At 35.9% G+C, this 288,358-nt stretch overlaps 9 protein-coding genes and 4 long non-coding RNA genes across 22 annotated transcripts; 6 read left to right on the top strand and 7 right to left on the bottom strand.

Annotated features, from left to right (window-relative positions):
• Nucleotides 1–41,906: 41,906 nt before the first annotated feature.
• Nucleotides 41,907–46,033, top strand: LOC130013684 (uncharacterized). 2 transcript variants are annotated; one of them, XR_008788907.1, is made up of 5 exons: nt 41,907–42,297; nt 42,907–43,227; nt 44,477–44,506; nt 45,479–45,578; nt 45,935–46,033. It is a non-coding gene; the product is annotated as an uncharacterized LOC130013684 (long non-coding RNA). The 2 variants fall into 2 exon arrangements; XR_008788906.1 differs by having other exon boundaries at nt 42,907–44,078.
• A 24,657-nt stretch (nt 46,034–70,690) lies between these two features.
• LOC126828588 (reelin) lies at nt 70,691–121,100 on the top strand. Of its 2 annotated transcripts, none has more exons than XM_050558454.2 (59): nt 70,691–70,712; nt 72,022–72,231; nt 72,908–73,136; nt 74,742–74,812; nt 75,228–75,333; nt 77,292–77,388; nt 77,541–77,592; nt 78,033–78,132; nt 79,036–79,576; nt 80,411–80,562; nt 81,383–81,534; nt 82,014–82,126; nt 82,435–82,655; nt 83,514–83,642; nt 84,066–84,175; nt 84,346–84,409; nt 86,412–86,645; nt 87,306–87,467; nt 87,871–88,110; nt 88,605–88,904; nt 89,019–89,156; nt 89,566–89,752; nt 89,896–90,101; nt 90,352–90,511; nt 90,683–90,853; nt 92,594–92,808; nt 93,224–93,372; nt 93,796–94,003; nt 94,262–94,506; nt 94,617–94,805; nt 95,024–95,294; nt 95,752–95,892; nt 96,785–96,962; nt 97,327–97,526; nt 97,691–97,767; nt 98,318–98,477; nt 98,915–99,032; nt 99,619–99,839; nt 100,465–100,745; nt 101,181–101,334; nt 101,799–102,051; nt 102,369–102,510; nt 102,670–102,777; nt 103,175–103,343; nt 103,890–104,030; nt 104,389–104,566; nt 104,866–105,059; nt 105,695–106,240; nt 107,015–107,210; nt 107,690–107,865; nt 108,182–108,288; nt 108,856–109,035; nt 109,687–109,904; nt 111,156–111,397; nt 112,981–113,135; nt 113,890–114,106; nt 114,989–115,103; nt 118,900–119,078; nt 120,574–121,100. In XM_050558454.2, exons 1-59 carry the CDS (start codon nt 70,706–70,708, stop codon nt 120,611–120,613), a joined length of 10,515 nt encoding a protein of 3,504 aa, XP_050414411.2. In that variant the 5' UTR covers nt 70,691–70,705; the 3' UTR covers nt 120,614–121,100. The 2 variants fall into 2 exon arrangements, with proteins under 2 accessions (XP_050414411.2, XP_050414409.2); XM_050558452.2 differs by lacking the exon at nt 70,691–70,712 and adding an exon at nt 71,393–71,438.
• A 3,616-nt stretch (nt 121,101–124,716) lies between these two features.
• LOC126828589 (uncharacterized) lies at nt 124,717–135,508 on the bottom strand. Its single transcript, XR_007683159.2, has 5 exons — nt 135,410–135,508; nt 134,040–134,094; nt 133,077–133,241; nt 131,037–131,111; nt 124,717–130,488 (listed from the first exon to the last, which is right to left on the bottom strand). It is a non-coding gene; the product is annotated as an uncharacterized LOC126828589 (long non-coding RNA).
• A 59-nt stretch (nt 135,509–135,567) lies between these two features.
• LOC126828590 (uncharacterized) lies at nt 135,568–152,091 on the top strand. Of its 2 annotated transcripts, none has more exons than XR_007683161.2 (6): nt 135,568–135,688; nt 138,866–138,995; nt 140,044–140,158; nt 142,201–142,407; nt 144,483–144,557; nt 146,177–152,091. It is a non-coding gene; the product is annotated as an uncharacterized LOC126828590 (long non-coding RNA). The 2 variants fall into 2 exon arrangements; XR_007683160.2 differs by lacking the exon at nt 135,568–135,688 and adding an exon at nt 135,708–135,967.
• An 8,539-nt stretch (nt 152,092–160,630) lies between these two features.
• LOC126827871 (uncharacterized) lies at nt 160,631–162,385 on the top strand. The gene is made up of 2 exons (XR_007682892.2): nt 160,631–160,836; nt 161,648–162,385. It is a non-coding gene; the product is annotated as an uncharacterized LOC126827871 (long non-coding RNA).
• A 1,329-nt stretch (nt 162,386–163,714) lies between these two features.
• LOC126827702 (arrestin domain-containing protein 3) lies at nt 163,715–172,999 on the top strand. The gene is made up of 2 exons (XM_050557161.2): nt 163,715–163,994; nt 170,061–172,999. The coding sequence occupies exon 2, from the start codon at nt 170,073–170,075 to the stop codon at nt 171,108–171,110; it is 1,038 nt and encodes a 345-aa protein (XP_050413118.1). The 5' UTR covers nt 163,715–163,994; nt 170,061–170,072; the 3' UTR covers nt 171,111–172,999.
• Nucleotides 173,000–178,923: 5,924 nt separating this feature from the next.
• LOC126827294 (probable serine/threonine-protein kinase clkA) lies at nt 178,924–186,164 on the top strand. The gene is made up of 8 exons (XM_050556566.2): nt 178,924–179,092; nt 179,309–179,351; nt 180,013–180,396; nt 180,542–180,646; nt 181,501–181,527; nt 182,510–182,623; nt 183,482–183,574; nt 183,900–186,164. The coding sequence occupies exons 1-8, from the start codon at nt 178,985–178,987 to the stop codon at nt 185,246–185,248; spliced, it is 2,223 nt and encodes a 740-aa protein (XP_050412523.2). The 5' UTR covers nt 178,924–178,984; the 3' UTR covers nt 185,249–186,164.
• A 1,522-nt stretch (nt 186,165–187,686) lies between these two features.
• LOC126827819 (glyoxylate/hydroxypyruvate reductase A) lies at nt 187,687–205,305 on the bottom strand. Of its 3 annotated transcripts, none has more exons than XM_050557383.2 (10): nt 205,173–205,305; nt 204,753–204,884; nt 204,072–204,109; nt 203,318–203,457; nt 202,753–202,829; nt 190,197–190,290; nt 189,406–189,526; nt 188,625–188,692; nt 188,046–188,175; nt 187,687–187,780 (listed from the first exon to the last, which is right to left on the bottom strand). In XM_050557383.2, exons 1-10 carry the CDS (start codon nt 205,294–205,296, stop codon nt 187,694–187,696), a joined length of 1,011 nt encoding a protein of 336 aa, XP_050413340.2. In that variant the 5' UTR covers nt 205,297–205,305; the 3' UTR covers nt 187,687–187,693. The 3 variants fall into 3 exon arrangements, with proteins under 3 accessions (XP_050413340.2, XP_050413341.2, XP_050413337.1); XM_050557384.2 differs by lacking the exons at nt 202,753–202,829; nt 203,318–203,457; nt 204,072–204,109; nt 204,753–204,884; nt 205,173–205,305 and adding exons at nt 191,439–191,515; nt 193,663–193,802; nt 194,618–194,655; nt 195,612–195,743; nt 197,170–197,549; XM_050557380.2 differs by lacking the exons at nt 187,687–187,780; nt 188,046–188,175; nt 188,625–188,692; nt 189,406–189,526; nt 190,197–190,290 and adding exons at nt 199,568–199,719; nt 200,330–200,459; nt 200,972–201,039; nt 201,726–201,846; nt 202,212–202,305.
• Nucleotides 205,306–206,686: 1,381 nt separating this feature from the next.
• On the bottom strand, nt 206,687–215,295 carry LOC126827794 (serine-rich adhesin for platelets). 2 transcript variants are annotated; one of them, XM_050557330.2, is made up of 13 exons: nt 214,975–215,295; nt 213,625–214,488; nt 212,643–213,114; nt 212,231–212,284; nt 211,857–212,037; nt 210,753–211,251; nt 210,391–210,531; nt 209,663–209,751; nt 209,202–209,338; nt 208,800–208,888; nt 208,207–208,290; nt 207,766–207,985; nt 206,687–207,275 (listed from the first exon to the last, which is right to left on the bottom strand). In XM_050557330.2, exons 2-13 carry the CDS (start codon nt 214,141–214,143, stop codon nt 207,205–207,207), a joined length of 2,556 nt encoding a protein of 851 aa, XP_050413287.2. In that variant the 5' UTR covers nt 214,144–214,488; nt 214,975–215,295; the 3' UTR covers nt 206,687–207,204. The 2 variants fall into 2 exon arrangements, with proteins under 2 accessions (XP_050413287.2, XP_050413288.2); XM_050557331.2 differs by having other exon boundaries at nt 215,061–215,295.
• Nucleotides 215,296–221,912: 6,617 nt separating this feature from the next.
• Nucleotides 221,913–224,121, bottom strand: LOC126828211 (uncharacterized). Its single transcript, XM_050557849.2, has 2 exons — nt 224,003–224,121; nt 221,913–223,156 (listed from the first exon to the last, which is right to left on the bottom strand). The coding sequence occupies exon 2, from the start codon at nt 223,149–223,151 to the stop codon at nt 222,546–222,548; it is 606 nt and encodes a 201-aa protein (XP_050413806.1). The 5' UTR covers nt 223,152–223,156; nt 224,003–224,121; the 3' UTR covers nt 221,913–222,545.
• Nucleotides 224,122–225,832: 1,711 nt separating this feature from the next.
• On the bottom strand, nt 225,833–238,921 carry LOC126828209 (V-type proton ATPase subunit S1). The gene is made up of 9 exons (XM_050557847.2): nt 238,768–238,921; nt 235,279–235,405; nt 234,867–234,944; nt 233,442–233,664; nt 232,919–233,004; nt 231,044–231,267; nt 230,182–230,247; nt 227,619–227,853; nt 225,833–227,155 (listed from the first exon to the last, which is right to left on the bottom strand). The coding sequence occupies exons 1-9, from the start codon at nt 238,890–238,892 to the stop codon at nt 226,937–226,939; spliced, it is 1,383 nt and encodes a 460-aa protein (XP_050413804.2). The 5' UTR covers nt 238,893–238,921; the 3' UTR covers nt 225,833–226,936.
• Nucleotides 238,922–246,651: 7,730 nt separating this feature from the next.
• On the bottom strand, nt 246,652–263,798 carry LOC126828208 (uncharacterized). Of its 2 annotated transcripts, XM_050557844.2 has the most exons (10): nt 263,412–263,798; nt 256,704–256,746; nt 255,753–255,952; nt 254,919–255,075; nt 253,832–253,989; nt 253,187–253,240; nt 251,350–251,461; nt 249,416–249,556; nt 248,868–248,930; nt 246,652–248,042 (listed from the first exon to the last, which is right to left on the bottom strand). In XM_050557844.2, the coding sequence occupies exons 1-10, from the start codon at nt 263,481–263,483 to the stop codon at nt 247,477–247,479; spliced, it is 1,566 nt and encodes a 521-aa protein (XP_050413801.2). In that variant the 5' UTR covers nt 263,484–263,798; the 3' UTR covers nt 246,652–247,476. The 2 variants fall into 2 exon arrangements, with proteins under 2 accessions (XP_050413801.2, XP_050413803.2); XM_050557846.2 differs by lacking the exon at nt 249,416–249,556.
• Nucleotides 263,799–271,028: 7,230 nt separating this feature from the next.
• On the bottom strand, nt 271,029–283,372 carry LOC126828203 (uncharacterized). Of its 3 annotated transcripts, none has more exons than XM_050557834.2 (9): nt 283,234–283,372; nt 280,935–281,382; nt 280,105–280,299; nt 279,492–279,724; nt 277,538–279,291; nt 276,148–276,318; nt 274,011–274,291; nt 273,023–273,208; nt 271,029–271,852 (listed from the first exon to the last, which is right to left on the bottom strand). In XM_050557834.2, exons 2-9 carry the CDS (start codon nt 280,962–280,964, stop codon nt 271,709–271,711), a joined length of 2,994 nt encoding a protein of 997 aa, XP_050413791.2. In that variant the 5' UTR covers nt 280,965–281,382; nt 283,234–283,372; the 3' UTR covers nt 271,029–271,708. The 3 variants fall into 3 exon arrangements, with proteins under 3 accessions (XP_050413791.2, XP_050413790.2, XP_050413792.2); XM_050557833.2 differs by lacking the exon at nt 283,234–283,372 and adding an exon at nt 283,023–283,209; XM_050557835.2 differs by lacking the exons at nt 280,935–281,382; nt 283,234–283,372 and having other exon boundaries at nt 280,105–280,708.
• Between the last annotated feature and the right edge of the window lie 4,986 nt (nt 283,373–288,358).

Below are 288,358 nucleotides of genomic sequence, written 5' to 3'. Positions count from 1 at the left end.
CCAACCTCATGGGTTTTCTCCAGGTCCTCCGGTTTCCTCCTACTGCTAAAGAGCCCTACGCGCAAGCGAATTATTGAAATAAAATTTAAAACAAAAAACATATGACCTAGTTTGTGTCGAGTGGAAGTTAAACCCCATTTCTCTCTCTCTCCTCTTAGACATCATGAAACTGAAAAAGGAAGTGTATGACATAGCTAGTGACCAAGCAGGTCTAAAAATAACTAGTGACCAAGAAACATTTTACTTAATTTGTAACACAATTTTACAACTTATTTATCTTGTTCTAGAATAAGACAAAGTTCAACTACAGGACAAATTAAAGTCGTAGTTTTAGTTTTGATTCTAACACTTCGAACTAAACCAGACTTGTCAGCAAAAATCTCAGTTACACAGACCATCATCCAGGAAGCACGAGGGGCGTTAGAATCAACAACTAACACCACATCACCAGTATTAGGCAGTTCAGTGCGTAGTTTAACGAACATATCTTGCTGCCAATTGGCAACAAAAAGATACTTGGACAGTTCCTGAGTTTCACGATATAGTTCACCTAGGAAGTGACACTTTGTCCCACTTTGTGACTTGGACTTTCTTTGATTTAGTTTTACCATCATGCTGATAGGATAGGGACTCCCACTTTTGCCATGTCACTGTCAAGTCGCCATTCTTGTCTTTTAATGAGGACATCTTCTGCTGCAGAAGTTTGATTCCACAATTTTCACAGTTCCGATAAATGCATCGCATGCTGCAATATTTGGTGGTAACCTTAGGACACATGGTCAGTTGGATAAGTTTGTCTGCTCTCTCATGTGACCATTTCCAACGAACACTTGGGCCATCGTACTCCTCGACATCATATTTCATGAGAGTTTTTTTACTAAGCACTCTGGTGGTGTATTTACTTTGCGTTTGCAAATAGTTCCAAAATTTGATGCTGTTAGCCGACCCAGTCTAGCTATGTGCCAGTCACTATTGTTTGACTGACCTCGTGTTTCTCTTTCTATTGTTTTACAATCAAAAGTATTTGCTTTTAAGCTACTAAAATAACTTGTAAAATCATTAATACACATGTCATCACTTAAATTAACATGGTCTCTATACATATATTGTACACTGTGCAGTTTGGTGATTTCGTCTACCAGTATTACATGCTGGGGCGTTGGCAAAGAGAATTTGTTTGCATATAGCCATGCAGCATGTTTATTAACAGAAACAAGTTTTTCTATAGTTTTGACATTTTTTTCCTGCATTGTTTTTTTTTTTTTTACCGATTCGCGAGAGGTGTCATTAAATTTATTTTTTTTGAATGCTAAATCCTGCGATTTTTTCGGACTCAATTTCCTTTTGCAGGATGGTTTTATCCGCCAATGTTCTATAGAGGTTGAAGAATTTAATCCATCTTTTTTTTTCTCTTGACAAGTCGACAAGTCCATATAGCATCCCAGCTTTATGAAAACATTAAAATAAAAATATGCCTATTTCATCATAAATACCTGCTTAAGCATAGCCAGCATTTAAAAAATATATTATACCCATTTAACACCAGCCATACACAATACTGTCGTCGGCTTATATTGATTTCCTGTTAATGCTGAATACTTTAGTGGGAGGGAAGTTGATACCAGCACCAAGTCCGGTACCATATCAGAAATCACAGGTCGTAGCATTGTAGAACACAACAAACAAGAACAAGCCAGACTGAAATTTAAAAAATTAATGTCTTACCCTGCATTTGATTACAACCAGCTGAATGGATTGGACCAGACATCTTTGACATACTGAGAAAATCCCTCCACCCAAACCAGATATATCGCATTTTGAAGTTGGCAATTTGGGGGTAATTGACTAATGGTAATTGACTTAAGACAATAGAAAATATTGGCATCTGATTTTTTCTGCATTTAGACTATCAATTCTTAAAAAAAGAATATCTCAGCTAATAATGAAGATACCGTATCTTGTTGGCCTCAGGATTTGGTCACTGTGACCTTGAGGTCGTGTTGACCTTGAAAAATATGGGTCAAGTGTCAACTGCCAAGGTCCTGTGAGAATCTTTCCAAGGATACCAAGGGCTTTAAGTTGTAGTTGTATGGTAGATATGGATAAGTCTTTGAAAAGGGTGGTTTTGAATGGGGTGTTGCAGTTGCAAAATTTCTGAAGATAGTTCAGAAGTTTCTTGTGAATACTGTAGAATGTACCTGCAAGATGAAATAGGATGTGCATTCTATTGCCCACACACACCTTGGCACCATCTTGGACTTGATCTCATTTTGGGCCATGAATGTCTTGAATCCTTTCGGATCACCAGAGGCATTTTTGTATCTCATTTTACTAAGTCCGTAAATGAAATCCACTACAGCACATTCTCGTTCAAACACAGTACCTTTAAAACCAGAGGCTTTGTCACTCTCTCAAAGTTTTTCTTGCCTGGCTGGTAAATCCATCTAATGGATGGACATGGCATTTAAATTCTAAAAGCTTGATTTCAAGCATTTTCTCCAGCTGAAAACGAACACGATGATTCACAATAACTCTATCACTAAGTGTACTTTTTAGTTTTTTATTTATAGATTTCTGGAGTTCAATACTATCCATGTTACTATACAAAGCATAGGTATCTGTAATTTCACCTAAACATCTGCAAATATGTTCCACATAATCTGCAGCAGTACCCCCAGGTAATATGATCTGGAGGGCGAGGCTCCGATCACCTGCCAAGTTGACATGGACCTCATTTACATGCTCTGCATCTATGGATGTTGCATCCCATGTCAAATTAACATTGTCTTCTATCACCATGGTTTCCCCAACCTGTATATCATTTAACCCATTAGCTGCCACAAGTTTAATTAATGATTACGTAATATCAAACGCTTAAAATATACATATGACGTAATAAATGACCTGTTTTGTTTATTCAACTATCATGAAAAAGCTATTGAAAATCATACATTACAACCAAGTGTTATTTTATAGCAAATCAATTTATCTTTCCAATGGTGTGTAGTTTTAGGGGCACAAGGGCATAAACCGTGAGCATAATCCTTTTTGAAAGTATGGATATAAAAAAAAAAATTTTGTTTGAACATTTTTTTTTTTTACAATGTATATATTTTTTTTTTATCCTGTTTGCATGTATTCAAGACTTTAGACAGAATTTTACCACTTAGAAATAACTACATGCATACAGGATAAAAAAGGGTGCTAAAGTAATAAAACAAAAAACCAAAAATAATAGAGCAGTTTTTTTTTATTTTATATCATCACTGATTGTCACAACTGTTCACATTGTTATTCAGTTCGTATTAGTTTTATTCTAATCACAATATTGTTATTCAATTCACATTAGTTTTATTCTGTTCACATTATTGTTATTCAATTCACATTAGTTTTATTCTGTTCACATTATTGTTATTCAATTCAAATTAGTTTTATTTTGGTCACATTATTGTTATTCAATTCACATTATTGTATTTCCAAATTCAAATAATTCTGTGAAATTTTACGTAGCAATCACCATCACGGCACAGATTTACACGACAGTGCGAACACCTAAAACTCGAAACAACACAGCGATCAGAGGCAGTTCTTTTCTTTATTTGCAGGCACCATTGGCAGGCTCTTTTTCTCCCTTCAAACCTAACAAGGTCATGTCCTGGCATTACATTTCTTTCAACGACTTTCTGTACTTCTCTCTCTTCCCACGAACATCTACGCTTGGGGGAACTAAAATTATCTGCTAATTGGTGGATAATTCTTAGCTTGAATGTCTTCAAGGACCACTGTCGTTTATTTTTTGGCAATGGCATCCTGGACGAGTACCACAAAATATAGGCGTTCACAACCGCTATATTCAGTAACGCAAAAACCAGATATTTCCACCATTTCTTTCCAGCACGTCCAAGGTTGTAATATGCTCGGTACTGGTCCAGGTGATCTACACCTCCCATTTTCTTGTTATAATCCACCACCATGGTTGGTATGCGAATAATTTCGTCTTGGCGATGGCGTGTTCGGGGCTTCTCTGTGTCAGAACCATCATTGTTCGAAGAGACAAGATAAACATCCCATTTGTCTTTCCATCTACAGAAGATAATCTCCCTGTCAGTGGCCATCTTCACACTTTCACCAGTGTCGAGACGTGGTTCATCGATCGATTTTGGCAGGCCTTTGCGATTCTTCCTAACAGTTCCACAATAATATGTGTCGGCATCTTTCAGATCTCGAACCAGGTCAAGCGAGGTGAAAAAGTTGTCGCAATACAGATGGTGGTTAGATAAAATGAAATTCTCCATTAGGCTCATTACAACTTGGTAGGCAAGACCTTTGTCAGGAGCATCCTCATCTGATTTGCCAGTGTAGACATCAAATTTCAGGCAATAGCCAGTACTGGCATCACATAAACACCAAAGTTTCATTCCCCACTTCGTCGGTTTCTTGGGCATGTATTGTTTCCATTTTATGCGACCATTGTACTTTATCATGGCTTCATCAATCGATAGAGCTGGTCCAGGGCCGAATAATTTCGGGAGTTTATCTTGCAGCGTGTTTATAAATGGCCTGGCTTTACAAAGTTTGTCTTCTTTATTTTCATTATTAGGATCTGTGATATGTAGGTATTTACTCAAAAATTCATAGCGGCGACGAGACATCCGGAACTTATATATTGATCACCCAATGCCGAATCATTTGACCAGTAATCAGCATACTCAGGAAGCTCTTTTATCCCCATTAGCATCAATATGGCAAAGTATGCCTTCATCTCGTCTGCTGTGGTAGGTGTCCAGTTAAGAGTCAGAAGTCTTGAGAGGATCAGCAGGATCTGGGTTGTCTGGCGGACTCCGGTACACCGCATACAAGTTAGTCATATTCCCCACCACCTCAAAAAAATCTGTACCAATACATGCCAGTAGGTAGTCAACTTCAAGGGCATCATAGGCCAGGTTGCATTTTGGCCCCCGATCTTCTCTGTGAGGTAAAATATTTGGTGTTGGCATGTCATAAGACCATCCTTGGTCCAAGGGGGGTCTCTGGTAATCACCTTGATCTCTTCCTCTGCCACGGCCTCGACGACCCCTTGCTGCTGGACGACCCCTTGCTGCCAGACGACCCCTTGCTGCCGGACAACCTCTTGCTGCATTATCATCTTGTGGAGGTGTGGTGACTGGTGAAATATCAGGTAGATCGGAGTCATTATCGGATACTGTTGGAGCAGCTGGACTTGGAGCCCAGTCAAGATCACTATCAGTGTCTTCATCATCAATCTAAAAATATAAAAATATTTTTGTTCTGTAAGACAAGTTTTTATAACCATACACTTTCAAGCTTTACAACATTTTTTGTAATCTTTTTTATGGTAAGCCTGAATAAATATTCTACTTGCAATGAGCATGGATAGTTGCAAACTGCAGTGGCGACAGTAGCCTATGTCTATTTTATTATTTTTAGGCTTACATTTACAATAAAAAAGGGGGAAAGGGTGGCAGCAGTGTTGAGACTACACTTTACAGTAGCCTATGTCTAGGCTTACATTTACAATAAAACAAAATAGGAAAAAGTGGCAAGATTGAGGAGTCTAAAAAAAAATAGGCCTATTGAAATAATTATTGTATTAGGCCTAGGGGAATATTGTCATAGGTCAGCCTAGCTAGAAGCATCTAAAACCTAGGGCCACATAATCTCGTACTTAGTAATAGTATCTACATGTACCTTGCAAAGGTTGAAGTCACGTGACACCAAAATAGCAATTTACCGTTAGTCGGTCTACTTTAGCCATTTGGAAACAAACACGTTTCATAGAGAAAACAAGTACGTTTTTTGACGATAAAAAAACAACCTACCTGCATAGAGATTTCTAAATCCGAATGCTCTGGATGACCATCAGATTCCTCGCCACTACTTTCTTCAAATTCCGAATCCGATTCCATCAAAAGACCCAATGCAGTCGTAACATTCATTCGTTTACTCGAGCTTGCCATGTTGAAACAGTGGAATGCAGGTCACATGGTATAAGCCAGCTAGTCAAATGACTTGTACCGTTATCTTCCGGGATCAAAGTTCAAAGTTCACGCTTCGTTTACTCAGAAAAGTCGAATACAATGACCCGGTTTTCACTCCTCGGGTATGTCTGCGCATGTGTAAGGAGCTGTTAACCAATGATCTCAGTGCAGTAGTTTTGATACAGTGGACAATATTAACACCCGGGCGTTGACGGACGTTCTGAGGAAATATAGTATGGACGTCGGCGGACGTTCTGCGTGCTAGTGGGTTAACACTCCAAAATCATAAGCGAATTGGCTTACAGTAGATAGGTCAGCACAGCCATCCTCTATTGTCAACCCAGTTACTTCTTTCACTACTTACTCACTACTGTACTGATCACAGACCCTGTTGCAAATAATCATCAAAGTCAGATCATCAGAAATGAGATCTGCCGCAAGTTCGAAGATCGACATATCGTAGTCAGTGGCATCATAAGTCTCATCTCAAGACCAATAGGCAACAACACACTTTTTCCCCTTGGCTTTCATTTTTTCAAGATCCCTTGACAGTTGGAATTCGATATAAGAGTAGGCCGTAGTGCCGCTGTCCGGGCAAAATTTCCCTCATAGCACACTGTATGGCGTATGCCCGTCTTCATTAGCTCAGTTCGGATCAAAACAGTAGGACGTTAAACCCCATTTCATTTCATTTCTTTCATTTTTATACGTCCACATTCATAATGTGAACGTATTATGCCGTCGCCCCTGTCTGTGTGTGTGTGTGTGTGTATGTATGTATGTGTGTGTGTGTGTGTGTCTGTGGTTCGCCTACAGGGCGCAATTCTTCATGGATTTTCTTCAAACTTGGTATACTTATTCCTTATACCCCAAGGAAGATCCCTATTGTTTTTGGTGCATGCCCGACCCCCCGGGGCAGAGCCACGCCCATTTCTAGTATTTGTTTGTTTGTCGTCTACAGGCCACATTTCTTAACTAATAATCTTGAAACTTTGCATACACATTCTTTGTACCCTAAGGAACATCCCTATCGTTTGGGGTGCATGCCCAACCCCCAGGGGCAGAGCCACGCCCATTTTCTTTTCGTGTGTCTTTGTGTCGCCTACAGGGCGCAATTCTTACTGGATTTTCTTCAAACTTGGTATACTTATTCCTTATACCCCAAGGAAGATCCCTATTGTTTTTGGTGCATGCCCGACCCCCAGGGGCAGAGCCACGCCCATTTCTAGTATTTGTTTGTTTGTCGTCTACAGGCCACATTTCTTAACTTATAATCTTGCATACACATTCTTTGTACCCTAAGGAACATCCCTATCGTTTGGGGTACATGCCCAACCCCCAGGGGCAGAGCCACGGGCAGAGCCACGCCCATTTTCTTTTCGTGTGTCTTTGTGTCGCCTACAGGGCGCAATTCTTACTGGATTTTCTTCAAACTTGGTATACTTATTCCTTATACCCCAAGGAAGATCCCTATTGTTTTTGGTGCATGCCCGACCCCCAGGGGCAGAGCCACGCCCATTTCTTGTATTTGTTTGTTTGTCGTCTACAGGCCGCATTTCTTAACGCATCATATTGAAACTTTGCATACTTTTTCTTTGTACCCTAAGGAACACCCCTATCGTTTGGGGTGCATGCCCAACCCCCAGGGGCAGAGCCACGCCCATTTTCTCTTTGTGTGTCTGTGTGTCGCCTACAGGCCACAATTCTTAATCGACCGTCTTGAAAAAATTTCATATGAATTCCTTATACCCTAAGGATGATCCCTATTGTTCTTGGTGCATGTCCGACCCCCAGTGGCAGAGCCACGCCCATTTCTTATATTCATTGTTTGTTATCTACAGACCGCATTTCGTAACGTATCACCTTGAAACTTTGCATGCTTACTCCTTCTATCCTAAGGAACATCCCTATTGTTTGTGGTGAATGCCCAGCCCCCAGGGACAGAGCCACACCCATTTTCTTTTTGTGTGTCTGTATGTCACCTACAGCCTGCAATGCTTAATCGATCATCTTGAAAACTTTTTTATACTTATACATTATACCCCAAGGCTGACCTCTATTTTTTTGGTGATTGCCCAACCCCCAGGGGCAGAGCCACACCCATTTTTTCTTTGTGTCTCTGTGAGTTGCCTACAGGCCACGATTCCTAATGGATTGTCTTTGAACTTGGGATATGTTTTCCTTATAGCCTAAGGACGACAACTGCATGTCACGACCCCCAGGGGCAGTCATGCCCAATTTTTATGTATATCGTTTACAGGCCCGAATTCTGGATGGATCAACTTGGTATTTGGCATATGTATTCCTTATAGCCTAAGGGCATCAACTATTGATTTTGGTGAATGCCCCAACGCCCAGGGGCAGAGCAACGCCCAATTTTTGCCTTTAACGCCCAAAGGCCACAATTCTGAATGGATTATTTTGGAACTTGGTGTACTTATTCCTTATACCCTAAGGACGGCAACTAGTGATGTTGCCATTTCAATAACAGGATGGTACCTGTTTATATTGTTTCCATATCCAACCCCCATGGGCAGAGCCACGCCCAGTTTTTGTATTTATCGTCTACAGGCTGCAATTCTGAATCATCTTGGAACTTTGCATATTTATTCCTTATACCATAAAGACAGCAACAATTTATTTTGATACTTGCCCGGACCTCTTGGGGCAGTGTCACACCCACTTTACTGTTAGTATTTTGTCTGTAAATTTGGCAAAACAAACCCGACGCCTAGCCTTCTTTGCCTCTGATCATATTACAGCCATTTCATATTTCATTTTCTTCATTTTAAAAAGTACCATATCAATCAAAGCTGGAATGTGGACGTATATTGCAGCGTTAGCGATGCTCTTGTTTCAATTTTCCCATTGTAGACAACATGCTGTCCATAATTATACCACACATGGCATATTTCACATCCAATGGATTTACCAGACAAGAGTTCTGCAAGTTTATCCTGCTTGTTGTTATCTAGTTCAGGAAATTTCTCTGATGTTATGAACATCAAGGGTTTTAAGTCTTTTCTCAGTTTCGTCTCTCGCCTCCTGCTTGTCTGTTTGCCTCCTTGACAACTCCGCCCTCAATTCCTTCTGCTTTACCTTTTGCCTTCGCCTCTGTTGTTGCCCTGCTTGCACAGCCTTCTTCAGAATTGTATCTCTTCTCTCCTTATCTAAACCATCTAAATAGTCAACTGTCCTATTTTTCTGTGCCCTCATCTTGCTCGAAAGGAAACGAGAGAGTTGCATTTGGGGCTTTCTTTTGTGCAGCGTTGAACATTCCCATAATTTCTTCGGCATCTATATTATGAGAATGTGCAGACTTGGTCTCTTCCTTTAACTTTTCAGTTATCTCACAGGCAAAGTACTTTTCATACTGTTTCTCTAGGACATCAATGATGATCTGCAGACAAGCCTTTGTCATGTCCTTGAAGTGAGTCGCATCTTTCGGTTGCTCTCTCAACTCCTGAAGGGTGGCGTCTTCTGTTGGTCGATTGACGACATTGCCAAAGAGCAAGCACTCCCCTGACCACTTGAATACCTTCGACATGATCAATTTGATCGACAGCAGAGGTGTAAAATGTTGTCATCCATGGTCCTGTAAGTAGTGTACTTTCCGGGAGGAGGTGAAAATAACAAATGGTGGTGTGTAGCTTGATACAGCTTTCATTTAAGAAATAAATTCTCTCTCTCTCTCTCTCTCTCTCTCTCTCGTTCACTGAAACATGAACAAAATATGACTATTATTACATTATGTACATCAGATTAACAAACATTAACATATTATAATAATAGCAATATTATATTATATGTTGTGCAATCGTGCTGACTCAGTTTCTCTTATCAACTAATCAGTGAGATCCATCCCATAATAATGTTTGTATTGTCGTTCCAATACTTCTTTGATTGCTTTCAAGCAAGCCGTTGCCACGATTCTTAACATGTCCTTGTTTGCTGGGTCCCTCAATAAACTATGTAGTGTTTTGTCGTCTGGTTTGAAGACACCACTAAAAAAATCAGAATTCCTTGTAATGATACTAATTGGGTCATTCAGCATTTACTGAAGGGTACACAGCACATCTTTTACAATGTTGATACCTTCATGTGAAACTTCTGTCTCAGCAGAAGCATAGAACTTGGTCATCCATGGCCCTTTCAGAAGCTTTCCAAGAATACCAACAATCTGCATTTCTAAAGCAAAATCTTTTGGTAAACTGGGTACTAAACCACCACAAGAAATTGAACCACTTCCAAGAAAATTGAGTAATAAATCATAGTGTTCAAAGAATTTCCCACAGATATGGATGAAGAAGACCCCTTGGTAAGATGTTGTCGTCTAGGAATGTCTTGAACTCCTTAGGATCTCCTTTTGAATCATCATATCTCAGTTTGTTTATTCGTACAACCAAGTTTCCAATTACAGTCATTCCCAAATAACTCTCCTTTCTCAATCTCAAAGGATTTTAAGGCAGACCTACATTTAGTTGCTATTGTATCTAGCGGATGTAAATTGCAATTGAGTTCATTGAGAGTTTTTCCCCATGATGCATTAACCTGTCAAATAGTTGCCCGATTCACAGCAGCCCTGTCATTCATGGTATTGGCTATGTTATTAATTATCGTTTCCCCACCATTCTGGTGCTCTTCCTCATGAAAGTCAGAATAAACGTCCGTGAGATATCAATCATGTTGGAGTTTCACCATGATAATCTTTAGCTGTCCCTCCAGGAGGCTCATCTACGGCAACAAGGTCAGTCACCTTTTGTAGTCAGGTGAATGATGTTCATGTAAACTCCTTCTTGAGTGGTAGCATCAAAGCCCAAAGTAAGGTTTTTTGATTTCATGGCTAATTCTGCACTTTTTAAATCTGCTATAGTGTCAAGTTCCCTGGTCATCTGCTCCACCGTTGTCCTATGAGACACAGATGTGAGGCCTTCCATTTCGTTTCGCCAGCCCTGATGCCTGGAACATTATTCGTTGGCACCCACAATTGTATAAATAAAATAAAACCAAGTACGAACAATCCAAACCATTAGACAAAATTCGAAGTCCTAAAAAAACGGTATAGGCAAAATAGTGTAGTATGGCAAAATAGTGTAATCAGCATATGGACTGTTCAACGTGTACAAAATACACGACAAACAGTGGTAACAGGTGTCCGGAAGAGTAAGCTTACCCTGCCTGGCGCCACACCCGCCATAGCTGCATCCAAACTATTAGGCGAAATCTCAGTAAAATAGCGTGATTGGCCAATGGACTATCGGTATGCGAAATGCACGTGATGAACAGTGTTAACGATGTAGTAGACAGACATTATCAGGAAGATAGTATCCGCGTCAATTAAATATATCTAGAATAATAGCCGAGAGAGACATGTTATATTTACCAATCAAGTCAATATGACGGCCATAAAACTTTTTAAACGTTTTAATAAGTTTAGTTCGCAAGTATCCCTGTAGTTGAAGCTTAGATGACAAATGCCTCGATCTACTTAAAAAATCAGAATAAAATGAACAAGCTCTCGCGTAACGAATTAGTTGAGACACAAACACTCCATAAGCTGGTGATATTGGAATGTTACTACTATTAAATGGAAAGTTAACAATCGGAAAGTCAAAGTCATCACGTTTATCGTACAATTTAACACTAAGTTTATGGCAATTATCAAAATCGAGACGCAAATCCAAGTAGGAAGCGTAATTGTCACCGTCAGTAGTGTTTTTAATTTTGCGCTCATCAGGATATATGAATTCTACATAATCACTAAATTTTGGATTATTCAGTGATAGAACATCATCGATATATCGATAGGTGAAATTAAAATGTCTGACTAATCGTTTATTTGATTTTACAAGTGCCTGTATGTAATCGGCTTCGCAGGAATAGAGAAACAAATCAGTAAGCAAAGGTGCACAGTTGGTGCCCATGGGAATACCTACAACTTGTTGATAAATTTCCCCTCCAAATTCAACAAAGATATTATCAATTAAAAAATCCAACATCTGAATTATCTTGTTGGCGGTTAATTTATTTTTGGAATCACTATGGTTCTTGACAAAATATGTGGAATTGTAATTAACAACTAAATATTGATATCTAACATTTCCTGATTTAGATGAAAAAACACTGTGAATAATGTCTTTTAACCGAGCTTTTTTTTTACTATGGGGAATTTTAGTGTACAAAGTAGAAAAGTCAAACGTTTGTATAGATGAGATTGAAGCAAGGGATCTAGATTGTAAACCAAGTAATTCTTTGGAATTTTTTAATATCCACAATTGTATCATATACCATCATGCGTGTCTTGACACTGTATGTTTTTCCATCCTTTTTAGTTTCTTTCTCCTGGCTTTTTTCCTTCTGCAATTCCTCAACCCTTTCTTGCCATTGATTAACTTCATTTTCATGACCCCTTGTCATCTCTTTTTGTTCAGATAGTTCCTTTTTTACCCTCATGAACTCCTCTTTTGAAACTTCCAAGTGTTACCTACTGCTCTGCCCCTTGATTCACTCAGTTTATAATACCAGAACCAGCCCCCGTTTGTCTTGTTATACAGTTTGAAGCCAATGTGAGGATATAGTTTGTCTCAAATGATTCATTCAGTTTATCCAGCATAATACTGTTGGATGCAGAGTCATGGAGGTCTTGTTATATGCCAGTTGAGGTTCAAACTGATATTTAGCTGCATAATATTCACTGAAATCCTGGACAAAAACCAACCATATCTGGAAGATTATCAGTTAGGGAGTTAAAGGCGTTAAACTGATTATAGGCATTGTACAAAATGAAGAGAAAATGTTTCATTGAGCAGTTCATTCACTGAACCAGAATAATTAATATATTTTTGGTTGATTTGATCCCATGAAATATGTGGCCTCGTCTGGCGCACACAGCGGAATTGTATATCATAATAATTGCATGCACACATGCCATGTTTGTGAAAACTCAGTCATAAGTGCCAAATAGCTAAGGATGGCAGAGGCCGAGCCAGGTTCCTTCTGCAAAATAATGTCCATAAAAATTGTGAAAGCTTGCTGCCAGGCAGCAAAACTAAAGGATTTGGGTTTGGGAGCGGATGATATGACCAAACCGGATTGACTTTCTTTTGTATTATTTCCAACAACCGGTAACATGAATAAAGATAAGTCATTTGCTACAGTATGTAAAATTATAATATAGTTTCTTCGTAAAAAATTTGCAACAGTGAGACTATAACCTATGATGGGGATCACCCATCACACATATCCCACCGTTTCCTTTGCAATAATCCTGACACAAGTGGGGATCAAATCCCAAATTTTTTCGTCCAACCTCTTCCTCAATAAAGTGGCGAAGTTGTTTACAAGGCCACAAAGGAAAACGAAATACCACCTTAAGTGTTCGCGTCATGTGTAGTGTTGTTTGCCACCATTTTGGCACCTGCATCATCGTGACAAAATAAATCAAAGTTCCACTGGTAAAGGAAAGGAACTTGTTAATAAACTTGGAACACACAAGCAACTTACAAAACACAGACAAGCTTGTCTGACTGTAAAAACAGCACCACAAATTCACTAAATTAAAATAAAAAAAAACGTACAGTAGCTCACTGCTTGAGAAAATTTCCAGGAATATATTCCTGTTCACCAGTATGTCAGTCAATTGCCTGTATATATCTAAACCACATTGCATCAACACAAATTTTATTACATGTAATCTCTATATATGTGCCATAAAATGTAATGGAAATATAATTGGACATTGCATGGTTTTTGGAATGTAATTAATTACATTTCCATTACTTTTTTCTTGCTTTTGTACTGCGCTGAGTAGCTCTCGTTTAGAAAAAACCTTCATCCATAAAGTGATTTAGTTTAGGATGGCGTGAATAAAGGTATGTACTGCATGACTATCATGCTGTAGATCATCAGAAATGATGTCTATCATTTCCTCAATAATATGAGGCTCCATTACGTACATCTATATCGTGCCATTGTAGGATGTAGTGTTACACTAGTCTTTTGACCAGTGGGTTCTTCAATTTCATTTTGTGTTCCCCATCGCTATAGTCAATAAGAATCACAAAGTCATCGTATCGGTGTGAACACTGTCATTTATTAATTGAATATATAAATGACGTCAAAATTATAAAATAACATATATACAAGAGTTTTCAATACTAACAAAATAATTCAAAATAACATATATACAAGGGTTTACATTAATAAAAAAATAAATCCCATATCAACTAATTGTTGGGCTAAATAATCGGCCCAAACTGCGCAAAACAGAGACCAGTCTGAGATGGCATCACAGTCTGGGATATCTGGCCCAACAAAGAACACACCAGTCAACGACAACGATGACCATGCATCTACAACTAACTAAATAATTTGCTAGCAACTATTGTATTCTAGAATGTAACCTAATAAATGATTGAAAGAAAGACTTTACTGGATATGTTAACGCCACCGCGATACACCAGCCTACACTAACAATAAACGTAGATAATATGATAAAGATATATCTAAAACACAATTACACTTCTATATATGCTGAAGCCAACCACAATAAGCCAGTTTATATTGACAAGTAAAATGGATGACATGATAATGATATATATACACACATCTTTTAAATATGCTGAAGCAATTACTATAACCAGCCTACACTGACAAGTAACATGGGTAATATGATATATATAAACACAAACACATTTTTTAAATATGAAGTGACCATAATAAACCAGCCTACACTGACATGTAAAATGGATATGACAAAGATATATATCGACACAATTATAATTTTTTAAATTTAAGTATGTTGTAGCAACCAATAATAACCCAGCCTACACTGACAAGTCAAAAATGGATCATATTATGTTAAAAGATATATCTAAACACAAATACATTTTTTAATATTTCAAAGCAACCACAATACACCAGCCTACACTGACAAGTAAAATGGATAATATGATAAGGATATATCTAAAACACAATTACATTTTTAAAAATACATATAAAGATAATTAATTAATGTGTAAAAATTATGAGATGTAATGAAAAGGATAAATATGATATACCAATGAGACCCTGAGTGGATTAAAGTTTTAAAATAGGTAATCTTATATACGAGCGTACTGCACTACTTTTCCACCACCCCATCTTGCGAATAGCATCCTCCGTATGGCCATTCACAAAAGTGGATGTCGCAGCCCCAATACGAAAAGAATGCAATTTATAGCGAGAACTATCCAGCCCCACAAAATGAACCAACTTAGTCAATCTAGAGTTGAAAAAATTATACGATACAGTTGAACCATCAGGCCACTGAAACAAGGGGCCCATAACATGGGGAAAATTTCGGAAATATTCTAAAAGTAAGCAAGACGTACAGCTTATTGTAGATATATGACATGAGCACTGTAAAACCAATTTAATTGGGGTAGTAGAAGACTTGTGCTTATAAAAATGCAATGATATTTCCACCGCTTTCAACAAGATATCAGAAAAAGAAAATTGAACATTTTGGGTTTGCACTATTTTGTTTTTATTAAAACCTGTTTTTAGTACCAATTCGCCCAGACGAAAAAAACCTGCAAAGGCCAAAGCAAAGACGTAAATCCTATGCGTAATTGGTAATCTAGATTCAGATGGAACATGTAACTTATTTACCCCTTTTAACGAATTAATTGTATCCAGATAACCTAAGGATTTTTGAACAAATGCAATAACCGACACATGAGAAGTGATGGTGCTCGGGGCAAAACCTGACTCGAAGAGAAAAGCCAAAAAGGTAATAATGACAACATTCGGAATAGGAAATTGTGGATTGAACGAAAACGAAGTACAAAAATCGGTAAATCTGACCCAATCTCTTAAATATGATGACCGCGAACTTGGCGATAACGCTTGCCCAATTAACATATAAGCTGATAAACTCAGATCGTTAAAAGTTTTGGTTGTAACATCTGAGGAGTAGGATCCAACCATGGCGCCCACTCTCTTGCTTCCTGAAAGAGGAATCGAGATAAGCAATCAGCAACAAGATTAGATTTGCCTGGTATATGTTTTGCGTGTATCAAAACATTAAATTTAATTGATGCAAACACTAAGCGACGGATTAGAGTCATAATTGCCGGGCATTTAGGGGTGGATTTATTAATAACATATACAACGCATTCATTATCCGTAAAAATTAATAACTTATGATTTTCTAACAAATGACCCCAGTGTTCAATTGCTAACACAATCGGAAATAACTCCATGACATTAATACTATAGTGAACCATTGATGCAGGCCATTTTGCTGCAAACTATCTAGAACCAAACACGGCCGCAAATCCTTTTGTGGTAGCAGCATCAGAGTATAACTTTAGAACATCTGAACCTAACCAAGCGTCTGTAGCTGCGGCTAACTAGACATACTGCGACTACTAAAATTGCGGTAGGTTTGCTGAATAAGTTTCCAAACATCAGAACAACTTTACTCTATGACAAGGTTTAATGACGATAATATTTCAGAACATCCATCTCATAATATGACAGGTCAATAAGATATAGATCTGATCTGCAGACTCAGAATAACATCATTTTAACATCACATCAGCAAAGACATTCTTCAAGTTCTAAATTATAACATTATAAATTCAATATTGTCTGGTGCATGGAATACACTTACAAGTGTACAAACATAGACATATTAGCTGCAACGAGACAAAAGCAACAATAAGAACACACATCAACATCTAAAAATCTTAACTTAATCTGTCGTGGACTAGACTGTCCCTAAAATTTAGGCCTTTTTGCGTACTGTCAAATAATAGACTTCCAACAAAGTTTACATTAATTACTATACACTTCACAGACACAGCTTAGACGTAAATCATAGTTACATCGATCAATTATCAATACAAATTCGTTTTCATACGAAATAACAGACAGGCAAACTCATCATTTCGTAAATGAATTGCTACTACTATCAATATGGCGGGTATGAAGTAATATGGCTGCCAATTTGCTACATTTGGGCAGCATACAAATATCATTCTAATAAATCTACAAATGTACTTAAATATATGACTTAGCTGGCAAACTAAAGAGAGGCGTTTTATCTATCTTTTCAACATAAATTTAGTTTACATACCAAATTGTGTCCTACCAAAACTGTAAATTTCAATTGGAACTAGACTAGCGTGTTTGCAACATCAAAGGCTTACCAAAGACCTCGTGCGAATAATTACGTAATACGTCATTAGTATCTGCGTACTCGGACTATTCTCTTGAGCTCTATATGCGAGACCTACTGGAGAGGCGTTAATGGTCAACTCCGTTATTGTCATTTTTGTGTGAAGTCTACATTCCGGCCTCCTAATTGACGAAACATAGTGTAGCAATTACAAAAAACCTTAACTAATAACTAATTGACAAAACTAGAGTAGCAATTACAAAGCCTTAACTAATAACTAATTGCAATAACTAATCAAACAATACAGCATTCCAAAGTATTTTAAATATTTACAGTCTTACATACATGCATTTCACTGATTATGATTTTCAATATTATAATACTGAAATTTATTTCACATATCCATATTTATGGACGGAGTATTGTGATTTTAACACAAATTGTGTTCTTATAACTTTTCGTCACATTCTAACACTAAGCACAACTTTGAAATTGGGCGTTGCAATATACCACTTTTGGTTTTAACTGTTGCTATTCTCGATAAACCACCTTTATCAGTAATAACACTTATAACACGAGCCAAGGCCCACGAATTTCTGATATTACTATCAATTACAAGCACAATATCACCTATTTCCACATTTCGTTTTGGATATAACCACTTTTGGCGCTCCTGTAAGCATGGCAAATACTCATGGATCCAACGTTTCCAGAATATGTCAGTTAAATATTGAACTTGACGCCAGCGACGCTTTATGTAACTATCTGCTTTCTAAGTTGCTGATGGTGAATAAGACAAGTTCTTGTATCCTGCGCATAACAGTTGATTAGGAGATAATGCATCCAAATCGTTTGGAGTTTCAGCAACTTTAGTAATCGGTCGATTGTTTAATATGTGCTCAACTTCACACATTAATGTTTGAAGCGACTCATCGTCGAGACGACTAATCTGATCCTTTTGTAGCGAACACAACACTTTGCGAACAATCCGAATTAAACGCTCCCAAACACCACCAAAATGGGAAGCGGCAGGTGGATTAAATTCCCAACGAATTCCTTTCTGAGTGAATTCCTTTGTTAGTTTATCTTTGTTCCATTTATCAATACATAGTTTAAGTTCTCTGTTGGCCCCGACTAAATTTGACCCATTGTCAGAACGGATAAATTTTGGCATAGAACGACGTGCGATAAAACGTCTTATTGCATTGATACACGAGTCAGTGTCCAATGATGATGCAATCTCCAAATGTACTGCTCTACTATTCATACACGTAAAAATAACGCCATAACACTTTACAACCACGTGATGCAACATCCGACGGATTTTCTTTCGATGAAATATAGTTCCATTGATCAACAGATGTAGCTTCGCGAATAACTGACACGCGATTAGCCACAAAGGTTTTAAACCTTGTTGCATCGTTTGAATTGTACCTCAGCACAGTTGTGCTGTCTGTCCAAAAATACACTTTGTCAATCCGACACTTGAGTTCATCAATAAGCTTCTTGTTTAACCTGGTCGCAATTGTTGCTGCAGTTAATTCCATACGTGGAATCGAAATCTTCTTCAGGGGTGCTACTCTCGATTTTCCTAAGATTAATGAGCAGTTTATTACGCCATTACTATCGACTAGCCTCAGGTAACTCGATACACCATACCCGGCTTCACTTGCATCGGAAAAATGATGAACCTGAGTTGATACAACATCACAAAATGAAATAGTCTTAACACATCGAGGGATTCTAAGAGTTTGTAATAGTGGTAAATCCAACAACCACTCTGACCATTTCAATGAATATCTTTCACTAATTTTATCGTCCCATCCGTAAGCACTTTGACACAATTCCTGAAGTAATATTTTAGCAGGGAGCAGCGCAGGTGCGGCCAAACCCAAAGGATCGTATACAGCACTAACAATAGATAAGATCCCTCTTCTTGTATAGGGTTTGCTGTTTAAGTTTATTTGAAATGTTAACGAGTCGGACGAAACATCCCATAATAATCCTAAGGCCCTTTCTATAACAGGGTCGTCTTCTAATAACGATATTTGCGACAATTTACCACGTTCAGCTAGCGGAATTGAGTCCTGAACGAATGCACTATTACTTATCCACTTATGAAGGTGAAAGCCTCCTAATTTACAAAGTTTTGTGAGATCCTGTACAAGGCCTACAACCTCATCCTCTGGAAGGTCTGTCGATTTTAATAAGTCGTCGACATAAAAGTCATTTAAAACACTTTGACAAACATAGTCATTAAATCTATGAGAATTGTTGTTTGCAGTACTTTTTAAGGCAAAGTTCGCACAGCTTGGAGAAGACACTGCCCCGAAAAGATGAGCTGTCATTTGATATTGTTTAGGTTCAACAGATAAATTGCCATTAGGCCACCACAAAAATCGTAAACTATGTCTCTGTTTTGGTGGGACCTTTACCTGAAAGAACATTCCTTCAATGTCTGCCATAACTGCTATTTTACCTAATCGAAAACGCAATAAGACACCTAATAAAGTGTTAGTTAAATCTGGACCAGTTAATAAGGTGTCATTTAAAGATACACCTCTGTATTTAGCCGAACAATCGTAAACTACACGTAATTTCCCCTTCTGTTTGTGAATTACCGCATGATGGGGTATAAACCATAGTCTGTCATTGTCACAATTAATCTCCTCTTTGGGGACTTCCTCAGCATAAGATTTTTCAAACATGGAATTCATAAAGTTTGTGTAGTCTTCATGAAATTTCTGATTTTTTCTAAACTTTCTCCGTAAAGATTCAAGTCTATCAAGTGCCATATTAAAATTTTTAGGTAACACAACATTATTATCCTTAAAGGGAATATCAATTTGATAATGCCCACTAGAATCAAGAATAATTGAATCACTGACATTATTAATAAAGCGTTCATCTAACACAGAATTTTCCTTCTTATCGTCAATGTTTCGTTCCGGAAAATCTAAATTAATAATAGTCCGAACAAGTCTATCTAAATTTTGAGATTGTTCAATTTCAGCACATAAATTTATACTGTTACTCAAGACACGATTTGCCATTAATTTTGATGATTCATTCTCTTCGCGCATGACATTCCACAATATCCATCCTATTGTAGTCTTAGACGCGTGGGGAGAGCCTTGTGGCCCTATCCTATACTCTTGAGGAGTATAGGCTTCAGCAACATTATGTATTGTTTAATGGCCGAGAGCGAGACATTAAGTAATATATTGTAACAACAAGAGGACCGTCAGGTCCGAGTGTTTTTACAATATATTACGCAATGTCTCAGCTCGAGACCATTAAACATCTTAAAATACAGACACTCCGCACGTGCGTTTACAGTGAAATACGTCACTCGAGTCTAATATTTGACAAGGTACGAGAGGCAAGTTGCCCGTACGATTATTTGAAATAATGGTACGCCAACATCAAAGGGTGACGTCACATCTGTATTTTAATACCTATTAACAAACCAACATCACAGTTTAATTCTGGGATGTCAATATCCTCAAGATGTGGATATTTTGAGATATCACTAACTAAAGGGACATCACTCTTTGTCACAGGAATTTGATCAATAGTATAACAACTCTTAATAATGATAGAATCTGACATATCGTACCTGTAAACTTTGATATTACTTAATATAATAGTAGGCATACTATTAGATTTATTCATAGTTTGTAAATTAACACTAGTTTGTTTACCACTTAGACCTAAGGCATACATTAAAGTATGTGTACAGAAACACACACTGCTCCCAGAATCATTGAAAGCATAAGTTTCAACAATTTTACACCCATTTACAACTTTAACCGGTACTATGGGCATTGTACATGTGCATAGTCAACTCTGCTGTGCAGGACCGGCCTCCATATGAGAACCATCCCTTTCTCCATTTTTGTCATTATGCAATATGGTTGGATGTTTTACATTACATTTCAAACAATCTAATTTATACCAACATCGATAACGTCTATGCCCAGGTTTAAGGCAACCAAAGCAAAGGTCTTCATCACGAATATATTTATAGATTTCATCATAAGAAAGTTTCTTAAGTTTTCCACAATCATTAATGAAATGTTTTTCACCACAAAAGTGACATATGAGTTTCTTATTTACATCTATATGAAAATTCTTAGATCTCTGCCTTTGTGACCCTTGACTAAAGTGTGGTGGCCTGTTAAGCTGAGGGGGTTGTACTGGGGAACAAATTGCCTGCATGGCATCTTTACCATAAATAGGATCTGATAATTTTCTAGATTCTTCACGGATAAACTTAACTAAATCCTCAAAAGATGGAATACAATTAGCACCCTTAACCCTTAAAGCCACATTTCTCCACCGATCTTGAAGATAGTAAGGCAACTTACTGACTAATTGCTTTAAATTCTCAGGATAATCTAAGATTTTTACAGAATTAATGTTTATAACAGCATTTAAACATTCTGTCAAGAAAATACCAAATTCGTCCAATGATTTTGCGTTATCAGATTTGATAGGAGGCCACTTTAATGCCTTATTAACAAAGGCTGAAGCAATAATGTCCGTATCACCATATCGTTCATCAAATTCTCTAAGTGCAGTATTGAAAGCTATCTCGGCATTAAGATAACTGAGTCCAGAGACAATGCGGTGGGGCTGACCATATGTATAATTTTCTAAAATATTAAGCCTGTCTTCAAAATTGTCACAGAATACCAAAACATTGGAACTCAATTGTCTCATAAATCTATTATACTCAATTGGATCGCCTCCAAATTTTTTGACATCAATTTGAGGTCTCTTAAGAGACTGTATAAGATCACGGTTAAAATCATAATTTGAATTAACTTTTGCAATAGACGCTGACTGAATTTCATTGTTTACAAAATTTGGAGTACCATTTAAGTTACTAAGATTGACAATTAATGGCTTATCAGAAGTTTGACAAATGTGTGAAGAGCCCTTTTTTAAAGGTTTACAATCTTTGTTACTAACAAAATTTGAAACACCACTTGAATTACTTAAATTGACATGTAATTGTTTAACATAAGTTTGGCAGGAGCGTGAAGAACCATTTTGTAAAAGTTCACGATCAATAACATTAGCCTTTGCTTCTGCGACAGCCACTTCTGTCTCTAGATTTAGTTGTTCTTCGCGTAGTTTTATCTCTAATTTCTCTTTCTCTAGTTGCTGTCTCTTTATTAACAATTTCTGTTTTTCTAACAATACTGCCCGTTCTTGCTCTTGTCGAATTTTGATCAATGATATGTCAGTATACCGAGAACTAGATCTTGTAGACTTTCTGCTTCCATGATTACTGGCACTGTCTTCAGGTCTTATCTGAGAGTCGGTTCTTTGGAGCTGAAACCACTCTTCAACATAATTTCGAAACCTTTTGACCTCACTATCGAATATTCGCAAATCAGGACTGCCCAATTTACACAGACTTGATACTGTTCATAAAGACTCAACCATTCTTTATACTTTGATCTAACAGTTTCTACATCAATTCCTGTTATTATCAGAAGAGTTATATCTTTGTTTCTAATATTCAGTTTGTTAATCAGAACTTCAACATTAGTATCATTAACATAACTGTTAGTTGAATGACAGGACACATAGCATTCGGACCTGACATTTTGACTAGAGTCTGGCGGAAACACGCGCTCAGGTATTACGTCAATACCTGGACTTAACAAGCACGGACTTAACAAGCTTCCACCAGTACTGTTCCTTGGTAACACACTCTCAGACGTTTCGACAACACCTGGACTTAACAAGAGTGGACTTAACAAGCTACCATGAGGAGAGTTCTTACGAAACACACGCTCAGATACCGTCTTACGGATATCTGGACTTAACAAGCGTGGACTATTTACATCTGAAGAAAACTCACGCAACGACTTCTGGACGAAACCGTGACTTAACATGCGTGGACTTAACAAGTTTTCAGCAGACACACTTCTTCTATAATTCGGATCCATTTTCAAACAAACGGTAGACTGGTTCCAACTGAAATCTGGTAATAATTTGCTAATTAAGATGTAGCTGCGGCTAACTAGACATACTGCGACTACTAAAATTGCGGTAGGTTTGCTGAATAAGTTTCCAAACATCAGAACAACTTTACTCTATGACTAGGTTTAATGACGATAATATTTCAGAACATCCATCTCATAATATGACAGGTCAATAAGATATAGATCTGATCTGCAGACTCAGAATAACATCATTTTAACATCACATCAGCAAAGACATTCTTCAAGTTCTAAATTATGACATTATAACTTCAATATTGTCTGGTGCATGGAATACACTTACAAGTGTACAAACATAGACATATTAGCTGCAACGAGACAAAAGCAACAATAAGAACACACATCAACATCTAAAAATCTTAACTTAATCTGTCGTGGACTAGACTGTCCCTAAAATTTAGGCCTTTTTGCGTACTGTCAAATAATAGACTTCCAACAAAGTTTACATTAATTACTATACACTTCACAGACACAGCTTAGACGTAAATCATAGTTACATCGATCAATTATCAATACAAATTCGTTTTCATACGAAATAACAGACAGGCAAACTCATCATTTCGTAAATGAATTGCTACTACTATCAATATGGCGGGTATGAAGTAATATGGCTGCCAATTTTCTACATTTGGGCAGCATACAAATATCATTCTAATAAATCTACAAATGTACTTAAATATATGACTTAGCTGGCAAACTAAAGAGAGGCGTTTTATCTATCTTTTCAACATAAATTTAGTTTACATACCAAATTGTGTCCTACCAAAACTGTAAATTTCAATTGGAACTAGACTAGCGTGTTTGCAACATCAAAGGCTTACCAAAGACCTTGTGCGAATAATTACGTAATACGTCATTAGTATCTGCGTACTCGGACTATTCTCTTGAGCTCTATATGCGAGACCTACTGGAGAGGCGTTAATGGTCAACTCCGTTATTGTCATTTTTGTGTGAAGTCTACAGCGTCATTAAGAAACATACACCGACCATCATGCTAAGACCCATTGGCAAACACTTATCGGCAAAATATAACAACTCTTCACCTAATTGAACCGAAAAATCCCAACAACTCATAATCATTTGGGTGGATTGGCAATAATCGATATGCATCCTCAATATCAGCCTTAGCCATTAACGCGCCTCTACCTTTAGATTTTACAATCTGAATGACCTGATCTATGGACTCATACTGTACTTTAGTGAAAGGTTCGGGTATGCCTGAGTTAATAGTTATTGGATGGAAAAGATAAATCATGAATCAAGCGAAAAGCACCCGGCTTGGGTATCACACCCAAAGGTGAACAACTCAAATTTTGGAAGGGAGGGAGTGCAAACGGACCCATAAAACGACCATGTGCCAACTCATTATTGATCTTTTTCATTAACATCTCCATATGACTAAAACAAGAGGTATGGTTACGAGCTGCAGAAAATACTCTTTGACCCGTAAATGGAATATGAAAACTTCAGTAAATCCAGCGACTAAAAATTTGCGTTCATCAATATTATAACCCTCCAATATTTCCCACAACCTACTTGGGATTACTGGTGTTGAAATTACGTTTGTTGCCTCCACTAGTGGTCCGAAATGAATACCGGGATTGTGACCTAACAGCCGCCGGGGGTGGAGGAATTGAAATTGACTGGGGTGGGCTACTTGTGACAGGTTGTGGTATAGACATTTTTGAGGTCGAAAGGGCAGGATTATCCGTTAACATCTTGGATGAGGGCAAACCGGGGCGGATTGGCGAATTTTGAGTATTGTAGGATTGATACCTGCGATTTTTAGAAAAACACTGGACAACTGAATGGTTAAAGCCACACTTAGAACAAATATGTGAGAAGTTACAATTTGGGCGATAACAACCCTGGTGAGAGTTAAAAGCCCAGCAAACCCGTTTGGCTGTAGCTGCAGGAGGGTATGCCATACAGGAAGATCTTTGTAATGAATTATCAAAAAATCACGTCGATAAAAAAAGACTACAATATTTTCAGGTGATTTACTTGTAGCTCCCACACAATATTAATACGGGGCTCTTGAACAATTTAACATACATTGTAGCAGCAATAAAAAAAATTGCTACTAGATGATCGTGACAAAAACGTTCGTTAGGTAGCGGCCTTTTATTATCATCGTCATTCGATTCTCGAAGCCCTAAATTTGTTATATTCACTATTCGTCTTCGAAAAAAAAAAATTATAAAAAAAAAAGACTGTCATCTTACACCGGGCACGTTTCTGGATGTCCGAAATTTACATGAAAATTTATAATTCCATTCGATGCATTGCAACATAAGGCTGTCCTTACTATGCTATCTGTCTTGTAGGATATTATTTTGTTTATTCTTGTTACAATTTTTATTCTTGTTACAAACAATACAACATTTATTTTGTAAAAAATTAGAAAACCTCGTCAGTTACTGTCAATCATAATACTGAGGCACAAGCTAGGTAAAAACAATTACGTGTTTTTGTTTTTTTAATTAAAAATATTTAGTTTTGCTTTAGAGATGGAAAATGGGATTAACCCTTTGACCGTTGAAAAAAATCCTGGGAACATGTGCTCGGTGAATTAAATTTGCGAAAATTGACCAAAATGACTCTACAAAAACACACTTAAAGAATATCCATATAAATCCTTAAAACAAGAACCTACAAGCCTACCATACTTTTTTTTGAACTTGCATTCTTTTGTGAGCATAATTAGTACTAGTTTTCTCAAGGTTCAGAACCTTATTATTTTTAATGGGATCCTCTGTAACTATCTGCCGTGTAGTTGGAACAAACTGCACAAGGTTTTCTTTTATTGTCTGGTATTTTAGACAGAAAATATCTAGCTGTATGTCTGACAAGTTTAGGCCCAAGTGAATTAACAAATTTCTTAATCAAAAAATCACGGCAAAAAAAAGACTACAATATTTTCAGGTGATATACTTGTAACTCCCATGCAATACCAATACGGGGCTCTTGAACAATTTAACATAGCGGCAATAAAAAATTGCTACTAGATGATTGTGGCAAAAACGTTGGTTAGGTAGTGGCCTTTTATTATCATCATCATTTGTTATATTCACTATTCGTCTTCAAAAAAAAATAATTATAAAAAAAAAAGTCAACTTACACCGGGCATGTTTCTGGATGTCCGAAATTTACATGAAAATTTTTAATTCCATTTGATGCATTGCAACATAATGCTTTCCTTACTATGCTATCTGTCCTGTTACGATACTATTCTGTCCTGTTACGATATCATTTTGTTTATTCTTGTTACAATTGTGGATGTCGATAATGTTCGCCTCATACATATCCAATTCCTCCCTGCGTTCTGGGAATTTTGTGGCCATAACTCTTTTAAATTTATCGATCGCAGTTATAAATTCGGATATGTTGAGGGTTTTCTATAATCTCGGATCTGGATTATTGTTAAAGTTAATGGTAATGCCGTTGCCGGGAGTAATCTCTGCATCGGATTGTTGGGTGTGGGTCTCTGAATTAGGTATTAGTAGAGATACAAGATTAACATCTTTCCCTTCCCAAATTCGTTTTTTAATGTTGTCGGAACAACGTCAATATGCGGAATGCATTCAGGAGGAACTCCGTATTTAGATTTGGGAAAATGGTACCCACCTTGCGTAAGCAGGCCGAAATTGTTCTTGTTAGTACCACTTCCACTTTGACAGCTTGTCATTGTCGCTATTGTTGAACTTGAAGCGGAATGCTCGTCTCTTACTCTTGGGTTTGTTGCACCGTCATCGCCAAAATTGAGTCGTAATAATTAAAAGCTTGAGAGCCATAAGTCTGAGCCAACTCAGTTAGTAACGAGCTATAGCCAAATTAGGCGTGCGTTGGATCAAAATATCCATGAATATTGTAAATGCTTGTAGGATATTATTTTGTTTATTCTTGTTACAATTTTTATTCTTGTTACAAACAATACATCATTTATTTTGTAAAAAATTAGAAAACCTCGTCAGTTACTATCAATCATAATACTGAGGCACAAGCTAGGTAAAAACAATTACGTGTTTTTGTTTTTTTAATTAAAAATATTTAGTTTTGCTTTAGAGATGGAAAATGGGATTAACCCTTTGACCGTTGAAAAAAATCCTGGGAACATGTGCTCGGTGAATTAAATTTGCGAAAATTGACCAAAATGACTCTACAAAAACACACTTAAAGAATATCCATATAAATCCTTAAAACAAGAACCTACAAGTCTACCATACTTTTTTTTGAACTTGCATTCTTTTGTGAGCATAATTAGTACTAGTTTTCTCAAGGTTCAGTTGAAGCTTATTATTTTTAATGGGATCCTCTGTAACTATCTGCCGTGTAGTTGGAACAAACTGCACAAGGTTTTCTTTTATTGTCTGGTATTTTAGACAGAAAATATCTAGCTGTATGTCTGACAAGTTTAGGCCCAAGTGAATTAACAAATTTCTTAATCAAAAAATCACGGCAAAAAAAAGACTACAATATTTTCAGGTGATATACTTGTAACTCCCATGCAATACCAATACGGGGCTCTTGAACAATTTAACATAGCGGCAATAAAAAATTGCTACTAGATGATTGTGGCAAAAACGTTGGTTAGGTAGTGGCCTTTTATTATCATCATCATTTGTTATATTCACTATTCGTCTTCAAAATAAAATAATTATAAAAAAAAAAGTCAACTTACACCGGGCATGTTTCTGGATGTCCGAAATTTACATGAAAATTTTTAATTCCATTTGATGCATTGCAACATAATGCTTTCCTTACTATGCTATCTGTCTTGTTACGATACTATTCTGTCCTGTTACGATATTATTTTGTTTATTCTTGTTACAATTGTGGATGTCGATAATGTTCGCCTCATACATATCCAATTCCTCCCTGCGTTCTGGGAATTTTGTGGCCATAACTCTTTTAAATTTACCGAACGCAGTTATAAATTCGGATATGTTGAGGGTTTTCTATAATCTCGGATCTGGATTATTGTTAAAGTTAATGGTAATGCCGTTGCCGGGAGTAATCTCTGCATCGGATTGTTGGGTGTGGGTCTCTGAATTAGGTATTAGTAGAGATACAAGATTAACATCTTTCCCTTCCCAAATCCATTTTTTTAATGTTGTCGGAACAACGTCAATATGCGGAATGCATTCAGGAGGAACTCCGTATTTAGATTTGGGAAAATGGTACCCACCTTGCGTAAGCAGGCCGAAATTGTTCTTGTTGGTACCACTTCCACTTTGACAGCTTGTCATTGTCACTATTGTTGAACTTGAAGCGGAATGCTCGTCTCTTACTCTTGGGTTTGTTGCACCGTCATCGCCGAGTATGCCGTACTTAACGAGTTTGTTTTTTCAGTATGGCTGGCTTGGTTGTTATGCTTGTTTATTATGCTTTGTTGTATGGATTGCATGGTGCTAGCCATCCCTTGCATTAACTCTATGGGCGCTGCCATGTTGTTTCCGTTTACTGGCATATCACTGCGCGGGATGCCGTGCGCAGGTGCTCTGTCGATAATCTGTCTTCTTCTGTAGTCTGTTGTCGATCCGGATGGTTTCTCTCTCGGCCTTCCACGGTTGCAGGTATGGCATCGCTGTTGTAGAAAACATGGTTTAACACTTCCAATCTCGGTAACGAACCAGGATTTACACTGCGACTACCGTTCGGATCTCCCGGAACTATATTTTGTCTCCCTGGTTCAGACTCAGCAGACGTTTGGTTCTGTGGTAGTGTTTGCCGATTCCGGCCCACGTTTTCTTGGTAAATTTTCCTCATTACCATTTTCCCCAAGCTTGCTGGCACTAAAACTCCTAACTTATTCAATTCCTCTTGTAACTTTTGAATTGTCCAGTTACCTGTACCACCGGCAATTCTCTGCTAGGGCCGCAGCAGCGCTGAGAGACAGCAACATTAAAGTTGATTGGTCTCTAAAGGATATGACCTTCTCAGTATGGTTGTCGGAAATTCTCGTGTCAACTCATGTGGTTCATGTAATTCCACAACGCACGCCACACCGTTCTGTCCTCAGCTGCATTCGGGAAGTAATACAGGAGGATACCAACACCAGATCCAGAATTACAACTAAAAAAATTTAAACGCTGCAGCAAGAGAAGATCGCCACGGACGTCCCAGGGTTAAATCAAACGGGACAGAAATTTGCAACAACTACAATTCAGGAAAGTGTTTCCGTACATGGTGTCCATTTGCCCATATTTGCAGTTCGTGTCAGTCTTCCGACCACGTTAGTGCTACATGCGGGAAGAAAGACCACACGAAGAAACATAACGTGACATCTAGACCAGTGATGGGATTTTGCCCGTATATTCCGGACATGTCCGACGCTATTTTCCAAACGTCGTAAATTGTCCGACCAGGAATATGCCGAATTGGACATCAAGACATGGTAAATAATTTTCAAAATTCCTAAATTAATATAGTGTACTGAGTATATAACTACCACTCAACCTGATTATCGTTGATGATAGGCTGGATTGATTAGGTAATTAAGTGATCAACGTATTTATCGTTTTATACGGTCTATACACATACCTTGATTAACTACTTAATCTGCCTTGATTGACTGACTTAATTCTTTGTCGGACAATTCATCAATTCAATCCTGAATAGAAGTCATTGTTTCTCCTTTGTCAGACTATATATCAATCCAATAAACTTAATCTATGTGATTAACCCATGATTTCTCCATTGTCTCGCGTTTTAATCTCCTTGATGTCGGCCGTAGACATCAGTCATATATGTCACATATCCTAATAGTATATAACACCCCAAATCAATATACATTGTGTCCGATAACTTGTCTGTGATATTTCTTCAGTGGAATAAAGCTATTTCACACACATGCAAAATGAAAGTAGAAATCTCGCGAGACACATGGAATTAAGAGGTGTAAACGTGCCGAATCTAATACGTCTGATGTCGGGAGAAAAGATTCTATTTTGGTGGGATATTGTCGGATTGATGATCATATTTTGAATGGGGTTTATGTTTTTAAATAAATAAACACGCTAAAAAATGTTGACAAATATTTTGATTGGAATAACCATAGAAATATATACTGACGGGAATGTCCACCCGACGAGTTTAGCGTTATGACGTTGTATTATGTTGTGCAGCGCCTGCGCGAAACGCTGTTTGCAAAGGTGACTTCCGTTATAATCCAGTCCTGTATGGAGGAAGCGAGTTATTTTCTGGAATTAGACGGGGTTATCGAGGTACAGTTATGAATAAAAAGATTAGCCATTTGCTCTCAAAACCTAACTACCCGATTTAGATTACATCGAGGCTTCTCATATATCATAATATTTTTTAAATGTACTATATATAATGTAAATATTGTCATGTGCTGTGCATAATTTGTCTGTGTGTCGCCACTCGCCATTCATAATATATAGGCCTAATTGTTGGGGTTTTGTTTTTCTCAATTTAATGTGTGTCTCTATATATACATTTCTCATGTTTATATATCGTCATTGGAATTGTTCTCATAATTTGTTGAGTTTGTACTATGGGTTATTATAATTAATATGGTGGGACAATATTCGAGGTTTTATCGCAGTGAAGATAAGCGAAAAACGGCCATAGCACCACACGTGTTTTGATTCGAGAAATACTTTACTGCAAGTAGTAGTACGTGATTAGTTAATTAAGAAATGGACGAATTGATTTTAATCGTTGAGCTGTTGAGCTAATACAGATTTTTAAAAATATAATAATCTAGGAGGTCTCATGAGATAGGCCTACAAATGATCAGCTGTTAATCAAAAACAAAACCAGGATATATAGGCAGAATATCTCACAGCATTTCTAAAAATTAATAATTAATACTAGGCCTATTGATATGTCTACATATTGCTTTAAAAATAATAATATGCAGGCAGAATATCTCATTGATAAATTTTCGACAGTGCCCTTTTTTACTGCTGAAAGTGCCTTTTCTCAGACCCTAATATCAGCCAAATAGCTCATGGAATGGCTACAGATGCAAGGAAATGATTATTTTCTAGGGCCCCCCCCCCCCCTCTCAGCTGCGTGCCCAGTCTCTGCGGTCAGTGCCCTCATTTTGCGACACCCCCCCCCTTTTCAAAATTCCTAGATCCGCCCCTGATCATCTGGACTAAATATATTAATTATTGATTTGTCCTGTTTATTACATATTGGGGGATCACATGGTTAAGTGGGTAAGACGCTGGCTCGCTAGTCTGGAGGTCGGGTGTTCGATCCCCGCATTGGCCGAGAAGGTTCATCCAAATTTTCCAGCGTGGTTTCCTTGTCAGTGATGGAGAACGGAAGGCCTGACAAGGATAGCTGTCTAATCGTTCGAATGGGACGAGATCTTGTGTATCCCTTGGCAGTTGGAATTCGATATAAGAGTAGCGTAGCGCCGCTGCCCGGGCAAAATTTCCCTCATAGCACACTGTATGGCATATGCCCGTCTTCATTAGCCCAGAGTTTCGAATCCCCGACTGTACGTGAGTAGGGTCGCCTGTCCAACCTCGTGGGTTTTCTCCGGGTCCTCGGGTTTCCTCCCACTGCTAAAGACCCCTACGGGCAAGTGAATTATTGAAATGAAATTAAAAACCATGTTAGACCCGAAATGACCTTGTTTGTGTCGAGTGGACGTTAAACCCCATTTCTCTCTCTCATTAGCCCAGGTTAGGAGCAGAAAAGTAGGATGTTAAACCCCATTTCATTTCATTTATATGAAATATTAACCTGGTCTAGATTTAAGAATTTACTCAACTTTCAAATACTATTTATTAGAAATATCTTTGACCCAGAAATACAAAACTTTGAACATAGTCTCTTATTGATGTATTTTGATAACTAAAACAATAAATGTTTTAAAAAGGACTAAATTTTATAAAGGACTATATTATTTTAGTTAAAATAAGGCGAACAATTTTGAGAAAATTCTAAACTTAAGTGCCAAGGTTTTTCATACATAATTTTAAGCACATACAACTGCAGGAACAGGCGATAATTTGCTGTAACTGATAGATCAGGACGCCTTCCTCTACCTTTCTGAGTAAACCATATTTCTAGTGTATCTATTTGTAATGACTAAAATATTTGTAACATGAAATGTCAAACTTATTATCATTATATATTATAGATCTAGGGGGCCTATAAAAGTATATATTTTATCAATAGCATTAGGCCTAATTTTATTATTTTCATTACCGGTATAATATATTTCTTTGTATTTGAGAACTGAAATAAATAATCTCAAAATCCATGCTGTCTTTATTATATTTATTTACTAAATTTATCACAGAAACATTAATAAATTCAATTCAAATCGTGAAAAGAAATACTATTAAGAAAGCAATCTAGTATTGTTTACAGATATTTTAGCTTTTCCACCAATCAGGTGTGTATATTTCGTCACGTGACCAAACACAAAACGTAACGAGGGAAGTGGGTCACAGCTCGGAAACGAATACTACTCTTCAAAGACGTTTTTAAAATTCATCTAGACGATAGATAATACAGAATCCTAACTTTGTTGAATATTTATACATATATCTAGCTGACTATGTTGTCAGGATGCTTGAATTCGGCCGTGAAGAAAGTAAAACCAAAGCCAAGTCGGAGTGTTTTTGTTTATTATCAATGTTGAAATTGATATTTTCAAAGTAGCCCCTCACACGTCAAAACACGCCAAATATTAAAATATGGGGAATAGTTTTCGAATATGCTTTACATAGTCTTTTTTTTATAAGTTTATCAATGCAATCATGGTTTTAACATCGATTTTACTTACGTAGTTCTGCAGTTAGATGATCCGGAATGTTAAAGACCGTACAGCTATTTTCTTTATCACTTCCCGCCATTTTGACCACTGACGTCTCTAGCATACGCCAGTTTCAAAGCTCCGGCTTATACACATCTATTAAAACTAAAAAGGCTCTACGCTCAATCACACAAATGATATTATGTACCATAATTCGTATTTCTTTTATTTCTGTAGAACCGCATCAAGGTCATGTTAATCTCCAATTTAAAGGTTGGTCTCAATTAAACTTACTGCTTAAGCTGGGATCTTAATTGGCTGTTTTTTTGTCAGCTTTAGCCACTTGAAGTTCAATCAAGACGATTGGTATAACATTGAGCCAGTTCAAATTTCCAAACCAATGGAAAGAATAATGCTTCACTGGTTGTTCATGTTCAGCAACTACCCTTTCCCATCAGCCATCAGTATTCGTTCTGTTCTGCCTCGACCAGCTGCAGGTGAGCAAGTTGCTTATGTAACTTTACGTTCTTCTCTTGGTCAGGGAAATTGTGGCTCATAAACACTCTCTAGTTGTTTTGTTGACATGTCCAACATAGGTCTGTTTGAGGGTTTACAGCACACCATGAATCGGACTAGCATATTCCAGGCTCGTTTGAAACTTGAAATCTTCACTGCAACACATGGTGAACGAATCCTGAACATTGTTCAAATTGTCATAAAACCTCTTCGCTCATCAGTTTTTTTTCTTCATCTGAGAGAGACGGATCCTTCAGTTGAAAGCGGAACTTAAGACAAGGTTACTACATCTTGTCCCTTTCATTATTGTGATATTTCTGATTATCGGCTTTTTTGCACAGTCATTAACAGCTTCATATTTATCATCTATTTTTAAGTTTTTGGATAGAAGAAATATTATTCAATTCAGTTAGCTTCAAATTACAGTTGGCACACTTTTCTCGCAAGCATTGATTTAGATGTGTATTGGATATTGGTAAAATATTAGATGGTCGACAGGAAGCAAGCAAAGAAAAACAGACATCCAACATGATATTTTAAGATAGACCCTATACAGATTTTTAACTGTCCGGGTCAACACAGACAGATGTTTTCCTACTGACAGATTTTCTGTATGAAAGACAAACTGAGTGGTCAATATATAATATAAACCTTCGCCTTCAACTGGCTTTTGGCATTATTCGGTCCCAAGTCGAGCGTTCTCCGTTTGCTCAAAACTATACAATTATAAAGGTCACTGTTGTTTAACATAGGAATATGTCTAGCAGGGATGTGCCCAGAAAAATATTCATGCCGGGCGGTAATCTTCTGCAGAAAATTATCGGGGTATTTTTTCGATCGAAAATGCGCAATTTCATGAGCAGGGGTCAAAATTCACGACGGCACCGCACCATAGTATTTAGCAAAATTACCGTAGAAAATAAATAAGAACTACGGGCGACATCTTTAGTCGTGGTAATTTATTTAAGAATATGACGACGGCAATTTGCCAATGTTGACACTGAAACCACTGTTGTATACCTGCGTAATCCACGGCATAATCGAAAATAGGAATTTATTAATTATTGTTTTGTTTCCTGAGTTCTCGTGACTGTATTTTTCTATCGAAAACACAAGTCAGCATTCCTTCAGTCGTACCATGGATCGTATACGGTCCATTGTCATATGCCTACTCAAATGGTTGGAAGTCAGGTAGCACTAGCAGCCAATTTTATAACAATTATGAATTTCACACTGACCATCTACTCATGTTTTCACCTGTTTGTCACTAGGCCTTGTTTATAGCATTATGAAGTATTTATATCTCAATAAATAAAACATGTATTCCCCCAAGTCATCTGACCTAATTCTACCGTAACATCACATGCTGGGAAGGGAATGGAATGGAGATGCACACGGCTCGTTGACTGGTTTATTTAATCATTTAAAAAGTTCAAAACAATTTCCAGAAATAACGGCTATGAATAATTTATTGGAAAATATGATCAAATCAAATAATTAGGTCGGAAAAATATATCATATAAATTAATATAATATAATTTTTAGCGTAAATAAAGACGTGACGTTAGAAAGGAAATCAGGGGGCGTTACATGTCCGCCGCACGAAGTTCATGTAATATAATGTCATGCACATGTGTGAAATCGTCTTTTGATAATCAAATTAGGCTACAGTATTACGGATATTTTATAATCGGAATTCAACACCTAAACAGCGAAGTATTCATTTAAAACGCAAGTTTGGTACCATGATACTTATATTTGGGGGAATTTACGTGGATATGGATTATAGAATCTATAAAAATAGTTTAAATAGCGAAAATAGTTGTCTGCTAGTGCTATTTTTAAACAATAACGGTGCAGTAGGCTTGTTTAACCAGTCATGCTAGTTACATCGCGCTAATGTGACCAGTTAAAAGAGTCTAAATATCAGATAACTCTGCGCATCAAATAAGAAATCGAAAGTAATATATTTCGTCGAAAACGAACGTTATATTTAGATGTCTATGATACGAGGTCAGTTTGACACGAGTCAAAATAATTTATTCAATTTATGAGGTTAAGGGGGTGGACAGTAGAAAATTTCAGTTTTTTTAATAATTGAGGTAAAGTCACCATTCTTACACATCTAAGAACACATCCATTGAGTATTACAAAAACGGCCGAAAAATTTTCCTGGGGGTACCTGTTGCTATGGAAACGGCGGCCATCTTGGATTTCTGCGTATAATTTTAGTCATCCAGTTTCTCAGAAACTATTCAACAGAATGTTTTAAAATTAAGCAGAGAGGTTACTGACATGTTCCTTTGTGCAATAGGCAAGTTTCATTACAAAATAATAATTAGAAAGCAAGTTATAAACATTTTAATGTTAACTTCAAAATTCTTTCACGTGTCACAGTTGCTATGGCAACAATATATCAGGAACTGTTTTGCAGATTTCAATAACATTTTCCTATTGCACAAAGTTATTATATAGGAAGTTATATTCCAAGTTTCAAGAAAATCTGACGACAACTTTTAGAGATATAGCATGACTAAAATTGGTAACTCTTGAAAAAAACTGTTTTGAGAAATCAACAACTGAAGTTGAAGTATTTCAGTAGAACAACTTACGCCGATCTGTTCAATTCATTTATTTAATATTAATAAACTGACTTTTAATATATATATTTTCTAATGTATTTCTTATCAATATACAGTATTTTCTTATTTTATTTCTTGTGTGTAAATTTACAACCGAACATTGACATAGGAATAGATGTTATTCAAAACAACCTAATACTATAATAATCACTGACAGCAGGCCTACCTGGTAATGGTATTGCAACCATACCACTACTAGGTCTAGCAGACGAATATTCATCTTCATTTTGTTTATTATGAGTGTCTGTCATACTTATTTAGTCATCTAAACAATTTCAAACGCATTTTATTTGAAAATCTTCAAAAATATTGATAAACAGTGACGAAAGGTTCAGTAATATAGCAACCAGGATTGATTTGGGACATGAGCTTAGTGCGCATGCCTATTGACCTGACCTAGAGGATTGCCCGCTTCTGATTGGACACGTCACCATTGACCTATGTGACCGACCAATCAAATAACGTACTCTCAAAATAACCTCATTAGGTATGCAAAACTTGTTCTTGCTTGCTATTTTTATCTCAATACAGAAGAAAGGTTTCAAGACACCCCCAAAAAACGTCATTTCCTTTCAATAGGGGAAATCCCAAGCTTTCTAACAGTATCCAACATGGCGACAGTTTACCGGTCGGAAGCCGAGTATTTCACGTATGAAATGCCTATTGTTTTTAGATTTATATCAATAGTTTTAGCGGAATTAGGGCAAAATAAAAAAGGGTGGGATCATTCAGAACCAAATTTTGTAGAAATAAAGAAGAATTTTGTGAAAAAAATGACTGGTATGTGTTCCTAGATAGTGTTACTCGCAGATAATCATAAAACCTCAAAAACGATTTTATTGTTAAAATTCACCAAATGAAGTGCGAACGACGGCCTTAAAAGCAACAAATAAAAACGCTTTTACCAATTTAGATTATCTTTATTTACAAGAAGATGGAGGTGGGCGGAAATCTACTTCAAGATATTTTTGCCGGACAATATTGATGCCGGGCGGTAATTGTAACAGTAGGCACATCCCTGGTCTAGTATCAGTACTCCAACCATCTTTTAAACTTATGGGATCTAGAAGAACCTCTCCGAGTGGTGAAATAAATCTTTCCAGTCGCCTTTGATGTCCTCTGTTTTCGTCTTCTAAACGCAACTCCTCTAATGTTTTTTTCTTCAAAGAATTTGCACCTATCGCTTGCTTCACTAACTCTGCTTTTTTCCCTGTCACATACTCTCCATGGTTGCACAGGTAACTTTTCAATAAATTCAAATTCAAGTTTATTCGGTTCCAGTGAATGATTTTCATGACACCTAGTTGACAATACTCTATGGAAGTGGTGTCATTTACAGCTACTCAGGGGAGAAAATTTTGCCCAGGGGAGATAAGACCTTATATAGGACAAAGCTATATCATCTCTTCCCGAGCTTTTCTTTGTTATAATTTGTCTTCTGATCGCCTTTTAACCCTAATCTATAACACTGTATTCTGTTACAGTATTGGGTCTTTAAGTCAGGTTCTTGACGACAACACTGGTTTAAACTTCATATAATACTTTTTTTCTTCTTTAAACATATGTACAAAACTTAAGACTCCATAATTAGCTTGTGTTCAGGTGAGCCATGGTCCTAGCTTGGCTTGACACCCTTGGGTGCCAACTCCCAACTAACCTGCCTGGTCCCAAGCTAACTTACGATTTGGCAAATCTAGATCTTCCTCCAGCATGGACCATATGCCCAAGAAAACCCCAGATGACATCCATGCGAAAGTATTCTTCCTGCCCTCCTTCCTTCACAGCAGCCTTGTCCCATACAGAGGCAGGAATATCTGTGTCATCCAGAAGCTGATTATCTTGTGGGGTGGTGTAGGGCAAGAGATGGTTGTATCTTATATGGAAAAAGACAACATCTTCAAAAGAGGCTGCTTCTCTAGCCACCACATCAACAAATCAGGCATGCCTAAGCAGCTCATGTTCGTCTTGCCATGGAAGCTGGTAACAAAGTGTCAACTTCATGTAATGACCCATCTACATAGTCCTTTATAGGTTACAAACCTTGTTAAAATGGGCCTGGATTCTTTGTGTAACTTTATCTAATGGAAAACAGATAAAATGTCAAGTTTACCGTAAACAGTGCCTTGATTTATATCCTGTAGAATTTTGTCTAGTCAGTATAGGATTCATCTCTCGAATAATTGCAGTATTTGCCTGCCTCATATCAATGCAGTCTTACATTGCCATTTGATTTAGGTACGACAACACATGAAGAAATCCAAGGTGTTGGGCCTTTAACTTTTTCAATAAAGTTCTTCTAGTTTGGCTTCGAATTTAGGCCTAAGATTTAACCCTTCTCTTTGCAACTGTTGATCCCACGAGATCAGCGTGTTTCTAGGTACAACACGAGATCGCCGGTAAACGGCGACTTACGACTTTCACAACACGAGAGTCGCCGTAAAGCCACGCGATGAAAAAGTCGCCGAAAATATCAGCGACTTTTTCGTCGCTCTAACTTAACGGCGACTCTCACCTCGGAAGTTGATACTTAGTTACATGCGCAATGACTACATTTTACTTCTTGTATATAAAATCAGAATGGGGGAGGTTTTGGATGAGTAAGGCCTGTCGAGCTATATCAACATTTTCAGTGACACTAGGGCAAATTAAAATTTATGTGTGTTACAGACACTTGTACTTTCAAAACCTGTTTAGTTACACTGGAATTAGATTCAAAATGTACACTTCTTTATCAAGAAGGTTTATGATTATGCATAGCCATACAGTGTGCTATGAGAGAAATTTTGCCAGTACAGCCTGTTACAGCCTACTGTTTTCCATACCACCCGTTCTGCATCTCTGACATCGGGCAACAAACTTGCTTACTGAGCCACTGTGACTCTCCCAAATAACAGAAAATAAAGCACAGGAATATCTGATTACAAACACATAATAATTAAAAAGCAAGCAAATTTCTTTGTCAATTAACAAAACCAAACATAAAGGGCTTTTTAAATAATTTGCACATGTGTTTGCAAAGGGATATGCATCATTATCGTTTTTAGGATGCTTAAATGAAAGATTTAATGTTGGTTGAAATCCAAGGGGGGGAATACTGTCAAATCCTGATGTAAATACCAGTACTTTCTGCAATTCATTCGTTTCTGAAAATAGGAAATGCAAAGTCAAAAAAGTGAAAAATTGACAAACAATTAGCAATTAATTATGAATCCGGATACTGGGTGGGGTGGGATGCACGCCCACCTTTTCTATTGGCATTTATTAAAAATATGCCTTGAATACAATAGAACGGCCTCTCGGGATAAACACTGTTTATGATGTCAATTCTCTATGTGCATTTATTTATCCTCTTTAGGGTTCTCGTAATACTACACTTGCAGAACTATTCTGGGCTGGTCATAAACATAAAATGCACATGTCAAGCTTCAAAGAAGTTTAATACTGCGCTTTTATATACTACCTTTGCTCTTCCTACTGGAAATATGCAGTTATATTGAAATACATGTAATTTTACTATCTATATAACTAAAGGTTTTATATGTGTTGGCGCATTTTTCGATTTTCGATTCCTGCCCTGTCCGCTACTATCCCAGAATGCAGGAAACAGTGTTTGCGATGGTCTAATTTTCAAAATTTCATGGGGTTGATATAAAGTGTGATGCCGCCCGGGCTTGCTTGCTCGACCCGCTAGGCAAATAACATTATTTTATAAAAACAAAAAATGTATATTTGTATATATGGGTACGTTCGGGGTTCTTTCTTTTCTTTCCCATAAAGCAGTTTTACAATACAGGACTAGTTGCTGTTAATTACGAAATTACAATGAACAAGAACACATCGATAATAATATTAACTTTATTGAATTACAAATAAAAATGTTACGCTATGCTGTGTATTTTTGGAATATCACTCCATTTAAAAACTCCGGAATGGATTGATATACATCATGCATATAAACCTCCTGTTTTTTTTCATGCACAAATGTCAGAAGCATAAATATCCATGTCTGATTATAATAATAATTGAGAAAATACAAGAAGTTTATTGCCACATATTTTTGTGATCTGGAATTAAAATTATATAAGTATGATTGTGATGCATTTGCAAACAATTGAAACCCAATTCTTAAAATAGAAACACTAAGCGCGGTTATATGCCAGACAATAGCTATTACAATAAAACGGCCTTTTTAGGTGCTATATCTCTACACCCTGAAAACCCTTAAAACTATAGCCTCTATCTGGTTTTCACAAGACAATTGCTGATGTTCGGACTGAAAGGGCTAACCGCATAATACGCCCACACCACATTAAAGTGCGAGCGTATAAAAATACAGATTAGACGAGACTAACATTAGTAAAAACACAACAAAATAATCTTCTCTTAAAATTATAAATGATTCTTAAGGTAATAATCATTTTCTTCTAAAATTATTAACTATAATTAAGAAATAGTCCCCATAAAATTAAAAATTATACTCTATAAAACAAGTCTTAACAGCAATTATACTAAAGGTAAGAATACAAGGCGAACAACAAACAATCCTCTCCTCTTAAAATTATAAGTAATACAAGACTCAAAGTAAGTCATTACAAATAAACGATACAATCCGCCACTTGAAAAGCAAAATTGTTTATACACTTGTAAAGAAAGTGCCAAATTCTATTGCTGCTGTTACGGTTCCTCGATTCCCTTAACAAAGAACGTAAATAAAATAGGGTTCGCTCCAGCCTAGCGCTAAACCAAAAGAATAAGACAAACAAAAGTTAAAAGTTAATAAATTTTATTACATATATAAAAACAATTAATTTATTATAGGCCTATAGACTATAGACTCTACTGTCTTCAGCAATGTATAATGAAGAAATTAGGCGACAAATTGCATAAATTATAATAAAATAGGCCTAATAGGCCAACAATATTAAGTTAATTTAATATAAGACACTAAATACTACTATAACTATATAGGTCTATTATATGTTAAATAAATGACCCTTTTTTTTTTACCACCCTTCGCCCTTACACTTGCTGCAAGCAAGATTGTATTCCTATAGTTTTTCCCCAAAAGTGCTAAAAAGTAGGGATTATTTCCCCAAAAACGACCAAATTGGGATTTACCCAGTAATTCAAATTGATGAAAATGGGGATTTTCATCAAAAATGATAAAAGCGGGGATTTACCCACTAATTGATGAGAATGGGGATTTTTCCCCAAAAATGATAAAAGTGGGGATTTACCCACTAATTGGTGAGAATGGGGATTTTTCCCCAAAAATGATAAAAGCGGGGATTTACCCACTAATTGATGAGAATGGGGATTTTTCCCCAAAAATGATAAAAGTGGGGATTTACCCACTAATTGGTGAGAATGGGGATTTTTCCCCAAAAATGATAAAAGCGGGGATTTACCCACTAATTGATGAGAATGGGGATTTTTCCCCAAAAATGATAAAAGTGGGGATTTACCCACTAATTGGTGAGAATGGGGATTTTTCCCCAAAGGTAGGTAGGGTGTGGGGTTTTCCCACGAATGATTACGCTGAAAATAACAACCTGTAGTAATAGGCCTATACAAAAAGGCCAGTTCTGGAGGTTAGGAAATCCGGACAAAATATTAAATATAGGACTAGTCTAAAAGAATGATGCTAATCTAATCACTCATAGTGATTGACGAGGGAAACTAGGCCTAAGGCCTAACTTAAAAAAAACACATTCTCCAGCCTACATAAAGGTCTAGAGTTTTCCATCGGCATAATTAGACTGCTATTAACCTACCATCAAAGAATCCATTAGTTTTTCCTAAGGCGAAATGGGCCTTAAAAGTAATAAAGACTTTTACACTAAACGAACTACACCCAGTGGCAGCCAAAGACCGAAGTGCCGAGCCTCAAGACTGTCGTCTGCTAAGATTTAAACGTTCCGCCAATCAGAGGGATTGGAACGCTAGCTCGCGTAAACTAACCAATCAGATTCATTAGAACGAAAGCGCGAGTAACTCGGCCAATGACAGCGTCTGGAACATAAGCGCGTGAAAAATGTCAAACGCAGGAGTTGATGAAAGAAGCTCTGAAGAAACAGCCGATGAATATTTGAAAAATACGAGTAAAATATTAATAGGCAAGCTATCCTGCTGATGTGTCCCCCTCGCCCATGAGGTGGGGCACAATAATACGCATTATTGAAAACTGACAAGCTGAATTAGGAACGGGGTAAAGTAGTTTTCACACGTTAATTTTATGACATTGAACGCACGCGGTTTGCCTCCATTTGACACTTCCGAAAGGCTGGCAATGAATGAACAGCCGATAAACTTTAAATAATTGAAGCTGAATACTGTCATCACTATGACTTTTTGGTAGCATTATATATATATATAATAATGATTTTAATAGTAAAATAATAATTATATATGCTCGTAAACTTATAACAGTGTTGATGCATCTATAACTGAATTGACTATATAGGCTAGGCCTATTTAAATATCTTACGTTACAAAGAAAACAATACTGATTATCCACCTGAGTGGCACATATTACAGGCGATTTAAGCATAATAAGTTAGTAATACTAACATAGACTGAATCAGCACTATGAGCTTTGCCTGCGCGTAACATTGCCCCCTCCCCTGAAAAACATTCGTCCCGAATGAGTAAATTAAACCAAGGCAAAGCTATAGTGTTGAGTACTGCATCGTTTTAACGCGAGTCTGGCAGAATAACCAAAAAAAATTTTGCAAGACTAACGCCTCTACTAGTTTTGCACTTAAAAGTGACATTTGTAACTTAAATATTAAAAAAATATATATGAATTCCATTTCAGATAAGCATGTGACGGCAAACACCGTAAAACCACCTTTAAAGGCGAACTCCTGCGAGCAGGCAAGATAATTAGTGAACAAGGAACAATAATGAATAATATAATAATAGCAGCACTAATTAACAAGAACATACAAGTCGACTTCATTGTACGATCACATTCACAGACAGGAAGCCTTAAATCTCCTGCAATCTTTGACTTATAAAAGACTGTAAGTCAGTAATTCCGTAAAATTGGGCCTCACTGAGCAATTCATAAAGGGATTGATAATTATATGGCAATGACATTTTAGAGGCAGGGGCTCCAACATCCCCTCTTAAAAAGGTGAGAATAAGATCGAAATGCTTTGGTGATCTGTCAATGAAATAATAAAAATGACCATCCTTCTTATCTGCCTTGATAGGGGCGTCCTCCTTTACCAAGTGATAGAAGAGAGTTTCCTGATGGGACTTCAACGTTGCCATAGAAGTTTTAAATACAGTCCCCCCCACGTCCAAAATAACAGTTTTGCCTTTATTAGCTGCCATCTTCTCTAGCTGATGATTAGCTTTTAACACACAACTGGATTCTGTCGAAGCATTATTATTAGATGATTTGGGTACCTCTTGTGGTGCCGAACTATCCCGCAGACTTGGAATGGATGCCGACGACACGTCAGACAGGGCCGACGACGAAGAAGATGAGGATGAAGAGGAAACAGTTCTCAACCGCTTACGGTTTATGCGGATAGGAGAAACAAAAAGTGGTTTGGGAACAATAGTACTGGGATTCTCAGAGGTTTTCGGAGGTACCACTTCAGGCACAGCCGCAGCTCTGGCCTCGCGTCTCTCTGACTCTGATCTGGCTTGACGCCTAATAGATTTAACATCACTCCTCATGTTCTTCACAAAATCTTGGTATTCTGCCTTTTCCTTAACACCGTACCGCATGTTGGCTCTTTTCACCCTCTCCATGGTGGCACGTGGGCATCCAGGGTGTTTTATATCAGGACGGTTGGTCACATTCTTGCATTGGCTACATTTGTACCCAAAGCCGGAATGGCTACTGATAATGTGTCTTTCGCAATGGCTGATCCGTAGATATTCTCGGTTATCATTGCAAATACCACAATTAAAACGTGTGATCTGAAATACATAATGAAGATGACCGTTATTCAAAAAGTGATTGTTACAAAGGTTTGTTTGTTTGCTTTTGTTTATTACTATTATTATTTAGTGTTTATATCCCAAATGATTAGAATTGCCCACATATGGTTTTAACAAATTGTGATGGATGACCTTAGGTACGGAAGTCACAGACTTTCGAATTTTATACAGTACGTCATTGATTGGTTTTAACACAACGCAAGGACCCTCCCATGCAGGGCTTAATTTATTGCCTGCATCTTTACATCGGGCATTATAAATCCACACACGGTCTCCCTCCTTATATTTATTAACCAGAATATTACGGTCATGGTTCCGTTTCATATTATCCGCTGATATCTTTAATCTTTTACGTGCGAATTCATGAATTGTTTTTAATCTTTCTGCCAACTGATATGCATATTCTGACTTGTTTTGATTTACTTCAGGTGGAACTCTACCAAGAACCAGATCGACAGGTAAGTTTATTTTACGTCCGAAGACCATATGATTTGGACTAATGCCAGTAGACTCGTGTTCCGCAGAACGATAGGCAGTTAATAACAAATTTAAGTGGCTATCCCAGTTTTTTTTGTTTTCTGCAATGAAACAAGATATCATGTTTTCAATCGTACGGTTTGCCCTCTCAATCATCCCATCTGATTGGGGTCTGTAGGCAGTAGTACGTGTTTTCGTAATACCTAATATGGTGCACATTTCCTTAAACACTTGTGACTCAAAATTTGACCCCTGATCGGAGTGGAGCTCCATAGGCACTCCGAAAATACTGACCACCCGATCTATAAATTTATTGGCTACAGTGTGCGCTTTTTGGTCCTTCATCGGTACTGCATCGACCCACTTAGTGAAATAGTCTGCCATTACTAAAATATACTTGTTTCCGTTTTCAGTCACCGGTAATGGTCCAATGACGTCTAGTGCCCAACGCTCCATTGGAATACCCACATTATATTTTTTTAATGGGGCCTTAGCAGTTTTAGCCTTGGATTTTCGAGCAGAACAATAATCACATGCTTTAATCCAATGCTTGATGTCAATTCCCATATTATTCCAAATAAATCTCTCTTTTATTTTTGATAGAGTTTTCTTTCTGCCCAAATGTGCTCCACAAACCCCATTGTGCAGGTTTTCAAGGACTAATTTCCTAAGACAATCTGGCAAAATTATCTGAAAATGGGGTTGTCTCCCTTTATCTGGTTCCCACTCATAACAAAGAATATTATCCTTGAATACCAAAGAATCAAAGCGCATCCAGTAATATTTCAAGCTCTCACTTTCTAGTGAAATATCAGCCCAAGGCGGTCTTTTATTTTGCTTAACCCACAAACTGACTATTTGAATAATTGGGTCTTTTTCTTGAAAATTGATAATATTTTGACCCGCTGGCTCTAGTAATTGCGACATATCTAATTGTACATCTTTACTTTCAGGGCGAACATTGAGAGGATTCTTATTTAAGGCACATTGGCTTTCCGCAGCATTAGACAGGGCATTAACAGACACATCACAGGGTGAAATTTGATTATCAGGGTTAGCATCATGGGTATAATTTTGCTCAGCTCGAGTACAGTGCCCACATTGTTTGATACATGGCCTCCTGGAAAGCGAATCTGCATTATTATGGACACGCCCTGCACGATACTCCGTTTTGAAATGATATGATGATAAAAACTCGAACCATCTAGCCAACTGACCCTCAGGATTTTTGAAATTTATTAGCCAGGTCAGAGCTCCGTGATCTGTGCGCACTCTGAAAAACTGCCCATACAAATAATGGTGAAATTGTTTTATTGATAGCACAATTGCCAATAGCTCTCTTCTAGTCACACAATATTTGCGTTCTGTTCTACTGAATGCCTTGCTATAATATGAAATAACTTTTTCAGTGCCACATTGAATCTGAGATAAAACAGCCCCAGCCCCAAAATTTGAAGCATCAGAATCGATAATGAACAAGCCCTCTGGCTGTGGAAATGACAGAATAGGTGGACTGGTAAGTGCATCTTTTAAATTATTAAATGCTTTCTGACTTTCATCCCCCCAAACAAATTTCTGGGTTTTCTCAGTGAGTTTATGCAATGGTTTTGCTATGTCTGCAAATTTTGATACAAATTTTCTATAATACGAACATAGCCCCAAAAATGATCTAACTTCTTTCACAGAAGTAGGAATGGGCCAGTTTTGAACTGCAAGAGTTTTCTCAGGATCAGTGGCTATGCCATGTTCACTGACCACATGACCCAGAAAAGACACCTCTTTCTTAAACATTGCACATTTATTGGGATTCATTTTTAAATTAGCTTCTTTTAACCTTTGAAACACTAGGTTTAAATTTTCCACATGTTCATCGAATGTTTTCGCAAAAACAATAATGTCATCGAGATAGACCATGCAAATTTTCCATGTTAATTTAGATAAAACTCTATCCATGAGACGAACAAAAGTGCTTGCTGCATTACACAATCCCATCGCCATGCGATTGAAATGATATAAACCACCGCCTTGAATTGCGAAGGCCGTTTTCGGTCGGTCTTTCTCCGCTATTTTTAACTGCCAATACCCTGAACGCAAATCAATGGTGGAAAATATAGAATTTCCAGATAGAGCGTCAAGTGTTGTATCTATTCTAGGTATTGGATGGCTACATTTCACAGTCACCTCATTCAAACGACGGAAATCCAAACAGAAACGCAGACTATTGTCTTTCTTTTTGACTAATACTACACAACTACTCCATGGACTACATGAGGGCTCAATTATTCCCTTACTAATCATATCCTCTAGCTCTTTTTCAACCTCCTCGACCTTAGCTATGGGGATCCTACGGGGATGCTGTTTAATTGGGGGATTAAGTCCTGTATCAATTTCATGTTCAACTAAATCAGTCAAGCCTAGATCACCTGACGACTTTGAGAACACATCTTTATATTTTATTAATAAATTTTTCAGGGCAAGCCTTTGGCTTTCCTCGAGATCAACGGAAGACTTATTGTACAATTCCAACAGGTGCTCAGGTATGTCATTATTTTCGGATAAACTCGATTTATCTGCTAATATTTCATTTACACTGCAATCAATCGGACAATCCATACATGTATCAATGACCTCCATGGTCGCCACAATTGAATTTTTATAAATCTTATGTTCAGCCTCATTTACATTAAGTAAACGGATTGGGACAGTCCCGCACTTTGGGTTTACTATGCTTTTAGCCATTAAAATATCATGTTTTTGCGTAAAATTCTCAGTAGGTTCAATGATTGTGGTCCTCTCATGAGGTATAGGATCTATCACCCTACCCATAATCATAATCTCACTATTGGGAGGAATCACTATATCTTCTGCCACAGAGACCCTGCAACAACATTGATTATCTCCCTTTTGATATCTATAACATGGCACTTCATCCCCCTTTATTGATAAACAATTTTTCATAATTAAAATATCTATGTTATGCTTTGTCAAGAAATCGATTCCGATAATACCAAAATTGGTAATTTTTGCGATAAGAAATTCATGTTTAAAACTATGTGCACCAATAATCACATTTGCAGTACATTTCCCTAAGAACGGTTCTCTTTCCCCCGTAGCAGTGATTAGGTTTAGTTGTACTGGTTCAATATGTACTTCACACATAGTTTTTAGCTTTTGTATGGATTTTTCACAAAGTATGCTAATGTTTGCCCCTGTATCCACTAACAATGGGGCATCTAGGTTTTCCACTTTGGCATGTACAAACAAGCCATTATGGTCATTTGAAATACTACTTATCACTATATCATTTGATTTATTATTAAGTGAGTCATCTATGTCACCCGTTGAACTTTGACTCGCAAGTCCAACGACATTTAGTTTCCCGACCTACTTGAATTATTGCGTTGGTCCTGGGACTTTTGAGGTGACTGAGGTCTTTCCCAGTTCCTCTTTTGATCTTGTGGGCGGTGGGGTTCACCGGAGTTACCTCCCCTTATTTCCCAATTATTTTCTCTCCTTTGATCCCGTGGCACATAACTATTGCCTCTGTTGTTATCAGTGCCTGTCTGGTATTGCTTATTATAATTGTTACTGCTACTACTGCCCCCATTCCAAACATTTCTTTGCCTAGGCGGCTGGTAATATGATTTATTATTACTTAAGGTTTGAACCAGCTGTCTGGTCGTATTATCTAGCGTATTGATTGATCTATTTAGTGTTCTGATATCTATCTCACTATATTTTTCAGGCACTGATTGGCTTTGAGAGTGACACCCAGAAACGGGCTCCGGACTGATTTGATGCACAGAACGTCCTCGTTGCCTGTCAGCGAGTCTATGCGCTTCTAACCGAATGGCATGTGTTTCAGCCTCATTAATATCTTTTGGACGTAGTTCTCGTATTCTCAACCTCATGTCTGAGTCTTGGATGGAATCAACGAAATGATCGAGAGCCAAGATGTTAGTGAGCGAAGAATCAGCTGTAGGATAAGCCTGCCGTGTTAATTTACGAACGGCCTGGGCCAATTCAGGCAGAGTTTCAGACTTTCCTCTACAACGAGTTTGTAGTCTGGCTCGATACATTTCTGACCGTTCAAGTGAGCCGAATCTAATACTGAGAGTCCTAACAAGAGTATTGAAGTCTTTTCTTTCCAGAGGACCGAGTTCGGTCAAAATAGCTCTGGCATTACCAGTTAAGCTGCTGGCTAAATACAAGGATTTTTCATTATAACTCCACCTATTTATGCTTGAAACAATTTCAAACTGCGAAAGGTACTCCTCAAAATCTTCTAAGCCATCATATTGATGGGGCCTCATTTTAACAGAATGATTATTTTCATGAGTTCTACTATTAAAACGTGGATAACTCAAATGATTATCATTTTGGTTTGATTGCGTAATGGGAGAACTACTTTGAAAATCACCCTCAGGAAATACATCCCTAACTATGCCATTCGGTTCAAGTCTAGCACTTTTACGAAACCCATTTAGTTCACAAGACAAAGCATTGAAATCCTTCTTAATAACATTTATTTCTTGTTTCATTTCAACCAACCCTTTATGGTTCTCGCTTCTTAGATATTCCAATTGTTGGCTGATTTGATCTAAGATTGTGCTGTTATTTATCAAACTACTGGGACGGTCACTTTCGACAGACTGAAGTGATTCATTTAAATTTTGGGATAAATTCTCCCTTTGTACACTTTCATTCTGGCCCTCACTAGTTGGGTTTGCTACAGCACTATTTTTATTATTAATGATAACTTCTGTATCATCCAAAGTTGCCATTTTGAAGGATCCTGATTATTCAGGGATTTGTTTTTTTTTTTTTTTTTTCCTTGGTTTTTGTTTAACTATATCACAATAAACTGAAACGTTTTTCTTTATTTCAGGTGCGTTTGATTATATTTTTTAATTATGATTTAACTATTGACTTATTCTTTTGGCACACTAGTACTGGAGTTTGTAATAATATTAAGGGAATTTTGTGGTCTGATCCCACTTCTGACACCAATGTTACGGTTCCTCGATTCCCTTAACAAAGAACGTAAATAAAATAGGGTTCGCTCCAGCCTAGCGCTAAACCAAAAGAATAAGACAAACAAAAGTTAAAAGTTAATAAATTTTATTACATATATAAAAACAATTAATTTATTATAGGCCTATAGACTATAGACTCTACTGTCTTCAGCAATGTATAATGAAGAAATTAGGCGACAAATTGCATAAATTATAATAAAATAGGCCTAATAGGCCAACAATATTAAGTTAATTTAATATAAGACACTAAATACTACTATAACTATATAGGTCTATTATATGTTAAATAAATGACCCTTTTTTTTTACCACCCTTCGCCCTTACACTTGCTGCAAGCAAGATTGTATTCCTATAGTTTTTCCCCAAAAGTGCTAAAAAGTAGGGATTATTTCCCCAAAAACGACCAAATTGGGATTTACCCAGTAATTCAAATTGATGAAAATGGGGATTTTCATCAAAAATGATAAAAGCGGGGATTTACCCACTAATTGATGAGAATGGGGATTTTTCCCCAAAAATGATAAAAGTGGGGATTTACCCACTAATTGGTGAGAATGGGGATTTTTCCCAAAAAATGATAAAAGCGGGGATTTACCCACTAATTGATGAGAATGGGGATTTTTCCCCAAAAATGATAAAAGTGGGGATTTACCCACTAATTGGTGAGAATGGGGATTTTTCCCCAAAAATGATAAAAGCGGGGATTTACCCACTAATTGATGAGAATGGGGATTTTTCCCCAAAAATGATAAAAGTGGGGATTTACCCACTAATTGGTGAGAATGGGGATTTTTCCCCAAAGGTAGGTAGGGTGTGGGGTTTTCCCACGAATGATTACGCTGAAAATAACAACCTGTAGTAATAGGCCTATACAAAAAGGCCAGTTCTGGAGGTTAGGAAATCCGGACAAAATATTAAATATAGGACTAGTCTAAAAGAATGATGCTAATCTAATCACTCATAGTGATTGACGAGGGAAACTAGGCCTAAGGCCTAACTTAAAAAAAACACATTCTCCAGCCTACATAAAGGTCTAGAGTTTTCCATCGGCATAATTAGACTGCTATTAACCTACCATCAAAGAATCCATTAGTTTTTCCTAAGGCGAAATGGGCCTTAAAAGTAATAAAGACTTTTACACTAAACGAACTACACCCAGTGGCAGCCAAAGACCGAAGTGCCGAGCCTCAAGACTGTCGTCTGCTAAGATTTAAACGTTCCGCCAATCAGAGGGATTGGAACGCTAGCTCGCGTAAACTAACCAATCAGATTCATTAGAACGAAAGCGCGAGTAACTCGGCCAATGACAGCGTCTGGAACATAAGCGCGTGAAAAATGTCAAACGCAGGAGTTGATGAAAGAAGCTCTGAAGAAACAGCCGATGAATATTTGAAAAATACGAGTAAAATATTAATAGGCAAGCTATCCTGCTGATGTGTCCCCCTCGCCCATGAGGTGGGGCACAATAATACGCATTATTGAAAACTGACAAGCTGAATTAGGAACGGGGTAAAGTAGTTTTCACACGTTAATTTTATGACATTGAACGCACGCGGTTTGCCTCCATTTGACACTTCCGAAAGGCTGGCAATGAATGAACAGCCGATAAACTTTAAATAATTGAAGCTGGATACTGTCATCACTATGACTTTTTGGTAGCATTATATATATATATAATAATGATTTTAATAGTAAAATAATAATTATATATGCTCGTAAACTTATAACAGTGTTGATGCATCTATAACTGAATTGACTATATAGGCTAGGCCTATTTAAATATCTTACGTTACAAAGAAAACAATACTGATTATCCACCTGAGTGGCACATATTACAGGCGATTTAAGCATAATAAGTTAGTAATACTAACATAGACTGAATCAGCACTATGAGCTTTGCCTGCGCGTAACACTGCCATCATTCGGTCTTTGAAGACATCAAAGTCTTCTATCACGGGAATAGTTAGGGTGTTGCTACATGTGTTGGCGAATGGTAGAGTATCTTCCTCCCCTTCAGGGTGGTGGAACTGTAACGTCAAATTTGGCTCAAATCCAAGGGGTGGAATTTCTTCGAAGGCAGTAATAAAAACCAATAATTTCTTTATGCCATCCTCTATTCCTAAAAAAACCAAAACGGTTGCTATGCAAGAAACGCTCACATTTTGCAAGAGCTGGGCGGAAAAAATGGAAAATCGATAGGGCCAATCTTTTCACTTTCTCAATGCAATTGATGTTTAATAAACATATATGTGAACTTTAATCAAAATCGTATAAACATTGTTAATTGAAGAAAATCCACAAGCTATGTAGGTGATTTTCGTACAATCAGGGGCAATAATACAGGAAGTTACTTTCGAATATGTGCCAAAATCGAACCCCATCCTAAATCTTTGATACACAATCGATTGTATTTGATAACTGACAACGGCTTCTTTACGGTTTCCTGACTGCCGCCTTTTGTGGTTCTGGTAATTTTGTCCATGCCTGGATTAGAATTGATTGATAACACATGGACAATTTTCTTGTCCTGCCATACAGTGGCAACAAAATTTCCGCTCTGCATAACTTTCGTTTCACCCTTTTTAAATTTTGTTGTCAAGTTTGACATTGGGTAATTTTTTCTGTTTGAGCGAATTGTTCCGCAGCAGGTTTCTTTATTATAAAGGTCTACTGCTAATGGTACGCCCAAGAAAAAATTGTCTAAGTATACATGCCTGTAACGGTCATGCATAAATCTGGTTAGGTCCATAACCACTCTATGTCCTAAATTCTTTTCTGGGTTACCTTCATTTTTTCCTGTGTACACTTGAAATGAATGAACATAACCGGTGTCTGCACTGGCAGCCATCCACACATGTTTCAAACATGTTTATAATCGGATGAACTTTATATAGTCGGTCATAGTTTTCTCCTCCAACAGCCGGCTGATTTTCAGAATTATTTATGTGCAGGTACCTCAAAATCTGGAAATACCTATTCCTGGACATAGATTTTCTTATGTAGTCATTCTGTAGACAGGAATCACTACTCCAATACATTTTTAGGCTTGGAATGACAATGATTCCCATCAACATTGTGATACCAACAGATGTCTTCATTTCTGAAACACTTGTAGCATTCCACTTGTCATTGTGTCCCTTTTGATCGGCATACAAATTTGTTTCTATGACAAGTTTTTCCCAAAACTCCAGCCTAACTTGTCCAAAAAAAGGTGATGGCAAGACCTCTCCTTTGATTTCTGGCAAGTTTGTGGGCCCAAAATGTCCTTCAAATTCTTGAACAATAACATTGTTAGTGTTTCTGTCCTCCAGAGTACTGTTTAAGACATCCTTCATCACATGGGAGAAGTCATGCATGTCCACATCTTCATCCCAGATGGCCCTGTCAGTTTGTTCTACTGGATCACCGAAGAAGTTTTCTATCAGTTCACTTATTTTGATCACATCTAAGGATACCAGATCCTCAACTCGACTGGAGCATCTTTTGATGTCGTTGAATGCATCAAAGTGATAAGGCCAAGTGATAAGTGCTTCATCCAAGGCCCTGTCAGTAACTTGCCAATGACAGCAAGGACTTTGAGCTCCAGGAACGTGTTCAGGTTTTGAAAGTCCTCAATAAGAAATGTCTTCAGATTGGAGGTGTGGAGACAGTAACCAGTTACATATTTCTCTATCAATGCAAAGTGGATGACATATACAGCTGCCAGTTTGAAGAGAACATGGAGTCGGTTTCCCTGGTACCAAATAATAAGCGACTGTGACATTGTGATCCGTTAAAAACATGCGAAATCCATGAGGGTCCCCTTTACTGTTGTTGTACCTCATTTTATTTATGGCGAGAATGACGCGTTCTGCTAAGCAACTACTTCCAAAAAGTTTTGCTTTGATGTTCATGGATTTCTCCCAGCTAAGCCGATAACTTCGAGCCTTTGTTGCAATACTGTCCAAAGGATGTAAGTGACAGTTTACCTCCAATAATGTTATGCCCAATGTTTCATTTACAATTCGAATACAAGCATAGTTCACGGCTGCACAATCACTAATAACGCAAGAGACGTTCTTTACCAAGTGCTCCTTCACGTCGCTCCAGTTTGAATCTGTATGAAATTGTGTGTATACTTGAGCTAAATGTTCAGTTGTGGTAACAATATGTGTGGCATAATCTTGGGCTGTTTCTCCTGCAAACTGCTCCAAGGCCAACACAAGGCACCTGTCAGTAGTTGTAGTGTGTATAGCGTTTACATGAGTACCCTCCTGGGTGGTGGCGTCAAACCCTAACGTTACATTGGGAGTAGCAAGAATATTTCAGTCCTGTCCCTTTCAGTTTGACAGTTCTCCCATAGTAGATCTGTGTCTCATCATCATACCAACAATGACAAATATCCCTACCCAAGAACTTTCCATCAATAATGTCACTCAATTGATCTAACTTATTTTGGTCAATGTCTGGAAACTCATTGCCAAGAGTTGAGACTCCCTTTACACTTTTCAGTGTCTTTTCAACTCCAACATACTTTTCTGCTGTCTTTTCTGAGCTGTTCGCTTGGACAGTTCAGCTACAAAATATCTACAAATTCTCTCCTCTTTTTGACTCGCTGTTTTCGCACATAGGACACAGCAAACTTCACTAATTTATTATGTATATTTTTGTCATACCTAAGTGTAAGCTTGTGTACATGAAATAGAATCATGTAAAGTAGTATCAGTATTTGAGTCTGTATTAGTTTTAGTATTACTATCAGACAATTGTGTGGAGAAAGATACTTCCTTAGTTGTTGATTTGTTAGTGGTTTTAACATCAAGATAGGCTTGAACTTTAGTACACATTTGGGCTAATGTAATGTCGGCATGGCCAGATAATATTAATGATTGTTGACAGTCTTGTGGTAATGCAGATAAATACTAATGTTTGACCTGAGTGTCATTGATATTTAGTTGAGCAGCTAACTTTTGTAGCTGTTCAGCATTCTCTAATGGCGAGATTGCATTATCATAGACATAATTTGTATAGGAATTATATATGCCAAATTCAGAAAGATTTTCGCCAAATTGATTTAGAAATTGATTTCTCAAATCTCGAAGTGACCAAAAGTTTTTGCCTTCTATCAATAAACGTGCAGAACCTTTAAGGGTTTGACGAAACAAAGTAACTAATCTATTAATATCAACAACAGTAATATTAGGCTCTTTATCAATATTATTGTATTCTAAATAATCATCAAACGATAAAAAATGTAATAAGGATTTATCTCGAGATGAAGAAGAACCTTCAAAAAGTTTGATACCAAGGTTACAGTACGGAAATTTTGTGGTTCAGCCATAGCAAATTTTTCATTTTTTTTTCTCTAAGGATTAACCTTATACTATATGCTGATTACTTATGCTTCAACGTAATGGTAACACTAACTTAATAACAAAACTATCAATTATAGACAGGACTAAGACTCGAGTCTATTTGAATATTAAAAATTGAAAGAAATTTTTTTTTAACTACCGGTACCTTAACTTATCAAAAATTAATTCACTCATGCTTTCTTTCGATGTATAGCCTATGGTTATTAAATATTTACTGCTGGGACGACTTGAAAACCATTTATTTCCACCAAAAAAGACGAATGTAGTAACGATAACTTCCTCCGACGACTTCTACCAGAAGTAGTCATGGGCGCTGCCATTTTGTATCCTCCATGTGATTTTCTTCTTGACCCTGGATGGTCCTTGTCCATGGGTGGTCCAATTTATTTTTCTTTTCCACCAATTTTCTTCTAATGTTATTTTCTAATATACTGTTGTCTGGCATTAGTGTACTGTAGTTAAAAAAAAACTCACGTACTGCTGAATTGGTTTACCATGCACTTTTCGAACACCCACATGACTTCATGAATAGGAGTAGTACTAGGACACTGCTACGTAGTCTTTCAATAAAAAAAAAATTCTTCTTAATTCTGCATTAATTCGGCATGTCCACCATGTTGTGTTGGGATCTCTATCTTGATATGCCTTCTTACTATAGACTAGCACATGGATGGACAGTTACTCACATCCCAAACCCCCTATATATCAAAACGTAACATCTCCGATACGACCACGCTTCGAAGAGCCCGACTACAGAAGAAGTATCTTCCTCTGCACTAGCACCAATGTCTTCAGTTACCAAATTTAATGAAGTGAAACAAAATTTAGAGTCATCTAAGTTGATCCTTTCTGCATCTTTTCACCTACATCTCAAATTATCCCACTTACTGTGCAGATCTTCAATAAACTTTTGAATTTCACTTGGGTGTACATTGTTGGCTAACTTTTTTATCCAACCAGTCCAAAGTTGTATGATTTTTTTTATCCTTTCCTTCTCACAAACCTATCTATACAGGGATAAGACCACACCATTAGTTAGATCCAGAACTGCAGGGAACTCACAACTTTTTAAATTTAATAAAGTAATGCTAACAGCATCAGCAAACTTTTCTATGTAATCTTTGGGGTTTTTTTTTCTTTTTAATTTATCTTTTCCTCACCTTTTATCTATTATCCACCTTTGTACATTCCTCAATAGCGGCAGATGTAAATCCCAAAAATTATGATTCCGTATTGCTATCCATATCCAATAGATATTTTGCCGTAATAAGTAAGAATGTAACGGTTCAAAAATTCTTGAACCGGTAAACTGGTTGTTAAAACCCCAACCGTAACCGGTTAACCCATAAAATTTTCTATCAAAATATTTGTTGCACCAAAATAAGACTTGATAATATATTCTTAAATTATTAGTATTACAGCTTTTAAGTTAACATTGGCAGTCAGTAGAAATTCCATTCATTCATTCTTGATGTTTCATTTCTCCATCTTGCACGCTGACAGGTCACATAGGCCCTATAGATAGACCAGTTGAATCATTGAATTGAAATCATGTTTTTTGGGGTTTTTTTTAAAAAAAGCTTCACTAATACTTCATAAGATTAGTTATGAAATCAGTATTTGAAATCATATTCAACGTCAACTAATTCCAAATAATTTACTACACACATTTCTATCAGTGACCTGTATGTCAACTTTGAGCCCATCGGCACAGCATCCTGCACTTGAGTGATAATATAAACAATTTTACTATTATATCCTCTCTATTTTAATATTATTTCATCACATCAAACTTGTTTCATTTCCAGACTTTGTTTATGGAGTGATGACCTTAATACTGTAAAACAATTAATTTGTCAATCAATTAAGATTTAATGATCGACAGCGAGTGCTAATAAGGTATACATTACAAATGTCAAAACCTGAGCGGGGAATTTAAAGTCGTTAACTTCCCGAGACTTATTACAAATGACAAGTGCTATTTGAAATATTTATGGGGTCTTAGTGAAAGAAAACAATGTTGTGGCTGTCATTCCTGGGTTTGAAGGTCAGGTATCATATGAAAACGAATACCGAATTAATCGAATTATGTAAGGGAAAAGATAAATCATGGATTAATCGAAACGCGCCCTTTTCTTGTTTGGGAATAACGCCTAATGGGGAACAAATTAAATTTGGGAAAGAAGGGACAAGGAATGGACCCATAACTCGATTATGTAGCAACTCATGATTTATTTTCTGAAATAATATATCGTAATTCTGAGAACAAGAAGAATGATTTCTTGCTACAGAAAGATTTTTTGTGCCTGTATATGGAATACGAAATCCATTGGTGAAACCATCTACCAAAAAGGCACGCTCCCCTGGGTTATAGCCTTCTAGGGCAGAAAAAAGTATAATGGGATTAATTGGGGTGGGCACTTTTGCTGGCGGAGGCACTGCCTTTCCGAAAGGAATACTGAGTATTAGACGGATTAATATACGTTGTAGCCCTAGGTTGGTTTGTGGGAACTGGCATAGCATGGGATGGAGGCATAGGGTAAGATGGAGGCGCAGTCGGAAATTGAGGCCGCAGCGGAGATGGCATAAGAGGATTAATCCGTGTATTCGACAACGACAAACGTTTACTAAAACATGACATCATAGGATGTTTATGCAGACATAATCTGCACACATGCGGGTATTTACAGAGTGGACGGTTACACCCCTTGGCTGAATTGAAATAATAACATACTAAATTTTGACCCCGTGCAGTGGTAGAACCTTTAGCTTCCACTGGGACATTGTTTTTTTGTGGCGTACACAGTGGAAGCCTTCAGCCACAATTCGGAATGCATCTGATTCCAGGGCAGGTGGTATGTAGCACAGAGCGTACGAAATTGATGGTCTTAAAATTGATACGCTCTCACGCCAAATGACGAATATAAATCCATAACTGACTGCAAATATGTCAACAAACCAGATATCAATTGTGGAAATTTTTGACAGTCAATGTCCATAAAAATTAAAAAGGCTCTACGCCATTGTTCAAAATTGATCGATTTTACCTTGGGGGATGATGAGATCTGAAAGGTTGAACTATCATCCCCTTCAGAAATATATAATGAAAGTGTACTGGAATTCAATCCAGGTAACAATAAAGAAAAATCAATAAATTTATCTAACCAAATATCGGCCTTAATTTTATCCGACACATGGCTGGAAATTGATGTTGGCGGTATGGGCGCTTGCGATATCAAGGTAGCGCCGTTACCTGTATTAAATAGGTCATCAGCCTGTATTGAAAACACTAACGGGCCTGGAGCAGCTGGGGTATCTTCAGGTGACCAACCCGACGTTCATGCAGTAGTAGCAGTTGACGTTGATGCATTAACAACTGTTGGCATTGCTGTATTTCCTAGTGACTTCTCTTCAAGTACCACATTTGTTGACGAAGGGTGGGTGGGCACCTTAGTTGCCTTGTCTCTGACAGGTGCTGAATGGACTTTCCCCCTTTTGCCTGTCTGTTTCACCACCATGCCTTTCTTCAGTAATTTCCTAACCAGAATGTCTGTTAGGCGGTCTTCCGCTGATGTCATCGGCAGAGAGGAATCTGTACCCTCCTGTTCCGAATCGCTGGACGGACATCTGCGTTTAGGTATGATTCTGAAAAAACAAACTATAATACAAGAAAACCTGAAAGCAAAACATAAGCAACAAAAGTTCCACAGGAAAGCAAACATTGAACAGGAAAGCAAAAGTTCCATATGAAAAAGCACAAAGTTCTATAAGGAAAGCAAAAGTTCCACAAGGAAAAGCAAAAAGTTCCATAAGGAAAAGCAAAACATTGCAAGAAGTTCCACAGGGAAAGCACAAACTTCCGTAGGAAAAGTAAACATTCCACAGGGAAAGCAAAAGTTCCATTTTAATGGCAAGAGTGTTGCAGGGAAAGCCAAAGTTCTGCAGAAAAGCACAATTTCCATCGGAAAGCCCAATCAATTGGCTAGCATGAGCTTACGAGAACACAATAAGCCAATCATAAAATTTTTTTACAACTAAGCTTACAACAACAAACTGGGAAGAAAACGGCAACCCATGTGCTAGCTGGTCTTTCAAGACCTGGGTAGTTCTTGTGATAATGAAGTGGTGGGTGACAGCAATTGATACCATCTCATGTGTCTTATCAAAGCTTCTCTGATGCTTTTCATAAATAAAATACATCCGACAGAATCCAACAAGTGAATGCCCTGCGAATCATAAATATATGCAACTGGCTGACATAAGCCCGACCTGTGTTTCCAAAAAGTTACGGTAGGGAAACGTTGACACAACAATGACAAACGATAATTAGTTTGAAAAACACGATCATTATATTGTTCATCAACAACCACGTGACATTTTATCAGTTGCGATATTATCACACCTACGGGACAGAACGTAGTTAAAATGTCCAAAGCAAAGTCAACAATGGCATGTGCTAAGATGTCCGGCGACACTGACGAATCACATAAATCGTTCGAACCCAAATGAAGAAATAGGATATTTGTATTTAAAAAACCTTCAAACCCCTTATACAATTGCTGGAATCTGTCATTCAAAACGCACAACCCACCATAACCGAAACAAGAAATAGAACACAGATTGAGTGGCAAGTGTAAATTAGAATGCGCACCGCGGAATTAAACGTTTGATATACGACGAACCAAACAAAGTTACCTTGATAGGAACAACAGAAAATGTATCCGTATCCAAATCTAACGACGCAAACGTCGTGCCATGCGAAGCACAAACTGCCATATCATAGAGCCGCCATATTAAAAACAAAACAAAGGAATCGAGCAAATGGTATGCGCATGTGAAAGTTTAAACGACACGAAGCACCACAGAATTAATTACGTACACAAAGTTTTGGAACCGACACTGTATCCACATTACCTCTGGAGTAAACACATTACCTCTGGAGTAAACACAACAAGTTTGAAAATTGCAAACTATACTGCCATATCGTGGGATCACCATTTGAACAGAACAAAGGAATCGTGCCAGTGCCGTAAAAGGGAACGAGAAAGTTTAACAACACGAAGCCCCACAGAACTAATTACGTAAAATAAAAGTTTGGAAAATAAAAAATGAAAATGATATTAAATGGGGTTTAACGTCCTACTGTTCTGCTCCTAAACTGGGCTAATGAAGACGGTGGAAAATAAAAGTTTGCACCAAAAACGTTATAATAAAGTTAAGCAAAGCAAAGAAGTTGAATTTAAGCACTGCAGACAACACTAACACAAGCACAATTCTTTCCCCAAACAAACACATGCAAAGCAATTAGCTAAAGTGCCGTAGAACCCGTTGTCTCAAGTGTGTAGATCCTGTGACCTAACTAATGGCGTCTTTAGGCTGAAACAAATGATTATGAAGATTCTGATTGGCTGAATCACACAAATGTTATTATGTACCATAATTTGTATATATTTTTTCTGTGTAAAGAGTAGCAGTACTGCCATCCTCTGTAGGACAAACAGTAGGGGCAGTTCAGGATTCTTGATATCTGAACTTGTTTTCTTCAGATAAGTTAACATCAGTCTTTTTCCCCACTTTCTAGTCCATAAAGTACATTTACAAAACCAACCGAGAAAAAAAATATTCATTATTATTATTTGAGTCAGTAATAATTGAAATCTATTTCGACTCATTATCCCACATACAGGTTCTTATGTGGTAGATGTTTCCCACTCTGCTGTTCCACACTACAGTACTAGGCCCATTCTTAAAAAAAAAAATACAACCTTATTACTTGTTCAACCACCTTGAAATTGGTATTTACAGATTTTCCTGATTTTTGTAAGGTATTCTCTAGAGCCAAACGAATTCTGGAGACCTTATCTCGTAAATGCTAAACTATGGAAACCGAATCAAGTATATACCATAAATTGTGATATTTGTAGTGGGACGAGCAGTTTTAGATTGTTTTTTAGGCACAGACGAGTAGTTGGCAAGGTCTGGAAAGGACTGTAAAGATATCGCACACTGAAGTGAATTGGTGGGTCCAATAATAAAGAAATCATCTGTCATATGACTAACACTTGTGGAAAATTTATTTTACATAACCCGCATTCGCTGAAAACACGTTCAATCCATGGGTGGTTGGTGCAGTGGTCGAAGTAATTCCTGTGGTAGTAGCGGCCAAGGTCAATCCGGCTGCGTAAGGGACTGAAGGGGACTGCGGCAGTGCATCACTTGGAATCACTGGTTGATTTGAAAGATTAAGGTACATGTAGGCAAAGAGGCTTTGTGAACCAAGTCCCTGTTGATCATTTTCTGCAAAATGATGTCTGAAAGTCTGTCTTCTGCTGAAGAAATTGGGCAGATGTTAGTAGGAGATACCCTCCTCTTCACTAGAGCTTTGACCATCTTGTACCTGTAACTTTCGCTTGGGCATGATGATATATTTGAAAAAGGGGTTGACATAAAATTATCTGAACAGGAATGAAACTAGATATTTAAAGATGGATTAAATTAGATCCAAACATGGATAAGATTAAACTCTAAACCTGGATAAGATTAAATATCTAAATCTGAATGGGACTAAATATCCAAACTGGGATGGGGCTACACTACCACTGGTTACTTGTAGAATGACATGCCCTCAACTACGGTGTGCCCAACTCTCTGTCGCTATTATACTAAACAAATTAGCAGTAACTCCAGAGGACAGCAACATGTACCAATCTTTCAGTAGGTGTCAGACTAAAAATTTCTCAATATGTTGACCCCAGAATATAAGCGGAATATCTCTGATATAGATGTTTGTAGAAAAACTGAGCTAGAAAATCCTGCATGACTTTCTTGGCACAGATGTCTCATCTCAGTGATTTAAAAGTCATTCTATTGATCTTTCAGTCTGATTGGGTTTATTCAGTTGTTAGAAAAATATAATGTAAACCCTATTGAAGTACAAGTGATCGGCAACAAAATTAAACCAGTCAAGATGTAATGCAGTTTTGATTTATACTAACAAAGCATTGATTTAAATCTTATAAGCAAAATTCAGAAATAACAATAGGTAAACAACCTGGAGAAGTATTTTATACATTCAGTCAACAAGAAGTAATCCAACACTAGCCAAGAAACAGTTTAATTAGTCATCTCATTGATTTAAAAGTTAATCTTTTGTTCTTTCAGTATGATTGGTTTTATTCAGATGATTTAACAATAAATACTAGCATAAGAAAGAAAGCCCTAATCTGCTATGAGTATAAAATTAAAATGCAATTTTTGGCTATTCTTTATTGGCTTATTAATTACATTTTTATTAGTGCAAGAAAAAATGGATCACTAATATTGTATAGCCTAGACTAGTTAGTTGACACAAGATCTGGGTCCTATTATTATTAAAATGAATAAAAAAATCTGTTGCAAGACAAGATAGGCAACCCATATTAATAGCAGAAATTGACAAAGGAAAAATTCCAAATTTCAAAAGCCCACTTGCACTAGGCATAAAAAAAAACTTATTTTCAGAAATTAATGCCAAATCGGTGTCCCTGAAGTTAGTGAATGCAAATACTGGAATATCTACTATTCAGTTGATTCCAGGCATTTACCTTCTTTCACTTCAGAAATGATCAGTGAAAAGATAAAATAGATTTGTAACTTGGTAATCTTACCTTTTCTTTGGTACTTGTAGGTTCACAAAGCATGTCATGTAGACCTAACGACGGAAACTGTTTTAACTCTTAAGCCTTTCTCTTTCACCCACCGAACAAACCAGGTAGTCAACTATATGTGGTCCTGCTTTTCTTTCCGTATCGCCTTGCTCGTACTTGTACCAGTAAACTGACGGTCTTATAATTCATTAAAACGAATAATACTAACGCAGTGTTCCATAGTTAATACCGAAGAAGATTTGGTGTATTATCATCACAGTAATCCATTAAATAGCAACTCACGAGAAGTGAAGGAATGACCGTATAAGAATATAGCAATCTCTCGACATAACTTGACTACGCGGGGTCTCCCAATAGGATTGAGGTGTGTTTTTACTTGCTATTTCCATTCCAATTTCAAATGCTATAAATTTTCATCTCATCCTCAGTCACATCTTTCCACTTTCTCATCCTTGAAGAAGGGGACATTTCATCACTAAACTTGTTGTCAAAATATTGTAGTGCATATCTATTTGCTTCCTCAGTCATTATGCGAAATATTTCAGGAGGGAAAAAGCAGGTGAATATCTCAAACACCCCATCATTTGGTACATGAGGTGTTGGTCCTGGCTGTGGTTGTTTACCAATAATTTCTGTTTACCAACAAGTGTTAGCCAATAAATTCTGTATATCAAGAAATTCTATTTCAAATAATTTATTTTATGATTGTATTCTGATTAGTTGTTTTACCAAATTCTTTGTCATCAAGTTCTTTTGCCAATAAATAAACTGTTTTGCTAATAGTGAAAGTTATATTGTCAATATTTCAATAGCCAAGAACCAAAATTTCCCTCATGTCGTAGCACAGTGCACGACATATGACGGCTTCATTAGTCCATTGGTGCAGAAAAGTAAGGAATTTATCCACATTTTATTTCTTTTGTCAGTTATTTTATCTTGACAATATGTTAGACTAATAATTTTCTTTTGCCAGTAAATAGTTTACCAGAGCGTATTTCTTTCAGCAGATCTTTTCACCATCAAATTTTAAAAATTTACTCGAAAATTACTTCTTTTGCCAATAAGGTTGCATTAGATTAGAACTTCAAATTGAAAAATTGGTATTTTGAAGATAAGATTTGTAAGTTGACTGCTGAGTGGTGATAAAGTTGAAGACTACTGGTAATTACGACTCAATGAGTGGTAACTATCAATTCACAATACCGCTTGAAATTTTTTTTACCAAATGAGTTCTTTTGGCAACATGTTAACTTCGAAAACCCAGGCTATTGTTACACAGTATATAGTTGAAATACGTCCTTACATTATACTTGAGTTTAATGAGAAGGTTTCTCTATTTCTATCTTTGTATATGATGTAGACATATAGTTGTTGTGGATGACTCTCGCAATTCAATTCATCGCAAGATAAAGTTAAATCTAGAGAAACCTTCCCCTCGAGATATTACACAGCAGATATTGTATTATCAACTTTATTGCACTGAATTAAATATGTGATTAGTTTGTAACATCATTATTGTCATATTATTATTATGATGTACATTTTATAGAAATTACCTCTTTTTGCCGGTGGTCGACAAAAATCAAAATCAATTACCTTTATTGTTTATATTTTTTTTTTTATATGCCCACATTTTCATGTGGACATAATTGTGGTCGCCCCTGTTCACAATTTGTTTGTGAATACTCTACAGGTCACAATTTTTATACGCCCACATTTTCGTGTGGACGTATATTGTTGTCGCTCCTGTCCGTCCACAATTTGTTTGTTGACACTCTACAAATCACAATTTGTATCCAATTTTGAAAAACCTAGAAATATAGGTCTGTTCTTCGGATGAGACAAAAAACCAAGGTCCCATGTATATATTGGAATGCACGTTAAAGATCCCCTGGCAGTTGGAATTCGATATAAGAGTAGGCAATAGTGCTGCTGCCCTGGCAAAATTTCCCTCGTAACACACCGTATGGCGTATGCCCGTCTTTATTAGCCCAGTATAGGTGCAGAACAGTAGGACGTTAAACCCCATTTCATTTCTATCTCCCAAAGATCTTGGTTCCTTTCTATATTGGCATGTATCGGACCATAACTTCATGGATTATGGCCCCTGATTGTATGGAAAAATCACGTTTTTAGCTTGTGAACCCTCTGGAGGTCACAATTTTTATCCGATTTTGTTGAAACTTGAAATCTAAATTTATAACCCCAAAGATCTCGGTTCCTTTCGATATTCGCGCATATCGGACCGTAACTTCCTGAATTATGGCCCCTGATTGTAGGAAAAATCACGCTTTTAGCTTGTGGTCCCTCTAGAGGTCACAATTTTTATCCGATTTAGAAAAACGTTTTTTAGTATATCACTGTTGCACCTTAATGATGGTTGAGTTCAAATTTCGTGAATATCGGACAAAAACTGTCAGACAAAATGGCTACCCCTTGTACACAAATTGTGTGAACATCTGGTATATCAAGGTTGTGGACCTCCTAGAGGTCACAATTTTGATCTGATTTTGATGAAACTTGAAATGTATCTTTATAACCCAAAAATCTTGGTTCCTGTCAATATTCACGCATATCGGATCGTAATTTGATTGTAAGAAAAATCGCTTTTTATTTAGCTTGTTCTCTATCCATCTCTTGCAAAATATGGGCATATCCTGACTGGCAGCCGCTGGTTTAGATAATTTGTTATTTTAAACAAAAGAATATTTGTGACAATAGTGCCAAAATCTTGACTCATTATATGCCCATTTTGAAATGTGGTTGCAGTATATTGTCATTGGTCCCTCAGTCCAGAGTCCACAATTTCTTGCGGACATTCTAGAGACTAAATTTGATATCTGATTGCCTTTAGAGAATTAACCACAGTGTGGAAAATCATGAGACGAAGCAGCCAATTAATTTTGAAGGATTTGCAATAATTTCTGCCAGAGTTATGGTCAAATTTATCATTTGTTTGATTTTAAATTGATATACACCGTGTTAAAGGTCATCAGGTGAAGACTTCTTTTGATTTTCAATGATTTTTGAAAACTTGAACAATTAAATCCATAATATTAAAAGTTTTGTATGCTAAACATTAGCATGGGCAGAACTAGAAGCCAAAGAAATTCTACTTATTTCTGATAATTTCTTGAGTTGTTACTCTCAATCCGATTTTAGTGTATTGTAAATGTTTCTTTATCGACAAAAGAAAATATATGCGACAATCCTTGTTGACTGCCCGGACAACTGAGCTGCTGTGGGAATATGTCACGTTGCCTGGCAACCTATCATTTTAGGAAAAAAAAGTTCAATGTGCTTAAATTGGCTAATTGATTCAGGTCAAAATAGAGTAGTTATTTGGGTGTATCTTGTTATTGCAATTAGTGACAGGACAAGCTCTACACACAGATTTTAGCTTTGAAAGAATAAAGTAACAATTACCCATTCTATTTTCATATTTGAAAATGGCCATATCTTTAAACATGAAATCTAACTGTAGAGCAATTGTGAACCAAATGAACAAATCTGTATAAATCCAATGAAATGTATATTTGTTTCTCTTTGATCTTGTGCCATTTTAAATAGTTATTTTTCAGGATGTTATTTGTAGACATAAAGAATGTATAAGATTGTATTTTTAAGAATATGATATCAGTTTTGTTGTATTAATTATTATGTGTATTACTATCAATGCATTTAAAAACATTGAGAAATTAAAAGAATTTGAACAAATGTAATTTTTGGACGGAAATAATGTAAGCATAATATTGTATTTTATTGTTATACTACTTATTATGTTTATTACTATTATAATTGCATTTAAAACTTTGAAAAATTAAAAGAATTTGAAAAAATGTAATTTGCAGACAGAAATAATGTAATTATAAGATTGTAATTTTAAAAATATAATTTCAATTTAGTTATATTAATTATTATGTTTGTTATTGCTATTATTGCATTTAAATCTTTGATAAATTAAAAATTTGTAATAATGTTTATTGATCTTTTGTTCTTTTTATGCAAATATTCTGAATTTTATTATGGAACAAAATGGTGTTTCTGGGAAGGTCTGACATGTGTGCCGTAGATCGTAAGGTCCGACTGAGTTGATAGGGTGGCCGAATGGTTAACACTTGTATGTTGGATTATAAAATCTGTCCAACCACATGGGTTTTCTCTGGGTCTTCCATTTTCCCCCCACTGCTTAAGACCCCTACATGCAATGAAATAAAATTCAACGATATGTTAATCACAAAATGACCTATAGATTGTGTCGAGTGGACATTAAACCCATTTAACTCTGATTCAAGTGGTGTGGTTTCGATCTCAAGTGAGTACATGACGAGAAGTAGGGTCTATTGTCCAACCTCGTGTGTTTTCTCTGGTCATCCAGTTAACTCCCACTGCTAAAGACAGCTTGCGGCCCTGACAAGAAAAATATGCCTAGCCATACATATGGTACAAACAAAGGAAGTCCATTTGCACTATCATTAAAACAGTCTCGAATTAAAAGAAATTTTAATGTCCTGGAATTAACATGTACTCATAGAAATGAAAAATTATCATATAACAAAAGTATTCTTTCTGACAATGGAACGATTAACTCTATTCTGTTGGGACCTGCTGACATTGTCAGTCAGTGAAAAATGCCAGCTGATAAAGAAGAATTGAAAACCTAAGACATGGAGAAGTCAGGAGGTAATATAATTTTTGTTAATTTCATAGAAAACTGATATAAATATATTATTGTGTGAATGTTTATTTCTTGACAAAATTAGACATTCAATTGCAGTTTTTAAGCTTGATATTCAAATGCTTCAGATTTTATTCACAATTTTCCAGTAACTTTTAAAAACGAGAGCATTGCTAACGCTGCAATATACGTCCACATTCCAGCATTGATTGATATGGTACTTTTTAAAATGAAGAGAATGAAATGGCCGTAATATGATAAGAGGCAAATAAGGGTAGGCGTTGGGGTTGTTATGCCAAATTTACAGACAAAATACTAACAAAAAAGTGGGTGTGACACTGCCCCAGGAGGTCGGGGCAAGCACCAAAATAAATAGTTGCGGTATAAGGATTAAATATGCAAAGTTCCAAGATGATCATTCAGAATTACAGTCTGTAGACGACAAATAGAAAAAAGGGGTGTGGCTCTGCCCCCTGGGGGGTGGATATGGAACAATATAAATAGGTACCACCCTGTGATTGAAATAACAACATCAATAGTTGCCGGCCTTAGGGTATAAGGAATAAGTATTCCAAGTTCCAAGATAATCCATTCAGAATTGTGGCCTTCGGGCGCTAAAGGCAGAAATTTGGCGTGGCTCTGAACCTGGGGGTCGGAGCATTCACCAAAATCAATAGTTGACGCCCTTAGGCTTTAAGGAATACATATGCCAAGTACAAAGTTGATCCATTCAGAACTCCGGCCTGTAAGGGATAAATACAAAAATTGGGCGTGGCTCTGACCCTGGGGGTCAGGACATGCAGTTGTTGTCCTTAGCCTATAAGGAATACATATCTCAAGTTCAAAGACAATCCATTAGGAATCGTGGCGTGTAGGCAACTCAGAGACACAAAGAAAAAATGGGTATGGCTCTGCCCCTGGGGGTTGGGCAGTCACCAAAAATAGGGGGCATCCTTAGGGTATAAGGAATAGGTATGCAATTTTTTCAAGACGATCGATTAAGAATTGTGGCCTGTAGTCGACACACAGACGGACAAAAAGAAAATGGGCGTGGCTCTGCCTCTGGGGATTGGGCATGCACCACAAACGATAGTGATGTTCCTTAGGGTACAAAGAATAAGTATGCAAAGTTTCAAGATGATACGTTGAGAAATGCGGACTGTAGACGACAAACAAATAAAGACAAGAAATGGGCGTGGCTCTGCCCCTAGGGGTTGGGCATGCACCCCAAAAGATAGGAATGTTCCTTAGGGTACAAAGAATAAGTGTGCAAAGTTTCAAGATGATACGTTAAGAAATGCGGCCTGTAGACGACAAACAAATACAATAAATGGGCGGTGCTCTGCCCCTGGAACAAGGACAGCTGTCTAGTCCTTTGGATGAAACAAAAAACCGAGGTCCCGTGTATACATTGGAATGCACGTAAAAGATCCCTTGGCAGTTGGAAATCGATATAAGAGTTGACGATAGTGCTGCTGTGGACGTATAAAAATGGGTTATTTGTAACTGTGCATTAAAATCACTACAAATCTAACATTATTTATCACTCCATTATCACATGGTTAAGAAAAACACATTCTGTAATGATGAAATGGAGTTTAACACTTTGCTCCCACTGTGCTAATGAAGACGGACATATGCAGTGTCCTGTGAGAGAAATTTTGCCTGGACAGTGGTGCTATGCCAAGGGATTTCTTAAGTGCACGCCAATGTGTACACCGGACTTCATTTTTGCATCCCATCCAAACGACTAGACAACTGTCCTTGCCAGGCCTATCGTCCTGCACCACGCCGGAAATTCCCAGTGAACTTTTATCAACCAACACCAGGAGCGAACCCACAACCTCCAGGCTAGTGAGCCAGCGGGTTCCTCACTTAGCCACCATGGCTTCACATTCTGTGCCAGTGATGACTACATAATAGTAACATTGGTAGAGCGACCCTAGAATACCTTTCAAAGATATATTCCTGTACTACATACTACATCCCAATTACTAGAGATACAACCTTTTATTTGTCTCCCTAAAGTAGGACTTGAAATTTCATTTCGTCACCTGAATATTTAGTTGGATTTGTTATTGCTGTTCTGACCGACATGTAGGCTACTCCACATTGAATTATACCCTGTAGTAGAATATAAACAGTTTTGCAAATACCACAGTTTTCCATTAAATAAAGAGGGGTTGGATGGCTGAATGGTTAGCATGCATGCGCTGTATCATAAAGTCTGTCATCGAGTCGACTGCATGGTTTCGAATCCCCGGTTGTACGTGACAAGGAGTAGGGTCGCCTGTTCAAGCTCGTGGGTTTTCTCTGGGTCTTCCGGTTTCCTCCCACTGCTAAAGACCCCTACGCGCAAGCGAATTATGTAAACAAAATTAAACCATATGTTAGTCCCGAAATGACCTAGTTTGTTTTCTATCTCTCTCCATTAAATAAAAAATAAATTCAGTTGAAACCACATTATGTCTAGCATTGTGAGGATGTGGTACTAATGCACTTAATAATACACAATTCAGAATATACATGTAGAATTCTTATATTAATATAGAAAATAGTAGTGGAAACAGGGCCAGGAATTTGATCGAATTTCTTGACACAATATTTAAGAACATTTGCATTCTGTTATTTTTGTTAAAAAGATTATAAGGATTTATTTATTTGAAACAGATGTGTTGACTCTAAAATGAGATAGCATCAAAAATATGACTTTTGCCTCCCTTCTTATCATCTCAACTTTGACAGACCAGATTATTTTCAGGCAAATTGTGGTTGGCCCGATCTTCTGATATATTAGACTATTAAACAAATTCTGTTTCATTCTGATAGTTAACTTTCAGCAGCATTTCTGATTATCAAGTCACTTGAATGCAGTACATATATTCAAGTTTGAAACAAAGTTTCGTGGTTATCAAGCCATTTAAGTATCTTTGAGTGACTTAGATTGGTCTTTTACAGACATTAAATTTTCCTGGAAGTTCAAGAACAATTTTTTTTATCATTGAAACCATTAATTTGAAATAAGAGAAGTTTATATAATGTTTTTCTGACAACCCGGATCCAGACCTTAATTTAAAAACTTGTGTTATCAAATTTTGAAAATAATTTGTTTTATTTGTATATTAGAAAGTATTTGAAACTGTGTCATTTGATTATTGAAATTGATTACTCAAGGTTCCAATTATGGTTACATTCCAGCAACATTAATTTATTTTTGTACTTCATGTAAGTGTTTAGTGTAAGTTGTGTGCAGGAAACTATTAATTGATATTGGCGAAAGGAATAATAGAATGTGCGTCGTAAAGAGGTAAAGTTTGTATTGAAGGAGAGTATTAGAAAAATATAATTCAAGAAAAGGGACAAACTAATTATTCTCAGGAATAGAAGTAGACATAAGTAATTGAATGGTTTTATTAATATGATGCTCAAGATTTTATATGTAAGTGGAAAGTAAACCTATAAAGACATGTATGGTAAGTATTTCTTTCATGTATTTTTTTCAAACTTTAATTAAAAAATAATAAATTAAGGAAGCAGAAGCCGGTTGTGATTACAATAAAAAAAATCTTGTTTATAGATGATACTGGATTATGTGTGAATAAAGCAAAAAGTAAAAACCGTTGTTTTTTTATAAATAAATTTAGTTTATAGGCTACAGTTTTACTACACAAAAAATAAAGTCAGTATTTCATGGAAAATGCAAAGTTCATAACCTTAGTCAAAGAATTGCTGACATAGTATATTTACATGTAATTTTCTTTGATTGTGGAATATTATTGTTTCTAGGTTAATTGCAAATTTAAATGGTGAAATAATCAGCTGATTAATTTCTTTCAATTGGTATTCAAAATAATTATATGTATGTAAAGCTTGTTATAATTAAGAGAGCATGTTATAGTTTTAAAAACCACTTAAATATCAGCTCTGGTGTAAACCTGAACTATTAGCTCTTAACACTTTTGTGAAGTATTCAATTTCCGAGACATTTGTCTTAATAGCCATAAATAACAACATGCGTCCACTTGAGAAAAGTGACAATATTCTGATACCACAAAGATTAAATCACATGACGTCATATGAATCGCCCTTATTTTATTTTACGTAATAACATTTTTTTGATTCGAAAGAATATATTAATGAATATTTTGTCAAGACAGTGCGTTTATTAATGTTCTTGCAGAAGAAAATAATTAATAATGGTATGTGTTGAATTAATGACTTTTTACATCTAATTTATTTACTTGCATATTGTTTAAGCCAATGATTTATTTCGGGTTTTTTCTGTTAACTCTCACAGAAATCAGTAATAATGGTATGTTTAAATAATTACCTTTTTGAGGTACTTGATGTAATTTTCATTGGTTTATAATTCTCCTTTTCTTTAAAAAAATTATTATAAATTCCATAAATTTTTAGTCTTTAGGTTAACAGTTGGGCTTGAGATTTATTTTAGGTGTTGATCTATTCAATTGAATACAATTTCCATATTTTGATGTCTAAATAAATGTTGTTTGTTCAAATAATGTTTTTTTTTCCAAAAAATTTATTTCCTTATGATTATTACCTTTTGCAAATTATGACTTATTTAATTGAATTACAAATTCTAGTACATTTTCAGAAAATAATAATTAAAAAAAATTTGCATTGCTTAATTTTGGAAGGGAATTGTTTGTGTGAAATATCACATTATTATTTTTCTTGATGTGAAATATGACAACATGAAGGAAATACCCAGTAATTTATTTTCTAATATTTTGCTATATGTTAATTCTCTGTTTTCAGTGCTCAATATGAAATTACTCTTAGTCTTCAGTCTAATTCTGGTTGTCCGGGAGACAAATGGATTTAATCTTCCACCAATGGCACCGTTTTTCTTCCTGTGTAATTATCATGGTAACGTTCAAGAAATGGGGGTGGAGAGAGGAGAGGTCGCATTAAGTGTCACGGTGAAGGGAGATCCAGAATTTTATATACCAGGACAATTTTATGAAAGTAAGTGATTCAACAGATAAATTGTCTACTGACAGAATCTTTGTTCTGATAATAGGGTGCCTTAGGTCTGAAATACCCATCACAGAGTGGGCTTATTCCTAATTGGTATCAAAATGAATAAAAATGCTAAAAACCAACAGTAACTCCCAAAATATTTAATGATAGTTTGTTACACAAAACAGTACCATTAGTTGGTGGAAGCCAACAAAAAACATTTTGAGAAACATTAGTTAGACATACATTATGCAAGAGCTAAATCTGCCTATTTCAGGTCTTTCTTTAGGCCTTTAATGCTATCTAAATTTTTAATTAGACATTAATGAACTTATCCAGACCATAATCAACTCTCGATGTGATTGCTAGCCTGCAATATTTTCTGGATTAGAATCCGATTTGCTGTACTTCAACTTTCATTCATGATTTAATCATGAAATGGATAATCGAGACTGTGTTTTTTATCGTACTGACTTTAGTATGGATGATCGAGGCTAAATTCTCGGTTCAGAGTGGATCAGTTTGACTGAAATATTCAGCAAATTCCCTTTACATTATCTAGTTTTTAACTATTATAGTGACAACTGCCAGCTCTTTTTTTTAACCTCCCATTTTAAGGATAAATTAATAAATATAATATTTCGAATCCTAGAATATGTAAAATAAAAATCTTCTTTTTCAGTTACTGTGACATCTAGTATGAATTTTAATGGATTTTTTCTAACTGGTTTATATTCAATATCAAACAAAGCAATGGGGATGTACGCCCAGCCTGGTGTACAGGGTAACCAACCTGTCGGCCAGAATCTTATGTGTTCTATAGTGCATTCTCATATGAATTATCTCCCAACACATGAACTGTCATTTGTGTGGATAGCGCCAAGTGCTGGGATGGGTTGTGTCAGCTTCTTGTAAGTACATGTTCCTTAATTTCATAATCTTCACCATTACACAAAATGACAGTAAATAATGTTATTTCACAAATGAATTATAGTAATGTGTATCATGTTAAGGTATTCACTGTGTCCAGTACTTGCACATTTTGTTTGATACTTGTCATGGTAATTTGTTCATTTTGCTTGATACTTGTCATGTTTATTTGCTCATCTTGTTTGACACTTGTCATGTTAATTTGTTCATCTTGTCGGATGTGTTTCATGATAATTTGTTCACTGTGTTTCTTCCTGATCGTATGATACTTAATTTGGTCATCTGTGTTATGCTGGCTCATATCAAGATGTTTATCATGATTGCAACTGGCTCATGTTGAGATGTTTATCATGTTTGGTGCTTGTCATGTTAACATGTTCATCATGTTTGCTACTGATAATGTTAAAGGCTCAATACCACTCTTGTTGTAACTGAATAATATGTCCCAATCTTTATTCTGGTCAACAAATTGTACTATTTTAGAATGTTTCAATTAATTGATGATACAAATTTCATCTTAACACACCTTATTTAAAAAATTTGAAAAATTCAACATAATGGTTTTAAACGTCTAACGTAAACCTTTTCAAATGAAACTTCGATTTAAAAATATTTTCGAACCCTCTGAACAAGTAAAATAGGATGTAATGGATAATTTACACAACAGGTAGGACACTTAAACATCTAGTACTTAGATAGAGATATTATTTATTTTCTGGAGCTTTCAAGCCAGCAAGGGTGTTATTGTCCCTTTAAGATGTTTATCATGTTAAGGTGTTCATCATGTTTGCTACTGATCATGTTAAGATGTTTATCATGTTTGCTATAATGTTAAGGTTTTCTTGTCCTGTTTAGGTATTCACCATGTTTTATACTGGTCATGTTTATAATGATATCATATTAAGATGCAACATGGTTAATACTGATCATGGGACATTCACCATGTTTGATGTTGGTCATGTTTAGGTGTTCATCATGTTTGGTGCTTGTCATGTTAAAGTGTTCATCATGTTTGGTGCTTGTCATGTTAATAGTACGTGCAGGGGGACTGCACCACACACAAACATTTACCTAAGACAAATTTACAGACAAGGCACAATACGCAGAAATTGCAAACAAACGTACATATCAGATCAAGTGAATGGATCTGGGGGCTAGCCGTAAGGTGTTCATCATGTTTGGTGCCTGTCATGTTTTTAGGTGATTATCATATTATTTGGTGCTTGTCATGTTTAGGTGTTCATAATTTATGATACTCGTCACTGTCTATCATGTTTACTTCTGGTCGTGTGTGTTAAGGTGTTTATCCTGTTTGGTGCTTGTTATGTTAGTGTGCTCTTTAAACATTCAGGTGGAATTGGGGCAAACTGGGTCTAGATTAAAGACCTGTTATTTATTCAAATCTTCTGTTCAATCCTGTGTTGATATATTTGACAAGAAGTCGGATGACCTCCCATTACTAAAGAAATTGTAATTAAAATTTACATTACCAAGTTAGTCGCAAAATGAATTGATTAGTGTATAGAGTGTATGATATTTGTTGTATATATAGCTTACTTTGGTGTAATGAATGTTTCTGTTTACAGGGCAACAGCCAATCTACAACAGCAGTTATTATTTAAAGATACAGTTGTTTTACAGCTGTGTGAAGAAGGAGGTATTATTAACAAGGATTAATATAAAAAGAAATTGAAACCCATTCAAATAAAACTTGTTAAGTTTGTGATCAGATGTGAATACTTCACATTTTGAACAAAAAAAAGAATCATGCTTAGATATTTAGGATATATATTTTAGTGTACATGTAGAATAATATAGAATTGAAACATATACAAATAAAATTTAAAGATTAAGAGAATCTTGCTAATATATATTTTTGTAAAATAGAGAGAAGCGGCGACATATTTAATTTTAGTTATAGATTGACAATATGTCTAGATGAAAATTTAGATCAGGAGTAAAATGTTGTTATTGTTATCCAATATTTTTTTACATTTCAGTTCATCTATCTAAATAAATTTGTATTCATTTATTTATTTATTTACAAGTTTTCTATATTTTATTTATCCCAGATGCCTCTAAAACTCCCCTTAGACCAGACTTAGCTGAACTTCATTCTGAATTAGTTATTCTTCGAGATGATTTTGATTCTTCACCAACTTTTCGACAAGATTTATGGTAAATATGGATATTTTCTATGAATATTTCCAAGCCTGACTCAAATACACTTAAAGAGGTATTATTTAAGAGCTAAATCTGCCTATTTCAGGTCAACAGAATTAAATATGATTGACAATTAATGATTTAATTTAAAAATGGATAATTAAGACTTTGTTATCTTAACAGCAGTAGCAATGACAATTCAGACTACAGTGTTTGGAATGAAGTAATTTGACTGAAATTATCAAGCCTGGAAATAAGGCACCTGTCACAGACAATGTCAGGCACAGATTCAGGCTTTGTCAGGCACAAAACCTCTGGTGCCTGTCATTTTGTCTGGCACTAATTTGTCCTTTTTTTGATATTATAATACATGTCCTGCACCAAGTAGAAAATGTCAGGTACTATTGCATTAGTGCCTGACCTTTTGTCAGGTACATCTAAAACCGTTATTTCCAGACCTGATTATCTGTTTTAGCGATAACTGTCAGCTCTTCATCTAAATATCTACATAAAGCCTCTTTAACTATTCTATATTTCCTTTTTTCCCTAAATAAATTAATTTTAAATTTCTCTTAACTGTAATGATCCATGTAATTAATATTATGTTGTTGATGATGATATGATACGTTTTCTTGAAGATATTTACTTGTAATATTTATAGGATCAAGGTCATGTACATGTTGTCTTTGTTAGTGGGATTACTAATCAGAAGTCCGGATATTATTAATTACAGAACTACAAAACTTGGAGATCTTTGTTTATTAAAAATTTATTTATTTTCTTGACTGTCAAGCATCATAATTGAAGCGTTCACTAAAACATAATATCAATAAAGAAAGCTGACATTTTCTTTGGTCACATGATTTGCAACCATCATAATTAAAATGTTCTCTCTATAGAAAAAGCTTAGATACTTGTTTTAAAAACTTTTTTATTGTTTGTCTACATAGGCATTCAATCAGAAGATTTCTATATGCCCACATTTTCATCACGTTTTTAGCTTGTGAACCCTCTACAGGTCACAATTTTTATCCAATTTTAAGATCGGTTCAAATATATCACTGTTACACCATAATGACGGTTGATTTTGAATTTCGTGAAAATGGGACCGAACCTCCTGTCAAAATGGTCACCCTACATACACCAATAGTGTAAAAGTATGTAATTCCAAGGTTGTGGACCTTCTAGAGTTCACAATTTTTATCTGACTTTGATGAAGCTTAAAATATATGTTTATATCCAAAAGATCTGGCTTCCTTTCAATATTTGCACGTATCGTACCCTAAATTCCTGGATTATGGCCAATGATTGTACGAAAAATCATGTTTTTAGCTAGTGGAACCTCTACTAGAGTTTACAATTTTTGTCCGATTTAAAAAAAAATGTTTTAAATATATCACTGTTACACGATAATGACAGTTGATTTCAATATTGGCACATATCGGACCCTGACTTCCTGGATTATGGCCACTGATTGTACGAAATATCGCTTATTTTTTTAGCTGGTTCTCTGTCCATCTCTTACAAAATGTTGGTGTATCTTGCATTGCAACCACTTGGTTAATTAAGCATCCTACTTTAAATCAATAAAGAAAAAAAAAGCTTGTCTCAAAAATGTCTGTACATGTACAAAGAAATGTATTTCTTATACAATAAAATTGGTCTTGATTTAAAATGTAGTTTATGGCTCCTACAAAAAGACTCCTTTCACATGTGTCCTCTATTTAAACAAAACTAAACTTTTTAATAATACAAGTCTGATTTTTATAGGCCAATTAACATGGATAGAACACAAGGATATTAGTTTCTATCATCCCCAGATCTTCTCCATTACCAGAATTTGAGTCAAAAAGACACCTTTTGTTACCTTTTTGTTGAGATTGCTTGTAAATTTCTACATTATTGGTCTTAAGGGTATTCTAGGGCAATATATTTTTGGATAAATTAATGCAGAGGATATGATTATATTATAGGAAGGTAACAAGAGGTGGTGAAGTATCAGATAAATGTGGAGTTGTTCTACATGGTAACTCAGCTGTTTTCTGTGAGAAAGAAGGACAACGTCAATTGGTAGATATATTTGATAATATAGCATAAAGATATAGGCAGTCTTTTATCGTATACACACTATTTAATTTCTTTTTTATTAATCATACTTTACAATTTAACTTGTGAATTTACATGAAGATTGAACATGTACATAAATGATAAATCTTTTTCAGATAACTGTGCCGTTAAATACAACATCTTCTAAGATTCTACAATTTGCTGTGTGTAAGTAGAAATATGAACATGTAGTGTCATCAATCCTAAAGAGTATACAAATTCCATAAATATGAAATAACAAATTAATGTAATAGACCATGGGAAAGGTATCAAAATAACTGAGGAGGTAATATCAGGTGTTTTGAAACAGTAACCATACTCTGCCTCATGCATGACACTTGCCATTAATGTTATTTAATAACACATATATTGGTAAACAATAACTGCCCAGTGAGTGAAAGTGATCGGCAGTGATAGAAGATTGAAATTTCTCTGCCTTGTAGCCTTGTAGCTACCACTGTTCATCATGTATTTTGTACATGGTGAACAGTCCATATGCCGATTACACTAATTTGCCGATACTGTTTTTTAGGACTTCAAATTTTATCTAATGGTTTGGATTGTTTGTACTTGGTTTTATTTTATTCCATGTGTGTTTTATGTTTCAGCTGCTGGATCATGTGGTAGACGTGACAGTCAAGATAAAGATATTGTTGTATCTTATAGTATTGATGGTTGTCAAAATTTTATAGAAATAGAGAAAGTCAGGTAGGCTACAATATATGTACCACACTTATACAATATATTCAGAAGATCAGAAAATGACAGTTTTTAGTCTACCTACCATTGTGGGTTTCTCCGAGTCCTCTGGATTCCTCCCACTGCGAAAGACGACTACGTGCAATCAAATTATTGAAATAAAATTATTCCATATGTTAGTCCGGAATGACCTACCGGGTAGTTGGTTTTGGATGGATGTCAAACCCTCTCTCTCTCTCTCTCTCTCTCTCTCTCTCTCTCTCTCTCTTGTGCCAAGATTTTATTTGAAGGAGAACGTCAAAGCCTTCTAATATTTGAATAGTTACATACTAGTCACAGACTTTCAAAATTGATAATATCTGAGACAAGTGGAAGGTTTCTCTCTTTAGTTTTTTCCATTAAATGGTTTAGGTGACGGTGAATAATCACTCTCCTTTGTAATTTATGGCAAGGTCTGCAAAAATGAAATCCATATGGCCACAACAATGTGAAAAGTCTACCTACATGTAATATTATATAAGTTTATCTCTGGAATAGAAATCAAAAACATGTCTTTTTGTGAGAGTTTAGTCAATGAATGTAGATTGACTTTGATTAGAATGTAAGTAACAGAACAGTTTTGAAAAGCTAGTTTTAGTTGTGGTTTGTGAAAACCTGTAACAATGCTATCCTCGAGCTATTAAAAATTTGATACGTGATATTTTGAATTTGAGGTATCTAAATTGAAGGACAGAGAAAAATAGAGAGTCACCTCTGCCTATAAGATTTTCATGTATATATATATATATATATATATATATAGTTTGTCTGTTTGCTACTGTAGTAAATATATTTGTTTGTTAATGATGTAGGTTTTTAGATTCCTTGTTATGCTAAATATTTTAATTCAAAGAATTTATTTTTCCACTTCAGGCCACCAACAACATCAGCAACAGAGGTCCATATGGTACATCTTCCATCAGAAGCTAGAGGTCAGGGCATTTGTATACAATGGCGGCAACTGCCTAATCAAGTACGCCGTCTTCCAGAAATTCCAGAAGTTTTGGCACAGGACGAACCTTACAATGACAATCCATGGTCTCAAAATTTCACAAACTACAACACAACATATCCATACAATTATGATGATGACAAAGAAACCACAACACCTGCTATTGATTTAGATCGACCACTGAACTATGATAATGCGAAGTATTATGGAGGAGCTAAATCTAAGAAAGGAGGAAAATACCCAACAGCACCACCTTCCTTACCTTCCCCAGCACCTCGACGGTTAGATAAACCTAATGATCCAAGACCAAGTCAGGATGATCCATCGGGAAGTTATAAAAGCTGTTGGGCAATTGATAATATTTTAATCGTAAATATAGCTGAACCACCAAAATTATTAATAGACGATTTTGATCCTGTTGATCCTAGTAACTGGTTGTTCTTCCCCGGTGCTAATATACAAGTACGTACCAAAACTGTATTAGGATACTAGAACCTTTTCCTGAATTTTAAATCCTGGTCACGCTAACACTCCCTCCTTATCCTGGATAGTTGGATGTTCATGTGGTTTAACATGTGTGCTATAGATCTGTCTGTCATTGAGTTAAATGACGTGGTTTCGAGTGGACACTTGTATTTGACAAGGAGTAAGGCAGTCTGTCCAACCTGTTGAGTTTCTTCCCACAGCTAAATCCCTTAAGTGAATTATTGAAATAAAAATGAACCATGTGTCCTGAAATGACCTAGTTTGTGTCATGTAGACATTAAACCATATTTCTCTCACTCTTTATTTAATTTTTTTGCTCATGCTTAATCAGTTGGTACAAAACAGGACCTATTTTAAGGTTATATTTGGGCTTCTGTGAAAATTCCCAGAATTTGACTTCACATAACACGATTATACGTTTCATTATCATTAGCAGCCCCAAAAAACATCCAAAGTCGATCCAAAGGCAAACGAACCTTCACTGTCAGCTGTACCTGACGATGTTCTGCAATGTACTTTTCGTGCTTTAGGTGGTTGTGGGAATATGTCAACAATACAAAACTTTTGAAACAGAATCGAAAGTGATTGATGATGATAATGATAGCTCAGTTCCCCCGATACAATCTTCTCAGATTCACAAAGCTACATAACATTTTTTCAAAGCATGGATTTCAGATTTTCAAAGCACAGATTTTTTATCCAGAGGCACGTCTGTGACTGTAGGCGTGTTAAAATGGGCCCTGTTACTAAACACTAATAGTAGGACATTAAACCCAATTTCATTTCATTCTTAATCTCTTTCACTTTCAGCAAAACTGTCATTCTGATGAAAATGCTATATATTTTACTGATAAAAATCAAACATTTAATTATATGGTGACTCGGGACCTTGACCTTTCTCCATATGAATTTGATGAGGACAGTTTGCTTACTGAAGACTTTGAATTCAAGCAGCAACCGGGGTAAGTAAATTGACAGATGATATGATCTACCATCTTTACTCAATCTACCAGTGATTAAAACTAGATGTTATTTTCGATATGTTTCTTCAGCTCTTAAAATATAAAACAATTGTGTTCTGGACCCATACAGATACCCATACACCACATGATTTTTTGCCCCACTCTTTCTTATTTTGTATGCCACTAATACTGTCATACAAATTTTAATAAAGTACAAATAATATTGAAGAAATTTAGAAATTGAATTTTAGTGGGTCAAATCTGAGGTGTTTTCATGTCAAGGGTTTTTTGTGGTGGGGAGCATGACTCATAAACTGAAGTGTTATGATTTTACTAGCACTAATACACAAGCTAGTATGTCCTCACGATCCTCCCCACCACCAATCCTATGATTCAGGTACATGAACTCTTAAATGGCATTGATTGTTTACTTTGTTGAATTTCTAAGGCATTGTAGACATAAATGTATATAACCCGACCCCCCATTTGTGCTCTTCAGCTGGTTTGATAATATTTCTCTGATATGATTAGGAGATTGGGTGGTCGAATGATTTAAAACAAGCTCTTTAGATGGTTTGGATTCCATCTCCTGCTTGTACGAGACAAGGATTAGGCCTGTCCAACCTATGTGTAGAAAGGAATCGCAATAAAACTGAACAACACGTTACTCCTGAAATGACCTAGTATGTGTCGAGTTGACATTAAACCACATTTCTCTCTGTCTCTTTCTGAAAAATCATGAGAATATCTGTAGGTAAAGCCTGCTACAAGAAAATAATATGAAAAGAAAAAATCAAAATGTGAACAATTTTTTTTAAAGATGGGAGATAAGAGGAGGTCATGTAGATGTTACATGTGGTGAAATAGGGACAGGGAATTCGATGGTATTTGATGCAGATGGTAAACGTTTGGCCTGTTCACCATATATGGACACAACAGAAGCGGGAAATCTTCGATTTTATCTTGGTATCGGTAAGCTTTTAACTTCAGATAACCAAAATATAATGCTAGTATTGATTATAATATTATATAATTAACTTCTTGAACAAATGTGGGGGGTTGGGTGGCTGAATGGTTAGCGTGCGCGCGCTATATCATAAAGTCTGTCATTGAGTCGACTGGTGTGGTTTCGAACCCCCAGTTGTACGTGACAAGGAGTAAGGTCGCCTGTCCAACCTCGTGGGTTTTCTCTGGGTCCTCCGGTTTCCTCCCACTGCTAAAGACCCCTACGCGCAAGCGAATTATTGAAATAAAACTAAACCGTATGTTAGTCCCGAAATGACCTAGTTTGTGTCGAGTGGACACTCAAATGTGAGTAGTATTTTGTAAGCATAAACTGCATGAGCCAAGAAAAACGGGATATCATTCACACTGTATCCTCTAGTCTGTAACTTTGTTAAATTCCAAATCAATTAAAAAGATATTTCTATGTAACTATTTTTTATTCAAAGGATCTGGTTCTTGCAATCCACCGGGATCAAAAAAAGCCTCCATTTTAGTTTATTTAGAAGATGAAGCTGGACAGACACAAGTATTGCAGAAACTAGAAACAGAGAGATATTTGGTAATTTTCTTTAATTAAAAGCACAATCTGTTATTCTCAGTTTAATTCACACAAGAATACAATATCAACAAGTTTACATTAAAAAATAGACTGTTTGTGCCTTTTTAAATGTATGATAATTATAATTATCTAGGTGGACGGTTTAGCTGATCCACATTCATATTTTTAATTTGTGGAACATGTGGAACATGTTTAACTTGAGAGGTTAACCAATTTTATAATACCTTGCTTCTTTTCATATTTGTTTTAGCAATTAAATAAATACTGTATGAATATAACTTTATGTTAACTGGTATTCTTATTTGTAGGAACCGCAGTTAGTTTCCATGGAAATAAGTCCTTTTAAGAACGGACCTAGAGCTAGAATATGTTGGATTCAGAAAACACATCGTGGTGCTGGTCGGGATGTCTGGGCTATTGATAAAGTGACTGTCTTGCCCACAATACCTACAGAAATGTCTCCTAATAGAAATCAAGTTATTCAATTTAAAATCAATTTACAGTGTGGGATCAATACACAGAAAAATAGGTGAACAAAAAAAGACATTTGGAATCAGTGGTGTTACATTGTCACGTTTTTGTATTCATGTTTATGTTTTCGGCATTGTCTATTAAAGATACATTCCTGCGTACAAACTGGGTGATTTTATGGTATATATGGACTAAAAACATATTCAAACTAATTAATTTGTCATAATTTTGCTTCAAATCCTTCTCAAACATTGTAATTGCCCTGCTATAAAAATTTGATCAAACCAGGTCATGTTTACGTCACGTGACTTACCTCTCTTGGAAGTCAGAGGAGAATTCATTGCATACATAAGACGATGTTGTCTTTAATCGCTTACTATTTATTACAAATATCGAATCCTAATTAAATTCTCGGATTATCCACTACCCGTGTCTTTTTCCGTCATTTTTATCTCAGAAAGTGTTGTACGTCTAACAATTCATAAAGTTTATCAACTTGTACATCAAGAGCTCAATGTTCGCGTGTGACCTTTGACATCACGCATGCAGAAATTCCTAATCATCGGGCTGTCGAATAGGGGAATTCTTACATTTTTTTCCTGTATACGCTCCATGAGTATTTTTCGGGGAATCCAGTATTTTTCTAGTAAGATTGGATATCTCTACTTTCCATATATACCAAAATTGCCATACTTTTATTGGAAATAACCACCTGATAAATACTTTTCTGGGAACCCATCTTCAAATAAGTTGAAATTCATACAAAAAATTACTTTCAACCAAGATAAATATTTACAACAATTCTATTCTTCATTATGATTATTATATGCTTTGAAAAAGTATGTCTTTCATTATTATATATATGTCTTATCAAGTAGAATTTGATTTGTCCAATCTTTAATTCTTTCTATTTTAGTCTTCAACTAGAAGTTTCTACGAATCATGGATTGGATTGGGTTCCTTTATTCTCCCCCTGTTTACCATCTGCTTGTCATGGTGATTATCTCCCTTTTGATTCAGTTTATTCCTCTCATGAACAAAATGGGTAAGTTTGTTGGATTTATTCAGTTTTATGATGGAATCAAACCATTTTCACATTAATAATATACCCGATTCCTTAAAAATCTATTATCTGCAGCGGAGTTACGGTGGCTTAAGAGAGCAAGATGCTGGCTCACTAGCCTGGGGATCGATAATTTGATCCCAGTGTTGGCCAAGATAATTCAATCGGGATTTTTCGGTGTTGATTACCCTTAACAGCTGTCTAGTCATTCGGATGGGCTCAGGTCCTGTGTACACATTGACGTGCACATAACAGATCCCTTGCCAGTTGGAATTTGATATGAAAGGACACTGTAGCGCCGTTGAGCGGGCAAAACCCATTTCGTTTCATTTCCATGTACTTACCTGCAAAGTAATTGACTAAAATAAGGTCCAGTAATACTTTATGATTTAATACAATTTTCAGATGGGAAAGAATAACTTTACCACTACCATATTTGGTTCAAACACCATTTGTTAGATTCCGTTTTATGCAACCTGCAGATGATCCACAACCAAACTGGGCTGTTGATGATGGTAGGGTAAAAATAAAGCATTGTTTTTCCTCCGTTCTAACAAATTTAATGATTTCTTCTTTGATAAATAAATAGCCTCTCAAATCTTGTTATTACCCCACCTCCCCCTCTATGTTTAAAATAGGACAAATAAATTAAATGTGCTATGCTATTATCCTTTTATTATTTTAGTTTTTATTGGAAATTGTTTATATGGTTGTCATGGACATGGTTTCTGTCATCAGGAAGGCTGTGAGTAAGTAAAGCAACAATTTATTTCTTTGTGAACATAAATTCTTCTAAACCAAATTGCAGGGTTGGGTGGCCGAATGGTTGAACCCAGACGCTAAAGATCATTGAGTCAAGTGGCATGATTCCCCGCTTGTAAGTGACAAGGAGTGTCCAATCTTGTAATTATTTCAGGGGCCTCCGGTTTGCCCATCTGCTAAAGATACATGCTTGTGAATTGTTGAAATAAAATTGAACCATATGGTAGTCCCAAAAAGACCTAGTTTGTGTTGAGTGGATGTTGAGCCCCATTGCTCGCTCTCTCTCTCTCTCTCTCTCAGCCAAATTAATAGCATGTATGCTGGCTTACCTTTATACACATCCATTTGCAGAGTTATTTGTAAATTCGTTTATATATACTATTCAAAAAAAGTAGGGGATATTTGATTTTTAAGTGTTATTAAAGTCACCTAATGAAACTGACGAAGAAACAAATGACAAAATGAAATGAAGTTCACATTCATCGATTTATTCCAAATGATCGTTAGACTAAGTAAGGCACAGACTGACCATTATAAGGGTAAAATGATACCCGGGGTCAAACAGCAAAGTTACCACAGCATCACAACCAAGTCAGTAACGGGTAAATCCTCCTCTGTTTGCCAAACAAGCATTGATCCCACGTGGCATACTCCTAATGAGACGTCTAAGGTCATTTTGGTCCAGATTGTCCCATTCCTGTTGCAACGCAGCAGCACGTTCTTGGACATTGGCAGGACGTTGTTGACGTTGACGTAACCTCTGTCCAAGCATCTCCCAGACATGCTCGATGGGGGAGAGGTCGGGACTCAGTGCTGGCCAAGGTAATGTGGTGATGTTCTGTTGTTGGAGGTAACCTGTAACGATCCTGGCCCTGTGACATCTTGCGTTGTCATCCTGGAAGATGAAACGGCGGCCATGACGTCGTGCGAACGGCACAACATGGACTGCCAAGATGTTGTCCCGGTAGTACTGGCCTGTAACACGCCCTGCAACAACATGTAAAGCCGTTCTTCCAGCAACAGTGATGCCTCCCCACACCATAACAGAACCACCCCCAAATCGATCATGTCTGATGACGTTAACGTCTTGGAAGCGCTCGTTTCGACGACGCCACACCCTCCTACGTCTGTCCAAAAAATCAACAGTGAACCTTGACTCATCTGAAAACATCACATTGCTCCAGCGTCGATTATCCCAGTGTTGACGATCCCTACACCAACGACGTCTTGCCTGAATGTGATGATCTCTCAAACAAGGGATCACGCGAGGACGTCGGGCGCGAAGGTGACCCCTATGCAGTCGATTCCGAATCGTCTGGCCACTCACTCTCACACCAGTGTCTGTTTGAAGACGAGCGCTGATCTGATTTGCTGTGATGACACGATTTCTCAAGGCCAAGGTACGGATAAATCGATCCTGGGCTTGAGTTGTCGCCCTTGGTCGACCTGTGCGTGGTCTGTCCTGTACAGATTGTGTATCACGGTATCTGGACCATAGCCTGCTTATGACAGACTGAGAAACATTCATCGTCCGCGCCACAACCGCCTGTGTTGTGCCGATCTGTAGCATGCCAAGGGCACGTAACCTTTCATTTTGGGTAAGCCGACGCATATCAAAATTTGTTTTCTGGTCACTAAAACAATTAAACTGATGTTTCCACCCTGGAATTCAATGCCACAATGACTGTAACATTCAAAGTCAGAGTCGTGCAAATCTTGGGTTGGACCCCAATGATGATCCCAAGCATCACATGCATTCCATGCGGTAGCTATTGGTGCGTTTGGGCGTCACATGTAACTGGAAATGTTTCTTCTGTTAGATTCTATAGTGACTTTTTTCGTAGTCATTTGCATATTTTAGTATTATGCCCCCAAAATCAAATATCCCCTACTTTTTTTGAATAGTATATAACTTTATTTGATATATTGGGTGTTTCTGTCCATCTTACCCTGCCTGATATTTTTTTAGGAACATATTTTTTATTTTAGTTGTGATTTTGGCTATAAAGGAACATATTGCGAGGAGAGTGTAGTTCCTAATCCATCAACATTCCAAGAACATTTTGAAAATCCTGATATAGTAGAATCCTCTGGATTGGTTGTAATAGAAGGTGGTACAATAGGTTATGATTGTGGTGTTGTAGCATCTGGTAAAGCTCTTGTATTCAATGGTGATGGTTTGAGACAAATTGTAACAACTGATTTTAATACAACAGATTCTTTGTATGTAACATTTTTGTTTTTTTGTCTGTATCTTTCTCAAACAACAAAATAGTTTTTCTCCATTATTTCTGGTTTTAACTTACATAATCAAATATATTGATTTCCTGCCAAGTTAATACTTTTTTAAACCAACCAGAATGTGAGATTTTCTTTTGACGTGAAACATTTCCAATCATTATGCAATTTGTTTGCCCAACCAGAACTTTGGGGAAAGATGACTCCCAAGTCCATGAACATTTTGCAAACATTGCATTGGGTTACTGGAAAACAGATGTCGGATGTTTAGAGGTAAACAATAAAGGGTGCAGTCAGACAACTTACCACTTACTGGTAATTGTTGGTCACTAATACTTTGGTTTATCTCCAATATTTCACCTTTTGGTGCTAGTCATACCAGCATTTAACTGGACATCCATGTCCTGGTATATACAAGTAAGGAGAGATTGGCTACTCGCAGGTTTATTAAATTGGACTGAGATTGTTGTGAAGTACTGTATGCTAGAAACAAAATAACCTAAGCATATAGCATACTTTTCTGCACCTTTAATTGAATGTATGTTAAAACTGATACTTTACACAGTGAACTCCAAAATGTTGTGGAGTGACAGTTTAGTAATCTATGATGAACATATTTTTGTGTAATATCTTATTAATATCCAGGTACCTACAGTTCAGTATTCGTGTTGGTAGTGTTTCTATGACCTCTAAATGTCCTGCACCCTCATCCCCAATGGAATCAGTTGTTTTAGAATTTACTTGTTCTGGAGGTGTTCATTGGGAGTTTCTACGGGAATTCTCAGCTAAAGATTTCAAGCAACCAATGTAAGTTTGAATAATATCAAAGAAAATATGTATGTATTAAGAACTGTAAAAGTTTGTTATCATATTTCTAAAATTGATAAATTTCAGCGCAGTTTGTTATTTAATGGAAAAAACACCAAACGATTTATATGGAAATCACTGGTTTGTACACATAGCACAACATTTCAACAAGTGACCTTTTATAATTTTGTGTTCTGTATATTAACTTCCATCTATTCCAAAAATACAAAATAACGATTATTTTTGGCCAAATTAGGGAATCACTGATTCTACTATCCTCTTGTAAGAATATCCCGTTGTTATAACATTGTTGTACTCTGACATATATAAAAGACGGACAGTCTATGTTTTAGTTGCTTTGTGGGAATTTGTTAACTTAAATGCAAACATTTTCTCATTTCAGGATGGATTCTGTTTCTCTACCAGATTCTGCTAAAAGAGAGTCTTGTAAGTTCCGTTGGAGGCAGATGAGTCATTCCGGCCGTGGTCAAGATGTTTGGGCTATAGATGATGTGAGTCTATCGAAAAAGATGAATAATATGTTGGATGTTAATGCTGCGGATATGAAAGATATGCGAGAAGATTTAACGGCACATCTTGGAAAACTTGTTGATAGTTATTGTGGAGCACCTAAAAGTATCACGTAAGTCAAGCAATTAATTGAAGCACATATAAAATAGTTCAAAAGGCCTATAAATCTATTTAATTATTATGTTGACTAAGAAATTGTTTGTTATTTTATCATTTCACTGGACCTCCCAAACCAGGAATTAAATTTTATAAATATAAATAATAGTAGCCATATTTTATTTCTGCATATTAATGGTATAATATAACCAATACATGTTGGAATTCAAACATGACTAAAGCCTGCCTTCATTATCCTAGATGGTGCAGATAACGTTAAACAACCTTTCATTTTTTCCTTATAAATGTATTTAATTATTATGTTTTCTATTAAGTTGTTTCTTATGCTATCCTTCTATTAGACTCCTCAACCCATGAATTGAATTTTTAAAAATCTATTTAAAACATTACTGAAGTTTGTTTCTACATATTTATTAAATGGCATAATCAATCTGTTCAGTCTGTTGTAAAAAATGCTATGTTTTGATCTATTGTATTCTATCTCTGTAGCTTTGCTGGAAATACAAAAGTGAACGAATCTAGATATTTAATGACAGAATCCCTGAACATTGGGCCATCCCAGATGATACAGTTTGATTTAACAATGGGTTGTGGAACTCCTTATACCAAAGGGATCGATAATCAACTGTATTTAGAATACTCCACAGATCATGGAATAAGTTGGGGTTTAGTGGAAAAACCTTGCCTACCCCCAGATATCTGTAACACTTACCACTCAGGAACTCTGTATCATTATTCTCAATATCCAGAATGGACAAAAATAAATGTTTTATTACCACCAGACACATGGTATGTAACTTTTAAGTATACTTGAGAAAAGTAGCCTTTTTATTTATGTATAATCACCTTCTGGTAAGGCCTGTTTTATCTTTAGTGAAACCTATTGCTTTTTTTTATATTCAGGTCACCACATACTCGATTCCGCTGGATACAACCAGAATGGGGACCAACTGATGCCTGGGCTATTAAAAGATTTTATATTGGTCAACAATGTCCTGATATGTGTAATGGACAAGGTGCATGTGAACATGGATTATGCAAGTAATTAATACAAGTTATATATTGCTCTATGGACACTGTTGGAAAATTACACAATACACCTATATGATCCAGGGGCAGGGGTTGGTGGGAGCGCTGGTCACAATAGCTCATGGCACTGGCTCACTAACCAGATGGTCCTGGTGTTGACTAAGACTGTTCCTCTGGATTTTTAGCCATCTTCAAGTCAGTCTTGATTAGCCCGGTTGTTGCAGAAATTTAGATTTTATGGCGCAAAGAATTAAAAAAAGTATTATTTGTTTGTATTTTTATATTGTGAATTTTAATCTTCTTTTGAAGTAGATTTGTATCTATTTTGTTGTGGTATTCCTGTATCTCAGTTTTGTTGTACTACCTATTATTTAGGTTTTTTGGAGCCTTTTGTTAAATAATTGTTTTTGTATATTTGTAGATGCGATGATGGTTTTGTCAGTAAGAACTGTCAGTCTGACTCCCCAATGGAATCAGTAATACATGCTGATTTTGGTATGAGATATGAACCAGAAAAAGACTTTCGTAAAATAACTGGTGGGGATGTTGTCAAGATTACAGAAGGATGTGGAATTATTTTGTCGGGAGAATCCATGTATTTTTACAAGGTAATTATTCAAATACTTTACCAAGTTTGATTTGCAATTTTTTTTTAACAAATACTATTGATAAATCATTAATTATAGCTCTATTATTCCATTCCCCTAGTTCAAATGATTTTATAGTTTGATGAATAATTTTGCTATTTTAGGATGGTGTTCGTGAACTAGTAACCAAAGATTTGGATACAACATCAGATGATTTTATTCAGTTTTATATACGTATTGGTGGAGGTGATAAGCATTGTACTGGTGGAGAAAAACGAGGCGAATCAGTTTTATTACAATACAGTAATGATGGTGGAATTAATTGGAATTTGTTAGAAGAACTTCACCATACAGACTACAGAGCACCCAGGTAGTTGCAATATTATTAGGATTGAAGTAAACAAAACTACACGAAATATAGCAAATCTTTAATAAAGGTTTTTATATGATTCCAAAATTATGTGAGTCTAAAAATTGTTTGGTTCTAGTTCTAGTCCAGTATGTGCCAAGAAAATTAATATGTTACCATTTGGCATTACGCATGCTCCAACATGTTTTCAAAGGTCTATGTCCAAATTAAAAGAAATGAGAAAGAATACTAAATTGAATAAAATTTTCAGATTTGTCCATCTAGATTTAGCAGATACATCTAAAACACCTAGTACAAGATTCCGTTGGTGGCAACCATCTAATTCTGGAGAGTATCGGGACCAGTGGGCTGTTGATGAAATTTATATAGGACCAAATGAACGGTTACCCCAACTAGAAGATGATTTCGATGTTGGTTTACTTTATTTAAATTTAATTTTAAATTACTGAGATTTATATCTGTTGATCAGATATCAATTATTCATATCAGATTAAGTGAAGAATTTACAGTATTGATGCCAATGACAATGAATATTACACTGATGTTGGTTCTTTTGTGAGCTAAATTATTTTGTTTTACAGAATAACCCAGATCCATTTGAATCTGGTAATTGGTTAATGGTAACTGAAGGTGTCAATGGTAAATATTGTCAATCAGGGATGCCAGCCATGGTTCTTGGTAATCAACTAAATGATAAATATGCCGTAACGAAAGATCTACAGCTTAACACAGATGATGTTATACAATTTAAGGTAAACTAACTTATCGTAAAACCATAGATAATCAAACGACTACAGCCTAGTATGATCTGGGGGCGAAGTTGTGGTTCTGAGAGAGCCTGTCAATTTTAAATTGTTTTAATTCTTTTATTTTTTCTGAAATATACTCAGCCAAATTAAAAACTTGACACTCGGGATTTTTGGGACTAGATTTTTAATATTTGGTTTATGGCAGCTATTTTCGTGTTATGTTGTGCACAGACGACCTTGACATCAACAGAAAGCAAGAATACATCTCGCCGAAAGTCCTTGACATTGATAACGTTCGTGATGTCACAGTACCCCCCAAAATGAAATTCACAGACTTGGAGAACAATCGGAATAAAGTGTTTAGTAACGGTTGTGACCTCCTCTAGCGTCTCGTACTGCCACACAACGTCTTCTGATGGATCTCAGAACATTAGTAAACACTACCTGAGGAAGACGTCGCCACTGCTCAGCAAGAGCATGTTGAAGGTCCTGCAACGTCAGTGGTGGATTCACTTGCTGACGAACACGTCGACCCAGTTTGTCCCAGATGTGTTCAATAGGATTAAGGTCGGGGCTAAGTGACGGCCAATCCAGGACTTTGACACCGGCATTTCTTAAAAAATTCTGGGTAGCAATTGCTGTATGGGGTCGAGCATTGTCTTGTTGAAACGTTAGTCCAGGCCCATGTCTCTGCATAAACGGAAGAAGAACAGGTTGCAAAATCTGATCCCTGTACTGGACAGCATTTAAGTTCCCTTGGACAACAACAAGAGGAGAACGTCCATGTGCACAAAAAGAACCCCAAACCATGACGCTGCCGCCACCAAATTGGTCAACTTCTCTGACGCATACTTGAGCGTAACGTTCACCTCGTCTGCGGTACACTCGGACCCTGCCATCGGCAAATCTCAAAGTGAATCGAGATTCGTCACTAAAGACAACTGAATTCCACTGTCTTTGAGTAAATCTTATGTGTCTTGTGGCCCACACAAATCAGTTACTGCGATGAAGAGGTGTCAATATTGGTCCATTATAGGGCCTCCGAGCTCGAAGACCAGCAGCCTGCAAGCGATTTCGAACAGTTTGTGCAGTTACCCTTCCACCAAACATCTCTCTACTTGTGGAGGTTGCAGTGACAAATCTGTTTCTAAGATGACGTAATCGTATTGCTTGATCTTCCTGGAGTGACGTCACACGTGGCGCTCCCGCCCTTGGGCGGTCGGCAATAGTTCCAGTTTGAAGCACTCTCATTCTAAGATTAATTATTGTCTGGCGTGAACAATTAAAGGCTCTTGCAACAGTGACCACAGACTGACCAGCATAGAGCCTACCTATAGCACGTAGACGTTCTACATTTGAAAGGCGCAGCATTTTCTAACAAAGATGAAAATAACAATTTTAATTTGTTTTTCCAGTTCAAGTTACGTGTGCGTGTTCAGTTTAAGCAAACTTGCATCAATTGACCTCATGAGTTTGTGTTTGCACATGTTTTTCAGGTTTTTCATCTTTATATGCTCAAAGTCACGTGATCCACGTGACTTTACAATTTTATGAAATTAAAGGCGTCTTACTACTTACTATCGTTAGAAACACTTTAAAATTTATTTGACTTACCAGAAAAAAAAATTTGTTGAAATTCATCAGTGTCAAGTTTTTCATTTGGCTGAGTATAGATACTTGGAAGATATTAATAAAACACAAATCTGTCTGCTTGATTTTTTGTATGATTGATCTTGTCTACAGATAAATGTTGGGTGTGGTAGTAGATTTAGATGGGATTATCCAGTAATGTTACAGTATAGTCAGGATGGTGGAAGAACATGGCATCTAGTACAGGAGCCATGTTATCAGCAACAAGACTGTGATGGTGATTATACTGAAGGTAGTATATATTATCCTGGTACACATGGTGCTTGGACTCTTATTGTTATACCTGTTCCTGAAAAGATAGCTCAACAGTAAGTCTCTTAGTAATCTGTTTCTATGTGCACATTAAAGTGGCTATATCTTGTTGATTTTGGTCAAAAATAAAATTGTTGGTTTCATTGGAAAACTATACACGCACGCTGGAATGAAATTCATATTGTATTAGCTGGGCAGTCAGATAAGCAAACCAAATGATGGCTCAAGGACTCTTCCCTGGACTAATTGTTAAACTAATAATTACATATTTGGAAATTATTGAACAGCCATCAGCAAATTCGTACTTGCATTAGTGGGTATACTATTTACATTTTTATTTCGTTTGTTAGATTGTAAATATCTATATTGTCTACATGAAGTTTTATTATGTAATTTTGAAGTTATTTATTATCATTATCTATTCAAGTCCATCCTTATTTTGACATTATTCATTATTGTTATCTATTCAAGTCCATCTCTGTTTCGCTGGTGGCAACCTGGAGATATGACTCATAGTTTTGCATTGGATGATGTTTATATTGGTTCACCTTGTGATGATAACTGTAATAGAAATGGTGTCTGTAAAAGTCATCAATGTCAGTGTGATGAAAATTTATATGGTACGTTTAACAATTATTTTGAATGAAACCTACTGTATTGTAGAATAGAAAACATTCCCTGATTGTAGAAATTATGGGCATAGCTTCCTCATTATGGCCATGTTTATTCAGAAATTTGGAGACTATTTTTTTTAATAAACAATATTTGTTTTAGAATATCTGAATGTGATTTGGAAACCTTGAAGGGAAACTGAAAGTTTATTTTTCTTTGCAAAAGTGCCATTATATACAAGTAGGATCAGTCTGAGACTTGTATGTGACCAGGTTTAGGATCACCATGACTAACCCTGTTGTCCATTTAGGTACTTTGGACATGTGCTGCAGTGAATTATTGAAATTAAGATGTACTGTATGTTAGTCCTGAAATGACCTAGTTATTGTTCATTGGGTTTCTCTCTTTATTTAATTTATTTCTTTTGTTAGGTCCAGAATGTCAGTCTGATGAACCACGACCAATGGGAATGCTTGATCGATTTGATAATAGGAATCAACCAACAGCATATTGGAATAAAATTTTGGGAGGATATTTAGGTAGGGGATGTGGTATTGTTGATTTTGGTAACTCTTTATATTTCAACGGACCAGGAACTAGAGAAGCCAAAACAGATGCTTTAGATACAACAAATCTTAGGTAAGAAATGTATTTGAAAGTGGTTTAATTACACGAGGAGTTAATACTAGTTGAACAGTTTCTGTTTCTTACCACTGTGACTAATGCAGGTTTATTTTCACTGATGCTCAATATGTTATATTGGTTTTCTTTTAATGGTAATCTCCTAAACTTACAGATTGGGCAACAAACGGTGACCATGGATCCAATTGGCCAGACTCTCTGACCCAGTTAGTGCAGAAAAGTAAAACGTTATATCCCATTTAATTTATTTTATAGAATGATACAGTTTGTGGTAAAGATTGGAGGAGAGAGAAATCAGAATGGCTGTCGTCAACCTGAAAACCGTAATGAAGGGGTCATAGTGGATTATTCTACAGATAATGAGATAACCTGGAATATATTGAAAGTTATTGAACCAAAGATTTATAATACAACAACTCAGGTGGTACAGGTTCAACTCCCTAAAGATGCTAAAACCAATCATACAATATTCAGATGGTGGCAACCACTGGGTCATGGAGGTGAGCACACGTTAATTCATTCGGCAGATATGAAACTTAAAATAATCAAAAGATTGTTTTAACCTGTAGAGTATTAATAAAAACATTTTTATATTAATCAACTTTTCAAGGTATGCCGAGAGCAGAATGGGCAATAGATAGTGTTTTGATTGGTGTAAACGACACAAATACAGTTGGTTTCCAGGATAATTTTAACATGATGATGCCAGATCCTCACACCTGGTTCCTCGCAGATAGTGCTGTTCCTAGAATTACTTGTAACTCTAAAGGAAATGCTCTTGAATTCAGCTCAAATACAGGTATGTAATACATTTGACAGTGTTAAAATACAACAGAAAATTTGTTAGCTTTTCAAACTCACCACAAATGAAAAGGTGTAGTAGACAAACTACACCTGCATCTTATATGCACATGCACATGCACATTTTCTACCATAGAACCAATAGGATTATTGAATTAGTAGTATTAGCAGAATGTGAGAGAATCTATCATTATTCATTCTAATTTTATCATTCAGGTTTACGTTATGCTGAGACTTGGGACTATCATGTGACACCGTCCACGTTTCTACAGTTTGAAATAGCTATGGGATGTGGTTCTCTATATGGCACATTATATAGTGTCATGTTGGAATATTCCGTTAATATGGGTAAAACCTGGCATCCTGTTATATCAGAATGTATGCCACCTAATTTTGAATGTAGTGGATATCATCTGTCTAGTGAATATTCGTCAGATCAACATATGAACTGGACTCGTGTCACTGTTTATCTTCCACCAGGAGCTGTGTAAGTTATATTTATCATATGCTGATGTTTAATATAGAGGTATACAGGAGAAAATATGTAAACCTTTTGATTCTGTTATGATTTACAGTTAAATTTAGTTGATGTTTTTATTAGATCATTTTTATAATGTGCCACTTGAAATGATCTGGGAGGTGGGGCGGTAGTATACCTAATGGTTTAACACGTGCATTTTAGATCATATATATTAAATCAAATGGTGTGGTTTTGCTTCCCAGCTTGTATGTGACAAGGAGGAGGGTCGCTTGTCCAATCTTGTGGGTTTTCTCTGGGTCCTTTAGTTTCCTCAAACTACTAAATACAAATGATGGAAATAAAATTTAACCATATGTTAGTTCTGATATGACCTACTTTTTGTTCTGAGTGTCCGTTAATTACCCATTTCTCTCTCTCCCATTCCTAGTGCATCTTTAATTCAACAAATATTTTTCCACTTTAGATCACCTGCTACAAGATTCCGCTGGCTACAGCATACATCGCATCCTAGAGGTACAGTATGGGCTTTAGATAATGTGTATCTTGGTGAAGGTTGTCCCTGGATGTGTTCTGGTCATGGTTATTGTGATGAAGGGAAATGTATGTAAGTATAATGATAAAATACTATAATTTAGGGAAAAATATGAAACAGAGTTAAAGCGATAATGACATTTTTAGGTCATATGTTTAAAATATGCTAAAATAAAGCCTTAAAAAACATAGCATCTTTACACACAGTCCTACCTTATTAAAGAATAATCCTAAATCCTATAATTCACTTGTGTCAGTTGAGAAATTGGCAAATAATATATCATTTTCTTTTTAAATCCAACGTTATTGTCATGTGTGCAGGTTTGAAAAGTCTCGCTCAACCAGGCATCATTATCCTTATCTGTTTAACCACAGACCTAGATGATGAAGTCAACTCTCTTTCATTGTGTAGACTTAGTTATCCAGTGAAAAGAAATAATACCAATTCCAAATACTGTCAGCGAGTAGAAATTATTTCCAATTTTTACGTGAATATTTTTTAGAGTGCTAGAATGATTCCTATGATTGTATACCGGTAGTAGTGCTTTGACAACTTTATTAATTAATAGATATAAAAATAATTACTTTTTGACTTTCTTAGAAAATATTAAATTTTCGCTTTGATGACTAATGTTTTTCTCGCCACTTATTTATTATGGTCATGTTTCCAATGGAAAGGAGTCAAATTTTGACCGGACAGCATATTATCATTATCACCTACTCTTTGACGAATTCCCATCATATTTAGAAGATTATAATTCTTTATATTTTAGTTTCATAACAGGAGTTCAACTTGTGGATTTAAAAAGAGAATATAATTTTATGTGCTGAAAGTATAAATCTGACAAACAAGAGAAGGCAAATTTAGACACCACAGACAAGTGATCAACAAATTCATCAGAAAATGATCATTGACAAGACTGACAAATATATCTTAATTTATCTCTAATTTATTTTCTATTCAGATGTGATCCAGGTTTTGAGGGTACATTATGTGTTCCTTCGGAACCACTACCAATGTCTCTAAAAGATGATTTCCAATCAGATGAACCTGATCGAAGTAAATGGAGAGAAATTTATGGCGGTGAAAATACTGATATCTGTGGACATCTTGTTAATGGAAATTCTCTCACATTTCACAAGGTAACATGAAGGTCATATGAATATTAGATTTTTAAAGTATTACTAATTTGGATTCATTAAAATCTAATTAAAAGTGGTTAGGGATTTGCACTGAAAGAAATGATGATTCCTGGGTTTGAAACTATGAATCACCACCCTAAGACTTTATAACAAAACCTTCCTGGGTTTTTTTCTGACTGTGTTGAGGGTTTTCATTTATTTCAATGAAATATACCATATATTAGTTCCAAAATTTGTTAGTTTGCTTTGAGTGGACTTTAAACCACATTTCTCTCCATTTCTCCGAAGACTGGATAGGCTTGGCTTTTTTAGACTACCGATTATTACTAATCATTATAGTGGTGACCTTTGACCTATGTTTCAGGATGCATTGCGTATGGCTGTAACCAAGGATATAGATACTTCAATGTTGACAACCATTGAGTTTCACTTCAGATATGGCTGTGACGGCAAGCAATTTGATTGGCCGAGAACTCACAGTGTATTATTACAGTATTCAAGTAATGGTGGAATTACATGGAAACTTCTACAAGAGTTACATTACAGAAATGAATCAGGCAATCGGTAAAACTTTTAACAATTAATCAGATCAAATTCATCATAAAAATATTTCTTTAAAATTTGAGCTTTCAAGTAAGTTTTCAAATAATGTAGAAGAAATATTATGAAATGTTTGCATGTAAAAGGAGTCCATATGTATTCATCATACATTATATTTTTTTTTTAAGGTTTTTTAGCCTTGCTCTGCCAATGTTGGCAAGAATGAATGCTACAAGATTTCGTTTCTGGCAGCCTATGAATGATGGTAAATATATTTGAATACTGTATATTTAAGAAGCACTTATTTATTATTTCAGGGGTAAAACTGTTTTCTCACCTTTTGTTGTTTGCAAAGATACTGTGTTCAGTTATTGTAATTCATAGAACTTTTTCTGGGTGCCCACCCACTTTCACAAATTCCAAAATTGATCCGCACTGTGCTTAAAACATCTAATGGTCAATGAAGTTGCTAAAAATTGAACATTTATACCAAGATATGTGATGTCAACTATTTCATGACTTCACGATTTTACACGGAAGTAGTAGAGTATAGTTACATTTCTGTTCATTTTGGTGTTGATTATTATAATGTGGACAAAACAATTTTTGGATATGCATTGGGTGCCCTACTAAGGTGACCCATTACCTTATTCTTCTGATTTTGTTTGTATACACCAAATCAAATAGAAATATACTCTGTTTTATTTTTTAAAATTCAACTTTTTTTGGAAATGATGATGTCACAAGGTCACTAACATGACATATTTAGTAACTGGTTTGTCACATATTGGAATAATTTACTTTTGTTTTTATAGGAGAGATGCAGACTACGTGGTCAATAGATAATTTATTTATTGGTACCATGCCAATGAATCCTAGTATGTTATTGGATGATTTTGATAATGGAGAGAATCCAGACAACTGGATGTTTATTAATGGTGGTAAAACAGGAGAATATTGTCAATTTAATACTGGGTTTGTTCTTTTTCTTTTTTAAAAATTTAACTAAAACTGAAAAAGCTACCTTCAACACAGCTGAAAGGATATTGTGAGTTACAATGAGTTGAAGTTAATGTAGGAAGAAATGACCCCTAGGGAGGGAATAACAATATGTTTTGTGTCCCAAGATGGAGAAAATGAATTTAGTAGCTTGAAAGACCGACGTGAGAATTAAATTACTTGACTTTTTTTTGATGTTAGGGTTCTTATTTGACTTTTTATAATTTTACCAACTTTTACTAGACAGAGTAAAGACCTTACATTAACACAACATTTGTTTCAATTTAAACTTTACCATTACAATCATTTTATGATTTTGCTATGCAGCCATGTCAGTATAATGAAAATGGTCCTATATTGATAGCACTGTGAGTTATAATTAAACTGCAAAGTTTGATTTTTGTATTTTTCAGACCAACTACAAATACATCTGGATTATCCTCACTAGTCTTTCGTCATACTGGAAGTGGGGAGAAGTCAGTTGAAACTAGAGATTTAAACATAGGACCAATGTCTGTTCTACAATTTGATGTAAGTTTCATTCATTTTTACAGGTAAATGATATGAAGTGGATGGATAAAATAATAAGAAAAGGGGAGTGTGACTCTGAGTTGGATGTTTTGCACCAAAACCCAGCAGACCTAGCATGCATGTAAAAGAACCCTTGACAGTTTGAATTTGAAATAAGAATATGCCATAGCGGTGATGTCCAGGCAAAATATCCCTCATAGCAAGCTGCATGTCGTATGCCCTTTATAATTAGCCGAGACGGAGCAGAAAAGTAGGATGTTAAACCCCCATTTCATTTCAGTTTGCTACCTGCACCAGGTATCATCCAATACTGTCCAGCCACATTAACTCTATTAACTTAGTGTTGCTGATCTCTATAGTCTTATTCTCATATATATTTAATTATAAGTCTAAGAGCAGCATCATTTCCACATTGATCATGTAGAAGAATGCTACGTTTCACCCTCATTGTAACAGATATGGTTATGTAGTAATGCCTAGCTAGTACAGTAGTAGAATTAAGATTCAATTTGTATTTTTGTCATACTCTTTTTCCATTTTTTCAGGATAAATTTGAATATATTGTAGGTTATTTTTGTTGTTTCAGATAAATGTAGGCTGTGGAGCTGAACCAACTGATAAATATCCTGTACGATTAGAATACACAGCAGATGGTGGTAAAACATGGCAACTATTGGTGATGAACTGTGCTGAGTTCTCTGAAGCTAGATGTTTCCACAGTCGTCTTCCAGCTACTATATATTATGGTGGGACAACTGCTGATTGGAGAAGAGTCATTGTTCCTATTGATTCTATACATCTCTGTGGGTAGGTGAAAAAATCCTATCTAAAAATATGCCCAACTGAACAATTACTGAAATTTGTAATTCACCTAATACAATTGTAGATGCAGCATGTTCTTTGGACTGAATTAACATAGAATATATATTTTTCCATGGGCGCTAATAACAAGCAATTGAAATTTTTAGCAAAACATTTTTGTCGTCCAGAGTGTTCTGTAGAAGGAAATGGGGTTTGATGTCTTAATTTTCTGCACCAGTATATTCTGAGGGAAGTTTTGCTTTTACAGTAGCTCCACATTCCACTCTTGGTTTCGATTTTCCAACTGTCAGGGGATTTAAAATGCTGCCGATGTAGTACATGGGATGCTATTTCTTGACAGGCTCCCCATTCCACGTCACAGACAATGGGAAACCAGACTGGAAAATCCTGAGGAACTTTCTTGGGTTAACACAGAGATCGAACCTCAGAAATCTAACCTGGGATCTCCTAATGCTACAGCAGATCTTTCTAAGATGTATTCCCAACTGAGTTTTCAACTCAATAATTTAATTTGCTATGACAGATTGATTATAAATTTCATGCTACTTATTATCAAGGTTGTGTTCTCAAGTGATAACTTCATAAACCTTCGCCCGATATCTTTTTCCAGATCAGTGAGATTCCGTTGGCATCAGGGTATAATACCAGAATATGATTTTGGTCCAGAATGGGCTGTTGATAATATTTATATTGGTATGTCATGTTTGAGTCACTGTAATGGACATGGTCGGTGTAATGAGAATATGATGTGTGATTGTGATGATGGATATAGTGGTATGACTTGTATACCATATGAGTCCAATCCTACTTATCTTAAAGAAGATTTTAATCAACCTGTACTGTTACCTTTCTCTCATCGTGGTGATTTACCTGTAGGACCGCTAAATGATGGTAAATATTCCTCACTTTCAAAAATGAGATACCTTGTATATTATGAGATTATTATGTTAAATGCCCTGCTAAGCTGAGCTGAACAAGTCTACATTTGCCATGTGATTGCTTATTAAAGGGTATGATCTTTAAGGAATCTCTAATCAGTCGCTTGGCTTCAAAATCAGTTGGCTAATTAATGTTTAATTTTTAAAGATGCATCAGTGGTAAAATATAGTATAGTTTCTTGTTTTAATATTTCAGAATCAACTGAATTAGATAAAAGATATGTCTGTATTGTAGTTTCGTGGTATCTTTAATATTATACAATCTTCTCTTGTTTTTATAATTCAGTATCAATTGAATTAAATAAAAGCAGGTTTTGTGTTTAATAGTTTTGTGGCATTTTTTGGTCAAATAAGGTACAATTGGTATTTTCTTTTTCTCTTATTTCAGAACCGGTTAAATTAAATAAAGACAGGTGGTCTGTATGGAGTGGTGTAGACGTGTCAACTGATTGTGGTGTTATATTTACTGGTCCAAGTCTATTCTTTGATAACAAAGGGGAAAGAAGTTTAACCACCAAAGAATTAGATCTAACTAAAGTTAGGTGTGTAGATAACCTCAGTCAGGTGACTTGATTGATTGGGCGCAGATAGTCATCTTAACAATGTCTTAAAACATCATGCATCTGATAGATTAATGCTATTTGCAGCTTTTGTTGTACATACAGCATTATATGACTCAACAGTAGGACGTTAAACCCCATTTCATTTCATTTATATGACTCAAAGAGGCAGAGAATACTCAAATGGATGTTTTGGACTACATATATACTGACAATGAATATGAGATATTTGTCAACATGTCATCTCAATCGGAAAATGTATCAAATAAATCAGACTTTCTTACCATGTTTAATTACACAACAATTTTTTATTGGGATATTCAGAATACTGAAACAAATAAAATATGTATCATGATGATTACAATTCTGTCATTTTTGAACACCCCAGTTTTGACTCAACATGAGACATCAGTATATTGCATTTCATTTACTATTGAAAATTACAGTTCTGTAGAGTTTTACCTACAACAAGGATGTCATCATCCAACCTTCCCAGCATCCCCTGTATTTCTACAATATACAGCCGATGGTGGAGTACACTGGAATACCATAGAACAGTTTGACTTTCACATACATGGTCACAGACCTAAATATATAGCACTACATCTTCCTACTCCAGCTAGGACTAACTCAACACAGATCAGATGGTGGCAACCCAGTGTGGATGGAATTTATGATGATTCTTGGTCTATTGATCAGGTTGGTAAAGATGTCCTTTAAGTTGTTAATTCTTTGATGGTGCCTTTTCTGTTCTGTAGACAATTGCTTTCATATTCTCTTTTTCACAAGCTTTAAACTTATGTGCTTGTTGACTCAGTTGTTAATCTCAACCATTATGGCTAGCTCTAAATTTGACGTAAGTTGGGAAAGTCCAATCTGTAGTAAAAGATCAAAATTGATCATATTGATATTCTGGTACATTATCTTGTGATGATCAATAAGGAGGCTAGAGCACTTTCAAATTATGTTTGTCTAAGTCTCGAAGCTATAAATAGTAAGAAATTATTTGCTTATAGATTTATATTGGAGGTGATATTTATGGTGATAAACTACAACAAGATCAACCAACTGAACCAGATGATTCAACATGGCTGATGTATCCTGGGGGTGTGGTTGAACCTGTCTGTCAGTCAGATGTAAATGCTCTTCATTTTAAAGGTACCAGTATATTTTCCTGGGATAACTTTATAGTAAATGAGCAACAGGTAATGATAATATATAGCCAAATAGTGTTGCTTTATCAGGTTTTTAATGTTATAGCATTTTTATGATGAACAGATCTAAAACTCATTGTTATTTTTATTTACCATTTTACAGAGAAAGAGAAGATGAGATATGCTATATCATCTGATGTTAGTCTAGTAGAAGGATCATATTTACAATTTGATCTAGCCATGGGATGTGATAAACCAGAACATTGTTTTAGTAAGATATTTTCTACATTACTGCATTGACGATATAGATACATCTTAATAGATACTCAAAACATGCAAATAGTGTTCACAATAAGTCCATATATTAAAAGGAAAATACAAGTTAGTGGATTTCCTAATAGTGAAGTAGTATCAGGTGTCTGTAAGAACATAGTTTTCCCTATGAAACTCCTTCAGTAAGTTTGTAGTTTTTATGAATCAGAAAAGTAATATATAGTCACCTTTGGGTTCACAGACTATATGCATACCAAAATCCTTCTCCTTGTACTAAGGTTTAGATTAAATTCTGAGTCTTCTGATGAAATAAAGATTGCTGTTCTTCATTTACAAATTAGATTTGTTTCTATTTATTGCCAATAATAAGTTTAATCCTTGATGGTATTTTTCAGGTATTTATCTCCAGTTTTCATTTGATATGGGTAAAACATGGAGTTTATTACAACCAGCATGTATACCTTCTAATATAGACTGTAGTTCATATTTTACTAGCTCTATATACCAATCTGATGTCTATAATAACTGGAACAGAATAACAATGGTGATACCTTATTATGCCAGGTAAGCATGTCCACTTTCTTCTTATAGAAACTGTTGACTGGTGTGCCATGAGGGTCTGTTCTATGCCCAGTTCCGTTTATGATAATTTGAATAGAAGAATTTGGCTCTTGTTATCAAACCTTATCTCAGGGTTCCGCTTTACTGACATTTCTGTTCATAATAGCCATGTGAGAATAACAATACCATTGTATCTAATTTATATTGCTATGAGCCAGTATACCTTTAAAAGCAACCGAATTCAGTTCTTGGTCCAATTCTCTTGAATATAATTAGAACAAAATAGCAAGACCTATACCTTGTATGGTAAAAAATCATTGTGCTTTAGTTATTGAAACTTATAATTGGAGTGCCACAGGGTTCTATGTTAGTCCCTATAATGTTCATAATAACTGACACAAAATAACAATACCTATATACCTAATATCTATTACTGATGGTAAACCTTTATATCTCCATTGTTTTATTGAATGACTTGAAATGTGTTCAGATATTTGAGTATATAAGTTTTAGTGAAGTCTTGTTCATTATTTGAATATTTTATTTCAGATCTAAATCTACACGTTTCCGTTGGCTTCAACCAGATGATTTTAATCCATCTGATACCTGGGCATTATCACATTTATATATTGGTACAGAGTGTAGTAAAATGTGTAATGGACGTGGTCGATGTTCAAATAGTACATGTGTGTAAGTGTCCAAGTAGTTTTATGGTTATAAACCAGACCCTTGTTAAATTTTAATGACATATTTTCTATCATTGTCTAGTCTAAAAAGAAGTATATATGATCTCTGAGTTGAAGATTTAGGTTTGATATGGGTAATTCTGACTTGCATAAATTATTGTAACATATATTATTTGGGTCTTGAAATGAATTTGTGCCTCTCTGGCTCTTTGGATAAACCTCATCGGTCTACCATTTAGATGTGATCAAAGAAGGAGGGATGCAAATTATAAAAGTTTACATAAATAATGAAGGGGTTGGGTAATTCCATAACTATGGCCATACCCCTCCAGAAATACAACTGATTTGTCTATTTATTACAGATGTGATGATAACTGGGAAGGTGAAGATTGCAGTCAACCAGTATCACCATTGCTACAGATACTAGTGGAAGATTTTACTGATGCTACTGACCCTGATAACTGGTTAAAAGTTGTTGGAGGAGAAGTTGCTTCACCATGTTATTATGTGGCTGCTGGAAAAGCTCTTCATTTTACTGGGGTAATTATATTCATTTAAGAAGTCTCAGAGGTTGTGATTAACATGTTGGTTGGCACTGGACTAATGGATAGAATGGTCAGGGTTTGAATCCAAGCGTGGTTCAAATTGAAGACCACTGAGATTTATCAAGCTTGGAAAGAGTATGTAAAAATCCCTTAGCAGATGGCATTTGATCAAGAGTCACTGGAAACAATTCAAATCAGGCATTATTCACCCATGGTGACCAAAATCATGTTACTAAAATCATATTCATTTGCATTCTTTTTGCATTGAATTGTTTTATCTTTTTGGTATTTCAGAGCTGTAATCGTCTGTTAATGACACGTGACCTTGACCTCAGAGATTCCAAGTTCATCCAGTTCTATTTTATGTTTGGTTGTAATGCGTCACCAGTATCGAGAAACGAGAGTGTTCTCTTAGATTACTCAACAGATGCTGGTATAACATGGTTACCAATTACAGAACTTTATTTTAATCTTTATTCATCACCAAGGTAACAGACTGTTTTGGGGATAAAAATAGAACACCGTCATGTCAACAGAATTGTGCTTGAATTTTTGTACATCATCATAAAAATTTGCATTTTCAGTCCTTAATCATTTTCATGGTAACAGAACATTGTACTAATTTATATATCAACATTATATTACAATGGTTATATAGTATGTTTTAGTACCATGGTTATATAGTATGTTTTAGTACCATGGTTTTTATTACCATGTTGATATGTCTTATTATCATGGTGATATATGTCATATTATCATGGTGATATAATATGTTTGTATTACCATGTTGATATGATATGTTTTATTACCATGGCGATATTTTATTCTTTCTTTACTATCATGTCATTACTAAGCAGTATGGTATAAGGGAAATTTTGCTCAGACAGCTGCACTAGGGCCCACTCTTATTACAAATTCCTACTATGTGCATGCCAACATGTACACAGGATCTTGTTTTTTTGTCTGATTTGAACGAGTAGACACTGACCTTTGCCCTCCATCCAGCTTCTGCACCACTTACAGAGTAACCACCGGGATCACTCATCAGCTGCATCAATTGATCTAGTTTTGAAACTTTTGATTCTTGATTCACTATTGAATGTATTTCATTTCCATTTTTCAGTTTTATAAGTATCAAAATACCCAAAGCTGCTAAGAAAAATGGTGTAAGAATACGATGGTGGCAACCAGAGAATCAGGGTAAACTACTCAGTGATTGGTTATTAGATAGTGTCAGAATAAATGGAGAAGAAATAAACCCTACTTTATTTAAAAGTAACATTACAGATAAACTTGATCCAAAAGATTTTGTGACAGTTGATAATTTACACGCTGGTGAATATTGTAATGAAGAGAATGCGATTGTTGGTACAACTAAAAACGGCGAGTCATCAGTATTAATAACAAGGGAGATTACTCTAGATACAGGCTACATGTTACAGTTCCTTTTAAATGTTGGATGTGGACAGCCAAGAAATGTATCTGCGAGTCCAGTCCATCTTCAGTATTCAACTGACCATGGATTGACGTGGAGTTATTTAAAACCTCAATGTTTACCTAACGATCCACGATGTAATAAAGGTCCTAGCATGCCTAGTATATTTTACAGTACACCAGATCCTGGATGGCAGCGTATCAGTTTAACTTTAGAGGGACTTCCTCTTTCAAAGTAAGGATGACTTTATTTTACATCTTAATGATATTTTTATGGGATCTATCATGAAAGTAGAAATAGTTCAAGCTGGTAATCATCATTTAGGTTGTTAACGTTGAATCACTAAAAGGTATAATAAAATCTTTTGATGAGCCCATTATTCAATCAAGCTAAGAGATTATCTACCTTTGATGTTTTTGTTTAGTTTTTCTTAATTAATTGTTAATGATCAACTTGGAACATCGTGTGAACAATGCAAATGACTCTCATTGACTTTAACATGGTGGGCATTAGACATAGTTCTATGGTGAGTTTATGAACAATAGGTACACTTTGATAAATGTTGTGGATCCACTAGAAACAGAATTTATGATTTGATTGGCTTGGAATTGATACCAGTTGTTCCAGGCCATATGTAATACATGGGAATGGAAAATCAGTCCTGAATAATTTTCTAAATATTGGGTCTGTTGTGTGATAACAATAAAAAGAGAAAGAGAGAGAGAGAGAAATGTGATTTAACGTCCACTTGACACAAACTAGGTAATTTCGGGACAAACCGGGTTCAATTTGCGCTTAGGGAACTTAATCAAAGTGAGGAAACTGGGGGACTCAGAGAAAACCCACAAGATTGGAGAGACAACCCTTCTTCCCTGGACAAGCATGGAATCCAAACCACGCCACTTAACTCAATGACAGACCATATGATCCAAAGCCTACATGTTAAACCATTCGGCCAGCCAACCCTTGAATACAAATATAAAGACTTACATTTGATATTTATTTCAGTGCTACAAGGTTCCGGTGGACACAGCCATTTGGTGCTTCTCCCAAGCCATCAACTTGGGCTATCAAAGATATTTATATAGGTCCTGCCTGCCCTAACTATTGTAACGGTCATGGTTACTGTGACTACCCAACATGCATCTGTGATGAAGCATATGGTAATGAGGCTTGTCAATCAATATTTGGTGAAAATAATCCGGTAAGTAGGCAGACAGATAATTCATACCTGACAATGTCAGTGGTAGGAGTCGTAGGTTCCGATATGTATATGTTTCTGGGGTTATGTTGGTTGGGGTATTGGATTCTCTCCTAGGTTTCATCCTGGGTTGGGGCTGAGAAGAAAACATTCCTAATTGATTAGTTGAGACCAAAAAGGTCCTATTGACAATGGAAATTAAAAGAAGAATAGTTTAGAATACTGCTCCCAAGACAAAATTCACTCCTATAGTAGATACAGATGACTGTATATTACTTGGCAGATTAGCTTGGTAAAGTGTAAATCCGGCTGTAATCCCAATTCAGTTCATTTTCTTTCAGTGAAATGGGCAAAATTCTTTTCCACATGTACGTACAGTCATACACTTAACGATATTTGTACTAGAAAATCTGTCAGAAAAGGGATACAATTTATGTTATTGTGTAGATTAAAACAATTGAATGTAGATTGTATGATTTTAGACCCAGTTAAAGGATATGTTTGATGAACCTAATGTTAATCGTAGTAAATGGTCCGTGGTACAAGCTGGTGATATTGGTGATCCTTGTAATATCTTAGTTCAAGATACAGCTCTTGTTTTTAACGGACCAGGTATACGTCAAGCTGTAACAGTTGATTTAGATCTTAGAGATGCCAGGTAAAACAAAAATAAGAAAACTGTAAAAATTTTAGCTCTGTGATTTGACCAACCAAATGATGCTAACTAAATACTGGATGGTCGTCAACTAATAATTGTTGGCATGCACATGTTTTTAGAATACATTTATTTGATTGTAATTCTTTCCCAATATTTTAACACCACTGTAGAAAAAATACATTCTTTAATTTAAAATCTGTGGATATGTTGTCATTTTGCACCCCTCATAGCACACTGTATGGTGTATGCCCATCTCCATTAGCCTAGTTTAGGAGCAGAACAGTAGGACGTTAAACCCTATTTCATTTCATTTCAGATTTGTACAGTATACAGGTCAGATAGGAGGTCAGAGTCAAGTGACAGGTTGTTTTCTACCCAATACTCGTGATCAGAGTGTTATACTACAGTTCTCTACTGATGGAGGTAATATTTGATCTCGATCTCTTTTTTCTACCATTTCTGAAGACTGTTTGTTATCTCTATCCAAAAACTGTCATGATAGACCATAACCCTTTGTAGTGACAGAGAGAGGAAGAGAGAAAGCAGGTGCATATTTAAAGGGGATTGTTTCAACTCATTTAGTGGGCATAGGATGTATGGTATAGACACCCGACTCCTAACAAGAGTTTACTACTGTCAAATCACAGTTAAACAGCCGAGAAAGATGAATCAAATGGTCTAAAATGTCGTATCCAAAAAGTTCTACCATTGTTTTGATTTAAATCTATTAGAATAATTTAGTTTTATTAGAATAACTAGCCGTTGACCTGGCGCTGCATGGGTTGCGTCCGTTACTCAGAAACCGGAAGTGGTAGGCCATTGCCACCTGGCCAATGTTAGTCCCAGACCGAGTTACCCCTATACACCAAATTTCAAACTTGAACAGCCCTAGTGTAACCGCCAACCATGAACAGACAGATGGACAAACAACTGTGACAGATATTAGTATAGATTTAGTTTTAGATTGATTTTGTTTTTTTTTTCTTACAGGTATATCATGGCAGCCACTGCATACATTAGACTACACCAATTATTTAACACCCAAACAAGATTACATACATCTACCTGATATAGCTAGAACTTATAGTACACGAATACGATGGTGGCAGCCATTATCTATTAATCCTACAGCAGATAGACCTACATGGTCTCTAGATAACGTATTTATTGGTATGGCTTTTTTCTTCTTAATCATAATTGTTGAATTAAACAAGTTTGAATTCGTCTTTAATTAGTAAGGCACAGGCTCACTAACTTAAAGGTCCCATGTTCAAATAAGTCTCACAGGATTTTCCTGTCTGGTTTCTAGTAGTGAAGGATGGAGGGCCTGGCAACAAACATTGTCTAATCATTCGAAAGCTACAAAAAAAACATAGGGCCTTAGTACACATTGACGTGCAAGTGAAAGACCCTTGCACGTTGGAATTTGATGAAGAATCCGTAGAAATACCATCTGGGAAAAATTTAAGTGGATAAAAATAGGGCGTTAAACCTATCTAGTGGTTTAACGCATGCGCATGAAATCATAAGGTCTGTTATTGAGTCAAGTGACGTGGTTCCGATTCCCCACCCCTTTCTCTCTCGCTCTCTCACTTGTCAATTATCGTCAACCAAGGATTTAGCATGTCCTGTAGTATTAACAAAAGGAAGCCAATGTCACATTGTTCTATTTAAAATTCTACTATTTAGTACTATTTGTGCATGTTTCTGATATATTTGAATGTGTGTAGTTTACTGTGGAGATTGTATGGGATTGAGAATGTTTTCTTGTGCTGATTGAACTGCACATGGGTCTTCAAATGTGCTGAATTTTGCCTTCAGGTGGTACAGACATTAATCCTAGCACGTTTCAGACATCATTTAATGAGAGTATACCACAGGATGATGGTGGTAACTGGGAGTTTAGTCCGTTTGGTGAGAAGAGTGATACAGTGTGTTCTAGACAAGATGATGTGGTGTCATGGAAGGAAGGAAAAGGAAGCCGCCATTTTACAACAAACCAATTAATTGTGCAAACTGGCTATATGTTACAATTTAAGGTAGGAGTTTTTGGACTAGTTTGGAGAATCTTGATACAACTTGAGGTCCTTCATGCTATCTTATTGTGAAAACCACATATTCCTATCTTGTGCCATCTTCAATAGAAGGCTTGATCTCGCTTTAACTACATACATCTTATTAAGGTCTTCACGTAATACCCTGCATATTTCAGCACTAATTTCAATTGGGTACAAGCCCAGCTTATGAGCCTATCAGATTCCTAATTCGTCGCGAATACCAAGTCTCGCGCTTTCAAGCTAAAATGTCTACCTGTGATAATCGAGTTGCAAAGTTCAGGGTTCTGTCTTTGTCTTGGTTTCTGCGGAGGTCGCTATGTCACAACCTCTGATTGGACGATACTGTTCACGTGTCTGTAGATAACGTAGCTATAAGTTCAGGAATTGTGAAGTAATCTAGCATGGTTTTCAACCTCTATCACTCTCACAAAGAAAACATTGGAGATGGCATCATTTCATGTTAAAAAAAGATGCTATTAAAATATTTTTATTGAAAATATATGATGAATCCTATATTTTGTGAACAGCACACATTGTTGTGTTATCATAAAAGCTCCATCAGAGTTTAAGACATACAAAATATAGTTGTCCTTACTTTGAAAAAGGAAGCCCCTTTAACGCAGACACCCAGGATCTGGTGTACTGTAAAATATACTGGGCATGTAGGGACCTTTATTATATTGTGGATCATTTAGCTTGTCAGAGTTCATGGCTGATATCTTTAAAGATCTTGCTCTGCAGGATTTGATGACAATGATTTTAGAGCTAGCAATGGTGAATTTGCTGGTGGTGGGTATATTAGAAGACCTAACAAGCTGTAGATAACAACAGTCTATAAATATGAGAAATAGTCATCACTTTTGATATATATATATATATCTTGGCTTGTTTGCTCTTAGTAAAGTCGAGGGGGTTGGGTTGCTCGAATGGTTAACACGTGCACATTTGATCACAAGGTCTGTCATTGAGCCAAGTAGCGTGGTCTCGAATCCCCGCTTGTATGTGGCAAGGAGTAGAGGCGTTTGTTCAACCTCGTAGGTTTTATCCGGGTCCTCTGGTTTCCTCCCATCACTAAAGACCCCTACTCGCTAGCAAATTATTGAAATGACCTAGTTTGTGCAGAGTGGAAGTTAAACCCCCTCTCTCTCTCTCTTTCTCTCTCTCTCTCTCTCTCTCTCTCTCTCTCTGACTATTACAATTGCTATTAATATGTTATTAATATAAATTTGATAGATTGTGGTTGGATGTAATAAAGTGTATAATATATGTGAAGACCATTCACCAATAAGACTAGAATATAATCGCAATCCTTCCTCGGATAAATGGGACTTAGTTCGTACTCTATGTGTACCAGATTCTAACAATGAAATGGAGTGTCGACCACAACATCAACATGAGGCCAGTACTTACAATATTGGTAGTCATCCATCATGGACGAGAATCACTATGGAGCTTCCTGATAAAGTCTACTCGGCGTAAGTAAGACGACAATAACGATATGTTCCAGAATTTCTGATATCTAATACTTTTTACCAGAATGATATGTTTTTATGGAGTATCTGTAAATCCAACAACAGTTAGTCAATTGATTAAAAGAGAAGATTGCTATGGAAAAATGGTATCATGCTAAAACTTATATGTGTATATAGAATAACAATTTGTGGTTTATAAACATAACCACGAGAGTACATGTACCATCTTTGAAATGAAGTATGTTAAACATACATTATGTAAGAGCTAAATCTGCCTATTGCAGGTCTTTCTTTAGGCCTGAAGTGTTATCTAAATTATTAATTAGACATTAAATAACTTATCCAGAACATAATTAACTCTTGATGGCATCGCTAGCCTGCGATATTTACTGGATTAGGATCCGATTTGCTGTTCGACTTCCATTCATAATTTAATCATGAAATGGATAATCGAGGTTATGTTTTTTATCCTACCGACTTTAGTAATGATGATCAAGGCTAGGCCAAAAATCTCTGTTCATAGTGGATCAATTTGACTGAAATTTTCAGCAAATTCCCTTTACAATATCTAGTTATTAACTATTATAGTGCGAACTGCCAGCTCTTTACCTAATCTCCCATAATGTATCTTTAACAAACCATACATTGTTTTTTCCTACATAGATGTGACACATTTTTCTATAGCAACTTTCTGTTTTAATCAACAGATTAATGCTATTGGATTTTAACTTTGAAGACACTTCAGAAAAATATATATAAATTTTGGAGATTTATTCTTCAATAACTAAATGTTGCTCAAAGAAAGAAAAATGCCATTGAGTCTTGTCTGTTCTAAGATCACAATTTTATAATCAAACATAGGGTATTATTTCTAGTTTATTCTTTAGTAAACTGTATTATTGATATTGGTGTGTATGTACCATATTTGGGTAATGGAGATTTTGAAACTGGCAAGATGCACATCAACCCAGAGTCTGGTATAAGTTGTATATTGCTCCCAATTTTTATATGCCCACATTGAAATGTGGTTGTATGTTGTCGTCGCCCCTGTCCGTCCATCCGTCTGGCATCCACAATTGATTGACTTGAAATTTATACACAGTGTTTAAGGTCATGAGACAAAAAGAGGTCAATGGTTTCTGATAATTACTACCAGAATTATGGCCCTTGATCACTTTGAAATATCTTGTGGATGCTCTAGAGACCAAAGTTATCATCCGATTGACTTGAGGTTGATACACAGAGTTTAAGGTTTTCAATGAAGTTTGATAACTGGAACAGCTAAATTCATGATATTGAATGTTTTGTATACTAAATATTAGCATGGGGCAGAACTAAAAGCCAAACAAATTCTAATGATTTTCAGATAATTACTTAATGAGTTGTTGCTCTTAATCAGATTTTATGTATTATAAATGTTTCATTACCGACAATAGAAAAAATATGTCACAACTCTTGTTGACTGCTCGGACGACTTAGCTGCTGTGGATGTATGTTTCGTTGCATGGCAACCTATCCTTTAGGAACTTGGCACCACTGGCAAATTTGTTATAATGTAATATAGTATACGTGCTATTCAATTTCAGTTCTACTAGATTTCGCTGGTTACAAGACAGTCCTGTTAAAGCAGCACCAGGCTTTGCATTAGATGATATATATGTAGGAGAATCATGTCCTGAAATGTGTAATGGCCGTGGTGATTGTAGCTATGGCAACTGTGTGTGTGATGAAAACTATTATGGTAGGTGTATGAAGTGATTAGTATGTTACCGTTCTTGTATGCTCTCTACTGAGCTAATTTTTCACAATCTCAAGTCAAGTTTAAGGAATAGTTAGCATTAGTGTCAAGATGGTGCAGATCGTTTTTGAGCATATCCGCTAAGAAGTTCCAGGTCTGTTGCCAATGAATTATTCGATTGTTGACGAACATACATGCACGGTAACATGCATAGTGTGTAGAACTGAGCTCTGAGTATTGAGTAACTGGCCTCTGCGTTAGAATATCCTTCAAAAGAGTAGAAATGATTAATTGTGGTTACTATTCATGGAAACTCGTGAGAAATATACGTGTTGTCAGTAGTCGCTTAAACCCGTCAGTACTTGCACCTTACGTCAGTATTCCTATAAATGGTCAGTAATAATATGTACATTAAAGTACTTGTATTCACTCTACACATTTCAGTGCATGAAAAATTATCATCAAAATTTCAGGAATAGTTAGTATTGAGGTGAAGTAGATTTTTATACGCAGTAGTTTGTAAAAGTTAGTTTCCAAGTTGTTGCCCTTGACTCGAGGGGCTGTTTATAAACATACATTACCCTATTCAGATTCCTTTTACAAAGTTAAATTCTGGACAGATTTTCATCAAATTTTTAGACTACTCAGTGTTTTTCGGAAAAGATATTGCTTCATTATTGTTGATTGTAGGATATTATTCTATTGTACCCTTCTCTTACTTACCCAGTGTTAAATTTGATTTTCTCTCCTATTTTAGGTCCATCATGTCTTCCAATAGGATCTCGATTACCACACCGAATGTTTGAATCGTTTGAAGGTGGTATCTTTCCATCCTATTGGTTGAAAATATCAGGTGGTGGTATAGGATTTGGTTGTGGTGCCTTATTACCGTATGCTCATGGTAAAACTTTGTATTTTAATGATTGTGGTATTCGACAGGCAGTTACAGCAGAAATGAATTTACAATCAGCATCGTAAGTTTCTTTATATTTGAATATGATGCAAAAGATCTACAGTTTAATTTAAGGGCAAGTGAGAGATAAAAAGAGAGAAATGGGGTTTAAAGTCCACTCAACACAAACTAGGTCATTTCGGGACTAACACGTGGTTCAATTTTATTTCAATATGTCACTTGTACGTAGGGGGAGGAAACCAAAGGACCCAGGCGACCCTACTCCTTGTCGCGTACAACCGGGGAATCGAAACCAGGCCAGTTGACTCAATGACGGACCTTATGATACAGCGTGCACGCTCTAACCATTCGGCCACCCAAAACCCCTAAGGGCAAGTGAAAATGAAGTAATGATGTTCATTCTGTGTATTTTTATGGCTAAAAAATGAAATGAAATGGTGTTTAAGGTCCTACTTTTTTTGCACTAATTGGGATAATGAAGAAGGGTATACACTATGCAGTGGGTCATGAGTGAAATTTTGCCCCGATAGTGGCTCTACTGTTTATATCCAACTGTCAATGTTTCTTTTATGTGCAAGCCAATCACTGGAAAATAACCACGAAATGTCTCCAGGTTAGTGTGGCAAAGTCTTACTCACTGAGCCACCGCTGCTTTCTTTATGGGTTAGTTAATACATGCAAGGAAAGATGCAAATGAGGTTGAATCCCATCACCATATTTTTTGTCAATCAAGTTACTATATTATGTAGCTTTTTATTGTACACCCCACCACTTTTCTGATGTGGGTATCTGTAGCTATAGTTAAAGTGCCAAACTTTTATATTACAGAAAATATATTTGTACTTGTGTCAATATCCATTGTCAATACTCAATTATCTGCCCTATAATTTCAAGCACATTATTTTGTCTGGTTACTTAAAATTTTCTATTTATATTCCTATAGAAAAATAATATTTGTGTTACAAATTGGTTGTAATGCTCAGACAAGTAATTGTAATGTTAAAATTGGTGATGGACCTGATTATAGAGGAGTTTTATTACAGTATACAACAAATAAGGTAATTAGGATATTACTTACAACAAAGAATAGAAATAAAATGGGGTGTAACATCCTACTTTGGTGTATATTAGGATATTACTACCAGCAAACAATAGAAATAAAATGGGGTGTAACATCCTACTTTGGGGTATATTAGGGAGACAGAGAGAGAGAAAAGGTGGTTTGATGTCCACGACATAAACTAGGTCCTTTTGGGACTAACACTTTTATTTCAATAATTCGCTTGCGTGTTAGGGTCTGTAACAGTGAGAGAGAGAGAGAGAGAGATAGAGAGGGGTGGAGGGCGAGAGAGAGAACTAGGTCGTTTCGGGACTAACATATGGTTCATTTTTATACGCCCACATTTTCATGTGGATGTATATTGTTGTCGCCCCTGTCCGTCCGGACGTCCACAATTTGTTTGTGGACACTCTACAAGTCACAATTCTTATCCAATTTTGCTTTCGATATTGGCATGTATCGGATCGAAACTTCATGGATTATGGCCCCTGTTAGTACGAAAAATCACGTTTTTAGCTTGTGGACACTATAGAAGTCACAATTTTTATCCGATTTTGTTGAAACTTGAAATGTAAGTTAATAACCCAAAGATCTCGATTCCTTTCGATATTCGCGCATATCGGACAGTAACTTCCTGAATTATGGCCCTTGATTGTACGAAAAATCGTGTTTTTAGCTTGTGGACCCTATAGAGGTCATAATTTTTAGCCGATTTAAAAAAATGTATTATTATATCACCTTTACACCCTAAGGACGGCTGAGTTCGAATTTCGTGAAAATCGGCCCAAAATTGACAGACAAAATGGCCGCCGTTCATTCTCAATATGGTATATCAAGGTTGTGGACCCTATAGAGGTCACAATTTTTATCCGATTTTTTTGAAACTTGAAATATAAGTTTATAAACCAAAGATCTCGGTTCCATCTGATATTTGCGCATATCGGACCGTAACTTCCTGAATTATGGCCCCTGATTTTATGAAAAATCACGTTTTTAGCTTGTGGACCCTATAGAGGTCATAATTTTTATCCGATTTACACCGTTACACCCTAAGGATGGCTGAGTTTGAATTTCGTGTAAATCAGCCCAAAATTGACAGACAACAACATGGCCGCTGTTCGTTCTCAAATAGCGTAAAAATATGGTATATCAAGGTTGTAGACTCTATAGAGGTCACAATTTTTATCCGATTTTGTTGAAACTTGAAATGTAAGTTTATAACACAAATATCTCGGTTCCTTTCGATATTTGCGCATATCGAATTGTAATTTCCTGAATTATGGCCCTTGATTGTAGGAAAAATCACTTTCTTTTTAGCTTGTTCTCTATCCATCTCTCGCAAATGTGGGCGTATCCTGCCTGGCAGCCGCTGGTTATTCCAATATTTCGCTTTGCCCATGGTGGAATTTGAACTCAACCATCCTTAGGGTGTAACAGTGATATATTAAAACGTTTTTTTTAAATCGGATAAAAATTGTGACCTCTAGAGGGAACACAAGCTAAAAGTACGATTTTTAGTACAATCAGGGGCCATAATTCAGGAAGTTACTATCCGATATGCACGAATATCGGAAGGAACCAAGATCTTTGGGTTATAAACATACATTTCAAGTTTCATCAAAATCGGATCAAAATTGTGACCTCTAAGAGTGTCCACAAGCTAAAAACATGATTTTCCGTACTACCAGGGGCCATAATCTATGAATTTATGGTCTGATACATGCCAATATCGAAAGGAACCAAGATCTTTGGGAGATAGACCTATATTTCAAGTTTCGTTAAAATCGGATAAAAATTGTGACCTGTACAGTGTCCACAAACAAATTGTGGATGTCCGAACGGACAGGGGCGACGACAATATACGTCCACATGAAAATGTGGGCGTATAAAAACGGCTCTGCCTAGGGCTCTACTGTTTTTATCTATTGAGGTCTTGTTTCCAGAATTTTGCTATTTTTATTCATTATTTCAGTATTTGTATAGTTGAACTCCTTCTTTTGTTTACTTTAAAAATTCCTGTCCAGGCCCAAACAACTAATTGTCTTGGAATTATTTGTATGTTGTTTAATTTAGCACGAAGTCTATCCAGTTTTTAATGAGTCCTGTTCATTACTTCATTTGTTGTTTCTCTTGAAAAATATAATAATGCTTCAATTACCTATAAAATGCTGCTGGGGATATATACTATTCAAAAAAAGTAGGGGATATTTGATTTTTAAGTGTTATTAAAGTCACCTAATGAAACTGACGAAGAAACAAATGACAAAATGAAATGAAGTTCACATTCATCGATTTATTCCAAATGATCGTTAGACTAAGTAAGGCACAGACTGACCATTATAAGGGTAAAATGATACCCGGGGTCAAACAGCAAAGTTACCACAGCATCACAACCAAGTCAGTAACGGGTAAATCCTCCTCTGTTTGCCAAACAAGCATTGATCCGACGTGGTATACTCCTAATGAGACGTCTAAGGTCATTTTGGTCCAGATTGTCCCATTCCTGTTGCAACGCAGCAGCAAGTTCTTGGACATTGGCAGGACGTTGTTGACGTTGACATAACCTCTGTCCAAGCATGTCCCAGACATGCTCGATGGGGGAGAGGTCGGGACTCAGTGCTGGCCAAGGTAATGTGGTGATGTTCTGTTGTTGGAGGTAACCTGTAACGATCCTGGCCCTGTGACATCTTGCGTTGTCATCCTGGAAGATGAAACGGCGGCCATGACATCGTGCGAACGGCACAACATGGACTGCCAAGATGTTGTCCCGGTAGTACTGGCCTGTAACACGCCCTGCAACAACATGTAAAGCCGTTCTTCCAGCAACAGTGATGCCTCCCCACACCATAACAGAACCACCCCCAAATCGATCATGTCTGATGACGTTAACGTCTTGGAAGCGCTCGTTTCGACGACGCCACACCCTCCTACGTCTGTCAAAAAAATCAACAGTGAACCTTGACTCATCTGAAAACATCACATTGCTCCAGCGTCGATTATCCCAGTGTTGACGATCCCTACACCAACGACGTCTTGCCTGAATGTGATGATCTCTCAAACAAGGGATCACGCGAGGACGTCTGGCCACTCACTCTCACACCAGTGTCTGTTTGAAGACGAGCGCTGATCTGATTTGCTGTGATGACATGATTTCTCAAGGCCAAGGTACGGATAAATCGATCCTGGGCTTGAGTTGTCGCCCTTGGTCGACCTGAGCGTGGTCTGTCCTGTACAGATTGTGTATCACGGTATCTGGACCATAGCCTGCTTATGACAGACTGAGAAACATTCATCGTCCGCGCCACAACCGTCTGTGTTGTGCCGATCTGTAGCATGCCAAGGGCACGTAACCTTTCATTTTGGGTAAGCCGACGCATATCAAAATTTGTTTTCTGGTCACTAAAACAATTAAACTGATGTTTCCACCTTGGAATTCAATGCCACAATGACTGTAACATTCAAAGTCAGAGTCGTGCAAATCTTGGGTTGGACCCCCATGATGATCCCAAGCATCACCTGCATTCCATGCGGTAGCTATTGGTGCGTTTGGGCGTCACGTGTAACTGGAAATGTTTCTTCTGTTAGGTTCTATAGTGACTTTTTTCGTAGTCATTTGCATATTTTAGTATTATGCCCCCAAAATCAAATATCCCCTACTTTTTTTGAATAGTATATATATCTTGTTGTCTAAAAACCTATATTTGCTACAATATCAATCCTGTTTAATCTTGGAAATCAAAATCTTGAATAGATAATCGTTTGTTTTTATAATATATTAATTTTATTTTGTACAGGGTGCAGATTGGAAATTACTTGCCCGTCACAATCCAGATCAATTTCTTCGTCCCAAGAGAATGGCCTATGATATCCCTGATGAAGCTAAAAAAGTTGGTGTACAATTCCGCTGGTGGCAACCAGTTCATGATGGGAAGGGTTTTGATCAATGGGCTATAGATCATATTGAAATAGTACCGTAAGTAAAAAACATCATACACTCGGAATAAAGCAGTTAGGAGTTGACTGGGCAGCAGCCAGGGGACCCAAAAATTAAATGGGCCTCCAAATTAGTTCTAAACACATTATTTTAATGTAAATAAATATGTCATTTATTATGTTGTACATGTTTGTGCCAAATAAATCTATCTATCTACCATACTGACATACAAATTGCATTTATGTGATGGACAATGTTCAGAATATTGATCCCTTTACACTGTTGATGCAAGCCCTGCAGGCTTAATTCATCCCTGACATATATAATAATAATGAATAGTTTTCTGGAAAAAATAGATTTAATTGAATTCTCTTTGTTTTATATGTATAAAGAATATTTGTTTTATTTCATTTTAAATTGGAGTTTTATTGGGAAGAATGTAACCAAAGGTACCATAAATTCCTAATTTCAGTTTGTGTGTAGAAAAGGAGCAATTTATTTTTGAAAAACAAACCCTACGTCCCTCTTTATAATACGTCCACAATTGTTTGTGGACGCTCTAGAGGCTAAAGTTAATATCCAATTGACTTTACATTTATATACAGTGTTTATGGCCATGAGACGAAGAAGCCTATTGATTTTCAGCAATTTCCGATAATTACTGCCAGAGTTATGGCCCTTGATCACTTCAAAAAATCTTGTGGACGCTCTAGAGGCTAAAGTTAATATCCGAATGACTTTAAATTTATACACAGTGTTTAAGGTCATGGGGCTAAGAAGCCTATTGATTTTCAGCGATTTCCGATAATTACTGCCAGAGTTATGGCCCTTGATCACTTCAAAAAATCTTGTGGATGCTCTAGAGGGCAAAGTTAATATCCGATTGTCTTTAAATTTATACACAGTGTTTAAGGTCATGAGACGAGGAAGTCTATTCATTTTCAGCGATTTTCGATAATTACTGCCAGAGTTATGGCCCTTGATCACTTCCAAAAATCTTGTGGACGCTCTAGAGGCCAAAGTTAATATCCTATTGACTTTAAATTTATACACAATCCTATTGATTTTCAAAGATTTCCGATAATTACTGCCAAAGTTATGGCCCTTGATCACTTTGAAAAATCTTGTGACGCTCTAGAGGCTAAAGTTATCATCCGATAGACTTCAGATTGATACACAAAGTTTAAGATCTTGATACGAACAAATAAATTTTTATGACTTGAACAGCTAAATCCATGATATTAAAAGTTTTGTATACTAAGCGTTGGCATGGGGCAGAACTTTATAAAAACCAAACAAATTCTAATGGTTTTCTAATAATTACTTCATGAGTTGTTACTCTTAATCAGATTTTAGTGTATTATAAATGTTTCATTACCGAATAAAGTAAAAATATGCGACAACACTTGTTGACTGCCCGGACAATTTAGCGGCTGTGGGCATATGTTTCGTTGCCTGGCAACCTATCTTTGAGAAAAATTTTAATTAGTGCATAAAATAAATAAAAATCTAATTGTATTTAATTGTATTTCAGGGGCAGAAAACGACACAGAAAGAGATATAGAAAAGGCTAATTGATATATTTTAGGATACATTTAGAATAATATAGTCCAAAGAAATATAGATGCACTGCTCTGTTACTCTAATTTCTATTAAGACACTTTTAAAAATGTATATTCACTTATCAACAATTGACAAACTAGCTCAAGGGCTACTACAGTATATATGTATATGTATATACAATACTCCTGTAAATAGTTATATAGTCTCTGATCAAATGTATCAACTTCTTTGTAATCAAACATGAATTATATTTTTTGATGTTTTGTATATGAACCAAATTAATTCTTGTTTACTTTTATCTATATGTATTACGCCCATATTTGAAATCAAAATTGCAAGTACATGTATAACAACGAAACCTTTTCAAAGGGTAGTTTTATTTTTAAATGTCCCAAGACATTTGCCCCATAAAAGAACTTGACTGGTAATACATTGTAATAATGATTGGTATATATTTTTGTATATTTTATAAGAAATAAATAGTCTTGAAGTAACAAATCATTTATTGTCATAATTTGAATCAACAGAAATCTGATCACTGCTAATGTAAACTAATGCAATAGCACTGTATAGAATTTACACCTGGGTGATTTGTCATATCACCTAACACAAGTACAGGCTTACATGTACTTGCATGAAAATATAGCAGTAGTGCTGAAGATAAGATTAATCATTTCCTACAATTTTGAAACTTTTAATACAATATTAGAGTGATGGACATTGGTATTGGAGAGGTGAATACAGGTTTAATTAAATCATGATACAGAGGAAATAGCAAGAGAAATGCTTGCAATGCAGCAATGTCTTGATAAATTCATGATGTCAGCCCCTAGAATCAAAATTTGTGTTTAATCAGTGTGTTTTGAACATGCTTTATTCACAGTGTACACTTTGTGAGCAACTGTGTTGATCTCCACTACTAGTGTTTAAAGGGACAATAACACTCTTGCTGGCTTGACAGCTCCAGAAAATAAAAAATAGCCTTATTCTAAGTACTAGATGTGTTAGTGTCCTACCTGTTGTGTAAATTATCCATTAAATCCTATTTTACTTGTCCAAAGGGTTCAAAAATATTTTAAAATCCAAGTCACATTTGAAAAGCTTTACGTCAGGCTTTTCAAATCATTTAGTTGAATTTTTCCAGTTTTTTAAATTAGGGGTGTTGAGATGAAATTTGTATCATCAATTAATTGGAATATTGTAAAATAGTACAATTTGTTGACCAGAATAAAGATTGGGACATATTATTCAGTTACAACAAGAGTGGTATTGAGCCTTTAATAAGGGGAGTAAGGCACTGGCTCAGTAACCAATAGATCTGGTGTTATCCTGATTTACCAGTATGGTTTCCCCCTTGTCAGTGGTGCAGGATGGAGGGCCTGGTAAGTAACAGTGTCTAGTTTCTGAGATGGGATGAAAAACCAAGGTCCTGTGTACACATTGACATGCACATAAAAGAACAGGTAAGAATAGGGTAAAAATGTCCCTCATACCACACTGCATGACATTAGCCTGGCTGGTGAAGAAATGTAGGACATTAAACCCCATTTCTTTTATTTCATTTCCATAAATCAGCCACATTGTCAAACTTTCATCATATGTAATTTTAGGAAAATATCAAATTTTTCACGGGTTAATCCATGCTAAAAATGTACTTAAATTGATTATGTACATGTAACATCTAATTAAAAATACAAAATATCAGGGGTGGATAATCTCAAAGCTCTCAAAGATTAAAAAGAGGCCCATCAACTGTCTATGAATTTAAGGCCTTGGTAGACTGGTGCCCTATTGCCTTGGTCTTTTATATGTAACTCGTATGAAAAATAAAAATCCTTCTAGTAAATGGAAAGGGGTGTAACATCTTGCCAACATAATTTGGTCATTTTTTGTCAAATATATAGTAATCTTTATCACTGGTTAGTACTATGTGAGGGGGGGGGGGAATTCTGACCTGACATCAACAATGACTGCATAGAAATATAGGCTACTCTTGTTCAAATTCCAACTGCAATGGGATCTTTTATGTGCACTTTCAATTTTTACATGGGACTTCGGTTTCTTGTCCCACCCAAAATACTTGACATTCCTTGTCAGACCTATGATAGACACCACACCTGACAAGTGAGAAACGGGCTTAAACAATTCTAGCAGTTAAACTTTGTTTCCAAACGGCTCAATATTCTGAGCTGAAACTTTCTGAAAAAGCAAATAGATTATTCCTTTACATTTTGCCCTTTGATTTGCATACATAAATCTAATTTGATCAATGATAAGGAAGACCTCCATTTGCAATCAATCTGGGACTATTCCTCTTATACTAATTCACAATCCAAAAACTTTTACCCTTGTAGAAAACACACCATTTACTGTTAATATTTGGAACCTAGAAATTGACACAAATGTGTCGCAACCCATATAATAATGTAATATGAATGTATATAAACTGATTTACATTCAATCATTTCTGTTTTTACTCTAATTTCTAGTCAGTTATGTTCCGCGAAATATGGCAGAAGTCTTTATCAAATGGCAATCTCTAGCGTCGGGTTATTCCAGTCTATACCGCTAGTATTTATTGCACATGCTCTCCAGATAAGAATATGATGTCATCATTTTACATGACTTGTGGAATATATCTAGCCTCGTTCTTGAAGGCCCTTGTTACAAATTGCGCTGAAACGCATACACAATTCGTGTACCAATGGTAAAATGTTTATTTTGTCATAAATATTGGATATTAGAAAAGAAGCCCATCTTTTCCCGGTCAGATACAACATCAGTGTTGATTTAAATTGACAAATAATTTGTGTTTTCAATGTCAAAGACTTTGGATGATATTGAGTAAGAGACTTAATAGCTACTTTACAACAATTACATCAATATTTTCTGAGTTTTATTGTTTCTTTGTACACTAAACGACCGCATCAACTAAGATTGGACTTCTGCTGTAGCTACTTTACAACAATTACATCAATATTTTCTGAGTTTTATTGTTTCTTTGTACACTAAACGAGTTATTTATAAATGAATTATTTCCGAATTTTAAAGCCCGCATCAACTAAGATTGGACTTCTGCTGTAGAACTGGACTCTTGAAGAGATTCTTTATCAGGTTTTGCAAATGGTGTTTCTATGGGAATTGTAACTGGACCATCATTTTGTATATTGACCTGCATATAGGCACCAAACTTTCCATCTTTAATTTTATCCTCACTATATGAGGTTTTCATCAGTGTCAAAAATTCTTGATAAAAGGCTTCCGATTTTTCTGGTCCCATAGCTAAATGGAAATCGGGTTTATTCCCTTTTAATATGGACATCAAAGTAAACTGACTGACACATAAAACTTCCAGTTGTTTGTCCATAACATTTTTGTTCCATCGTTTACCATTTTCATCGTCAAACAGTCTTAAATTGAGAATTTTTCTGGCCATGTATTCAGCTTCTTTTTTTGAATCATCTTTTGAAATACCGATTAAAACACAAAGTCCTGGTCCAATCGAACTGATAACTTCGTCCTCGACAGTTACACTAGCCTTTAAAACTCTTTGAATTATTGCTTTCATGATTTGTTTGAGAAATAGTAGAGTTTCTCGAAATGTGTTGTGATAAGTGGACACTACTTTCAATTTCTGAAGCTGTAAACGGAAGTTAATTAAGCCAGACATTTGTAGACTGGGTTGTCCAGTCGAAAGTTTTATAGGAAAAATCTGATCACAATCACGTAAAGACACGTGTCTAGTTTCGCGCCAATCTGTACTGCCAGGCAACAAATATACCAGAAGGTTTTACAAGCCTGTTCTTTAGTTTTTGTAGGAAAGTCGGAATCCTTATAATTACACAAGTAATCCCATCTAGTATGGAAGACAAATAGGCCTAAGGTTTTCTGTGTTAAAGCCAACTGTAGACTCCCTCTGTGCACACCCAATTTTATATCTCTGACATAGTGCAATCCTTAAACTCGATTAAAAGTTGCCCTACTGCAGTTGATGGGCTATTTTTGCTTCTTTTTTGGGGGGGGGGGGGGCACTGAACAAACTTACTAGTTTACCTGAACAGTTAGAAACATGGTTCTTAAGACAGTTCCCATAACAAGAAAATTCTTCTTATGATTTGTATCAACAACATCTACTTTATTCATAAACACTAAACATGAAATGAAATCCACAATTCATATTGCTAAAATAACTACTAATATTTACCCACTCAATATTAAAAGATTTGGTGATGCTGAAACTTGACTTTACATATTTAATTACAATTAAGTAGATTATGATGAGTCACCATCTTTATCTATCTGTTGTTAGAATTAGAACTATGTACAATTCAGGAATAATATTACTTATCAACAAGCATATTACAGGCATATATATATCATGAAAAGAAAAGTCAAAAAACGTAGCCATTTATTTTATTGCTAGCTTATATTCATAATAGATTTAATATACATGTACATACTAGCCTACAGCTGCATTAATAAATTCTAAAATTTGAAAATTACCCTGGGTATGTCTATTACTAATTGATCGCAATGTAACTATTAAACAATGTAGTTTATAGGCAGGGGCGGACTAGGTAGTACTGGGTCCTCGGACCAACTGGTTTACTTTGGGCCCTCATTGCTGTGAAGAATTACCGGATATGACCAGAAAAAGAAACTAGCTTCATGCACAACACTCATAGATCAGTTTTCTCCTCAGATTTAGGACATTAAATTTTTCAGTGGATGCCAAGATGAATTTTGATTTATTTCGAAAAAAAAAATATTCCAAGACCTAGTCCGCTCCTGTGTGTGGGGGAGAATGAGTAAATGTATAAAAGAGGTGTACAGGTATGTCAAACATTTACATGTACTCCCTGCCTTGTCCACATTTTGGGTGAAGAATTTGTGTACCTTTTTTATGGTCTATTGATGCCTTTAAAATCCCTAATTTTGAGACCATCAGTCAGTGTTTCATATCAGCTTTGTATGTAGAATGAAAATACAAATTGAAAGTTAAATACATGTATTAGAATGTAAATAAATTATGATCACAAGGATCACTATAAATCCATAACAATGTATACAATAAAATATAAGATAAAATATAGATAAATATATTATTTAAAAGTTAAATGAAATAAATATTTATAAGTGAAGTTATTTAAATGAAGTTAAAAGAGACAAATATACACAGCAATAGATTTAACAAGTTATTACTATTTATGTTAACAAAACAATCTCATTTAAATCCAGGGGGAGATGTGGAGGTTAGTGGGAATCAATGTTAAGATGCACATTTATTTCTATTGATTGAGTGTTACACCAGGAACCGTTCTTGCTATAATAGATCAAAAATAGACAATGCAACATGAATAATATTGAAAATTTCATTCAAATTACTTTTTTCTAAGTGAAGTTATCAATGTTTGTTGTAGTTTTGACAAGATGTGTGCATTGTTTATTATTGTAATTAAAGTGCTGGTTATTAGAGGGTTAGCCTTACTTCTCCATTTTTAAATCAAATCATCTGATCTACTTTAAATCAAAGCAATCCGACTCTTATTAATAATTTATATAACATTTAGTTAATGAATTGTTATGCGTCTTTAATTGCTTTTTTTTTATTCTCTATGTTGTACTACATTAAAATGGGATATTTTCTATGTAAACAATATTTAGACTTTGTTCTGCAGTGAATAGTGGGATTTGAAAACCCATGTCTATGAGGGAATCTAGCAGGCTGTTGGCAGATATAAAACTCTATTAGTAGTAATTTTTGGGTTATAATATGAAGATTGAATTATAATATCGTGTAAATATCAGAAAATAAATCAACAATTATATAATCTAATCTTAATGAATAGAAATGAAATGAAATGAAATGGAGTTTAACGTCCTACTGTTCTGCTCCTAACCTGGGCTAATGAAGACGGGCATACGCCATACAGTGTGCTATGAGGGAAATTTTGCCCGGACAGCGGCACTACGGCCTACTCTTATATCGAATTCCAACCGCCAATGTGTACACGGGACCTTGGTTTTTCGTCCCATCCGAACGACTAGACAGCTTTCCTTGTCAGCCCCTCCGTCCTGCATCACTGACAAGGGAGAACCACGCCGGAAAATCTGGATGAACTTTCTCGGCTAATGCAGGGATCGAACACTTAATGAATAGACATAAAAAACATAATATAATAACATAAGATATTTAGACACGTTTAAAAACCATGCCATTTAATATTATCTCTTTTAATTAATCAATGTTTAAAATTTGTCAAGACACACAACACCAGATTGTTCATATTTTAGCACCCAAATCTGACATATTTTTTAACACCGGAATCCATCTTAATACAAGATTTCCTATTTTAACACCAGATTTAATATTTTATTTAATACTGTAACAAGTTTTATATAACTTAATGCTGGATTCTAACTTTATGGCATCCAGATGGATGTTCAAAAACAAAACAAAATTTGACAAACACAACCATACTGTTACAATAATGAGATAACTACCAGGGCTCTGTTTTTCGAAATCTTAACTAAAGATAAAAACCATTTAGTCGATGCTTCAATTTTGATTGGCTTAGTACTAAAATCAATCTAATATTATCCAATCAAATTACGAAAATTTGGATTTTTATCTTAGTTAAAATTAAGTGAAACAGGCCCCAGGATGTTATTTCTGATGCAGATTCAAGGAAATGAGGGGAGACATCATTGGATACGAGCTCACTTCTCTTTTTGTGTGCAAAGTTATTTTTTGTCTATTATCTCCACAAATATTCCTGTATCTGCACAAACAGTGAGGCTGATGTCCCCCACTGCAATCTTAAAATAAATAGGCGACACATATTTTTTTGAAAAGCATCGAGCAATCAAACTAAATATGTAAACTCAGTCTAAGCAGAAAATTTCCTCGATCGAACTTGGTCAAGTTTTTGAAGTACCTGGTAGTGAAACTCTACACTAAGATTCATCACTCTTCATAAGTTAGAAACAAAGTTTTCTTGTTCCAAAGCATTAATAAATGAAGTTGCTTATCTCTGCTCAGCTTTATCGGAAAGTGTTAATTATTAAACTCAGTCAAGATATTAACCCAATGAACATCTACGCCAAGTTTAAACATTCTACCTCAATTAAAAGCAGAGTTGCTATGTTCCAAAGTACTGACCAATCAAACTGCTTATCGCTACTTATCCTAAGCAGAAAATTCACATCATCGAACTTAGTCAAGGTATTGATATAACGAATCTATACTGAGATTCATCACTCTCACCCAATTAGAACTAAAGTAATTGTGTTCCAAAGACTCAACCAATCAAATTGCTTATCTCTGCTTAGCTTTAGTGGAAAATGTGTATGATCGACCACTGTCAAGGTAGTCAACTAATAGACACCTACACCAAGTTTGAACATTCTATCTCAATTAGAAAGATAGTTATTGTGTTCCAAAGTCTCGACCAATGAGGCTGATGGTTCTACTAAGCCCAAGCAGAAAATGCTCATCATTGAACTTAGTCAAGGTATAGATGTAATGAAACTTTACACGAAGTTTCACTACTCTCACTCTGTTAGCATCAAAGTCATAAAGGTCCAAAGTCTTGACCACTCAAATTGTTATCGCTCTGCTTACTCTGAGCAGAAAATGCTCATTATCGATCTCCGTCAAGGTATTGATGTAATGAAACTATACACCAAGTTTCATCACTCTCACTTAATTAGAACCAAAGTTATCTTTTAAACTCCATCAAGGAATTCACCTAATAAAAACCTACACCAAGTTTAGACATTCTACTTCAATTAAAAGGAGAGTTATTGCGTTCCAAAGTCTTATCGCTCTGTTTTCCCGAAGCAGAAAATTCTCATTATAGAACTTAGTCAAGGTATTGATGTAATGAAACTATACACCAAGTTTCATCACTCTCACTTAATTAGAACCAAAGTTATTATGTGCCAAAGCATCAACCAATCAAATTGCTCATTTCTGCTTACCCGAAGCAGAAAATGCTCTTCGAACTCCATCAAGGCATAAACCTAATCAACACCTACACCAAGTTTCAACACAATTAGGAGAGTTATTGTGTCCTAAAAAGTGTGATAGACAGACGGACGGACTTTTAAATATTTTAACATTGGAACCTCCATACTTTAAGGTGATAAATACTTTAACAAAGAATGGAACATATACATGTGTTGAATGAAGTTTTAATATCAGTAATTGGTTTGCATAGTTAACTTAAATAAGATTGCCCTTGAATTCAAATATTTAAAATAATGCGGTGTGAATGATAGATAGTTAACAATTACTCTGATAATATAACAATGAATGTGTACGCAATAATTTATGATGATACTACATTTCTAGGTTAAAAATACATTATGTAAGATTTAGATAAAGAACTAGCCATTCTTGCTATAATAGTTCGAAAGTAGATAATGTAAAATGAATAATATTGAAAATTTCATTCAAATTACTCTATTGCAAGCGAAGATATTAGCCTTTGAAGGTTTGACAGACGTGTGCAATAATTTCAACCACCGTACTGGTTGATCGAAGCTAAGTCTCGGTCCTCCATATTTGATTAAATCAAAGTATCGCTGAACAATTCTAATCTATTTAATATCGGAGAAATCTGATGCCATCGAGAGTTGATTAAGGCCTGGATCAGTTAATTAATGTCTAATTAATACTTTAGAAAACATTTCAGGCCTAAAGAAAGACCTGCAATAGGCAGATTTAGCTCTTGCATAATGCATGTTTAAGTTTTGAAAATAAGTATCTAAAACCAAAAATTAAGTTTACTAATGACCAGTTACCAGTGCATTAATTTCATTGTGTTTCTGTAGCACATGTCAATCATTGCTAGCGTCAAATTTAACACAACTCTAAACTTTAAAATAATCAGTTGTGATTATTATCGTCGATAACATAAAATTGCAGAATAAAAAAAAAAACAAACTTAAAACCATACACAATAGTATTTTACTAAATACAGCACTGCTAAGAAATGAAAAATACACCCAACAGCAGCTTTGTGAATCAAGGCAAGAATATCTTAAACGATCCTATCATAAATTTGGGGTGACCGAAGGGTCTAATTTGCATGTTGTAGATCATAAGGCCTATAATCATCTAACCGTGTGAGTTTTCTTTGGGTACTTCACTTTCACTTCTACAGATCTCTGTGCACAAGAGAAATATTGAATTAAAATATACCAAATCTTAGTCCCAAACTGACCTATGTTGTGCTGACATAAACTCAACTTCTCTTTTCCCATCTTATTTAAGACAAAGGAGTGTCGATGGAATTTAAAAAGATCAAGGGTAATAACTTGGGAAGTAATAATTGTCAGAAATTATTGAAAATCAATGATTCTTGGTCAAAATGAACAAATTTCAAGTTAATCAGTTAATAATTTTATCCTGTAGATAACAAATGGACAAGGGAGACAATATATGACCACATTTAAATATGGGTATATAAAAAAATGGCAGTGCTGATTCACCGGGACCTTTTTGCTTTTTGAAAGAATGAGATAGCCTGTGTTATTGTTTTCTATACACATTCATTTTAAGAGAGATAAACAGTTTGCTGGAGTGTTGTTCACTCATATCAATATATGGCATCCTCTTCTTCATCCCCATTACTAGCCTTAATTGATAATTTCTCGTTGCTCTTTAAAGCTGGGAGATTTTGTGGGGACCTCAATGATTTATAAAGCTGATGTCGATCAGATTCATCTGTAAAATATTTCGCAATATCAGAGATTTTGACATTTGTTCTCCCATTTAACCATAATTTGAGAACACGTAATGCTAAGCCATTACATCCCTCACTATAATAATCTTCTAAGATTTTGTCAAGTTGCTCTTCTTTTAGTTTAAACTCAATACCTGAAAGGATAAAAGTATTCTCAGTTATAAAGACAAACAAACAGGGTAATGTACCTCAGCCTCACTCCCAAAATAAATAGAGGCCACTCATTAATTACTTTGCTTAACCATAGGAGAAAAATTCTCATTATCAATCATGCTTAGTCGATGTATTGAAACTATGGTATACACCAAGTTTCTTTACTGTCACTCAATGAAATGTAATATGGTTTAATGTCCTACAATTCTGCACCGAACAGTTCTGCAGTGTGCTATGGGGAGAATTTCATAAGACAGCTGTGTTTCTGTCTACTTTTTATGGAATCCCAACTGCCAAGGGTTCTTTAACATGCTTGCCAATATTTATACAGGACCTAGATTCAGTCAGTCTAACCGAAAGACTAGACTCTGTTCCTTGCACACCGTCAAGGAGAAACCACACTGAAAAAGCCTGAGGAACTTCCTCGGCCAACACCAGGATCAATTTATGATGACCTGCCAATGTGATAAATTCTTAGTGATCAGATTTTTTGTTCGATCAACCCAATCCCAATAGCTTGTTGGCTTACCAAAATCCATCCATTTTGTTGAAATAACTTTTGCTACTTGTTTTGTGACATCTTCATCAAGTTCTGCGTCACAAGCTGTAAAAGATGTAACAAGATATTGAAACTTACAAGTTGAGTCTTTGTTCTGACTTTGACTGATCATTAGGAATGCCACCAAACAAAGACGGCATCAAATTTGTGCACCAATATGTAGGGTAACAACATTTTGTAATTTTATAGAACAGAATGTGCATTGAAATTAATCGAACACATAAAAAAAAACATAGCACAATACACATCAAACATGCATTAAGTTTTTTCATGGAAAAATAAAATTGTATACAGCTTTTTTTATCTTTCTAAAAAGATAGGTTGCCAGGCAATGAAACATGCCCAGGGGGCGCACAACCAGTGTTGTCGTAAGTGTAGAAATAATTGATGGAAAGTGCTGAAACTAACTTAAATGATGCATATAAATTTCATACAGATCGCATGATAACTTTTCTCATTAGAGTGTTCATAAGGGTTAACAATGTGAAACAAGGGTCATAACTCTAGAAGTAATTCATGGAAATTGCTGAAATTTTGCCCAGACAGCGGCGCTACAGCCTACTCTTATATCAAATTCCAACTTCCATGGAATCTTTTATGTGCACGACAATGTGTACACAGGACCTTGGTTTTTCGTCCCATTGGATGACTAGACAGCTTTCCTTGTCAGGCGCTCCGTCCTGCACAACTGACAAGGGGAAACCATGCCAGAAAATCCTGATGAACTTTCTCCGCCAACACCAGGATCAAACCCGCGACCTCTAGGTTAGCGAACCAGCATCTTTTTCACTGAACCACTGCGGCTCCCCACTAACTTAAAGATACATTATGGGAGATTCGATAACGAGTTGCCCCGCAGTTCTCATTATAATAGCTAAAAACTAGATAACGTAATTTGCTGAAAATTTCATTCAAATTGATCCACTATGAACCCAGAACTAAGCGAATGAAATTTCCACCTAGACTTGTTCATCATTACTAAAGTCAGTACGATAAACAGCATAGTCTCGATTATCCATTTAATCGTTAAATGGTGAAGGAAAGTTATGCAGTAAATCGGCTCATAATCCACTACAGATCGCAGGCTAGCCATGCCATCTAGAGTTGATTATGGTCTGGATAGGTTAATTAATGTCTAATTAATAATTTAGATAACATTTCAAGCCTAAAGAAAGACCTGTAATAGACAGATTTAGCTCTTGCATAATGTATGTTTAAAAAATGTATACATATTTCATACAGATTGGATGATAACTTTTGTCGTTGGTGCATGACATTGTCAAACGATTTTACATTATGCAATACTGCATATCATTATCAGAACACAACATTGTGATTTTCTGTTCCTCGAGAACACCTGTAAAAAATTTCATTTTTAATTCTACGGGAAAAAGTTTAACTTAAACACCAGAAGTACTTACATGTACTTGTGCTGTTCAAAAGCCTTTAGTTCCAAAATTTTAAGTTTTGAAACTTCAAACAAAACAACACCCGTGTGATTCAAGTGTATTTATCAAGATCCAGAACAAGAAATCAAATTGGTGTGGATTAAATAGCATTTTTTACAGTTTGATTAATATATAGATCTATACTTCGTTTGTTTTTATACTTTTGATAGGCTCCACTACAAAAGATCTGACAGGTTGTAGTAGGAGGTCATGTCAGGGGTCAGATGAGTGACGTTTGACCCACTGACTTCAGTCATTTGATAAACTAATCAGTGTCAGTGTTCCAAGCAGCTACTTAGAAATACAACATTTGCTGTGTTTTGTTTTCTATTGCTGGGGTATGTCTACCCACAGTTCTGTGCACTGCATTAAAAGAATTCAACTTAACAGACAATATAATTGGACAATTCTTCACATCACCCAGAACGTGGGTTATTTAACAACACTTCCAGATCTTGGTGTACTGAAGACAAGTAAACAGAATTCTGAACTAAAAAGAACGAAATGAAATAGGATCTGTGTTTTAATCAGATTGCATTGTTTAAAATTTTATTTCACTTACTATCCAAAAATTCATTTTCTGTGGGTATGTCACATTCATCATCTGAACTGTATGATGTTGAACTGCTATGTCTGTTTCGTTGTGAGGATGATACACCATAGAAGTTATTCATAGTATTACCTGATCCAAGCTGTAATTTCTCTACTTTTTCAATATTTATTGGACCTACAGAATATGAATAAATGAAAATGATTCTATTAAAGATCGATTAAAAGATGTACACTGCTAACACTGAGACAAACAGCCTTAAAATAGTGACGCCATTATCTTATTCAACATTGCTCTGCAAGATAAGTAATGGAACTATAAACAAGCTAATATATTAATTGCTTGAAAACGTTGAGAGAATACTCTTCGAAACGTCGCCTAAATAAATCAGTAGCTGTTTTCCATAAGTATGTTTATAGTTTATTTATCTGCCCAGTTACTAAATGCCACTTAAAGAATAATATTAATTGCAGTTATCATATTACTGGTAGACCACTTGAGCACAAGTTCATTGTTTGACCACACAAAAACTTCAAACTTCAATTGACTATGTACAACAAATAAAAATGTATTAATAAAACTAGCTGTTTCTTTGATTATCTGGCAGGAATTTTCAGTAGAATACGATATCTAACAAGATTGCTCAAAGTGCTTGTATTGCCAATTGGTTAAGATTATGTGAATAGAAAATAATATGAATGCCTACAACAAAATATCTTTCATCATTTATAATATGTCCTTGATTAAACCAAACAGACAATTAAAATTTTTGAAAAAACATAACAAACGGAACATTATGACCTGAATAACATTTTCACCACAGTTCTACTTCTATCTGTGATATCAATAAGATGTATCTGGTTCTCAGTGTGCATATGATTCTTCACAAATCTTGATTATTGTTACTTTTATTAGATTTAATATCAAATGGTTAGTTTTTATAATAATTAAAGACATATTTGTAAGTCTATCTACCTTTGTGAGACTCAATTGTGCCATTGTATATGTTATTGTGAGCCATTTTTCAGTTCTATAAAAAAATAAAAAATAAATAATGTGACATGAAGTTGTAAAGTTATTAAAGAAAGAAAACAAGTGAAACTTTAATGTAAGGCCGATCTTTTTTGGGCTTCAAAAGTTACAAGCCCATAATCAACTCTCTAGGTACAAATTGGATGGCCCTGATATTAAATGGACTAGAACACTTGTGTAATTTTATTTTTTAACGATAAAAATGGACCATTGATTCTTTGATTACTATCACGATACTTGACAATCAAGACTATTTTGTTAAAACTTCAAACACTCATTAAAGTTTACAGAATGCGAGAAATTATCAGATTTTTCATATGGGGTCACAGACGATTGGAATTCATGCATGACATTGGCATGGTATTTTTTGCAACCAAGTATACAGTTTTAAGAACGAGTCAGACTTAAAGTTACAATTTCATATTTTCTAAGAAAGGCAAAACATACCGGTAATTATTTCTATGTCTTTTGCTCAATAGGTTGTCAACTCACTATTATACGATCAAAGGTGTCATTCTCACACTTAAAACTCATTTACACTGGAAATAATAACACAATTACCTCCTTTGTTTTTTATTCTCCACCATGGAGTAGTTATCCTCAAACGTTTGAATTTGAAGATGAAAATGATATTTTTGCCAATTTCTCAACTGGCAATTGTGAATTATAGTAATAGGATTATTCTTTAACAAGGTATGACTGTTTATAGATACCATCTATTTTAAGGCTTTATTTTAATAAATTTTAAAAATATAACTTAAAAATATGAAATTGCAACTTTAAAACTAGCTTGTAACTTTTATGACCTACGATCTGCCTTATAAATGATATTCTAATTCTTTTGTCATCAATTTAGTGGCTGTCCATTTTTAATTGGGCTTGGACTATTTGCCACATAATTCATCACATTATATTTTGTCAGTGTCATTGAAATCGGTTGAATATTTTTATCTGTTGCCAAAGGCTATTTTGAAATTTTGAAATGATAAATACATTGTAATTAATTAATGTAATTATTAATTTGTAGTCACTGCTTCAGTGCTTGTTAATTAAGTTATTGGCCGCAATTAATGGGTGTTGATCGTGCATAAGGGGCTTAATTACCTTTTCCATCTGATACGATTCTACACCAGTATGATTGGAAGGGATGATGCCTCACTTTGAAATTTTTGTCATTCTAACTCACATTACTATTATTATTAGGGATGAAATCTAGTCGCGACCGGAGCTGTTTAGTTTCGCGAATGGGTGGATTTATTGATGATGAAATATCATCATGGTGATTTCCAAATCAAAATAATCATCCTACCTACCTAATGTCTATCGAAGTTTCCAGATGATAAATACCTTGAAGAAATTATTCTTAGAAACTGCAGACATTTCCAAGAACTGCCTGAAAAAACAAACTGAAAGTTACAATGAAAGACTTACTAATCAAGACTACCAGTATTAAGAATTACCCCCCTTTAACCGGAGTTCGAATGGAGCTTGGAAAACAAATTTCCATTTATAGATTGGGGTTTACCCAATTTGTTCTTTCTGGAAGACATTTTTTCAGAGAGAGTATTTCTATAATATATCTTTTATTTTCAGTAAGTAGATTTACTTATTGGCAATTTTTAACGTTTTGCGACTTGATTTAGCCAATATCATACTGTACATGCTAAGAAAATGAAATCTGGGAGTGGGACTGGGAGTGAAATCATAACGTCTAACACAGTTACTCTCCAGTGAGGAAGTTACACTACACAAAATCGACTTGGATATGTGATGTTTGTATGTCGATCCATTTGTTGCATTTATCACACTGCAGACCATGTCTTTGGCACTTCCCAACCATCTTCTTGCAAACAAGGAGTCACGGTGGCAAAGTAAGTAAGACGCTGGCTCACTAGCTTGAAGGTCGCAGGTTCGATCCTGGTGTTGGTCAAGAAAGTTCAGGATTTTACGGTGTGGTTTCCCCTTGTCTGTTGTCAGTGATGTTGGACAGTGGGCCTGACAAGGACAGCTGTTGAGTCATTTGGATAGGATGAAAAACCAAGGTCCTGCTGTGTGCACGTAAAACATCCCTTCGACCCTTGGCAGTTGGAATTTAATATAAGAGTAGGCTTAGTTCGGCCATGGCACCGCTATCTGGGCAAAATTTCCCTCATAGCACACTGCATGGCGTATGCCTGTCTTCGTTAGCCCAGTCAGATTAGAACAGTATATATGACATTTCATTGGTTGTTTTATTCAAAATACCTGTCATTTTTATACGCCCACATTTTCATGTGTACGTATTATGCCGTCGCCCCTGTCCGTCCGGACGTCGCCCCTGTCCGTCCGGACGTCTGTCTGTCTGTCTGTCTGTCTGTCTGTCTGTCTGTCTGTCTGTCTGTCCGTCTGTCCGTCCGTCCGTCCGTCCGTCCGTCCGTCCACAATTTGTTTGTGGACACTCTACAGGTCACAATTCTTATCCGATTTTAACGAAACTTGAAATATAGGTGTATCTCCAAAAGATCTCGGCTGCGTTCGATATTGACATGTATCGGATCGAAACTTCATGGATTATGCCCCCTGTTTGTATAGAGGTCACAATTTTTATCCGATTTTGTTGAATCTTGAAATGTAAATTTATAACCCAAAGATCTCGGTTCCTTTCGATAATCGCGCATATCGGACCGTAACTTCCTGAATTATGGCCCCTGATTGTACGAAAAATCGCGTTTTTAGCTTGTGGACCCTATAGGGGTCATAATTTTTATCCGATTTAAAAATCTGTATTATTATATCACCGTTACACCATAAGGACGACTGAGTTCGAATTTCGTGAAAATCGGCCTAAAATTGACAGACAAAATGGCCGCCGTTCGTTCTCAAATAGCGTAAAAATATGGTATATCAAGGTTGTGGACCCTATAGAGGTCACAATTTTTATCCGATTTAATAAACCGTATTATTATATCACCGTTACACCATAAGGACGACTGAGTTCGAATTTCGTGAAAATTGGCCTAAAATTGACAGACAAAATGGCCGCCGTTTGTTCTCAAATAGCCCGTGATTGTACGAAAAATTGCGTTTTTAGCTTGTGGACCCTATAGAGGTCATAATTTTTATTCGATTTAAAAAAACGTATTATTATATCACCGTTACACCCTAAGGACGACTGAGTTTGATTTTCCTGAAAATCGGCCCAAAATTGACAGACAAAATGGCTGCCCTTCGTTCTCAAATAGCGCAAAAATTGGGTATTTCAAGGTTGTAGACCCTATATAGGTCACAATTTTTATCCGATTTTGTTGAAACTTGTTGAAATGAAAGTTTATAACCCAAAGATCTTGGTTCCTGAATTATGGCCCCTGATTGTACGAAAAATCGCGTTTTTAGCTTGTGGACCCTATAGAGGTCATAATTTTTATCCATTTAAAAAAAAATGTATTATCACCGTTACACCCTAAGGACGGCTAAGTTCGAATTTTGTGAAAATCGGCCCAAAACTGACAGACAAAATGGCCGCCCCTCGTTCTCAAATAGCTTAAAAATATGGTATATCAAGGTTGTGGACCCAATAGAGGTCAAAATTTTTATCCGATTTTGTTGAAACTTGAAATGTAAGTTTATAACCCAAAGATTTTGGTTCCATTCGATATTTGCGCATATCGAATTGTAATTTCCTGAATTATGGCCCTTGATTGTAGGAAAAATCACTTTCTTTTTAGCTTGTTCTCTATCCATCTCTTGAAAATGTGGGCGTATTCTGCCTGGCAGCCGCTGGTTGGTAATTAAAGTTGTTTTGTGTAAATCTATGGACCTATTTTGTAGGCTACTGCCACTGGTACTGTACTGAAATTCTTGAAAAATACAAAGCAACATCACATGTTATTAATTTACCAGAGAAATCCCTCCCTTTAGAAGTGACAGTTCTCATAAATATAACAAGACATTATTTCAAAGTACCTGATTCCATTAGCTATAATAACAATTTGCACATGACTGCACTCCAACTATTATTCTAAATGCATATGATACACAACCACAGAAATGATTAGGATTATTACTAATGTTTTAGGCAGTGACCGGACAACTTACACGTCTATAGTCAAATTGAACAAGATAGTGAGAGATTACACTTGATTATCCACACTGATCAGCAGTGAATATTCGCCACTACAATCACTGATAAGGATGATATCAATGCGACTTCATAAACAACCATTCATAAGAGAAATTTCATATCTTCTAGAGTAGTATGCAGTTAAATCAGTCTTATGTTTTGGTAACCATCCTTTCATGGTCGATTCATAGACTATTAGTAAAATAGGGTCTTTAACTGTTTCACGTTGAATTTGATCACTTGTACATGTAATTGACAAACAGTCAATTTGTTTTGATTGAAAAATTGTATCATTGTCAACAACTGTAGAATTACTAGATTCTGATTCAACCGGTTAACGAGATAATCCGTCAGCATTTCCGTGTTTAGTTTGTATTTCTGTATTTAATATCATAGCTGAATCCAGTTAAAAATAAAGCATAATGTTGAAGTCTAGCAGCTGTCATTGCAGGAATTTCTGTTTTTGGGTTAAATATTACTGTCAATGGTTGATGATCAGTACCAAGGAACAAATGTCTGGCAAATAAATATAAATGGAAATGTTTTACACCCCACACTAACGCCAACGCTTCTTTATCTATCTGTGCATATTTTCGTTCTGTCTTCGTAAAGATCTCGAAGCCTATGCTATTAGTCTCTCAGTTTGTTAATTTTTCTTTATTGTTTTCAGATATAGATCTTTAAAAATGATTCTCCATGATGTAACCAGCTTATGTTGTTAATGTATGGTAAAACTTCAACACAACAAAATGGCAGGTTTCGATGGCAAATTAACGAGAGCTGGAGACAAAGAAAGACGGGTATATTATAATAGTCACTTAATCCTAGGTGCTAATCTAATAAAGCAAGGGGCGGGTTGTCTAGTGGTTTACGGTCTGTCAAGTGGTGTGGTCGCATGTCCAACTTCATGAGTTTTCTCCGGGTCCTCTGATTTCCTCCCACTGCTAAAGAACGCTACAGGCAAACAAATTATTGAAATAAAATTGAACCATATGTTATTCCCGAAATGACCTGATTTGTGTCGAGCGGATGTTAAACCCCATTTCTCTCTCTCTTGAAATATTCAAGTACCTTGTTTGTATAAAGAGAAGAAACAAGTAAACGCTTTTGTGCTGGTGTGTGAGTCACTTGATGACTTCCATTTCTTTGTTTCGATTACCAGTGACAGAACAAATACAAGCCATATTTTATGCACTGCCTGCGAATGCTGAAGGGCATATACCGTAATCTTTACATATGTCCAGAATTCCTGGTTAATTTTTTTGCTTATGTATAAGCTAGATCTAGAATGATAAACGTAGGACGTAGTATATCAATGGAAGTCTCCAGAATGACCCACTGATGATTAAAAATATGGTTCATATCTGTGTTGAATGTGAAATTCCAGCACAATTATTCCGTACCAACAATCTTTTCAAAAGAATTACAATTTATAGCCATTACACAGTGGAAGGCATGGTCTTTATGCATCCCTTATTTAGTAACTACATTTTTCCATTTTGGACTAAAATATCATTAGTAAAGCAACTACCTGTAAAAACAATTCCTTACCATCGTTATGTATTGGACGTATTGTCTAGATACTACTGAAGTTTGTTGTGAGTTTGATTTTATGACTTTCATTCTTAATTTGTCAAATTTGGGTGTTTTTACTGTGGATGGAAATAGGTAATTTTTATTCTTGAACTTATACAGAAGCCTGAAGTGATAGGATGACCACAGATAAAATTTGACAAATATGGAGAATTGCCTGGGAATCAGAAACTACATAGTTCAATCAAAGCCGTGTAAATTAGCTATACATACCATATATTTCATCTTTAATTGATATTTTTCTTTTGTTTTAAGGCTAGTACTAGAAGTGCCAAATATGTAAGACCAGCTGAAATTCATCAGCATCATCTACGTAGTTCTGTTTCATACCCTGGTGCTAGTGGAGAAGACCAGTCGAATCCTGAAGAAGGTTAGCATAGAAAAGATCTTTTGTCTATACAATTTCTCCAAGTAATTAAGTGGTAGTATCTGAGGAACCAGTTATCCTGACTAGATTTTTTGATATTTGTAATTTTGTTCTATTTTCCTCATATAAATAGACTTAGTCTAGTCTGGCAAGTGGGTGTTGCTTCCTGAGCCAATCTTGAGAATTATTCATTATTTCTTCGCTAAACTTTTTACACTTTAAGTAAGTAAACCTACTAAAGTGAAGTGGTGCATTTTACTATTTAGACTTTTTCTTTCTACCTTTTTTTTTATTCTCTTTCTATGTATAAAAATATCTAAACAATCAGTTAGTATACATTCACACAACAACCAAGTTCTGAAGTGGTGCCTTTTGCGATTTAGAAATGTTAAACATTTTTTCTTTTTGTTTGTTTCCATGGATACAAGTTTGACCTAATCTTAATGTGCTAAACATTACACATTCGTTACTTTTTCACTTAGTAATCTTTCTTTCATGATTTTGTAACATAAATTAGTGTCTTTCATTTCTAAGATTTATCAAAATAAACCATATAAAAAAAACTCTGAAGAAATTCTGTAGACATCAACCATATGTCTCGACTGTCTTCCTTATTCATTTTTATCCGCCCACATGGAAATGTGGTCGTATATTGCCGTCGTCCCCGTCCGTCCGTCCGCAATTTCTTGTGAACACTCTACAGACTACATTGATCATCTGATTGTTTTGAAATTGATATATATTGTTTGCATTAGTGAGATGAAGAAGCCTATTTAATTTCAATAACTTCCGTTAATTTCTTCTGGAGTTATGGCCCTTGTTTCACTTTGTTGCACCTTGTGAACGCTCTAACGACAACAGTTATCAACCGATCTGCATGAAATTTATATGCATCATTTAAATTAGTAAAACAAAGAAGCTTATTGAATTTCAGCAATTTCTGTTAATTACATCTAGAGTTATGGCCCTTGTTTCACTTTGTTGAATCTTGGGAACGCTCTAATGACAACAGTTATCATCCGATCTGTATGAAATTTATATGCATCATTTAAATGAGTAAAACAAAGAAGCCTATTGAATTTCAGCAATTTCTGTTAATTACATCTAGAGTTATGGCCCATGTTTCACTATGGCCTATTGAATTTCAGCAATTTCCGCCAATTACTTCTAGAGTTATAGCCCTTGTTTTACTTTGTTGAACCTTGTGAACGTTCGAACAACAAAAGTTATCATCTGATCTGTATGAAATTTATAAGCATTATTTGAATTAGTAAAACGAAAAAGCCTGTTGAATTTCAACAATTTCTGTAGATTACTTCCTGAGTAACGGCCCATGTTTTAGTTTTTAGAACCTTGTGAACCCTTAAACAACGAAAATTATAATGTCATCTGTATGAAATTGTCTATTAAATGCCCTTAATTACTTACAAAAGAATAAATATGCGATAACCCTTGTTGACCGCTCGGACGATTTAGCTGCTGTGGGCGTATGTTTTGTTACCTGGCAACCTATCTTTATAATTTATCTTGTAATCTGTTGAACCATTTCATATTGGAATGGGAGGTTGAATGGACGAATGGTTAGCACAAGGCGCGCTGTATCATAAGGTCTTTCATTGAGTCAACTGGCATGGTTTGGAATCCCTGGTTGTAAGTGACAAGGAGTAAGGACACCTGTTCAACCTCATGGGTTTTCTCTGGATCCTCCGTTTTCCTCCTACTGTTAATGACCCTTACGCGCAAGCGAATTATTGAAATAAAATTGAACCATGTGTTAGTCCCGAAATGACCTAGTTTGTGTCGAGTGGATGTTAAACTCCATTTCTCTCTCTCAGATTGGAAATATAAAACTTCCACGAGATTGATGCATTGAATTGTTTGTCTAGTGGTTACTGATAGTCAAATCAAACCATCAATGAGAATTTAACCCAACTTTGGCTCTTGCAATAGTACTTTTGATATCTTTTCTAGTAAATTTTCAATTGATACGACATCTGTTCACATTGTTTGTAATCATATTTGTTTGTTAAATTTTACTTTTACAGGCTGGTATACAAAAGCAGGCTCTACTAATATTCATTTCCATGGCGATGTGACGAACTTACAAATTGGTAGTAATAACACCATGCACGTACATCAGAATAGTGTAAAATGTACCTATACGAAACAGAAGACTCAAACCAAACCAGATGGAAAAAAGCCGAAGAAAAATTTTAGTGAAGATGAAAAGAGAAAGTATGCAGAGCTGAAAGGTAATTCAAAACAATTACTGTCTGTTATTTTGAAATGAAATGAAATGGGGTTTTATCTACTACAGTTCTGTATGGATATTGGCACTAGGGCCTGCTCTTATATCGAACGAATACCAACTGTCACAGGAACTCACAGGTATTCCTGGTACCCACTTTTTCTCTCCGGAATAATTTTTAGCAATTTTAAAATCACGAAGAGAGTTTGTTGCTCTTGGTTTAGCTTGATTGTCCTGTTGTCGTAAATCAGGTTTTAATAAATTCAATTTCGTACGTAAATTTCTTCCGAGAAACAATTGTGATGGGGTTTCTCCTGTCGTTGAATTTGGCATTGACCTATAACACATTAGAAATTTAGATAATTTAAAGCTTATCGAGTCTGAACTATTTTTCATAGATTTGAAAGCACGCTTAAATGTCTAGACCATTTTCTCAGCTAATCCATTAGTCGCAGGATGATATGGTGCAGAGAAAGTTTGTTGAATACCATTATTTTTTAGAAATGGTTCAAACTCCTCCGAAGTAAATTGTGGACTATTATCACTTACGAGTTGGACTGGAATACCATTGCGAGAAAATACATGTCTTAGTACATCAATTGTCTTTACCCCACATTAAACAATCATTCACAAGAGAAATTTCATATCTTCTAGAGTAGTATGCAGTTAAATCAGTCTTATGTTTTGGTAACCATCCTTTCATGGTCGATTCATAGACTATTAGTAAAATAGGGTCTTTAACTGTTTCACGTTGAATTTGATCACTTGTACATGTAATTGACAAACAGTCAATTTGTTTTGATTGAAAAATTGTATCATTGTCAACAACTGTAGAATTACTAGATTCTGATTCAACCGGTTAACGAGATAATCCGTCAGCATTTCCGTGTTTAGTTTGTATTTCTGTATTTAATATCATAGCTGAATCCAGTTAAAAATAAAGCATAATGTTGAAGTCTAGCAGCTGTCATTGCAGGAATTTCTGTTTTTGGGTTAAATATTACTGTCAATGGTTGATGATCAGTACCAAGGAACAAATGTCTGGCAAATAAATATAAATGGAAATGTTTTACACCCCACACTAACGCCAACGCTTCTTTATCTATCTGTGCATATTTTCGTTATGTCTTCGTAAAGATCTCGAAGCCTATGCTATTGGTCTCTCAGTTTTATCTGCACAACTGACAAAGGGGGGCCATGTCGAAGAATCCTGATGAACTTTTTCGGCAACCACAGGGATCGAAGACAGGACTTCAAGCTTAGCGAGCCAACGTCTTACTCACCAATCCACCACGGCTCTCCATCTATCTTAAATCTTTCTTTCACGATTTTTGTTTTGGGAGTAGGCCTATATCTGATAAACCATTCAAGATACCATTAGGAAACTTAGTATACACATCAATCTATTATAATGCTTGTGCATTTTGCTAATTAGAAATTTCTTAAAAATCACAACACAATTTATATAGAAAACAATCTTTGGTTTGTACACATATAGCACAACATTTCATCATTTGTGCAGGGGATCACGGTGGCTAAGTGGGTAAGGCGCTGGCTCGCTGGCCTGAAGGTTGGATATTCGATCCATGCATTGGCAAAGAAAGTTTATCCAGATTTTCCGACGTGGTTCCCCCTTGTCATTGTTGTAGGACGGAGGGCCTTACAAGGACAGCTGTCTAGTCATTTGGATGGGATGAAAAACTGAGGTCCCATGTACACATTGGTGTGCACATAAAAGATCCCTTGACAGTTGGATTTCGATATAAGAGTAGGCTGTAATGCCGCTGTCTGAGCAAAATTTCCCTCATAGCACATGGCATATGGCATATGCCCGTCCGGAGCAGAACAGTAGCATGTTAAACCCTAGTTCTGAGTAGAACAGTAGGGCGTTAAACCCCATTTCATTTCATTTCATCATTTGTGCTTGAGAGCACCTTTTAGGGGGAACTTTCTCTGCCAACACTGGTATCAAACAGAACTTCCTGGTTAGTGAGCCAGCGCCATATTCATATTTAGCATTGTATTTAATCCATGGTAATTGCACGTATCTGTTAATTTTTATTTTCATGAACCCACCAGTATGCCGTACAGAGGTAACCCAAGAACATATGTTAACATTATGTAAAAAAATTGGAAAAAGATGGAGACATTATGGTTTGTACAAATTATTGTTTGTTTTTTTCATACATTTACTTACTTATATATTCAGCATATTTAGTTTTTTGCTTTATGTTAGTATTGTGTAACTGACAAGCCATTTGATATTGCTCACTTTTTGGTAGCTTATTATAAAAGACACCAAGAAACTGGACACAACTGTAGGCCTATCCAAAAAAGTAGAATATGAGTAGCCAGGTAGAACAACCTGTTTACAGCAAATACTGCTTGCTTTCAGTTCTGTTATAAACAAATTAAACGTTTTAGGGAGGCATACTGATCGCTTTAAATAGGATCCCCCCTCCCCCTGCAAATTAAAATTTTAATTATTACATATAGTGTGTGTTTCTGTAATTTTCCACATATTTTCCACATATTTAACAGCCAATGTCTGATCAAAGTTTTTGTTTTTAAATGGCCACATTGGAATTTGGTTATATTTTCAACATCCACCCCACAGCCTGTCCATCTGTTGGCCACAATTGCTTAATGAAACTCTAGAGACTACAGAGTGAAATTTGTACTTGGGTTTATGTTCATGAGATGCAAAAGCCTAATGAGTTTTAATGATTTCTGATGATAACTTTTAGAGTTATGGTCCTTAGAAATATCTTGTGGATGCTCTAAATGCTCAAGTGATTGTATGAATTAAGCACAGTGTTTATGTTCATAAGACACAAGATCCTATCGATTTTCCAATTAAAACTGTCAGAGTTATTGTCCTTGATCACTTAGAAAAATCTTGTGGACAATCTCGAGGCTAAAGTTATCATCCAATTCAATTTAAAATTTATACATAGTGTAAACTATAATTCTTCCTCGCCTTTCGAAGAAAGCAGGGCAATATTAAAATGGGTTTGTCTGTCTGTCTCCGTATGTCCGTTCGTCTGTCTGTCCGTCTCACTTTTTGGGATACAATAACTCTCTTTCTAATTGAGCTAGAATGTTCAAACTTGGTGTAGGTGTTTATTAGGTCAATGTCTTGATGGACATAAGCAATCTGATTGTTTGATGCTTTGGGGCACGTTAACTTTGGTTATAATGAAGTGAGAGTGATGAAACCCTGAATATAGATTCATTATATCATTACCTTGACTAAGTTCGATGGTGAGAATTTTCTGCTTAGGCTAAGGAGCGATAAGCAATTTGATTGGTCAAGACTTTGGAACATAACAACTCTGCTTTTAATTGAGGTAGAATGTTTAAACTTGATGTAGATGTTCATTAGGTGAATGTCTTGACTGAGTTCAATGATTAACATTTCAAGCTGAAGCTAAGCAAAGCTAATCAATTTCATTGGTCGATGCTTTGGGACAAGATAATCTTGATTCTATTTGATAGAGTGTGATGAAACTTAGTGTATAGTTTGATTACTCGATACTTTTGAAAAAAATAAATGTGCTATTAATTAATATGTCATCTATTTATTTTGGGGTTTCGGCGGGAGACATCAACCTCACTGTTGGCTTGTTATTTCTGATATGGGTAATATGGTGGATTATTTCCCCTTTATCAGTTTTTAGTGTTTTGTTAATGTATCTATTACCAATAAAAGAATAAAAATATGATAACCCTTATGGGCTGCTCGTATGACATAAGAATCTTTTATTCTGTAGGCCGGAAACTTGGATTATCTGACGAAGATCTTGAATATATTAATGACAGCGATAATGGTCTTCGTGAAATTGTTTATAAAATGCTCACAGCCTGGAAACAAAAAAGTGAAAATGTCTCGGTTGGAGAACTTGTTACTCTTTTGACAAATGATGGAGATATCTCTGTTATAATAGATTTAATTAGGGATACCTAAATTGATTTATTTTTGTTGATGTGATATTTGTGATATATTAAGAAACAGGGAGTTTTTGAAACACCCACCAGACAGTATAAATCTACATATATATAGTGCTTATTGGATGTGTGTACCATACTACCATAATAATTTTAATATAAAACCTTAAAAAAAAACCTGGATTGACATGGGGGGTTGGGATGGCCTAGTGGTCTAGAATTTCACGCTTCGACCTCTAGCTGGCTGGTAACCTCTGGCTTGCGGCTGTGGTTTCGATCTCTGGTGTGAGCGCATGTGGCTTGGAGATAGGGGCGCCTTCTCAACCTCATGGGTTTACTCTGGGTACTCCCACAGGAAAGACCCCTGCGCGTGCGTTAGATAATAAATAAAAAAGTAAGACCTGTCTGCGATATCACCTTCGGTGGAAGGGGATGTTAAACACTAAGAACAACAACATGGATTGACATGTGATAAATATGCAGCCATATAGTGAATCTTACTTATCCCTCAGCTGTATGTGACTATTTCTAAAAATGCGTCCCATTTCAAAAGTTTTCCTGCTGGTTTATCAAGAGACTATTTTTGACTGTTTCTGTTTAAGTCCCTAGAAAATAGGAACTATAGATGCTGAAATGTTAGTTTATGCTATAATAGTGCTACACAAATCTGGAGACAAACTAGTGTATGTTATAGGACAGTTTTTATCTCTCAGAATAGTATTTAATCAATGTGTTTTTATTTATATCTTCACTCGAAAGAGGGTTTGTTCATCTAATGTGAGTTTAATGCATTGTCCAAATGTATGTTTTGACCAGCTGATTGTGGTGTTCATTATAAATTTTGTATTAGCCTCGCTCTTCTGATACATGTATGTACCATAATCAAAAAATGGTAACACACACACACACACACACACACCGACATACAAAAATTGGCATGTGGAAAGACTAGTATACGTAGTCTTATGCCAAACAACCACCACAACTTGTATTTATGACACCAAAACAACGACCACAACTTGTATCAATGCATGTTCAATAGAAGGCTTGATCTCGCTTTAACTACGTACATCTTATCAAGGCCTTCATGTAATACCCTGCATATTTCGGCAATAATTTCAATTGGGTACAAGCCCAGATTGTGAGCCTATCATATTCCTTGATCGTCGCGAATACCAAGTCTCGCACTTTCAAGCTAAAATGTCAACCTGTGATAATCAAGTTGCAAAGTTCAAGGTTCGTTCAATGTCAAGGTTGCCGTGGAGGTCGCTATGTCACAACCTCTGATTTGACGCCACTGTTCATGTGTCTGTAGATAACGTAGCTATAAGTTCGGGCATTGTGAAGTAATCTAGCAACGTCCAGATTCAGTCGTTGCTTCAGGAACATGGTATCAATGATACTAAAACAACTGCCATAATTTTTATCTATGATACCAAAACTGTCTTGAATGTTGTTTAGAATGCATTATTAATAATACAAGGTATATTACTTCTGCTTTATAGGAATATCAATGTTCCATGTACAATGGCTGCTTTTTCATTTGAAAAGGGCTTGTGTCAAAATATAAAACATAACATATATTACTAGTAGGGGTTTGCAATACATGAAATGTGCTTATATGACTAGTATTTTATAACTACAATATTTGTAATATAAATTGAATGTATGTTCCATTTGCTCAAGACAAGAGGTTAATTTGTTGCCTTAACTTTAGGGCATTGAGCAGTCTAAAATATGCACTAACGTTTCAACACCAATCTTATTAAGACTTTGCAAGCTTGTTCCATGTGTAAAATAACCCAGGGTACACATAATATAACTGTCTGACCCTTTATTATCATGCTTTGGGTCAAGTTTGGAACATAGTTGGTAAATAAAATTGGTATTTTGGGGGGTTATTATATGTAATTGATCACTCCAATTAACAAAAAATGTCATATCTTATGAACAAAACTTATAGCGCTAGCTTTAAAATGTACATTTTAGAGTACTCAACGCCCTTAAATCATATTGTTGTAATATTTCATTTAATGAATATTGCTCATAAGTGTAAATAAAATTCACTCTAAATTAACAATAGAAGAAATGTATTGTATGTATATATATGTATGTTATTAACCAATTAAAACCAGACTCTTATTTCGTATAATTTTATGATGTAAAATTACAGTCTGACAAATCTTCAAGAATTTGTGTTCAAATTAACTTGGCCTAACCTCTCATCTGGCCAATGAAGAGGAGCTATATCTTAGGCAATAATTGATTTAATATACCTGTCAGAATGGCTTATATGAAATCTGAGTGTAGATGAAGATGAAGTTTAATTAGTTGAAAATAAGATCTAATCTACATGTTAATATATAAAAGTTAATTTGTTTGTTTTTTTGTCTGTTTGTTATAGAATAACTTTATAAAGAAATTTAATGCTGTTTATTTTGTATCTGGTATTTTGTATATTAAAGAAAAACAGTGGCTCAAGAAGGGCAAGAACATCACAAACCTGAGTAGGCTGAAAGATGTTAACATTCTATAATATAATGTTGAAAATCAATCTTAAAATTAGGATATTTTCTTCTGTAAGGCCAAGAAAATAAACTTGCTGTGTTTACAGTTACTTGGCCCCAAAAATATAGGGTTGATCAGTCAGAAAAATTTGTTTATTATTATTTTTTTCGTTCGGTTTGTATTGTCTATTTCGTAAAATTTCTAGCGTAAAGATGCATTATGTGGGATTTAGATAAAGAGCTGGTTGTCCTTGCAGCGTTCTTGCTATGAAAGTTTAAAAAATAGATAAAGGAATATTTTGAAAATTTCAGTCCAATTATTTCATTTTGACTAAGTTGACTATTTTATTAGTGTTTGAAGTTTTGATATGAATAGCTATTCTCGATTTTCATTGCTACCATTATTACAATACTAAACAAAGTCTCAATTATCCATTTTTAAATTAACTTATTAAGTGATGGCCGCTGTGTTTCAATCCATTAAAAATCACGACCTTCCGAACATCTAGATTATGGACTAATACATTAATTTATATAATTTGAGGCTAAAAGAAAAACCTGCAATGGACAGATTTAGCTCACTGTATCTTTCTTGAAAATAATACCGAAGTTTACTTTGGTCTATCTGTCTCTTAAAGATCACCATTACTAAAGTCATGACGATAAAAACAATAGTCTTGATTGTCCATTTCATGATTTAATCATGAATGAATGAAAGCTGAGCAGCAAATCGGGTCCTAGTCCAGTAAATATCACAGGCTAGCGATGACATCGAGAGTTGTTTATGGTCTGAATAAGTTAATTAATGTCTAATTAATAACTTACATAACATTTCAGGCCTAAAGAAAGACCTGCAATAGACAGATTTAGCTCTTGCATAATGTATGTTTAATTTTCCCACTTTACATCATAATACATGCATGCTTGTTTATGTTAAAAGAGCAAAACCTCTTTGATCTGGGTAAAAATAAAGTATGGAAATGTGTTAATTTCATGTGTTATTTCAAAAGATTAAACAAATGTCGCTTGGTTTATTATTTCAAGTTTCAATTTCAACTTACTGTGTTGTTGACAGTTGAAAACAAAATTGCTTATGTCTAATCATTGGCTTCAATTTAGATATAAAATTTTCAACCAAGACAAATTGTCATCCATCCAAACAAATCAATAATTGAACACCCAGTTTTATTTTTGACCCAAATTAAAGAGGTCAAGTCATTTTATGATAGAATAATCTTTTATTTCAGATTCGTATTGTGTTCGTATTTTTAAAAATAGTATACCGAGAGGCAATGAAAACGAAACATTATTGATAAATGGATGATGGTAAATCTCGTTTAAGAGATTCCATTTTTGAATGGTGCAGATGTAGGGTATAATGTGTGTGCATTTTCAGACGCTAGGCTCAGTATAGCAACAACGAGAACGAGAACGTAGCTAAAAACGTTGAGATATACTGGGTAGAGATGCAGTTTCTTATTTAGGGTCAGTACAACTCCTACAGTTTGTGAAACACATCAGGCCCGTAGCTAGCCGGCGCGGGGCACGTTGCACACTAATGACACTATACCATGAGATTGGTCGAACAGAAGATATGGTCCACGTGAGACCTGTCAATGCCTGGACGACAACATTTTGCGCCTCGACAAAACATGTATATTAGCTCTACTGCTGTTGTTGTGAGGGGTCCACGTCCATGTGTTCACAGTGTTGACACTTCATTGCGGACTAAGCTTTGTCGAAATTTGTGCCAGACCGACTTACGTTGTACACATTCTAACACAAAGCTGTTACAGACTTTGATGTATACCCCCAGTACCCCCGTTTCACTATAAAGGAAGTTGGTGCTGATTTTATTTGTCTGTAAATGCTCAGCCTACAATCATGCCAAAAATCACAATTCAACTGAATTTTGTCTCGCCAACACCCCAGTTACAGTGGTGCGTTTTCATTGCATCTCAGTTCATATTTATGTTTATTCTCATTCATCAATTGTAAATAATATTTCATGTTTTTGATCATATCATTTGATCTCATTACATATGTATTAAAATTAACATGATTATGAACAATGAATGTATTAAAAACGTTTAGCTCCATGTACTTAAATTGTTTAAGAAAAAGTGATGGAAGGTATACAACACGTTTGTTTAATTGTCTTACTAGGACCTATAAAATAGTGTACCCATAACACAAATCTGATGAAGACTGTTGCGTTTCTGAAAAAACGAAACTACCCGGTCGGAATTTGCTGAACCCGAGAAAGCTGTTGATGTAGACAATATCGCCTAGTTGTTCAAAATGAGAGGTCATAAAATCATGTTTAAACATATTTCTTACACCAGTGATTCGTCATTTATTGTAAGTTATTAGTTTTGCCAAATGAGAAAATAATTTGTATACGCCCACATTTTCACGTTGACGTATATTGTCGTCGAACCTGTCTGTCCGGACGGCCGTACGTCGGCCCGTGGGGACGTCTGTCCACAATTTGTTTGTGGACACGCTACAGGTCACATTGTTTATCCGATTTTGAAGAAAAGTGAAATATAGGTTTATCGTCAACGGATCTCGACTCCCATCGATATTGGCATGTGTCGGACCGTAATTTCATGGATTATGACCCCTGACTGTACGAAAAATAACAGTTTTAGCTTGTGGACACTCTAGATGCCGCAATTTTGATCCGATTGTGATGAAACTGAAAACATGGGTTTATTTCCCAAAAATCTCTGTTCTTTTGGATATTCACGCATATCGGACCCTAACTTTCGGGATTATGGCCCCTGATTGTACGAAAGAATCGCGATTTTAGTTTGTGGACCCTCTAGAGGTTACAGTTTTTGTCCGATTTTAAAACCGTTTAAATGTATCACCGTTACACCATAACGACGGTTGAGTTAAAATTTCGGGAAAAATCGAAACGAAACTATCCGATGAAATGGCCCTCTAGTGGTCACAATTTCTGTCTAATTTTGATGAAACTTAAAATATATGTTTATATCCCGAAGATACCAGTTCTTTTCGATATTAGCGCATTTCAGACCATAACCTCCTGAATTATGGCCCCTGATTGTACGAAAAATCACGTTTTTCCAGCTTGTTCTCTATCCATCGCTTGCAAAATGTGGGCGTATCTTGCATGGCAACCACTTGTTATTCCAGCAATCATTCATGTATGGAATCCTTTTCTTTTTCTGTAATATAATACTTGTAAAATAATAAACCTATTTTGTTACATATATTAGAGTTTACTTGATACCGAAAACTCAGTTTAATTGTATTCACGAAATTTGAATGTTTGATCGCCCCCCCCCCCCCCAAATTCACACGTACTCAACGCCCATCTATACACCTTGTGGTGTTAAGAGAAATAAAATGGAATAAGGCTTAACCTCCTACTGTTCGGCCCCATCCGGATAATTGAAGACAAGCGCGTACCAAGCAGTGTGCTAGTTGAGTTGGGGGGGGGGGGGGGCAGACGGTGACGTTCCCACCTGTCAAGAATTCTTTTATGTGCACTTGAACGTGTATACTGGAGCTTGTTTTTCTTCCCATCTTTCCGCACCAGACCCACCTTTATGCATCGTGGAAAATTTCGAGGATCTTTCTCTGCCAACTTCGGGATCGAAGCCACGACCTCCTTGTTGTTGAGCCAGCGAAATCTTTTTTCTTGTAAAAGGTCAGAAAATAACCCGGAGTACTTTTCATAATATATTCTATCAAAAATACATGTATGATAGCAAACAATTATATGGAATACAAGTTTCTGGCGACGTTTCGATGACGGTGGGTTTCTCTTGTCTTTATCACGAAAAGAATGACAACTATGGCACCATGCATTGAAGCTAAAAAGTGGTTGATCTGAGGTTTTTGTTCACCCAGTACCCGTATTAGAATCAAATCACATATGAATGAGTCGAAATACTGAGCTGTAAGCGGTGGTATCATCAGCAATAAGGTCACAGGTTGAATCCAGATGAAACGGAAAATCATTGATGAAAAGGTAGAAAATGAGTGGAACAAAGATAGAGCCTTGCTGACGTCCGTGTGTTGGAGATGTGATTAGTTTCCATTTATTATGAACTGAATGGGTAGGATTTAAAAAGTACTGTAGTAGAAAGTTGGGTGATAATTTGTAAGAAATATACTGTTATCAAAATGTTTTGTTTTCAAAATCAAAAATGTCTTTTAATAGGCGTGACAGATGGCACCGAATATGTATAGGTCTTATATTTAATATATTGTACATGTAACTGGTTGATCTTGATAAAAGACAGGACACAGGATTAAGTAAAAGGGCACTAACACCACCCTCTTCAACAAATTTAGATATTAATGGTAAAATATTTATAAATTTCGTTTATTTTGACGAATGATACATTGCACATTGATTTAAGAGGTAATATATATATCAAGTTAGGTTCATCCCAGATAATTTTTACATATCTCTTGTTTGTTTTTCCAATAAATAGAGAATCTCCTACCAGTCTTTTTTGATATCAAAAATATCAACACAAGTTGATAAAGTAACCAAAAACGAGGCTCTGCCGAGTTTTTTTTTACTTTATCAACGAGTGTTGATATTTTTTTATATCAAAAAAGACGAGTAGGAGATTTTATTTATCACCCAATCCCTTCTTACATGCACAAATAGATAAATATAATTCTTTGCTGTAGATTTCACTTTTACTGAACATTACGGCGTAGTGATACATCATTTTTTGACAGCAATTCAACCATTGCAAAGTCCTTTATATTGACCTGGTGTTTCCATCAAGGTCAATTGAATAACAATAGTTCATTTTTAATAAAAAAAAAAGTTCTTTGAAAATAAAAAAAAGTAGTTCCTTCCATAGGCGTAGGAGCTCAAAGTAATTCAGTGGGCATAAGAGAAAATTGCCCGAAATCAATATAATATAATCAATATAGTATAATCAATATATAGCATATTATATTGATTATATATAATCAATATAATATAATATAAATCAATATAATTCTAACACTAGGTATTAGATTAATCAAACAATATTTTGAGATAATCGTCTCACCAGATTGATCGTACAAATCAGGACTCAGGAACAAAAGTAAAACATTTTAAAAATATGAGAGGCACGTCCATACGGCGTCTTAATAGAAGCCCCGTCAAATGCGGTCAGGTGTATATAATTGATTAAGGCCAACTTCAAGTTTGGACAATGGTCACAAGATGTATACAGGGCTAGCGCCAATCCTAACCCTAATCTACAATCTCGCCAACAATCACATTCCCTAACCTTATTTACATCTCAGTCACCTTAACGAAAATTGAGTTGGCCTTAACAAATAGCAATCTGTTTTACTGACCTAATGCGACATCCGTCTTTTATCTCTGTCCAAGATGACTGACCTTTAAAAGGTCAGACCGCTGTAGTTCTAAGGGTGACGTCACATTACAATGTTTACCAACAAAGCAAGAAGGCATCGATAACGCCAAAAAAGATTACTTCTGTGGCTTGTTTTTGTTGTTTTAAAACAAACACGAGCAGGTCAATCAGATTAGACGGTAAAAAATGTACTTCTGAAAGAATTCAGAGTAAACAAACAGAAAAAAACGTCAAATTGATGGTCACACGTGCGTTGTTTACATCGAACGTAGTAATATGAACTGGTACGGTCAGAATTATATCGTTTTACCCATTTTACGCCTCCGCGTACTATTTTCTGTACCTATTTACGCTAAATATGGAATATTTTTTATCAAGATATACTTCAAACACCTTTATTTATTTTTCTAATACTAAAAAAAAATGTTTCAGAATTTAATTTGTCGAAAGAAAAAAGTTAATATTTTGTAGTCATTAAGTCGCATCAATGTCATCCTTATCAGTGATTGTAGCGGCCAAGCGAATATTCACTGCGGATCAGTGTGAACAAATAGATCTAGCCCGTCAAATGCACACATTAAGCCGATACTCAGGGTCGGATTGGGGCCGGGAACCGGCCCGGGCTCCCGTGTCGGAACGGCCCGGACGGGGGGGTCCGGGGGCTCTCCCCCTGGAAAATTTTGAAAAATGAACCCCAAATATGCGATTTGGTGGCATATCTGATTATAATCTCTGTCAAATAATATATCTCATACATCGATTAATTTAGGCCAAATCCCCGACCTGCAAGTAATCTACAACCACCAACCTGTGAAATTATCATATCGTCATATTATTAAATAACGTATTATCATTGTATCGTCAAGAGTCAAGATAATTTAACTGGTTAAAAAATGGGATTAGTTGAGAAAATTTTGACCATTTGATTAACCAGTTAGAAATATTGAATAAGTAGGAATATTTTCATTGAAAAATGTCCCATTTTTGTTGCTGGGAGCGCTAGTTGGTTCCTCCCGTGATGGAAGGCCACGAGACACATTGGTACAGAGTGACGAAAGTGAAATTCATGAAGTCTATTATACCAGCCCATTCCTGACTCCAGTGATGGCGTGGCGGCCCGTTAGCCACTAGCCACATACAACATGATCATCATCGCTCCATGGCCGGTCCAATATCCCCCCCCCCCCATATAATGTTCAGCAGAAAAAGGTTTTTAGACGAATTGGATAAAATTATTTGTTTTTCATTTTTTGTCCGACCGTCCCTTCGGGCGATCGCCCGACCGCCCGATGGCCCAATCCGCCCCTGCCGATACTGCAAATACATTTCTGTGAATATATTATCCAAATAGATTAGATTGAATAAATTCCCAAACTGAATTTTCTTGAAATTGTCTGCAACTATCTAAAATGGTGTTATAAAGATTAACCTAAAAACATTCTAAGCAGAAAATGTTTACGATCGAACTGAACCAATGTTTTGAAGTACATGGTAGTGAAACTATACATTAAAGGAGCTAAATCGCTAATATCTGGTAACAAGAAATTTATGGAAGTATAACGGTGCCAATTTTTTATTTCATTGTTTACGGTGCAAAATGCATTTGTCAGCAGTTCAAAATACGTATTTTAGTTTTACAATTTGCATTTTCCATTGCTCCACAATACCATTGTCACGGTGTTGAAATACAGAATACACTTTTTAATAATACAAAATACGGTATAATAGTTATTTTGCACATTGTACTTCCCCATTCTGCATTTTGCATTATAGGCAAATGCATAATAGAACTTAGCATATTAGAACATATACCTTATATGGGATCTACGACGAAGCTCATTTGCATACGGAAAAAAGTCCGGACTAGGACGGAAATTAAAAATTTACGCGACGCATCACTTTTTTTTCCCAAATATTTTATTACTAGGTGGTTTTGTATGTATAATATTATGCAATACTATGAACTATTGTTTCACACAATGCTCCCAAACGCAAAAAATATCGGCCCGTGTGCAGAAAAAAAATTGCCCGAGATGCACATGAAAGCAAACAATAGAGACTTTTGGCAAGCGGAATTTTTCCCATCCGTATCACGTATCCGTATTGTATACGTGATACGTTGCGTCAATGTAGTTTTAGAGTTTTGGCCGATTTTCGCGTCGCGTACGAATGCGTCGCTGAGCTGCGAGCTTAGTTCTATTACAGCATGATGACAGAGTATCTAGCCTAAAATGTCCAAGAGGGAGCGAAGTCGCTCGACCGTCGCTGAGCGCTTAAAAAATTTAAATAATTTTGGTTTCACTAATGTATCATTTCAGAAAGTTTATACCCTTTACCATAGAATAAAATCATTTACAGATTTGCAAGGTCCAGCCCCCTAAATTTAGCACGTAGATCAACCAGCATGCAGACAGACAGGAAAAGTATGAAAATTCCGAGAAAAAAAACCATCAAAAAATAATGATTAAATTCCAGTCCTTATCTTTGTTAAAATCACATCAAACATACACCTTCGTGTTCTAGAATACACATATATTCATAAAAACGCTATGATATAACATTTCAGCGTCTAAAAGTAGCACAAAAGACGCTAAAAAGATGAAAATGCGATACGGACCTTTTCCGTATGAAAGTTGTTCGATACGCGCTGCCGTATCCGTGTGCCGTATCACGTATGCGAAATACACACACATTGATGACGTCACACACAAAACCCATACGAATACGTGATACGGACCAGGAATTTACGCTTGCCAAAAGTCTCTAATAGCAACATTCACCGTACGTGTACTAGTTTTAAATCAATGAACACACTGAGAAATATCGTCTCATCCGTATAGCTAGTAATTTTAATTTTTTAAAACAATTTAAATTCCGGTACTGAATCAAATGTTTTAAATGCGATACAGGTACCTCTACTTCTGCAATGTATAATATTGTGACTGTATGGATTATACTCTACTATACACCGCCACAGTGCGTGGATGGTTTGAGAGAATGACATGTACAGTGTACAGGCATAGACCTCTGCTTGATGTACACAGATAAGTGTAAACATCTTAAGATAATATACTAAGAACAACGAAGGGCAAGGTCACTATATCAGCTGATATAGTGTTTTGGTCACTGCCGCACCACCGAAAACGGGCGAATCCACCCTGGCAACTGGCTGTTTCCTAGCAGTTTTTCATTTGGTTCGTTTCCTCTGCCGTTTTCCGGCCCGATGCCCGTTTTTCGGGCAATACCTATTTTCGGGCAATACCGTTTTTTCGGGCATACCTATCATAAGAGAGCTTCGGGCATATTTTCCGGCATGCAGTGGACAAGAAAAAGACGAGAAAATACTTTTCGGGCAGTGTGGATCTCATAGAAATAAGTTAGTTATATTTTTTCTCTAAACGTTAATAGAAAAAAAGGTCGTCGAATTTTTCATTGCCCGAAAATAAATGGATCTCATAGAAATAAGTTAGTTATATTTTTTCTCTAAACGTTAATAGAAAAAAAAGGTCGTCGAATTTTTCATTGCCCGAAAATAAATTTGACCAATCAAATTCATGTAAAGCAATATCTCCTAAGTAGACATCGCAGTAGATTATGAAATATATCACACAAGCGATATCTACTGTAGAATGTATTATTGGGTGATAAATAATATTCATATTTGATACTAATGTCCCCTGTATTTAGTTCATCTATGAAAATTGCCAGTGTTCAGTGTATGTTGGTATATTTTAATAAGGTCAATGGTAAATTAGATCCATGTTGAGTCCAACATGGTCGCCGGATATTAATTAGTATATTGCGGAATACCAACTCTAACCATAACCCTGACCCTCACCTTTTTAAAAGGGTAAAAGATAAACTGAACCCAAGTTGAGTCTTCTAAAAAGGATTAGGGTTGGTATTCCCCATAGAGACTCATTACCATTGACCAGGATTTTAATAATAATTATGTTTTAAAGAGCATACGACCTTTTGGCCATAGAAGTTTCTAAGCCTAACCCTCTTATAGCCCACATTAGTACCTAAATGACCGAAAAGTCGATCTACCATTTAAAATGAGACACTGTTAAAGATACTTTCCCACAAAAGCATTTACCGGGTGGTTATTTTCATTAATAGTATGGTAGTTTTGTATATGGAAAGTAGGCACATCCAGTCGTGCAAGAAAAATACTGGATTTACTGAATAACACCCATGAATCGTGTACATGACAAAAATGTAAGGATTTTTCCTAACCGGCAACCTGACGATTAGGGATGTCTGCTCAAGTGACGTCAAAGGTTGCACGCGAAGATCTCTCAGCGTTAGGGGGCGGTGGATTTATATGTCAATAAACCTGATGGTGAACGGTCTAGGAAAAAAAGTGAGAGGCTTAATCTTACAACAGTTTCTGAGATAAAAGTGGATAATCCGAATATTTAATTAGGCTTCGATATTTATGGTAAATGGACAGCGATTAAAGACAACATCGCCTTGTATATGCATGCATTAAATTCCCCCCGGCTTCGCACTCGTTGCTAGGTACCTCGTCAGACAAGTCACATGACAAACACATTTTAATAGATTTTTTTATAGCTTGGGGTATTTCCTCGCGAATACAATGTTTGTAAGAAGGATTTGAAGCAAAATTTTGATGAATTTATTAGTCTGAATATGTTTTTAGTCCAAATATATCATCAAATCACCAATTTTGTACGCGGGAATGTATCTTTACAGACCTAAATCTGCCTATTGCAGGTCTTTATTTTGGACTGAATAATATGCTATATAAATTATTAATTAGACATTTATTCACATGACAAGCCCATAATCATCGCTCTAGTTCATCGGGTGGCTGTGGTTTTGGACGGATTGAAACACGATCGCCATTTAATAATTGAATTTGAAAATGGGTAATTGAGACTTTGTTTATTATCGTAACAACGATAGCATTGAAATGAAAATCAACACGACGCTATTCTTCAAACAGTCATAATTTCGCTCACAATGAAGTAATTTGACTGAAATTTTCAATATATTCCTTTTACATTATCTTTTTTTAAACTATTACTAGTATAGCGAGAACGGCTAGCTCGTTATGCAAATCTTACAGTATGCATCTTCATTGGAATTTTAGCGTTAAGACAAGTATTAAATTTAGACAATTGCTCTAACCAAGATATATATTATAAATCAATATTTTCGACAAACTATGTAATGTGATTTATAAGCATTATTGCGAAACATTATATGTCGAGTTGACATTGAAACCTCTTTTCTCTATCTGTGCCTTGAAATATCTATTATATAAAATGTCACGTGGGCCTATATAATTATCAGTAGGCCTATATAAATTCTCCGGGAATAACCAATTAGTTGTATAAAAAAAACAACGTGCGTTTAACATGGAGATACTAAGAATTAGATAAAGAGGCGGTCGTTCTTGCTATAATAATTTATACATAGATAATACAAAATTAATATCATATTTGAAAATTCAGTCAAATTACTTGAATCTGGCTCAAGTTATGAATTTTTAGCAAAATTTAATCTAAATAATCTCGATTGTCAAGTACCATTGCAACGATAATAAACAGTCTCGATTATCCATTTAAACGTTAAATCTCATCCACCTGGTTGTCTAGAGAATTTATTTTGTGTGAATAAGGTCTATGTCTGGTAATTATCATAGCCTACTAAAGCCTACAGATTATCAGAATAAAGGTTAAATGTGGTTTAAGATCATATATTTCCCAAAGCTCCTGGAAGTTTATGTTCCAAAAAGAAATCTCAAACATATGAATTAGTAAAAGGTTCTGGAAACTTATATCCATTTGGTCATCGTTCAAGTTTTGTTCAAGCCCCTTTTCTCTGGAACAAACTGCCTCAAAATATTAGAACTGGGTTTATAGTTGTCATTTTTTAAGAAAAAATTGAAAATCCGCACTTATACTTAGAGGCTTTTCCTTGTTAATAATTATTTAAATTATGCATAGTAATGATAGTTTATACATTAATGAAATTTGTATGATTTTAAGTTGATTGCAATGATTATATGTTTGTCTTTTTTGTATCTTGGTTTATTTTATATGTATATTTTATTTTTGTGTCCTGTTTTGTAAAGCGCATGTGCGCACTTAATCGTGGAAGTTGTGCGATAAAAATAATAATAATATACACAATTAACACTGTTTTGCCTCTAAATTATTCTTATATTTATCAAATACTCTTATTTATCAAATACTCTTATTTATTTATCAAATACTCTTATTTATCAAAAGTTAAGCTAAATCATGTCCATTTAAAGTTAACATTGGTTCCTTAGTTACATAAGATAAATATTCTGTTATTTTTACACATGCTAGCCTATAATTACATTTTTAAAAAATGGTTTGGTGTGCCTTTAATATGATTACTTTGAGATATGATTGTCATGACATCTTTACACTCGATCACTCGATGGTGGCTATTATAAATTCTTCGAGAAAGGTCGTTTCGTTGTAAATCGGGCATTTCACTTTTCCGCGTAATCGTATATATTTACGTGGTTGTTAGGCGGGATATAATTGATTACCTATTCTTCTCACTTTCAGTTTTTGGTTCCTCCACATCAATATCATATCACAGGTAGGTTCAAATTAATAACATTATATCTGGATATTTAACATCATTATGTGGGTTGTTTTAGTGTTGTTTTCTGGGGTAGACTCTTGCAATATGGAATTTATCAAGATGGTAAAAAAATAATTTGATGGTATCGCCACTCAATTAATAGTCGATGTTTAACCTAATGGGTTTCCTCACATTTTAGGTTGTTGGGTGTTGCACATTAGATCAAAAAGTCTTTTATTGAATCAAATGGCGTTGTTCCGATTCTCCGCTTGTACATGACAAGGGGTAAGGTCGTCTACTCAACATTGTGGTCTTCTCCCTAAATGGCAGCCATATTGAAAAATTGATGTACTATTTTGTTATGCGGTTTTAACCCGTTTCCATCTTTCATATACACACAAAGATTAAATAAGCATTTTCAATTCTCGAATTTGACGTAGTAAGTGTTTTTCGACTTAATTCATTGATGTAGGAATTACAATCTGGATCAACCAGCTGCTATCCTCACTTGAATCAGGGCCGTATGTAGGATTTTAAAAGTGGGGGTGCAGCAGAGTGTTGGGGCGCCATAGCCTCCACGTAAGTGATATAAGAAGGTTTGGATCAGGGCAAACGAGCCCATTGGCGTGTGGGCGCCCTTAAACTTGACCGACTGATCAGTGCCTTAAGAGCATCACTGTGTGATCATAATCAAGTGTATTATTTCATAATTGAAAGATTGTAAAAAAAATTTTTCTTTTTTTTTTTTGGGGGGGGGGGGGCATTTCTCGTGACACCTTATTTTTCTGGGGGTGCCCTGACTTGAATTACTTTTTTTTTCCGTCAGATTTTGTAATCAAGATGTCTGAAGATTTTTCAAAGGCTGTAGCAGCAATCAGTAAAGATGAGTCGGAAAAGAAAACTGTGGCTGAGAAATGTGATAAGCACGAGTCTTCAAGCTTCGATGTGGGATGGCAAAAAGGCGGCCTCGGTTTAAGCTACACCTCAGTATCATCGTCTTCTTATATCAAAATTACCAAATACGACTAACATCCCGTTGTAATCTGACAAACAAGGATTATTTGTCATCAGACATCTCACTTCTGCAGATATACACTACTCTTTACCAAGTAATTCACCAGCTTTCAGGACCACAAAGCAGCACCCCTTTAGCAGAAATCTTGGATTTGGGGACATTTTGGATCGTATTTTTTTTTATGGAATAATGAAAACAAGACAATTAATTATTTTGTTTGTGTCAAATAGGTCTGGGAAATACCCAATTGGTTTGTGTTATCTAAAATTAAATGTGTTACAAAGATTAATAGGATGTCATAAGACATCGTAGATTTTGGGCCCTCGACTATACATTAATCACATTTTAAAACACGGACTTTGTGCCAACTGGAATAAAATAGCATTAACACATATTTCTTTGTTTCCGAATAGAATTATTTAAAATATCCAGATGCTGAATATAATAAAGTATCAACGACAATTCAAAATATTGACACTGCTGATTTCTATTTCTTTTACAATGATCTGTCGCCTACTGCGAATAAATAAACACCCTTTGCATGCATCATCTATGGTTTTTTTTTTATTATTTTTTAATTGAAATGATAATAAATGAAACAGTCTCTAAAGAAGATGGATGGTGGGGAAAATGTCAAAATTGGAAGGCTATTCACTTATGAAATCAGGTGGGGGCCACCAGGGCACTTTTTAAGGCCTCTGAATCACTGGGACACATGAAGGGGGGGGGGGAGGGGATCACTCTGGCGCTAGAAAATATTTGAATTTCAGTATGCCGTTAACTGCATGGATCTGGCGTATAGTTGAGTCTCGGCCGAAAATGAAGATCCTGAAAGCTTAGTGTGGGGGGGGGGGGGGTAGAAAGACATTGTTCACAGATATCCCAGTAAAACATATATCCCACTTTCCTCCCACCTGTGTTGTGTGAGCGTTACACACTCGCACTCTCTCTCCCTCCCCCCACACTCTCTCTCCCGGTTCCCTCCGTCTGTTTATTCCAGTCTACACCGGTAGTATTCTCCCCTGACCTGTGGGATATGCATAGCCTCGTTCATCGAGTCGCTTCATTACAAATGGCGCACGAAAGCATTCGGGCACGCGATTCGTGTGCCAATTTGAAAATTTTCATTTTGTCTTAAATATTGCACATCAGAAGCCCAATTTTTCACGGTAAGATCAACACCAATGTTTATTTAAATTGACCAATAAGTCGTGTTTACAGTGTCGAAGACTGTGGATGATACCGAGTTAGAGACTTGCCTCCTTTAAGGTGTAACCTTAAAGAGACAGAGCAACGAAGGGGACGGGAAGTGTTCTCAGGGGGGTGCTGTAAAATTGACGGACAATGTATATAGATCTATTGTTTGCTATGGTCAACAATTTTTTCACAGGTGGCCTGTTTATTGAACACTATAGTTATCGGCGCGCTCATATTTTTGTTTATAAACAGAATTTTATTGACAAAAGACTGAGGAACAAGCTAGGCCTATATCATTATGTGCCACATTATGTCAATATTAGAGGAGCCTTGACAAATTTGTCAACTAACTGTACTTTTTTGTCATGAACGTCTTATGTCGACTATACTGAAAATTAAATATAAAACCTTTCAAAAAAATATTATGTCTATGACACAATATTTAGGGATATCAAAATGTAGAAATTTGGGTGCGACATCAATATGGAAAAATCCATTTATTGTCTAAATTAGCGCAGTGATTACACCCAATAAATTAAAAATGAATACATGATATGTTAATTTGAAGAACGTCAATAAAATAGCATTTAGATTATAAGAAATATTTAAACGTAATTGACATGTATTGCACGATTGTCAACACCCAGTTATAATACGAACATTGAGGGCCTGGTGTGTTTGTTATTTTTTTAAGAACAGGGCTTCTATATATTAAATGATCTCGGTCTACGTTAAGGTTTCTATTGAGTACATCATTTCTTTACCGAGTTCAGGTTTATCGGGTTACACCCATTTCACATCATCAAACATAATAGAGAATTGGGTGTGTGGGTATTGGCGGTATATTATTGTTCATATAGGTAAACCCTGGTTATTTCACGACTAACGGCCGGTCAATATAAACCATTTAGTTTTATTTCATAGCCAATAACTGTTCATATTGTGAGAGCTTTCAATATAGGTAAGTAATTTATTAACTTGAGTATTTAGCTGAAAATAAATTGTAATTTTGGAATTGGTTGGTAATAAGTTATTGGAAGTGTCTATTTTAGCTGACATTAGATTGTGATCTAATTATATTAATATATAACAATAGATTTTGGAATTAGCAAGTAATTAAGTTATTGAAAGTGCATACTATATGCTGAGATTAAATGTTGATCTATAGCTACATCTTACATGTATATACTAATAACAAGCTCTGAAGCTAAAAGATTTTGGAATTGGTAATTAGTTTAGTTATTGGAAGTGTCTATTAGCTGAAATTAAATTTTGATCTAGTTATATTCATAACTCTGGTGACGTAAACTTGTGTCATGTAGAGATTTTTATTAATCTAGGTATATTTCTGGGGGTTTTAATTTTGAAAAGCAGACGAAATCGAGGAAAAAGGGTTATAGCACGTGCTATTTGTGAAATGTAACTGGGGAAACTTAGCAGTGACAACAACAATGATTTTAACCGTTTTCATTTTAGAAACCTATGTTTATTGTATATATTATCATATTGGATGAATGTTTTCTTGCCGGGAGATTTTTAACCAAGATTTGTGAACATTCCTTTTAACTGTCACCTTTGCCAGTCTTTAAATTAAGACAAATACTCCTAAGACCTAGGAAAGGATAAACAGATAATTTAAAATAGGCCACTAGGCATATTAAAATGTTGTTATTTATGAGCAAATATAATACCATTCATTCAGTAAGATATAAAAATATGACTATAAGCAAAAGGACATAGCATTCAGTGATTTGTAACGGTGTTTATTAACCGCATAATAACTAACTCGTTCTCAGGGTTTTCAACGCCCATGTGTTATTTATTATTTATAAAGTTGGTAAATGTCTTGCTTCGATAATCACTTTGTATATCCTCGCATCAAATAACATGTTTTCTCACTTCGTCTATATATTATCAGATTCATGATCCCTTAATCATTTCATTTATAGGAATTAAGATTCATAATCGCTATAAAATCATTTCAATAATATAACAATTTAATCATTTCAATAATATAACAATTTAATCATTTCAATAAGCATAACAATTTAATCATTTCAATAAGCATAACAATTTAAATGACAATAATTGTAAACTGCGAAGATCAACAAAGAAACAAAATAATCTTGGTGTTTAAAAAAATATATTTATTGTTAATGTTCTTAGTACAATATATAATTTAAATGACAATAATTGTAAACTGCGAAGATCAACAAAGAAACAAAATAATCTTGGTGTTTAAAAAAATATATTTATTGTTAATGTTCTTAGTACAATATATAATTGTGTCCTAATATGTGGTTAAATCTGTGTAATAAAACACATAGTTGAGAAAGTTAAGTTACTCTATACATTGTTACATCACATCACATCGTTGTGATTAATTACATCACGTCGTTGTGATTAATTACATCACATCGTTGTAATGGACTACATCACACCGTTGAGATCACATCATATCGTTGTAATTAACTACATCACATCACATCGTTGTGATTAACTACATCGTTGAGATTAACTACATCACATCACATCGATGTAATGGACTACAACACACCGTTGAGTTTAATTACATCACATTAAATCGTTGTGATTAACTACATCACATCACATCGTTGTGATTAACTACATCGTTGAGATTAACTACATCATATAACATCGTTGTAATTAACTACATCACACCACGCCGTTCTGAATAACTGCACTACGTCCCATTAAATATCATTAAATCGAACATCTTCATAAAAATTGAATTGATTCTGAAAATTTACAGGACCCATTGATGTGTTTTTGTTTTGTTTTATCGAGCAAAAACGCCTATTTTCGGGCAAAAATACATAAAATCTGCCATACACATATAAGCATAGGCGTACGAGCTGGGGGGGGGGGGGGTGCTGGGGGGGAAGGCGGCCGCCCACCCCACCACCCCATTTTGGGCACCAAATTCTGAAAAAATTGGGGCACACAATATTGTACTTTGTAAAAGTTGTATAAAAAAATATTGCGTTCTTGAATGTGTCCAATTTAACAGTGAATTTATTATTATTATGTAACATACTAAGAACCTAACTACATTATTTGGGCACCAACCACCAACGCCCCCCCCCCCCCGTCAAAAATTTTCCCGTACGCCTATGCATATAAGTTAGAGGGACGGGGCAGAGATAAGTATTTTTTATGCAGTTTGTAATGGACTATATTTGAAAATAGTCAGTTTTACTCAAATGACCACGTAAATTTATAGAACATTCTTAAATTACTTTGACAAGATAGTTATGACTGGAGTGAAGTTAATAATAATATGCTAATTACACTTGGAAATTCTTTTTAAAAAAGGAAAAGGGGATTTGCTCCTTTTTCCTGTATGACAAACTTCATCTCCTTATCGACAACTTTATCTGTTTTAAACCGTTTTAAGAGATGGCGCCAACAGCCCAATAATGTCTAAACTATAAATTATAAAAACCATCATCATTACTTATATATTATATTTGAATCTAATTTCGATGAAGGATAAAAGATTTCATGGATAATATTTATTGAATTCCTTGTACTTAAATGACACTGATGACTGATTCGTTGGGTTTGGATATATTTTCAAATTCCATTGTCAAATATATATGTATACCCACGAATCGTAAATATGCGCAATATTTGATTAAAGTTTGTACTTGCTTGTCAAATCAAGTAGATTGGGTAAGGATATTTATCAAAGGCTTTCTGTCCTCGCCACGAATAAAGACGGTATAGACAGTTCAAAACTTACGCAAAGTAAAAAAAAGATTTGAATTGAATAGATTTAGTTCATATTACAATGAGAAATTTGAGTTATAAAAACATTCTTTGTTGTCCGCGTTTACTTAAAATCATTGAAAGGTGATTGAGTAAATTTTATATCGCCCATAACTTAATGTTATCACGATAAATATTATTAATATTTGGAGTCGGCTGTTCTTTGACGAAGAATCGATGCCATGTGTGAGAGAAAAGAGAGACATTCACAAAACATAACTACACAAACTAGGTCATTTCGGGACGTCGTACATGTATAATATGGTTCAATTTTTTTTCAATAGTTCGTTTGCGCCTAGGGGTCTTCAGCAGTGTGAGTAAATCGGAGGACTCCAGAGAAAACCCACGAGCTTGGACAGACCTTTCTTGCCACGTACAAGCTGGGAATAAAACCACTGTCGGTTGTCATATCAAAGATAATTTAAATAAAATATAGGTTAAATTTGTCACCGTAACCCACTTTTGTTTTTATTAATCAATAAATAAAATATTATATCAGAACGTTGATCTCAACGTGACTTTATCCGGGCGAGGTTTACTGATAGGTTATATAGATATTTCATAGCGCATACCTTTATACATATATAAACAATAATATCGAGCTATTATTACGAGGTTTAGTATATAGTGTTTTACGTTGTTGTACTAGTTAAAAACGTTTTAATATAAATAAAGACGACTGTGCATGCAATACTGTCGAATAAAGCTCAACACTGAATTTATACACCCATCCTCCGCCAGCGATTTTTCACAAAGTTTCACACAAAGATTGTACATTTTACAATTGATTGATATTTGTAACTTTACCAATAACTCGGTTGGCTGAAACTGCTCTCTGAATTCTCACCGTGCAAAGAAGACTTAATTACTCTAAATATACCCAGAATGTCTACGGAGTGTGCAAAAAAGGTCGAATACCAACCGAACAGAAATTATACGATTCAAATATAGGTTAAGGTTCAAATCAGTCCCGAAACGAAACGTCTCCGGCATTCTCCATCCGAAGAAAATAAACAACGCCTCCAAAATGAGAACATATCATATAAACTTGTCATTTGGAAGTTTCATGCTAAATCATTAAATTAAACAAATAAATTTCGAAGTGGTCCTGTTTGTGAATAACAGATATTCAATATTTAAGATAAATTTCGAGATTTAAATTCACAGTAATTGTTCTTTGTTTGTAAGGGAAATCAGTAATACCATCATTACACACAACACAAATGGAATACAATGTACTTAAAGATACATTATGTGAGATTCCATAACGAGTTGGCAGTTCTCATTATAATAGTTAAAAACTAGATAATGTAAAGGCAATTTGCTGAAAATTTCATTCAAATTGATCCACTATGAACCGAGAACTAACCGATTGAAATTTTCGCCTAGCCTCGATCATTATTACTAAAGTCAGTACGATAAACAGCATAGTCTCGATTATCCATTTAATCGTTAAATCGTGAAGGAAAGTTATGCAGTAGATCGGCTTATAATCCACTAAAGATAGCAGGCTAGCGATGCCATCTAAAGTTGAATATGGTCTGGATAGGTTAATTAATGTCTAATTAATAATTTAGTTAACATTTCAGGCCTAAAGAAAGACCTGCAATAGACAGATTTAGCTCTTGCATAATGTATGTTTAAAAGATTTATTTCTGGCGACATTTCGACGAGGGTTCTCTCGTTTCTCGTCTTTAAGTTTGACCTGGTCTCGACTGTCATGTAATCAATAAACAAAAGCGTTGCTTGAGCAAGAATGACTTTAACCAATCGCATTGTCATTGGCTTAAATTGGAGTGAACCAAAGAGAGCAGCGAATTGATAAGGATGCAATTGGATCATCACGTAGTTGAGGCCTTTGTTTGCGATATCACCTCGGTGGAAGCGGACGTTAAATAAAGCTATTTCGCACACAGTTGAGGCCAAAAAAAAAAAAAATAAATAAAGAAAGGAAGAAATAAAGGGTTCATTGTAATTAGAATGTATGAGATAACTAGTGCCTGGTATATGATTATACAGTCATTTCCCAGACCATGTACATTCAAATCGATTAAAACCTTCGTAAAATGATCAGGTAAAATGAATACACAAATTAATTAATATTTAATAGATCTGGGATGGGGTGGAATGAATAAAATAAATCGTAAATATGACTTAATGCAGAGGCACAATAATAGTTTCTTAACATAGTTTTAAAGATCAACCTTTTTTTCGTTTTATTACCTTTCACCCAAAGGCGTTAAATTGAATCACTGGACCCGCAAATGACATGTAATTGTATTACTGACATAAATAAACCAATTCATAATTCATGAATCATTCAATGAATTCATGACTCGGAGGTAAGTTGCTTAAAGTGGTGGGAAAACATCATTGTGTTCACTTAGCTTAAATAACGAACTGTGTAGTGTAACATTGCTGAACTGATGTACCGTATTTTAGTGGAGCTAGGGGTACAGATCTATATTTCGTTTCGTTTTTTTTATACTTTCGATGGCCTACACTACCACACTGATCCGCAGTGAATATTCGCTTGGCTGCTACAATCACTGATAAGGATGACATCGATGCGACTTAATGAGCCAGAAATATTAACTTTTTTCCTGCGACAAATAGAATTCTAAAACATTTTTTTTATGTATTATAGAAATAAATAAAGGCGTTTAACGTATTTGTAGGTAAAAATTATTTCCTATTTAGTGCAAATGGGTATTGAAATGAGTAAAAGTCCCCATTCTGCCCGAACTAGAACGTCTTATGTAAACAATACACGCGCCATTGAGCCAATCATTGACGCCGCGTGATGAGACGTCACGTGTTAAAGGTAGTCATCTTTTACAGAGATATTAGAATACTTTCGTAATCCTCTGTGAAACAGACTGGACATGATGTAGTAAAGACACGTAAAAAGAAATTTTGAACTATAAAAACGAAACGGATCTGTGTTTTATTGAGATTAGGGGTAAAGTCAAAACCAACATGCCATGTGTATGGTCAAAAGTGGTATGCAATCTTATAGCGTAAGACTGGTTAAACCACTATGCCAATAGTTATCCTCTCTGTAGCAATACATTCATCAAATCCTCTTTAACCTAACTTTGCTGAAACCACTGTAACGTGTGGAGCGTTACACCTTGTAACTCTACTTAATACCATCCCCTCTCAATAGTTTAGCGTTTTTCAACCCAGTGTGTCGTGTGATTCACTAATGTGAATTTTTTGTGTATTTTTTCAGGTATAAATCAATATGTCCAATGTCCAGGATCTCACGGTACAATTCTACTACGATGACAACACAGAACGACAATTTTACATGCCCGGAGACTTAATGAGAGGAGTGATCACTGTGTACCTTCGGGGTCATGTTACTGTCAGAACTATCGAACTGTTTGTTTCTGGAATCGGTGCCGTGTCCTGGGAAATCCCGGGCAAAAAGAAACTTTACTCCAGTAAAGAGACATATCTTGATGGTGCCAAGAAAATTGTGGAGGAACATAATGGTCGAGCTTTAAGTTTAGGTCGAGGGGCACATGAGTATCCCTTCCAGTATCAACTTCCTACAGATATCCCATCTTCGTTTAACGGTGTTTATGGAAATATAACATACCTAACCAAAGTATCACTGGAATGCGAGGATGAGCGTCATAACTTAATCGTCAGTGAACCCTTTCTGTTCCTGAGAAGACCATATCTTCCAGCTGAAAGTTATTCAGATAAGGACATGAGCACAAGTCGCTCGTATTTCGGATTTTGTACCAGTGGAAAAGTCAAAGTCCAGTGTTCATTGACAAGAACTGGTGGGGTTCCAGGAGAGGATATATCAATTAACGCTGATGTTATGAACTGGAGTCCACGAGAAATTATCGTCATTCAAGCGGCTATCATTCTCGACAGTGTTTACTCCGCAAGAGGTAAAAAAATCGCTTTTCGACAAATCATCAATAAAAGAGAGGATCCTTATGATTTTGATAACCGAAAAGGTCGGAGATGGCGGAATGTACTGATGGCAATACCTCCATATATTGCCGAAACAAATTTAAAATTCTGTAATATCATGGATGTTTCTTACACGTTTCAATTTCGGGTGGCTGTGAGCGGTACTGAAGATATTCAACTGGAGTGTCCTATCTTCGTTGGAGGTCATCCAGAAAGTTATGACCCGCGCGGTGGTAATTCCGCTTTAACACCATCGAATGTGGTGACACGTGAGATGTTTCCATGGCACACAGGACAAAGTACTGTGACAGAAACTGTTGACGGTGATGCTTTCTTTGGATATCGGTAAATTTATAAACTTGTTAGTGAAGTATGTGACATAGATAACAGTGATGTCGGAACTAGACAGCAACAATGCAGACTGCCGTAACGTGATTATATTGATACGGCTGTCAAAGGCGTGTCTTAAGTAACACGAACTAGATTAAAGGCCGCGTCGTTCGTAACCAGCGCTTATAAACGGATATATTATTTATGTACCAGTTATACCAGTTTGGCACATTGCAAAACTAGGCTGTGATTTATCTAGGAGGAAATGTATAATATCCTATAGCCCAATATATAGTTATATAAATATCTTACTACATCTATATAAATGTTTACAGTTTACATTTAGTAAAATCGTTATCTTTGTTTGTTTAAAACATACTATATTCGATTCCATTGTTGATTTTTTTAGTTTAAACTTTTAAATATAGAATTACCAATGATTTTCTATATATGAAATGGAATAAAATCGACTCCGTGGACACCGAGATAACTGCTGTGACGAAAAAGACATCGATGCTGAAACTACTGACACAAGATATTGTATGGTTACTAATTCCTCTAAAAGAATCAGTTTTGAGGAACATCAATAGAAGAGAAACCCGCTTTATGGAGTTTTAGTATTAGGTCTCCTTCATGTTTATGTTTAGTCCCGAAATGACCTAGTTTGTGTCGAGTGGACGTTAAACCCCATTTCTCTCTCTCTCTCTCTCTCTCTCTCTCTCTCTCTCTCTCTCATGTTTATGTTTTAGCGTCATTTATGTTTGTTTCAGTGTATAGAGTAGGCTTGTGTATGGTAGCTTTTCAGTAGAAAAAAATAATTTATTGTATCTCATTTTCTGCGGTAATCAAAACTAATATGTATATAAATCATTATGATTAGTGTTTACACACACGCACGTACACATGTCATATAGACTCAGATAGGATGTTATTGACGAAACATACCATAATAAAAGAATGTAGGGTATTTTCAAGTTGCGTCCAGTAGCAGTTCTGCAAGTTACAATCTGATTAAAATACAGATCTATATTTCGTTTAGTTTTTACCCCCCCCCCCCCGCGGTACGCAAATAGTGTAAACATCTGGTATATCGAGGTTGTGGACCTTCTAGAGGTGACAATTTTGATCCGATTTTGATGAAACTCGAAATGCATGTTTATAACCCAAAGATCTTGGTTGCTCTCGATATCCGATCGTACCTTCCTTAATTATGGCGCTTGATGTTACGAAAACTCGCTTTTTGTTTAGCTTGTTCTCTATCAATCTCTTGAAAAATGTGGGCTGGTTTATACTTTCGATGGCCTTTACTACAAGAAGATCTGACCAGTTGTAGTGGGGTCGCGTAAGGGTCATACGTGTGGCTTTTGATCCTATGACGCCAGACATTGATTAATCAATCAGCGTTGACGTTTCTAGTGGTTTACCCACAGTTCCGTGTTCAGTACGCAAAGATCTCCCCGTAACAGACCGGTTCATTTGCTGATCCCTCACATCAAGCAGAACGCCTGTAACATAACAGCGCCTCCAGATCCTAGTGTTATGAAGATATCGTAGATAAAACTTAATATTTGGCCACGGGCATTTCTTTATAGGGCGCGTTCCGTAATTCTCTTATAATGATTAGTCGACCCCAAACCAATCTACCAATCAGATCCCGTGATACAGAAAAATGCATGGAATCATTTGATAGGCTTTAATTCTCGGACTTTTTGGTCGTCTGTCTAATGAAGGACGCAGATATTATTATGCTGGCGCCAGAAGCACATGTCTTTTTAACGGAACGAATATACCATCTAAGTTTAACAAAATTATCATTTACTATAAGAGGGAATGTATTTATATTAAATGGGGTTGTATTTATATGTGTATCCTATTTTGTTATGTAATAAAATATGTATCTAAAAGAAATTGTGCTAATATTAAAGGGAGTCAACACTAAATCATGTGCATTTCAAACCTGGTCGCGTCACTTCTTGCAGAGATGAGCTCGAAAAACGCTGTTGATCAAGGGGAAATATTATGCAAAGGTTTCAACAGCATAGGCGAAAGGGTTAAACTTGAGATATGTAAATTTCCAGTAGACCAGATTCATCTCTATGCTTATGCGTGTATTTGGCTGATGTTAATTTTGATTTTTGTTAAATACCGTATGGTAATATACATGCATCAAACGGGGTTCTGAACATAAGAGACACATTACCTGCTATATACATGTATTTAGTTTTCGAGCGATATCTACGTAAGAGCACATGGTCCCTAAATGTTTCGGGGTGGGGGGCGAATAGTCAATGCGTGCGCATTGCATCATAAGGTCTGTCATTAAGTCAAGTGGCGTGGTGTCGCATGTCCAATCCAACCTAAATGGTTTTCTCCGTGTCCTCCGGTTTCCTCCCATTGCTAAAGACCCCTACGCGCAAGCCATTTAATGAAAAAAAAAATAACCATATGTTAGTCCCGAAATGACCTAGTTTGTTTCGAGTGGACGTTAAACCTCTTCGAGTCCCTTGGAATCCTCCCACAGTTAAAGGTTTTTTGCTAACAATATAAGCCACACCTTGGTATAAAAAGTAAGTACGTGACTACTTTAATCGTAGGGTTTCTGAAATGGGGCGAGCGAGGTGCCCAAGCCCACCTTTGATTCACCCTATTATTTCACATGTTTATATTGAATAACAATCAGATATATCCTAACCTCATAAATCATAGTCGATCAATATATTATATATCATTACAATAATTATATACCTGTATCCCCAGCTTGTCACCGTTAAGCAGGGCAGGTTGTTATACTTGCAGGTGACGCGTGATTTCATGTTCTAATAACCGGGAGTACAAAAGGGTCTTCTTGCCGTCGTTTTTTACCTTACGAAATGACCTATTACCAATCAGTGGAAAACAGATTCTGGTATGTAGCCAAGTTAGGGAAACAAGACACCAAATGTCCAACGTGTGAACAATAAAATAAAACAAAATCACACCCAAAATGTAGTACCCCGCCCCTTCTCACACAAACACACACACGCCCCACACACACAAAAAAATGATTTAACATACTCAGTGTGTAATAACGAAACATGGGGTCATAATAAGACAAACGCACAAAAGGGTTAAAAATAAAATATGCACGTTGTGATTATAAAATTTGATAATAAAACACACACGAGAGGGGATTTAAAGTAGATTAGAACGATTCGGCCATTTAACGATAACAAACAATCAATGCACACATCTCGTCAAAACTACAAACCGTGACAATTTGGCTCAAAATAAATTTCAATATATTCATTTTGAATTATCCATTTTTGAACAATTATAGCAAGAACCGCCAGTTTTTTTTTTATACAGGTCACAATTCTATGGAATACAATTACTGCTTTTTACTGAGCGACGTTTCGACTAGGCTTCTCTAGTCATTATCAAGCTATGATAAAAAATGAAAATATGACAGGACAATATATACATGTACACCACAATGCTAAGTTAATGATGACAAACCAGGGATGTAACTTAATTACGTGTACCTAATGGTAATCTGATTTAATTGTACGCTAATAAGTAATAATACCAATTAACCTAAAAAATTGACTAATTGATTAATGGATAAGTTGTTGTGGAGTATACACAGTGATTAGTGGGTTTTAATAATACAAACGTTGCAAGAAAATGAAAATTGATGAAATGTTATCAACGACCCCTTTCACTGAAATAAATACAAATGGTAAAAGAGTAGATTGTTGTGGAGTATTTACAACGATTTGATGAGGTTTTGATAATGACAACATCCCACGAAGATGAGATTTGATTTGTGTTATAACCAAAATAATTGATATGTGGATGTTGATGCGAGTGATTACACTGATATACGAAAAAACCCTTAGAACAATGACTGCACAATGATCAATAGTCCCCTGAAGGTTGACAATTTAAAATATTGAGTGGTACTTCACTGGATGTTATGGTGATGTAGAAAAGCAGGGTTAGAAATATTGAGTGCATTAAATTACAATAACCGCAGGCCTGAAAAGCAGAAATGCCTGAAAAGCAAAAATAGTTGGGAATTATTAGTTGTCATTTTTGCATATTATGATGGTTATTACAAACTTAAAGTTATTACTGGAATATTGATAAGTATTAAATATGATAAAAAAGATAAAAGTAGAATTATGCTTAGCCTTGATTATGTGATAAGAATATCATACGCCCTGGGGAGGAACAATCCTTGATCTCTGTTCATCGTTGGTTTGTGTCGTCGTATATGAATGGCTTCATGTAATCGGCGCGCTCTCTTGTTGCTTATATTCTTGCATAGTGGTTTTACGTTGGACCATTGGACTCTGTGGCGAGGGTTGGAGTTCAAATGTTCAGCTACAGCTGAGTTGTTGGTTGCTGCTTTCGACTTGTGGTCATCTATCCTTTTATTTAATGGTCGCTTTGTCTCCCCGATGTATGCAATCCCACAATTGCATACTATTTGATAAACACATCCCTTTGGTTGTGGTGGTTGTGTAGGATTTTGTTTACCATTGGCTCTTAATATATCTTTAGTGCTGTAGCTTTTTGTGAAAGTTACATCTATTTCTGGTTGTTGCATTAGTAGCCGTTTGATTTGGTAGGAGACTTTGCCGTTGAAAGGAAGGAAGATTCTGACTGGGGCAGTCGGGGTTTTTGGTTTAGCTGCACTCGCCGACAGGGTCTTGTTGATGGCGTTTGTCACAAACTTCCCTGGATAGCCGTTGAAATTTGTGAAGACATGTTTGAGGTGATCAATTTCCTTGGAGAGGCTCTCAGGATCACATATCTTTTTCGCACGGTTCACCAGAGTTGAAATTGTGGCCGATTTGACGCTATTCGGGTGATTAGATTTGAAATGAATGTATTGGTCGGTGTGAGTTGGTTTCCTATAGACACTGGTGCGGATCGAGTTGTTGGTTTTAGATACACAAACATCGAGGAAAGGTAGTTGGTTATCATTTTCGGTTTCCATTGTGAATTTTATACGTGGGTGTTGCCTGTTGAGGTGTTGTAACAGTGTTTCTGGATCATCTTGTTGATTGATAATAACAAAGGTATCATCCACTTGCCTAAAGAAGCATGTTGGGGTTACGGTGGATGTTTGAAACGCCTTCTCTTCTAAATCAGTTAAAAATATTTCTGAAATTAAAGGGGAGAGGGGGCTTCCCATGGGTAATCCATTGGTCTGTTCGTAAAAATCGTCACCCCAGGAGAAATATGTTGAATTGATGCATTGTTTCAACAAGAGTATGATGTTGTCTGTTGATAGGGAAGTCTCTAGTGGGTTTTCTAAACTTTCTATGCGCTTGCGTAGAATCTTCAGGGCCTCTTCCCTTGGTACATTTGTAAACAAATCTACAACATCATATGAGACCATCCTCCCGGGGTTTTGAATATTCTGCAGTTTCTCACAGAATTCACCTGAATCTTTGATGAAGGACGATGCAGTTGTGCCAAGTGAGGAAAGTAGTTTTGATAAATATTGGGCTGTGTTGTAGAAGACTGAATCTCGAGAACACACCAGCAGACGGGCTTTCATGGGGTTTTTATGGATTTTTATAGTAGCCCTGGCATAAGGTGGTCGAGGGTGGTTTGGTCTGAGCTTGTAATAGAGAGCTTCAGAGATCTGTTTGTCTTCTTTTAGTTTTTTAAGCAAGTTTTCATGGCTGTCCTTGTGCGCGTTTGTTGGGTCTTTGCGGATTCTTCTATATGTTGCTGGATCTTGGAGTAAACCGTTGACCGTTGTGAGGTACTCGTGAGTATTCATGATGACTGTTGCTTTTCCCTTGTCGGCGGAAACAATTGTGATAGATCTGTCGTCTTTTAGGTCATTGAGGGCTTTCCTTTCTTGGCGGGACACATTGGTCGTCTGCTGCTTGGTAGATGCCTTTGCTAGTATTTCAGTTATTTGGTGCCCAAAGTGTAATAATAAAACACACTATCTAAAGTGTTCTTATAAAACACATTAAAGTGTTATAATAAAACACACTCAAAGTGTAATAATAAAACGCACCCAAAGTGGTAAAATAAAATACACTAAAGTGTGATGATATAAAATACACTCAAAGTGTAATAATAAAACACACTAAAGTGTAATAATAAAACACAACCAAAGTGTAATAATAAAACACACTAAAGTGTAATAATAAAACACACCTAAAGTGTAATAATAAAACACGCTCAAAGTATGATTTTAAAAACCCCCACGTTTACTGGTATTTAAATGACATATCTAACCAGGGTTCATACTGTCGGTCACCAAAGTCATAGGCGTACGAGCTGGGGGGCTTTTGTGTAAAAAAATATTGTGTTTTTGAATGCGTCCAATTTAACAGCGAATTTAAATTCAGAGTGTCTATAGTTAGGCAATTAAATAGAAATCTTAAGACTCGAACCCTCTATTGTTTGGAGTGCAGTAAGCCACGAATTAGAGTTACATAAACAACTGTTTTAGTTGTTTGTATATTACAAGTAAATAAAATATAGTTCTCTTTTATTGATGATTTAGAAATTAAGAACTTATTCATCGCAAAAGAGATATTATGATTATTATGTAACATACTAAGAACCTACATGTAACTACATTTTTGCGACACCAACCACCACCGCCCCCCCCCCCCCCAGTCAAAAATTTCCCCGTACGCCTATGACCAATGTCGCAATTTCAAATAAAAATATCAAAGTGGCGATTAAGATTTGATTTTGGAGATAATTTTGGGATAACATTTTGCGGTACTGGCAATTCTTTTTGGGAACTGGCGGAAAAAATCTTAAAATTTTAATCGTATCCTAGATTAACCATTACATTGAGTGTCAATCACGTGGCGGGCATACTATAAATTAATCAACTCGCTGATAATCTGGATCGTGTCAATGAGTAATGTATACCAATTGTCTCGGAATTAATAATTAGTTGATTGATAATAAAATTGCCTATTGTAAAGTCTATCTCGAGTCGCTATTTACTCCTAATGTTTATCCAAGCGATGATTATTTGATCTTTCGTTTCGTCTTAAAAAAAATAAATGGCCGACAGTTCGTTTCGGCGAGAATTAAAAATCTTGATAGTTGAATTCCGTTTACTGCGGCTTCATACGGCATGTAAAATATACAAGCATACCTAAGCGGATATTTTTAATTCAATTTATATTATCACCATTGGTTGGAAATGTAAGTTTGAGTCGAATAGCGACGATTCTCGAGTGAGAAAACGGTCCGCCATTTGCTTAATATTATCGCTGCCAAAATACTCTAAAGGAACGACATATAAAATTGAAATTAATGTCATCCTATCGAGGATTCAGATTGTGATACCTTTACGGTACTTGAAAATAAGGACTATTGTACACACGCAAAACATAAATTTATAGAAAATTAACTGTCCTTGGATGAGATTTGGCATGTAAATACTGAAAATATATTGCACAATACGGTGATAATAAACGTTTACTGGTATTTAAATTACATATCTAAATTATCTAACAATAAAGCATCTTTAAAATGCATATTGATATTGATGACCAACTCCTTGTATTTTTATCAACAAAATCAAAACGTTACATTACGTACGACTGTCTATAATTATATTACAAACATAACACTTAAGATTATTCAAAACAAATATACGTATTTTGTACAGCTTTGTACCAGTGCCGTTGGTCTATGTCCCCTGTAATTATAACTTAATCAGAATAATTATCACGGGCATTATATTGTAAACAATGTAATCCTGGTATTAATATCTTGAAGGTACCCATTTAAGATATTTAGTATAAAACACAGATCAGTAGCACTGGCACACAGACCCGAGAAATATTGGAACTCAGGACAGGCAGTCAAATACAGCTAGAACGTTTGGAAAAGTCAATTAATTATAACAAAATGTTGGTTCTAGGACTAACAGTGGTACTTTGCTTTCCACTAATATGTTTCTCGGTTCCAGTAATATCATCAGATACATTGAAACCAGCTGTTAGCGTTCACAATCAGGTACGGTATATCATTGAAATTATAGCAAATAATATAGAATGGATACAGGCTCATTATATTTATATATCTTATTTAGGAATTTATAGTTTTCAACTTTCTAAAAATAAAATGCTTTTATAATTGTTTAATTTGACTCCGAGTTCTGATATGATTTCTAGTCTACCTTTATTGTTTTTATTTCAATGGTTCTATGAAGCAATTCATATTATTTTTCAGCAAGTAGTAGCCGGGCTGCTGCATCATGTACTGGGAACATTAGGTGGGTTTAATATATATGTATTACTTGCGGGAAATGACGTATTTTATATTGTCTTGGAAGTTTAATTATGTTGTTATTTACTGGAAGTGGTGGTTGCACACATAGAAAATAAAGGACATAGATGGGGTTTAATGTCCACTGTTCTGCTAGTATACTGGGATAATGAAGACGGGCATACACCATACAGTGTGCTATGAGGAAAATTTTGCCTGGGCAGTGACACTATGGTCAACTCTTATATCGAATTCCAACTTCCAAGGGATCTTTTACGCGCACGCCAATGTATAGTCACATCGAACGATTAGACAGTTGTCCCTGTCACGCCCTCTGTCCTGCACCACTGACAAGGGGAGACCAGGTCGGAAAATCCCGATGATCTTTCTAGGCGAATGCACTCGGAACCATAAAATACACGACTCGTGTACTGATTATAAAATGTTAATTGTCTCTTATAAGGATCCAATATTTTACGGCAAGCTAACAACATCTATATTGTTTGAAATTTACTAAAAAAAACCCTCACTAGGTTGGACAGGCGACCCTTCTCCTTGTCACGTACAAATGGTGAGTCGAACTCACACCGCTTGACTCAATGGCAGACCTTGTGCTCTATTAACAATTTAAAATATATATAACTATAATAAACAGTACAATTTTACAGGACACGAATTAACAAAAGAACGGGAAATTCCTGAATTTGAAAATGATTATAAGGCAGAGGATGAACCAGATCATGAACTGCTACACGATAACACGGCGGAAATACACCAGACAGAGGATGAACCAGATCATGAACCGCTACACGATAACATGGCGGAAATACATAAGAAAGAGGGTGAACCAGATCATGAACTGCTACACGATGACATGGCGGAAATATATAAGGATTATGGATCTCCTGAATTTGAAACTTATTTAAAGGCAGAGGATAAACCAGTTTATCGTACTCTACATGAGAACATGGCAGAAATACATGAGCATTTCTCCGGAAATGTCTGGGAAATTCTAGAGAATTTGCAACAAGTTGCTGAAATGAGTAACCCAGGTGAGTATATGACAGAATGTGATAAGATAAATAAAATCAAATAGATTTCTTGATTTTCATCTGCTACCGATTGAATTTGGAATTCTGTTCCTATATAAAATCTTTGTTGCATTAACATTAATTTGATTTCTGTTCCTGTTCCCAGATCCTACACCAGTTCTGAAGCATGATTGTTTGAGAAAAGCGCTGAAGAAACTGATCTCGATGGAAAAAGATATGGAGAAGATGATCCAAGCATTGTTAGTAAAATGTAAGTAAATCCTATCTAACTAACATAGGATCGTCTGGCCAACCTCGATGGTTTCTTCCACAACCAACAGGATTCACTCGGTTTTAGTTTTCCCACCCAAATTTCATAAAATTATTAAGATAAAAATCCCCCGCCCCCGCCCGTCAACTGTCCGTCCCCTGTCCCCTGATCCAATCTCAAGACAAGATGTCAAAGCATTTTTCCTGATGGATAAATTATATTTAATAATGTGAAAATTCCAGGTCTAGGATATATAATCAAACGGGTGACCATGAACTCTTTTGGTATGTGAATTAATAAAATAAAGATGTACCAGAATTATGTTAATTCTTAAAGATACATTATGTAAGATTTATATAAAGAGCTGGTCGTTCTTGCTATAATAGTTCAAAAATAGATAATGCAAAATGAATATATTGAAAATTTCATTCAAATTACTTTATTCTGAGCCAAGTTATCACTGTTTGTAGCTTTAACGAGATGTGTGCATTGATTGTGTATTATCGTAACCACGGTACTCGTATATCCGAGGCTTAGCATCGCTTCCCCATTTTAAAATTAAATCATTAAATGGCCAAAAACTTCTAATCTAGTTAAAATCTCGAGTATTCGATGGCATCGAGAGTTGAGTATGGTTTTACCATGTGAATACATGTCTAATTAATAATTTATGTAACATTTAAGGCCTAAAGAAAGACCTGAAATAGGCAGATTTAGCTCTTGAATAATGTATCATTAAATACAATTGTTGTGTTGTTGAGCCGACGAAAACCCATTTTCTCTCTAGATGTTACACAGTAAATTTTATTGATTACATTAAATATAAAACTAACGTTTGTTATATTTTATTACAGTTCGACCGAAACGCATTAAATGCCCGGGTAAGTGAATGTTGGTATTTAAAAATTATCTTATAATATATACATTAAATAATTATTTAGTTCAAAACGCGTGCTTTACTCCCGAATATAATTCACGTAACGATAACTATTTCCAGTTTCTCATAGTACAATCTGATTAAAACACAGATCCTATTTCGTTTCGATTTTTATAGTTCAAAATTTCGTTTTAATTGTCTTTACTACACTAGGATTTGGAAGATTTGTTATATTATCGGCGTTTTGGTTGAAGTGAGGGACAAGCCAATGAAACGGTCTGTTACGGCGATTTCTTGGCGTGCCATGCACGGAACTGTGGGTAAACCACAAGAAATGTCAACGCTGATTGATTAATCAATGTCTGACGTCATAGGTCAAAAGCCGCTCGTACGAACCCAGACAAAACCTTCGAGTACAACTTGTCAGGTATTCATGTAGTGTAGGCCATCGAAAGTAAAAAAAAAAAACGAAACGAAACGAAATATAGATATATCTGTATTTTAATCAGATTGCTCATGGGATAATGATATTTTTTTTTTCAAAACGTGTCCTTTATTTATATGGATATTGCAATACTCTGGAATGTATTTCACGTAAAAATATATATATTTTTCCATTGTCTCATGAAAAACATTTTTTTTCTTTCAAAAAACCCCAAAAACGTGTGCTTTATCTCATTAAAACTCCCGGAATGTATTTTACGTAAAACTATATTTTCTCATGTAATGATTTTTTCAAAACCGTGTACTTTAAATAAATGAACATATAAATAACTTTCTTATATTTTCATCTCGCTGAAGAATACAAGATTTTGATATCTTTATGTTAATCACCATGCATCTTCACTTTAAATTTTTATTCAGGATGTCTGAATGGGATTGGTTAAGCCTATTCCCCAGTCCCATTCAGACATCCTGAATAAAAATATTGTTTATATATAAAAAAAAATTCACTCTAATCACGAAACGTCTTTGGAATTTTTCAGAACCGGCTGCCACCGAATCTAATGAAGTGAAAATGTACCACAAGGTCCATTGTGTAATAGCCGTTGTATCGGAGCTGATGACTCAAGCACAAAAATTGATTGACGACTACTCTTGTAAGTTTCTATTGCTTTAACGAAATGAAATGAAATTAGGTTTAATTGCCTACTGTTCTGCTCCGACTGGGCTAATAAATACGGGCATACGCCATACTGTGTGATATGAGGGAAATTTTGCCCGGACAGTAGCGCTTCGGCCTACCCTTATAATATTGAATTCCAACTGCAAAGGTTTCTTGTACGTGTACGCCAATATGTTTTCGTCCCATCCGAACGACTATACGTTATACCTTGCAATACCCTCTCTCTGATATCACTGACAAGGGGGACCACGCCGGAAAATCCAGATGACCTGTCTTGGCCAACACCGGAATTTAACACCTCTATACTAGCGATCCAACGTCTTACGCACTGAACCACCGCGGCTCTCCTCTTGCTTTAACAGTAACGTGCCAAGGTTTGGTGATGCCCGGGATCAACTTATTGATTGTATTCCCACAAGACTGTGAGAAACGCGAGAAAGGAAGATATTGTTATGAAACTTTTTATTCAAATTAAATGGGACAGCTTGTATAAAAAATTTAACAGAGATATTTTCACTTTTCAAAAAACTTAATTTAATTTCATTCTTGCATTGGATGTGCGTGCCCGAGAATGTCTTTCTAAAACACCGTTATGTGTATCTTTCTAGAACACCGTTATTTGTACGCTTAGTCTTTCTAGAACACTATTATATATGCTTAGTCTTTCTAGAACACTATTATATATGCTTAGTCTTTCTAGAACACCGTTATGTGTATGCTTGATCTTTTTAGAACACCGTTATGTGTATCTTTCTAGAACACCGTTATGTATATGCTTAGACTTTCTAGAACACATTTATATATGCTTAATCTTCTAGAACTGTATTTTCAGCGGGCAACATTCAGATCGGTGATGTTGTGGATCTGTTAAATTTGGATTTGGATATGAAGAAAATTAGTGACGATCTTTTGGAGATGTCCGCAGGTAATTATACATTATACACGTTTTAACCATTTCAAACAAGAGTTCAGTTTATAATGAAATAATTCGGGTGAAAATTTAATCGTCATTAATGACATAGATAATCACCTCCTCTGTCTTACCACTCCCACGATACACACAAACACGCCCCACCAGGTGGTGTTGGTGGTGGGGGAGGGCAGTCGTATGAACATTATGCTGTTACAATCGCCTAGACATTTGGACCCACTATTGCTCCTCTAATGTGACTCGGGTTGAAATCCATTAAACGAACTGTTTCACATATTCTGTAACGTGTTGAAAATATATTTATTTTCTTTTGTTTCAGCTAAGACTGGTTACTTTGATGACTATGATTCAGCTGATTACGATGATGACTATTATAACTATGATTCAGCTGATTACAATGATGACTATTACAACTATGATTCAGCCGATTACAATGATGATTATTATAACTATGATTCAGCTGATTACGATGATGACTATAACTATGATTCAGCCGATTACAATGATGAGTATTATAACTATGATTCAGCTGATTACGATGATGACTATTATTACAATGATAACTATGATAATTATGAATATTATGATTACGATAACGATACATTTTATGATTATAACAATACCGATTATCACGATTACTATAATGATAATTTACCTTTTCAACAAGACGTTCCATACCATATTCCTGACGAACACTTAAGGCCTGCAATGGGTCCTCGTTTTCATGACAGACACATGGATCCTCATTACCATGGCAGACACATGGGTCCTCATTTCCGTGGCAGACACATGGGTCCTCATTTTCATGGCAGACACATGGATCCTCATTTCCGTGGCAGACACATGGGTCCTCATTTCCATGGCAGACACGTGGGTCCTAATTTCCCACATAGACACCTGGGTCCTGGGAATACCTATTTCAACAACCACCAACAGAGATACGACTACGACAACGATGTGAACAATAACGATAATAACGACTATAACATGAATACGAGTCCCCACGAGACCGGTATGTATCCCAACGAAGGCGATACGTATCTCAACCAACATGATTCTGGTATATATCCCAATTCCCACGACGGCGATACGTATCCCAGCCAACATGGTTCTGATATGTATCCTGGCCAACATGAGGGCTATTTGCATCCGAATGATGATATGATGAACAACAATCAGAACAACTTCGACCAGTATAAGGACCACGATTACCACACTACTGGTTACAACTACCATAATGACAACCCCAACGGCTACAACAATGACAATGATGCATATGGCATGCATACCACGCAACACGAGGGTTTTATGCATCCGAATGATGATATGACGAACAACAATCATAATAACATCGACCAGTATAACGACCACGATTACCACACTACCGATTACAACTACCAGAATGACAACCCCAATTACAACTACCAGAATGACAACCACGATGACAACTACCAGTACCACGACGATTACAACTACCAGTACCACGATGAAAACACAGATTACTATGGAAGCGTAGATAATCTGAATGATGATGATATGAATTCCAATGAGGAAATCGTAAATACAAATGATGCTGAGCACAATATTAACATTCACGGTGATACTTGGAGCTGGGTTCATGTACTGAAAAATCACCCATTCTTTTCTAATTTAGTTCATAGAAAATGAAGAATTTCCCACCTATTTTAACCTTTTATACCAATCATAGTCTGTCAATTTGAGAATATATTTTATCTTTAAATCCAATTAAACTTTAAGCAGTGTGTATTATGTACATCAAAAAAATAATAATCTTTCTAGGTAAAACCCATCTTCATTAGCCCAGTCGGTGTCGAAAAGGGGGACGTTAAACTCCATTTCATTTGTGAGATAAATTATCGGGTTAAAAATCCGATGACTGTTTCGTTTCGTTTTATTTTTGATGTTGTGTACTACATTGTAATCTGACATAGCTTTTTGGCTATCCGGGTTCTTACTGACCAACCAGACTGCCCGTATTGCTGTTAACGGGAATTGTGGGGATTTTAAAACCAAGTGTACAAGGGCTAAATCTGTTTGTTAAGGCCAGCTCAATTTTCGTCTAGGTCGCTGAGATGTAAATATAGTTCGGGCACGTGATTGTTGGCGAGATTGTAGGTTAGGGTTTGGGTAAGCATTAGGGCTAGGTCCAGGGTTAGGTTTAACCAAACTTGAAGTTAGCCTTATCAAATAAATCTAACCGCGTACAGCGATGATTCTGAGTTTAATTGTATGTTCCCAGGTAGAACACTTTTGTGTTGGATTACAATGTACTGTAAAAAACAATAAACGAAACGAAATTGTAATCTAATCATTTTAAATTTCGATTCATTTCATTATCCACACCCTAACCTCAATCAAGTCGTCAAAGAATTTGGTTAGTTACCAGACACGCCAAATAACCGACTTAACCAATCAAACTAATGTGGCCATTTATGATTAATCCAAAAAAGATCAAGGCTCCTGAAACCCCTTTTAAGCTCAATTGAAGAAGATTACTCAGTCGTAATCAAAATCTTATATCGAACTGTTTCATGTAATTACCTTATAACCAAAATAAATATGTCTGCATATAAACTGTTGTATATTTGATTTTTTTAAATTTCGTTTCGGTTTAATATTTGGTTGGCTTGCTCTAAATGAAGATGTACCTTCTTCTTTATCATTGTTAGTTCTCTTTGAAGTAGTCAATCCTGTCCAAGCCAAGATGTTTGTTCATTTTAAAGGTCCGGTCATGTTAGACTTTACTGTAGTGTAATTGTGAACAAGATAAATACGAAAAAGAAATGAAAGCGGGATTTAATTTGACTTGCTCGGGAAACTCCGACATTTCCTTTCCAACAAAACATCAAAAGAGGTTGGGGTACATCAAACGAAACAATGCAAGGGCTGATCCAGGAATTTTTTTGGAACAGGGAGTTTGCCAGGTTACTGAGACAACGAATCTTTCGGGGAGGGGGCGGGGGTCTTGATACATGGGAAGAATAAGCGACGAGGATGTTTTTTGATGAACCGTTCTATATACATGTAATCATCCATATTTACCTCGAAAGTATAGTTAACGTTCATTAGGACTAAGCTTGTCGGGCGACCATCCGTCATAGTAGAACCATCTGATGATAAAGGATAAAGCCCCCCCCCCCACACCTCTGGACCCGCCCCTGCAACGAGGATAAAGAGACGTTTTGATGGCATAAACGAATTCCGGCAAATTTGTCAATCGTGTACATTATAATAGAAATATCTGAGTAGTAGCTGATATCTTCTAACCTTCGCAGGTAGCCATAGTGTCTCGGTGAGTAAGACGTTGGCTCAGGTTCCATTCCTGGGTTGGCGGGAAAGTTCATCGGATTTTCCTGAGTGCTTTCCCGCTTGTCGGTGATACCCAACGGAGATCCCGTGTATATATTAACGTGTACGTAAAAAGACCTTTGGCGATATAGGAGTAGGCCGCAGCGCGGCTGTCCGGGCAAAATATCCCCCATAGCACACTTTATGGCGTATGCCCGTCTACATTAGCCCAGTTAGAGAAGAGCAGTGGGACTTCAAACGCCATTTTATTTCCTTTCTAACCTTCGCCACCATTGTTACACTAGTAGGCCTACCAGTGAACTACACCAGCTTGTAAAATCCTGGACATTATGCGTTTGGGTCCAGTGGCATAGACGTACGGGTCGATTTTCCTTGGGGGCGGTATCATTTTTAGCCGAAAAATACAGTGGCAGCGCATGAAAAATGAACCTACATAATTTGATCACAAAATAACAGTAGTAAAATCTAAAAAAAAAACAACGGCGTGTAGCGCCTAGCGGAGCGAATTTTCTGGAACTGCGGTTTAAGTTCGAGAACTAGACACCCTGAATCAAAATCAGAATTGTGTTATTTTCGAATATCTGAACCCCGATTGGGAATTGCATCATTTTCAGGGATAGAATAATTTTTAAATTTTTTTCTTTTATATCCACTAAAATTTTATTGTTTTCATTATTTAGCCAGAAAAAATTTTATGATCGCCCGAAAAAAATTGTTTTGCTTGACTAAAGTGCCAACAGAAAACAAAAAAAAGAAACATTTTTGTACAACCATTATTTTATTTCAATAGCCTTTTATCCAATCAACTTGATATTTTAATTGTTCGCCCTTTATATATCTGTTATAATTATCTACAAAACATTCAGCAACCTGAAAACAAAAAATAAAATATTAATACATAGTGGAACATTTTACATTCGTCTTCATTAGACCAGTTCGGAGCAAAACAGTAGGACGTTAAACCCCATTTCATTTCATTTCATTTCATTTTACATGGAGGGTTGGATGGCCGAATGGTTAGCACTCACTCCCCCCCCCCCCCCCGAAACTGATGCTGTGATATCACTTCCCAAAACACATAGGTAACAAGTCTGTTTTATTCTAGTATTCAACGAGTATACAATAGATGATATACCTGTTCTGCAAGTGACGCACCAGCAACATGAGGTGTAATAGTAACATTAGATAAATCCCATAATTCACTGGTAGTAGGAAGTGGTTCTTTATTAAACACATCTAATATAGCTCCTCCTATCCATTCACATCTAAAATATACAAGACAATTGATGATGATGATTGGTATGGCGGTGATGATGATGGTTATGATGATGATGATGGTGATGATATAAGACAACTGATGATGATGATGATAATGATGATGATGATGATGATAGTGATGCTTTGTATGCCATGTATAAATAGGATATAAACACTAAAACATATTACTCATGACATTGAAAGCAGGACGCAGGGGCTGGACCAGCGGCTTGTCCTTGGGATGGGACTAATGACTGAGCTTCCATAAACACCTTGGCTACTACATAAAAGAATCCTTGACAGTTGGGATTGAATTGCTGTCCGGGCAAAATTTCCATCATAACACACTGTAGGCGTATACCGTCTTCACTATACCGATTGGTGCAGAATAGTGGGACGTTAAACCCTATTTCATTCTGACATTAAATTTCGTAGTACATGTATATAGAGAATTTACTTAATAGCTTTCACGAGACTTTCTTCATCTATAACATCACCACGTCCTATATTTATAAATACTGGTTTCTGAAAAATAATAAAAAAACCCCATCGATATCTGATCATAGGAAATTGTAGTATAGACAGGGAATGGGGTTATCGCGATGGGAGTTTATATGGGGTATTTTGGACGAAATGTAATCCATTTTATGGTATAGATAATTTTGGTAAGTTTATTTAGGTAGTATTTTGGACAGCGGCAGAGAGTGACCTACATTTTCTTATATTTTCATACAAAAGTAGCAAGGTGCAGATTTTCACCAAAATATCCTTTAATTGGTCTTCAGAATTTTGAAACTTCCAAAAACACTGTCCCCCCAAAAAAAAGATATCAATAGGATTGGCCTAAAACGGACAGATTCACGGGTGTAATTAGGAGCAAACTGAGATATATAAATATATATGTATGAATGAGGAAGACCGTGTCATATTCTTACTGTAGGCCTACCTTAGCTTTACAACGAGAAATAATTAACTTATCTTAGCTTTACAACGAGAATAAATTAACCTACCTTAGCTTTACAACGAGAAATAATTAACTTATCTTAGCTTTACAACGAGAATAAATTAACCTACCCGAGCTTTACAATGAGAAAGAATTAACCTACCTTAGTTTTACCGTGAGAAAGAATTAACCTACCATAATGTTATATAATGAGAAAGAGTATCGCCTGATAATAAATTAACCTACCTTAGTTTTACAGTGAGAAAGAATATCCCCTGATAATAAATTAACCTACCTTAGTTTTACAGTGAGAAAGGATATCTCCTGATAATAAATTTCTAGTCTGAGGTGTACTTGGTAAAATACTACATAAATAATCAAGTTGAGGTAAAACATCCGCTAGATTCTCTAGCAACCTGAAATAGTATCAAACAATTTGATTATATAATTATACAGATTAGATTGTGTGCGAAATCTGAAAAAAAACCCTCTAATCTACTGTTTTCTATCATAAATTTCCCATTCATAGCCATACCAGTTTATAATTAATTTCCACAATTAATCCGATATGTTAGAACGTGTACATTTTATTGGGAAAATTTCATGATAATTCTAGTAAGTTTATTTAGCTAGTATTTTGGACTGCGCCAGCGTGTCACCTTCATTTTCTGACAAAAGTAGCAAGGTGCAGATTTTCAACAAAATGTCCCCAAAATCCCCTTCTTTGGTCGTCATCGGAAAGTTGTTGATAAGTGTAAAATGTGCCATCTCCAATCGTTGATATATTTCACCAACAATGGCGTTATTTTAAATATCAAATTTCGAAACACCTGATACTACATTGCCATGGTAACGACAATTATATTGGTACGTTTCGATGGTAAAATGAAATGATCGTGAATTCAATGTGTTAGTAATATGTCTATTTATGTTCATGTATACTTCGTACAGACATATTTTCAAATAGATTTCAGTAATAATTCCTGTATAATACATTGCTCCGGGTAAGTCTAAACACTTTTAGACAGGAAATTGAATGGGGTTTAACGTCCTACTTATCCGCTACAGATAGTTAAAGTTACAAACCCGTAATTATCTACATTCTGACATGGTGGTGACGTAGAATCTTGTCTTTTTATACCCGTTACCGTCATCCCCATACATTTACACATTCTAGCAACTAGAAAATAAACAGTCCAATACATTTATACATTCTATCAACTAGAAAATAAACAGTCCAATACATTGATACATTCTAGCAACTAGAAAATAAACAGTCCAATAAATTGATACATTCTAGCAACTAGAAAATAAACAGTCCAATACATTGATACATTCTAGCAACTAGAAAATAAACAGTCCAATATATTTATGCCTTCTAGCAACTAGAAAATAATCACTCCAATACGTACATTTATACATTCTAGCAACTAGAAAATAAACATACCAACACATTTAAACATTTTAGCAACTAGAAAATAATCAGTCCAATACATTTAAACATTTTAGCAACCAGAAAATAAACATACCAATAAATTTAAACATTTTAGCAACTAGAAAATAAACATACCAATAAATTTAAACATTTTAGCAACTAGAAAATAAACATACCAATACATTTAAACATTTTAGCAACAATAAATTTAAACATAAATTTAAACATTTTAGCAACTAGAAAATAAACATACCAATACATTTAAACATTTTAGCAACTAGAAAATAAACATACCAATACATTTAAACATTTTAGCAACTATAGCAAACGATTTAAAGATGCATTATGTAAGGGCTAAATCTGTATTATTTCCAGTGATCAGCTCTGTTAAATGGATGAATAATATGGGGTTTAACGTCCTACTTTTCTGCATCGACCGGGATAATGACGACGGGCATACGCCATACAGTGTGCCCGGACAGAAATTGAATTTCAACAGTCAGGGATTATTTTACGTGCACGCCAGAGTGTACATGGGACCTCGGTTTGTTCGACCCATCTGAAGGATAAGGCGCCGTTTCTTCCCAGATCCTCTGTCCTGCACCACTGGCAAGGGGAAATCACATTGTACTGAGAGAGAGAGAGAGCGAGAAATGGGGTTTAACGTCAACTCGACACAGACTAGGTCATTTCGGGACTAACATATGGTTTAATTTTATTTCAATAATTCGCTTGCGCGTAGGTGTCTTTAGCAGTGGAAGGAAACCGGAGGACCCAGAGAAAACCCACGAGGTTGGACAGGCAACCCTACTCCTGGTCACGTACAACATTGTACTGAATGTAGTATAAACTCGAAATTAAAAGTGGTAACCTTATTTATTTATTCTACTTACCTTCCTTTCCTATTTGTCCTAATCCTAGAATACCAATATTTACACTAGTCAGTAGTCGAAATGATTTTAAACTATTCCTGCAAACATAATGATTCCAGTTAATTCTAAATTAGTAATGGGGCATTATAGAAGATTAGATAATGTAAAGGGAATATGCTGAAAATTTCATTCAAATTGTTCCACTCTGAAACGAGATATTAGCGTTTGAATTTTATGCCCAGCCTCGATCATCATTACTAAAGTCGGTACAATGAAACAACATAGTCTCGATTATTCACTTTTTGGATTAAATCATCAATGAGCGTTGAGCAGCAAATCGGATTCAAATCCAGTGAAAATCCGACACATAAGATGACATCGAGAGTTGATAAAGGTCTTTTCATGTTAATAAATGTCTAATTTATAGTTTATACAACATTTTCATTTTGAGACACAAAGAAAGGACTGCAAATAGGCAGATTTAGCTCTTGCATTTATAATGTGGTAAAATGAATATTTGCATTTTTTTTTCCAACTTCCCTGAAAAAAAATTGTTGAATGTAAAGTGGTAATACTGACGGAACGAACAACGACTCCGTAGTAGAGAGGGATTCTATTGACTTCCTGCATCGGGTGGAATGGAAACATCAATAACAATAAATATAAAGAAATACTGTTTTTTTCAAGCGGAATAGTAGAGAAGCATATGAAACGCGTGTCAATTTTATTTGTTTAAAGGGGCATAAGGTAAGATTAGATAAAGAGCGGACAGTTCTCGCTATAATAGTTAAAAAAATAGATAATGAACACAAATTATACTGAAAAATTTCAGCCAAATTGCTTCACTCTGAACCGAGATATTAGCCATATTATTGTATTTTAGGCAAGTCTCGATCGTCATTACTGACGTTAAAATGATAAACAAAGTGTCGATTATCCGTCACAAAATGTATTCAAATCCAGTAAATATCTCAGACTAATGATGGCATCAAGAGTTGATTATGGTCTGGATAAGTTAATTAATGTCTAATTAATAATTTAGATAACATTTCAGGTCTAAAGAAAGACCGGCAATAGCTATTGTATGATGTATGTTTAAAGTAACGATGCGTCATTTGCATTCTTCACTAAAATATCAAATTCTTTATAGCGTAATCCACGCTAATGTTATATAGTACTATATTGTATAGTGCTATCCTTGTATATACAGTATCTCATAAATATTCATGTACGTAGAAGGCTATATAAGGTTAGAGATTGGTATAGCTAAGAGAGAGAGACAGTTAGACATAGAAAACGTAGTGTTTAGTTCTCTTACTGATTATAGACTCACTTAGAATAAAGGATTACTCTACATCATATTTTGTGCCTGAGTGTTTTCTACACCAACCCCCACATAACACTAATATGTACTCAGATTGAGTATTCAACATTTAATTATGAAAACAAAATCAAAATAATAACGCTAGATAATGTTCCGGCTTGGATTCCATCGGATCATCATTTCAACCATAACAAAATGGCGGCGGAATTATTACATAGAGAGAAGCATAGATCGGTGAAATTTTAATTCAACATATTTTGTTAAGTACTAAGCGTAATTGAAAGGTTATTATACCGATATTCATATTACAGATTGATCTTTCACGATATTATAGTCTGCAAGGGATTCCTATTTCGCTAAACTGACGCAATGAGACTTTAGGTTAAGTGTGTTTGATTTGTATTGTGTTGCAGGGGTGGTGGAGTTTAGAAGAGCGACACAAACTCTAATAACGTCATTGACTTAACATAAATAAGCCAGTGAGCCGCGATGGTTCAGTGGGTAAGACGTTGGCTCTCTTTTTAACTTGGTGGTCCCGTGTTCGGCAAGGAAAACGTATAGTCGTTCGGATGGGACTCAAAACCGTGGTCCGTGTACACATTGGCGTGCATATAAAAGAACCCTTGACAGATGGAACAAAACAAAAATAATATCTAGTTTGAATTGGAATAAAGCTGTGGTATTGTTCAGGCCCGTAACTAGGGGAGGGGGCGCAGGAGGTGGGGCGACCCCCCCCCCCCCCCGGGCAAAAAGTTTTGCCCCCCCCCCCCCGTGAATAAATTGTCGACCATAAAAACAATAGATATACATTGTCCGTCAATTTTACAGCACCCCCCGAAAACACTTCTCGGCCCCCCCCCCCTTGTTGCTCTGAGCTAGTTACTGCCCTGGTATTATTTCGGAAAGTCCTTGTCAACTTACTTTGCCCACACATGTCCCTTCTGTTTGCTGTAAGTTTCTTTAAATCGACGTTCTGTAGCAATTATATGACCAATAACATATTCTCCTATAATCCGACCATATCCCTCGCCTGTTCTTATTAAGGTAAATGTTGGGTGTCCCTACAAAAGTTACAAAAGGCACAAACCAACAATTTATAATTTAGATACCATATTCATAATTAAAGATAAAAAAAATCACTCGGAACGAAAACGAGCCGATAGAACATGCACTCACACATGGCGCAAAAGTCAGAAGTAATTTGACTATGGGTGGACTTTTGGAAACTGCATTCTGTTTTATGTGACTTCAACAGAAATCATATAGAAATTTAGTTTCGTTTTTCGTTTTAGATCGTTATATTTTCTGTTCTATTTATGGTCTATTTAAAACCACCCCGTGTTTTATATCATTTCTCAACAAATCAACAATTTAATTAGCCCACGCAAGCCAGTTATCTAGGAAATGAAATGAAATGGGGTTTAACGTCCTACTGTTCTGCTCCGAACTGGGCTAATGAAGACGGGCATAGACTATACAGTGTGCTGTGAGGGAAATTTTGCCCGGACAGCGGCACGACGGTCTACTCTTATATCGAATTCAAACTGTCAATGGATATTTTACGCGCACGCCAATGTGTACACAGGACCTCCGAATGATTAGACAGCTGTCCTTATCAGTCCCTCCGTCCTGCATCATTAACAAGGGGGAACCACGCCGGGAAATCTGGATGAACTTTCTCGGCCAATGCAGGGATCGAACACCCGACCTCCAGAATAGCGAGCCAGCGTCTTACCCACTTAGCCACCGTGATCCCCCGGTATCTAGGAAGTGAGAATGAACTTAGACACAAATTTTTCGGCCTGCTTTTATTGCTATGAGCTCGTGACATATATACAACCAACTTGTCTGGGTGAGATAATATAACCTATCTTACTTTGCTATTATCGAGTTTATTTATCATCATATTCACACCTGAAATTCAAGCAAAATATCTATTAGGGTCGTGAAATAAAGTGAATGAAATGGGGTTTAACGTCCTACTTTTCTGCAAAGACCCGACTAATAAAGATGGGCATACGACATACAGTGTGCAATGAGGGAAAATTTCTTTACACAGTGGCGGTATGTCCTACTTTTATTTCGAATTCCAATTAAGTATTGTTTATTGGTCGAGAGCGAGACATTAAGTAATATACTGTAACAATAAGAGGGCCGTGGGCCCGAGTGTCTATTACAATATATTACGCAATGTCTTAAAGAAGCTAAGTCTCTAACTCAAAATCATCAAAAATCTTCGACATTGAAAACACAAAGTATTTGTCAACTCATATCAACATATTGGTCTTGTGATCTTACTGGGAAAAGATGGGCTTCTGATATCCAATATTCAAGACAAAATAAACATTTTACCATTGGTACACGAATCGTGTACCATAATGCGTTTCAGCGCCATTAGGAACAAGGGACTCAAAGAACGAGGCTAGACATATTCCACAAGTCATGTGAAATGGTGACGCTATATTCTTATCTAGAGAGCATGCGCAATAAATACCATTGGTGTAGACTGGAATAACCAGACGCTAAAGATTGTCATTTAATTGAGACTTTGGCGTATTTCGCCGAACATAACTGATTAGAAATTGCAGTAAAAGGAGAAACGATTGAATGTAAATCAGTTTATATACATTCATATTACATTATTATATGCGTTGCGACCCATTTGTGTCAATTTCTAGGTCCCAAATATTAACGATTTAGCTCCTTTAAGCTCGAGACTATTAAACACTCCGATCAAAAAGGTTTGAATTTCGAAAGGGTTCATCTTTACAACCAAATCCCACCAAAAACTTTAGAGTAGTGGACGACGGTGGCGACAATAATGTGTCAATATATATGCCTACATTAAATACGGGCGTATAAAAACTAACCTGCCGTTGTACAGACAACCAGTTTTAACTTAAGATCAGAAACATACATCAATTCAGCAATAAGACGTGGACCAGCCACTAAAACGTCGGCATCTTTAATCTGAAGTTTTAACTCGTTAGTTAAAATATTATCTGAAATATAATAAATAAATAAACTGGCCATAACCCGTTTATTTACTAAAAGGTCTTAAAAGGACAATATTGGTGCCAGTCATTATCACATGTTTAACCAGTTCTATCACATATGTGATAATGACTGGCACCAATATTGTCCTTTAAAGACTGTGTTCACAAACGGATTAGATGTCACAGAGTTGCTCACTCGTTATCTATGATGGTATATCGTGCACGAGAATTTCTTATCTTCATCAACCTTATAGTGTGTCAACCAGTAGAGTAGATATTTACGAGGAAGCGTTTCATCTAGCTATATATTTAGTTAATCATCCTTGATCACTTTTATCTATATTGAGATAAAGGTGAAACTTTTAATGTATACTCTTCAAAAAAAGTAGGGGATATTGAAAAGTAAATGCCTATGCCGGTTGCGATATGATAAATAGTTATGGACATTTGACATGCTTTGAGGGTATGCTCACAGATGAAGAACTTATCGCCCCAACAGAACCACTGAGCTGCACATGCGACACGCAATAGCGCCATGCACGTTGGAGGGGTTCATTGTCAAATTTGACACTTCAAGGAAGGGTTGATGAAAACTGCCCCTTGCTGGTTTATCCTATCCATGTTTGCTTTCCTATCGGTTCTTGCATAAGGCATAAGATTTACTGTTTAGCGTATCTTTGCTTTAGTGTGTTACGTTTAATTTGATCGGGAGACGTGTTCGTCGACGTGAACGTCAACCGACAACATTGCAAGAATTGGACGTGACACTGCAAGAGGAGTGGGTCAGATTGCCCCAAATCGTGATTGGACGGTTGATTAGGAGCATACCACGACGAATTGCTGAATGTCTGAGGATTGGTGGAGCAATTACTCATTATTAAGACAAAAATCAAAAACGTCCATTTTCACTTTTGACGGTGTATCACTTAATTTGCGAGTGAAATGGGGCCGTCAGATAAGCCGCCCATATGAACTGTTTATGTTCATGTGTAGGCAATTGGCCTGTTATTAACATACACTGGTTACCTCTAATAAAAACAGCAGTGCATTTCCACAGTTTGTATTGTTTCTGAATATCCCCTACTTTTTTGAAGAGTATATTTCTTATTACGGGTACCGGATGAACAATCCTTGCAAATTTCAAAAAAAAAATAATATATATTTAAAACTTTCAAAATACTGTGAATGGCCGAAAAGCGTGGGTGTTGATAATGTACCAAGCCTACAAGAAAAGATTTAACACTACAAACTGTTTAAATTAGTTTGAGGTAGCGACATGACGTGAACAATGATTTGAAAACGTATATAATGAATGGTCTGATCCCAGTATATTTTGATTATCTCCCTTGAAACAACCGGGGTGAATTTTTCAACCTTTTTATGCTTCTGACGCTAAAGAACAATATTCAACTAATATTCTGGTAACGAATACCTTCGTGTAATTCTGGATCAACTTGAATTATGGATTCATTCGGCAGCAGTTTTTGTATTTGTGTAAATAATCCAGGAACTGCTGAAGCGACATAGACAGCTTTCCCTCTTAAATGCGCCGCCATTGTGGTACGTCCTACAGCAGGTTTGATAACCTATTTTAAAACAGAATGTGACTGTCTCTTTTAACCCGTTAACCTCCACAATATCAACAGAATTAAACACTGATTCGTTTTTGGTATTCTTATAGGCCTATTACTACTATTAGTAATTCCTTTAACACGAAACGGTATCTCGTTTGCCCCGATAGCTGCCACAATAACGATCATAGAATTAAACAATTCGCTTTTTAAAGTATTAATTCTTTGCAGCGACTAAACACATGCTTTGATCATGGTATACGTATAGGTCTATATGCAACGATAACAAAATACATACACGTGATATTGGACTTCTAACCGTGTTGTATTTTTATACGCCCATGTTTTCATGTGGACGTATATTGTCGTCGCCCCTGTCCGTCCGTCTGTCCGGACGTCCGTCCGTCCACAATTTGTTTGAGGACTCTCTACAGGTCACAATTCTTGTTCGATTTCGACGAAACTTGAAATATGGCTTTATCCCAAAAAAATCTCGGCTGCTTTCGATATTGGCATGTATCGGATCGAAACTTCATGGATTATGGCCCCTGTTTGTACGAAAAATCACGTTTTTAGCTTGTGGACCCTATATAGGTCATAATTTTTATCAGATTTAAAAAAAAACCTATTGTTATGTCACCGTTACACCCTAAGGACGACGGAGTTCGAATTTCGTGAAAATTGGCCCAAAATTGACAGACAAAATGGCCGCCGTTCGTTCTCAAATAGCGTAAAAATATGGTATATCAAGGTTGTGGACCCTATAGAGGTCACAATTTTGATCCGATTTTGATGAAACTTGAAATACATATTTATAACCCAAAGATCTTGGTTCCTGTCGATATTCGCACATATTGGATCATAACTTCCTGAATTATGGCCCTTGACTGTACGAAAAAATCACTTCTTTTTTTGAGCTTGTTCTCTGTCCATCTCTTGCAAAATGTGGGCGTATCTATGTCAACCGCTTGTTATCAATTAAAATATAACGAGGCTATAATCGCACTTATTGATGTGACCTTAACAATAGTCAAATGCTGGTGATAGTGAAATGAAATGGTGATTAACGTCCTATTTTTCTACACTGTCTGGGCTAATGAAAATTTTGCCCGACCCCCCCCCCCCCCAACCCCCCCCCCCCAAAAAAAAACTAGATGGATTAAACAACACAGAGACAAGTATCCCTATGTGCTTGAATGGAATGAAAACTTGGGTTCACCCTGTATACACATTAATGTGCACGCAAATGAAAACTTGATAGTTGCAATTGAACGAAGAATAGGCGGAAAAGTCACACTGCGGGGAAAATTCACCTCCCTAGCTTTACATACCAACCCGATGTTACTGTTAAAAAATAAGCGAAGTATTGACGAAACGTTAATCCCAAAGGAAATGTAAGGGGCTTAAACGTCCTACCCAGTTGTATAATGAAGACGGGCATTCGCCATATAGCGTGCTATGGGGGAAATTAAGCCCGAACAGCGGCACTACCTCAAGGATTCTTTTATATATTATAGGCACGACTATGTGGAACCTCGATTTTTCGTCCCATGCGAACGACTTGAAGCTGTTCCTTTTCGGCATCTCCATCCTGTACCACTGATCAGTAAATTAAACCCAAAGGAACTTTCTCGGCCAACACCGGGACGAACCCCAGACCTGCTGTAGCGTCTAACTCGCTGAGCCATCGCCCACAGTGGGTCTATACGGGCTGATCACGTAAAGGATCATACAAGTGCATATTAATTTAGCTATTGTTAGTATGAAAATGTTATAAAGGTGGCGTGAACATCGTCGACTTGATGATCAATAATCCTGATGGTGGTATGAACACCCATGGCGTAATGCAAAAACATGGTAAGGATGTCATAAGAGTGGGAGTGGGTGCGGACCCCCAAATATCTGTGGTCCCTATACCTAAAGAACATCAATGACGAACCAACGTATTGAATTGTAATGTATAGACTTGACTATTTTTAATAAAAATGTCGAGCTGTCATAGAAAAATATAATCGGAATATTTCTGTGATTGTAATAGGGAAATGGAAATCAATGACGTAACGTTGAACCATCATAACGGTCATATAACGTTGAATCATGTAATGGCGACAAGAACATGGATGGCGTAACGCTAAACCATCGTAATGGCTACATGACGATCAATTAGGTAACTATGATCGTTTTGGTGACATCACAGAAATAAATACATGTTTTGGGAGACTTGATACGAACGATTCCAAAATCTAGAAAATCAAACACTTCAATCCAATGGTTTTTATTACAAACCAATAAAAGAAACATTTCTGTACAAACATTAATTTATTTCAATAGCCTTTTATCCAATCAACTTGATATTTTAATTGTTCGCCCTTTACATATCTGTTATAATTATCTACAAAACATTCAGCAACCTGAAAACAATAAATAAAACTTTTGACAGTCAGAAAAACTAGCAAGTACGACTGCTGGAATTCCGATAGTGAAAGGGAGTTTGTACACCTAACAACGTGGAAATTACATACAGTAAGTTGGATCTACACTGGTGCAGGACGGGGGGGGGGGGGGGGCTGACTGGGACAGCTGTCTAGTCGTTTGGATGGGACGAAATACCGAGGTCCCGTGTATTGTATACATTGATATGCACTTAAAAGATCCCTTGACAATTGGAATTCGATGTAAAAGTGTCGCTGCACACTGTATGGCGTATGCCCGTATGCCCGTCTCCGTTAGCCCAGTTCGGAGCAGAACAGTAGGACGTTAAACCCCATTTCAGTTCATTTCATTTGGATCTACACTATTATAGTTTAAACACACGTGCGAGACTAGCCTATAGTGTGGGAATCGTGAATCAGACAAGACACCATAGCAGCCATCTTGGAATTGTTACGTAATTGTCCAAACAACAAAGACAATAAAACTAACAGCTTCTGGTTCATAAACATATTGCTTAACCCCCTTTTCCGACCTGACGTCTGATAATTTATCCGCTATTGGGTGATGTTAATATAAAGATTGGATTACCTTTTCTGGAAGTGATGGGCCGGACACGTGGGGTGTAATAGTAACATTAGATAAATCCCATAATTCACTGGTAGTAGGAAGTGGTTCTTTATTAAACACATCTAATATAGCACCCCCTATCCATTCACATCTAAAATATGCAAGAAAACATAATGCTGATGATGTTTTCAATGCGAATGATGAATAGCTTAACATGCCCAGTCAGTTGCATGCAGAGAGGGAGGTACAGAATGAAAGTAAATTATATTAAAAATATTATTCTTTCTCACATATATATACCTGCAAATTGGTAGTACGGCAAGCTTACATCTGAAAGCCTCTAACCGGCCCAATCACTATCGAGTAGCGGTTGTGATACCTTGCGCTCGTCTCTAGATTAGGATATTCTGTAATCTTATATTAGCGGAAAGAGGTTGCGCATAAAGATTGTCGGTGTTATTTGAAGGAATTTGTGTAAATTACATGAAAAACAAATACGGATAAAATTTTTGTAGTAATTTTTGATTCCGGATTTTTTTACGTTTTTTCACGGATTTTGTTGTTACAGTGCACGATACATAAGTCTTGGGGGCATACAAATGAACGTGCTATTGACGGAGATAACAGTGATGAATGTGACGATGGTATTAATTATTGACTTACTTGATAGCTTTAACGAGACTTTCTTCATCTATAACATCACCTCGTCCAATATTTATAAATACTGGTTTCTGGCAGAAGTAAGAAAATAAAGAATAAGAATTTAGTCTGTTTAGTATGCATCGCTCCGAGGATTGTTTTCTCTCAAATTCTGAAATTCAGTGTCGATATATTTGGTATACAATTGGAGGGTCTAGAGCACAAGTGATCTAACAACCAACTAAAATGGTTGGTAGTTAGATCACTTGTGCTCTAGACCCTCCAATTGTACTCACGACAATTCAGGTCATTTACTATGTTTGGTTTTCAAAACCAAAGAGTTTGTCCAACAGGGCTATTAAAAGGAGATGGCATTCAGTATGCCAAACAACCACTATTCCATTCGGAATAGTTCCTGATTTATTCCTGATTTCAGCAGAAATAACTACTTATACAACATTACTCTAATCACAACCTTCTAATACTCTCGTGCACGATACCCGTCATTGTTTGTAAATGTATTATGTTAACTTATGTACTACAGAAAACTATTTTCAATGGAGGCGACTACGGGGCTAACAAATAACATGTATCTAGCCGTTCGAATGGCGCGACAAATATCATTTGACTCGAGAAGTGTTGGCAGAAACTGCGTTGTCTGGGCATGAAATTAGCATATTTGTCTCAATGCAACGGGACTATTCTATTGAGGGGGCATTAACTCCATTTCATTTAAATGTTTGGTCTAGCTTCATCTACAATTACTAAACTAACCTACCTTAGTTTTACAGTGAGAAAGGATATCACCTGATAATAGATTTCTAGTTTGAGGTGTACTTGGTAAAATACTACATAAATAATCTAGTTGAGGTAAAACATCCGCTAGATTCTCTATAAACCTGAAAACAAGAATTTGATATGATGTTAATTAAACTATTGGTCTACTAGGCTGTGAGGGTCGTGCACGATACGTGGTATAACACGTAATGCCACATTAAATGAATTCACACATTATATTAATTCAAATAGGTATAACAAATTCTGCCAAACTGTTGCAGTTACTGATTCGGGGTAAAACAAAAAAAAAAAACAATTTTGTAAAAAATTTTCAGAAAGCCGAAACATTTAGCAATAAAATTGTAGCATTATTGAATAATTGTAGCATTATTGTTTCTTGTAGCGTTTCATAACATAAATACATTTTTTTTCTATGTTTCTTCTCGATTCATTTTATAATCGTGCTAATGGTTATTTATTTATTTACCGGTAATTATCTACATTCTGACTAGAAGGTGACGTAGAATCTTGTCTTTTTATACCCGTTACCGTCATCCCCATACATTTACACATTTTAGCAACTAGAAAATATAAAATCCAATATATTTATACCTTCTAGCAACTAGAAAATAAACAGTCCAATATATTTATACATTCTAGCAGTTCAATACATTTATACATTCTAGCAACTAGAAAATAAACATACCAATACATTTAAACATTTTAGCAACTAGAAAATAATCAGTCCAATGCATTTATACAATATAGCAACTATAATTGAACGGTCCAATACATTTATACATTCTAGAAACTAGAAAATGAACAGTCCAATATATTCTAGCAACTAGAAAATAAACAGTCCAATATATCTACACAACTAGAATACAAACACCCTAATACATTTACACAAGAAATTCATTTTAAAGTGGTGTAGTTGTAAAATTGAAGTTATAATGTTTTATTAAAATAAATTGAAGTTATAATGTTTTATTAAAAAAAATTGATATTCTTAAATTTCTAAATTTTACCTTCGTTTCCGATTATTCCTAATCCTAAAATACCAATATTCACACTAGTTAGTGGTCGAAATGTTTTTAAACTTTTCCTGAAAATGATTGTCAAAATTCTAAGGAAAGAATATGATAGCATTTTATCACGGGTATTCCCGGTCCAACATTTACAAGTTGACTACAGCTTTTAAAATCTAGAACGACATAACTCAGTAGATTAGTGGAGACGTTCGAGAAGTTTTAACCGATATAACCCCCCCCCCCCCGCCCACTCACTACATGACAGCGGGAGTCTGTTCAGAAATTTCAGCAGAGGGTGGAGACAACGTCATGTTTGGCCTCAGGTCTGGGTATTATCCGAGAAGCTCTGAGACAATATTTCTGTTCATTTAGGTAGAGACGTATTAAGGATTAGAGAAGGGTGGGGTCAAAACGGCGGCAATGCAGAAATGTAGCAGAAAGGAAAATATGCCTTGCTAGAGCTTGTTCTAAAATTAGACAACATTAGACTAAATCACATCGAAAAAAAGATCTAATTTTAAAAATATTGACATTTGAACTTTATCTAGCAAATATTACGTACTGTGCCCACTCGTGTTCCTTCTGTTTGCTGTAAGTTTCTTTAAATCGACGCTCTGTAGCAATTATATGACCAACAACATATTCACCCATAATCTGACCAAATCCCTCACCTGTTCTAGTCAGATTAAATTTCGGTTTTCCCTAAATCAAAAATAATAATTTTTTTAAACAAAATAATAAACAAAAGATAATCTTTAAATACTAGAACTTAAATATACAATGATTTTTTTTTTACGTGTATACTAAAGTTTCCCCTGCTTCCTAGCTGTTTTTCGTGTTTGATCCTGGTGTTGGCCGAGAAAATTTATCGGAATTTTCCGGCGTGGTTCCCCCTTGTCAGTGATGCAAGACAGGGGGCCTGGCAAGTGACAACGTATTGTCGATCGGATGGGACGAAAAACCGAGTTCCCGTGTACACATTGGCATGCACGTAAATGAACCCTTGGCAATTGGAGTTTGATATTATAAGAGTTAGTCGTAGTTACCCACATAGCACACTGCATGTCCGTCTTCATTAGCCAGACGGAACAGAACAGTTGGGCGTTAAACCTCATTTCATTTCATTTCCTTCTGAGATATACCCGTGTAACTACACAGTGAGCCAAAAAAAAATAAATAAAAATAAAATAATAATAAGCCTTCCGCTTAACCATTTCGAAACAAAATTTTAATCGAAATAACACTCAATACTTTATTATTAACTAACTCAACGAGGTTTGGCGCCTTTAAGTTAATTAAGAGAATAATTTACTGACCAGGCTAGAATCTATTTTACTCATCATTACGTTTACACCTGAAATAAAACAATCTCATTAACTTAAAGGGACATTAGGTAAGATTAGATACCCAATGGAAGAACAATTACAGATGGAAATAATAGGCCTACAATCAAACACGAGACTCCTTTGACCATAAATTAAAAGTGTCGTTATATATCTGGCATATTCAGAAGACAACCACAGTCAAGACCGGTGGAATTACGTCTTTCTTGTAATCAATATTTTTTAAATTTAATTTTGAGTGAAGCCTGTATATTAGTTCTACTATAAATACAGGCCTGGGATTGTACAGCGCAATGCACGTGGACGCTTACGGCTGGCCCCCGGATCCATTTACTTTAATTGATATTTGCTGTTTATTTCTTGAAAAAGGTTCGTACCTTTTATAAATTGTCCTAATCCCTTTGTAAATTATTTCCAATAAAATATGTTTAAACTAAATTTCTAGCAATTTAGGCCTATGTGTAGTATGTCGTGTCCGCAGTTTGGTCTTATCGGGTTAGTTTAGTGTGTAGTGTGTTTCTGTAGCACTTACTATTATATTCAATATTACGGTATCATTTACTTGTAGTCAAATTCACCGCTCGATAAAATTAATGCCGTGACACAGACGTGATTCGCTAATTTATTTATTATTTTAGAATAAAGGGCACCAACCTGCCCAGGTACTGTTAACTAATTTTAGTTTCAGGTCATTAACGTATAATAGTTCTCCAATAAGTGGTGGATCAGCAACTAATATTTCAGCATCTTTAATCTGTAGTTTTAACTCATCTGTAACTAATCCATCTGAAATTAAACAAGTGAATGGTTAGGCCAGTGTCTCCCGACTCCATCCTAATTATTACTATCATGCTGCCGCGTTCGCTCACAATAACACAGCCAAACCACGATGGCATTTTATATCCATAAAGTAATGCATGACTCAATGGCTCCCCTTGGGTACAAAAGCAAAACAACAAAAAAATCATCAAAATAATGAATTTGGGCTAAGGAATCTTGGGGGTTATCTCCCTTGGTGTGCAATAACGAATACTGATCAATCCACAATTTCCATCTATACGTGATAATACATACCCTGGAATAGTTCTTGGTCAATCTGAACCGTCGGTGCATTTGGAAGCAGGCGTTTAATATGGGAAAATAACCCTGGAACAGCTGATGCCACATACACAACTTTACCTCTCGCAGATGCCGCCATTGTCCAAATCTTGGGGTAAAATGTAGTTACCTCCCTTGACCTTATCATAGTACCGGTAGACTACTTCGCAATATTGTTCATGTGTATATGCTTTTCAGTTTCATTAATTTGAGGCCGTGACTATCGGGACCGTCCTTGGTAATGTGCGCATTAAAACTACGTGGCTTGAATAAATCTTAAGAGCTTATATTTTATCACAATAATAATTCGACCTACAATTGGTGTTGTTTTTTCTTGGCCGAAATATTTGGATCATTATTAGACAAATTTACCGGGCGTTGGGGCCATTTGCAGAATTAAAGCCCCAGCCGCCGCCACCTCCCAACCAGCTCCTACGCCTATGGTTTTATCTATAGATAATGACAGCTTTGAATCTAATTTCAATTGTCAAAATTAAGGATCTTGAAAAAGGCTACTCTAATTCCAGTAATTTTGACAATTGCAAAGAATGCATCAATGCATGTAAAATTGGGTGGTCAAATAAGCATTTAAAATTAAATCGACATAAACCTGAATATATTCTTATTGGGTCTATATTATAAAAGGTTTCCAGATGTCTAAACGTTTTTGGCGATTCTGAAATCAAGTCTGGTTGATTTTGATAGTAATATGTCATGTAATCAGTTACCAATGGTTATTTTTACAAGGGACACATTTATGCTGAATTTATTACCATGTGACGAGGGAGAGAGAGAGAAATGGGGTTTAACGTCCACTCGACACAAACTAGGTCATTTCGGGACTAACATATGGTTCAATTTTATTAACATAATTCGCTTGCGCGTAGGGGTCTTTAGCAGTGGGAGGAAACCGGAGGACCCGGAGAAAACCCACGAGGTTGGACAGGCGACCCTACTCCTTGCCACGTACAACTCGGGATTCGAAACCACGCCAGTCGACTCAATGACAGACTTTGGGATACAGCGCGCGCACGCTAACCATTCAGCCATCCAACCCCCCCTATGTGACGAGGAAACTCTCGCTTTTATCAAGCAAATAATACAAACGCGTTATTTAACGTCCCCTCTACACAAACTAGGTCACTTAGGGAGTAACATATGGTATAATTTTATTACAATTCGATTTTAGAGTTGGGCTGCACTTGAAACTCACTGATAAATCGTTGCATGTACATTAGTATTATTTTTATGGCATAGATTTAAAGATTTTATCATCATGAGATAATGGCAGCTCATTTTTATAAAAGAAAACCACAAACCACATATTACTGGAATATAGTTTATGATCATTCATATTATATTACAAGCATTTAATTTACAATATAATTACATAACTGTACATCATTACTACTAATTTGTAAATTTACATATGTACATTAATAATATATGATTTACAATATTCACTACTTTGTTGTAAATTAAATAATTTATTTATATATGACTTATTAAAAAGATTTATGATACAGTATTGTAATTTTATCAATATATCAAATACTTTCAACAATTCTCTATAAATATCAGTAAATACAGTAAATAAAACCCCTAAATTCATATTTATCAATTGACAATTGAATACTGTGCAATAATTTATAAATAAACAGAGTAACTGGGGTAAATAAAGAGTGTTACATTGTGTCAAACTTCCTAGGTTTCAAATTAACCATTTTACATTTACAATATCTCTGACATAGTGAGGTATGCAGAATTTCTGAAAGGCACAAAATCTTGAAGCTATTTAAATATACAAATGTTTAAGTCGATGCAAAGTTTTGTAGGAAGTTCAGAGATAGAATTATATGTAAAGCACAGATTTTGGGTGCCTTTCCAGTAAAACAGTAAAGACTGAAATAATTTATGACACAATACATAATCACTATTTAATAAATATTTGTTAAAAGTCTGGGGTGAGTGGAGTGTGTGTGTGTAGATGGTGTGAAATTATTCAGTTTTAGTCATCTGCTTCCATAGATTCTTCTTCCTCTTCTTCTTCATTACCTTCTAGTTGTCTTAGCATACATACTACAAATATAAAACATACTCACAAATAAAAAACATCCATATAATACCAAAAGTAAAACATATATAGATATGTATACTAACAAATAAAACATTCTATACTGCAAATAGAAAACATATTGTACTACAACAGAAAAAAAATTGTACTGCAAATAGAAAATATATTGTACTACAAATAGAAAACATATTGTACTAAAAATAGAAAATATATTGTACATGTACTACAAATAGAAAACATATTGTACTACAAATAAAAAAGATGTTGTACTACAAATAGAAAAGATGTACTAAAAATAGAAAATATATTGTACTAGACTACAAATAGAAATCAAACGTGTTATGAATGCAGTCTTTGTGAGTGAGGTCTGATATCAACATCAGACCCTTGAGGGCAAGTGATCACCATCCTTTTACGGAGAAGTGTGATAGTAACATAAATATATGTGAGGGAGAGGTCTGATATGAACATTAACACATATAATAATATACTTACATTCATTTTCATACTGTTCAGGATTTATTTTAAAGATGGTGTATAAAGAATAGATAAGGTTGACATAATGATATGACTTTTCAAGTAAATCACCATCATAAAACCATATTGTGTTTAACAGTTTCAATCCCTGTTTTAAAACACTAATTAAACTATTGTTTTTATGCACTAGATAATCTTCCATTACTTTATGAATAATAAGAACCATAGAACGTACAAACTGAAAGTAGAGAAACACTGTGAAAGAACAATGACCAAGCAACTGATCAGTTGCAGAGTTTTATACAGGAGTAAAAAACAAACACAGAAAGATGCTTAGCACCCACCAGCAGCAAAGTCATCCACACTAGATATAAAATCAATGTCAATTTGAATGAATACAAATGAATGTGTTTGCTGGCAGTTAAGAAGAGAGGAAAATGCTTCTAGGAAAGGGCTTACCTCTTGAGCACATGAACACGTTGTCTCTACAAGTTGATTAACACCATTTCTACATGAGGTAAAGTTTAACATGCACATTATTATCTAAAATAGAAAAGAAATCGTGTTTAATGAGGACAAGATAGTTTCACATTCAAGACGTCCATTTAATTGATTCTTGAAAATATTATCAATAATAAAATGTAGTAATAAAGTAATATAGAACCATGCATCATTGAAAATAACAAGGAGCATTCCTTAGCCCAAATGATAATAGCAAGAATTGAAAAATCATTGCTGGCAAGAAAATAAATCTGTTAAATACTTCAACAAGCCTTATCCTTTACAAAATTATTGACTTGAAATATATGGGAACTTTATATAGAATGGGCATTCTCTTGTACGAATATGATAGCAAAATTATTATTACTGTATTTGTCAGTTTGAAAACGATAGACACCAATGCAACCTTAAAATAACCAAAATTAACGTTAGAATTGATTGATTTCAATAATTTTTTAACTGACTTTTTGTTAAAATAACAGTACTTTTTTTTCAATGACCTTAAACTGTAAATTTAGACTTTATTCTTGCATGTTGGGAATTTAACGAACCTTAATGTGTATTTGTCGTCTTTCTTCTTGGTTGGCATTTTCGAATGGTTTGTTGGCTAACATATAAACTGATGTTAATGGACATGAAACTAAAAATAAAAACATTTAAATAATTCAAATTACACAATTTCATGGCAATTTTATTAAAGATGAGAGCAGTGACATCTAAGTTAGTAACAATATAACCCCAGACAGTTTCATGAACAATCCTGAGTGGGAAACAGAAAACCACACATCGAATCAAAATTACCACTGTAGCCATTCAAGCTAAAATATCTTAGAAATAAATTTAGTTTGTGATAAACTGGCTTATGAGGACTAAAGATTGTGTCCCCTGTCTTCACAAAATATTTAAGAGTTTGATAACTTTTAATTGTACAAATCTGTTCTATGATTGTGTACCTGTTTGTTTTGTTAAAGATGACCTGATTTTATCTGATTGCGATAAACAAGACAATAGATCTATAGCACTAATAACAATAACAGGATGATTATCACATTGTAAACAGTTACTTAACACACTTGTTAATGGTACTAAACTGAAAGTAGACAAAAATATCAGAAATTACATGTAATGTCACTCACCCATTGTCAAATGATATAAGAATATAGTAGTTCAAAGTGATTTGTAACAAATGCCAGGTAACATTCCATATGGATCTAAGATATCTAACCAGGTGGGTTTTGGACTACTATATGAAATATTTTTAAATTTTAATAATTTGCATACTCACAGGTGTCTTTAGAAATGTCAAATGATTTACAAGTACAATGACCACCGAATGAGAATAAAGAGGAGAAAGTTATTCAACATGATGACATTACCAAACATTAATACATGTAGCATTTTATGTAATACTTACTTGTCTAGTTGAGATGTCGTTGTTTTTCGCACAAATGAAATTAACACATCTAAAGCTAAATTGACAATGCTGGTATTATATATTGGATTCTGTAATATAAGAAATAATTTACTGACGACATTAAATCATTATCCAGTACCAAAAATCTCTTTAGATTCAGACAATAAACTTTATAGTAGGACCTGGATAACTAGGCATATAATTACGAGAAGCATAAAGATCAACCTTAAACATAAAATACAAAGGAATTGGTAACATTGCCTCGATTCTCAAGAATCCTTACTCACATGGAGAAAGGGCTTCGGATAAAACAAGAACAAACAAAAAATTCAATGCATTTGGACATGCTATTACTGAGAAACTGGCAGCTCACATGCATATAACACTAAATATCTTTGATGTAGGTCAAGATAAAATGTTGAATTGGGTTGCTCTGATGTGTTAATCTAATTAGTGATGGAGCAAGCTCTATATAATAAATTTTTTGTTTTTAAGTTGAAGTCAGTTTGTTTACCAATTTTAACTTAAATTATGTGTATGTCACAGAATACACACTTTGATTATATCCCAACATTTTCTACGGGTGTTTGTCACCCACAATACAAATTAACACACAAAATGTCAAAGAAATCTAAAACTTTATTTTTATTAGATCAACCATTAATGATTTTGCATAAATTTCTTTCACGTTTTGAGTAGAAATATTTTGTTTAAGTCAGATTACTTACCTCTATAGAAGGTGTGGCTAGTTTAACTATATTATTTAAAAGATTAGATGATTGTAATTGTTGTTGAACTGTTGAAGATAATGTAACAGAAGTAAATAAACTACCAGTCATCACATCTGTCTCCATTCCTGATGATTCTACCTAAAAAATATAACAACACATAGAGATTAAAATAAAAGTCAATGGAAGAATTATTCAAAATAAAAAGCAAGTTGACATAAAGAAATCATGTAAATTCAATCTCAAAACAAAATTCAATGGACGAATGTTAAAGATGTTATGTAAAATTTAAAGTTGTTTTAGAACAACTAATAAATACACTACCACATGCTATAAACATTAAAATAAAAAGACCTTTTTACCTCTGATAGTGGCTTCTGACCTCTACTTTTTGTTTTTCTATCCTCTTTAACAATGTCAAACTTCGGGTAAAGAGCGTCCCTCACAGCAGCACTATAAATAACCAAATGTCTTAACGTAATCAATGAAGCAGATGTCAACATCTCCATATTCTGAGCATAGGTAGCCCCATCCTTTAACAACAAACCTAACGAACTTGTTAACGATTCGATGGAACTTTCACAACTGCTGCTTTTCAAAGACCCAGAATTTGTTGGACTGGTTAGACCGTTTGTCTCTTGGTTTGATGATAACATGGCTATATAATGTGTGAAGTAGTCCGTTAATAAAGGTAATATTAGTACAGCTGCTGTGTTAGTTATATCTGTAATTGATTCAACAGTCTCAATAGAATCAACACTGTCTAGTAATGTTTGTAATCCATGTATTGCTAAGTTATAATGTTCTTTATCAACAATTGGTTTGATATCTTTAGGCTGTTCATGTGCACCCGACATTTTCCTGAAAAATTAGCAATACATAATATAAATCAGTGTTCAAATTTGTGTTAGAAACCAAACTAAGTATAGAGAGAGAGAGAGTAACAAAACTTATTTCCTCATATGCCAACCACAAGAAAAACTCCACAATGTTACAATTTTTAAAGCAATTATGGTATCAAAAAACAGGATAGGGCATGAATGGGTTTTAACATCTCATCAACACAATGCTTTGGTTATTTGAAGACTAACAAGTTTTTCCTATGTTTACATGTGTAATGCTAGAGAGGCAAATTTTTTCCGAATATCAAAATTTTCACCTTTTTTTCATCAAATTCAAGGTGTAAAGAGTTCTTGGTTACACGCACTTCAGTCTGTACATGGGTTCACCTCAGTTTTTCCTGAACAACAAGGCAACACTCTCCTGGTCATCCCTGATGGTGCTGCCTGACACAAGGGAACCAATGCTCTTACTGCTCGACTACCGTAGCCCCCTTGATCATGATCATGAACGATCACACTAATTACCTCGAAAAACCATTTAAAAACAGAATCAGTGCAACCAATAATTAATTTGTCAGGAAGTAGGTTAACTTGCAATACAAAACAAACATTACACACTTATACCTGCTCTTTACCGGTGATAGAAGTAAATTACTCTGATCTCTATCAAAGTGTAAAGATTGTAGATTGGAGCTAACTGATGGTGTATGAAGCAAACCAACTATTCCTCTATCAGTTATCTCCCCTGCTGCATTACAATTATGATCCAGTAATCTAGCTACCAGTTTGGGCCCATTGACATCTCCTACAAAACAAAACAAAATCATTTTGATTAAAAATTTACCTACAAAGAAGAACATAAATGACAAGTTTTATTGAGAAGAACAAAAATATGATTTATGAAAGAAGAACACATAAAATGGCATCAATATAAGCAACAGCAGAAGAGGATACAAATCAAAATATGGTGTAAACTTTAATAATAAGTATTTATTTACCTGATGAAAAATTGGTATTTAAAACACATCTTCTGCTTATTTCAGTTCCAACTTCTATTAAATAAAATAAACATATTAACAACAAAAAAACACTTTTCTTTTTTATTCTAAAATTTTTAATTGCTGGGTATTAGAAGTCAGTGTTTTGAATGCAGATATCCTGCATCCTGCTGTAACCTTTCTATTCCATTAAAAGAAAAGTCAATTTTCCGTCCCATCCGAAAAGGCTAAACATGCTTTCCTTGTCTGCCATGAATGCACTACCCATGATAAATGAGAATAGGGGTTGAAAAATCTTTCCAGCCCACACTTGGCTCAGAATACTTTTGACTGGATATAACATGCCATGGCATATTCTGATGTGTGAGTCTATTAATAGATGTGTAATAAACAATAGTACAATTGAACTTGCCTCGTAATATTGTTGTTTCTTCCGTAGCAGAGGTTGATGGTTTGGGAGTTGATGTCTCAGGTCTCTCATCTGATCTGAATGAATCACCCGTTGGGAATTGTCCTTTCACTGGTCGAGGGGATACAACTATAGAAGGGGGTTTACTAACCAAAGGACTGCGAGATTTTGAAGGACTCATAGATGGTTTCTTAGGTGAGCTTGTACTTAATAATTGTAATTTATGTTCTAAAAAACGATATTTTTCTTCTAGTTCTAAATGTTCTTTTTCTTTAAACTGTAATCTTGTCTCCAACTTTTCGTTAGTTATTTTTAAATGTTTTTCTTTATCACCTTGTAATTGTTTTTGTTCGGCTACCTTCGCTGTGTTTTCAATACGTATGTTATTGAGTTCTGTGTCTTTTTGTCGAAGTTTGCATCGCAAATTTTTAATCTCACCCTCTTTAATGTAGAGATCATTTTCTATGGATTTTTTCTGAAAGGAGAATTATCATGGTTAAGTTAAGGTAAGCTATGAAATAAATAACTACAGAAAATTAATTTTCTACAAATTGAATACTGATTCAAATCAAAAATCTTCAAAGTGCAGCATGTATAGTAATTTGGTGACCTAAACTGCTGGATTAGGCTTGAATGTTTGCCACTACACTAAAGTGTAAATCTGGCAAATGGACAACAGAGATGTCAGCACTAACGTATACAAACTGCTCACTAACATCCAACCCAATTTTGACAGACTGGGAAAAGTTGAAGTGAAAGCCATGTGTCTTCTTCTTCTATTAGTGTTTAACGTCCGCGTCCACCGATGTTGATATCACAGATAAGCTGTCTTATTTTATTATGCGTTTTATTTACTAACTACAAACATGCCAAAGATGGACGTAACCTGTAACATTGAATAGTTACAACCTAGTCCTTTAGGACCTTTACGATAAACTATACACTTATCCTTCCAATAAGATACGAATATAAAAATGTTACTCACCTCTTCTGTTATTCTTTCACAATCTGTTTTCCATTTGTCTAATTCATTTCTCAATGCATCACTGATTTCAGTACTTGGTGCTATTCGTGGGTTAGACCCTGTGAGAGACACAGAATGAGATAGTCTGTATGATGATTGACCATTAGACGAAGAACTACTGGAAAGACTTGCTGAGGAACTTACAGATTTCCTGATGCTTTCATTAGATGATGGATATGCTGTATCAGTTCCATTTGACGAAGAACTAGACGAAGATTTTTTTAAAGAAAGCATAGATTTCGGGGCTACAAATGGTTGTTGTTCAACTGGTTTAGAGGTTTCAGCCAATGCTTGAGAAGACATTAAATCAATATCTCTCATGTCTGCTTGAGAAAATTCATCCCAATCATCCTCATCCCAATCGTCTTGCTTCTCCTGAATCCTTTGACGTTTATCTGCTGGTTGATTTGTTCCCTGCCCACCTGATGTACTAGCCCCTTCATTTTTCCTTTTTGATGAATATGGCTGTCTAAAAGACATTGTTCACAGTAAAATCTTTACAATCTGATTAATATTTCAAAGTTTACAGAACTGGCATATTACAGAGAAGCTCAGCACTGTTATATATGTATTAATTGTTTTTAGTAATTGATGTTGCATACTATTTTGATAATTAGCAAATATATTGCTATGTTACATCCATTCTCCCCACATATTGTCTTTCATGGTTCCTGGATTTTGACATACATGTATAGATGTATCATCATATCAAATTTCATCGAAAATTATATCACCAAATGGCCCAGACATGAAATAACAGCTTCTGGCATATATATACTAAGACTGAAATAATATCTGCAATCCTCTTGATATGATCTGCCTTACCTTCAAAATAAAAACAAAAATTCACTTACTTTAACTAAGTTTAACAGACTAAATTTTCTGTGCATTTTCAACTAAGCCAACAGCAACAAAGCTAAAATGGGTCTAAATTGAACATTTGTGTCCACTCGACACAAACTAGGTCATTTCAGGACTAACATATTGTTCAATTTTATTTCAATAATTCGCTTGAAATAATAGGAGTATACTATATAGCAGTGGGAGGGAACTGGAGGACCCGGAGAAAACCCACGAGGATGGACTGGCGACCCTACCACTTGTCACGTACAACCAGGGAATTGAAACCACAGCAGTTGACTCAACTCAATGGCAGACCTTGATACAGCACACACAGTGACACACTAACCATATTATTAATAAAAATGATATTTGGCCATCCAACCTCCCAGCTATATTTGAGAAGAGCGGTTATTACAATCATTTATTGAATGTAGTATTATTCAAAATTAATCAAATCTCATCACTTACTGAAAAGATGTCAGTGCTAAGAAAGATTCTTTCACTTCAGTATTATTGACAAAGTCAAAGTCAAAGAGGTTTGTTTTCACTTTTACGTATCGTATCGTATGGGTATAGGTTTGTTTTTTTATCTCTAAATGACTGATCACCGTCTCCAGGGTTTGACTTGTCAGGCCAAAGATATGGCCTCCATATATTTTAAGAAATTAACAAAAATATCCCAAGGAAACCTCTTTCGGTGTTACGCTATACCGATCATCAAGAGACAACAGAACCTTCAATATTTTCTTCGATGTTTAATGAACAGTTGATGTCTGCCATTGGATTTACCGCCATCATTTCTTTGCATTGTGGGAAGGGGTTGTGGCAAGACTCCTTACAGCGCACGGTCCGAACCACTGGTAACGCTTACGAAATAGAATTCATCAACGTCTAGCTACGAGAACGTAACTAAAAACGCTGAGATATATTAAGGTTTGTTATCTAATCAACGTCCTGCGGATTCTGCTCCGACTTGGCCAATGATGAATAGAGGGTAATTACGCTGACAGATTTGAGGATTTTTTTTTTGTAAACTATCCCAATTGAGCCAAAGAGATTCGCATACAGGAAAGTCATCTTCTGGCAAGAGTAACATATAGCCTACCATGCACATACAGAGATTTTCGTGTAAAATTACTCATTGGTTGGTTTTCATTGATAAATGAAAACAGAAATGGTACAGTCAAATAAGTTTCGCTAACATGTGTATCTGAACGTAAGAAATATCCACCTCGCAAAATTAGATAATAATCAAATTTTACAATATATTTACACTGTACATGTAAGTATACATTTACAAACACCGTTGAAAGATCAAAGATATGATCAGTGAAATAGTATATTAAATTTACTTTACTTTGTTATCATTGGCTATACTATAATTCATAAGAAAATAAAGGCCAAACAATTTAGTCAAAGCGGCCAAATAAAATTCAAAATGATTTGTGTAATATACTTGTTATCATGTAATGTGAGTTCTGAGTTGTTTTCAGACCCACGTAAATATGATTTGGATAAACAGTGTTAGAAAAATAATATACCATAGATGCATATCATTTTCACCTGACGACCGGACACAGCTATTCTTCTGAAAAGCTGATCATCGAAATGAAACTTACCATAAAATCTACATAATAGAAATTCTGAATCAAGTACACAATCAGGTAACTGCTTGGTTCGTTCGTTCGTTTCTAGATTTTTACGTCCACTTCCACCTAAGGTAATATCGTAGACAAAATTGTTTGGTCGTTCGTTCGTTTCTAGAGTTTTAATTGATTGTTAATCCCTAATTAAGTACAAACTGTTTGGTAATGGGAAGTACTTAATTAGGGATTAACAATCAATTGATTAATCAATCGGTATAAAATTAAAAATAGTCTGTAGATCTAGATATTTCTATTAAAGAAAAAATCATATTTTGTAAAATGTACTGTTTTTGTGATACATTAATATTTTGGCCGTTTTGACCAAAATTTGGTCGTTATGAATAAATGTTTAGCCGTTATGACCAAAGTTGATTTTTGACGTTATAGTTTAGGCCGTTATCATCACATCCCAACCTGCTAATGCAGTGTAGCTAGATGTGAAGGAGCGTGGTTTCAGTTATGAAAGCAATTTTGTCTTTAAAATATATGATGATTATAAGAAGGTTTGCATTACATTATATTTATTTTATTACCTTCTTTAAGTGAGACAATTTAATTATCTACCCTGACGAATGCGAAACTGTGTATTTATATTGGCATTGAGATTCGGCGAGACTTTGCGAGAGCAAGAACCAACATGGCTGGTGTTTGGAGGGCACTGGTGAAGCAAGGTCGACTTGCTTCCCAATTACATGCTCGCACAAGGATAGGATTTGCTGAACTAAAACAATGTCGAATGGTTTCAACATCTAAAAGTAAGAAAGATGCAACTATTACCTCTGTTGAACCTATGCCAAAAACTGAAGAGATGAAAAAATTAGAAGAAATGTTCGGAAATACAGACTCAAATCTTGAAAAGGTAAACAACCTGAATGCAATGCCGGCAATGGGGTTTAACGTCGTACTCTTGACTTCTGCACCAACCGTCTAATAAGATAGAGCACCTCAGAAATTCAACAATCGGTTTGCAAATAATCATCATCATAATCAATAATGTTTTCATGACTGTGTTCAATTCACATAAGTACCGGTAACGTGGAGAGAGAGAGAGAGAAACGTCCACTCGACACAAACTAGGGTCATTTCGGGACTAACATATGGTTTAATTTTATTTACATAATTCGTTTGCGCGTGCTTTAGCAGTGGGAGGAAACCGGAGGACCGGGAGAAAACCCACGAGGTTGGACAGGCGACCCTACTCCTTGTCACGTACAACCGGGGATTCGAAACCACGCCAGTCGACTCAATGACAGGCTTTATGATACAGCACACGCACGCTAACCCTTCAGCCATGCAACCCCCCGGTAAGGGGGAAAAAAACAGAAACCCGGAGTTGTTATCCAGTGTCTTGTCTGTTATACCTGTCGCTTCCATAAATAACCTCTCACTCTCAATTATCAAAGACCAATCAGATCACACATATCCATACATGGAGGTACACACACACGTCTTGACGTACATTGCTCCATATAAATATCGTAATATGAAACCTTTTCATTTTTTTAGGCATCAGAATTATGAGAATGCCTAAAAGTTCTTGAAAGTCGGCGAATCTGCTTTGGCTCAGCGACTCGAAGATTTGTGCAATTTATCATCCGTATCCATGTGAATTCCGCTAAGTATCATGGTACCACAACTTGTTGAGGTGTAGAATTCAGATTTTAAAATATCCGTAATCAATTGAATATCAAAACACGAATCACACAATGTGCATACACCATATTTACATGTACCACGTGCGGAGCACAGGTAATGCCCCCTTGAATTCCTTTCTCACATATCCTGTCTATATTTACGCTACAAATAATATTTATGTATGATTCGAAATATTTTTCCAACCTAATTATTTGATTTTGTCAAATTGTCTTATATATTATGCATAGCCTTTATTTATGGAAATTGTTTTAAACTTTTTAAATGATTAAATACACCGGGCAAAGAGCCGTGTGCATTTCCATTCCAGCCACCACTATATTTACTGTGGTGACGTTACGGTAGAATTATTTCAGGTGACTTGGGAGTGCGTTTTTATTTATGTAGGTATAATACTTCATAATATGCTATAAACTAGTGTCAAGCAGGTGAAAACAAGTGTAGATGGTGTGAAATTCATTGTTATAAAATTGTTTACTTCCAAACTGTGAGAGTAACCGTAGCCTGCGACAGAGCGAAATGTAAACAGTGCAAATGGCAGCTTTTGGCAGTATTTCCGTACTTAATTTTTGCATTTAGAAACGAATAATTAAATGTACGTGACATGGACAATGATTGTACATTTTCCATACTACTTGTTCGAGCTTCAAACATTTCCTACTTTGAAATAAAATTGTAAAACTCTAAAAAGTTCAATTCGAAATGAAATGCTCACATTTTGATTATGGTCAAACAAAAATTAATGTTTTAAATTTTATATCTGTAATTTTTTTTTTCTTCTTTTCTTTCAGAACTGGGTATCTTGGGGTTATTCTGAAACAGATAGAGATCTTGATAGATTTACCTATTATGTTACCCTCTTCATAGGACTTTCACTGTGTATTTGCTGGGGATCTTTTGTAGTTGCCTACATGCCTGATTATAAGTAAGTTCAACAGTTATACTTATTTATTTTGTGAGACTTTTGCAAAAGCTTTGCATGAAAACCTAGTTTAGGCTTAGTTGGAATGCCAGTAAATGTCATGTGCATACAGACACATGTACCTACATACAATGTATATGCACCATATAGATGTCACTTAGTGTTTTCGACTAAAATCGTTGAATTAGGACTTAAAATGTTGGCAACTAGTTTAGTGTCTGTTCTCAAATAGGAAGCCTAAGTTTAGTATGGAGCCTGTAGTGATACAGACCTCTCTCCATGTGAAAAAAGAACTAACAATAAAGGAATATTTCCCAAACATTGTATAATACTGATACTAGTGTAAGTCATAATCAGCTATGTGCTACAAGAAATACATATGTAGGCACATTGAAGGAAAATATCTTTATAAGTAACCATTTAAAAAGGCAAGTAAAAATTGAATGGTCTACATGTACATGTAGTAATCAGAAAATAGGGGTCAATCAAAACATTATAGGCGTGCGAAAGAATTCCAGTGTATTAATTACAAAGTTAGGACATACATGTAAGTCCTTATTTATATAAAACAGAGCACAAACTAAAACTGAATACAAAGAAGCAATTGGTAAAAATGCAGCTAGCTTAGATGACGGTCGTCATCTGAATGACATTACGTAAAGGCAGTAGTTTGCCACATGATGTCATAAGTTAAAATGTAATTATACCAACAATAAAAAGGGCAATAATCCAGACAAGACAATGCTAAAAGGGTTAAAACTGACAATTCAGGAACAATAGGTATTCTTTAACTGTGTAATTGCACAAAATACAATAAGTAATACACCCATAAGAAATGCAAAAAACATTATTATATTAGAAACATGCACAGAATTTTACTATTTATAATTCTCTTTATAATTTTGATTGTTTCATTTAGATGCACTTTGACCACAATTTTAATTAGACATTGTACTGTTATTTGTAAGTAAGCAATGAAAATTAAGATATTTATTTATTTTTTCAGAATGCAGGATTGGTGTATCCGGGAAGCATATTTAGAAATTGAAAGACGACAGAGAGAGGGATTACCTTTAGTTGACCCGAATCATATATCAGAAGAAAAAGTGTCACAATCTTTACCATCAGATGAAGAACTGGAGGACGCAGAAATAATCATCTAAAAGACTAGATTTGTGTTGTATGATAAAAGGAAAAAATATTAAGTCTTTGTGATTGGCTGCAGAAAAAACACCCCTAAGAAAAAAAAAAAATGAAGATTCTCTTATTTCTTACAGGTTTGGGACTCGAGCATTTGATTATTTTTTTTACAAGAGGCGTGTTTTGCATGACGACCAGTGAAAATTTTTATGGCTGTTTTATTCAGCCAGTGTTGTAGAAAGACATTGATGTATTTGATGTGCAAATTCTCGAGTTACAAATTACGAGAAGTATATTTAGACAATATCCAAATTTTGAAATTAATAATGTAACTCAAAGTGCTAATCCAGACTGCTGTTTGTTAATATTGTCATATTACTAGTTTGATAAAATAAGATATGTGTCTTTTTTTGTACACAGTAAAGAAAATATTAATTTACAATAATGAGTTCTGAATAATATGATTCTGGAAGATATATTCCTCTTACATTACATGTATGTTACATAGATTGAGAAATATATATAATTTATAAAACAATTAATATTGTTGTTAATGCCAATATATTATAGCTGTGAATTTAGGATTTAATGATGAAATCATATGGTGTTATAAATAGCTGTGGTGTTGTTGCATTACCCCTACATGTACTTGTTTAAACTACGAATACATGAATGCTGCAGTGTTTAAAATGGCATTCTAGCTAGGTGTTGACATAAGAATACGATTTGATTTTCCTAATCATTTTTTCAGATAAAGTTAATTAAAGGACACATTATGTAAGATTTGGATAAAGAGTTGGATGCTCTTGCTTTAATAGTTCAAAAATAGATAATGCAAAATGAATATATTGAATCTTTTCATTCAAGTTACTCTATTCTGTGGGAAGTAATCACTGTTTGAAGTTTCGTGGCGGACAACTCTGAAACTTTTGAAAAAATGCTATGTTTTCATGAAAAGCATATACCGGTAAATCTCTTGATCTATTCACCTCGAGCCACACTGTCAGTTGTGTTTCCCCAGTCTCTCATTATAACATTATGATCTGTAAATGGTGATGTTTCATAGTAAAAAGTGACTTTGTTCATCGAGGGGTCGCAATCAGATGATGGTTTCTGGAATGGGGTTGCAACCAACAAATGGTTGGGAATCATTGGTCTAGAGGGTTGAAAAGAGTTTATATAACATTTTAAATCAAAAAAAATACCTGCAATAGTTAGATTTAAATCTTACATACTCTATCTTTAACATTCATACTTTTAATAGTAAGTGAATGGCAATTTCATTGGCGATTATTACAGCATGACACAACATAGAATTACTTTACTCGACTATTTTCATTAGGATTGTCCTTGCTAAACAATTGACCTTTCACTTACAGGGCCAGAACATAACAGAATGTGACTACTGTAGTCTGCGTTAAGTGGTTATTAATGGATAAATTTAATTGGGTTGGGTTCAAATATTTGGGTTGGGTATGGCAAGAGCGGAGTTTTCAGTGGATTGGATGATTGTAATAACCGCTCTTCTCCAATGAAGCTGGGAGGTTGGATGGCTGAATGGTTAGCGTGTGTGTGCTGTATCAAGGTCTGCCATTGAGTTGAGTCAACTGGCGTGGTTTCAATTCCCCAGTTGTACATGACAAGGAGTAGGGGGCGCCTGTCCAACCTCGTGGGTTTTTTCTGGGTTCTACGGTTTCCCCCCACTGATTAAGACTCCTACGCACGAGCGAATTTTTGAAATAAAATTGAAACATGTTAGTTTCATTGAACCCGTAGGCCTATGGCTATAACCCCTAGTTTCAAGGTCGATAGAAGTAAGCATTACTTCTGTGTCAGTTATAATCATATATACGTAGGCTTAATTGTACATGTGTTAGATGATGCAGAAAACTTTATCAGCTGAATTTCTGAAAAATATTAATTGGCCATCCAGGTCAATGTTGGATTAAGCAATATATACTGGGATATTTGTGTAGTGGGCTCTGGAAATGTGAAAAAAAAATTACAAAAAAATGTTTTAAATGATTTTTTTATTTGGTGCAAGGTAATATGAAAGTTTAAATTGACATTTATCATATAATAATTGTAAGACTTAAATTTAAAAATAGTAAAAGGTTTGATTTCAAAAAAATTAAAATTTAAAATTTGTTTGAATTCCTAAATTTAATTTGCTATGTGAATTTGTATCCATAATAGGCTGTCAGTTAGACTAAGCCATAGAAAACTTTCTATAAACCCAAGGATTTTCGTCAATAAATTAAATATTGGATATCATTTGAAGGATTTCTTACTACAATATTCTCAAATTTGGATCTCTAAAAGGACCATCAGTTCAAAGATGGTGCAATTCCATTCTGGATTTGAATACATTTTGTAACGGATAATTTAACGTAAAAATGGCTAATCAAGACTTTATCATACAGTCGTGAGTAATGATGACCAAGACTAGCCTAAAATTCAATTGCTAATATCTAGGTTCAGAGTGAAGCAATTTGACTGAAGTTTTCAGCATATTTTGTTTTCATTATCTATTTTTTAACTATTATAGCGAGAACTTTCAGCTCTTTATCTAATCTTAGGCTAATGCCTCTTTGACTATTAAATAATCTATTTAAGTGCAGTGAAAAATTAAATATTGTCCCTAAAATTGTCACCAGCAACTTTAAACTTTGAGTGTTTTAATTTAATTTGTATACTTTTAGAAGTGGGTTATCTTTGTTCTCTGAAACCAGAAAATCTACCCACAGATCAATGTAACTCTGTCGACTTATTTTACCATCTGGGTTCTCTGTTTCTTTAAACATTCCCCCAATAGACTTGGCAAATTCAGGATCCATACCAAAACATTTCAGACCAACTGCCATCTCACTGATAGAAACGGAGCCATTCTTGTCGTTATCGAATATATCAAAGAAAACTCCAACCATTTCTGTCATGGATTCCTTAGCAGAAGCAGGATTTAGGGTGACAAACTCGCCGTATGCTTTTACAAATCTATCTTCTGAAACCTTTTTACCCTTTTCGATGTCTTTCTGAATTTCCGCAAATAGTGGCAAGTCAGTTTTGGTAGACATTCCTCTCTCCAAAATCATCATAACACCATTCTGTAACCAGTTTTGGATGTTTTTTCTTTCTCCAGTGGATAAATTGTATTCTTGACCAAAGCGATCTGCTACCAAGACAAAGTCGTCTAAACCAAGGGAACCATTTTTATTGATATCCATCATTCTAAACCAACATCTTACTTTCTTCTCAACGAATTCAGTAAATCTTATCGTCGCCATTTTATCTGGAAAATAAATATTAACTCATTAATTCTAATAATATTTTATTTTGTTGAGTTTTTGTCTCAATCAGTATTAAAAAGATGGAAGCAGGCTTTTACTTAGACTCTGCCTGTTCTCAAAAATAAACAAAAAGGTTTTGACAGATCTTGATCAGTTTATGGCTGCCTGGGTATCAATCTGATACTGAATTTTATATGATGGTCATACCATAAAAGGATACCCTTAGTTTTACAAGCAAATATCCCATTCTTCTTTGTTAATTAAAAGGGCAACACTGTAATACCACTTATAGAAATTGTTAAATCTTAGTCATTGAAGTGCCAAAAAGTATAATATGTATTGTAATTATAAATATTAGAGGAAAGAAATACAGATAACATATTCCCACTAAATCAATGGCTCTAGTTAGTAAATCAAGATAACATAAAATCTCAGTATAAATTGATTTTGGCCAGTGAACATCAGTTAAGGTTTCTGGTTAAATTTACTGATTTAAGAGTTCATTTTGAAACAGTTAACTGTTTATCTTAGATATAATTTTACATATCTTTTTTTTTGTATTTTAAAGTATAATTTAAAATAAGAGTATTTTTTTTTTTAACTTAAAGTGTAAATTAATTTATTTGGTTGGGAGGATGTCAAATGTGAATATTGATAGAAAGTGGTTCGTATTTTGTCTGCCATTAAAATTATCACCAGATACCTTAAAAAGTTACAGGTATTTTTTTCATGTTTTACCCATCAAATTTATTTTATAGAAATCTAAAAACTATTATTGAATGACTGATAATAGGTAAAACAGAAAGCAAGACCCACAGACACCTTTCTTTAAAGTCATTAATTCTTACCTTTTATGGTAACAGGTATGGAAATAGTAATAATATATACCACACTGTGTCAACAGGAATCAAGACTTTGTCCAACCAATCTCTTCCACTGATGAATCAACAAATGACAGAAACCAGCATCAAATTTTTTGTCTTTCTTCATATTCTGTAATATTTATTATCTTATATACCCACATCTCTTCACAAGTTATTTCAAACATAATTAAAAATTTAGTTAAATTTATACAGGTAGCATATTGATTTTCAAATTTTCTCAAAAATATATGCACTTGGTGATTTCTAAAGGACATGACCTTTCTGTATACAGCTCTGTGACAACAAATAGGTTATCACATATTTTAATTTATACTGGTGGAGTATCGATTTTGAAAAAACACAGGACAATGGCCAGTTTTTGTAAATATGAAATTTAAACATGCATTATGCAAGAGCTAAATCTGACTATTGCAGGCCTTTCGTTAGGTGTGAAATGTTTTCTAAAGTATTAATTAGACATTAATTAACTGATCCAGGCCTTAATCAACTCTAGATGGCATCAGATTTCTTCGATATTAAATAGATTAGAATGGTTCAGCGATACTTTGATTTAATCAAATATGGAGGACCGAGACTTAGCCACGATCAACCAGTATGGTGGTTGAAATTATTGCACACGTCTGTCAAACCTTCAAAGGCTAATATCTTCGCTTGCAATAGAGTAATTTGAATGAAATTTTCAAATTATTCATTTTACATCATCTACTTTCGAACTATTATAGCAAGAATGGCTAGTTCTTTATCTAAATCTTACATAATGTATCTTTAAGATTTGTGGATTCAAGAGAGATTGTTCACATATATCTGTATACAGTGGTGTATTGCTAAAAATAGCAAATTAAGGGATTGAACATTTAATGATTTATTCAGATGATAGAAGTAAATAGATGCCTTGGGTGGAAAATGGCTGTAGGCTAGGATAGAGCCAAATAAAATGAAATAAAATGGGGATTAAATGTCCTACTGTTCTGCTCTGACTTGACTAATGAAGACGGGCTTACGCCATACAGTGTGCTATAAGGGAAATGTTGCCTTGGCAGCAGCACTATGGCCTGCTCTTATATTGAATTCCAACTGCCAAGGGATCTTTTACATGCACTCCAATGTATACACTGGACCTAGGTTTCTGTTACATCCAATTAACTAGACAGCTGTCCTTGTCAGGCCCTCCGTCCCGCACCACTGACAAGAGGAAATCACATTGGAAAATCCTGATGAACTATCTTGGCCAATGCAGGGATTGCACATGCAACCTGCAGACTAGAGAGCCAGCGTCTTACCCACCATTGTTCCCTCGAATAGAACTGTTAGTCATGATGTCTGTTAGGTCAAATAGAATCTAATAATACTGACATAATCTAGAGATCTAACATTATTTTTTCTTGATGCTTGTCCTCGGGAATTGACTGATCAGTTGTAGGGTGCCTATTGCTCAAACTCAGTATGTTACTAGATAGCCAGTTTAAAAAATTATTAGATTCTAGTTTGGGCAAAAAAGAAACTAGTTTTAAAAAAAATCATGCAATTTACAATTCTGCACTAGCAAGAGAACCTGGATGTAGCAGGCTGAAATCCCTTTATAATTTGGTTAATAGATAGTGGTTAAATATTTTGCTCTGATAAAAACTAAAAAGTCATTTAAGATCCTATTTTTCTGCACCAACTAAGCTAATGATGACACATGTCATAGAGTGACTATCCCTGACACGAACCCTGCGTCCTCACAGCCCGACTATCACACCCTTCATGCAGTCATAATGGTTAAAAACTGCAATCTGAATAAATTCCAACCAGTTTTTATTGAATTAAATTTCTTTTTATTATTCAATCAGCAGGTTTACATGTTAAATTCAAGTTTAAATTTTAATTGGAATGTTTATAAAAAATGGGAAGATATCATAACTGTAAAAATTTAGACATGAAAATCTGATTACATACAGATTTAAATTTCGTTTTTTTTTTATACTTTCGGTGGTCTCCATGAATAATGCAGGCTATTTATATTGAACTTATAAGTTGTTTTGTTCTCAACTGCTCAATGTTTCCAACAATTCTGTAGTTACCCCAACAAACATAATGCTCTATAGATGTTTCCCATAATTCTGCTACCCCCCACCCCCCATCAAACTTAACCCAGATTTTTAAAAAACTTTTCCAAAACATTCAGTCATATGACAAATATGAATAATTAATAAATGAAATATCTGGTTTCGTGTTTAATCAGATGGGTTGACAAGACTAAGATGTACATCTATATGGTGTCTACTTATTAAAGAGTTTACACACTTCATATTATTTCACGAAACAAAAAACTTTCTTAAGAAAGTCAAAAGAAGATAATTATTTCTATGGCTTTTGCTCTATAGGTTGTTAACTCACTATTATACGATCATAGGTATCATTCTTACACTTAAAAACCATTCACCCCGGGAATAATAACACAATTACCTCCCTTGTTTTTCTATTCCCCCCCCCCATGGAATAGCTATCTCCAAACGTTTGAAATTGAAGTCGAAAATGATATTTTTGCCAATTTCTCAACTTTCAATAGTGAATTATAGGATTAATAGGATTATTCTTTAACAAGGTAGGACTGTTTATAGATACCATCTATTTTAAGGCTTTATTTTAATACATTTTAAAAATATAACTTAAAAACATGAAATTATCGCTTTAATTCAATATAAATCTTTGTTTGAATTGTGACCCACATGAGCAGAAATCTATGTGTGAGTGTATACAGATTCGTACTGTTGCAGGTAAAATTTATATGTGGAATGTGGAGACCCATATAAAATATTTAGTGATAAAATTATGATGACATTCAGCCATTTGTAAAGTTGCGATAAGAAAATGATAATTTTGTTACATGTACAGCTATTTTTTTTATTTCATATCTTAATCTGAAGCATTGACAGTGATGGTTTTTCCTTTCGGGTCATCAAATCGATCCATGGTGCTAAGGTTAAACATCATATAGATTCCAAAATACAATATAACAATAAAAATTAGAGCATAGAAGAGGGCCATCCATATAGCTGTTGTAAAGAAGGGGACACAATCCCAGGCATCACCAAACTGATCACGAGGTTGACCGGGCAAACCAAATACTTGGAACTGAAAAAAAAAGAAAACAATTTGTGAAGCAGATCAGTAGAAAAAGCTTTCATACTAACTCTTTTATCAATCTTGAACAAATAAATTCTGTTTTACTATTTGCAGAGAGCCACAGCGGTTCAACGAGTAAGCAGCTTTCTCAATAACCAGAATGTCCCAGGTTCAATCTCAGACTGGTCGACGAAGTTACTAGCAATTTTTCAGCTAGCTTTCCCCATATCAGAAGTGCAGGATCAAGGGCCATGCGTTGAAAAGTGTCTAGTCATTTGGATGGGATAAAAAAAACAACACTGAGGTCTTGTGTAGCACACACAAGTAAATGCATGTAAAAGAACCTGTGACAGGTGTAATTTGATGAAGAGTAGACGGAAATAGTGTTGTCTGGGAAAAATCTCAGCTCTAGGCCACAAGCCGAATCCCCAGCCCAGCGATTTAAATATATAATGTACAAGAAGTTATTTACCTGCAGTCCATCTATGTAGAGCTGAATGTAGGGTTCCCCTTTGGTTCTATTGGTTTGTATTATATTGAATCCCGAACAATGATAGGAAAACAATAAAGGGAAATCTAGATTCAAACTTTTAATATCCATATCCATATCCATGTCTTGGTCACCACCTCCAACGGTTTTATTTGTAAGTGTCAATGTGAAGTTGGAAATCTTAAGACGATATGCATTGTTTTTGGTCATAGCAAATCTTTGAAAGAAAAATAAAACAGGCAAAAAATTAGTACAGTTACCATAATAAATAAACATAAGATATTAGAATCAGAATCTATGTTTCAAAATATATTTCACCAGGTATAATCAGAGGATCTATCCGACCATCTAAACTTATTTTTATCTTAAAGTAAGACACAGCCAGGAAAAATCATGTGTTTAACAGATGATCACCCAGTGCATTCATCCCAGTAATAAACAATAATGATGAATATTCATATTGAACACATTCCAAACAGTATGCTCATAAGCTTTTGTACAGTGATGGTCATGCAAGTGTACTACTTAATTAAATTGGAAGATTGTCAAAAGGGCTTCCCTTTAATTATCTCAAAAGATGCTAACAAGCCAAGTAGTTTTTCCAAATAGTTTGGCTATGTTTTCTAATCACAGGTTATAATTACTTATGTATTAAACGATCCAAAAATTATTTAACCTGGTTAATTGGCCGTTAAAAACCTAACCGCAACCGGTTAACAGATTTATTCCCATTTAATAAATTGTTTTTATTAAAATATTTGTTGCATGGCAGGAAGACTTGTCAATATATTTTTAAATTATTAGTATTATAGCTTTTAAGTTAACCATCAGTTCAATTCCATTCATTCATTCATTCTTGACTTCATTTCTCCATCCTCCATCTTTGACAGGTCAGGTAGAGACCAGTTGAAATCAGGTTGATTTATAAAAAAAGCCTCCTTATACTTGATGAGATTAGTTTTGCATTAACTATTTGAAAGCCTACTAGTGGATTTTTAAATACAAAATAATTTTTGTCATTTAATGCATCCGTTTCTGGTATTTCAAAAGACACATGTTCGTTTCACAAGCCATGTTGTATGGTACCAGTGACCCGGATGTCGTCAACTTTGACCTCCATCAGTTCTATAATTGCATTTTACTATCCTGTCTATTTTAATATTATTTCATCACACCAAACCATTTTGTTTTCTTTTGAGACTGTTTATAGAGTGACAAGGTTTATAAATACTGTAAAACAATTAAACATGCATTATGCAAGAGCTAAATCTGCCTATTGCAGGTCTTTCTTTAGGCCTGAAATGTTTTTCTAAAGTATTAATTTGACATTAATTAACTGATCCAGGCCTTAATTAACTCTCGATGGCATCAGATTTCTCCGATATTAAATAGATTAGAATGGTTCAGCGATACTTTGATTTAATCAAATATGGAGGACAGAGACTTAGCTTCGATCAACCAGTACGGTGGTTGAAATTATTGCACACGTCTGTCAAACCTTCAAAGGCTAATATTTTCGCTTGCAATAGAGTAATTTGAATGAAATTTTCAAATTATTCATTTTACATCATCTACTTTCGAACTATTATAGCAAGAATGGCTAGTTCTTTATCTAAATCTTACATAATATATCTTTCATTTGCCAATCACTCGAGTGATTACTAATGACATTTACAAAACTTTAAGCAGGAATTTATAGAAGTTAACTTCACATGATTTATAACAAATGACAGGTGCTATATGAAGAATTTATGTGGTCTTTAGTGAAAGAAAACATTGTTGTGGGTACCACTCCTGGGTTTGAAGTTGAAGGACAGATATGATATGAAAATGAATATCTGTTAACCGAGTAGCCGTTTATTACATCCTTAGGTATAATGGATTGCGACCATTGAGGAAATTTATCCGTAATACTAAAATGGGTTTTTGTGACAATTTTATATTGTACAATCAATGGTATCATAAATGATTTTTTTACTCTCTTATCACTTATACAGCATTTCGGAGATCAGATTTTCCTTTATCATAAGATAAAATGATCTCATGAAAGATGTTGTGAATTTACAGCTTTTAGTGCACCATGTCTTAATATTGTATGCATATGCATAGCTCAAATACAACCACTAACAACATTAATCGGTTAGATGTTGTTATTAATGCAGTCTCTAATGACAACCAAAAGCTGATTCAACAATGAATGGTCATATACCACTTCCTAGTTCAATAGGTTTACCACTGTCATACCTGCTACAAATCTTAGTGAGATCAGCTGTGTACCATTGCCCACTCTACTTTCTAATAAAAGTTTGAGGTTTTTATGTTGTACCCGACAAAATGAATTTTTAGATTTTATTTACAAGACATTTTTATTTTTTTATTAAATCAATAAAAACACTACAGTATGAGTCGAAGACTTCCATAAATTCTGTGACGTCATACTGAAATCATATGACAGAGCAAGCCCAAAATGTCATCACCGTTTTGTCATTTTTGTAAATAAAGTGTGGTGTTAAAACAACGTTTTTTTTAAATGCAATTTACTCACTTGATAGCAACACCATACTTCTGTGTACCATTAAGAGCTGGTACATCATCAAACTTCAATGAAAACCTAAAATATTATAATAAACATGTACAATCAACCAGCCAAGCATAAATTACATATAATGGTCTTCTTTGTTGTTTAATGTCACATGAGAAATATCACCATACAATTTTAGAACTAAGATCCAGTTATTTTTAATTACTATGCTTCCATGTCCAATACAGGAACAAGAATTTTGCTTGGAAAGCTGTGTTTTTGTCATAAAATGTGAATTATTACAGGATATTTTATATTGTATCAGGAGCAGGTAACTCCAAGTGACGATACGTATGCAGACCACCATTGATTTTCCCAACAGACCACCATTGATTTTCCCAACGACTTCAATGTTATTTCTGGTCTCTTTGCCCGGCTCCAACTTTTCCCAAAACTCTTATAGAGTATCAAATGGTCATGTCTTTACTCCAGATTTTGTATGAGGTTGACCAGTGAAATTTGGAAATACACACAATCCTTAAGTAGCATACTAAAGAAATGCTACTATTCTCCGTACATATCACCGTAACCAACCCATAAACTCTGCTATCCTTCTGCCTCTAAATCATGAATATTTACAAAAACCTGGCAGAAACAGTTAATGCAAACCATCTTCTTCCACCTAGACCAAAAATCAACAAAAATGGCCATGCAAAAGGGAGAGAGAGAGAGAACTGCTATAAATAGACCTGTTGAAGCAGAATAGTAAGACGTTACACCCCATTTCATTTCTATAAATAGATGAACTACAATTTGTGGGTACCGAGATGGTGAAATTTAATGGTGTTCTCTGGTGTAAAGTGTATTGTTTTACAATATAACTTACTCTCCAGTAGTGTTTCCCATCATTGAGCCAGTTGTATCAGGCTTGGCAACGGCAGAAGTAATTGAGAAATTCATATTTCTTTCTGAATTTGGTAAAACCTGAGTTATTGTTATTTTTCGGGCGTAAAAAAATATAGTTGATGATACGTTGACAAATATGCTTGTGTTTGTTGCATCAGCACTTGCAAGTAGACGTCTTCCTGTGTATTTTGACTCGGCAGGTTTCTACAATAATAACAAAAAAAAAAAATAACTCTATGTCACTTCATCAATTTCTGTTGATTAATTACACATCATTAAAATGAAGATCAAGGCTATTTCATTTTCAATTTTACTTTCAATTTATACCTATATTTTGAGCTCAGTGAGTTACCAGAAAGAAGAGTACCATTCAAACTGATTATTTTAACTTTGCATATTAAGGGTCTTTCTTTTGTAAGTCACGGAATGCTGATATAGATAAATGCATAATCATACATGTACATGAATATCAATCGACAAAAGAAACAGATTAAAGATATATCCCTTTACCGAGAGAGACAAAGACTTATGTCCTTAAACACAATTATCCAAGACTATATTTAAAGTAGCTAAGTCTCTAACTCATTATCATCCAAAGTTTTCGACATTCAAAACACGAATTATTTGTCAATTTAAATCAACATTGATGTTGTGATCTTACCAGGAAAAGATGGGCTTCTGATATCCAATATTTAAGACAAAATAAACATTTTACCATGGGTACACGAATCGTGTACCATAATGCATAATGCGTTTCAGCGCCATTTGTAACAAGGGACTCGAAGAAAGGCTAGAAATATTCCCCATGTCATGTCAAACGGTAACGCCAGATTCTTATCTGGAGAGCATGCGCAATAAATATTATCGGTGTAGTCTGGAATAACCAGATGCTAGAGATTGAGACTTCTCGCGTAACTGATTAGAAATTACAGTAACAACAGACACGATTAAAGGACAATATTGGTGCCAGTCATGATCACATATGTGATAGAGCTGGTTAAACACATTCCAAATATAATTTTAACGCAGAGATCATTGCTATGATAGCTGAGTAATACAGGTTTCCTGAATCGGAAGTGACGAACGCTAAAGGAAAACACGAGTAATCCCTCTATATAACTGACTAATGTGACGAGTGATAACAGATACACGGCCGAATTTCTGCTCACTAATAATTCCTTCTAAGACCAAAAGTTGCTATATGGGATTGTAAGAGGATACCTGACAATTCAATAAAGTAATTGAATGTCATTAGATAAGAGAAAACGAGAAAAATAGAAATAGTCCGTACATTCCTTTGTTTATATTCATTCTATACATTATAAAAACATGGTAATGCACGGACTTTTTCTGTTTTTCTTTAGTGTTCTCTTATCTAGTGGCAGTCACTTCTTTTTATGAATTGTCAGATATCCTCTCACAGTCTCACACAACAACTTTTGGTCTTCGAAGGAATTATTAGTGAGCAGAAATTCGTCACATCAGTCAGTTATATAGAGGGACGACTCATATTTTCCTTTGGCGTTCGGCACTTCCAATTCAGGAAACCTGTATTACTCAGCTATCGTAGCAATGATCTCTGTGTTAAAATTATATTTGTAATGTGTTTAACCAGCTCTATCACATATGTGATAATGACTGGCACCAATATTGTCCTTTACATGTAAATCAGTTTATACACGTTCATATTACATTATTATATGCGTTGCGACCCATTCTGTCCATTTCTAGGTCTCAAATATTAGCGATTTAGTTCCTTTAAATTAAACATCCATTTTTTGATTAAAAAGATCAAAAGAAAATTCAAAAGAAAAAAATTCAGGAAATCAATTTTCCATGTAGTTTTGTTATTTACCGTTTGTGATGATTCTGCTGTATAGACAGCTGTATATTTAATACTTCTCTTCTTCAATTCCTTCACAACATCATTAACAATAACATCTATAGTATACAAAAACATTGCAAATAACTGTTTATTGAGTAGAATTTGATATTAAACTGTATTGTCTACTCTCATACATGTTTGTGACATTCAAATGGGGTTTAAGTCCACCTGACACAAACTAGGTTATTTCGGGACTAACATAGTTCAATTTGATTCCAATAATTCGGTGTCTTTAGCAGTGGGAGAAAACCACAGGACCCAAAGAAAACCCACGAGGATGGACAGGCAACCCTACTCCTTGTCATGTACAACCAAGGAATCGAAACTACGCCAGTTGACTCAATGACAGACCTTATGATACAACACACACATGCTAAACATTCGGCCATCCAACCCCCCGGTAAACATAAGAATTGATTGTGAAGCCCCACAACATGAAGCTACGAAGTAAGACAGATAATTGTGAAACTTATTTTAAAGCATATGTCCTTACCATTATTTCTGAAAGCTTTTTCTTCATTACCAGCTTTTCCATCACTAGGTAATATAACTAGAATCAGATGACTCTTGCCATCATCCAATGGTAAACTAGGAATATCAGAAGAAGACTCAACAGTGTGTTGTCTCCCTTTAAAACTTTCCTTCAAATCACTGATGGCAGTAGTAGGTAGTTTAACACTTGGTATGTGAACAGAGAACTGTTCCTCCATCAAAGCCTATTTAAAGAAACAACTTGTAACTGTATTTCATGAAAACATTTAATTAATAACATAAACAAATGACGTTAGTATGTGATACTGTATGACATGAAATTCATGCAAACCTGAAGGGGGCTGACATATATGTATAGGCCAATCCATATTAAATTTAAGGTGACCAGCATTAATTCTACTCTTGGCTAAAATTGGTAAGATTAGCTTTTTGTAATTACAGAATATAAATTTGACACCATTTCATAAATTCCAGTGAGATAATTATATCATGGTTATGGTATCATCACCATAGACATCAATGCATAGTCATTCTGATGGGCCAGAAAACTGAGGTCTCATGTACACATTGGCGTACACGTAAAATAACCTTTGACAGTTGGAATTCAAAAATAAGAGTAGGCCATAGTGCCGCTGTCCAGGCAAAATTTCCCTCATAGCACATTGCATGGCGTATGGCTTTCTTCATTAATTCCCATTTTATTTCATAAAAAATCATTCTGAACATCTGAGACACGCTACCTGCGGAGAAGTATCTCAGACCCAGTCAGTAGCCATGATATCCATATCACTTGATCTACACATCACAGGTCATGACATTGGCGTTAATGGGTCATGAGGTCAACTTTGTAAACAATAGGTTTATCTTCAGCATCGTTCGTGTCCGTTGCACACATAAAGACTATATAATTTGTACAGTCCCAACATGTTCTCTCTTCATCCAATGATTTTTCACAAAAATAACATCTACAACTCATAGAATTGACGTTGTCTTCAATGACAGCGTCTGCAAGGGTTGTTCAAAGAGGCCGCCATATTGCACTATTTTGTGCGTCGGTCGCCCGTTCTATTTCAGATATACACAATCAATTCTGTTGATGTTTTTAGCGTTGGGATTGACTAATAGTTAATGTGTTTCAGTTCTAAAACAAATATTTTAAACTTTAAGTCAAATTTAGAAAATAACCAAATTCTGGCTGGGATTACTGAGCAAAATGGCCATTCAGTGTATACGTGCGAAAAAAAAGCTAGCCGCCAATTAATTTTCGTACGTTAGTTACGTACGATAAAAAAATATGTCAACAGTTTTAATATAAAGGCCATGAGTGTCAGTTGTTTCCTACATTGTAGAGTTATCTGTGATGCACTAAATCAACTTCCTCATAATATATAGGCACCTCTGACTTACGATAAAAAAAATTAATTACCTTGATATTTTTAAAAGCTCCTCCATCACTATAAGGATTGTAGATATCTGCATATTTAGCAAAATCATTGATATTCAACTAAAAAGAAAAAAAAAAGATACAAATAATATAATATGGTGATATTGAAATCAGACAATGTATATATATTTATCTACATGTAACTTATGTATATTAATATTTAAATACTGTAGTTGTACATGTTGCTTTTCATACAACAAAGAATTTCATATCCCAAACATCACAATGTGTAATTTATGGTAAATACTTTTTAATTCATGTACAGACTTTTATATCTTATACATATATGTTCAACATTGTAAATATTCAAATGCTACAGTAAATCAAATGAATTCATTTACAAAACATCTACATCATGTCTGACAGAAATACATATATAAAATAAACTGTTTACCTTATCTTGTAAGAAAACGACAATGTGATGGTCATTGGTTGCAGATAAAGGTGAGAGGTAAGACTGGTGAAATGTTCCATGATCTATCGTATTTCCTGCAAATGGCTGGGGTAAGTCACTCAGTGGTCTAAAAAGATAAAATACTGTAAGTAAATACACATTAAATTTTTTTATAACATGTACATGTACGATAGATACAATTGATAGTTACAGAAAGCTAAATGGTTCTAAATGTGGACAGGGTTTATGACTGAATCTGACCAACAATGGAATAAGTCGAAAAAACTATGACTTGTACATGTAGATGAGACAACATATAAAGTTTGTGTGACACCAGCAACTGACTGTAAACATGATGATGATTAACACTACTTTATAATATCATTATCTAGTTAATTAATTGCTATATGCCACGTTTAAGATTCCTGTCACGGTCAGCAGTTGGCCGAGAAAGTTCATCATGATTTTTCGACGTGGTGTCCCCTTGCCAATGTGAGGACGAAGAGTCGGACAAGGACAGCTGTCTATTCATTCAGATGGTCCCGTGTATACATTGGCATGCACGTAACAGATCCCTTGGCAGTTGGAATTTGATAGTGCCACTAGTCGGACAAAATTTCCCTCATAGCACACTGTATGGCGTATGCCTGTTTTCATTAGCCCAGTTTAGGAGTAGGATGTTAAACGGAATAAACCCCATTCCATTTCATTTCATTTCACGGTCAGGGTTAAACAAGCTAAATTCTAATACAACAAACATTTATTTAATGATTACCAAAATGACAACCCCTTTACCATGTTCAGAAATGTTAAGAATGGCGGAGTCTAGTTCTGAAAAATCATAGGGTGGCGCTGTCCTGTCACCATTCTTACAGGTCCTGGGGGAATCCACTGAATTATACATGTATGGTACAATTTTATTTCAATAATTTACTTGTATGTAAGGGTCTTTAGTAGTAGTTGCCGGTTGGGAACCGGCAAAACTTGAGAAAACCAATGATGTTGAGCAAACAATTCTACAGCTTGTTACGTAAAAGTTTTGGATCGAAACGTTGTCACTTGACTGAAATGACACAGCCCCCAACCCTTCTTGTTATTTCTCAAATATTGGATGACTGGATTTCCAGGTGTTATAATAAGCTCAGAACAATCTTTTCTTATCACACTCACAATCACTTGTTCTCATCACAGTCACCCCTCAATGGCAAAAATAAGTCAGTTAGACACTAAAAAAATATACTTGGGGAAACTGGAAAGCCAGTCTTGTTTTTCCATTCAATAACTTAAACATACATTATACATAAGCTAAATCTGCCTATTGCAGGTCTTGACTTAGGGCTGAAAGTGTTACATAAATAAACTATTAGACATTTATTAACATGACAAGACCATATTTCAACTCTTGGTGCCATCTGATGGATCCGATTTTCATTAGATTTGATTCTGATCAGCCATTCAACGACTATTGATTATTAACCGTAAAAATGGATAAATGAGACGTTGTTTATTATGGTAACAACAGTAACAAGGACATTTGAGGCTACAGTGTTATTAAAATGAGTATTTCTCGGCTCAAAAGTGAAGCAATTTACATTTAATCTATTTTTTAACAATTATAGTGAGAACTATCAGCTCTTTATCTAATCTTCATTAATGCCTCTTTAATGTCTATACAACATAACAATTGGATTGTAAATCTGTAGGCTGAACGATTACATGTCATTTGGGACTCACGTCATTTGGGACTCGCGTCATTTGGGACTCAAAAAAATATGACCACGACATTTGGGACTCGGGTATACGACGTTTGGGACTTTGGTATACGTCGTTTGGGACTCGGGATAATTCATTAGAAATAGGCCAGTTCAAAACACGAAAAAAAATATTTATTAACATGAAACACGTGGTTAGTAAAAGGCTCAACCATACGATAAAACATTAGTTGCACTTACGATTCTTTGATAATCAACGTTATATATTTATTTAAAACAAATAATATGCTGATGAATGTATTTGAAAATGACCTACACAAAAAACAAAATAAATATTTACACGCCATGCAATCTTTTTTACAAGCCCCTAGAAATTGTTGACGATAATCCATGAGCTGCACGTTGACATGCTTGTCGTAGATGGCAATACCAATCGATAAATTAGTGCGTACTAGGCAAAGTTTTTTTGTGGAAAATATAAGAAATGGCAACGATCAAAGCGGGATAATTAAAGCTGATTAACTGATAATCCCGATGTTATTGCAGTATGTTCAAAGAAACCTAACGGTTCTTTGGTGGATGAGGAAAAACATGAGTTGTAAATCATCGAGAATGGCGGCCGTGTGTTGATTGCAGTTATACCGTTTCACGAAAAAACATTAGCAGTGGTCGGTCAATCAAGCTTGTTTACTATTTGATAAAAGAAAAACAACGAAGTATTACTAAATATACACATTTTTTCAACAATAAATTATTGTCAAGTTTTATACTCGCAGATAAACAAAACAAAGGAGAAGATTTATACTTGCAGATAAAACAAAACAAAGTAGAACTAGCAGTGTTAATCGCGGTCTCAACAATCGCCGATCAACTAAATAAAACGAAAGACAACTAAGACAGCTGTTACTATATATCTCATAAATAAATAGTCCCAACTGTCGTTTATATTGAGTCCCAAATGTCGTTTGTGTTGAGTCCCAAATGACGCCAATCAAGTCCCAAACGTCGTCAACTGAGTCCCAAATGTCGTTTATGTTGAGTCCCAAATGACGTGAGTCCCAAATGACGTGATACCGGCTGAACATCGTTGAGTGATAATAGTACTACTAGTGCCGATCAAGCCACCCAAATATTGCTCACATATCTAATGAAATAATTTAGTAGTCAAGCTAAGTCTATTAGTTATTTTGTGTATTCACTATTGACCTACATAACAAGCATGATATTTACTTTGCTTTTCTTCACTACCCACCAGTGTAAGAATAACCTTTCCCTGTCCTTCAGCAAAGTAATATTCTTAGTATTCTTACACTATTAGTCTACTATTTTCAGCTTATATGTACCTGTAACTGCCACAGAGACAGTTAATATGGGTTATTATTTTATTAGATTGATGAAAATAATTATTATATTTATAATTTCAAATAGATCTATGACATAAAATCATTTTTATTTTCATTTAGTTTTTTAAAAACTGTTTTGATTACAAAATTAATCCACATCGTCATTTCCCCAATCATTCTCTGAACTTTGTTGTATTTCATCCAAATAAAATGGCCCCCATCACTTAGAAGTCAGTACGAAATTTGTTCCATAACAAATTATCTTGACAACGTGAACTTGACACAGTGTCCCGTGACTGACAGTACACTGCACAGTCACCGTCTGACTGACTGCCCGTCGCCGTTAACACTTCGGGATTCCAACACTTCGCATATGATTTGGACTAGAGAATGGAGAGGTTTCCAACGCAAAGCTATATCTTTAAAATACTTGCCTTGATGGTGACCACATAAGTACTGGGACATTGTCGGCTAAAGCAACAGAAAACAGAGTTGATAATGCAAGAAACATTTTTAACTTGAAGGATACGTCCACCATTTTGAATTTTTTACTTATCATGTGATTATTTCAGTGACGTCATCGGATATATTATTCCCCTAGATAACGGACTGGTTTTGGTATTTAGAAATATTTTGTTTATATTTCATATACTATTTGCTTTGAGACTATTAAGCACCCCATAATAACCTGTTTCAAATTATGTGGCACTTTTAACTCTGGTCTGTTAGATACAAATAAATGTGAAGTCATTAAATAACCGTCATGAATTTAGATACGTTCCTCGATCATTATTCAATCCGTAGATAATTTTATATATAGTCTTGGTTGCCTGGCCATACATTTGTATTGACAATGGGATAAAGAAATATTGGTTCTAAACGATCGGGACTAAATCTCGGGATCATCGATATTTTAACGAGAACTGCCTTTTTGTGTGAACCGCCATCATGGGTATGTTCTTTCCCACGTGGTGTAACAAAATATTGTAATTTCTAACAAATATAATAGAGTATTTGCTTTTGTTTTTAATAAAATCTTGTCCAAAATTATTTAGTATCTTTACATAATTCATTTCAATAATTTTCTGTGGATAGGCTTCATGTTTTTGTGGTTTTATTTAGTGAATATTTCATTGGGTTGTGTGAGACGAGTCTTGTTCGTGATGGTCAATTTTCAGCCGAGGAAAATTAGTTTTATCTTAATTATTAGAATTGGCTCTTGGCTGCCAGCAATCTCTTGTTTTATTCATTAGGAAATGCCCCCCCCCTCCCCCGTCCCGTCCACGTGGGTGGCATTACGAAATCTACCGTTTTTCGCAGGCCAAATATTAATAATTATTCTGTGTTAGACAAATCGTCGCCTGAAAACCATATTGTTCTATTTCCAATTACCACTGTTTTGAGAAAAATGAGATCAAATGTTTGACACTGTATATTTGGTTATATTATTGGCCATCAGTTTATTATTTTACATCACATGCATATGAATTATACCTGAATTTGGAGCATCAATTTTAGATGAAATAATGAGAAATAAAGCTAAAAAACGATTTTTTTGTTTGGAAATAGAACATTTTCCTAAATCTGAAATCGTTCAAACTGAAATCCAAAATGTTCTATGTCCATTATATATGCATATGAACATGCACAGGAAATGTAACTGGTAATTTTATCCAATTATGGGTGTTTAAGAAGGGGGAAGCTTACGTGTTCGCTATAGACTATAAGGTCTGTCATTTAGTGGCATGATTTCGAACCCAAACTTGACTTGTACGTGACAAAAAGTAGGCTCGCTTACCCAACCTCGTGTGTTTTCTAACCCCCCCCCCACCCACTTATACCCCTCTAAGCACATGGGTATTATCAGAATAAAATGGTATCATGTTTGCTCTCTCTCCCTCTCTCTCTCTCTCTCTCTCTCACTCACTCACTCACTCGATCACAGTCAGAGGCCATGAAAACCTCCTTGACCGGTTCAGCTTTATAATAATAATAACAGATTAATTGAACTAAATGTTTACTAATATTGTAATATCTGACATTTAATACACAGAGATTGAAAAAATTATTAGCATGCATGTCTGGTTCTTGGAACTTGGAACTCCTGGTAGATCAGTTTCAACATCAGTCTCAACTAAGAACATTAAAATACATTCCATATGATGTAGTCTATAGATGATACATGAACAATATAAAAGAAATAGACTTCAATATAAACATCAGTGTCTTGACATCTTATTCAGTCAATTTAGACATAAAGACTTTATCTTTTGGTGTCATAAACTTTAACATAGCTCTTAAATCTTTAATTTTTCTTGGGAAAGTTGCATCTTCTTGTAGATACATTTAACAGCCGGCCACCTTTCTGGTGAAGAAAGACGTCTCTTCATATTTTGTGAACGTATGGAGCAACTGTTTGCAGTGTGTCCTTCTTCGAAGGATAATTTATATTCTATTTGATATGTCGCATCTTTACGGTATGAAATCTGCTTAACTTTCGAAAATGGTGCACTTCTAAAGTTTAGAAGCTTGGATGACCAATAAACTTGATCAGCACATGAGTAGGCTACTGATATATCTAGGAAACGCGATCCAGTTGAATATCCGCTATTCCTTTTCCTTAATGCTGACGCCCAACCCCCCACGGCTATCTTTTCAGAAATCCAGGTTTCAGTTTTATCACCTTTTTTTGCTGCCCAGATCTCCACCCTTCAGTGAAACAGTCTCATTCTATAAATGTATTTTATTTTTGACAGGTAAACCATCAGGGCTTCATACTGCCCGTAAACTGAGAAATATTCGTCGTGTCCAGAAATGGCATGATAAAGATTACAAAAAGGCTCACTTTGGTACCAGATGGAAGGCCAATCCTTTCCAGGGTTCTTCTCATGCTAAGGGCATTGTTTTAGAAAAAGTGTAAGTAGGTCTTTTCTTAAAGTTCTAAGCAAAGTCTTTTGGCCCTCTTCTAGAGACCAAAGCTGACACATTAACCTTATCATTAACCCTTGTTTTCTTTAACCCAATTATCAAGAAGTTATGAGCTTTAACGCATTAAACAAACCATGTTAATACACAAATTTACAGTGGTTATATTTGTTGGTCGGCATTCAGTGATCTGAAAATAGTTAAAAATAGTTGTGCAATCATAAATTCACAAGTATGATGAACAAGTGTCAATGTTAGAATTTATGGCATGCTTCATTCATTAACAGGTTTAATACCTTGGCTTCAAGGCCTCTGTGTTTAAAATTGTGAAAGCTGTGCTATAAATATAACTTATTTGGAAGTTGTTAAGTCGGATGGCAGATGTTAATCTTTACATAACAGATTTTTCAGAAATAGCTTTCAGTTTAAGTTTAAATCAAGTTTGTTATTACTAGGATTCAGAAATTTAAAAGCAGTGATCTTGCATGTAAATCTATTTTGTTTAAAATTAATACTAATCTATTTACTTACAGTGGTGTTGAAGCCAAACAGCCTAACTCTGCTATTAGAAAATGTGTCAGAGTTCAACTGATCAAAAATGGTAAAAAAATTACAGCCTTTGTACCTAATGATGGTTGTCTAAATTTTATAGAGGTAAGCTTTTGAAAATTTGAAACTGAATGGTTATTAAGTCATTACTTGCACCATTCTGGTTTCCTCTTAAAGTTGTCATTCGTGCATGATGGAGAGCCTGGCAAGATTAAAGTATCTAGTTGTTCGGATGGTGCTCCACATGCTGGCATGTACATTAACTTGAGGAACCTGTGACAGTTGAAATTCTATTAGGCCAAGGCAAAATTTCCAAAGTGGCACACAAGTTGATAGCTACTACATGTATTGTGGAATTTAACAACCAGCTTTCTAAAGCATTGTCATGACAAAAGGACAAGTTTTTATGAAATAAAGCAAAGTCTGAAGAGTTTAATTTAGAATATAATGGAAAAATGTACTTAAGGTAAATGTGATGCCAGTGATATAAAGGTTAAATGATCATCAGTTAGGACTGACTAAACTTTGTTTATTTTCTGTTAGTCCCTTTGATTTGATTATATTATTTACTCTTGCTTGTTTCTTAGTCTTGGTGGGACAAGGCGAGTAATCTAAAGTGTGCATTTTATATCATTAAATCTGTGCTTGATAAGGAGTGTTTGCCGGTTAACTTTTCTTCAAGTTTTCGTCTTACTAAAGTGAATTGTTGAATAATAGATTTATCATGTTAGTCCCAAAAGGACCCAATTTGTGTTTTATAAAGTTAAAATTCTGATCTCCTATATCGGGAATCCTTTTGCTTATTGGAAATGTATTACTTGTATCCAGTTCTGAATATTTTCTTTTTTATTTGAACAGGAAAACGATGAAGTTCTTGTTGCTGGATTTGGTCGATCAGGTCATGCTGTTGGAGATATTCCTGGTGTCCGTTTTAAAATTGTTAAAGTAGCTAATGTTTCACTTTGGGCTCTCTTCAGAGGCAAAAAAGAAAGACCACGATCATAAAATGTAATAAATACAATTTAAAAAAATATTTGTAACGTTTTAATTTTTGGGTCTTTACTTTCTGTGACAAGAGCCTATTTCTCAAAGACTGAAAGCAGATGAGTTTTTACATGCCCACAGTTTGGGCTGGGGTATGGGTATTTTGGGTTTACACATGTCATAATTCATTTCATATTCGCTATTTTTACTGGCTTTAGTTTTCGAAATATGCACTTCTATCAATTCTGGAAGGTTGGTTTAAATATTGTTCATAATAAATTGTTGTGTGTAGGAGTCATAAGGGGATCACAGTGGGTAAGACGCTGACTCGCTAGCCTGGAGGTCGGGTCTTCGATCCCTGCATTGGCCGAGTAAGTTCATCCTGATTTTCCGGTGTGGTTCCCCTTGTCCGTGATGCAGGACGGGAGGGCCTGACGAGGACAGCTGTCTAGTCGTTTGGATGGGAGGGAAAACCGAGGTCTTGTGTACACATTGGCGTGCACTTAAAAGATCACTTGACAGTTGGAATTTGATATAGGAGTAGGCCATAGTGCAGCTGTACGGGCAAAATTTACCTCGTAGCACACTGTATGGCGTATGCCTGTCTTCATTAGCCCAGTTCGGAGCAGAACAGTAGGATGTTAAACCCCTTTCCATTTCATTTCATAAGGGAGAAACCTATTGAAATTCAGAATTTCCATTACAAAGTCTGTTAATAATGTTGAACCCACAGATGATATAAGGCCCTGTTTGACATGGCATTAATTGTGGAAGATAATTGGTGGAAACGTAGTTACTAAAGTAACTAATGCAAACGATCAAATTAGTATGGTGTCCACTTGAACCAAGTGGAGTTGTGCCCCTTCACCGACCAATGGTATGCAATTTCCGTTTGGTCTCCGTAGTCGATCCTACTAGCCACAACCACTCAGTGTAGAAAAGTAGGACGTTTAAACCCCACTTCATTTACGGATCTGCTTCTGTATGTGGAATAACCCCATGAATTAAGTTACCCCGTTTTTCCTTTACAAATTTCTCAATGATTTCACTACCTATTCCCAGTCAAGTATTTCTAAGCAACTATTTTTAAAACAAACAGTTTGATGTGTATACTGAGTGTATTTGAGCTTTCTGTAAAAATCAAAACAAATAGTATTATTATCCTGTCCTACTTTTCTACACTGACTGGGATAATGAAGACGGGCTTAGGCCATACAGTGTGCTGTTTGGAAAATTGTGCCCGGACACTGGCGCTGCGGCCTACTCTTATTTCGAAGTATTTAAAATGCACGTCTCGTGGGTTTTCTCCGGGTCCTCCGGTTTCCTCCCATTGCTAACACCCCTACGCGCAAGCGAATTATTGAAATAAAATTAAACCATATGTTAGTCCCGAAATGACCTAGTCTGTGTCGAGTGGACGTTAAACCCCATTTCTCTCTCCCTCGAAAGGCACGCCAGAACCCACAGTGAGTAAACATTGGCTTGCTATAAACCCGGAGGTCCCATGTTACATCCCATCCGAAAGACTAGACAATTTTTTGCCAGCCCCTCCGTCCTGCACCACTGACACAAGAGCAAACTGCAACCTCCGGGTTGGCTTACGTCTTACTGCGGCCACCGCAATTCCATATGATTGTTAAAAACTATATGTAAAATATAAGCTAATAAATGTAGATATTGTATAATTTTAATACATCCCTGCTTTTTTAAGTGGGAACCGCTGGAGGTCTCGTGTTCAATCCCGGTTTTGGTCAAGAAAGTTGATCGGGATTTTCCAGCGTGGTTCCACTTTGTAATTGGTTCAGAACGGGGACCCGACAAGGGAAAACGTATAGTTGTCGGATGGAGCGATGGCATGCACGTAAAGAACCCTTGCCAGTTGATATTCGGCTCGTTCTACTGCTTCGGCCATGTTAAACTTGCGGAAATTGAGACAATTTCTTTCGCGAGAATCAACTCTTCAAATTGTCAGCTCTTTAGTTTTCTTCCATACGGATTATGGAAATAGTCTGCTCTGTGATCTGACAGCAGCTACTCTTCAACGAATCCAATATATGACTGCAAAACTAATGTTTGGTGTTAATTACGACCATAGCTCCACTGTAGCTACGAGAACGTAGCTAAAAACGTTGAGATATACTGATGTGTTTGTTTTTAGCTACGATTGGATGCCTTTAGTTCCAAGTGGCAAACTCAATTTCTTTATTAATGCATGTAACATCTTTAAAATAGATAAGTTTATGATATTATGATTAATTAAACTTACAGAGGCCAATGTAGTGGCAGAACTGTCGCCTAACTCCAAATATTCGCGTTTAAATTAATGAAGCGTTGTTTTTGTCTGACATTTCACCGCCATCGAAATCCATTCATAGTTACTGTGCTTTCGATTGTCCTTTTGATTGGCTGTTATAAAAGCCTTATATTTAGCCCCACCTTCATGATGACAGCGTATCGTTTAAAAAGATGGCGGTCTTAGTAACGGCTTAACGCCTCGATTTTAAAAATGACGATTTGTACCCGTTTCAGGTAGGATTATATGCTTAATTGTAGTTGGGTGTTGTAGAAATATTATAAATAACAATAATCAATCGTTGTTTTGATTAAAACTATGGTCAATTTTGTTTAAAAATGCCGGGTGTGAATCGCTCCGGCAGCTGCAACGTTATAGGTCATGGCCTCAGTTCTTAACTCGAAACACGGAGGGTTGAGAGATTAAGGTTTGTTATCTAAGCTCCACTGCTGCTCTGAAAGAACTTCATATATTGCCAATTGAAGTCCGATACCAATTAAGCTACTGGTACTGGTGTATAAGAGTCTCCACAATTTTGCTCCTGTCTACTTTCTGAATGAGTACAGTCCCAAACTTCATCATACAATACGAGATCGTCATCAAAAAACGTTACTAATACCCCAGACTAAAAATAAAACATTGCAGACAGATCGTTCAGTGTGTTAGGACCGCGGCTCTGGAATACCCGTCCAGAAAGTGTAACACAATGTGAGACTGTAACGGATTTTAAAAAGAAACTAAAATCATACGTTTTCTTAAAGCATTCCTTTAACGTTTGTGTAAGACAACGCAGAAACGCTACCACAACATCTGAAGAGTCGACAGACAAGAATAAAATTCACAATGGAAACCGAAACGGACGAAAGCCTCCTATTTCTTGATCTCCGAGTGACCAAAACTGACAACAAACTCTCTACAACTGTTTAGAAACCAACTTGGAAGGTTGATGAAACAAGAAGTGGGCATAGACGTCACCTTCACAAGCTGCAGAACCTAATGGTACCCCCCCCCCCCCCCTACACACACACAAACACACAGCCCAAAGGATGTATTTACGAAATGACTTGCTCGTGCAACGAAAAATATGTAGGTGAAAAGAAGCTTCCACCTGATGTACGAATAACGAATAAAAGAGCACAAGTCACTAGCTTCCACCAATCCATCAGCTGTAGCAGAGCATATTATTAACAACGGACATCATACAATTATATGGGACCAAACAAGAACTCTTGCAGTAAATTATCACCAGAAGAAAACCAGGAAACTTCTTGAGGCCATCCATATAAAACGCGTCAAGCCCAAGTTAAACCGTGATGTGGGACTCTTTATACCAAGGGCTTGTGACCAACCTATACATTGATTCCCATACTTTAGCTCTATTTCAGTGCTTATCCAGTTTTACAATCTAATTATACATTTTACTTATCTTAATTTTCAGCACTTATCCAGTTTTACAGCCTGATAATATATATTTAGCTGCTGTGGGCGTATGACAACCTATCTTTTATGATGAGGGGCGGGAAGGGGTGTGTGGGAGTAAACCATGAACACTGAAGAAACTGTAAACATGATGTAAAATTATATTTTTAATATTCTATTCTATTATAAAATATAATATTACTATGTTATCTTTTAATAAATAAACTATTGATATACATTTGTAAATTGAATTCAAATGTTAAAAAAAATAATATAATGGCTATGCAACATATAATAAGCAAACCAACAATAATATCAACAACTTAATATATATTATAAGCAAAAATAAACAAAACAAAAAAGAAACACAAAGCAAAAGAACTTCTGTTTGGGGAAAGCATATCCTATGGATTATATGGAATATATGCTTTAGCTTTTAGACAAGAACACATTGTGGCTTTATAATATTAATGACTAGTGCTTTGATATTAGATAAAAATATCTAAAAAAAACCTCATAAATTAATTAAGTTTTCCAAATCCCTATGGAATACCCCTATTGGTAAAATACGGTAAGATCTATTTCATAAGGCCAATTACAAGCTTGGTCAAAGGTCACGAGATGTAACCAGGGCTAGAGCTAATCCCAACCCTAACCCTGGACTTAACTCTGAGCCTAACCCTAAAATACAATCTCGTGCCATAACCTTATTTACATCTCGACGACCTTGACGAAATCTTGAGTTGACCTTAAGAAAAAGATCTAGCCGTAAAATACACTTAGTAAAATTCCCCATCTTGGATTTGCTCTCGGTCCAGTTGAACGTAGCCAAGGCCTTGATGCATGTAATTGGCTCCAGGTAGATTTAAGCTCTGAGATCATAGATAAATGATTTCATTTATATCATTTGTTAAAATAAAAATCGGAGTGGTTTTCTGATTTAAGCTCTGAGATCATAGATAAATCATTTCATTTATAAAAATCGGAGTGGTTTTCTGATTTCTGAGTCCATCACTCTGTTAACGTGAAAGAGAAAGTTTTGAGCATGTTCACTTTCGTGAATAGATTCTGTTGCATCGGCGTCAAGCACTGGACCGTTTATGCTTTTGAGAAGCGGGTGTAAATTTAACTCGCGTTTTATCCTCTTTGGAGAGTTGGAGATTTGGAGATTACTCTTGTAATCCATCTCTTTCGTCAAAGAAAACACCCTATTATGGTCAATTGCGAGAAATTGGAAAAAATCAGAGAGATACTCTTTTCCATAACCAAACGAAACAAATAAAACTATTGAATTATTATTCAATGTAGATAGGTGCCGGAGACAGTTTTCACTTTTGCAATTTCCGAAAAATCCATTCGATAGAATAACAATTACTACGCCATAATCTGGATTTGTGACCAGGTTTAATTCCTCCGCTGGTGTCATTTGTTGAACATCTTTTCCCAAATACGTCATCAATCTGCAGAAACTTTTGACAGCATTAAAATGGGAGTCGTGATCTGGTGCATAAAGCACTAACATTTTGTTGTTGTTATCGTCTGCAATAAATAAAGAAAAGCCACCAGGTCTACATTAATTGGTAATTCTCCCTTTAGGTTGATGATGTCATAACTTCAAGCAATTGGTAGGCCTATGTTTATTCGAACATTGACAGAGAGAATGTGAAAGTTGGGAGTCCAAGTGGTTGTGGCCCATATGGTATACAATCGAGTTATGTAATCATATTGTCGAGTCATGGGTCTGTGCATCCTCCACACAAGTCCGCATGCCTTTTTAAAATTATCCACGTAACCCTCTTTAAATCACGTTAAAAAATTTTAAACGTCATCGTAGACTCGGTTGTCTACCTAGCGAAAACTAGTGAGTTTCGCCACTGGTTGACGGAATATAGTATAGTGAACTTTGATCCCAATTATTTAATTCCAACCCGTTTCTCACCTTGGTATTACTACATGCATATCTAGCCTACTGAAAGAGAATCGGTTTCAGACGAGTTATATGCCCTTGAGTTACAAATTGGAATCAGACCAGTTATTTGATAATCTCGTTTACGAACATGGACGGAACAGACTTTAGACATCTACTTAGTCATAGTTCGATGTTATTTTTGAAATATTTTCCACGTTGCAGGCGCCTGTGCACAAGTCTCGCTTTCCAGCATTAGTGTGAAATGCAAGGGAAGACAACTCTGGGAGATTGGGGTCTGTGGTTTAGATCCTAGGTTTGCACATGTGCTGAGTAGGATCGCCTGTCGGACCTCGAGAGCACCCCCCCACACACACACACACTGCTAATGACGCATGCGCGCAAACGAATTATTTCCTGACAAGAACCCAAAAAATATGTATTCGAGCATGCCTTACCTTCACGAGGAATCAGTGGTAATGCATCTTCCAGATTTTTATTCTTGTTCAAACAACCCTTACCTGAAATTTATTAAAATTGTTGTCCACACAACAAATATTTTATAAACTAACAGTACAGATTAAATTGTGTAGTGACAACAACATAAATGCTCGATGCTAAAGCTATCTAAGCAGTAAAGTAAGCAGAAATGGGTAAATAAAAAAGGCACATTGAAAAACCCAAACTTTTTAGGCATCTAAAAACGTTTAATTACCGTACTGAATATTAACAGCAAATAAACTTAAACAAAAGGGGAGGAAGTATAATGGGAATGGTGGTGGGGGTGTCAACGAAGCGGCCGCTAAGTAATAAAATTATTGACATCAGAAATGATTATGATTTGCACCCATGGTGGGAACTGAAGGCACACTTTCTGTATACACGATCTTGCAAAATTAACATGAACTGGGAAAGTGAAGAACCACTAACCTTGTTCAGTATCAACTGAGACAAGAATTATAATTTGACTCTGAATTAAATTAATACTTCGTATTATTATACATACCTAGCGAGGAAAGAAGTAGTATCAATAGAAGTGTAAATACCAAAAACGCAAATATTCCACAAATTACGATAACAATAGGCCTATGTATGAATTGATCGAACTCTGGTGTTGAAACTTTTTCTGTCCATGTGGGCGGTTCTACTGTAAGATAGAAAACGGTTGTATTCAAAAATTTCCAAAGTAATACTGAGAATGAATTTAAGCAGCAAAACTTAAAGCGGAAATTGCAAATTTTTAAGTTATATTTTTAAAATTTATTAAAATAAAGCCTGAAAATAGATGGTATCCATAAACAGTCCTACCTTGTTAAAGAATAATCTTTTTAATCCTATAATTCACTATTGCCAGCTGAGAAATTGGCAAAAATATCATTTTCCTCTTCATTTTCAAACGTTTGAATATCGCTACTCCATGGTGGAGAATAGAAAACAAGGGAGGTAATTGGGAGGTAATTGTGTTATTATTTCCTGTGTAAATGAATGTTAAGTGTGAGAATGACACCTATAATCGTATAATTGTGAGTTGACAACCTATTGAGCAAAAGACATAGAAATAATTACGTTTTGACTTTCTTAGAAAATTTGCAATTTCCGCTTTAAGTAGAAACTCTTATTTACGTGTGGTGTAGCTGTGCAGCAGCGAGTGTAAAACACAGACATATATTATATAAGAGAATACCTAAGGTGCATTTATTCAATGTGCAATATGTTTTGTTCTTATAGAAATAGCGACTCTGCATGCATACACAAATGTTTGAAAACTTTAAAAACAAAAGAAATAAAAAATAAATTTAAGCGGTGGACACACTAGCCGAATGATTCGGTCGAATCAATCGGCGTTGAAATTCGCTTCCGAATGATTCGCCCGAATCAAACATGTTTGATATATTCGGCCGAATTATATTCGCCTAGTGTGTCCGCTTCGCCGAAGCATTCGGCCGAATGTAGAATTCATTAGCCAATCATCACTCATCGAGAAGTCACGTGATTGTTTGAAGACTTGGTCGGCACCATGTTTCATCATGTGACGTGAAAGGTGATGCAATCGACCACACTGATCCGCAGTGAATATTTGCTTTGCCGCGACAACCACTGATAAGGATGACATTGATGCGGCTTAATGAGCTAGAAATATTAACTTTTTTCCTGCGACAAATTAAATTCTAAAACATTTTATGTATATATTGGAAAAATAAATAAAGGCGTTTGACGTAGTTGTAGGTAAAAATTATTTCCGATTTAGTGTAAATGGGTATTAAATTGACTAAAATGCAGCATTCTCTCCGAAGCAGTTATGTCTTATGTAAACAATGCACGCGCCATTAAGCCAATGATTTACACCGCGTGCTGTGACAGCACGTGTTAAGGCAGTCATCTATGACAGAGATATTATACGAGACTCGTAATTCTCTATGAAACAGATTGGCAATCGACTGGTGAATCGGGCGAAGCATTCGCCTAGTATGTTCACTCATTTGGCCGAATAATATTTGGCGCCGACTGATTCGGTCAAATGATTCGGATAAGGTGTCCACCGCTTAAGACAAAAAATTGCGCGTAAAAAGGGCAAAAAAGATATGCACGTAAAGAGGGCTAAAATTATATACAACCGCAACCTTTAATACACCCTTCCTTCTTAAAATCGCACGGGAAATAATGTACCCCCACTTCACCCACCGCCTGTTATAACAAAGTTATCGCATTGTCGACCCATTTTCTTCCAGCAGTGACGAGTTACGCTAATACCCGATTCCATCTCTTATTATTGACATTTTTGTTTCTTCAATTTGTTCTGTTTTAAACTTTATTTTATCTCATTTTAATATTTTAACAACGGAGGCTCGCCTTCTTCTGGCATAATGTCTACCACTGTGCACAAGGAAATGAAAATAAAGTGAATGCATGCAATTTAAAAATAGACATAAAATGCCCTACCGGTGGTTGGGGGTGTACCGACTATGAAGGGCACGGATCTGTATCTTGTTGTATCACAAGCTTTACCCGTTAGTCTATAATCGGCACAATCTCGACAACTCAGAATTTGTACCTGCAAATATATGTATAAAAAAAATATAGGCTACCAATAAAGTAACAACATACACCCACCAGCATCTAATTTGTCAAAAGCCTCAAAGGTATTAAACAAGATTTCGTAACCATGGGGAATAACTCTGGGTGTATAAAAATCGACATGAAAATAGATGGACACAGCTCACCAAATATCTCTAGAATGTAGGGCCAAAGTTATTTTTAGTCTTTCTCTCCCTTTCCCTTTTCCATGGCGATTTTTGTTGACTTTTTGGTGTAGAATCGAAGAAAAGGGTTTGAAAATACATTTTCTGCCAGGTTTTGGTGAATATTCATGATTTTGAGGCGGAAGGATACAAGAGTTGAGAGGTTGGTTAGGTTAAAATGTAGGGTCAAAAATTGCATGTTTAGGCTACTTGGCTCTACTTCCAGCTTGCGTATTTGAAGTTTTCCATGGTGAACCTCATACGTGCTTTTGGGCAAGAGGTTGTCACATGTTGCTCCATCTGTGGTAGAAAGCGTTCTACCCAACGAAAATTTGGGAAAAAGTTAGAGCCGGTCTAAGAGACGCGAATTAACATTAAAGTCAACGGGCAAATCTTTAGTGATCTGTGGCCCGATAGTTGGTTTGACAGATAGTGTATTGGGAAAAAAGTTGGGTAAGAGTAACAGCTCATTGATGAAATACCAGGCTGCAGTTTCCAAATCAAGCAGCTTCATCTTATAAACAAGTTTCCTATGCCCACTAATTCAGAAGACGCTATGTCTAGGTTTATTAGACACCAGTGGTGTTAGAGAGAGCAGCTGCACTGTCAGTACCCAAAAACAATATGGTCATGATTACCGTCAACACTCAACATTTTCAATTTTATTCCACAAATTGCGACCCACAACTGCAGCCATCAGTCAACACCATTTTCGGACAGTTTTCTTCTAGAAATGAAATGAAATGGGGTTATAACGTCCTACAGTTCTGCTCCTAAACTGGGCTAATGAAGACGGCCATACGCCATACAGTGTGCTCTGAGGGAAAATTTGCACGGGCAGCGGCACTGACGCCTACTCTTATATCGAATTCCAACTGCCAAGGGATCTATTACGTACACGCCAATGTGTACACAGAACCTCGGTTTTTCGTCCCATCCGAACGACTAGACATCTGTCCTTGTCAGGCCCTCCGTCCTGCATCACTGACAAGGGGAAACCACGCTGGAAAATCCGGGCGAGCGAGCCAGCGTCTTACCCACTTAGCCACGTGATCCCTAGAGGTTCTGGCTAGAGGTTTTCGGGGCTAGAGGTCCGGGCAATAGTTTTCAGGGCTAGAGGTTCGGGTAATAGTTTACAGGACTATAGGTTCGGGTAATAGTTTTCAGGGCTAGAGGTCCGGGCAATAGTTTACAGGGCTAGAGGTTCGGGCAATAGTTTTCAGGGCTAGAGGTTCAGGCAATAGTTTACAGGGCTAGAGGTTCGGGCAATAGTTTACAGGGCTAGAGGTTCGGGTAATAGTTTACAGGGCTAGAGGTCCGGGCAATAGTTTACATGGCTAGAGTTCCGGGCAAAAGGTTTCAGGGCTATAGAGGTCCGGGCAATAGTTTTCAGAGCTAGAGGTTCGGGCAATAATTTTCAGGTATAGAGGTTCGAGTAATAGTTTTCGGGGATAGAGGTTCGGGTAATAGTTTTCAGGACTTTAAATCAGCGTGTCATGAATTATTGAATATAAGATAATTAAAGCATATACACTCACGGTTCCTCTATATTCACCATATGTAATATTCGGAAAGAAAGCCCAACAATTTTCCTAAAACATAAGAATATATAAGTTTATGATTAAGGAACCTATATACGTTGTACTTCGAGAAAGTATTAAGAGGCATTTGGTCAGCAGACTAAATAATTGATATATAATTTAAACAAAATCAAACCATATTGATCATCGTTAAATTGTAAAATCATTGTTTTGGCCAGTGGAGTTCCTGACTGACTGTGGTGGTTTTCAGCTTGGATAGCCAACATGCTTTAAGTAAAAATCACAAGAAATTCTCCCTCTTCTCCAGGAAGGACCAGGTTCGATCTACGTGTTGACCGAGAACGTTCCTGTGAATTTTTCGGGGTGGTTAGACCTTGTTAAGGAACATCGTCTAGATGTTCAGATGGGACAAAAAACCGAGGTCCCGTGTACACGTTCACGCGCATCTTGACTGCTCGAATTCTAAATAAGAGTAGGGCGTAGCGCTGCTGTCCAGGCAAAATGTCCTTCATATCAAACTGTATGGCGCATGACCGATTTCAATATCTCGGTTAGTGCAGAAAATTAGAACGATAAACCCATTTCATTTCATGCCCATTGTAGGTAAATGATTAGACTTTGCCAATTTAAATTGGAACGTACCAGAGGTTCTATTAAAGGTTCCTCCATACTATTTGTCTTTGTATTATATAAACCAAATTCCACTCTACCAAATCGCCGTGGACAGGAAGATACATTTACACCGTTGTCTATTTCTCTACATCTGATCTTTGGTTCATAATTAATGCACGGCTCTGGAACTGTAAAAATAGACAGGTCTAGTATTAATTTGTGAATGGCACATAAGACGTAACCAACACCCAAATTAGATTGGAGTTAAACCTCTTTTACGAAAACCTTGTGAACTTGTTACAGGCTAAACTTTTTAAACATATTCTTTTCCAAATCTGGGGTTATGAGAGGACGAACCCTCACGATATCCAGCATTTCACGTCCTCATTTTTTTAATGCATGTTTTCCAATTTGGTGTTAAGCATTGGGGTAACGAAACAATGAGCCTTATAGATTATCAGACTTCCGAGATCATCTTTTCCGTGTAGAAATGGCTTCCCCAACCAGCCTGATCTCCCCCCCCCCCCCTTAGCAGCCCTGAAAATACCTGTCGATCTTCTGGTCAACTACCAAGAGCCTCGGTGGAGTGGGTACGGCCAGAGGTTCCATCCCGATGTTGACCGAGAGAGTTCTACGAGATTTCCTAGTGTGGTTTCCCCTGGCCAATGACGCAGGACAAAGAACGGCGGCTCGGGCAATGACAGCGTCTAGTAATTCGAATGGTTCGAAAAACCGAGATCCGTGTACACTCAGGCATGTACATGTACGTAAAACAACCATTGACAACCATTCGATATAAGAGTAGGCCGTACCGCAGTTGTCCTGGTGACGCTTCCTCATAGCACACTGTATGCCTGTCATCATAAGCCCAGTTGGTGTAGAAAAGTAGTACGTTTTTAAACCCCATTTCATTTTAATTAGCCCACCTCTCAATGTGGCACAGCATCAGATTGAAAACGAAACGAAATACATTGTGCCTGCCATGATATGGAATAGTAAAAAAAAAAACAGACGTCAGGATAAACTACTCATCAGTAATATTATTGACACCTTAGTCATATATTATAATTTAGAGGCGATAACTATAGGATTAAAAAATTAACAAAATTTTACTTACTTTTTTCGAATTTGTATCCAATTTGGCGAATGAGTTTTGGTTGATATCTTTTCCCCTTTATTTTAAATACTGAAATTATGCCTTCTCTTTTCAGGTATCTCTTAAAGCACGATAGCTGTACTGGTATTTTTCTTTTTCTAGTGGCATTGCGAAATCGCTATAATAATAATAATAACAATAATAATAATAATAATAATAATAATTCGGGGGTCTTCACGGTAAAAAATAATTTTTGATTTGACGGTTCAACGCCACTGCCACACTTTCCTTGGGTCATTTTGAGGGTAATATATACGGTAAATTTATATGGTTACGTGGAGAAGTTTTTCCGATCACTGACTTTTCTACTGATCTTCGTTTCATCCCTTTTAAGTAACAACCCAAAGCCTCTTCTCACCCCCCCTCCCCCCCAAAAAAAATAACATGGAAGACAGTGCCGGACTTAGATATGATTAATGTTCAAATTACTCGCGAGAATGGACTTTCTCTTAGTTTATCAGCCCTTTGATTTTCGAGTCGAGTCCAATAGCCGTAACATGACTTTCCCAAAAAAGAGATAACCCAGAGTGTTTGTTAAATAATCAAAAAAGAAAATAAAATCTCAAAATGTAACCTGTCAAGGGGTTACATCCTGGTGCAACACTTCGATAGTTTTCCTTCGTAATCACAAGCGGCACAATCCCAGCAAGTTGAAATAAAAAAAACACACACACACAAAAAGTGTCTAGAACGGTGTTTATTCGTGTGGCTGAACCGCCTGCATGATCATTATTTGGGAAGAACATTAAAATTTTAATAAATACCACTAATTGCATAGCTTTAGTAGGAACTAACCTTGGCACCAATTACACAAACACGAAAACATGTAACACTTCTATGCTGAGAATTTTCCATTTTTCGTTTAATCTGTACAAGGAATTGACATCTAGCAAATCCATCAAAATATCGATGATTCCATTCCAATTTAAGTTTATTTTTGTTTAGGACAATTTCATTAATGGCGATACTACCCTTCGTTTGGCGACCTTCGCATTCTATAATCAAAATGGTTGTAAACATATTTAGAAAACACAGAAAAAAAATAAATAAATAAATACCCAGTCCTCAACAACCCGCATCATAGACATGTTTTAGAAGGTACATGGATAGACTATCCCAGTGTTTTTAGAAATCAACAACCAAATGCAAGTATATTTTAAATGTTATAAGCATAGCAAAAGTATGCTACACTGTTGCGGTGAATATAAATGTTGTGCAATTACAAACTGCGGTGAAATCTCGCTCAACGACCACCTCAGTTTTATGGGCGCCTTTCGTATACGACCGTACTTTAAAAGACTGCATGAAGTCTGTATTCTGGGATTCCAGGGCCGCTTCACTATTACGACCACTCTATATCAGTCCCACAACGGGACTTATTAGCGGGATTTCACTGTACCACCACAGTGGTTTGTATTTTCAGAATTACACTATCAAAGTTTGCAAACGTAGAAGTCATACAGATAATCTGAACGGTTGCTATAGATATCTTCCGGAGTAATAATTGCATATCAAATATATTTCCATAGACATTAGGCATCTGGAATTTCTAAGTAGCAAAAGGTGCGACTACAATAATATTTTCATTTGTGTACAAACTTTCATAAAGATATCATGAAAGATTTATGACTCCATTAATGAACGTAATATTGTCAACCCGCAAAGAGGTCTATAGTTATATTAAGTGTTGAACTTAAAATTCATGAAAAACACCACGCTCCTTGATAATTTATAAAATAAACTTACTTTTTCTTGATTCTGCTATGAGTCGAAACTTTATCGTTGTATTCTGAAAGGAAAATATAGTGCATTATTAATGACAAATTACATGTTTAGAAAGAGCGTTTCTTTTACTCCTCATCGAATTATTTGCACTCTATTATAATTTGTACATGGTTAGTCTCGTAGGTGCCAACCCCTGTGATTGCAAAATCCCGAATACTCTTCTTCGCCCAAATTAACGATTTGGTTATCTCCTCTCCTCAACTGAGTGTCCATACATTGCACACATGACCATAGACAAAAATAACCGTATATCAAATGACCCAAATCTTTTGTTGACGGGACATCTTATCCAATAATTGGGAGTTATTAATTTCAAGATGGAATATATAAACATTTACGTGTTTTTGAATGCCGGTAAAATCTCAAATTTATTATGTACTTGACTACTGCTAAACCTCAATATAAATGCATTTTACAGCACGGTCATGTATATGCGGGACGCTTCGTACTTTGAAACATTCTCGCGGGGTTGGATGGCCGAATGGTTAGCACGTGCCTGTCCAGCCTCGTAGGTTTTCTCTGGGTCCCCCAGTTTCTCTCACTGTTAAAGACCCCTACGCGGAAGCGAATTATTGAAATAAAATTGAACCATGTGTTTGTGTCGAGTTGACGTTAAACTCTCTCTCTCTCTCTCTCTCTCTCGGGGGATCACGTGGCTAAGTGGGTAAGACGCTAGCTCGCTAGCCTGGAGGTCGGGTGTTCGATCCCTGCATTTTCCGGCGTGGTTCTCCCTTGTCAGTGATGCAGGACGGAGGGGCTGACAAGGAAAGCTGTCTAGTCGTTCGGATGGGACGAAAAACCGAGGTCCCGTGTACACATTGGCGTGCACGTAAAAGATCCCTTGGCAGTTGGAATTCGATATAAGAGTAGGCCCTAGTGCCGCTGTCCGGGCAAAATTTCCCTCATAGCACACTGTATGCCGTATGCCCGTCTTCATTAGCCCAGGTTAGGAGCAGAACAGTAGGACGTTAAACCCCATTTCATTTCATTTCATTTCTCTCTCTCTCTCTCTTGAATCATTATCCGTAGCAGAGTTGTCTTCCATTTCACACTAATGCTGGATAAAGAGACATGTGACCTTGAATGCTGCGTTTCGGCCTTGTGGTCCGTTACGTTCAAAAGCTGAATTATTCATTTTTTATGACACTATCCTGGGAAAATGAAAAGGCATCAGAAAAGTCTATTAAATCTATGAACGGACGAAATTAACGAATCAATACCGCAAGCTCACCTCAACTGCATCCCGCAAACGCACCCGACAAACACAGTTACCTGGTCATTGTCTAGCTTTAATACAATGTGAAAAGTAAAGAGTGTTCGTTGAAAAAAAAATGAGCTTGTCAAATAACTGTTCATTTTGTAATGTCATAAAGGAGTTACGATGGCTCAGTGAGTAGGGCGTTGCCTGAGAAAGTTCACCGGGATCTTTTGACGTGGTTTCCCCCTTGTTAGACGGAGGGCCTGACAAGCGACAGCGTATAGTCGTTCGGATAGGACGACAAAACCGAGGTCCCGTGTACACATGGGTGTGCACGTAGAAGATCCGTTGAAAGTTGGAATTCGATATAAGAGTAGGTCGTAGTGCCGCTGTCCGGGCAAAATTTCCCTCATAGCACACTGTATGGCGTATGCCCGTATTAGCCTAGTTCGGAGCTGAACAGTAGAACGTTAAACCTCATTTCATTTAGTTATCAATGCATCGTATTAAATAACCGCCGTACTATGCTATTCATATACACATGACGCTACTCATCGACCGTTGAAGCAAATTCAAACAAAGAATAGAATACTATTACGGGGACGCTATCAACAATATGACACCTCTTTTATCTTTTTTTATCTCTAGTTAATGGTGAAGAATAATATTCTATACGTTTCATTATACAAACAAACCCGGTTATATTTTAAATGTCAGGAAATTAAAAATTCAAATCTCCTCTGATTTCGCTATCACTAACAGGATTGCAGCCAGGGGCCCAATTATTTAAAGTAGCTATATCTCTAACTCAATATCATCAAAAATCTTCGACATTGAAAACACGAATTATTTGTCAATTCAAATCAACATTGGTCTTGTGATCTTACAGGGAAAAGATGGGCTTCTGATATCCAATATTCAAGACAAAATAAACATTTTACCATTGGTACACGAGTCGTGTACCATAATGCGTTTCAGCGCCATTTGGAACAAGGGACTCAAAGAACAGGGTTAGACATATTCCACAAGTCACGTCAAATAGTGACGCTATATTCTTATCTGAGAGCATGCGCAATAAAGACCATCGGTGTAGACTGGAAAAACCAGACGCTAAAGATTGCCATTCACATGAGACTTCTGGCGTATTTCGCCGAACATAACTGATTAGAAATTACAGTAAAAACAGAAACGATTGAATGTAAATCAGTTTAAAATACATTCATATTACATTATTATATGCGTTGCGACCCATTTTTGTCAATTTCTAGGTCCCAAATATTAGCGATTTAGCTCCTATAAAGGGGTCCACAAATTGGTTCAAAAACAAATTTTGTACCATAAATAAAAGGGTCATATATAGAGTTCAATCAGATTAAATTACAGATCTATATTTCGGTTCGTTTTTTTTTTATCCCACGCCGAATGAAGTTTGGAAGGGATATTGAAATGGACATCGTCTGTCCGTGTGTCCGTCCTCCCGATTTCGTTTCCGAGCATATTTCACAAACCGTTCAAGATGTCTTTTTGAAACTTTGCAACTTTGCACACACATCAACATGCAGTAGTTGTGCCTTTTGCTATTTTGGAATTTCTTGGATTATATTTTTTGTGTTTCCATGGAAACAAATTTGACTTAGTTTTTGGTGTTCAAATTTGTTTCCAAATCATATCTCATAAACCATTCAAGATATCTTCATGAAACTTTCTACAAACATTAACCTATTGTAGTAGTTGTACCTTTTGGTAATTTTGAATTTCGCGGATTAATAATGTTTTGTTTCCATGGAAACAAATTTCTCTGATGAATGATTTTTGAATGTTTACTAAACATTTGAACGATTCTAGTGGAAATCACTCCTTGGCCGTGTTATATACAACGAATACATTTATGAACTACAATTTTTGTACAAAATATCATAGAAATAATGTTTTTCATTTCTACCTTATCGATCCCCGAAAACCACTGACCCTTAGACGTGTTACCTTTTCTTTTAGCTTTGTTGCAGGGTTATTTTGATGCAAGATAGATAAAATCAAATTCACAACCAGTGACAGCGCCAGCATGTTTCAGTTTGAACATTTTATGTGATAAAACATAAGTTTAAAACTTCAATCAAGGTACGAATCGCAATCAGTCCTTTTAAAGACAGACTAATAAACGGCTATATCAGAAACCTTTAGCCAAAAGTCGATCAATACAGAACCCGTGGGTGGAGGGGGGTACTATACAATGTGGAAGACTTAACGATATATCACTGTTCACACCATAACACTATTGCGGGGGGTTGGATAGCCAAATGGTTAGTGCGTGCGCGTTGTATCATAAGGTCTGTCATTGAATCAACTGGCGGGGTTTCGATTCCCCGGATGTACGTGACAAGGAGCAGGGTGGCATGTCCAACCTGGTGGGTTTTCTGCGGATCCTCCGGTGTCCTCCCACTGCTAAAGACCCTACGCGCAAGCGAATTATTGAAATAAAAATGAACCATACGTTAATCCCGAAATGACCTAGTTTGTGTCGAGTAGACGTTACCCCCCCCCCCCTCTCTCTCTCTCCGAATCAGCTCTGGTTGTCTTCCCTTGAATCACAGCCCCGCACGAATTGGTTTAAGCCAGAGACTGTCCAAAGTACTAATTTCTAAATATGGAATGTACACGCCTCATACCTTGCAAATTAGCAGGGACTATTACCTAATTTGGTCAACTAGATACATTCCATCACCGTTGGTGCAGTTTCATTAGCAAGTGAGGATGTGGTGGGTTTTTGAAAGGAAATGGCAATATTAGCCACTGTATTTTGTTAACCTATGGGTCATTTTAATATATAAAAATATTGTCTATTTCAGTAGCATTACGTGATGTCCTATCTTTAAAATAAACTTGCTTACGAATTTAAAACCAATATTTTGTCGAGGCCATAATATTGCTACAACAGTAGAAAAAACACTCGATTTTCACTTGACATCATCCAATCTGATTAAAATACAGATCTATATTTCGTTTCGTTTTTTAAACTTTCGATGGCCTCTACTACATGAAGATCTGACCGGTTAGTTGAAGGTCGCATCAGAGGTCATACGAGCGGTTTTTGACCTTATGACGTCAGACATTGATTAATCAATCAGCGTTGACGTTTCTAGGGGTTTACCCGCAGTTCCGTGCATCGCACGCCAAGAACTCGCCGTAACATACCGTTTCATTGGCTAATTCCTCACGTCAACTAGAACGTCTGTTATATAAGAACTCTTCCAGATTCTAGTGTAGTAAAGACAAGTAAAACGAAATTTTGAACTATGAAACACGACACGAAATAGGATCTGTGTTTTAATCAGATTGGACATCATCGCTATTGCCCCAGCACCCGATTAGATTTTATTACATACTTCGAGAAGGTATTTGTTGAGTAATAAAACCTTCTAGTAGTTTATCGAGGGCTGGCCGTCCTTACCGCACGGTACAAATATTATCACCACTAGAAGCAACAAATTCCAGAACAAGCCAGAACTCATACCAAAATGGCCGCTTTATACAAATGAGTATTTAGGGGAATACTAACCCGAACCCTAACCCTTTTAAGAGAAGTAAAAACTAAATTAGACCCAAGTTCACTCTTTTAAAAGGGGTTAGGGTTCGGGTTGGTTATCCCTAAAATTCTCATTTATATAAAGCGGCCATTTTGGACTCCGGAAGCACCCGAACCTCGATAAACTACTAGAAGTAGAAGGTTTTATTTGTACCGTGCGGTAAGAACGGCCAGCCCTCGATAAACTACTAGAAGGTTTTATTACTCAACAAATACCTTCTCGAAGTATGTAATAAACTCTAATCGGGTGGCCCCACTGGGTCTTTATATTATTTAAAAAGTAATGGGACAGATGTTTTCAGCATTGGGTCATCCCACTACTTATTATACTAAAGAAATTCCCAGTACTTTCTTTTCTATACTGGAGCCACCGTGGCTATGTGAGTACGACGCTGGCTCGCTAGCTTGGCGGTCGAAGGTTCGCTCCCGGTGTTGGCCGAGAAAGTTCATCGGGAGGGTGGAGGGCCTGAATAGGAGAGCTGTCTAGTCGTTCGGATGGGACAAAAAAGCGAGGTTTCGTTTACACATTGGCGTGCACGTGAATGATCCCTTGGTAGTTTCTGTAGCAATGGCATTCAAACCATTATTGCTTTTTTGAGATCTATTGAGTTAATTTTCTTGTCAAATCAAGAGCATAAATTTTATAAATGGGCTTTACATTTTATGGCGTCTGATCAACAAAAGAGGACTATAGTAATATCTTACGCGTTTTATAGTTGTCTTTTCAGAATAATTTGTATGGGTTAATCTTAGCCCCTAAAATTATTCCATACTAATAAAGCACTGATTATTATAGTAACATGACTTCGAATAGACTCATTTGTATCATTTACCGTGAATCCTCTTTTATACACCTCAATATTTTGTTGCACCTGCTGCTTTCGTGTCAAATTTTACTATATCAACCTAGCTGTTTAATCTCGTGTAGGGCGTAGGGCTCATCTCAGAATAATACGATCTATAAAAGCGGTCATGATATACTATTTTGAAGTTAGGAGAGTAACAATAATACTGGGCTATGTTCAGCTCTGGTCTAATAAATTTTAAAGTGATACTGCCCGACATTTCAGTTGTGCACAACGAATGCAAACAAAGCTTGATTAAAATGCTTAGTTATCGGCTGAACCCGGAACTTGACAAAAATTTCAGCCTATACCACGCGACCAAAGCAAAATGCAAAAATACAAAATGCCTTCATTTATTATTTTATTATCTTGAGTGTCCACCAAATCTTTCAAATTGGTCAAAGGTGATATCCCTAACATTAATTATCGTTGAAAATCAGTAGACTTATTCCTCAGCCATATTGACTTAAACATGCATTATGCAACATCTAAATCTGTCTATTGCAGGTCTTTCTTTAGGAATTAAATGTTATCTGAATTATTAATTAGACATTAATTAATTAACTTATCAAGACCATAACCAACTCTCGATGCCATCGTTAGCCTGCAATACTTAGAGGATTTGAATACGTTTTGTATGGAGGATTTAACGTAAAAATGAATAATCGAGACTTTGTTTATTAGTAATGAGGACCGAGACTAGCCTAGCATATTCTGTTTTCTATTTTTTAATACTATTATAGCGAGAACTGTCAGTTCTTTATCTAATCTTACCTAATGCCCAGACGGACGGGGATGACGATAATATACGACCATATTTTAAAATCACTATAACTTTAAGTCCCCTCTACGCTCAGATATAATATTTATATTTAGCGAATGACGTCAAAACACTTATTCGAGAATTGATATTTTTATGTATTCGTTTGCATTCTTTAAATATCGGGCAATGATTAAATAAAATTTTTGACATTAATTGCAACACTGTATTTTGAATAATTCAAAGCCCTTCACAACTTTTAAAAATAATAGTGATAACTTACCTTTGAAATTTGACATGGTATTCTTCTTGACTCCACCAAATACAAACACAAACATAACATAAATAATTTCATCTTCTATTGATATGAAATTGTCAGGAACTATCTTTCAGGATAGAGTAGTTTGAAATTTAAATACCCATGCTCATATGTCAACATTTCATACGCTTGTTTCGAGATCACGTGATGAGGAACTTTGTTTTATCCTCAGGGCCCCATTTCTTTCAAGGGCGTCCATGCATTAATAAACAATCTACATGTATCTGCAAGTTAAAATCTGCACTTACAAAAATCTGAGGAAGTGTCTGACCAATCGGCATCTGCTCTTTGTAATTTATCCAGGAAGTAAAATGCAATAATTGTTGCGATTGTGCATCCAATGAACTTAATAATTTCAAAATCGAATTTTGTTTAGACGAAGCTCCGTACACTAATAAATGAAACATATAGTTTTTGGTCTGTTTTGTTTGAATAAATGTCAAACGCAATGATTTTTTTCCACATATCCCCAGATAAAGCATCTAAAGATCCCAAACATACACAGTGCTAGAGTAATACGAGTATAGAAAAGAAAAGAAAAGAAGTTTGAGATCTTACAATCTCCGCAAATAGGACGTCATACAATAAGCCATACAATACGAGCAATGACATAATTCTTGTCAACTAACACGAGATTTAAAACGCAAAATTAGGTCAGCAATATCAACAATTCAATTTTCGAGTCGCATGTTCAACTGGCTTTTTTGCTCGATTTTAAGGCTATTTTTCAACGATTTCCGAACGTTTACTTAGACGAAAATATCACCCAAATAGCTCTTGGAATGGCTACAGATGCAAGGAAATGACGGATAATTTTCTTGGGCCCCCACACCCCCCTCTGAGCGGCGTGCCGCGTCTAAGCGGTCAGTGCCCTCATTTTAAGGCGCCCCCCCCCCCCTTTTCAAAATTCCTAGATCCGCCCCTGTTAAGGGTGGGATATCAAATAACTAATTGGTGGGATGACGTGAATTTCTGGCAATCGATTAATAATTTTTTAAACTACCACACGGAAAAACCAAACTCCTACTCTTTTTTTTATAAGGAAATTTCCTTAAATGTACCATTTTATTTCATAGAAGTTTCTTACTTGTCAACGATGTGAGATTTTCCTCAATTGAAATAATAAACCACCTCTAATTTGTCTTGCGGTTTATATTTATCATTGGTGTAGATTTATCAAGATGAGTCGAGAAAGTTCATCCAGATTTTCCGGCGTGGTTCTCCCTTGTCAGTGATGCAGGACGGAGGGGCTGACAAGGAAAGCTGTCTAGTCGTTCGGATGGGACGAAAAACCGAGGTCCCGTGTACACATTGGCGTGCACGTAAAAGATCCCTTGGCAGTTGGAATTCGATATAAGAGTAGGCCGTAGTGCCGCTGTCCGGGCAAAATTTCCCTCATAGCACACTGTATGGCGTATGCCCGTCTTCATTAGCCCAGTTCGGAGCAAAACAGTAGGACGTTAAACCCCATTTCATTTTCACGTGTTATTTCTAGCCAGTCATTGTTAACAATAAAAGCAAAAGCGAAACAAAACTCCTTTAATTAAACGGACAAATGGACATTAACACGGAAATTGTGCCTAGTCCTAGTCAACCCGGGTAAACATTGGTGTGCACATAAATAGTTAAAAAACGATGAGGTGTTGCTCGAGAAAGTACATCGGGAGTCTCCAGCGTGGTCAGTAGTGGTCTAGTCACTCGGATGGGTAGAAAAACCGAGGTCCCGTGTATATACATTGGCGTACACGTAAAAGATCTCTTGACAGTTGGAATTCGATATAAGAGTAGGCCGTAGGTCTCAAAGTGACCGAAGTATTGTGTTGCCGAAACATTAAATTCATTCCATTCCAATTTTACTTATAATGAAATATTCCCTACTTTGTTTAATTTTTAAGTTGGTTCAAATAATGTTGATCATTGATTTCATATCACTGACAGAAGTTGCTATTGCAGTGCACATGGTTGCTAAATAAATGGTAACGTGTTTTAGATCACAATGGAAAGTTTCAGTCGAATATCTGAATCTGCCCCCTTTCTAATTCTGTGAAAAAAAAAGAGTCAAAAACAGGCCAAGGTCTATGAGGAGATATTCTCATATACTGCAGACCAGGGCTGAGAGCAGTTAACTTATTAACTGGTTAACGTATAAATGAGATCAATGCGTTAATATAAATAAAAAAAGGCGTTAATACTCTGTGACGTCATATATGCATATTCGGCTGGAAAATCGTTATACAGACCCATGAAATGACATAATTCATGCAAAATATCACCCGGAGACAACATTGCCACTGTCGCTTTAGTTACGTCTGCTGGACCTCAAGTCTCCGGTCGAAATAACTTGGTCTCCAGTCTCCCTTGAATCAATTGTCAAGGTCGAAATCACCCAATTCGATTTAAAAAAAAAACAAAACGTTTTTTCCGTCAAATGCCACCTAAATACTAGATTTGGAGTCAAGAATAAAACTACTGATCAAGAATAATATTTGTTTACTCTCTGAAACAGGCTGGGTACCAAAATGACCATGTTTTAGGAGCTTCGATAATTGACTCATATTAACTCGTTAACTTTAAAACTTTAACGCGTTAACCAGTTAAAAGAAATTTTAACTTGCTCTCAGCCCGGCTGTAGACCCCCCCCCCCACTCCTCCCAGCCAATTTCCGTTCCTGATTAGACGAAAAACCAAGGTCCTGTGTACACATTGGTGTTCACGTAATATAACCCTTGTCAGTTGGAATTTGAAAATAATAGCTTTGAATACTCATGTAAGTTAATAAAAAACAATGAGACATTATAATAAATCTAAATCTGAATTACCTCCCGGCGTCAAGGGTCATTTACGAATTATAATGCATATAAAATCGTCTCAAAGTAAATAAATTAAGTAATAATACCCGGGGTTTTATAGGGTATTTCCCTTCTTATAACACGCGCAATGAGGGTGTCTGTGTCAACAGCTTATAAACAATTTATTGATCTAGTTATTTACATAGCCTCTTTATTGTCCTGGTGCAAGATGATGCCGTGCGACTTTTAAACTCGTATGAGATCGGCGAGCCTGACCAATTTATGATGAGAATAATGTTCAGGGCGGACCCAGGAATTTTTGCAGGAGGGAGTTTCCCAGGTTCCGTTAAGGAAATGAAATGGGGTTTAACGTCCTACTGTTCTGCTCCAAACTGGGCTAATGAAGATGGGCATACGCCATACAGTGTGCTATGAGGGAATTTTGCCCGGGTAGCGGCGCTACGGCCTACTCTTATATCGAATTCCAACTGCCAGGGGATCTTTTACGTGCATTCCAATATATACACGGGACCTCGGTTTTTCGTCTCATCCGAATGACTAGACAGCTGTCCTTGTCAGGCCCTCCGTCCTGCATCACTGACAAGGGGGAACCACGCCGGAATTGACAGTTGACAATGCATGATGCCATCATATTCTCCAAATTACGTATAGACATAGACACACATTGTGCCTATTAAAGAGAGAAATCCAACACCCCATTTGACGTCAATTTTTATAATGAATTAATAGGATCACATTGTGATTCAATTTCACTTGTGCAAAGCATTAATTATGATATCGCATATGTCTGTATCATTATCTCGCGCTTTGAATGTCCATCCCACCCGTGCACCATCTGATGATAAAGGATAAAGCACACGACCGTTACAAATTTCTCATAAAAAGCGTTGTTTTACAAGAAAAAAAATTAAAAAATAAGGAAAATAGAAATAGCCCGTACATTCCCTTGTTTTTATTTATTCTATACTTAATAAAAACATGGTAATGCACGGCCTTTTTCCATTGTTTTTTTTCATTTTCTCTTACTTAGTGTCAGTCAATAGTGCCAATTTTGTCAGCGAGTTTAGAAACAACGGCCAGCCAGCTCCCCTACTATAATCTCTAATCGAATGACAATCTCTATCGTCTGGTTATTCCAGTCTGCACCGACAGTATTTATTGCGCATGCTCTCCGTTTGACATGACTTGTGGAATGTCTAGCCTCGTACTTTGAGTCCCGTGTTACAAATGGCCCTGAAACTCATTATGGTACACGATTCGTGTACCAATGGTAAAATGTTTATTTTGTCTTAAATATTGGATATCAGAAGCTTACCTTTTCCCAGTAAGATCACAACATCAATGTTGATTTAAATTGACAAATAATTCGTGTTTTCAATGTCAAAGACTTTGATAATACTGAGTTAGAGACTTAGCTACTTTAAACCTCATTTTTTTTCTTTCTACATTAAACTATGGGTTCTTACGAATAAGGCGAGAGGGAGAGGGTGGCCGAATAGTTTTACGTGTATACTTTGGATCATAAAGTCTGTCATTAAGTCAAGCGGTGTGGTTTCGATTGAGATATGATATATCCGGTTTCTATAGGCTATATGGTCATTTTGGCGTATATCTGGGGTAACCAAAGGTCACTTTGACAAAACACAGAAACTGGGATTTTACATGAAAAGATACTAAATACGTGTACCTACTATGCTAAGTCTTAGTTTTACTGATATGCAATAAAATCAGTTCTGCACGATTTGAACAGGAAGCTAAATAGAAAAACAAAAACCAACCGCGACTGTCTCAAACACCAAAATATCATTACATATTAAACTATTTGGGGGTTTTTCCAATACGCCGGGGGGTCACAGATAACTTGACAAAAGCCTAAAATAGAGTTTTGCACAGTTATGCACAAATATAAAGGGGAGTATAAGCGGCGTGGATGTTTTTTGATAACCGTTCTATGTCATCGATATCTACCTCGAAAGTATAGTTAACGTTCATCAGGACTTACCTTGTCAGGCGACCATTCATCATGGTAGAACCATGTGATGATAATGGATAAAGCACACGACCGTGCCACTATTCTCATAAAAAGCGTTGTTTTACAGTTTTGCTGTCAATCTATCTTTTTCGGGATCAAAATGCCTTATCTTTCCCAAGAAATATGACTGCTGTGAGGCGATTGAGAACGCAGACTTAAATCACCAGCAAAATACATGCTTTAACAATGAGTACGGTATCGATACCACGCAATGCTCACCGAAATAAACACCGACGGATTAGAAAACATTTTCCCAAGAATTAATGTAGATAGATGAAGTTACGGAATTATTCGGCCGTTATTTGAAATTCTTACTTAATTTTCTTTTTTCTTAGGAGTTGAATAATTATTAAATTTATAATAATTTTGTGTGTGTCTTAAAAATGAAAAACTAGCTAGATTTTGACAAAATAAAAGCATAAAAACAAAAACCGCTCTCTCCCCGCATCAATGTTTTTAAAAGGATTATCTGAGAACCAGATAATTTTTTGTGTGGCCTGACTGTAAATGGTGAAACAAACTTAAAACAGATGTTGGCGTACCATTATTTCAAATAATGTTACATGACAAGGAGTAGGGTCGCCTGTCCAACCTCGTGGGTTTTCTCCGGGTCCTCCGGTTTCTTCCCACTGCTAAAGACCCCTACGTGCAAGCGAATTATTGAAATAAAATTAAACCATATGTTAGTCCCGAAATGACCTAGTTTGTGTCAAGTGGACGTTAAACCCCATTTCTCTCTCTCTCTCTCAAATAATGTTACGTGCAATGTGCCAAGGGTACATTATTTATACTAGCTGAAATATTGCACGATATTGCGTAAAATATAGATATAGTCCTCGTACTAACGCACTCGTGCATTATCAATGTATTACTTAACGTCTCGCTCTCGACTATTTAACTACACATAAAGTATTCTATGTAATATAGGTGACAACTGAGCCCGCAATATTTATTAGTATTGATACGCCTTTGTAAACAATAAAAGGCTATGAATTATTTATGCTTGTTTTACCGCTTAAAGATACATTACGGGAGAGTCGATAACGAGTTAGCAGTTCTCACTATAATAGTTAAAAACTAGATAATGTAAAGGCAATTTGCTGAAAATTTCATTTAAATTGATCCAATATGAACCGAGAACTAAGCGGTTGAAATTTCCGACTAGCCTTGATCATCATTACTAAAGTCAGTACGATAAACAGCATAGTCTCGATTATCCGTTAAATCGCGAAGGAAAGTTATGCAGTAAATCGGCTCATTATCTACTGAAGATCGCAGGCTAGCGATGCCATCTAGAGTTGATTATGGTCTGGATAGGTTAATTAATGTCTAATTAATAATTTAGATAAGATTTCAGGCCTAAAGAAAGACCTGCAATAGACAGATTTAGCTCTTGCATAATGTATGTTTAATTAACCTACAGTGTTTGAGAATGAAACTGGATATAAAAAATGTTTGTGTTGTTTGTATCTAAACCACCAGACAGGTGATAAAAAGCTAGGTTTATATTTTGTGTAGTATTCCCACTGTTTTGGACCAAAAGAATAAACATTTTTATTAGCAAATGTTTATAACTAAACGTAGGACGATTACCGTTTTCATTTATCATGTCCAAAATAATATTAAAGTAAGCCCCCGAAGTCAAAATAAGCATGGGCACTAATCTTAAAGTATACACATCGGTGAGAATTAATCTTCTACTCCAACAAATAACCACTGAACTTTAAAGAGATTACGCGAAAAAAAAAAGGTGCATACTCAGCATACAAGAGAGAGAGAGAGAGAGAGAGCGAGAAATGGGGTTTAACGTCCACAAAATAGGTCATTTCACGAGCAACACATGGTTCAATTTCATTTCAATAATTCGCTTACCTGTAGGGATCTTTAGCCGTGGGAGGAAACCAGAGAACCCGGAGAAAAACGCACGAAGTTAGACAGGCGATCCTACTCCTTGTCACATACAAGTGGGGATTCGAAACCATACCACTTGTCTTAGTGACAGACCTTATGATGCAACCATTCGACCACAACGAACACAACTATATGAATATGCAACGCAAATATAACCAAAGGAGCAAAGTGAGTTTTAAGAAGGCATTATCAGGTATTTTGTCAAAGTCCATGACAAAACTCTGAAAATAACATGTTTCGGTTAAATCGGACAATATTGCTGGCGTTACGAAGAATACATACTCCTCGCAGTGTTTCGATTGATCAGAGCTAATCCCACTAAATACTGCTTTAATGGAAGCAAATTTCTGTTCCAAATTATATCTGGTCAATAGTCCGAAAACCAACCAATATCTAACTGCGTAACAAAATCGTTACATTTTAAACAAAGCTCCAAATTGAACCAAATAATTTTACATAACGTTACGTCATGACTCACGATTTTATTATGCTCAGTTAACCAGTGCATAGCAGAATATTGCAGAAAAATTAATTGCGTGACAAACGAGGCTATCAACACGAATACAATGTACACAATACTGTATGGAGACGAAGAATACTTTCACCGTTTTTAATACCTTAAATCACTGTCCAAAGTTTTAAAAAAGACCCCAGATTAAACGAAGGGCTGTCATGTTGCTGTACTTGGGATATATGTGATTGAGTGGGAAGAATACATACACTTCCTCAGAATCAGAATCCAATCCAGCAATGGGCAGAGAGGGATTTCTCGGAGCATTGCTTCATGAATATACGAAGAATACTGAATTTGAGGAAATTATGGGGAAAATGATGTTTATTATGATTAACAGTATAATAAAAACACAAGTAAATAAAACAATAATATTATAAATGATTGAACCATTTTCACGTTACCGTCCATTTATAATTAGTAGCTAATAATATATAATATATATACTTTGAATTCTATTAATAATGTAATAAAACATATCCACGCACTGAATATCTTAAAATATAAATATATATATATATACATGTTACTAATTTTTGCTAAAAAAAAATAATTAAAATACAAATGCGCCATTTGTTTTACATATTTATTGGATCATGGCCATTCAATCGGTTTATCGCATAGTATCTACCAAGGGGTGGATGAAAGTATAAATAAAGGCAGCAGATGCTCTGAATAGCATTATGAATGTTTAGTTGTCCTCAGGAGGTCATTCTAAGCCCATCGTTTCCAGATGATAATTTATTAGAAATGCGATGTTTCGTTGCCTTTACATAACTAGTTCAAAGATGTCGTATTTTAACAGCAAATCGTTCTTTTAAAGGCATGGGAGGCGGGGAGGTGGCATGTTTGTTATGGTAAGATCGTGGTCATTCAAATAATCTTATTTCACAAACGCACACAAAAAACAAAAAACAAAACATTAAAAACATTAGGCTAACCGAGTTGTCCGATTTATGCGTTTCAATGGACGAGAATGTTATTGAAGATCTCTCGATCATGCGTATAAAGTACGGGCTCTATCAAACGTGTTGTCCTCCTTCTTAACTTTTTTCTTGATTACCTTTTTTCTGGTTCTTGGTAAAGTTTGTTCCATTTCTTCTCTGTGTCTTGTTTCAACTTCATTTATTACTCCTTTACTCTGATAAAACAACAATGATATTTATTTAATACAACATGCTACTCTAATAAAACAACCATGATATTTATTTAAGATAACATGCTACTCTAATAAAACAATGATAAAGTTGTACTATGATATTTATTTAATACAACAGGCAACTCACTGACCTCAAATTACAGTTAGGTTATTAGAGAAAAATGTGGATTTTTGTTCACTAAAGCCTAGCGCCAATTATAAGCGTTGTTTAATTGTCCGCGTTGCCCCATATTGCTAAAAAAAATTGGCTCGGATGGGCAAGTTTTTTTGTCACCTGCGATGAGTTGCCATTTAATATCAACTTGATATTTGGCGACAAAGAATTGCTCGTCGCTCTGAAATCGTACACGTGTGTTATGTGACAAGCAATCCAATCCGCGTTAGCTAACACATCATGTGATTTGTGATCAGCGGTGGCAAAATCTGAACCGTCGCCTGCAAACTCGACATCCTCTTAGCTGGTTATCTATCATCGCTTCAACAGGCAATAAAAATCGCAAGGGTGTCGGGGGGTATTTCATTTACCGCTCTACCGCTTTAGCTGGATTCTTGGACAAAGAGCCTCCAGTGAATCCTCATTGGCCGATTGCTATAAAATGTTTTGCGTTCTGGTGGTTTATGGGAGTAAAAGGGTTAAGTCCACACTGATCAGCAGTGAATATTCGCTAGGCCGCGACAATCACTGATAAGGATGACATCGATGCGACTTAATGAGCCACAAATATTAACTTTTTTCCTTTGACAAATTAAATTCTAAAACAATTTTTTTATGTATTAGAAAAATAAATAAACACGTTTGACGTATTTGTAGGTAAAATTATTTCCTATTTAGTGTAAATGGGTATTAAAATGGGTAAAGGGCTACATTCCGCCCGAACCAGTAAGGTCTTATGTGCACAATGCACGCGCCATTGAGCCAATGATTGACGCCGCGTGATGGGACATCACGTGTTGAAGGTTGTCATATTTTACAGAGATATTAGAAGACTTTCGTAATTCTCTGTGAAACAGATTGGATTAAGTCATTACCCTAACTTGACTAATACATTGCTCTGACACTGGTACTGTGTTGGTGATAACCCATTATGTGTAACGGCAGTCAGGATATCATACGGTTTTACAGACGAGTTGTCGCCCCTGCTTCATACTTACCCATATGAAAAAAGCAGCAGCTCCAGCACTGGTAATCCTTATTTCATCTAGTGTCATACTCCCTAAAATATTCTTAGCCCCAACAGCCACGTCTAGTTGTAGAAGATTAATGTCAAATGCTTGAATCTTTCTCTTCACCGATTCTGTTCCAGTCTTCCCCAGCAGAATTTGAATCTTAGACCATTTCTAAAATTTCAAATACAAGATAATAATAGCAGCACCGGTGCATCTTGTTGGTTATGTGAATTTTAAATTGGTATCAGGTGTTCTAGAAAGAGCAAGCATACCATTCTAGTACACGACAATCGTCACCATGTCTTTTAATAACCATTTAAAACAACCAAAACCTAGATCGTTCTCACACGAACAATAATGTATTATCTTAAGGAAAAGATTGTTTTTAAACACGTCCGAGTATTAAGAAAACGACATGACTTATTATTCCTTTTTCATTTATCTAAGACACGCAAAGATGGCGGTCTAAAATCAATTGTAATTTTTAAATTATGACCCATCAAACAAGATGGATGTATCACAGAAATCAATGTGAAGTCTGTTATTTGTAATTGAGCACAAAACTGTTTATAAAAAACCTTCGCGAGGAAGAGAGTAGGATTAAAACCACTATATTCTAAGAGGACAAAAGATGGCGTTGTGAAACTAATCAAAACCTTCAAGAACTTAAACATAGCCATAACTTAAATAAATTGGAGCGACTTTAATAAATTTTAAACCAAAATAGATTTTTTGAATAACATTACTGATGATTGTGTCTGGTCTTATACCTTGTGCCTTTAATGCTCTCTTAATAGAAAACAACAAAGTTCACCCCCCCCCCCCACCCCCCACCCCCCACCCAATGTACAGTTGCAACATTTTGTCCTTAAGGAAGTTTGTTTTGCATGTTCCGTCTTCATTATCCCAATCGGAGCAAAACAGTAGGACGTTAACCCCCATTTTATTTTATTCTGTTTTGCATGTTACCCACCTTTGTCTCATCTTCAAAATGTCCGATCAACAGTAAAGTAGCCATCATGACTTTATGAACGGATTGTGGTGGATTACTGTAAGCTCTGATTTCAGACACAGTATGCTGATCTAAATCTAACACTTTGTGTAATAGAGAAATGATGTGCGCATGTCTTCCAAGAAATTCTCTGGCCAGTTGTATCTCTTCCGCCATTCGATCATGATAATTCTTCTTTAAAACATATTCTAATGCATCCTTTATTCTTTCAACATGGCGAAAATTCAAGGCTTCTATTAACCCTGAAATTTGAAAAAGCAATGCATATATAAATGTATGTACGAAAGCTGGCTGAAAAGTTTTAAGCCTGAAAAGGATAGATCAATTGGGTTGAAAGTGAACGAATCATAGACATAAGAACTGCAACTGTGGTGTTATTATTGCCTTCGCACAATCTTGTGACACTACCCATTGCAATCACCAGAAATGGACAAAATAGACTATAGGAAAGTCATCCAGTACCTGCAATTGAAAGGAATAACCCCAACACAGATACATGCCGATATGGTCTCTGCTTTGGGGGGGGGGGGCCTTCCTTTTCCACGATGACCCGCGTCTTGGAAGGCCGTCAAAAGCAACCATTCAAGAAAACATTACCCGGGTGCATAACATGGTGATGGCTTATCGACGATTGACCACTCGACATATTGCCAGTGTTGTGAAACAGATCCTGATAATTTAATGGCCAGATCTGTAACAATGGATGAGACCTGTTTCCATAAATGATAAAGGAACTAGCCAGTTGTCATTTTCCTAGTAATAATGACGTCATGTCAGCGGTGAACCACTTTTGTAACGTGGCTGAAGAAAATTTCTTCCTGACCGGCATCCAGGCCTTGCAACATCGTTGGCAAAGGGGACTATGTAGACAAGTAAATGGAAACCATCAACTTTGTACAGGTCTTTCACAGATGGACACAGATCACCAAATATTCCTACGCTGTCACCCACGAAACAAGGGCCAAAGCTATTTTTAGTCTTCCTCTCCCTTTTCCTTTTTGTTGACTTTTTGGTGTAGAATTGAGGAAAAGGGTTTGAAAATACATTTTCTGCCAGGTTTTGGTGAATATTCATAATTTTGATGCGGAAGGATACAAGAGTTGAGAGGTTGGTTACGTTGAAATGTAGGGCCTGAAATTGCATGTTTACTTGTCTCTACTTCCAGCTCGTGTATCTCAAGTTTTTCATGAAGAACCTCATACGTGCTTTTGGGCAAGTGGTTGCCACATGTTGCTCCATCTGTGGTAGAAAGCGTTCTACCCAACGAAAATTTGGGAAAAAGTTAGAGCCGGTCTAAGATACGAGAATTAACATTGGAGTCAATGGGGAAATCTTTAGTGATCTGTGTCCAGATAGGCTTAGTAAGCTAGCCCTCGTATAGTTTAGGTTGTAACACCGGAAGTAATTCGATGCGTGGTTTGTGTTCTTCTTACAATTTGGTTGATATTATAATGGTGTGATAATCTGCCAATCGTTAAGATAATTAATGTTTCTTATAGTAACCACTTTAAGATCAACTGGCTAGTAAGTCATTAACCTGTCATCACTTTTCAAGCCGTCATTTGGTGACGACATTAATCCAATCTATTGTGTTTGTTGATTTATTATATTGTTTATTCCTTTATGCATTGTTCATCAATCGACGTGTCAGTTTTAATTACAGCATTTACTTTTATCCTATTATCTGATTTTTCCTTAAATATTACAAAATTTGTACATTGAAGGAAGTCACTAGTTAGATCTACACCTCTAAAATATGGTAACTGGTCACAGATATACTAAATATAATCATTTATGTTTGGCACGTGTTGGTCTAAACATTATAATGGACTGTGCGATCACGGGTCACATAGTCAATGGACAATTTTGAGGTGAACCTTCACTGGACTATATTTTATGGCGTACTTAATTGACATATTCTGAAATGCTCGGGTGGCACTACGCAGTTTCTGATTCTACACAATCATCTTTAAACCTCAAGATAAAGAAATGCCAAAGGGATAAAAAAAAATATAGGTACGCAACTCCAAGGTTCAACCCCTTGACTGCCGAAAATGCCATATAACTATACAATTTTACATTGTGACAAAATTCTTACTATTTGTAGAGTACAGAATGTCCATCTCTGTAATAGTTAAACTTAATAAAGCTGTTGACCAAATTTCATTTTTCTTCTTTTTTAACTTTTTGGCTATATTCCCCAGTTCTTCTTCATCATGGGCTTCAACAGCAGTGTTAATAGCTCGTCTATATTTATCTTCTTCACTTTCTGAAATAACAATATCATCCTGTAATAGCCAACCAAGTATACAGCCGTATATCCTGGAAAAGTCTAATTGCCGAACAAGTGCAATTCAACCATGCTCTGGAACAGTCGTGGCTAAACGTCATGGCTATTCTCTATTCTGCCTTAGCGAAAACTGACCAACATGACTGATCCCATTGGAAAATGGAGACACATTGTTAACATTGTCCATTCTGCAATAGCAAGAAATGTGCACTTGTCTGCTCTTTGAGCGATGCAGTTGTTGTGGGTCATTCAAATTCAGGTTTCAAATGGTTTCCCCTTGTCAGTGGGGCAGAACGAAGAGTTTGACAGGGACAGCTGCCTAGTTGTTGGGAGGCCCCGTGTACAAATTTGCGTGCACGTAAAAGTTCCCCTGGCAGACGGAATCCGATTTAAGAGTAGGCCTTGGCGGCGCTGTCCGATGTATGCCTGTCTTTATTAGCCGAAGCAGAACAGTAGGACCTTAAAGCGAGAATTTCATATTTTCTAAGAAAGTCAAAACATAATTATTTCAATGTCTTTTGCTCAATAGGTTGTCAACTCAGTATTATACGATCATAGGTATGATTTTCACACTTAAAAATCATTCACACCGGAAATAATAACACAATTACCTCCCTTGTTTTTTCTATTCCCCCCATGGAATAGTTATCTTCAAACGTTTGAATTTGAAGTTGAAAATGATATTTTTGCCAATTTCTCAACTGGCAATAGTGAATTATAGGATTAACAGGATTATTCTTTAACATGGTAGGACTGTTTATAAATACCATCTATTCTAAGGCTTTATTTTAATACATTTTAAAAATATAACTTGAAAATATGAAATTCTCGCTTTAAACCCCATTTCATTTCATTTATTTCCTACGGTTACATATGTAATGCGGGGGTTGGGGGGGGGGGACTCGGACCGCGGTTCATCCACTTACCCTTCCTTGATTTCCATCTGTCAGGGGTTCTGTTAAGTACAAGGATGGACATCGATTAGGCAGAAGTACCGGCAGGTCTAAAACATTTCTGAAGGTCTCTTCTCGGCCTACGCCGGGATTTGAACCCGCAACATTCTATAATCGAGGGTACAAAGTTTGGCCACTCGACGACTGTCCCCAATTAACCAATGCCAATGGCATGTTAAATCCCTAGTATACATGAATTAGACGGATCACTCTAATAAACTTGAGAAAAAACAAGATCACAATACCTTCTGGTGGTGGTGTAGGTAATTTAGTAGAAGGCACACCAGATGAATAGGTGATGACGTAATCAAACAGCGGGTCTATCATATTCTCTTTGTCTTTTGATTTTATACCTAATTTAAATCCATACACGTCAGAGTGAGGAAATATTAACCGATACGTCAATAGTTTATCCTCTTTAGTCACGGAAACACACTGTGTTGAGTCAATTTTCTCGTTGGCAACAAGACTATGATATATTTGTTCTTCAGAGTCGTATTCAAAAGTCAACACCATCTCTTTTGAGTCTGAAACCAACACGGCCGAAGGATTAGAGATGGGCTTGAAATTAACCCGACCACATGCAGTTCTGCGTCCAATTCGTTTACTAATTTCTTTTGGATAACATTCACTACTCTGATTCTGTTCTGAGATAAGAAAATAATTGCAAAAATTTTCTTTGCCACCGTCTTCATTATCCACAAAAAGTCGCACAGAGTATTCTCCCTTCCGAGGTATCTTAGAATTAAAGATTAGTTTTTGGTCTTCTAGTCTATAAACGAGTCTATTTGTCAGTTCAGTATCTTTGGCGTCAATAAGCATACCACTAAAGCGTTGTTTATTTATCTTATCAGCATCTTTCACAGTAAAAGATATCTGGACATCTCCTGAAATTGTGGCTCTAACTTGTCCTGTTTTATGGCTCAGGGCAGATAACCCAACGGCACGCGTATGGGAGGCGGGGCCCCATCCACTATCAGGATGAGCGGGATATAGCTGCGTATTTTCACTGGGTTTGTCAAATTGAAGTTTATAAATAACAACCCAGTCGTAATTATAGGAGGATTTAGTAATCCGAACATCGCGGCCTACCAATTCTAAACGGTACACGCCAGAACTCTGAGATCTGAATTTCAAACTTAATGCCTTTTCAATAGGCCGATGCATAAATACATGGCGATTGTATTTTGGTGCTACTCGGTTTGAACTGTCCAATTTGTATAACATATACTGAAATTTATAATAACAAGCGTCCTCGGGTGGGATTCCAAGACTTATCTCTAAATCTCCTGTTTCGGAGGTGATGCAGCAGTTTTTATGAGAATCTAACCACATTCCGAAGCTAAAGAATCGATCTTTTACATTTGCTCTAGCCTCAAATTTTTCCACTGTCCATGGATTTTTCAGTAACTGCCAATCTGAAGCTTCAGGAAAGTGTGAATATATAAGTTGTTCGGGGTCGGTAAGGAAATAGTTTTCATCGCAGGCATAGGTCAGCGTTAGTCCTGGCGCAGCAAGACTATCTTCTCGGTTGTAGGATATCGTCTCTGCAGCTTCTTCCTTTGACTTTATCTTTGTTTCTGTAGCGGGATTTTTCTGATTTTCTGATTTGTTTTGGGATTCCTTGGGGGAATCTGCCTTTTCTGCATTGTCTTCTTCATCATGTTTCTTTATGCAATTGGATTCTTCTATTTTGTTGCTGTCCTCCTCGTCTATGGGACTGAGTATGACATCGGCATTTGTTGATTTATGTGAAATGGGACTGTTCTCTTCTTTCTCGGAATTTTTGAGCGACTGCCTTGACTGGGGTTCTGATTCACCTGCGTGATCTTCTATGGCAGCACATGAGCCCCAATAAGCATCCACGAATCGCCAATATCCATCTATTAAAACTGCATTCCATTCTCCATAATGTTCATCTTCTAGAATCTTCTCACCAACCTGATACGTAGATCCTTTCAATCTCCCGTTTACTATGGCACACGGTATGTTGCTTAGTCTGAAAATACAGAATCACTACTGTGAACAAATTTCTCATAGCGATCTTAGCCCAGTCGGAGCAGAAGAGTAAAACATTAAACCCCATTGCATTTCATTTCTCATAGCCATCATTTTTTTTTTTAGACTGCCCAAGAGATAATGTGGTATATAATTTAGGGAACCACGCCGCGATGATTGGCAGTCTGGTTCATTACTTACCTGCATAATATTGCAAACCATTGAGCATAATTTCCCTCCCTGTGTTTGATTCTCCATATATGATACATGGGTATATTGCCTTCGGGTTTATTTCTTGGTGCTAACATCAGATCTACTGGCTGTGCTGTCACCCATCTATATAGTACTCTCACTTTCTCCAGATCTGTGGTCAAGTCTTCTGTTAAATAATCTACCACTTCATCATACGGTCTGTTTAAAAGTCTGGATGGAGCCTAGCAACGATAAATTTATCTCGTAAAATACAGAGGAGTTAATAGGATAACACCACGAAACTTAGGGTGAATGTGCGAGTGGTCTCAACGACAAAGGCGCCGGCTCACTAACCAGGAGGTCCTGGTCCGATCCCGGTGTTTGACGAGAAAGGTCCTCGGGAGTTTCCAGCCTTGTTCCCTTGCAGAGTACACTGACACTCGACTGTATAGAAAGAAAAGCACGACGTTAAGCCCCATTTAATACCACAAGTCCGATGATTAACATAATTAGATTAAAGATTATATCAACAGAATCTATGTAGGTTTACCTGGTTTAACACCAGACCAATTATTTATCTCAACTGTATCCAATGGTTTCTACGGAAATAATGAATCATTACCTGTTCAGCTCTTTTATCAATTTCACCGAAATCACCGACTTCACATATTTGTTTCTTAGAGAAAGGCGGTGGTTTAGGTGGAGGAATCAAGTCGAAGATTTTAGGATTATCGGCATATAAAGAATGTGGTGTTGAAAGGGTATAAAGGGGACTAATTTGGTATGTTGATAGAAAACTTATAGTTGAAGGGCGAGTCTGAAATAGAAAACAGTAGATCGTTAGCTATTTAACATTATAATACTAAGTACAGGAGGACCGCACTACACGCAAAACAAAAATCTACAAGATAAACCTGTGGACAAGACAGAAAATAGACATTGCAAAAAATAAACAAATATCAAATCAAGTGAATGGATTTAGGAAAAAAATTAAGCTTACTCAGTTTTCAGAACTAGGAACCAGGGAGGCACAGTGAGTAAGAGGTAACGTGCTCGATCCCTGCGTTGGCCGAAGAAGTTCATCGGGATTTTTCCGGCGTGTTTCCCCCTTTTCAGTGGTGAAAGACAAATGGTCTGGCATGGGACACCGTATAGTCGTTCGGGTGAGGTAGATGGAATTCAATATAATTTCCCCCATAGCCGACGGTATAGTGTATGTCCGTCGTCTTCATTAGCCCATTTGGGGCTGAACAGTAAGACGTTAAACCCCATTGCATTGCTTTCAGAACTAAAATGGAGTTATAAAATAGAGTTATTCCCCTTGTGTCGTGATAACCCCGTTAGAAGAATATTTTTTTTCTTGGATCACATTTGGTTCAAAATGGCACCTCTTAGATATAAATGAATAGCTACCATAATGGTTTGATAAAATGTATTAGCATAAAATATTACCTTTTCGTCTTTTGATGCCCCAGTACCCATTCCTTTAAATGTCTATGCAAAATGGTATAAAAGAAAATGATCCAATTTGTTCAAAGAAATGTGTCCATTTTATTTTTATATGGTATTTTTCACATTTAATCAACAAGAAAGGCCATAATGTTGAAAATATAATTCACAATAACTAGACAGCTACATCAGGTCCATGCTGCTCATGCGCTAAAATATTCCCTGCAGTATTACACAGGGGAGAAATAATCCAAAGAAATATGATTATTGTAATCATATAAGATTTTACTTAAATGTAGATTATTGTAATTCTTGAATTTCTTTAATCAGGATTCACCAGTAATCCTCTTATTTGGCTAAGCTATCAACAATATTATATGAACATTCTTTGCTTTTGTGTTATAGGCGTTGGTTTTTGTGTTTCACATTTTTTTCATCTACAATATTTTATCTGAAAATATAAAATATATAATTTGAAGACAAACTGATCTATAATCAAAGCTTTTGACGTTTTTTTTTTCGTTTTTTTGTTTTGTACATATTTGAGCACATAACTCTTTCTGCATTATCTGGCTCTATCTGTAGCCTGTCTGATTGCTGTGACGATATTTACCGTGTAGAAGAGAAAACTGGCCCTGACAGGTCTGACTGTCTCCTGGCAGTTCCGACTGGTTGCACTGGAGACAACATATCGTTCAAAACTGGAAGGATTACGTAAACAAATTTGCAATAAAGCGGGCGGAGCATCGTCTCTTCCGAACGTCTAGTCAGACCCTTGTGCTGGGGTTAACTCGACACCAGCTATGTCATTTCAGGGCAATTAAACATACGGTTCAATTTTAATTCAATAAAATAGGTGATAATTAGTATATTCTATTCATGTAAAAGGAAATTTTCGGTAACCAAGATTACCTGGTCTGGTGCTCCGGGTCAGGTGATCTGGGTTAGCGAGAATGGTGGATAGAACATAGATAACCAGAACAAAGATATGTATAGTATATATTGAATACTATAGATGCGTTTTGTTCGTGTTTGTGTTGTATTTTACGAATAGACCGAATAAGAATAGAAAGCAGAAATAGGCCTTTTGCTTACATTAACTTTATAACCCTGTTTATTTCTTATATGTGTCTATATTTTCTTGTCTACATGGTACAAATGTATATACGTTAGTTTCTTTATAAAACGATTTTTAAAATATCATTTAAAATGTAATATGACAGCATCTAATAACAGATTTAGTTTATTTTTTAAAATATAATTTATATAATGTTTCACATTTTCCATCGGATTTTTATGGATAAAGATATTAACTATTCAATGTTTTGAATTGTTATTATTGCCCTTTGAGATTTGTAGGCCTTATGGGAGCAGCGGTGACTCAGTGGAAACCGAACTCACTCAAATAGGTCCCGGGTTCGATCCTGGTATTGACCACGAAAGTTTCCTTGGCGGATTTCGCCTTGTCAATGGCGCAGGACGGTGAATCTGACAAGGAAGGGGGCGCGTCTAGTCGTTCGGGTGGGATATAAACGAGCCTCTTGGCAGTTGGAAATTGAAATGAGAGTATGCCATCGTATCGTTTGAAAATAATAATTATGTACAAATGTTTGGGTCGACGAAATCTATGGATAGAATTAATGGTATTATAAAGAAAACTTAATTATTAATAAAAACGAAATGAAATGGGTTTAACGTCCTACTGTTCTGCTCCGATTGGGCTAATGAAGATGGGCATTCGCCATACGGTGTGCTATGAGGGAAATTTTGCCCGGGCACTATGACCTACTCTTATATCAAATTCTAACTGCCAAGGGATCTTTAATGTGCCCGCCAATGTATACACGGGGCCTCGGGTTTTCGTCGCATCCGAACGACTAGACAGGCTGTCATACTCAGGTCTTCCGTCCTGCATCACTGACAAGTGAAAATCACGTCGGAAAATCCCAAATGCAGGGGATCGAACACGCGACCTCCAGGCTAGCAAACCAGCGTCTTACCCACTTAGCCACCATGACCCCCTCTGTGGATAGAATTAATGGTATAGAAAACTTAATTATTAATAGAATAAAAAGTGTATAGTTATTTTACCTGTCGTAAAAATATAGACACACACACACAATACTATACATATCTTGTCCTTAATGTTTACATAACCTATACTACAGATTGTCTCATAGAAACGTATTCGATATCCTTGTTCATAAACTATTATGCATTAAACTTTATAATAAACAAAATACCAGTCCATTAATAATTAAAGATCCTTCTAGCACAAAAAAACACTGTTTCTGTTACCTACATTTAGTCGCCATATTGACTCTCCCTTGACTACTGCCTTTTCAGTGGGCCATACCGTAACTAATTGTTAATCCGATTATGGCTGATTAGCTAATAATATGCCCAAAAGGTCGATCTTTGATTCATAAATCACGTTCAAATCATAGACTAACCTACCTAAAATATCTACAATAAATTGTTGGTTGTTAAAGGGAAATCACCTATTTCCTGTATGAGGTGATTAAATAGATAATCTGTTAAATGGGAAGCCCCGTTATTTAAATGATATTCGAATATTCGAGTGATCAGCTTTGGGATATAATTTGGCGTAGTTTTGGACATATAAAAATCGGGAATCGTTCGAATGAAAATGAAATGAGTTTAACGTCTTTCTTTTCTTCTTAGAGGAGCCGCGAGGGCTCGGTGAGTAACAAACTGGCTCGCTAACCAGGTCTCGGGTTCGCTCCTGGGGCTAGCCAAGAAAGTTCTTCGTGATTTTCCGGCGTGGTTTGGCCTTGTCCGTGGTGCAGTGGCAAGGACGGTGTCTAGTCGTTGGAATAAGACGAAAAACCGAGGTCCCGTGTACACATTGATGTGCACGTAAAAGAACGCTTGACGGTTAAAATTCGAACGTTAAACCCCGATTTCATTTCTAGACGCTGCTTTAACTTCTGAAATGGATTTACACACATTCTTGACGTTATAGTGTTTATTGGCGTACGACCTTCATTCATAGGCTATTTCATATTCTATTAAATAAGCTATTGATACTCTATTGCTAGGCATGGAAAATCCCAAAATAAAAGCTCCACCCTTTTGTAATAATATTATTAAGTATATAAATGGTTGAGAGTGTGTTTTATTAGCGTGTTGTATGTTCTGTTTTGGTTACAAGGTTATAAACACTGGTATTCATACACGTTTTATTCCATTTAAGTGTGTTGCGATTAATAAAAGGGACGTCACTCTATTTATACCGCGGATTAGTCGCACTAAGTTCCCCTAAAATAGGACCAGAAATTGCTGGTAATCGGCTAAGTATTCAGATTTAAAATATCGTCAGTATTTTAACAATTATTGTTGGCCATGATTCCGTTTCAAAGCTCGCCTAAGATCATTTTGTAACCTCGCCTACACTTAGTAAAATGGGCCTCTGGTTCGTTAAAGTTGCAATTTCATATTTTTAAGTTACATTTTTAAAATTTATTAAAATAAAGCCCTAAAATAGATGGTATCAATAAACAGTCCTACCTTGTTAAAGAATAATCCTATTAATCCTATAATTCACTATTGCCAGTTGAGAAATTGGCAAAAATATTATTTCCATCTTCAAATTCAAACGTTTGAAGATAACTACTCCATGGTGGAGAATAGAAAACAAGGGAGGTAATTGTGTTATTATTTCCGGTGTAAATGAGTTTTAAGTGTGAGAATGACACCTATGATCGTATAATAGTGAGTTGACAGCCTATTAAGCAAAAGACATAGAAATAATTATGTTTTGACTTTCTTAGAAAATATGAAATTGTAACTTTAACATCTTAAATGTAAGATATGTTTTGGTGCTTAAATTTTCCCTGCTCATTGGGACGGGTGATGCCGAAAATTGGGAGGTTTAAAGCCATTTGATTTCATTTCTGCCCAAGAATTTAAATATTGATCAGACTGACAAACCATTTGCCTTCCATGTGCGACTTTGACACAATCTCTTTGATTTGGGCCCACAATAAAATTTTTGCTTTAACGAAGTTTATGTGTTGATCTGTTTTGTGGGATGACAAACTATAAAAAACGAAACGAAATAGGATCTGTGTTTTAACCAGATTGTTGTTTTGTGTTCAATTGACGACAAATTAAGCCAAAAAAGAAACAAGCATTTGTAAGCTTATATATTCACTAGCAAATATAATCGTATAACACTTGACCAAGTAGATAACACATACAATTGGATACCACGAATCAATAGGCTTATCTACTCTAGCACAGATCATATTCTAAGATTTCATCAGATTTCGGAGCCACGGTGGCAAAGTGGGTAAGACGCTGGCTCGCTGGTCTGGAAGTCGTGGGTTCGTTCCCTGTGTTAGCCAAGAGAGTTTAATGGAATTTTCCGACATGGTTTCCACCCTGTCGGTGGTGCAGGACGGAGGGCCTGACAAGGACAGCTGTCTAGTCGTTTGGATGGGACGAAAAACCGAGGTCCCGTGTACACATTGACATGCACGTAAAGGATCCCTTGGCAGTTGTAATTCGATATAAGAGTAGGCCGTAGCGCCGCTGCCCGGGGAAAATTTCCCTCATAGCACAATGTGTGACATATGCCCGTCTTCATTACCTTAGTCGAAACAGAACAGTGGGACGTTAAACACCATTTCATTACTTCGTCAGGTTTCTCCCAAGGTCAATGAACCGGGATTACAATTGATTTTGATTAAACTAAAGAATTGGCATGTTATTGTGCTATATAGACATATCCCCCCCCCCCCCCTGAAAGTTTTCTGGTGACTTATTAAAATGAACGACATTAATATTTACAAATAATTACATGTATCCTCACTGTAACAATGGGCTAGGTATTGTTGATAACCTGCTTGGGTCAACAACAGTGGACATAAAGCCCGGTTTGTTTCCATCTCGCATACAAACTCGAAATCCTCAACATTAACCAGTTCTTCATTCCAAGCGTGATTTGATGGGTTAGTGTTATTGACATTGTCACACTCAACAGAATGGACACTTCAAAATATTTAAATCTTCAAGCCTTCATATTGTTTTAAATATAAAGGCTGAATTTACGACCCTGGATTTTCGGGGGGTTTTAACAGTTTACTGTGATTTCAATAAGCTACCATATAAGTTATAAATTACTGGTCGGGAGGGCGGCGATAGCTATTAGTTTGAGAGGACGCGTTGGTAATATTAGTCACGACCGATGGAACGAAATTAATATTGCGGGGCAGTTAACGTAGCGGGTCAAATGGGGTGTCGGGGACTCCTTCCAGCGTAGCGGCCCAAAATGGGATCCGGCGGCTGGTTCCAGGGGCAATTTTCGAACTAATGAACACATATTTACAAATTATTCAACCACCCTCACCACAGTTCCAACGTTTAGGTTTAGAAATATTAGGGATGCAGGCAAAAAATAAAATAAAAATTGTCAGTGCACAATTTGGGCGTCATGTGTTTTGACCGTGGCGGGATCCAGCTATTGGACCAATCAACCATGTCTGCTCCCATGCGTCGCTTACTGATGGAATGTATATTATCATAATGATTACTTTTACTTTTGTCACGGAAGTCATAAATGTGTGCATCGTCCAAATGCACAAGATGGCTATGTATATAGGCTATACACTTAATTAGGATTTGTACAAAAAAATCAAACAAATACTTCAGTGACAAGCGATATTTTAACATGCGTTTTTAGATTACTGAATACAATGAGAAATAAGGATGAGCACTGCACATTTTGGAAACATTGCACGCTTATAATACACTGCATGCATGATGTGTCAATACCAAATTTGCATTTTAGAAAAACCCAGAGTACCATCCCTTGGTAAGGCCACGTATATGAGTTGGGGATCAAGAGGTAAGGTGTGGGTGAAGAATATGTGTACAATTATCGCATTTAAAAAGAAACAATTAACCGTTCCACCTGTTACGTAGAATTTTACAGAGTTCAGAGACCGAGTACACTAATTAATACATGAATATCTATTCTGACCACAAGTATATTTTCATCATAGTCAACAGTGGGTAATTAACACACGTGCCTGTTTTCCATCATGTACGCGTAGAGGAATTTTTGCAGGAGGGGGTTATCCAGCCCATAATCAACACTCGATGACATCGCTAACCTGCGATATTTAGCGGATCGGAATACACTTTTTGAAAAACAATTAAAGATACATTAGTTAAGAGTTTTATAACGATTTGGCCATTCTCTTGTTATTATAATTGAAAAATAGATGATAAAAAAAAATGTTGAAAATTTCAGTCAAATTACTTTTTTCTGAACGGAATTGTATTGTCACTGTTAGAAGTTTGGACTAGAAATAGGCATCAATTGTGTCTTCGCCGTCTATGAGAATTGGCGATCGTTTGATTGACAAACGATAACTCCACCCACATATTCTCGATTATCAAGTAACATGCTCGATGGCTATGGTAGCCTCGCCTGGCAGGCTTTTCATCACCAGTTTCCGACTGTGACATGATGCAGCGAGTAACGGTAAACGTTAGCTTGGTCCGCCATTTATTGATTTAATTTTAAATGGACGAGGCTGTTTAAATCCAAACTGTATCCAAGCCATCCGTGGGTCTACAGGGTTGATTTTAAGCTTGTCGTGTAAATAAAGGTCTAATTAATAGTTTCTATATCATCTGAAGCCTAAATGGAGACTTACAATAGGCAGATTTAGCTCTTGCATAATGTCTGTTTAAACGTAAAAATAAATAATCGAGGTTTTGGTTTTTTTATCTTACCGACTTTAGTAATGATGATCGATGACAGCCTAAAATTCTAAAGCTAATATCTGGGTTCAGAATGGAGCAATTTGACTGAAATTTTCAGCATATTCTATTTACGTTATCTATTTTTAACTATTATAGCAAGAACTATCAACTCTTTATCTAATCTCCCATGATGCCACTTTAATTGGAGCGATGGTCGGAACTTGAAACTTGATCAGAAAACCAAAGCTGCTTTACTGAAACTGAAGCTAAACTTGGTTCCGTGTGGTGCATCAACTGAACTCCGTCATCACAAACCACCAGGTTTAGTATTTGTAATACTCGTGGGTAGCCTATCGGATCGACGGCCCAGTGGATCACGCCCCCCCCCCACCACCACCACCATCACACACACAATATATTTCAGTCGCGCGAAATGTAGTGAATGTAGGATTAAAGATACATTATTCAAGAGCTAAATTTGTCTATTGCGGGTCTTTCTTTAGGCCTTGTTATATAAAATTTTAATTAGACATTAATTAACATACAAAGACCATAATTAATTCTCGATGTCATCGGATTCTCGAAATTTTAACTAGAATAGAACGGTTCGGCCATTTAATGATTTAATTTAAAAATGGAGAAGCGAGACTAAAACTCGAATATACAAGTACCGTGGTTACGATAATAAA

This window comes from Patella vulgata, chromosome 7 (assembly GCF_932274485.2).
Source record: "Patella vulgata chromosome 7, xgPatVulg1.2, whole genome shotgun sequence".
Classification (NCBI taxonomy): domain Eukaryota; kingdom Metazoa; phylum Mollusca; class Gastropoda; family Patellidae; genus Patella; species Patella vulgata.
The sequence above is the reverse complement of the archived record's forward strand: the minus strand, read 5'-3'. Positions and strand labels throughout refer to the sequence as shown.

Coding starts and splice junctions, on each gene's coding strand:
- LOC126828588 (XM_050558452.2), top strand. CDS start 71,408: ATGTTCTTGCAGAAGAAAATAATTAATAATG. Junction 90,854..92,593: donor ATGATGTTATACAATTTAAG/GTAAACTAACTT, acceptor TCTTGTCTACAG/ATAAATGTTGGGTGTGGTAG. Junction 102,511..102,669: donor AAATGCTCTTCATTTTAAAG/GTACCAGTATAT, acceptor ACCATTTTACAG/AGAAAGAGAAGATGAGATAT.
- LOC126827702 (XM_050557161.2), top strand. CDS start 170,073: ATGTCCAATGTCCAGGATCTCACGGTACAATTCTACTACGATGACAAC.
- LOC126827294 (XM_050556566.2), top strand. CDS start 178,985: ATGTTGGTTCTAGGACTAACAGTGGTACTTTGCTTTCCACTAATATGT. Junction 180,397..180,541: donor TGCTGAAATGAGTAACCCAG/GTGAGTATATGA, acceptor TCCTGTTCCCAG/ATCCTACACCAGTTCTGAAG. Junction 181,528..182,509: donor GAAACGCATTAAATGCCCGG/GTAAGTGAATGT, acceptor GGAATTTTTCAG/AACCGGCTGCCACCGAATCT.
- LOC126827819 (XM_050557383.2), bottom strand. CDS start 205,296: ATGGCGGCATCTGCGAGAGGTAAAGTTGTGTATGTGGCATCAGCTGTT. Junction 188,693..189,405: donor TTTCTCACTGTAAAACTAAG/GTAGGTTAATTT, acceptor ATTATTTTTCAG/AAACCAGTATTTATAAATAT. Junction 187,781..188,045: donor GTGCGTCACTTGCAGAACAG/GTATATCATCTA, acceptor TTTTGTTTTCAG/GTTGCTGAATGTTTTGTAGA.
- LOC126827794 (XM_050557330.2), bottom strand. CDS start 214,143: ATGTCTTTTAGACAGCCATATTCATCAAAAAGGAAAAATGAAGGGGCT. Junction 209,339..209,662: donor ACGACATCTCAACTAGACAA/GTAAGTATTACA, acceptor GTCTACTTTCAG/TTTAGTACCATTAACAAGTG. Junction 207,986..208,206: donor CGTGTTCATGTGCTCAAGAG/GTAAGCCCTTTC, acceptor CTCTACTTTCAG/TTTGTACGTTCTATGGTTCT.
- LOC126828211 (XM_050557849.2), bottom strand. CDS start 223,151: ATGGCGACGATAAGATTTACTGAATTCGTTGAGAAGAAAGTAAGATGT.
- LOC126828209 (XM_050557847.2), bottom strand. CDS start 238,892: ATGATAAGTAAAAAATTCAAAATGGTGGACGTATCCTTCAAGTTAAAA. Junction 234,945..235,278: donor TCGTTTTCTTACAAGATAAG/GTAAACAGTTTA, acceptor TTTTCTTTTTAG/TTGAATATCAATGATTTTGC. Junction 227,156..227,618: donor TCTACATAGATGGACTGCAG/GTAAATAACTTC, acceptor TTTTTTTTTCAG/TTCCAAGTATTTGGTTTGCC.
- LOC126828208 (XM_050557844.2), bottom strand. CDS start 263,483: ATGAAATTATTTATGTTATGTTTGTGTTTGTATTTGGTGGAGTCAAGA. Junction 256,747..263,411: donor TACCATGTCAAATTTCAAAG/GTAAGTTATCAC, acceptor TTTTCCTTTCAG/AATACAACGATAAAGTTTCG. Junction 249,557..251,349: donor CGGTACACCCCCAACCACCG/GTAGGGCATTTT, acceptor TCTATCTTACAG/TAGAACCGCCCACATGGACA.
- LOC126828203 (XM_050557834.2), bottom strand. CDS start 280,964: ATGGGTACTGGGGCATCAAAAGACGAAAAG. Junction 280,300..280,934: donor GGGCATCAAAAGACGAAAAG/GTAATATTTTAT, acceptor TTTCTATTTCAG/ACTCGCCCTTCAACTATAAG. Junction 279,725..280,104: donor TTGATAAAAGAGCTGAACAG/GTAATGATTCAT, acceptor TATCGTTGCTAG/GCTCCATCCAGACTTTTAAA.